Source organism: Fringilla coelebs (genome assembly GCF_963513975.1).
Source record: "Fringilla coelebs genome assembly, chromosome: 6".
NCBI lineage: Eukaryota > Metazoa > Chordata > Aves > Passeriformes > Fringillidae > Fringilla > Fringilla coelebs.
In genome coordinates, this window is record NC_140034.1 from 35,578,275 (window position 1) to 35,793,823 (window position 215,549).

Here is a 215,549-nt window from a genome sequence, read left to right on the forward strand (position 1 = left end):
GTTTACACCAACACTTCTCTGTCTGCACGGCTCCTTAAGGACCCTGAGCTCTGTGCAGGTACTTGGTTTCCAACTGAGGTTTGGAGAACACTTCATCACACACAAGAGGTCAACAAGGCAAGGGCTTGCTGTCTCATTATTTAAGGAAACAGACCCAACCACAGCTTGGAGAAAGAAGAGCTGAGAGAGATCAGTGCTTTTCCACATCTCTTTTCTCCCTGGCACAAACGTGACTGTAATAAGATGGCGCCAAAATCTCACTTACTCCCTTTCATGTGGCCGTCTGGATCCAATAAAATATCTGGATATTTTAGCTGGAAGCTGCTTCTCCTTCTCACAAAATCCCAAATGCATTTCGCCTGCAGATTCACTGACTTTTTCACTTGGTTTTTCTTTCCTATGTTTCTCCTCCTTTAAAACACTGAGAAAAAAAAAAAAGGCACCATTTTAAGTTCGTCACTCTTTGTCCTTCCAATAGCATGTAGCATGTCCAGAGATGATGCCAGATCCTCACCTGAAGTCAGGAAAGCAGGAGTGGTTTTCATCACCTGAGGATCTTCCCCCTTGAGTCAGACTGATCCTGGTGCAAATTCTCTGACGTCGGCGGAATCGTTTTGCATGTGCGTGTAGTGCAAATGTGATCAGACTCTGCCTGATGCTCAAAAAGTCATGTTTGAGATGTGCAATGCACACACAAGCACACACACACACATACATACACTTACACACACAGTGTTTAAAGTGAGTTGGTTTATATTTTATTTAATTTTCTATTTATTTAAGATTTTGCATACCTCATCAATGATGGATGTTCAAACTTTTCTCTGAGCAAACCAAACAGGACTCCAGCTCTCCAATTGGAGAGGGCCAAAATCCATTCACTTGTGTCCAAGGAAAGGCAACTTTGATATGGGCAGGTGTCAAAATTCAGCCTACAGTGAGGAGAGAATTGGTGGCGTGAATGGGCAGGGCACTGGGTGCCAAGTGACACTCCCTAAACAGCAGCATACCCAGCTGTAATATCATGCTCATATAACTGACCCTGCTGAGAAGCATCATTCTGAGAGTGAAATTGTACCATTGGAGGAAATGAGCTTCCACTAAAACTCATCTGACCTGCAGCTCATGAATGCAACAGCAAAAGATGGCCCAGTAGCTTGTTTCAAGCTGTTGGAGTATGGCAGTTAGGATCAGGACAGGACTGAAGTGACTTTATTATGAAATCCACTTATACTAGATGCAGATAGGAAAATGGCCTGCATTCACATACAGTATACTATCTATATATAAAAAGAATTTCAAGAGTCAGCTGACTCACAAAATCTCCTATATTTTGTAAGCAGTCAGATCTGAAGCATACATGAAACTAGACATTTCTTGGTCTTCTTCACTCATGCCAAGGCAAACTGGCTTTTTGTACAGGTGGTAGAAACTGCTATATGGCTAGAAGTCAGCGTTCCTACCTAGGCAAAACCATCTAGCTAAGTAGGCAGCTGGCTATCGACAACATTCACTTCTGAGGCACATATTATTCTAATATCTAAGGCTAATGTATGCACAAAAATATGCCAGCATAGTTTCTGTCAGAAAAAGAACCCTCCTCCTTGCCCATGACAGTTCTCATTCTGATATCTTTTCCTTCCTAATACCAGTTATACCTAAGGTCCATTCACCTGCATGAATGTACAGTAGACTACTGAGTATGATCTTTGTTCTTTACACATGCCTATACCCTAAACAGCTTGCTGTCTGAAACCTTCAGACCAAACATATACATATACCTTCATCCTACATATACGTGACCCACAAGCAAGTTCCAGGACTGCAGAACCATGAATGTCCCCTGACATTCTTGCGGTCCCCTGCCTCCAAAGAGGACATTTGTCACCCTCCAAATTGTCACTTAGCTGTTCTTGCAGGACCCATTTGTTCTCTATTGCCCACCCAGCCAAAGGGTCCCCCTGGGAAATAGCAGGTCTCTGTGTAACAGGTTCACATGTCCAATCATACATATGCATATGAGCCCCCTTGGTCATCCCTAGGAAAATGCAGACGTCATCTCTTCTCAGAGCCTTGTAGATGGTGTTTCTATCTCTGTCAAACCCTCCGGTGCCATGCATCACTGGAGCTCTGTAAACCAACAGCTGCTCTCACTCCAAGCTACTCTGCTGCCAGTACTGTCCAGCCACAAGGCATTTCCCATGGGAGGTCTGTCTTGTGAACCCTCCAACTGGTCTGCAGAGCATTCTTGAGCAAGATGTACATATAAAATGTGAAAGTGGTGTGTAGCAAGGAGCAGGGATAGTAACCTGCAGCATGGGGACACGTGTGGGCAGAACTGGAGAGTGCTGGTGGGTGATGGGACAGGTGGAATTTGGGTTATGGTCTGGGAAGGCAGCAGAAATGCCAGACTTTAACCTGGGGATGTGCTGCTGCCCTGTGAGCAACACACTCTGCTTTGTCTTTCAGCTTTAGTCCTGCAGGATGGTCATGTTGGCTGCCACAGCATTTTGCCTGTGGGGAATATTCCGTGTTTGAACAGTTGAGCGCGTGGAGGGAATTCTTACAGACATGGAGAGTATGCATATGGGCGTGCATCAGGGGGCCTGGATGCTGAACAGCTTGCCATTTAAGTGCACACTGGAGCAAACTGATCTGCTCAGCAATGGCTAGCTGAGCGGACAGAGCTGCATATCCTCTGGAGGGAAGAAAGCTCTGCTCCTTGTTTCCTGGCTAAATTTCTCCAAAACAAACATGAGAGTAGACAAGGCCTCCTCCTGGGAATACATATTAACCGTTCTTCATATGTCTTTTACTTCACATATGGTGATACTAACATGTAACTACTTCCACATGAACCACATCCTTGAATTATTGCTTTTTAATGACCTTGCTTATTCCAAGTGATGCTACTTTTGTACACCCAATGGTATCCCATTGAGCATTGCAAGCAGTAATCTGCTGCTTTCTAAATGTGCAGTGTCTTCCAACTACCTCATCATGCTGAAGATGAGTTAGGAAATCAGCTTTCCACCTCTGTTTATGTTCTAAATGGCATCAATTCAAGGAAAGACAGTCTGGAAAGCTTCTACAATGTCCAAGCTGTGCAAGCTAGCTACAGAACTACCCATACTTACAGGGCTATGGCTGTGAAATATGGCTGTGCACTGTTATTTGGATAATAGAGTATCCAGAGCACGCATGGTTATTGTGGCAAACCAGCAGCTGGACAAGCACTAGGAAAGGTTCGACAAGCCAGTGCAGAGAGCGTTAGGCTGAAGTAAATGGATTAATGTACTCTCAGTATAACTCAGCACTAAGATCCCATAGAGTACTGTAATAAAATGGTAGCAGGGCAGCCATAAAAAGTGGCAGTAAGCTGACATAATAATACCAGAATAAATGTAGCAATAAGGTAACACAGGCCACTGCAGTAAAGTAGCATTTTGATAATGCAGCAATAAGACACAACAGGATGCAGCAGTAAATTAGTTTGTGGAATAAGGTAGTAATAACAGTGTGTGTGGACAAACAGTGGTACATTTGTACCAGGTACTGCAGCAATAAAGATAACACAAGATGTCCTAGTAATAAGTTACTACAGTAACAACAACATGATGCACTGTAAAGTTATATCAGGATGCTTCCATGCTGCAGTCAAATCCTACAAGAAATGGTAGTGAGACAATGATGACAAAATATACCCTATTTCCGAATACAGAATGTGAATCAGTTTTCTGCACCGTAACCCAAATTCTGGAATGATCTCAGCAATACCAACCCTCTCATTCCTGCTTTCAAGGAAGCTGAGGCAAGAGTGTTCCCCCACCCAGACAATTATTTTGGTCTGAAAATACAAAATTGACTCATTGTCTCTTCAGCCAAATTGTCACAGATTGTGGCAAAGTTCTTTGTTTAGTTCTACTCAGGTGAAACCCTGGTGGTTTTGGTAAGTCCTTTGCCTTCGAAAGGATTTGGCTCTCTCATCTTCTGGCATGGGTGATGCTTTTAGCCTAAAATTATTTCTGGTTTGGGTGGGAGAAGGGGAACCCAGGTACAGAACATCTGACTGTACCAGTCTGTTTCCTAAAATGCACAAATAAATGGAGCATCCTGGAAAAGTCAAAGCAACAAGGACCAAATCTGTTCTGTCTATCAAGCACTCATGCACACAAAAATAATCCTCATGGAACCAGTGCAAGCCCTGCGTGCATCCATGGGCAGGACTTGGCCTAACCCTGTTGTAGTGTCCACAGCAGTGACGGAAGCAGTGTCTCTGTCTCCTTTCCTGTTTTTCCATATTTTTTTTCTAAATCTCACCTCACCCTCTGTATGAAAGGGTCTTGGAAAAGAATTCATTTGCCATAGCACGATATGCAGTATTGTGGGCAAGGAATAGGTCTGTCCAAGGAATTTGCTGTCTTTGTACTCTTCAGTAGAGGGGTAAAGCATTCTGAAAAATAACCTGAAACCACTGTTATACTCAATAATCACCAGGAATAAGGGTTTAGTCAGAGCATCTACGTCAACAAGAAGACTTGAGTAGAGTGTGTGTGCCAGATAACAAGATGGTCTCCTGGGAAAAGGATGTAAATAGGGCACGACTGCAGAGTCTTAACTAGCAAGAGCTCAAGGCTTCACAAGTCTCAAGGCTTCACAAGTCTCAACGGATACAAATTTTCTGACCCTTTGCGCAACAGCTTTGCTATCCCTTTGTGTGGCTTCTTCTGTCTCTAGGTGACTACTCAGGTCAAGTTTGGAGTGGTGCTCTCATACACCTTTGCTTGGCTCTTGCCTTAAACTCCTTGGCTTGCTTTTATTGTGGTTTAATGATTAAGCAGGATTATTAAAGTAGAGCTCACAGTAGGGTAAGATAGGCTAGGTTATCATGATTACGTTGTTTAAGCTGTGAGCAATTTTGAGCTTCTCAGCACTGTTTATAACCTGAGATGGGGAACAAGCGATGTGGCTGCTCAGCAGAACAGCGAGCTAGTGAACAATACACTATCTTCATGCCCACACGTACTTTGAACTTACTGCTGAGGAGAAATGCTTTGTAGTGAGAAAAGTAATCTCACGGCGGGGGAGAGTCAGACCTGATCAACTTTTTCATGTGATACAGATTTTGCTTTGCCAGCCCCTAGCATCTGCAAAGCTTGAAGCTAAGAGCCAGCATCCTCCTAATCCTGCTGCTAAGCTTTGGAAACAAGCTTTTCAAAGGCTGTCTTTACACAGCAACGCTATTACTTGAAGGGTTTTAATGTGAATTTATGGCTATTGCCACAAGTCAGTGTAGTTGCCCTCTGTATTTGCAATAGGAAATTGTGGATTCACCCCACACAGAGGGTGGATGTTAGGGGGCAGAATTTAGGGATGCACCAGTGCCTTCCTGTCCGGGGACCCAGAAGATATGCTGAAGCATCTCATCTGGCAGAGGACAGCTCTCTTGTGGGCAATGGATATTGCTATCTGTCAGCAGAGATACTAAATGGAGCTCCTCTCTCTCTCATCTTTGGGGACTTGAACCATGCCATCCTTACATAAATAGCAGATGACAGCTAGCCCTGAGCAGCACCTTCTATAGGTGGACTAGGAAGTGGAGTAGGGTGGACTGGGATTTCTAGAGTAGTTGTCTCCTTTTGGATCCTCAATACTATTTCTCGTGTCCATCCATGTGCAGGTTATTCCGCATGCTGCACAGCTTCACAGTCCAGAACTGTGGACGTCTGGTTCTTACCATGGTTCTACATGAGGCTCATGCCATGTGGATTAAGGCACACCAGATTTTAAAAAAATCAAATTATGCTTTATACAACACATCACTTCTCCTAAGAGCTCTGGGATTCTGGAATTTGCTCTTCGGGGATCATTTGGGGCCAAAGCAGACACTGTGGGATTTTCCTCTACAAGGGAAAAATTCTGAAGGGTCTCCTGCCCCTATGGTGTGATGGAGTCAGCCAGAGCTGCGTCTCCGCAAGGCCACGTCCCGTTGCCAGCAGAGGGCAAGACCCGGGGAGGGCGGAGGGGGCCGGGAGCAGTGGCGGCGGGTGGAGGGCGCTCGGGAGGGCCGGTGGGCTCTGTGGCTCCGTGCTGCAGGGGGGGACACGGGCACCGTCCCGCAGGGCGGCCCCCGGACTGGGGGGGCAGCGGGCCCGGGGCTGGACGGCGCTGCCGCCGAGTGTTTCTGACCTCGCACAGGCACGGAGCCGCTCGGGATTCGGGCCGCGGCCGCCCCCGGGCAGGGCCCTCAGCCAGCTGGCAGGGCCGGGCCGGGCCGCAGCTGCTCCCGCCGCGGGCAGGGACCGCGCCGGGCCCGGCTGCTCCGCCCGCGGGCCCTCACCCTACTCGAGGGAGCTCATCGTACCCAGCCGCAGCTAACAGCGCGAACAAAGGCTGCGCGCCGAGCTTGGGAGCTCGGTCCCATGCCAGGGTTTGCAAAAGGGACCTGGTTTGCTGCAGCGGGTGTCCGTGCTGCTCCGTGACCGCATCCCACACCCTCTGGCAACCAGCACCCGAGGCACGGCTCTGCTCCTCCCAAATAGGCCGGAAAGCCGCCCATCAGCAACCTCCGTGTGTTGCTTCAGAGGAGAACAAGACCTGTGGCTCTCAGGTTTTGAAGGTCCCAGAGACCAGCAGTGTTAGCAGCCCAAGCCCTCCTCACCAGCGAGGTCACCTGCAGAGCCAGGAGGTGTGACTGCCTGCGACCCTGTTCGAGGGTTGTGCTGCTTCCCAGACCTGCCTGTGACTCCCCCATGGTGGAGCTCAGAACTGCTAGGCTTACATCCTTCAGAGCATCTCTGTTTTCTGTGTGCCATTTGTCTCTGCAGGGTGTGTAACATTTGCTGGTTTTGCAGGAAGGGACCAGTACAGGCCAGGAAAATCATTACCTCCCTCAACTAGGCCCCGTGCTTAGTGCACACAGAGTCCATTGTTAATATCTTGGGAGTCAGAGATTTGCAATGTGCAGTCCCTTGTCTTGCTTGACAGGCTTATTTGCTTTGTGCGTTTGCCTTCAAGCCATCCTGCAGCTCTGCTCATCAGAGCATCCGTGCTCCTCCACCCATCATGCTGCCAGCACACCACATCGCCATTGCCCTGGATCTTCCCCCACATCCCCTGGCTTCAGCATCTGCGCTTCTCATCTGCCTTTCCTTAACTCTTGCTTTCCCTGACCTCCTCTTAGAGAGGTTGGTCTGTACAGCTCATGAAGGGATTGGAAAACTAATATTTTCTTACAAAAGCTGGCTGAAGAATCAGTCTATTCACTAAAAGAAACACTCCTCAAGGGCCGCCATGTGCAAGGCCACTGAGCTCTGAAATTGCTAAAGTGGGGTGAGGGGGATGCATATGTGGTTTGGATTCACCCCTCTTTGAATCTCAACCGCACACTGCAAGTGGGGCTGTGAGCTGAAGTGGCACATCCTGAGCTCAGGCAGTGACAGCACCTTGGCAAAAGCAAGTTTGTAGCATTTGCCTGTATACTGTGTTCAAGGCTGCCTGGCTGTGCTGTCACCTCTGGGACATTTTCTTTATGTTTATCTGTCAGTGCAGCTGCATATTTGTTTATACAGACTGTAGCAGGGAAGGCCTCAAATCCTTCCCTCAGCTGATAGAAGTCTGATACCATGTTAGATCCTCCATGCTGGGGCACAGACAGATTTGGGGCATAGTCTGGACAAATCAAGCTAACTAGAGCTTTCCACAATCTGAAGGAAGTTTGTCTTGCCAGTTTCTTCAGCCAGCCCTGTACATATACTCCCACATCTAACACATGGAAAAATAAAATCTTTCAGTGCTTAGTGTGATATCATCCACTGTGGGCCACGTAAAAGCCCTATCTTGTAATTAAACTTCTGAGCTTCTACATGTCATGCATTTTGGATAGGTAATATCCTACCCAAAAATGCCTGTCCTCCTGTGATGACCTGCCTCTGGATACAGAGATACTCTGCCATGATGCTGAACTCCTTTCACAGACCCTGCCTTCCCCTCTGCAAAACTGCTCTCACAGCCAGAGCTGGGCAGAGCTTAGCTGCCTTCTGCCCTCCTTTAATTAGACACTTGTCAGAGCTTTATGAAAAGCAGCACAGCAAACCACAGACTTCTAAAATGTGGAAGTAGTGTTGATAGCAGCGCTAGGAAAATAGGAAATTAAATTGATAGTGTGGGTTTTCTCTTTCCCACCTGGGGTGTTATTGACCTGATGAATATGGCGGCAATTCTGCAGCACTTTAACAGTGGTTTGGGGGTGACCTGTCTTCTCATCTGCCAGGGCTTTGAGCACTCTAATGGGTCACAGGAAAGATGTGCCTGGCTGCAGGTGGAGTGACCGGGATCAGCACCCTTTCCTTGGCTCCCACCCTGTCAGGGCATCACTGGAGCCCACTCTCTCATGGGACTTGGCCTTCCCCCCCTGACGTTCTCTTCTGATGCAGCAAGCAGTTCTCAGGAACAGTCAAGTCACTGTGGTAAGGATATCCCACCCTCACTGTCTTTTTGTTTCTGGGGAGTCTTAAGCAAATCAGGTTGCAGAGTATACACAGAACACCATAGTCTCTATGTCAAATGAAAGGACAGTCCGAATGGAGAGAGAGGGCAAGAGAGAAAGCTCTGTGTTTGCATTCATCTCTGACATGATGGATTCCCCCTTCCTGGAAGCAGCCTTGGCATAAATAAAGCCAGTAAAGGCTTTTATGCAAGAACTCACTTCACTACCAATAGTCCCGGAGTCATAGATAATAAAAGACCTGGCAGCTCATCTTGCACTGCTCCCTTTAATCAGCAGGATTTTCCCTACTGAATATTCACTGAGGTTGCTTTATCTAGCACACCTCTGAAACCTCCATGGAGGGGACCTTAGCAGATGCCCTCAGGAGCACATTTTTCCATACTTGAAACATTTACTGCAAGGAAAAAAAGAAGTCTGATATACAACATAAAATGTCATCTCTTGAGTAAGAGGGAGAGCCCTCTGTAGGCCAAAAATAGCAAAGGTGTTTAGCACGATAGATTTTTTTTTTCCTTCAGTATTCCCCTTAATGTATTTTTTGCACAGTCTTGAGTTTATTGCACTTTTTATCAACATCCATTCCTCATCATGAAAAGTGTAGATATTTGTGGATTATCATGTCTCATTTCAGCCTTTTCCCCACCTCAGACTGTCATGACTGAGGCTTTTCTCATATGCCAGTTTCTCAAAGACTGCTATCGATTTTCCTGCCTTTGTCTTTCTTTAAAAGATCACTCAGGAAAAACACAGTAATGTGAAGACAGAAGGGCTGTGTTTGTCCATACAGCACAATTACCCAGTGGTTTGTGTAAGTGGGGTATCACACTGGCATTGTGCTCTTCATGGAAAACTGCATGTATGTGTCACACATGTTGTGGTGCAACATATTTGTTAAATCTATTTATTGCACATCTTTGCCCACTTTACCTACCTTCATCCCACATTGCCATCTGTTCTGTGGCTACCACCCCCCATCTACTCTCCTGAGTACCTGTGGAGGGCTGCCAGGAAAATGGTTCCTCCTTTTCTTGCCAAATTTGGAATTTCAGTTGCAAATTTACCCTAGCAAGAGTGCCAAGGGAAGACAGAGTCAATGCCAAACCCACCCTAGCTATCCTGTTGGGCACATTTTCAATTCTGTCACAGTAGCTGAAATGGGGAGCTGACTCCTATCAGAAAGGGGTCATGCCCAACACTGCAAGTGGGGTCAGCAGTTGTGCCCAGTCCCAGATGGGCATAGCATCAAAAGCTTTAAAAATGTAAAATCTGAGTATCTGAAAAGAATTCTATTATCAACATACATGTCATTCTCAAAACCCTGCACATTTGTCTTCACAGCAACTAGTGCACCTGGCTGCAGAGTGAAGGTCTTTTTGAAAACAGTTCCAATAACACATGTTAAAGCCATCTACATCGCTCCTGGAATCATTTTCCACAGAAAGCTCTTGTGCAGTATGCACAGGGATTTTTTTGTTTGCATGTAATACAACCATCCTGCAGTCATGTTAAGAGAAAGCTTTATATAACACTGCTGTGTGAAGTACTGACCATCATATTTAGTCAATATATTTACATGCACACAAGCAGATATTCCCAAAATCAGTGGAAATATCTGCATGGACTTCCCATGCACGAGTTCCCCATAAAATAAGACAAATGTGGTTTTTTCCCGCAGTGTGCCCTGCAGGAGCTCTGGCACAGAGATACCTGTGATCCCCTTGGTGCTGCACAAGCACTGCAGCCAGGCAGACACTGCTGAGATTCCCAGCCTGCTCCTGGTGACTCATCCCAGCGGAGCAGTTGTGTGGGGGTGCACTTGAAATTATCCTATTTACTCATTCTCCTGGAAGACCACAGGAGCTCCCACTGCACTCTGCTGGCAATAGATACAGCAAAGGGAGCAGAATTTGACTTGGTAGCAGACTTCACCTCAGCAGGGCAGAAATAGGAGGTGCACTTTGGCTGATGGAAGATCCCCATGGGAGAGGAGGTTGAGAAAGAGGTCCCAGTGAGTCAGTCCCCTTCCCACTTTGTCCTCATCCTAGGAATAAGGACACAGCTGATGAGCTGGTGGCTCAGAAAGCCCTTTGATCTTCCTGGCCTGCTGCCTTCTCACCATTTCAGCTCCCTTGAGGCTGCTGAGCTCCTTCTTGTGTAAATCTTGGCCATCACCTCCTGTCTCTCCAGCGTGCTTGGATAACAAGATGGAATACAGGACCATTTCCTTAAGATATGCTTCCATCAGGGATGCAATTCATGATTGTCACAGAGGGGGGATACCATCATCCATAGTGGGCTCATTACTGCTAACAGCGATGATGGGAGACTTGAAATTGCAGTCAGAGGACAAGAGTACAAAGTGTTAACCTGAAACATGCTGGAGGCAACCTGTCCCTGCCTCAGTCACATCCTGAGAGTTCACATACCAGATGACTTCCCCCTAGTCAGGTGGGGACCGTGCACCAATTCCACAATTTTACCGGGAACTTCAAAGCATGGTGCAGAGTCTGTGTGGGCCCAGTGAAGGTGTGAATTTGCTTCCAACAGGAAGCATTCTTCTATCCCCTTGGCTATACTGTAAATTTAAAAGCCAACACAAATTGCAACTGGCTGTTTTCAACATCACATGCCAAAGAACTGTCAGGGTCTGTGATACCACACAGAAGTAGTGCCCAATATTAGAGATGGAAAATTAATTTCTATTAGCCTATGAGCCTGTCATTCCTGGGCAAAGATGTTTTTGACAAACTCTCTTTCTTCTGGTGTTAACAAATTACCCACAAGTAGATTGCAGTATCTCCAAGCTTCATTCACTGTTTGAATATAATTGCCAAATATTTACTTGCCAGAGAGTTATTCCTAGGGAAATTGTTAATCTGCATCTTATTCACAGAGTTTGCTACTGACATTGGATAGTTGAAGTGCAGGGAAATGTGGTTAGTTTTTCTTGGACGTTCAGGTCACCTGGTACTGTCTCTGCCACTTAAGAATATGGATACAACTGTTACGGTGGAGTTTGCTCAGTCTTTCTCTGATATTTGTTTTAATTCTATGTTCCAAAAACATTCTTCTATGCTAAGCTCTAATTCAAAATATTTCTGGAAAGAAAATGGGTGAGAACACAGTCCAACCTAAATAATTGTTTATGCATTTGCTGAAAAACTATAGTCAGTGTCAGTCTCTGTGCTCCAGATGTAGGTGATATATGGGCCTATATCCAGCTGCAGGGTAGGTGCCTGCAGTGTTCATGCAAAATAAAAATCAGCAAGGCCTGTATTTCAGCCTTGCCACCCAGCTGTTTTTTCATTTGGACAGATGATTGTATCTTAAGGCTACTAGAAATAGCCAATCCATAATTAAAAGGCTGCTGGGTTTAATGTGCAGGCCTACCAGTCACTTTAAAGGTCTAGAATAAATCAAACTGCATTTTCTTGCCACTGGCTAGCACTTTATTTCTTTGAGAGTTGGCACCATTCCAACACTCAATTTTTAGGTGGAAAAGAACAATTGCTGGCCCCCTGGACTTCATGGAAGAGGTGGTAAAAAAAAAAAAACAAACCAACAAAACCCCAACAAAACAGAAAAAAAATCCCATTCAGTCTGTTAAAAATGAGTAAAATATCAGGGATTTCAATAATTTGTTTTGTCTTATTTCAGCCATCCTTCACTCAAACTTAGGATAGTCACTTAAGGAAAAGGACCTCTTCTCTCAGTATCTTGAGCAAAAGCATGTTTTCCTTAAAGTTTCTTTGGAGTTAGTTCCACATGTGTGCTAATCTGTTTGTGTGCCTAAGAGCTATTTCATAGTAATGTGCACGTACTACTCCTGTTTTACTGGAACAGCCAAAACTAATGGACTTTGGGTATCTGATCAATTCCTACTCCCATTTGTTAGAGCAGTCATTAAAGGGATGCAAGATACAGTTTTAATTAGCCTTGTGCTTGACATTGTGGTCAAGTTAAGTTTCAAATAAAAGGCTGAGACCCATGAGCTTCTCTGGCAGAGCTTCTTCTGGCTGACCTAGACCTGCTTGGTTCCCAAAAGGACATGGTTGGTTCCTTTTGTTAGTACAGTCCTGCAGCCCTACCCTACTTACCTGTGGTGTAGCTGTGAAGCTAAGCTCCTCTGCAGAAGAGCATATGCCATTCTCCTCCCTGTAGTTAGGAATAGACATGTTTTTGTCTCAATCTCTAAAATATATATGCTTGCTGTAAATTAGGAGAGCTTTTAACAGAGACTCCACCACAAGGCCACCAGAAAGACTACTTGGCTGTTGGATAGTGGAGTTAACTTGTAAATGTGGAGGATGTAAACAATATAGCTGATGGCACAGCCTCACTGACCGGAAAAATGAGGGCAGCACTATGCCCAGAGTGATCAGTTACCCAAAACTGAAAGTATATAAGCAGATTGCTGCGAGTTAATGGTAAACAAAGAATGGTATAGAATTTCCTTAGCACTGGAGGCAACATTTCTTCTGGAAGTTTCCCTTACCCTGGACATATTGAAGGACTTCCTGCAATTGCCTGTTGCAGTGAAAATATGAATGGAAGTGTTTCTGCAGAGTGCGCACATAGCCTCTATAGGCTCTTTCATGAGCCCTTCACAGCAAGGCATCTGCTTTCTTCTTCCTAGAAGGGGAGCCAACCCTGGCCTCTCCTGGTTTTTAATGTATTGATCATTAGGCTGAACTAAAATGGCAAATCCTCCTCTCCATACTAGTGAAGGTGTCAACTCGTTTTTGCATGACTAGTCCCCACCTGGAGGTAGTGCCACTCTCCCTGGCTCCTGGTTTTCCTTGAGCTTCATTGGTGAGGTGATATCTAACCCTCCTTGTCCTTGAGGATCAGCCCTCACAGACATCCAGAAAACACCTGTGCATTTGCAGGGCTTCCACAATGATGCCAGTCCTTGATGCCAGGAAGGCAGAGGGAGTGATTCTCGGGTTAGCTTGCTAGAGATGGCACATGTAGTGACAAGGACTGTGCATCTGCACATGCTAAAACACTGAAACCCCTTATTTGGGCTTTCAACCTGTATTACATTGTCAGGCAACACGATTTCAAATAGATTTTAACTAGAAGTTTGTGATTCATTGGTTGCAATGCAACCAGCTCATTTCCTCATGGCCTCCATGAAGGCAGCAGGCACTGAACTCTCTAAGTTTTCCTATAAGAAGTAATATTTAATATTAAAACATCCATATTTTTAAAATTTCATTATTAAATGTTTTTTTTACTGGTGTATGCAAATAATTTCACACACATGAACCAACGTACTTATTATTCACCCCAGAAAGAGGCCATGATTGAATGCTGTACAGCTGGACAGTGTGTTTAGGTACCACCTGAGTACAGCCTCTATGAACAGTGGCCTTCTTCCTGTGCTTACAGCAACTGGCTAGTGGCAGAGGTAATATTGGTACAGGAATGTACTCTGCAGCAACCAGCCAACAGGATTAGTGTGATTTATGAAATCATTACTTGATTTAGGAGTCTGTGTCTCGGAATATAGCAAACATCTAAAATGAAGACTGTGATTGTGGACACTTTTGTATAATCAGAGTTTCAACTGTGCTGTAGGTGATGAAGAAATACTTGTTTCACCTGAGCATCGTGGAGGAGGTTGTGAGAGCTGATCTGTACATGCTGTTTGGGTGCCTATGCTACCTGAACCACCCAACAGAGACTGACCTCTCCCAGTCCTGTCCTGGTACACTCTCTCTTCCCTGTGGAAGCATTTCAAACAAGAAGCTGCTTATTATTTCTGAGGTTATCCCTTACAGTAATTAATGTGTTTATCCTTTTAGAGGAATAAACTTAGCCCTGTTGGAGGTTGACACAGATTTAGGGAGTTCCTCTGAATAAGTGGCACAGGTTTCCAAGGAGGTGCAGCCATCAATTAAATCCTAAATAAAAGTTCTGTCAGTGGCACTGCTTATGCAAAAAACCTGTGCCAGATTTCACACACATCACCCCCTTTCAAATCACAAACACAAGCTGGCAAACAATGTGAGAAGCTGTAGAGGAAAAAAAATGACATTCAGGTGGTGGTCCAGATGGTCCAATTTTGAGGAAGACATGTAAGTGCATAACTGAGCCCTGCATGCTCTGAGGCATGAAGGGCAGTCCACTGCTGCCAGCACAGGGGACCAGCAGAGCAGCAGCCACGCATGAGGCATCGGGGAAGGCATAGACAAGAGGTTCAGCAGGAAACTTCACTGCAAAAACATCTGATTTATATTTCCTTATCCCTCTAGTTTTCCTCTGGCTTTCTCTTGCCTGAGGAGGCACTTTAACTTGTTCACATCTTTCTCCAGCTTTAGCTGTAAGACAGCCCATAGATGGGGGTCAGCATTAATGTTCCTGCAGCCTCACAGCAGCCAGGCAAGGTTATCAGTTTGAAATCTGCATGTGCCCCAAATGCTTTATCCTTTCTTTCCCTCCTCTCCCTCAATCATACTGCATCCACATTCCTACCCAAAATGGAGCATGGGACTTCTGAGTGGGTCACTGAGAAGCAAAACACATCTTCGGAGTTTCACATCCAAGCAGAAAGCCAGCTAAATGAGGAGCTGACATAGTATCAAACCAGAAGCCACAATTTCTGCAAAAGCCTTGTACATTACATAGGGAGAAAGTTCCAGGAAGAAATTCAAAAAGCAACCAGGGAGACCAGAAGACTCTTGAGTGTCAGTGCGCACTTCACTGGGCCTTTTCCCATCCAGCTGCTCTTGCAAATAGACAAAACATGAGTGAGAAAATAACAATGCTTACACTTTTGTAAGAGAAGAGGTGGGAATTTGCTTATTGATATTTTCTTCTAGATTTATGCATGTATCTGTCTTGCTCCATTATGAATAGTTTTTTGAGTAAAATTACAGCAAAAATAGGAAAATCTCAGCAAAGGCAGTGGCAGAAGCCAGTGCTCAAGGACTCAGCCTCCTGCAGCTCTGATCATAACCCAATAACTTTTCTCCACAGACAGAAGTTCATTTTTGGTCTGAAGCTTTGTTGTGCCTCCTTACATGTCCTGTCATGTCTGAGTGGCTAACAGCATGGTCTAAGAGTAAAAGGCATTCAAGAACAACTTTGCTTTTTTAAGTGCTGCCACTCTTTCACCCATCTGCCTCTGTTGGAACAAGAGACAACATCCAGTAGTATAGACAAAGCACTTCCCTCCTAAGTAGGAAAGGGAAGTTCAGTCAAGGTAGAAATGGTTCATCATCACTAAGAAATAGCAAAATCTTGAAATTTCTCTTCTTAGACTACTTAAAAAAAAAAAAAAGAAAAAAAAAGATTATCACTTAACTAAGGTGTTGATTATTGTCAGCAAGTTCCTGACAAGAAAAATCAGTTGCTCCTCTTCTGGTTGCCACCCTGGCTCACTCAATCCATGATCCTTGCTGAGTTTGGTTAACTCGTTTCATAGTCACTCAGGAATGAGCAGGGATATGGAAAAATGCAGCATGTAATGGAAACTGTGACCTGTCACCTCATATGGGCTGGTGCCAAGGAGGCTGCTAATTATAGCCTGACATGTAAATACTCCTGGAAGATGATTGTACTTATTTGGACTAGTGCAATATTAATTAAATACTTTGATTATTTCTGAGATAGACTTCGGGAAGGAGGGGGAGGTGTTGTCAAGGGAATTAACCTTTTAATTGCTGGGAACTAAGTTGTCTTCCTCAGAAACTGCAGCAGAAGACTGTCTGAATTTTCCTCCCTCTTTCCTCTGTCCTCCTATCTTTGACCTACTCTTTTGAGAGATCCCATCATTTTTCTGCTTGCTTTTGGTCTCCTCTGGCTCTGTGCCCATGCCAATTCCTCAGGATCATAACTCACTTGCCTCCTCAAGCAGGGAGAAACCTAAATGGCAGGGATAATGAAGAACTTCTGGCAGGGAACCAGGGTGGCTCTTGTCTGAGCCAGAGCCCTGGCTTTCTAGCCTTCTACACTCACAAAATTTCCCACCCAGAAATGGCCAGCTTCCAGCTCCTACATGGGCTCCCTATGCAAGAACCAACACAAAATCAAGCTGCCTCAAAATGGGAGAGGGAAGCTGATACAACACAGAGGGGTCAGAACCACCTCAGCAAAAAACCACTGAAAACTTTGGTGGGTCCAGGAACATCAGGACAAGATGCCAATGCCTGTCTGACTCATCCCTAGGAGCAAACAAACAGCAGTGGCAGAGCACGGCAGGGGCAATGACAAGACCAGGAGATGAGGTGAGGGCCAAGGAAAATACTCCTGGTGTTTTACTTTGTGCAAGACACAAAAGTAAGCGCAGGCTCAGCTTCAGGCTGTCCAGGACTGATGAACATTCACAGGGGGCCTGGGTTTGCAGGGAGCCCAGGGCTGCCTTGCAAGCAAGTCTGCTCAGGTGGAGGCAGGCTGCAGTCAGCACTGCTCCAGGGTGCTGGGCAGAGCAGACGGCTCAGCCCGGAGCTTAGCTTCCTGGCAAGCCTTGGGCCACATTTCAAATGAGCTTCTTGTTACCTTCTGAACAGCTCAACAGGAGGTGTTGAGCTGTTGAGTCCAGCAATATCTTCCAATGACCTTGGGGACAGTGTTTTCCAGCAAGTCCTGCATTTCAAATGAGCCAAAGCTTTGTGTTGAATGACTCCTCTGTTAGGCCTTGGGACAGTCACATGTTTGTGCATTCACCACAAACTGAACCTGCTATTCCTGTGCCACTCTTGAGACACCACAGTATCCCTCAGCCTCTTTCTCTGCTGAGTGCCTGGGCAGTGCCCCCTGCTTTGCACATGCCCAGCACCAGAAAAGCCAGCAGCATAGAGGAGCCAAAATCTTGCACTTCCCAGGGATTTTGTGCCTGGAGGAGGTCCTGCTTGTTTACACATGGCTGAACAGGCAACTGGGACTGTTCTGACATTACTAAAACCAACTCTTCTGGTTGTCATCATCATACTTGAGTGGGAGTACTGAGCAGAACGTGAACCCGTGCCTCTGCTGAGAGCATCACAGCTCTGCTATACCCAGGAAATAATCCTGCTCTCCTGTTCATCTTTTCATTACAGTTTGTAGGATTGGAGAATTCAGTCCCTTGTCTGGAGCAGACAAGTAAGAGACAGTTGTGGGTCAGAGCTGCCAGTAATGCCACTAATGCACTCTCAAGGACTCTCCACAGCTGCACAGCATCATCTTCAAGATGAGGGGAAAGGACAAGTGTTATTTCTGCCCCAGGAAGGCAGAAGACATTAAATCAACATACTGAGAGCTGATGAGAAACAATAGAGGCAGGACAGCACAAAGAAAGGGAGAGTTATGAGACCTGAATGCTGTGGGCCCGAGAGGCACAGGGACGGGCATGTTGATTTCTCCTTTGTCCTTCAGTCCTAAGGCTCACCATGTGCTACTGGGCCATTGACTGTGTAAAAGCAGTGCTGCTGGGACAGGATGATGCTGTGCCACTGCCAGCCATACCCCTGCAAGAGGTGGGGTGCCAAGTTCCCCTGGCTGAGGGATGGCTGCAGACATCTCTCCCCTCACCCCCACAGGAAGCACAAGCCCTGGAGACTGTTGCTGAGGAGGGGGACACATATCCATGGAGGCAGCAGAAGCTGTCTCTCTGGATTGCAGCTTTGCCAGTACCCAAGGCAGAGGGCATAGAACTGCTCCCTCTCATTGTGTTGAGGAGCTCAGATCTTGCTCCAGACAATTTCCTTGGGGCATATTCCCTGGACAGCAGTGCCTCCATCAACACCCCCTGGTAAACACTGAAGATGTGCAGGTTCTTCATGGTCTGTATGTGAGTGAGAGCAAGACAAAGCACAGTTACAGGCCAAAGACAAAAGCCCAGACTCAGAAGGAGGTGAAGAAACACCAGGCAGAAGCTTGGAGATGCCATGCTAATCCTAAATGCCTCAAATGGGGAGGTGGAGGGGAAGAAGGACTATGTGGGGAAAAAAAAAAAAAAACATTTTCAGGGAAGAGCAGACTGAGTTTGATGGCTGGACTTGAAGTTAAAAGTTTACAGCCTGCCACGGAGGCAAATGAAAACACAAATTGATCAAAGCTGCCATTTTTTACCAACAACTTCTTTGTTCAGGGGCACTAGCCACTTCATGCTGGTTGTCTCACCACATAATCACCATTGGCAGCTTCTCTTGCTCTCTCCTAAAGATCGTCTGCATGGATTTCTTTCTTTGCAAATGCATTTCCGGGGACAATAAGAAAGCTGTAGCATAAATTAAACAAGATGCCTGGAGACTCTGAATAAAAAACAATGTAGAGGAATCTCTGGGTGAGAGGGGAAGAAAGAGGGAAGCTAAATGCAGTGTCTGCCTGCTAGCTTCTCCCTGGCCACGCTCACACCAATTAAGCGTAGCAGCACAGACAGGGTGGCCAGGGGAGCACCTTTGTGCACAGATGCTAATTTGTTCACAGGCTTCAGCACTCAAGGACAATGTTGTTTCACACATTCCCAAACCCAAAGAAGGAATATTTGGGGGCACAGAGAGTGGAAAGCATCCACACATGTCTGGATCAGTGGCAAGCTGGATTTAGGGAAGATTTGCACCATTCACCTGGCACTTACCATCAGGATCACCAGTCACTATAAACTTAAGTGCTCTTTTATCATTCATACCTTTATACTGCCATTACAAAATAAGCAGCAGGGGGAAAAGAAACATCACAGCATGTGTTACAGTTGAGATAGCCATGATACACAGAGTATTGCAATACAACTTCAGAAGGCTTTAAGCATTTGCCCAAACTGAGTAACACCCACCTCATCAGAAGTCATCTGCCCAGACAGAATAACATCATATCACTTCAGAAAGCTTCAAGCAGCTGCCCTTCTTGTTCTTTAGCCCAACCTTTTATACTCCTCATGGTTCATGCATTGCACCTGTGTGCCTTCTGTTCCCTTTCCTGATTGGTCAGTGCACCTGGGCACTCCATGGCCCATTACCTTCAGTGCTGCTCACCTGTTTCTCACAGCTGTAGCCCATGCGGGATGAGGCCTGGCAGCAGCGCCACTCCCAGTCACCACAAACTGTGTGCCTACAAAGAAACTTTTATAGGCAGGTGAAAGAAGTGCAAGGGCATTGAACTTAAGTCCAGGAGAAATAGACCTCTTGAGTCTTACACAGAATCCTAATAGCAATATGGTAGAGAGAGGACAAGGAGATACCTGTTTTCATAGTAAAATACTCAGTTTAGCTGTGACGGACGGATGGATGGAGAGTCAGATTGCTGTTTCTCTACTCCCCCCCTGCTCTTCCCCTTTATTAGCTTAACTGTTGGGTTTTTTTAAAGGATAGGAGAATGCAGAAATTAAATGCTCACTCTCAAAATGAACCTGACATGAGCCTCTGGCTTTGAGGATGGATTAGTTTTGAAGGCATAGTAGGCACAAAATGAGGCCGGTGAGGGCTGGCAGTGGAATTCCCAGTAGGGACAGGTTCCTTTAAAACACAGATTAAACAGGGAGGAAATGCACAGCGTATGAATATGAATTGATGCTGGGTCTTGCCTGGTCTCACTTCATTTGATAAAGCGCATTTCCTTATTGCATGTCAATTATTTACATTATTTAAATATCAGATGAACATGCCAGCCCTGAAACAGATACACACAGAAACACACATGTGCAGCAGGGCGGGAGGAAAGGAGTCACACACCAGTCTGTTGGGCAGATAAAGAGCGGGCACTCCTGTGCTCAGTGAGTTGTGAGGCACAGGCACCCCTTGACCCAGTCCCTGATGCATTTTGTGTGCTGCCCCTGCAGAAGAGTCGGCTCTCCTCAGAATAATTTGAATGCAGGCTCTGCTCAGCGCCGCAGGAATGTCAGCACCCGGCAGGAGCCCCGCTCCTCACCGGTGCCTCTGCTAATCTCCGGTACGTGGAACTGCTTGTCTGTGAGATAGTTATTCCTCTTTCATCTGCACAAGTTCGCAGCAAAGGAAGCACAGGAGAGCTACATTTAAATTAGATAAAATCCCTGTGCCCAGCGATTCTCCAAAGTTAGTGTTATTAGTAAAGATGTTAGTAGTCGATATCACACTGTTCTGGCCTCTACCAATGTATAGAATCCTGCTCTGAATTCTCCTGAGACAAAATTGCTTTTCTTACGTGATTCCCATTCTTACAAGGAATTTCTGTCCATGCCTTCTGCTCCAGGTATATGAAGGTATGGCACAGGCTTTGCAGCAAGCACTGCCTCAGTTCTGCTATTTGCCTCTAACTCATTAAGCAAAGTTAAGCTCTACTCTGAATACCCTGATGAGGCATCAAACAAAATGTGGACCCAAATTTTGCAGTTTGACTTGGCTGCATGGCCTGGCTACAGAAGGAGTCATATTTTTCCAAGAGCCATTTGTGCTCTCTGCACAAAGGCAGAGAGTGCTGTGCACAGCTCTTGCACACTGCGGGTTAGGACAAGGCTGGACTATGCATATATGGACAGGCCCAAGGCAAAAAGTGGATCCTCCTGAGCTTTACACTGTGTGATTCCTTTGCCCCAGGCTCCTCCCAGCCATGAGAAAGTTCAGACCAACAAGGATGTTGACTGGATTTAGTTAGTTCTGGTGAAATGCTCCTAAAAGAGCAAGTATATGGTATAACAGGTAATTTTGCTGATAATTTTACTAGGGAAAGAAGAACTAAACACTTCCCTCAGCACAAAATTTGATGGGTCAGATTTTTGGCAGATGTGAAGAAGCATAGTAGACTCAGTGGAAGTACTCCAGTATGAACAAGCTGAGGTGTTTCCCAGAAGAGCTGACCAAGGCAATTCCATTTACCCTCCTGGGCTCTTGGCCTGGTGCTGCCCACTGTGACAGGGGCTGCAGCAGCAGCCTGGGGAACAGCCAGCCATCCTCTACCAAAACAGCAAAGCCAAGGAAGCACTGCACAGCACGCACAGGTGATTTGCATAATCAACACAAAGCAGCATCCTGCTGTACAAATCCTCTCCCTGCGGTCAGGTAATCTTCCATTCCCATCTTCATCCTACAGTCTCTTTGCTCCTACTTTCCATCCTGTGAGGCTTCCTCCTACTCACCCATTGCCATCATTCATTTCCACCCAGGCCCTCAGCTTCTCTTCACACCAGGAACCCGATACCTCAATTGCATCTCTCCACCTCTCTGCTCTTCCAGCCACCTACCTACCACTCCCACAGGCGGAAAGATCCATGAGAAATGAGGACATATCAGTACCTGAAATGGAAAGGAAGGAGGAGACTTTCAAACGGCCATTATCCATCTGAGTAGCCTGCCAAACCCCCCAAGGGAAATCACAACAAAATCTGTTCCTGGAGAAATATACCTAAAGGCTGCAGCCATTGTTTTCAGATGGCAGCCAGGTGACAGTCATGTGTGGCATTCAAAACACAAGGCTTTGCCTGGGACTGACCACTCAGCCTAGCCACAGTGTGGCTGTTCTCCCCAGGCACAAGAAAAACTCTCTGTGCTCCCCAGGTCAACCCAAAAAGTGATACTAGATGCACATTGGGTGAAACATTAAAAAAACAAAACAAAACAAACAAACAAAAAAAAAAAAACAACAACAAAACCCAAACAAACAAACCCACCACCCTTTATGCTTTACATTCTGTGCAGCTACAGCAGGCCAGGTCTAGAGCCAGCATGCATCTCTCTACATCCCTCTGTCAGTGGGCATCTCTGCCTGCCGCTTCTCAGCACCCGCAAACAGCTGGTATGTGCTCATTTGTTGCACGGACATCTGTCCACAGCCACCTCCTTCAGCTGGAGAAACTCAACTCCTGTTCATAAATAATTGCCCAAGCAGCTGCTGGCAAGCCTGGGGAAAAGGACTCAGGAAGGTCACAGAGCAAATGCAGAGCCTTCTGCAGAGCACAGATGTGTCGTGCCCCATGTCTGAGCTGTATGGACTCCTCCAGGCCCTAACTGGGGCATAGCTCCCTCACTGCCAGGGGTGGCAACATGCTCAAGTTTCTCACTCGTACACTCATGCAGAGATAGGATGGGATGGCCACCACTGTGCCTGGTAGTGCCATGGGAAATGGCCCTGGGCCATGTCATCCCCTGGCTGAGAAGCAGAGGCTATTTCTTTGTTTCCCTTCTCATCACCTGAACTGCCATTGGTTCAGATCAGTGTGAGCTCTTCTGTGGCCTTTTGTCACTGTCCTTTCCTTTAAAAGCGCTCCTCAGGCCCCTGCTGCTCAGGGAAGCTGCTGGGGCTGGGGCTGGCCAGGCAGCAGGCAGGATCTGACAGGGCCTTATGGTGGAGGGGGGGGGCAGTAGGCACTGGGGAGACCAACCTGCAGACTCCTGCCTGCTGCAGGTTGGCTCCCTGTGTCCTGGGCAGGAGCCCACAAGCCCAAGCCTTTCTTAGGCAGAAAGAAATGGAGATTCTTGCTGCTAGGTTCCAAGCCAGCGCTGCTCGGCAGCTCAGCCCAGCTTTCTGGCTGTCAGAAGCACAGGGGATTAAATACACCATCATGTGTAAATCCAGTGTTTAAACAAATAATTCTCTCAGAATAACAGGCAGGCTTTTCCACATGAAGCAAAGCTGACACCTGACTCTTCACCTGACTTCTCCCAGGAGAATATTTTAATGAGGCCCACAGCTGTAATATCACACAGAGAACATTAACAATGCTAATTACCTAAAGTTTAGCCCATGAATACTCAAACAACCATACCTTGGAGACGAATTGTTGTTTTGGCCCAAACGATGCAGCAATGGCTTAGCACCGATGGCTTGCAAAGTGAATCAAGGCTTGTGAGAGCAGCAGAGACAGCATTAGGCACAGAGACCTGGCAAGGCAGCCTCCACAGCAGGGCTGGTAAATGAAACAGGTGCCTGGACAGAAGGCAATCTGAGACTGCAGAGAGAAATTGCCTTCAGGTGGCCAAATCCCTCCTGAGAAAGCACAAAAGGTGTTGATAGGTCTCTCAGCATCATCCCATAAAGGATCTGTGCAGAGAAAAGGGGGAGAATGTCGAAGGAATTCTTTGCCAGGCAGCTGTGGCTGGCACCAACTGAGCCTTGCACCGTGTTAGGAGAAGCCAGAAATCTACACAGATATGCAATGTGTGAGCGAGGCCTTGCCTGGAGGAGATCCAGGGCCTTTGCTTTGTGCCGTATGCGCAGTCATCCCGCAGCTCCGGGTCACCGCGGAGGTGCCGGCTGTGCGAGGATGGGGGCTCCGAACCGAGCAGCGCTGTGTGCCCTGCCCGGTGCCACTGCCCCGTCCGCGGCACGGCGAGCCCAGCGCTGTGTGCCCTGCCCGGTGCCACTGCCCCGTCCGCGGCACGGCGAGCCCAGCGCTGTGTGCCCTGCCCGGTGCCCCGGCTCCGGCCGCGGCACGGCGAGCCCAGCGCTGTGTGCCCTGCCCGGTGCCCCGGCTCTATCCGCGGCACGGCGAGCCCAGCGCTGTGTGCCCTGCCCGGTGTCCCGGCTCTATCCCCGGCACGGCGAACCCAGCGCTGTGTGCCCTGCCCGGTGCCCCGGCTCCGGCCGCGGCACGGCGAGCCCAGCGCTGTGCGCTCTGCGGCACGGAGCTCCCGCCGCCCCGGCCTTCCGCTCCTCGGCACTAATGCTGCAGGGCAGTGCACAACAAGGGCCATCGTGCAGCAGAAAAGGAAGCTTGGTCCACCCAGGTGTCTCTTAGAGGGAGATGGGAATTTTGAGCAGTCTGTGTGGCTCAGCTCTAATTGAGCACAAAAACATCCCATGGCAGGCAATTGCCCATTAGCAACACTGCATGCTGAGGGGCCTTTTAATTATTTTTGTGTTCCCAGAGGACTACAGAATGCTCTTCGTAAGCATGGTGTGGGAATGCCAATTAGGTGGCCTCCAGCCCTGCTAGACAAGGTCTGGTCACATCACCTTGCGTCACAGGCTGAACCCTGCCCTCCATTTTCTCCCCAAGTCTGCCGTTCTCTGCCATGAAATATTTATTAAAGGGAACTGCTGCCTGGTGCAAATGGTGAGTCTCCTGTCTCCTTGCCAAGGTCAGGCTGCTAGGGAGGTACCTTTGCTCTCCATAACATCTCTTTGAGACTGATGGGTCTTTCTTCTGTTCAGCACAGCCAGCCAGCCTTGGGAAGGATGCTCTTTCAGTTCCTATGGATTCATATTTCCCAAGAATAAGATGGGCATGTAAACAAATCACTAAAGCAGAGGCTGCACAACAGTGAGCTATTGTGGTATCAGAATAGATAGACGCACTAGGGCATTGCAGGAGCACGTAGTAAAAAGGCACTAGATTGATTTCTGCTGTGATGAAGAGCCACCTTTAGTCTTTGCAATCATTGTTGTATCTTCTTAGGAAGCTTCTACACTTAGAGATGAAATCCTGGTCCCACAGAAGTGGATGGGAGGTTCACCCTCTTCTGGTGTGCTGCTAGGTTTGCACCCACCTGGAGTATAGGTGTGGTTTGCTGAATTTTGCTTTATTTTGCTGAAGGGCTTTTGTACCAGAAAAATGGCAAAGGCTTCAACCACAAGCTATTTGATTATCTTTGTCAACTGTAGTGAATGAAATAAGCAGGCACAGCTTAACTTCCTCAAGGAACTGCGGTTGAAGTGTCAAATAGATTTTCTACCCATAGGTACAGATACTAAAGGGGTAGGAAAATAAATCTGAGATGAAGGATAATCTCAATTAAAATAAGATGTGAAAATCAAAGTATGGGATTAGATGTGGAGATACCCTTCCCTAATAATGACCTCTAGGAAGTTTGGGGGCCACAAATACGAGGGCCAAGGTGCATATAGAGCATGTACCCCACAGCTGGGCTCTGCCTACTCAGCTGCAGGGAGCCAGATGCTCCAGTATAGCTGGGGCTGGAAGTGCAGCTTGTTCTCTGCGGCGGCTGGTTCCTGGCAAACCTGCAAACCTGTCTCTCCTTTGCTGTCACTCTTGACAGCCAGCGGTCCCAGCACACTGGTTCTCTCCTTGCATAGCGCCCCTGCTTTCTGGCTGTGCCTCTTCTGCCTTTTTGGATGCGTTCTGGGCTGTGGGGATGGGAGGGTCAGTGCCTGGAGAAGCTGCAAGCACTACCTAGCACAGGACCACACCACAGATTTATGCAGAGACTTAATGATGTTTTCTGTTTTGCCTTTTTTTTTTTTCCTCTCTTCCTAGTTATTCCCAACATTGTACTTGCTTTTTTGACACCTGCTCAGCCTTGACCTGTCATTTTCTCAAAATTAGCGACAATGCTGAGATCATTTTCCCGTGCAGTGATGGGTGATTTAGAGCCCCTCATTATGCATGTATAATTAGGGTGGTTTTTTTCCCCCCAGAAGCATTACTGTGCATTTATCGACAGTAAATTTCATGTCATTTTACAACCCAGTTCCTCATTATCATGAAAAACTTCTGCAGCTCTTCACAGTCAACTCTTGTTTTGACTGCCCAGAACAGTTTTTCATTCTCAGTAAACTTCTCACCTCACTTTTCTTCTTCTTTTCCAAATCACTTTTAAAAAGATTTAAAAATATATGTCCATCTTGGATCTTTGAATAATTTTCCTCCTCTGTGAAAACATATTGTTTATTTACATCTTTTGCTCTACTACAACAAATACATTGTGTCTTTTATGGCAATCACATTGTTATTCAATAGCACTGCATTGGAAAAAGTGGGGACAGACATTATAGAAATAAAACAAGCACCAGTCCTATTTTTAGAACTTAGCAGACTAGGTATATTTGTTTTGTTCTGTTATTTTAATTATCTTGTAAATTCCCATCAGCAATAAATTTAATCTCTCAGTGTATGCTGTGTAATATAGCATCTTTTTTTTTTTTCTTTAATGTATCCATTTCAAAGTTCATTATGCCATTCCAGAGACTAGTGCTGATAAAATCCTCATCTGGATTCAAGATATTGGCAGAAAGACTAACTTCTTAAGTCTCTGGCACCAAGGTAACATCTTGTCATCAATCCTTAGGAAACCAGATTTCATTAGTTCCCTTGGTAATGGAATTAATTGTTTGCTCTGGCGTTGAGCACCTGAACGCGGCTTTGGGCAGCAGGAAAACCAGAGGCATTTTAGTGCTGTTCCTCTGCTGTGTTTCACTTGATTTTTGTCTCAGGATTATGAGATGCCAGGGATGTAAAACAGCTACCAGGAAGACAACAGCTGCCAGAAACAGAGCCTTCTGGTTTGTACTTTGAGCTGTGCATACTGTGTAGAGTTAAAAAAAAAATAGTGCTTAGAATAATTTAAAGCAGAAATCTGTTACGTTCCTTCAAAATTACCCGTGCTTGGTTTAATAGATGCTGGATTAATTGCGTGCTGTCTGAGAGCTTTTGTTCCCCTCCAGAGTGGCTGTGGTCTGTGCCACAGAGGTGAATGCTACTCTACTGTATGGCAAATTTGACATTGAAGGGCTCTTTGTAGAAATAAGACTGCCATTCTCTCCCATTGTCCCTTTGATTAAACAGTGCCAGCAAAAGAGACAGTTTTGATGGTTGTTTTCATATTATGGGCATCTGGCTACTAAGAGCTGGGCTGAGATCACCAAATCACAAGCTGCTTTAGAGATGTCTGTTTATGCACGCCGATCCCACAGTGATGTGATCCAGGAAAGTATTTGGATATGCACACTGAGAGGGGCCAGGGGGCAGGGAGGAGAGAGAAACAGTTTCTGGGGTGTGTGGTGAGGACCATTTCTTGCCTGTGTGTGCTGCTGTTTTCCAGCACATCTCCTCTGCTACTCAAACCCACCCCTTTCCAGTACCCCTGAAATAACCCTGGACTGAGAATGCTTTTTCTTCACTTTCACATGAACTTGTGAAAGGCGTCCAAGTGATCTCTGAGGGACTTTGTGATAAAAGTAAAGGAAATCTAACGTACTACATGTGGACCCATTCATGAACTGCTCCCCATTTCAAACCTCCTTTGCAGATACTCACTGTGTGAATCAGCACTTGGTGATGGCTCGGCCATCCCTCAGACGCTTCAGCCTTGGTCGTAGGGACTCCCTAGGATTATAATGTCTTTTGGATTAGGTTGCTGGCACCTTCTGTTTGCTGAATAAACTTTAAACACAAAGTTCTTCCCAAAAATTTAACCAACCCCTTTGGCTAATACCAAAGCAAACAGGGAAGATCTTGGGAAGAGGGCACTCCCATCTCTTTCTACTCACCTGTTATCCAAACAGATACAAAGGCTACAGAAGCATTTTTCCTTGAACTTTTAATTGAAGTGCTTTAATATAAAAAAAACAGTACATACAAGTTCTAAATTCCTGTTTTCTGCAGTTGTTTACACGTTTTCTAAGTTGCAACAGAATATTAGCTATGTAGGAATTCAACACTGCTAACAAACTACAGTACAAGTTACTAATAACAGTACAAGATGCTTGGAATACATTCTTGCAAATGTGTATGAATACCAAAGAAATCCTGTGAAGTTGAGAGGCTTCCAACACCCATTTTCCTCTCCTCTCAAACCTCAGTAGGATTTCGCTCACAGGTTTCCTAACCACCAAAACACAGAAGGGCTGATCCTTGGCTGGTGCAAGCTGTGGTGGCTCCATTGGCATCCGCAGAGCAGTGTGAGTTGCCATGATTCACTCTGTGCTCAACAGACACCTTCTGGTGGGGTGAAACACCATGCAGGTTTCCATGCATGACAAACTGATGGGCCTTCTTGGTCAGTGCTGGCTTAGCACATTAAACAATCCGGTTTTTTCAGAGGGTTTCAAGGCTGATCTCTTTCTCCAAGAAGCAATCAGATCAGGATGACTGCAGAACAGTCAGGAGCACCCCAGATTCTCATACTGCTCTAGGTAAAGCTGGGCAAAAGCCCAAAAGCCAAAATTTGAAGCCACCCCATCACCTCTCCTTCCCCACAGAAGGCTGGCAAAGCTATCAAGCACTTAATAAAACTGAATGTGAGATAAGAAGAGCAAAGATCCTCCACACAAGCCATGTTAAAACAAATCTCTACATACAAACATTGTAACAATACAGTCACTTCAGAGTTCCAAAGAAAGGTTCACACTTTACAAAAGAGGAAGAGGGGGGGGAAAGTAACACAGGAAGCTGTCCTTACAATTATGTACTGGTTCCCAAACCTGTGACCTTAGTCTGTGGCCGACAAAAGTAAACAAATACCAAGCAAGACAGTGTACACTCCAAAGAGGCCTCACGGCGTGTAGCAACAGGCAACCTGGAGGCAGCGTACAAAGCTGAAAAGGAATTTGAAAGAAAGGCAGGCATTTTCTCCTATTCTGGTACATGTACATAACTGAAGACACAGTGACAAACACACTACAGAAATGGGTCTTTCCAGCCTTTGAGCCCACCTGCTTGTCACCCAGGATTGGTCACAGAAGGGTTTTTCCTCTGAAATGAGAGTGGTATGTAGGGTTTTCTTCAGGCAGGAGCCCTTATTTTTTCCCCCCCACTCAGTTATTTTGACTTGTCTCTGCCTGCCATGGGACATTTGGGTTCATCTGAGACTGCTGAGTTTTTTCTTACAGGCATCAATACAAAACCTTGTGGCCCTGAAGACCAGCATTTCAATGGCACACTTCAGTCAGCGCCCAAAACTCCTCCAGGCTATTCACCAACTGGCATTGCATTTTTTTTTTGGTGGGAAGCTATGGAAGCTGGCAAACCCATGACAAGGTTAGCATTTCAATTCATCAGCACATTATGGAAAGACTGAGTACCAATGTCTCCAGGTCAGAGTACAGACACAAAATTAAACTTCACATCTGCTGCAAAGAGGATAAAAGGCTATTTAGAGGATACAGAAGTTGGCATATTGTGGAAAACATGGTGGTGGCTCACAGTAAGAATTCTTCAGCTGTATTGCCTTTTCAGTGACTTTTAATTTTCTATTCATGTTAATTTGTAAGTATAGTTTTCTCCAACCATATTTTCTTGACATCACAGTTATTGCATTACAAAAGCCACTACAATGCAATCACTCAACATATACATACATGTTGTATAGATAGGGGTATGTACAGCCAGGAAGTGGGGCAGCTTCCAGCCCACAGTCTGTTGTTTCCACAAGGGCAGGCAGATCCCAGTTAGGTGAGACAGAAGTAATCTAGAGCATCCTCAAATGTTGAAAAGAAGGCTGTGAGTATACGAGCAGATAGAAACCCCAAAACCTAAACAAGAAGAATTAATGCTAGGGGAAGGAACACCTCCTGCTTTGTAGCCAACTCAGTTGCTCTAAAATGGTTCTCACTTCAAATAATTCTAAGATGCAGAATGTGCAGTAAGTGGAAAGAAAGAGGTCTCCTCCCCTGTGAATGCAGGGAGTGGATGTGCTTTCTCAGTATTGCCTAGAGGTTACCCAGCACACCTGCTCTTCCTTAGCCCGCTGTCTTTATAACAAGAAGTCTCTTGCTTCAATGCCTAACTGGTAAGGCTAGACTATTTAATTACAAACAAACTTCAAGGTTAATGTATTAGAAGACTGGAAACAGATACCCTAATTCTTTTAAAATGATAACGCATTGTACACTTAGTGCTTCTCTGAATCCTTTTTCCACAGAGCAAAGCATCACAATGGCAAGCTTTCCATCAATTCTGAGCTGGCACAGCCAGTTCTAAGAGTTAAAATCTTCAGTCTTTGCTTTCCTACCAAGAATGCTCCCTGCCCCCTGGAGAAAACAGTTCATTCTGAATATCTCTGTGATGTAGACACTTCTGCTCTGGGATCCACAGCAGATCATCAAATGCTCTTATGCTGGCCAGTCATCAGGAGCATTTTTTGACCCCTTTCTGTACTTCTTAAACTATGTGCAAAAAAAATACAACTACATACAATGAATTTGAAGGACTCCTTATCCCATAGCCAAATTTATTTATTAGACTGGGAAAGAGCACAGGAAGGTACTCAGCTCCTCAAAAAGTTCTCAGAAATTAGGTCAGGAGCTTCCAAAACTGTGGGATGTTTTTTCATCTTTATGCTGAGCCAAGCTTTGGCACACAACTATTGTGCATGTCACTGGCCTTGCGCTGACAAGACCTTACACAAAAAAAAAAGTGTTGAAACTTGCTGATTTCATCACTGCAACACTGAGCATCATCCCAGGTAAATAACACTCCAAAGACCAAAAAAGCCCTTGGGTCCATTTGTCTAACAACCTTGTCTTCAGATCACCCTGGGCCTTCAACAACCCATATAAAAGCCCTTCAATTTTTTGCAGAGGGCTTCCAGGATACAATCTGTCAACAGGAGGGAAGCCACAGAAATGGGTGATGCCATGGCTGGACACACTCTATGGTTTTATTGTCTTTGACAACAAGAAGTAGGATGGGAAGAGCTGGTCCCCAGAGCTAAAAGCTAGACATTGTTTAAAATACCTTTTCATTTCCAAAATGAGGAGATGCAATAGCAAATTCAATAAGGTACCTCAAATAAAAGCCCTCAAGTTACTTTTTGAAGCCATTTTAAATGATAAACCAGTGTTAGATAAAGGAGCAAAACCCTCAAGTCAGAACCCAGTTCTTGGATGTTTTGCTCTCAGACTGAATTATTCTTAAAAGGGGGAGTGACCTAAGAGCCTTTACGGTCTATTTTTAAATGAGAGGATATTTTTCATTTAAGTGTCTGTAACAGAATAATTTGAAAATAACTGAGAAAACCATGCAATCACAGATGATCTGTGTTCAGTGTGCTCTGCTGAAGCTGCTGTGTCTCCGCTGCATTAAGAAAAGACATACATTATTCTGTAGCAATTGTCCATGACACTGAGGCTTACAGCATAAATATTGCAATACCTCATCCAGTTTCTGTATGACACACCAAGTTTTATTGCAGTAATGTCTCATAATAGATGAAGGTGCTGCAGGGTCCTGTTTGGCCAATTGCTATAGGACCCTGGAGTGCATTTCATAAGCAGACTATATCTCCCATGGGAAGGGAGTTAAGATGAGGACTAGATGCCAGGAGAACCAGCTAAAAGCTTCATGTTCCTAGGAAAATATTTTCTGTTCCTCACACCCCCACCTTCTCCCAGCCCCTCCATTAAATGGGAGGTTCATTTCCTTGCTTGCAGATAGTGCTGGATGCAAGATAATGGAGCATGGCCCTGCCACGCACAGCAGAATGCCTCTAAATCAAGAAGCCAGTGTTCTTTGCCAATGTGACAGATTGAAAAATGCTTCTGGTACTTCCATGAGTGGGTTACTAAGCAACACTTTGGCTTCCAGGGAGTAGCCCTGCTGGATGTGATCTCATGCACCGGCAGCCTGACCACATCCCCAGCTGGAGCACTGGGGAAGGAGGGTGTGTGTGCCAGCAGCAAGGCTGCACGGCTTTGCTTGGCTGTAACACAGGTTCCTTTTGGGATGAGCTGTAATCACAAAGGAAAAATATCCCAGAGATGACCATGGGCCTACTCATGGGATGGCTAAAGGGCAAAGACATACTGTCAGGACATACTGTTGGGAGACAAGTAAAGCTTGGAAGTAAAGCTTTAAATACCTGTGCCGTATCCTGGGTGGCTGTCTCAGAGCAAATGATGCCGAAGAGAACTGACTCCAGGGAGAGATGCTAAAAATGAGAGGGGCTGGAAAAGATTTCCATGTGAAGAGACAGAGAGATCAAAAATACTAGAACAGATTTAGAAATGGGTAAGAGAGGGGAGGATGGAGCTGACTGAAGTGAGGTCTCACACAGGTGAGGAAGACAATGTCCTGCTGTCCACTGTTTCCTGATATAGCAGTGAGGAGTTGTTCACAGAAAATCAGAAGGCAGTATACTGAAAACTGATGAAACAAGCTCAAACTCCATGAAGTCAGAGAGACATTTGCCCTGGTTGCTGACTGTTCCATCATTATCTTTTGCTGAGATTTCTCACTTTCCTTTGGAGCTTGTGACATGGCATCACTGGAGCTAGGCTGAGCCAGAACAGGGCATAAACAGAGCAGACTTATAGACAGAGAGAGAAATAACTGTTTTCTAGCATGTGTTGAGTGTGCTCAACTATTAAGCAGCCACACACCTTTTCATAAAAACTAAAGTCCAAGACTTAGACTTGGCATCTTTAAGGATACCAGGCCAACCACAAAGTCAGTGGATGAATGTTGACTAAGAGCAGCTCAGAATCAGTCCCACTTTTTAGAGCATTGGCTCTCTTTCATGTGTGGATAAGTCATGCTCCAAATACAATTCAGATTAAGTTGTAAGGGATAATGTTTTGCCCTATATTTTTAGAATTCTGACACACCTTTCCAAAACAAGTAGGATTTTCTCTTTCCTTCTTCTTCAGTAATACTTATATAGGACTCTAGATCTATTCCTAATCAGTGAGCAATGTTTACAATCAATAACATTAGGATGATACACAAATATATATGTATATATATATTTGTATATATAACTTAAAGTCTCCTAATTAAAGATTAATACCATAGCATCACACAGCAAGGCTGTGCCAGTGTCACTATTCAGAGATCATTACTTCAGCATTTTAAAAGTGAACTTATGATGAGTAAACAGCTTTTATCTGGGAGAAGTGCTATGTCACTGATTTATTCTCCTTCTATTTTCCTTTAGAATAATGGGGACAATGTTGTCCCAAATCAAATAAAGGGTCAACAGCAAAGACTGTAACTCAGTCGTCCTCACCCCCAATTTTAATTGTTGTGTTTTTCTTTTCAACCACTTCTATTGGGGAAAAAAAAAAGCATATACCAATGGCACATTCAACCTGAAATGGCAGATGAAGGTGATCTAATAAATTAGTATGTACACAAGCTTCTGGTTCTTAGAAGATCTGACTGAGTCACACAGATGACAATTTACTTAAATACTCTTGAGCTTCTCTTTATGTCTGCAGTTCAATGAAATACATTATTTCCAGGCCTATGCCCATCACTTCTGACCCAGGCTGCAGCGCTGGAAGGAAGTCCAAGTAAACAGGAAGACTGTTGATCTCTGCTGCAGCAGAAAAATGGAAAGCCATCAAGGTAAAGAGTAAGTATCTCTCACTTTTTTTTAAAGAACATTTTATGACTGAAAAGTCTTTATGAACTATTGTATGGCCTTAATGCTGAGCTGAGAGTAAATAAGCTTGATTCTCTGCAATGATCAAAGGTTTGTTGAACACTTCTAAGGGAGAGATAAAAGCTGATGATTTGATTTGGACCTGTCTATTTCTGAATTGTTCTAAACCTTTCAAATCAGTTTTACTATACACTGTCTCTGAAATACTGTAAGAAAATGAGAACGAACAAGGAAAGATATTCTGTAATGAAGCTCAAAGGAGATGACACTTGGAAATTCCTCAAGCACAGCCTTCCCAAAAGTATGTAGGGGCACATCTCTAGTGTTGCACTCCAAGAAAGCTATAAAGGAAGAGTAGGTCAGGTATAACATTCATGTCTTGTCCTTTGTTTTTCAGCAGATACTTCTTTTTCTCACTGCTGCTCACAAATTCTGCAATGGGAGTACGTTGTGAGCATCCAAATGTGGTCCTGTGTCCAGCAGAAGCACATGTTGGGGCTAGGAACAGATCTGTGCTCCATCAGAGTTCATGGGCAGCAGGGGGTTTTTCCTTCCAGGCAGAAGATCTTGAGAAATAGAAGGGAAGACCTTATCTTGTAGGCACAAGGGTCCCTGATGAGAATTAGCAGTTCCAAAGTCTTATATAGCAATAACAGGAGGAGTCCTGTCCAAGTGAACAAAGTGCTGGACTGTGCCTTCTCATAGAGAGGTGAGCCATGGCAGCACTTCAGACCACTACAGAAAGGAATGCTCTCTCAGCCAGCCAATTCAATCATTCAAGACATGGAAAGGAGATGAACATGAAATGAATGTGTCATCCTTTATCAGTCTTTCCAAATACAAAGAATAAAACCTGCCCTTCTCTCTCCCTAGCTTCTGAAAGTGGGAAGAGATGAAATATTTCCTGAGTCACCACGGAGGTGAAACCTATAGTTTGTTACAATGAACTGAATCAGATGGATAACTAGACTGACAGGAGTCTGAAAGAAAATATCAATACCTGAAAAATCAGCAGTTTTCTGGTATGAAGTGTTTTATTTTTAACTTCATGCACAGAAAGAGCAGTAAGCTGATCTGAAAATAGTCATTTTCTCATTTCAAAGCGTCAGTAACAACATATATTCTAAATGCACTAATGTAATAACACTTTACATTTTCACCCAACATGGCAGAAATACACAACAAATATTAATAAACTGTTGGCTTGATTCCCCAGCTGCTAAATGCCTGGCATTCTCACTGGCATACAATAAAAGGATAAAGGCTAAAACCTCCTTCTGTCCCCTGGAGGCACTTGCTGTTCTTTACCTTCCCCTTTGCCCTCAGTTAAGTGCCTCAATGCACAGTGGTGGAGGGATGTCCAAACACCCCAGCGGTGCAGCTGGAGAGACGGGAGAGTGATGCACCTCTTCTCTACCCTGTGCTAAGCCTTGGCCATCAGGACAGCAAAACTGTGCTTGAACAACCTGCAGCCTTGCCTCCTTCAGACAGCCACTGACCCAGGGGCCCGGGACACTGCCTGGGAGCGTCACTCACTCTCACCTTGTCTGCAGTGCAGTGAGACCTTGTGCCCCCGGCAGCACTGCCAGGACAGAGCTGGGACAGTGCCAGCCTCTGCAAAACTGCTCCCAGGAGCGGGGACATGATGCTTTGGCCCTGGACGATGGCACAGGCACTGGTAGCACAGGGACATTGCCTGAGCCTGCAGAGCCAGGGGAACACGATGGGGAGTGGGCTGGCAGCTGCACTTGTGAATCCCTTTGAAACCACAGACACCCCCTCCTCTCCCTGCCCCTCCGGCAAACCTGAGTTTATCTTACGTAAACCAGACCAGGTTTGGTGCCTGCCCTGAAAAGCCATTTAACTACTGCTGTGGCTGGAGGTCATTGCTAGTAATTGTATCACCACCAAAGATAGATTTGGCTGCCTGCCAGTCACAATTCCTGCCCTCTTTTACCAGAGAGGCACAGCCGCAGCAACTAAACTTTTTTGTTCCTTCTGCAGGGTCTTGGATCTTTTGCATCTGACTCCTGCCTTGCCACCTGTTCCTCTCTCCCAGGCACTGTCAAGGGCCCACGGCTGGCAGAAATAAATGGTGTAAGGAGCAGCCCAGAAGAGCTGGCTCCTCTTGCTCTGCCACAGCCTGGGTGTGCAGCACTGTGGTAAATAGCAGCACTTAGGGCTTGCACAGTTTGTAGGCTCCAAATGCTTTGCAGGAGCAGATAGGAATTGCCATCCTGCCTTTTCTCCAGAAGTGAGGCACAGATTTGAGCACCTGCCCACAAGCAATGCCACAATCCTTGTTGCCAGTGGAAATAAGCCCCATGCTTTATAACTCCCCATGGGTGGGGTGTGGGGAATGTCCCACTCCCGGACTGGCTCGGAGCAGCTCTGAGTGCCCCTGTGATGGCAGCCAGGCACAGCCCCCAGCACTGCAGGACAGGCTGTCCCCATCCCGTCAGCAGCTGGGAACTGAGCTCCAGGTTTGGCCCTCAGTCCGTGAGCATCCCTGCCAGTTTGGCTGGGGGCTCCTTCTGCAGACACCCCTCATCTGGGGGGCTGGGGCAGCACGCCCCTGCTCCTGCCCAGCAGCTGCGGTCACCCTGCTCAGCTGCACACTCCCCTCCTCCTGTCATGCAAAAGTAGGAGATGGTAAGAACATAATGAACACAGAACTGGTAAGAGAAGGGCTTTCCTGACCTGTCTGCCTGCTCCTCTCCACAGAACTTATTTTCCAAAAATTATAGAACTTGTCAACTGCTAAAATGTCAGGTGACCTCCTCATGATCATCCCACAGCCTCCCATAACAACATTGAAAAATCTATCTTTTACTCATGTCCTCCATAAGATCTACACTTTCTTCCCTCACAGACTGGCACCAGATTTTTCCCAATATAAATTATATTAACTTTAAAATTCAAATATCGAAGTGATTTTTTTCTGAAAAGATTGAAACAATAATTTTCAGCTCTTTTGATTGCTCCCCCTTAGTTTTTGTATGAAATAATTTGCCAGATTGGACTTCAATATATGAATAATTATGGTTCTCTCAAAACCACATTTTTTAAAAATAAATTGATTCCACACAGAAAAATCATGCCCAGCTCTACCTGGAATTTTCTTGCCCATAATGCACACTATCCCTCTAGCAGTGATAAGCTTAATTAATATTCCTTTCTACCCCCATCCACTCCTCACCTCCCAAATGACCCCTGTCAAAACACATGCTGTAGGTGTAAAGAACATGCTACAGCCCCGTACCACGGCATGGTGCAGGAGAATCTTCCTTTGGGGCAGAATTGACTAAGCTCCTTCTGAAGAGAGATGAAAAATCATTATTTCAAAGTTATTTAGAGTAAAATTTGCTTCAGAAAACCACACTCAATGGTGGTTTTCTTAGCTCAAGAGCTGGTCTGAGGTACAGTTGCAGAATGTAAACCCTGTGCTCTGTAAACTTGCTGCAACAACACAGCTATGGAAGCACAGTTTGGGGTAGATTAGGACCCATCCCGTGTATCTCAAAGGTGTCACCTTTTCCAAGCCATGGAGGAGGCGCTGTGCTGGCAACACGAGTTCACTTCCTCAGTGGTACCACTTGCCTGCCCCCATTCAGTGGTCATTTCTCCACCCCTCTGGTTCCTGAGTCTGCCCTCCCCAGCCAGTCTTCCCACCATGGACAGAAAACTGGGACATGGACAGAGCAGCACACAAATGTGATGGAGGGAGAGCCAGAGGCAAGCCATGGTTTCACACAATACAGTCTGAATTGTTCGGTCTCTGGAACAGCCCCAGGTAGCCAATACCAAAGTAGATACCATTGTGGGCATGAAGGAGGTAATGTACAATTTACTGCATCAGTAAAGATAATTTTCTCTAACTGACCTTTTTTAGGTTATCCAAAAGGAGTCAAAAGTAGAAGGATCACGTGCATATGTTTAAGTAACATACTTTAAGGCCATTATGCAGACATGCTTGTATTTAAATACATCCTCTCCCACAGTAAACATCTGTTTTTATAGTAAGGCCAGGAGGAACAATTGCATCATCCAGCCTGACTTCCTTTATAACACAAACCTTTTTCAGTCAGACATTCCTGTGATTAAATAAGATTGTGTTTAATTAAAATACATCTAGGAATCTGTCCGTTCTTAAAGTCTTCAAGGCATGCAGGATCTACCATCTCCTGGTAGTTTGCCCTGATTTGTGCTATAATATTAATTGCCTTGCCTACACAGAAGAGTTTTGAAAAATACTAGAGTTTGCACCTCAGGGACTGCCAATAAACTTGCATGTCCTGCCATAGCAAGAGAGAGAGCAGCACACTGAGCCAGAGCCCTCCCACTGTTTAGTGGCCAGACCAGAGGCAAGATCTGCCTGACAGCAGATGGTGTTGCCCAAGTCACACATCCCAGCAGTCATGCAGGAAGACTATCCCCAGTGGGGCAGCAGGTGACAGGGAATCAGTTATCAGAGTTTCTAAACTCTTCCTCACCCCCATGGGAGTGCCACAACCTCCCCACATCTCAGCAAAGCTGGTGCATTTTTCACCTGGGAGGTCAGCTGGTATTTCTAAAGTGCACCAACACACATGGCTCCAAATGCATGCTAAAAATGTCACTGAGAGGTCCATCCCAGCCCCTTATCTTGGACTCAGCTAGTGGAGAAGGGAGGCTGTAGCTGGAGGAAGATCTTTGCATGGGAGAGATTGTATCTAATCTGCTGCCAAAGTTACCTGGAGCTGCCTGGCTACGCAGCACACAGCATAAAGCTGGAGAGAGGAAACACAGCTGGTCCACTGTGGGCAAACACCCTGTCACACTGATCTCAGATGGCAAACAAGGCTTTGGCATTGAAGATCTAGCAATCTGTCCTTCTGTCATACCTCATTACTGATGAAACCTCAGCAAGGCCACGGAGGAGTATTTCTGAACATGAAAGATGTTGCTGGCTGCAGAATGGTTGTGGGAGGAAAAAACAGCTCTGGATCAAAACCATGAAACAGGAAAGCAGGTGTGGACAGAGAACACAGCTCCTTTAGCAATGTCTCTGTCACAGGGATGGAGACCACTGAAATTCTGCACCAACTGGTTCCACCAACCAGGCTACCTGAGACTTACATGATGAGCCACAAGTGTCTGCTTAACACACAGGCCAAAACAACATGCATGTCCTCTCTATTTAAGAATGCAGACATTGTCCTACTCCTCTAAGGTCAGTGTAAACACCAGGACACTGGAAGGCAATGGTGATTTTTATGATGGAAGTCTCTAGGTCCTGGTAGCTGAGGACCAGCCCAAACACTAACCCACATCTGCTGATCCCACCAGCAGCACCACCACAGAAGTTTCCTACAGCACACACACTTCTCATTTCAAGTAACTCTTCCCAAAACACCCATTTTCTGTAACAGAGCCCAGCGGTGTCTCTGGTGAATACACACTTGCAGTCCTGGCCACAACAGCAACAGGATTTTGTATCAGACTGAACCATGGTCCCAAAATGCCAGATCAGCAGGGTTCAACCTCACCAACAGATGGGTGTAAATGCTCATGCAGATCAGCTGTGTCCTCCAAGTGCTCCCCAGGGCCAGGACAGTTCCAGACTTGGAAGAAGATGCTTTATTTTATATTTGCTCAAGGGTCTTGTCCCAACAGGTATCAGACACTTGATGCAAGTGCACAAGCTTCCACTTTGCTCTCTCCAGACTTGATGCTCAAATTTCTTTGTGTTCTCAGCTCATGGAAAGCACTAGATATTGAATTAATTTTACAGGCAGCCAGTGCAGCTGCTGCAGGAGAGATTTGGTCCAATACAATTAGGATAAATACTTTCTACATTTTTTTTTTCTAACAGGTTAAAATAGTCCTGCTGCAGCAGCCTGACAAGAGGCTGCAACAGTAGGTGGGAGAATCCAGTAGCTGACACAGCTACTTTTGCTGTGTAAACTGAACAAAAGGGGAAGAAACTATCTAAATAATGAGAAAAAGTGCACTAGGTCAGTACAGCTCATCCTAACTAAGTGTAATTAGCAGAAGGAAGAAAAAATAGCTCACCAATATTGTTTCACAGTGTATTTCAAGTGTTTGGGGACATTTCATTTTGCAGGAGAGTTTCAACCAATATTAACATGCCAAATATAATCTTCAGTATCCTTACCTACTTGTACCAGCAACATGAGTCACATGCTGCTCTGATAAATTTATATTATAAACCCACTTAAATCTATGCATAGAAAGTGATATACATCATACCCAAAAAAATGGTTATTCTGGGCTACTTGGCAGTTCAGGGAGTGGTAGGTTTTTAACCTTAAAGATGTGTTTTGTAGAAAATATTTGATGTACTTATTCTCCTAGTAATATCTTAAGTTATTAAAAGAGATTCAACTGCAATAAATTTTTTTTCAATGGATGGTCTCACTTAAAATTTCTTCATTTCACATGTAAAGCTTTGTTTAAGTAAAGTAGAACTACTCCTACTTACATTTTTTAATCATTATAAAAATTCTTCTTTTCATGTTAGGTTCAGCAAATGATTCTTTTCTTTAGAGCTAGGGAAGGTTTTTAGACAAATTATGTCATTGGCCAAAGATGTGTTTGTAGAAAATTTGGGGGAAAATTATTGGGAAATTTAGTTAGATCTTGATAATTACTTTGACAAAAAACAGTAACACTTTGGAAATGCTGAAAGCCCGGATTAGGCAATGCCCAAAAAATGCAGCTTTCAGTTGCAGAACATTTTAGTTTAGAAATTTCAAAATATTAATCAAAGTGCTTAATTTGACCTTAAGCCAAAATTGTTCCTTTTTGCAGCTTACGTTAGATTGCTCGGAAAGCTGACAATTTTTACTTTCTATGATCAACTTAAGATGGCAGGTTTTCTTTTGTCCAATCTTCTGAGCTAAACAGAAAGTCAGTTGCTTACACATAAGATTTTTCACTCAGAATTTTTTGAACAAAAAGAAATTATGTGTCTGGCAGGTATTGCAGGCATTGCAGTGGGACAGCATGCCTGAATACACTGAATACCAAAGGCATTTCTAAGCATCTGAGTGTGTACATACAAGAACTGCTCTTCCTTACACTTAAAACAGATTCCAAATGATCTGCCAAATCAGGGCATTTGATTCAATGGAAGAAGTGTCACCCCAAAAAGTTTTGATCAGTGCTTCTCTTAGTGACAATGTGCTGTTCATGAACTGGGAAGTATTGAATTAAACACAACTCTCAGAGCACCTCTCTTAAGCACCCATGCATCTACAGAGTGGCTGCAGTAAAGAGATTTCCAGTCAAGCCTTTGAAGAGAAACACCTGGTGCTGCTCCCAGCTGAAGTACTCACCAATAATTCCTTGGGAAATATCTTACTACTTTTTCATTAAAAAAAAAAAAGACTAAATGGAAAGCACAAGGCCACACAAAATTGACTTCTCCATGTTGGTATAACAACCCTCCCCCTTCCATAATGCACGTGAGCCTGTTAATGGCAAGCAGCAGCCATGCATAGCAGTGAAGAGATTTCATCCGGATCATTGGGAAAGTACACAGTCCTAGCAGAGCCCAGGAGGTCTGGCTTAGTGACAGTGAATACCACAGATACCTCTTCCTGTATTTGAGTGTCCATTCGTTTGGATGTGGGTCGTGTCTTTGTGTTCTGGGTGGGAATTGTGTGCTGGTATGGCAACACCAGGAGCAAGGTGTTTCTTGACTGCTGGAGCTCCTCAGGCCTGGTAGCCAAAAGCTGATGCTCTCTCTCTGAGCAGCTCCTGGCACAAATGACAACTCCAGCTCCCTGCAAATGAAGAAATCCTTCTTATAGGAATGACATGAAATCCAGGCACTCAGAGTTTATGTCAAGATTGGCTTGAATAGTATATGAGATATTCCTAGTATTGCAATTGCATGTACTTTTGTGAAGCAGACTCTGCTGCCCTTGCTTTTGTGTCCATAGGCTTTCCACATGAGCTGCAATGCTGCTGGGCTGTGCACTGCAATGAGGTGTTTTATATTTTCACACTTCCAATAAACCACTTCCCAGTGGAGGAGAAACCTTTAGATAATTATTAGCTGCATTTCAAGATTTTCCCCTCCTGATTTAGCTTCCTTTTTACCAAAGTTACAAACATTAGCTCCTGAATGCACGATTAATTTGTAATTATTCTTGTCCTTCCCCTCATGTAAACCGCAGTCACTTGCACTCACAAGCCTCCAGTTCTACTGCTCCCTGAGGATTTTAGGCAGAGAACCTCTAGTGGTAAGAGACTGGTTCCTCTGCTCCACAGCCAAGTGACAATCTCCAACCAGGCATAGTATAGATTGAACCCCCTGCAGTGGTTCATAACTACATACCAAATGTAGCACAGACCACAAAACCCTCACCCTGCCTAAACAGGAACATACCATAGAGCAAGGAAGGTAATTCCTTCAATCCAGTCTCCTGCCAACAGGCTCTCAGATGTTCCAGAGAGGACCTCCCTGTCTGAGGCTTTCTCTCCAGGACTTTGACTTCTGAAGTCCAAAGTCACATTTCACAGGCACTCAATTTAGCTGACTAAATTGAGGTGACAAGTGACATGTGGGACATCCAAAGGTATCCATGACCCACAGAAGAGCCATGTTCTGGAAGAGGAGGAGACCAGGCAAGATTGAATAGGATACCACAGATCACACTAGCATTTCACATCTATTAATTTTGTTTCTTTCCAGCGCTACCTTCCCTTGCTTCACTAATGTTTCCTTAACCCTGCATGGTTCAAAACACCTTTCTGAAATTTATCCCTTCTCCACAAAGACTTTATTTCAAAGCAGACTTCAGTCATATGTTACCTTCTGGGGGCTCAAAGACTGGTGGATTCAAGCAATACATGTGATAGCCACGGTCACAGTCATCACAGAAGAGCAGCTGGTCCTGAGGCAGGTTTGTTGGAGAGACAGTAGGGAAACAGGGAGAGGAGAGGAGAAGAGAGAAAATTATGTAAATTAGTCTCTTGCCAAGATGAAAACTTAAGTAGGGTAACCAGCAATGTTCAGCTGGGAAAGCAGAGCTACAACAACAGAGACTATAAGAGACTGCTGGGAATGTAAAGGCTACAAGCATCACACTTGTTCATCCATGATTAGCCACCATATTCCTGAGAGGCTGCAGAAAGCCTCTCTCAGCACAAGACAGCTCAGTTTCTAAGCAGAAAATCACTATGAGAAGTGGAGGAGTTCCAGTCCTAGATGGCCTCATAATGCAGGAGTAAAAGCTGTTATGCTGGGGATATGCTGTTCTGAGAAGAGGACAGGCTTTGCTGGGCTCGGGTGTCACCATGTGCTGATCTCACTCCTTCAGAGGAAACCTTTGACTTAGACAGTTTTCCAAAACTCAGCTGAATAATTTTTTTTTTTTGAAAACAGATGGAAATTACATGACCCCCACCATGTGGTCTGCAGCTCTTTCATATACTTGGGGTGAAAAAAGCTGCTCTGAAGTATCCTGTGATTCCTAAGCTCCCCGGGTTCAGATTTTTTTATGCTAAAGCAAAACCAAAACCTCAGGCTTCAAATTTATTCTGCTGTAGGGAATATGGTGTTAGCTAATCACCTCCAAAGTTCTCCAGCCACTGTCAATTTTCCAAGGTTCTCACAGGCCGCCAAGGACCCTTAGCATCAGATTTTAACTGCAAACCCCACAGGGATGACATTGCTCAGCTGCAGGCTCTGGAAATCACTGGAGTTGGTGATTAGGCGAGGCTTAGCCATCCCACTTCAAATGGTTTCACGTTTCCCAAGTCTTGTAATTAAGTTTAAAAAAATCATACCAAGAAAGTAAAGAAAATCAGGGACAGAAGGAGCACACTTGCCTCTCTTGGGTTATCATGTATTCACATCTGCTTCTGACTATCATGCTGAAAGCTCCCTGCAACAGGAATTCATGGCCCCCAGCTAATTTCTATTGAATAAGTACACAAACCACAAGTATCAGCATCTTAAGTGGCCCTCTATAATACCCGTGCTAATTTCAGCAGAGACCAGTGGCTGAATGGGGACACTGGGGAGAATCTCTGCGCTCAGGGGTGGCTCTTCCTTGGAGATGCATGGAAGCAGCAGTGAAACAATGACCCACACCGGTGCCACATGCTTCTCAAGGGTGGGCACGGCAGCAGCTTGCAGTGATGCTTATTTGCATGAAAAGGTAAATGGAACTCACGTCGTTCTCTGAGGTCCCACAAAGGCTGCAGGATTTGCACTCAATGCATTGCCACTGATAGGTTTTTACAGCCTCAGTCATGTTTGTGGTGAACTGCAGGCAGGTCGGGTGTCCTGAGGAAGATCGGAAACAACGGTCATTGTTAAGGCTCACTTATTGCTTGTTAATTAACCAGTATTAAATTTGGGAACAAAACACACATGGACATAGACTGATCACAACATGGGCTGCAACTAACAGATACCAAAGAGGAAAGCAGGCATTAACCCTTTCGCTGCCGGGCACAAGAGAAAATCAGAGTCATTTCCACCCCATTGGCAAAGCAGTTTTATTCAGAGCTCTTAAAAATGGTTTGGCTTTGAGTTGGTTTTTGTGGGGATTTTTTTTTTTTTAAAGGAAACAAGAAAAAGCATGAAATCAGAAACAAACCCAATTTCAGAGAGAGACCATCCGTCTTAATAGAAATTGGACTACAGTTTCAATTAGCGTTGTTTCGACCGGAACGAAGGACCTGGTGGAAATGAGGTTATTCTCCATTTCACAGCTTCCTTTCCTGGCGTCCAAATGGGTGGAGCAATTCTGTAAACTTTGCTTAAATGGAAGCAGTAGCGTACAGAGAAGACGCAAGACGGGATGGAAGGATATAGCTTTTAATTTTTTTTTAAGAGCTCTGCCGCTAAAGTTGGTTGGCACAGAAGAAACCAAATTGCACAGCTAACCTTCCAGGATCAAAACAGGAAACCGAAAGGAAAAAAAATCCCAAGCCAATTCCCACAATGAACTAAATGAAAGGAATAAAGAAGGGAAAGCTAGCAGAACAGTCACATCTAATTGGGAAGGACAAATTGCCAGAGTTACAACCCCCGCCCCTACATGCGTGTCGACTTCAGCTTTGCAAAACAGCGGTATCACAGTAGCAGGGTCAGCAATGGGCTTTCTGGAGGGGAAAATACAAACAAACAAACAAACCAAAGGTAGGATCAGTGTTCCTTCTGCAAAACAAAACAAGACAAATACACCGCTGAAATAAAGTACTGTACTCCCAAACCACCCTTACCTGGCTGAGACATTGTCTAAGTCTCCTGCAATAAGCTCCTGCCTGCCTTCTTGGAAAGCCCCATATTTAGAGAATCCTTCTCTGACACACTTAGACATTAACACTGTGCATAGTCAGGGCAGGGAGAGTCAATTGCTCATCTGTAATAAGACCAGGAACACAGGTATGCACATCTAGCACTGCTGCCTGCTTCTTCTATAAACTGGCACCATACGGTGCGTGGGGGTTTTCACCTCTACACAATCTGCTGTTCTTAGGCTACAACCAATGGATTGGAAAAAATCTCCTTCACTTCCACCAGCCTAAGTGCCTTTTTAAGAGTGGAGAAAGAATGGCTGTTTCTCCAATAAGAAAATAAAGGCATGTCTATGGAAGATGTGGGCACAGATGTGTCATCTTCATTACCAGACCTATCAGTAATATGTTGCTGCATCGTCACAGTGCCCATCACCACCCTACAAAAACTTCCTGTATTTTCTAGCTAGTGAAGCAAACAGTTGCTGAGAATTGCTGGATAAGGAAGTAATGCTGTAGGGGATATATTTTTTTTATGTGTCCATGATACCACCAAATGCTGTAAGAAGAATTTTTGTTCTCCAGTTATATTTGCATGGTGGTGATACAACAACTAAACCTGTCCAGCAAAGAAATGTATATGCATAATTATTAAAGAAATTGAATAGATAATAAAGGAGATATTTAGAGAAGGAGGGATCAATGAAATTGCTCATATCACTCTTAAACCTTTGAATAAAGAAACATCTTGACAATACTGATGAGCTCAGATGGGCTAAGAAGATCACAGGGATTTGGAGCCCTTGAAATGTCAGCACAAAACAAGTGACAGTTTTTACTGACATTTACAGTGGACCAACTATAGTTCTGGGGGCCTTGAGACTGCAACTAAGCAAAAGGAGATGAGACAAGATACCTTTCCTTGCTGAGAGGACCACATATGCTTTCTGATACTACCAAACTAGCAGAACCTGACATGACATTGAAATGTTTCTCCAGGTCTGATTTACGTTGAATGCAAACCTTATTCCAACGCCAGTAAATAGAACAAATGTGCCATGCTACACATCAGGGAGGAATTCATCCCAACAGCAGAGAGTTGCTTCCAGAAATGTTGTACAGTGCTGGAATATATATCACAGAAAACAACTCATATAGGGAGGTGAGTTAATCAGAGACTTAAATAGCTTCAGTCATATTGAAAAGAAACAGAAAGAATGGAATCAAACTTACAGGAATAAATCCCAGCTAAATGCATGCACATCTTCACATTGCTCATTGCAGAGAGTGCAGCTGAGGACCCTCCCTTTCTAACACAACATAAGGGTCAGGTCCTGTTCACTTCTTTATCTTTGTCCCTTTATAGCCATTCCTGCTCTCTTCCAGTTATCAGTCTTGCCTTTTTTGTTCCTCATTTGCCTCAAAAACACCTCTGCAGGTCTTCTGTGTGGCATTTCACATCAGTGGTGCTTCATCCTTGAAGTGATACATCCTACCTATATTGCAGAGCACTTCTTAAGAACCACACCTACCACAAGCCCACTCTTGTGGGCTGAGTATTCCTTAGAAAAATTAGGAGTAGAGCGAGGGCCACAGTGGTTTTTTTTTTTCAGTAGCAAAGCAGAAGTATTTTGCAAGAACATCCCAATTCATTCACTCGATTAGGCTCTCTCTCCAAGTACTGTGGCTACAAGAGTGGAGTCTGCATAGCTGCAGATGGCTCTCTGCTAGCCCAGGGCTTATATCATGTGTAAGACAAAAAGAATGTCTTTCTTCAGCCTCTAAGTCAGATGCTCTTTCACATTAAGCAACATTCCTTGTGGTACCATGACCCCAACTTAATGTCATTGGAAAGACTGTTTTTACTTATGCTATCAGCATGGCACTGTAGTGCCATGAGGACCTGTAGTATATGGCAAACAGGCCACTAGGTACTCAAAAGAGAAAAATTCTTTTTCCTTTCCTCCCTGGTTTCTCCTTCACGATCTCTTTCTCTTTCTTTTCCTGCTACTTTTGTTCAAAACCTAGCATTTTACATGCTATGAGAAAATTCACACATCCAAGACTTCCTGAGGCAGTGTTAGTGAACACCATCCCTGCTCCATATCACAGAACGTCTTAGCATTCCTTCTGTGTCAGAATACCTGAACACAAAGTACTGTAGCTGCATGTGCAAGCTACCCTAGGTAGATTCAAATTCCCTTTCTTTTTTCCTTAAAAATAAAAAAGGCTAGTTCAGGCCACCATTTTCCTTTACACACAAGGCAGTCCAAAATGCGATTCAAGTTACAGACACTGCAGTAGCACACAAGCCAGAGAGCTGAAAGTCTTCTTGCTGTGTGTTTAAGATGGAGGAGCAGTCTTATTTCACCTAATTGTGTGATGAACAGTGTTTGCTGTGGCTAAGGTGTGCAGCAGAGTCTGCAGCTGAAGCCCAGTTAATAATTCAGGTGGTGGCTCCACCCTGGCAAACCTGGATCACTCTCACAAGTCTGTATCAGCTCTGCAGATCTAATAGGGAGAGGAAGTAACACATATTTATGGTGTCACTGAAGTCAATAGACAGACCTCTAAAATACACCCTGGGAGCAGTTCTGTTGAAGGAGAAGGCAATATGTTAACATTGACAGTTTCTAATCTACCATAACTATTGTCTACCTAAACTTTTGCTATGCTGCAATAGCTATAAACAACAGACAGAGACAATAAAACTTGCAGTGAGGTTTTCAACAGCTCATCCCTTTGTCTTAAAACAATATTTTAAAGTGTAGATCAGGTTTGAAAGCTCCCTCATCTTTGTCAAAACTCTCCTCTGGATCTGAACTTTGAGACTGAGACCATATTTTATAGTGACATCAGTGTTTCACATGCCACTGGCTTTAATTGTACATTATGTCCACCAGACATCTGGTCAGAAGAGCGGGGAGGTGAGCACATTCAGAGACCATTTCTTGTATCCTGCACCTGCTACAATTGCAGGCTGATGGGAAGGATAATTTTAACATAAATACCCAAAAAATATCCAAAAATCTCTTCTGCTTACACTGGCTGTATAACACTAAAGACCAAAACTGACATTAAAGGGCAGGAGCAATCTGCTGCTTCCAGTCGCTCTGTGACCAGTGAAGGCCTTAGAATGGCTCATTAGTGCTTTTTCAATAATGGATTCTGCATTGCAAGATTAATTGCAGCCATGTGCTCTGTCACACCCGCCACAGACTATTTAAGTTAACAATCCAATCAATAACCTTTTTCAAACAAAGGCAGAGATTATCTTGAGGGGAAAAAATAAGTAAATTCTCTTTTTTAAAAACAAATGTGAAATTATTTATACAGAATAAAAGGAATTTTTACCCAGTTTCCAATTCTTTCCATTATCTTTACAGTGTAGTGGTGGGGTTTTTAATCAATAGCGGGATGAAAACTCACAGGCCTCCTGGCTATGTTGTATCAGATTTATTCCATAAACTTTCAGGTCTTTAAACAACTATAAATACATATTACAGATATAATGGCCTATGTCACAGGAGCCCCATCCAAATAATGGAAGTTTACATGCAAAAAAAATGCATAATTTCCTCCTGCTAAGATTGAATAAGGTTTCTTGTGGCCACTGCCGTCATTAGACAGAATTATTACCATTACCTATACAAAAGAAGGGAAAGTTGTAATTGTAATAAGTGATATAATTTTATGGTTGTGATTTTAAAAGGTACCCTTCATTTGTCTGTCTAAGAATGCTTGCTTACAGACATACAGTGTCATCAACATTCGGATTAGAAAAGGCCCTTAAAAGCTCAGACTATCCAAGCACACTGAAGAACTTGGCTCTGCCAGAATCCCAGGGCTCAAGAAGCTGCAACTCTCAGAAAAAGACCAAACATTCCTGAGGGATGAGGTTGGGGAGCTCTTTCCTGGCCCTTCCCATCTTGTACTGTGAAGGTGTTACAGTGTAGAGACATATGCCTGCGGCTCAAATGGAGGTACTGATGAACAGAAGCCTTCAAAAGTGTTCATGGGGTGAGGATCCAAGGCACCACCTGCCACACTGTCTCTGTGATATGGAGAAGCAGGAGCATTTCATTATAGAAAAATAAAACAGCTTTCCTGGCAGCCAGGACAGGGGTAGATGGAGGCTGGAGATGAAGAGCTCTTATCTCACCCCCTTCAGTACAGGGCCCTACTGAATCCAGCTTCTTAAGAAAAACATACCAACAAACAAAAGAAAGTCTCATAGGCACCACATTGGGGTTTATTATTATCAGACAGGACAGGAAATATCACCACTGTGAATTTCTGTGGCTGGCTGAAGTGAGAAAACCTAGCTGTTTCTCCCAGTGTGCTCCAGCACTGCCAACTCTGCTGAAGAAGTGAGTCCAAAAGGACTCAGTGGTTTCACTGAATAGTCTGGTCGGTCTGATTTGGTCAGAGACCAACTCTCCTCTATTCTAATATGTCACAACGTGCCAGTAATTGTGGAAGAATTAATGCCTTTAATAATTGATGGATCTCTGAAACCACTCAGCTGTAGAAGAGCTTATAGTTCCTATTATTTCATTTTCTGGCCCTACAGTTGTTCTGGCCAGCATGGACAGAGCTAAAACTGAGTCCACAAAAAGAGAAGGGGCACTCTGCTGCATTACACCAGGACTGGTGGCAGCTGCACTCCGGGGGTGGTGGTTTGCTTCTCAGTACTGCCAGTTCCAGTGGCAGAACTTATATAAATTACAAGCAATTGCTCAAATATTTGGCACTGATACAAGAGAGCCCACTTTAATTGTTTGCCCAAGGGATAAATAAAACCCCTGTGCAAATGATAGTGGTTCAGCCCCAGTTGCAGTTTGGAAGGTGTAATTGGAGAAAGCAGGACAGACCTGTGTTTGAAAGCAAGGCCAAGGATCTTAGGGAAGTTATAAAATGATGGACTGAGGCAGGTAGTACTTGCAGCTCACTCTCCTGCACGGCCCTGCTGGTTTCTTCAGCCAGGAAAACACCAAAGGGCATGGGGAGCAAAGGAGTAAGTTCCTGCCAAAAGACCCCTCATCTCCAGGCACTCTGCAGAAAATTTCATTGCCTGAGGAAAGTCCACTTACCAGCTCTACTCATGCATAGCTGTGACTCTACAATGCTGCATAATTTCCTCTGAAATCGTTTTAAGTATCGAGAGCATCGGCTGTGATAAGGAGCCTGGGTTACAGAGGGTACAGAAGAGCAAAGCTTGACTGAGGCCACTCATGTGCATAAACAAAATGAAGTATGCACAAATGTGTATGCACAGACCCACATGCACCCAAGGAGATGGGCTGTGGACAAGGCAGTGTAACTCTGTCTGGCACAGGGAGGCAGGAAGAGCTGGGTGGGATTCAAGGGTGACCTCTGGAGCATGCAAAGGGACAAGCCAGGAGTGAGTTATTCCTAATGGTTTGTCATTCAAATCACTTCCACACACCATTCCCGTGGTAGCAGATGCCCCATATCTTACAGGAAAACTCCTTGAGAAATGTTTTAAAACAGTTTTACTGCAATAGGTCGGTGTGTGCCTCTCCCTGAGTATGCCACTTCCTCAGCATGCACAGTCCAGCCATACATATGTTAGCAGGGAGAAATGAAAATAAATTAAAGTCTCTAAAAGTCTCTAAAAACTGCCAACAATTACTTAGGTACGCACAAATCATTGCCCCGGGAGAGCACCCTGGTGATGCTGCAGCCAGGCCCTCCGCCCTGCGCTCAGGTTTGCCAGAGGGAGGATGAGCCCTGCCAGGGTTTCTGCTGCTGTGTGGGTGTCCTCCTCCAGCCAAGCACACCTGCCCTTCCAAAACCGCCTGGGACAGGCTGAAATCCGCACCTCCATTTCATATCTCCCAGAGGTTTGGACTGGGGCAGGTGTGGGGCACAGGCCCTCCCTCTGTCGTCCCCTCTGAGCCGAGCCATGGGCACTCAGGCACACCGGGCACTGGCACTCTTCTCATTGCCAACACGCCGTGGGAGCGCAGCACCGAGGGGCCAAACTGAGCCCCGCGCCTTTGCCACCTGGGGTACCAGAAACAGCGCCCAGCTTTAAAGCCAAAGAGATGCCACATGCCCCGATGGCTCATCTCAAAACCAGACAGCCCTCGGCCCCCTCTTCCTCCAGACTAGCCCCTATTAACCACTGTTGGCCGCTAGACAAAATGGCTAGCTCTTGCCGAAGAAAATAATGCGGGAGCACTCAAATAACCTTGTACTGAAGCATCAGCTTGTTAATGCGCTGGTAAGTCATGCCAGCGCTGTACAATTCCTGGGGGTGAATTAGGTCAGAGTGACCTCCAGAAAACCACCAGGCTGCATCGCTGCCCGCTGCATTATGGGTAACGATCTGCTAATTGCCAGGAGGCGCTTGGGCTGCTTACCAACACCAACAGGAAGGAAACCTGCCTGCAGGCACCGCACGGACTCCATATGCCGGGGACATCGCTCCTAATAACGAGGATAAACCCATTTATAGAACGTGAACTGGGCAGGAGGACAGGCACTGAATGCTAATGCTGCCCAGGCGGTGCGGCTCACCGCGGCTGCTGCCGGAGACCCCCAGCGAAACCCCTGCGTGGAGAGGGGCTGCCTTTGCATTTGGCCGCACAGCGAAGTGGGGGTGAGGTAGATGGAGATGAAAATGCAGGAATGGGAGAAAGACTGCTTATCCAGGCAAGATGAATCACCACAACCTGGAAAGCCAACATCCCCTTTGCCCCGGGGACATTTTCGTTACCCTTCAACAAACTGCAGTGGAAAAAAACCTCCGGCACAGCTCCGACCTCGTCGCTATGCACTGCAGGCTCCCCAGCCAGGCCAGCTCACACACCACAGAGCTTTCAATCAACTGGCAGGCTCACTAAACCTTTTCAAATTGAGCAACCAAGCAAAAATACTTGGTCATAAACACTAAAAATAGGAATGGAGGATTGGGTTTTGTTTTGCTTTTTAACTTGGTGAAGCCAGCTCTTCCTAGTGCATTAAATCCACCTCCCTGGCAGCCCATTTAGAACATCTCCTCCCCCCTGGGAGAGCCAAAATCCCCAGCTGTAATGAGAGGAGTGGGGTGGTATTTAAAATGCTAGGGAAATGGCAGCCTGAATAGCCTTCTGCAAGCACAGTGCCTTTGTTAAATCCCCCATAAAATAAGATATCAGCGCTGCCCCTCCTCCCCTCTCTTTAACATGAACAAGGACTCTGCTACCTGCTTGAACCCACATTTGCTGTCCAAATACCTGGTCCCTCCCCAGTAGCTCTCGTGTTAAACTGCCCTGCTAACACAGCCACAGATGGCAGCATGCCTGCAGGGCTGCCCCGCACTGCCCAGAGCTGCTCATGGTATCAAGGCAGCTTTTGAAAAGATTCCAGAGTTTCCACACTGACCCAGCGAAGGAGGTCTAACCTGAGCCAGTGGCAGCAGTGGATGGGACATGTAATTTCCCCAGAGCACTCCAACAGGGGCTTCTCTGCTGGGATTAAGCAGGAGAGAGTGACAAAGGTGATGTGTCATGACATGGACACTTCTTCACTAAAAAGAGCCCATGCTCAGCAGTCAGTTCAGAGAGCACCAAGACAACCCCACTGCACCACTGTGGTCCTCCTCAAGCACCAAGAACTGTGGGGAAAACTTCAGCAGTGATTTCACCCATGAGTCATGGAACAGACATCTCATAAACACAACTGTCACTTGGAAACAGGGTAAGCTGATTAATTTGGGGAAAGAAAAGGGGGAAAGGAGAGAGTATTACTAATCTCTGGACCACTTTCTAGAAAGATTAAGGAATGACTCTAGAGTAATTCCCTGCCAGCACATTTACAGAAATTTCAAATCAAATGGCAAACTCCAGAGAAATTATTTAAATGTCATCATTTCAATATTAAAGAAACTTAACTATGCAGAAAACACCATGCCATTGCATAGACAGCGACCTCATTGATCTTACATGAGGTAACCACGTACCATCTAGGTAAAGATATTCAGCACATGATGGGTAAATGACTGATAATTGATGTGGACATACTGAAAATGCAAGAGGTCTGTCTTTCTCACAGAAGCATAATTTACACTGTTGTTAATGGGACTGTATATTCGGACATAAGTAGAACTGCTTCACTCAACACAAACAAGACCAATTTGGAGCAAGGTACTTCAGTCTCTTGTGGAGTTAAGGAATCCCTTTCAGCTGCTAAACAGGCAGTGATCCCCATGCACACTCTCCATTGTTTGTAATGCAGTGCCAGAAGCTGGAAAACACTGATTTTTGTTTTCCCTTCTCTGTCAGTGAAAGCCCCTGTTTGGTTGGGAATTTTAAAGTGTCAATAGAGATTTCATCAACAAGACAGTCAGTTTTTGCTTCCCCACCAAACTCATAGCAACATCAATATCTAGAGGGAAGTAAGTGCTATAACCACATGCTGAAGAGCATCAGTATGAGCATGGTAGGAGGGAGTGAAATGTCTTTGTTTACTCTCTAAAAAATGCAGTTTCAAGGTGATCTAAACATCTGAGTGAAGGAGTGAATTTGAACAAAGTAGTTTCAGTCAAAAGTAAGTGGGAGGGAAGAAAGGATTAAGAGGTGGCAGGGCGAAAAACTGATTTTCGTAAAGGTTGAGACATTTTGTACCAGTGTCTCACAAATAAGAAGCTGGACTTTCATTTTGGAGCAGTACCTTGTTTCAAAAGTCAACTCAAGGGAATTGTTTTTAAGAAAGAGAAAAAATAGTAGCAAATGAAATGTTTCATTCAGGCCTGTGCACAGTTGGCAATGGGAAAGGGTCATTTCATGGAGGAGAGATTGTGTTTCATTTCAAATCAAACCAAAATCTTTTATCCTCACCATGGTATTTTTAGTTCAGTTGTTTCAATGGCTTTTTTGAGTAAATGCCCGACAAAATGCTGACAGAGATTTAAAAAGTAGGAATTTTTTTTTTCATTGGAAGACCACCTGATTAAAATCCATGATCTCTTTTCTTAAGAACTCACCAGACCTTCCACCCCAGATTAGTCAAGTCAAAGTCTTAGCCATTCCTTAATCTGTAACAAGTGAGTATTGCTGCTTTAACCTACACAATCAATAACTAATAGCAGCTAAATACTTTGTCAGACCAAACAAGAAATCAGGTAGTTCCATGGCAGGGGACACTAATGTCCCTCATTAAACAGTTCACTAGTCTTGCTATTTTTCAACACCAAAGGAATAATTTAACAAAGACTATGCAAAAGTAGAATATTATTGTACTTAATTAAAGAAAATTATCTTCTACAGTGCTACAACAATCTCTGACTCTTCTGACCCTGCTTTTAACTGGCTGCTCCATTGGCCAGCACGACTGTTGCTCAGTGCTCTGTTAATGGCCAGGAAGTTGGGAAATCCTCTCATATAGGTTGGTCTGACCAAGCTCTGGGTACCCCAAATCCTTTCACTTTAAGCAGTTGTTGAGGGTGTTCATCAGCTGCAATGTTCACTTGTTAGGTGGGATCCCACCAACCACAAGATGTCTGGCAATTCTCAGTGACAGCTGCACTGAGCCTAATGGGAACTAATTCTTCTTCACATATTGCCAGACCTGTAAATATGTAAACAGTCACAGAGGAATATAATGGCTGTGGATGTCTTAGGAAATTTATCTCTGTTCTTTCAGCTCACAAAGTACTTGTAAAATCTCACCCTTAATGGAAGTCAGGAAAGGGTGTTGGAAAGGAAGTTAATGAGGAGGCTGCAAGGGAAATGAAGTCCCCTAACCCAGGGAAGGTCCTTTTCTGCAGATGAAGGAATACACAGTTCTGGACCATCTGCATGCTTGAACAGCACAACAGCAGATTCAACCTAGAGAGAGTCAGTGGACAGTTAAAAATTATCCTGAGCCCCTAGGCTGATGGATCCATCCAGAGACACAGTCAATATAGAAAGATCTGAGAAGTCCTGAAGCCTTGTCTTTAAGAATCCAAACTCCAGATATTCCAGCAATGGATGGGACTTCTGACCCAGAATTCACTGTACAGTTAAAAAAGTTGTTGAGCCCAGGGAAAGGGCTGAAAGACTTTAGTGTTGTTTAACATATTTAAACCACTCCCAGCAGAGCACAGATGTGAAGCAGTGATGGTTTGTACCAACAGGGGAAAATTAATTTTTCCAACATAGACTTAAAACCATTCCTTGCAAACTCTGCTGCACAAAGTGCTACATGAATTTAAAAGCTGTGTCACACTGGTTAACACTAAAATAAAAATACCCCTTTAGTAGTGACAGGATAGCTTTCCACTATTTCCCATACAATGACTTCCTCTCACCTTGAGAAGCTTGTCTCAATACTGATTCCTGAAATCATCATATTAAGAATTTAATGGCTGTTGGCTATGGAAAGAAATACAAAATAGCAAGCTAAGTCTGCAGCAATGTTTGACAAAACTATCTCCAGTATTACTTAAAATCTCTATTCTGTTTCAAAAAAGGAGGCTGTATTGAAAAATTTGGTCATCCTCATTCACTTCCCGCAGTCCACAATGAAGTTACTGGCATAAGGACACTTAACAGCAAAGACTGAAGAAATGTAATGGGAAGAGGCTTCTGTGCAAATAAATAATTACTCTTAACACCTTTGCAAACCTAGATATAAACTAGATATTACTGAGAATGGGTTGTGGAAGATGAGCAACACAGAGAAATTAAACCTCACTCCAAAAAATCCCAAACCACTCAGTTTTAAGACATTGAAGGGAGGCTGTGTCAGTTCCTATTCAAGAGGTACCATCCATCAGCTGAGTTGCCAAAAAAATAAGTACCTTCTGCAAGCTTTCTCAGGCAGGCAGGAGAAGTTCCAAAAGCTTCAGCCCACTGCCCAGCTTCAGTGTTTAAATCATCTTGCCTTTTCCTTAGCAGTCCCATGGTTGGTTTGTAGATCATTTAAAGTTACCACAGCTGCCTCAGGCAACATTGGGCAAACCTGTTTCTAATTATGGATGGCAATATTAGCCACAACACTGTGCTCCAGAAATCTGTGCTTTCATGAAGGTAAATGCCATCCTTCTCCCATCATGGTTCACCCCCCATGGAATCATGAAGAGTTACAGGCTGCAAAGACAAAACATCTTGAAATGACAGATGTGATAGTAGAAGTTTCTAACACACACTGCAAGAGCATTTGTTGAAACAGCAGATAATGTAGTTAGGTGTTCAAAATATTCTGGTGAGGTGCCACAGATGGATGGCTCTCCTATTATGTCATTAAAATCAAAGTTAGGGCTTAACTGTGGCAAATGTCCAGCTTTAGTGCAGCAAACAATACGAACTTTATACAACAATTTCCAAGGGATAATGGAGGTCTTAAAAACATCAAGCCACAAATTGCACACACCCATCCCAATAGTCATTGCTTATGTGTTTTGCTATGCATGCCTTATGTAGCTGAGGTCTTACTAATCCATCTTCAACACCAGGGATGGGGTACAGAGAAGTCTATGCCATTGCTAATGAGAATTAAAAGCTTGGGTTTAGAGAGAAAGTGTTATGAGTTTTCTTTATCATCTATAGGCTGAGGGATGTAAATACAAGTAGGGCTCACACATCCAAGATGCAAATTTAATCAGATTCTTTTTCTGATTGCAGGCAAAAATTTGGAATAAATCTTAAACCAGTGCAATATTCTAGTTCAGGCCAAAGCAAATTAGCTGATGCCGTTTTCACTCCACCCAGAGAAAACAGGATTCCAGCCTTCAGACTTGCTGGCCTTCAGCTCAGTCTCAGTCCTGGGAAAAACAGCTTTGGGGGCACCCATGAACTGCTGCAGTGCTGAAAGACAATTTTAGTCCTTCCTGCTGCCATCCCTCACTCTCACTGGCATGAGCCATTCTCCAAACAGGAAAATAAGATCTATTTATGTCAGCATAAATCTGTCCAGGGGCTTATCTGTTCAGATAATTTCTGCAAAACTAATTTTTTTCTTTAACATTTCTAATTCTAGGCCTGTGGCTTTAAAAAAAATAGAAAGAAAAAAAGAAAAGAAAAAGGCACAAAAATATTCAAAGTAATAAGACTTATTTAGAGACATTCCTTGGAATCTGACAGCATATAACAACAGCTCTGCTGTGGTGGGAAGGATCCTATTCATCTCAACCAGGTGTTGACAGACATCCATAAAGGCCAATTTTAACATGCATGTTCATTCCTGGCTACCTTAGCAAAAATGTCTGGCTCTACACTGTACATCATCACACTGAGGACGATGAAAATGGCAATGGATGTTAGAATGGGAGATAACCTCGTGCACTGATGCCACAAGCACCTTCCTTCCTTCCTTCCTTCCTTCCTTCCTTCCTTCCTTCCTTCCTTCCTTCCTTCCTTCCTTCCTTCCTTCCTTCCTTCCTTTCCTTCCTTTCCTTCCTTTCCTTCCTTTCCTTCCTTTCCTTCCTTTCCTTCCTTTCCTTCCTTTCCTTCCTTTCCTTCCTTTCCTTCCTTTCCTTCCTTTCCTTCACAAAGACACGCAGTCTGTCACACACATGTTAAGAATCTGGCAGGTAGGAGCCCATCTGTATAACATAGCTTTATAAAAAATAACGGGTCACACGCAGAGTTTCCTAAAAAGAGAGTATCTAATCTAAAACAGTATTTCCTCTTTCTCTTTTCATTCTAGACAGCCATATCATTCATCTAATACATGTAAGGGGAAAGGGAAGGTTCATGCCAGCACTGTGAAATGCAAAGGGAACCACAGCTTCCAGTCACTCCAGTGGCTGAACTGGAAACTGCAGAGTTAGGGGCAGGACTCCTGAAGACAATGTCACTAAAATCTATGCAAACAGCTATTATATAGCTTAGACTCCACCTTTGACTCCAAACTACCTTAATGCAACTCTACTAATCTCATGAAGAAAGGTATTCAAATACAAACACATTTAGGAAGATACTCTATTATCACCAAATGATTGAAAACACTCTTATAATGAGTCCTATACAGAAACACTTTTTTATTTCCTTCCTACCTTCACTATAGCAAGCAACAGGACCAGTTTCTACAGTCAAATGAATGGAGAAGAGAAAGTAAGAGAAAAATTAAGATAATTCTTGGTTAATGTCATGGTTCATTAGGAAATACAAAACAAAATCCAGGGACAAATGTCATAATTTACAAAATGGAAAAGGGAAACAAAATCAATAGAGGAGGAAGTTTTATTTTGGCTTCAAAGAGAGTATTATAAACAATGGAGAGCTTAGAAAAGTAAATGTACATATATGTTACTCAACAATGTCTTTTTAAAAGAAGATTATTTGCACTAAAAAAGGCGTTGTGGAATTTCTTTGGGAAAGTAATGTTTACAGAGGAATATACAGTAGGGATGCTAGAAGCAGAACTTTTATTTGGAAGGAATATTACACAAACTGAACACAGACCCTACAGTTTTCAAATCTTCACTACAGTTGTGCGTCGTGTATTTTGATTAAATGAATTTTTTTTTTTCTCTAGAGGCAGTTCCCCACTGCATGTTTGGAAATCAACAACATGAGCAAAGCAAACCCATCCTGCTAAAGAGCCCAATTAGGACACAAACTGTCATTTAATTCAGTTTGAGCAGTCAAAAATAACCTTACATGGTTATTTTTGACTTTATGTTTTAATCTGGGAAGAAGGGGGTGAAGTGAAAGGGAGAAGAGTAAAAAATCTGCTGCTACTGACACATGGAAACCTCTCAATGAGGTGAAGTTTGTGTTCTAGATGTGCAGGAACCACAAGACAGTATCAGGTTTTCTGTCAGCTTCCCCTAGTCAGCATGCATTTTTGTAGATAGAGTTTTTTCATTCTGAAAGACAACGTAAGCCATATTAACAAAATTACTGTTTTTCTGCTTAAACCCTGAGGGCCAATCCCAATAATTGTTGGTGTGCTTTGCCCTCAGTTTGTTTGTCCTCTGTAACAGGAGTGCCAAACAGAGCCAAGTCTTCTAGGACACACAGCTATCCTGCATCCCTCCTACACCTCATCACACAAGACACTGAGCAGACCGGTGCTATCCACTGCGACCAGATCTGGCAGCCAACAAAACCCTCCTTTTTTCACTGGGACAATGCCTAACAATTCAGAATTTGGGATGTGACCATCCCTCCCTGCTGCCTCACAGGACAACTTAGGATTGCAACTGTGGGAACTGGTATTTTTCTCCTGCATAGTAACCCCTGTTGCTTATTGCAGAGGTGTGGTTGCACCTGTATGCTTTTCAAAGTCCACTACCACTTCAGAAAGGGCTGAAATACACAAGTTTTCTACACATGACATCATCCTTGACAGCGAGATCCATGCCATGAGCACCTAACATTTAGATATTTCTCTTACAACCAACTCACAATGAGCTGTGGAATTACCAAAGCAAAAAATAATACAAAAATGATCAGAGTTGTTTTCAATTCTTAAAGCCCTCTTTCAGCAGAAGTATTTCAGAGAGTTGGTCAAGAGCAAACTTCTTTTGCCATGCAGAAGAGACACATCAATCCTACTGGGAGAAGACAGTCCTTTGAAATGGACACAAAATCTAGTAACAAAAAAATTCAACCACTGAGCCTGGTCTTCGCTACTCCAACAGTTTTTGTGCCTAACACAGTACAGCAAAGTAGGTTTTAAGCATCTAACAGGATAATATTATTAAAGAGAAAATAAACCAGAACAATCTTCACTTACCACATCCAATTTTCAAAAAACAAAGATACCCAGCACATGTATGAATGGCTTCTTTAAAGTAAGAGAGAGAGCAGAGTTGACCTTTATTTTCATTATTTTAAAAAAAGTTTTTTCCTTAAAGTAAATATTCAGTCTTTATTTTACAGTAAGTGCTTTTTAAAATTTCATGTCTTCACAAAATTGCATTTAAAATTTGAAGTAAAATGTATTTCAAACAAAAATACTGTGCAACTTCAGCACTTCTTTCTTAAATATCGAAATAAATAAAATAGTTTTCTTTTTCAGTTTGTTTGTTTTTCAGTCAGTTCTACTGTAGATCAATTCCAGTCTGACCTGGGTTTATACACACACTTAAAAGAAAGTGAAATCAAGACTTCAAAAAACTTCTTGTATTGCACCAGCTTAGGGCATCCCCAGAACTTCTCTCAACAGTTGGCAGCCAACTTCCCACAGTCCAGACTCCTGTGCCAGATGAAACTCAGGTACAGAAGACTCAGGGCAAGGAAAGAAGTATCAAAGCATCTCGGCTTCTCTCGGTCTTCTTCTGAAATGTTTTGCTTGAAGGCTGCTGGAATCCATGAGGGCAGGGCTGACTGCAGAGGGAAAGGCAATAGAAAGTAAAACTAAACAAACTCAAGCAGACAAAAAAAGCACGTGTTCAGAAAAAAAAAAAAAAAAAAAAAAAACAGAAACAGCACAAACCAAACTTCCAACATTGCTTGCATTCTAGTTCCTTGAAAATATAGTTCAACAGACTCAGTTTCAACTGACTGTGGAAGCCATAAATGAACACAAAGCAAACAAATAGACTAATAAAAAGCATATCAAAAAGAAAGGCACTGCACACTGTCAGTCTTTCTTCTTGGGAACATTATTAAATAACCGTCATCATTCAGCTTAGATAGCTGTCTCTTCAGTAGAGGTTAAGACCTTTGCTTATGAAATCCTGCTCTAATTACCTTCCTCTATTACTAATTATTTGTAGGGAGCCACAAGCATATACAGCATGGCACAAAAGCTGTTTTTGGAAGTCTAAACGATGCACATGGGGTGGCAGTAATGCAATAACTTAGGGAAAGAATGAAAGATTGCATTTTTAATTGCATTTATTCCATGAATCAACTAAGTTACATACTGCTAAGATCCTGAGCAGGATTAGATAGCAAATAAAATGATCTCTTTATTTTCACAAAATGCAAGTGCCTCTTCCCATATCTTCCCACATCTCTCATATCAGTTCTAGAGTAAATGAAGATCCAAAATCTTAGGAACTGCCAGACACCAAAAGAATAAGTCAAAGATATGAACTGGCAGCATACTCTTAACAGAGCTATCAGGACTGGAAATCCCAAGAGCTGGGTTTTGTCCTAAATGTTACTGCCATTTGTCTTCTCTGAAATTGGCAACTTAGCATTCATGGAAATACAGACAGGGACATCAAAATAGTTCTGACTCAATTTCATTATTGTATGGTATTTATACAGGTTGGGGTTTTTTCAACATTGGTAGATATCTGGCAAAGAGAACAAAGATTGGTAGGGTTTATTGTAATAGCTTAGTCAGCAAAAACTCATCCCTGCACTGAGAGGTTTATCAAAATAACCCTATGTGAGCATGAACTCATGCATGTGCCTCATAGTTTACTTATAGCTACAAATTTAATATAAATAAGAAAAAAAAAGAGACTATGAAATGAGTGTTTATTGGAAACATCTACATATGTAGCAGCACAAAACACAGTGGGCATATCTTGCAGATTTTATAATGACTCCCAGTGGGGTCAATACAATGTTTGCTTGAGGATTTGATTCCGTAGAACTGCTTGCCATGGGGAAGAGGCAAATTGCACAAAGAGCCAGGCTTTGAAAACTCCACAGTTTTATGGTATTTGAGCTATTATTTTAGGGCCCATCTCAAAATATCATTGCAAGAATTAACCAAAGAAAGGCAAAGTGGGCATGAGAGAACACAGTGGTGCCCCAGAACTGTCTGGACTCTGACTCTCTGGGTGCAGTTCTTGTTTGCTCCATGCATCAGCAGGCAGCAAACTGAGTCTCTGTCTTCAATCAACAGCCTAAGCTGAGGTCTGTAACAAGGCAAAATGAAACTCAAAATGAATAACTAATGTAAAAGCTCAAAGGCAAAACAATGAGGGGAGGGGACTCTAAAAACACATTCTGCTGAAACAAATGACCATCTCAGAGCTCCTCCACACCATACCAGCAAGCGTATTAACAGAGAGGTTTCATTCAATAAAAGCAATAGCTAAGAAAGCCCAGTGGTAATCCTTCTGAAGTCAGTGGTAAAGTTCTCTCTGGCCCTTGTTTCAGCATTCATCATTTATGACCCTACCACATACATATGATGTTATTCCAAGCACCATTACATATTCAAGAAATGAATATACAGCCCACAAAACTGGGGGGTGTCTGGGTGAAAGGAAGAGATGCAAAGTGAAGCAAGTCAAAATTCAATTCCATTCCTCTTCTACCTGTTTCTCCTTTTACTTTTTAACTTCTATGCCAGAATCCTGTATTTGCTTTAAATTTTCTCAATGTATAATATCATGCTTGAACTTTTATACATTTTTCATGGAAGAGCTGAGGTCTGTCCCTGCTAAAATTTTAACTAATTAAATGCCTCAAAAGGGAATAGGCTAAGGATCAGTAGCCACTCCATGTAGCCTTTCTTCTCCCTTATAAGCTGCTTGAGCAGCATGCCACTTCCTTTATTCTCCTGCTCCCATCTGTGAATCAGAGTTAGCAGAGGAGAACTCCAGAAACTATGTGTGTTTACTAAGATTCTTTAGTATGGAGCAGTGGAAAGGTGCCTGAGGAGACAGCTTATATGATTTAACAGAAAAGTCTGCATTAAGGGCCTGAAAGGAAACACTCCTTTGTTCACGTTTCCCATTGGGGTTGTCTTATTTTGGTATGTGGTTTGTTGGGAACACGTGTTTCAGGAGACTCTTTGGAAAGTCTTGTGCCAACCTTCCTGTAATAAGAAGGACATCTCTGGAGGAGAACTGGAATAGCCAGGGTTGTGATTAGTTGAAGGGCTACACCTTTGAAGTATTTATGAAGAACAGAAAGTTTCATTGAACTGATGAAATCACTGGTAAATAAAGAGCATCACAATTCATTCTGATTTCAAAGATAAATGTTTAGTTACAAAAGAGAATTCACATTGCAAACTTTTTTTATGCCTCCCTAGTTTGGTTTGGGACCTACATGCTCTTTTAAGATACAATTGATACTGTGCAGTTCTCTCATTTCTGAGTTGATTATGCTGGTGTCAGAGTCCTTTTTTTTTGGTTTTTTTTTTTAATTGCACTTATGAAATATTCTCCTATATATTTTCTGCCTCATTAACATTGTCATCTTCCCCTCATGAGAGGGTCTTGTGTAGCAGTCCCTTTGCTTTGCTTTCATCTTCCTTTGACTCAGAAACTACCAACCTTCTTTCCCTGTTCCCAGCCTTCACTCCAGCACTACATATCCTGAGAATATTTTATTTCCATATTATCACTCCCTGCCAAATTCACCATTAACTCTACTTTACAACATAGCTTAAACAAGTATTCTTTTAGCTTCCAACTCTACATCCTAATTTCCTCACTATGATCAATGCCTTCCTATGGTCAGCACCACACTGCTCATCCTGCTGGACTAAACTCATGTTGATTGTCTAATTCTCATAAGGCATCTTGAGGAATCCAAGAACTACCCTCACTACATAAAAGTGATTTAATTTTATCTTACTTGGTCTTTTAGGACCATATTGAATGAGTGAGCATCCATATACATATTAATGATATAAATAGCTGTGAGGATATTTTCTATGCTATCTGTAATAAATGTCAGCTGGCAATTTTTATGCACTTCATGGGCTGTTGTGGCTTCTTTCTGAGGGTACTGTGCTACCCTCAGAAAGGGGTAGTTAGTCACTTAGTTGTCACAAAGATGGGTGGTTTGGTTGCAAAAGGATTAAGACTGTAGCATTGTTATAGTAACTGCATTTGTGAAACTAATTCAAGACTTAATGAATTATGGACATCTGATTATTGTTTGTATTCCAAAAGAGCCCACAATGCGTTAGGCATGGCTCACAAAAGACAATGTTAAGGACTCCACTTGGAAAAACTCCATTTAGAGTATGCCTGTTCTGTAGTTTATACAGTGATGGGAGTTCTTCAGAAATATGTACTTGGGTAGGTTTCAGCAACCTAATTCAGGTGCTGCAAGGACTGAGTTTTAGTAAATACAGAGGAGTAGCAAAACATTATCTATTTATCTTGCACTGTTTCAGAGGAAAAAAAGGACTGGTTGTGGAAGAAATTAATGTTCTTATCAGTTAAAGTACACTTCTCATTGACAGCATTATGTCAAAATATAATTGATTTGACATTTGATTGGTTATAATAAATCAGGAGTAACACAATAGCAACAGAAAAGAATTATCAAAATGGGGAAAGCTTAAACAAGGCTCTCTCCTGGCAAGTGTGCATGGCTCTGGCATGCACTGTCCTTTGATGTACACATACAGAGGTACTTGTAATGTTTTCTAACAGCATCCTGAAGGCAGATTATTAATGTAATCTAGACATCAGTTAGCTTACATTCTGGATTTATGCCTGCATACCTAAAAGGAGAATTTAGCCATTGCTCATTCCATGTCTAAAGAGAATAAAAAAGTCAAGAGACTGAATTGTTTCTCTTTTTTCTACAAGGTTGGAAGGTGGGGGAGGGAGTTGAAATTGCTCTCACAGATAGACTACCCTAGCAAAGAAGCAGGAAAAATGGAGTCCATTTGGTCTGGCTTGTTTCATTGTACATATCCAAATTCCTTATTGCAAGGCTAAGACTTTTACTCTGGTATCAATAACACACACCTACAGTTTAAGGATTAGGCACTGTCCAGAGAAATGTCTCTTTTGCCTTTGCTCTTAATCAGGTCATGATTTCACCTTCTTTGCATTATCTACATCAGTAAAAAATAGATCTTTAGAACTTAACCTTGCCCCTGCTCCAGGGAGATTTTGGCCTGCACTAGGACAACAAAACATAACTACACACTGACTCCTTTTGCATCACCTCCGACTGTACGCAAGTGTGGATCCTGCTCTCACAAAACTTCCATTAATTTCACAAGGGGCATGAATGTGGCACATACGTGTAATACAATTTAATCCATGGGACTTGCTGCTACAACAAAGCTCAGTCAGGGGTCTGCTGAAAAGCCAGGGCAAGAAATTTCACAATTAAGTGAAAGATATTTCAGCTCAGACATACCTTTCAAATACTGCTGCATGTTTCCTCCTCTCTGGGAAAGTCGCTGGGAAGGGAGTCACTCTCTTCTCCATTGCCCTTGGAACTTTAATTAGTATTGCTTTGGTTTATTTCAAAAGAAGCCATGAAAAAGCAATAAAGTGTCTTGTGAGACACTACGGAGAGAAAAAAACAGGGCAACACAGGAAAAAATGCTGTGAATTGAAATTTAAAAATGGAAAGAAAAGTATAGGTGAGGTATTTTTCCATGTCATTTCTTCCAGGATTCTGCTCCTCCTTTTGTTTTTTCTGTGATGTCTATGACTTGCCATTCATATTCCATCCCTATGCTTGGAAATTGCTGTCCATCAAGTGAAAGGTGAAGGAAAAGAAAAAAAAAAGTGGAACGGTGTGTGGAAGACATGAAGGGATGCAGAGAGGAGATTTATTGAGTGTAAAGGTGTCCAAAGGAGATGGAAACGTGTTCCCCAAGGCCATGGTCTTCGATGGTGCTGCTTGCATTTTTGGGCTGTAGCGTAGCAGATGTATGAGAAGAGCCAGGCTTCACATGCTACAGTAAGTGCAAAATCTCGAGACGCAGATGCCATCACATCAAGGGTTTCCTTGTCCCTTGATAGAGTCCGCCCACAGTGGTTCTCTAGAAACAGTTCTATTATCAAGTAGACATCCATTGCTTTTTTGTTGGTTTTTTTTCTTTTTTTTTATTTAAAAAGTAGTTTTTCTAATAATACATAGAATATATAAATAATAATAATAATTAAAAAAAACTATTTGGGTTTACTTTCTGTTCTCCAACCCATCTGTATTTTTTGTGGTTTGCTGATATATATATATTAAAAGACAAGAAAATCAACTCTGCTCACTATTAAAAAAAATATTAAATCCACTTTTTATGTTTCCAAAGAGAAAGATAAGGAGGGAAGGTGTGACAAAACAAAATAAAAATGAAAAAAAAAAAAAAAGAAAGAAAGAAAAAATAAAACAGGAAAATCAAAAACCTTCTGTCTCTTCAAAGTAGTTGTCAAGAGCTTTAAATGCTTGTGCTTTCAGTGTACACCCCACAGGGAAAACATAACAAAAATTACAAAAATTAAAATTTAAAAAAAAAAAGAAAGGGGGGGAGGAGGAAAAAAAACAACCAACCAAAAACCCAAGAGGACCTAAAATTAAAAAAACGAAAAATGTAATAATAATCTTAGTAGTGAAAAGGACAGCTCAGAGTTTCTGTGTCTTTTTAGTTATCTTAGCAGCCGCCCTTTTTGTCTGCAGAGGGAGACCTGCCACCACAGCCACCTCCTCGGCTCAAGAGAGGCTCTTCTGCATCGTCCTCGTCAAAGCCATGAAAGGTCGAGGTGTCGCTTTCTGACGTGGAACCGAACAAGTCCTCCGTAGTGCGTGCTGGCGCTGCTTCGTCCCTCCTGCCTTCTCTTCCCAAATGAGCTGACATGTATGATGAATATATCAGCACATGGGTTAAGCAACAGGCATCATCATCATCATTTTTTTCATCATTTTCATTATCATTAAGCAAGTCAGACTATCACGCTCATAGGTGTGCGCGTGTATGTGCCCACGCACCCCAACAACATAGAATAGGTAGAACTGCAGTAAGAAAAGTAACAAAGGATCAGTTTCTCTTTCCAAGAAAAAATCTACAAACACCACAGGTGCCCATAGCTACAGCAGCGAAAGGGTTAATCACGTTTTCCTCTCTTCAAAAGACAGTAAAATATCTCCTCATGATTACTTAGCTCAATTTTAAAATATTTTTAGACCATGTAAGTAATGAGACACTGTTAGCTCTAAGCACAACGGCATCAACAGTCACAAATTTTCTGCTATAGAAATGTAAGCCACTAGATACCTCATCAACCTCAAGACTACTTTTTATCAAGTTCTTCACTTGATCCTAAAGAACCTCCTCTTTAGACAAAATTAAATACATTTAGAAGACTATGTGAAAGTATCCTAAACCAATACTTTAATACAAATTTCATGGCATGCCCTTCAAAAATAAAAAAAACCAAAACTAATATATACAGTCCAACAACTAAAACAACTGAGAAGTAACCCATCTTGGGAAACACTGGAAAGCTCAAATTTGTGTGAGGCAATCCAACTTTCAAGATGGAACACGAAATTCTCCACACAATACCAATAACGGCAACAACAATCATAAGAAGACTCCTAAAAAGAGAAGTCAAATGCTGAAATCTGTGAAATTGAGGTTTGTTTTCTCTCTCAGACAAACTTTTTGTGTGATTAATAGTATGACCTCCAAATTCCCTCTTTAGGGATGGTAAAGAAAAAGATACCTCTTGTGCCGCAGCAAAATTGAAATATGAGATTTTAGGAAACAGCTATTTTGTTATTCACAAACAGTAGCATGTAATTAAGCAACCAACTGTTGGGTCCCTGCTCCAGCTACAGGAATCAGCCATATAACAATATACTGCATAGCTTGAGACAGAAAGAAGGAAATCCTGTTCACAAAAAAAAAAATGATATAACAAAATAAATGGTAGATAAACCATATTGTAGAAATGTAATTTTACTGACTTTGTGAACAGAAGAAGCAATATAATTTCCATGATCTCTCTTTCAGTGTAATGAAAATATTCTCCATTATCTTAAAAGAGAAAGATGGCAGATACCGAAGAGGTTTCATTGTTTTAGTTTAGAGATTAGTGTGTGGTTATACCTTAATCACTTTCATCACGCATCAGTCACAGCATTGCAGACCCTATGAATGACCCAAGTGGGTCAGAATTTGTACAAGGATAGCATTTAATGGAACTGATTTGGCACAGTTTAGGCTACAGGCTGATCTACTTGTTCTATCACACTAAGGAATCAAGAGAATTAAAGTATTTGTGTTGCAATCTGATATAACCACCATAGCAATGTTTAAGTAGCAATAAAATATGGCTCCATCTCACTGTGCCATATCAGGACAATGCTGAAATTAGTTATGTTGAAATATAACAATCAAGGCAAAGGGCAATAATCTTCCAAGATGGCACCACAGACCCCATGGACTTTCCCCTTCAGTTAGTAGAAGCAATCACGTGTACACTAAAAGGTCCATGTCTCTGATTGCACAGAATTCATAAGGATGCCCCTGGAGAAAACCAAAGGAGTTGCCATTGATCCTCTGGTGACCAGTATCATTTCAGAATGTCTTCAGAGGTCACAACAACTGCAGAAGGTGATTTCAGAGAGAGGCTAATCGTTCTCCCATTGAATGTGGTAATAGGCTTACTATGAATTTCAGCAGGAGCATAAAAGGCCATTTCCTTGGCATGAGAACATTCCACATTACATTTCAGCCATAAAGCAACAGACATCTTTCAGTAACTACAGTATAGAAGGAGCAGCATTCATACTGAATTTCAAGGCCTCCTTGGTTTTCAGATTTCTATATCACCATTTTATTACCACTAGTATCACCACAAAACAAAGATATCACAAGTGGAAATTTGGACCAGTTCTGGAATATGCAGTTGTTAAAGGTCTCCCAATTCCCTCTACCACCACCGCTAGGTCCTATATGAGCTATAAATAACTGTTCAGCTGGAATCAAATTTTCCAAAAAAAAGAGAAAGAAAAGAAAGGAAAAAAAAAAAAGTAAGAAAGAAAGGAAGAAAACAACAGCCCAGAAATAAAGACAACTCAAAATGGGAATGGGAAAGACACAATTGCCTACATTTAAAAAGAGAGAAGAGAAGGGAAGGGAGAAATAAAAACCTCTTTAAACAAAACTAATGATAGTCGTCTTGTAAGAGGATAATTCTTGACAGCTAGCCCCATACCTACCCTGTAATTTTCTCCCTCTTTCTTTTTTGGATGAAGAAATGCATGAAATGTGTAATCAATGGGAATGCTTGTCATGCAACTTTCATAAATCTTGTAAGTAATTTATAGTTGTAATTACAGCATTTAAAGACAAGAGACCATTCCGTAATATTGTCATTGGATTTTCTCCTTCCATGTGAAGAACAGCTAGTACACGAACCAGTGTTCCCAAAAGCCAATAAATAAACTAAAATTTCATTATTTCATAAGACCCCATTTGCTTAAATATGTGAATCCAACAATGGGGACTATAATATAAAATTTTTTTAGTCATCCTTTCCCACAAGCACAGAGAAGAGGTAAGATTCCATCTTCTATCCCTTCCCAAATATGCTGCCTTTCTTCAAAACCCTCAGAAGGTGCAAAAACCAAATCACACAAATGCCTTTGTACAATAAAGATACAAGAAGGAGTCACCTACCAGAGCGCCCACAGTCTGAGCACGATACAAGTTCCTCAGGCCGGCCACTTTTTTTGTTCATATTGGAGCCTCCGAGGCAGAAGTCACAGTAGTTATTGGGAATGATGACCCCGTCTGGTCCTTTCTGGGCTGTAGTTGGGTTAGAAATCAGATTTACTACAAGAGCATTCACTTGGACATTTGCCCCTTATCCTTGATATGGTGTTAGCTCGGTGAGTTTACAGGCCACAGTCTTCCCAAAACATTGTCAATCAGAACAAAAAGTGAACTGCATAAACCACCTCCATTTTAAGTACACCCTGGGTTGTACCTATTTTGCCTGAAATGCCCTTTACTATTTCCTTTATAATCCCAGCCAGGCTGCTCCTTCTCAAGGACATGCCTCCAGATATGCCTTTACAGTTCAGGGACTTGTAACATACAGGTATAGAGGCAATCCCTAAGGCAGGATAAGACCTATCTTGTCAGTAAGCCAAATCTGGTTTTTCAGGCAACAGTCATCATAATAATCCCACAAAATACAAATTCATAAAGGAAAAATACAGTCTCCAAAACTCAAAAATCAACAGTGAGAAGATGGGATAGGTACCCTTACTGGTTTTATTTCAAGTAGCTTCTTAGGGATCTACATCTCTAAGTAGCAGGATGTCTTTAGCCAGAAGGTTGTTTCAAAAGCTCCTGAATATTCACAGAGAAAGCCATCTGGGGATTTTTCACCCAAGTTTTAAGGCCCCTACAGCAGTCATGTTCCCTTGGATAAGCCAGAAGGGTCCAACACTACCCCAGCAGAGTGAGCCCGGGGCAGACACAACCAGCAGAGTTAAAAACTTTTTCAGCCAAGTAAACGGGAGCAAGATTATATTATTATTTTCCAGCTAAGAATACTTGGAAAGGAGCAGACACACACTGATCTTAAGTAAAGGAGGATGCAGATCCCTTTGGAAGAAGAGAAGGGCAGAGGTCTTCTGCATTCCTCTTAGTTGAGCAGAACAGCAATGTCCTTTTTTTCTCGCTCACAACTGCCACTTCCCTCCTCTGCTCTCCAGAGAAGGAAAACATCTTCCTGTACACTCTAACTATTTACTGAGGAAGAGAGTGGAGGTAATGGTTGGTCTTTGTTTCTTCTCTTCACACATAAAAAATCCAGCTATATGCCAGTAGGTATACCTGGCCTAAGCCTACTGCATGAACTTTACAAATGAGAAAATGAAGAACTAGAAACTGTACCATCTTTATTTAATTATCTTTTTAATGCATATTTTGTAACTTGCAGATTTTTAACAGATGTTTTGACAGCCTTTATTAATGGTCTTTTTGTCCACATTCAAATTTCCCCCAAAGAACAATGACATTCTAAAGGGCTTCTGGTAGCAGTCCAAGACATACACTTAAAATTAAAATTTCCTCCAAGTTCAATCTGCTTTTCTGGTTTGAGTGCATCTAATTATTAATTTATTTCCAGATGTTGATCAGCTGAACTTTTGGAGATTGGTAACTAAAAGATCCCAAGTAAAGTGAAATTACGAAGAAAATTAAAACCTATAAGGCTGCAAATACATCACAATCTTTCTCTGTGGTCATGGAGATCCTGACAGTGTTTACTAAACAATAGACTTTGCTCTGACATGATCCTGGTTGACAGATTCCCAACTCTCTCAAAAAAAGAGAGAAGATTCCGGTGTTAGATTAGCATTTTGTCTGTTCTAGGAAGGCATTTAATATATGCATACAAAATAAGCAAAAAAAGAACAGGAACCAGGTGGAAGTCTAGCACACCGGTTCATTTTAAGAGCTGTAACAAAATGATCATAAAGTAGTTGCTGGTACGTATTTTGTGTATAAAAAACAGACCTTCCTAGCATTTATATTTCCCACTGCAGTCACATTTTGAAAAAGTTAAGTAATTACCTCTTTATATTATTCTGCATCTACACACAGGCCATGTGCAATGCCAACTCAGCAACCTCAGAGTTCAGTGACTTTTTTTGTTGTTGTCCCTTATTAAATTATTTCACCTTTCATCCAAGTTTCCTAAAGTGCCTTACAGATATGAAGATTCAATTATTAACCTCAGTCAGACTGGAAATGGGACAGGGGGACTCAAAAATACATACACTGCTCAATTCATCTGCAGTGTGGGAGAGAGGTGGAGGGTATTTGCTGAGTATGATAAAGCTGAAGGGATTCTCCCAGACTACTGAAAAGGGAATAAACATCTGGTTTGATTGCTTTTCTCTTATTCTTTCTTCTCCTTCCTTTCTTTTCCTTGTTTCCCCCTTTCTTTTCTTTCTTTTTTTCTTTCAATTTATTTAATCTTTGATCTGAGTGTCTGTGTGCTTCCTTATTTAGCTGGGTCAGTAGAGTGTGATAGTAAAAAGTCATACACAGATGAGAAGTTCCCAAAGTTACATTAATGATGTCTTAAATGATGTATCTCAAAAGCCAAACAAACCAGGCAATGTTATTCTCATCAATGTTTTGGTTTTTTTTTTTTTTTTGTTCTAACGTGCAAAAACTAGAACCAAACCTGACTTAGCTTATTTTCTTGATCAGTACCATACAGTGAAATAAGTCATAGGCTAAATCACACAAGGTTTGAGAATAAAGAGATTTTCAGATGGCAGAATTCTTACTTTCAAAGGATCTTTTTTTGCATATATCCTCAGAGTTTCTAGTTCTAATTTACTGTCATTAACAAATGATGAACAAATTAGGAAACAAAGGAAAAATGGCACGATTTGACGTGTAATCTTCATGAATAGGGTATCGTGAAGGAAAAGCCCTAATCTCACCCCTAAATCAATAAAACTATGGATTCACAAGAAAAAACAATTAATTTCCTCTGGAGTAATGCTGCTTTTCATCTGAGACGTAGTAATTAACTAGGTATTCACTTTTTGCACAAGGCGATCAACAAATAGAAGGTGCAAGTTTAAGCAAAAGAGCTCAACTAGCAAGAAATAACTCCCTAGCAGAGAGTTGACTCATTTTGATCAGGTGATTGCCTCCAAGGATTTGGTTAAAAAAAAACTTCACCCATAATTAGAAACTATTTTAAAGCAATGGCTTGAAAACCAGCCATGGCCTTGTCCTATCTTACTCAAATCTCCTCTGATTTTCTTTTCACATTGCAAACTGCAAAAACAGATCAAAAGCTCTGAGAAGCTTTGAGTATTGCTTGAGCTAAGGTTTGCTTATAGGAGGTGTACTTAAATCAGTGCCTCCTGCCATTTCAACTTAGGGTTGTTTTCAGGTTTCATCAAAAGCCCTGTCTTCATCTACATCTCCCCTAAAATTGAGTATACAATTTTTAAAAAATACTTTAAAACTTAAAAAATGGATTAAGGAGAGACATGGAAAGATCTGTACAGTTCAAATAATAGCTTCCCTGAACCTGAAAGGTGGTTCACATGAAGACAGGATGCAGAGTGAAAATAAAGTCAGTATTTCCAAATAAACTTGGTATGCACGTATTCTGAAACTTTTTTTTTTCTTCTCAGCCTAGTCAAGTTAATTTCAAGCTATTACAAGCTGAGCAGAATAAAGAACTACTTAAAATATGGTATCATCATTCACAGTAGTCTTCTAGCAAAGTAAGTTTGTTAAATTACGTAAATTATGTAGTATATCACACAGTAACTTTGCTCTGTAGACAAAACCTGAAAACTAAACAAGTTGACTGAGTTTAAATATATAAAATACCGTATGTGCATTCTTGATTTTGAAGGCAGAGGCTCTAAACAGAATTCTAACTTTCCTTCGCCTCTCCCAAGAAACCAAAAAAACCCAGTAAATTATCTTCCACATAGTTTCAGTTTAATAATAAAAGCAAGCTGCTTATAATGAAATAACATCAAGAAATAAGGAATTTTCTTTTCTACATCATCTCCTGGAGCCACATGACTCAATAAAAATCTCTTTTTAGAGATTAGAAGTAGAAATTTTCTACTTAGGGCTGCAGAAAATATCTTGGATGGAAGGCAAGCTCAGAAGAAGGAATTCTTGTCTCTGTTTATTAAACAGAAAACTCAGAGTAGAGATATTTTAAATAGTTTTTCTTCAAAATGTGACCCTTAAATATATACAGACAAACCCCCAGATAAATAGAACCTTAATTCTATCCATTTTTCTGATTTCTACGCAAAATTATTTTGATGATTTGGATGACAATCTTCAAAACCTTGTGAGGTGGAACCAGTGCTTAAAAGAAATACTGGTTTTCTGCTCCTGGGTAAAAAATCACTGTCACGTATATTTCTTCAGCGTGTAGGTAACACAGCACAATACTGAAGATATGCATAACTTAAGATATGCATCTAGGTTTGGCAGCATTTTACCCCTGTTTTTTGGCATATCCACATTGCTGGGAAGGCGATGGAGAATGCAAGGAGTGCATGCCTTGCTGCTGGGGTGTGGAGCTGTGCATCATTTATTTCAATGATTACAGTGAATTGGCTACAGTCAGAGATCCATGCATTCACAAAGGGATTTTCCTAGCACATTTTGTCCAGCTCTTACCTGTTTCTTCCGGGTTTGATCCAAAACCAATAAAGCACGCTGGAGGTTTTCAATTCAATTTAAAGGGCTTTGAATTGGGCCATTTACTCTGTTTGCAAAAAGAATCTTTAGAACACAATAGAGACAGCAGGACCCTGCCTGTAGGCCTGAGTCAAACCAGTGCACTTCACGATGGAGGAAAGGGGTGGGCTTGCTTTTTTTGTTGGTGTTTTGTTTGTTGGGTTTTTTTGTTTAATTTACAAGACTCTTTGTCTGAGATGGGGCTAGCTTTCCTTTCCAGCTCCTCCCTTTTTCTCCCTGGCAAAGGGCAAATCCACTATCTGTCTGCCTGAGCAGAACGCCAGCCAAGAGCCTGCACTTGCAGTCGTCAGGCCCCTTGGAGGCCTCGGTGACAGATAACCCCAAACCATGTGACAGATAACCCCAAACCATGTCTCCATGTGCCCGTCCTCGCCCCCCCGGCTGCCGCCGCTGCTCCCTGGCAGGCCTGGCCCGTCTCCATGGTGACCGCGGCCCGGCTGGCTGCGCCGGCCTTGCCACCTGCCTGCCTCGGCTCTCCAGCGTCAGGAATCGCAGCGCGGCCCCTCAGAACGGCTTGCCGCTCAGAACGGCTCGGTGCAGGCCAGGCGGGCTCACCAGAGAAATTACACTGGGATGATTAAATGAAAACATGGCTTTTATGGGAAGGCAAAAGAAAAGCAGTGCCTGGACTGTGGCTTTCTTTGATGGAAGAAGAGGGAGATGGCTGGCTGGGCATGCAGCCCCTTCTGTCCCTGTTATTGCTGGGTACAGCGAGCAAGGGTGGGCAGAGAGGCAGACCGGGGAGCTGCTTCTGCGCTCAAGGCTAGACCCTGCGCTGGGGAGGAACAATGAAAGAACACAACTGCCGGTGTGGTGAGGAGCAGGCCACGCACAGCTCAAGGGCACTCAAGGCTCTTGCTCTGTCACACGTACGCAGCCGGGCAGGGATGTGCACAGCCATTTCTGCGGACTCCTCACCGTGAATTAAGTGCATGGGTTTTTCATTGCCGTTTTTCAGGAAGAAGTGTAAATCAAACTGAATGAGAGGAAATTGCCCGTCGCTTACTCTGTTGTTAGCACCAGAGATAAGCGTGTTGGCTGGCCCGAAACTGGGAAGTGTTGGGGCACTTGATACAGGGCCCTGCAGCAGGCTGGAGGCGGCACATCCGTGTCCATGTGGTGCTGTTTTTCTACCAAACCCACTTGGACCTTGGGTGTAACGCTGGGAAATGGCTGGTGTTCTGTTCCCAGAGTTGTGCTAATCAGCTTGCACAGCCCATGGCCTCCACTAGCTCTGGCTCCCCACGCTGCACTCCCCCGCATGGGATGGGCATGCCCTTTGCTGGCAGCCAGAGAAGCAGGATATGCTACTGAGAGGTGGTGTGAACCACCCACCCAAAATATTGCCAGGTCTCTCTAGTAATTGGATTTTATCTCCTTTTTTGAGTTACCTGGTAGTGTAGGGATAGAAGAAGCTGTTGCTTTTGCACAACTTTTAGCAACTCTGGAAGGTTTGCCTTTCCTAAAGCCCCTGCTCACAGAGAAGCGCAGCCAAGGAGCACTACAAGTGCTAGGAGAAGGAGGTATATCTGTAAAAGTCAGAGGAAGCCTCTAAGTGTGGGGAAAGGAAGATCATTTGATCATCTCTTTTACAGGAATCAGTGTGGCCGTCAAGTTGAACGGCTAATGAAAAAGGTGGAAGGTGAGCTAGGTAGCTGGAAGGTACAGCTAGGAAAACACAGCATCAACTGATTGGATTCAGTAGATTTAGGGAATCAGTGTTCCTCCACCTTAAGGCAGCATTTAATAGAATTTCTGTGCACTGACCTTATAGAGTCTTCTGCAGGAACTCCTAAAGCATCAGCCAAAAGCCTGCTGCTAGGAGTAAAACATTGTGACTGTCTAGTGCCTCATGAGCACTAGAGCAGGAGATACAGAGTAGGCAGACAAAAGAGTCTGACATCTTAACATACAGATTTCCTGATTTTAGGGGTACCTCTGTAGAGACTTGGTGCCTGGCCACTGAAGCACATCATTCCCATCAGCTAAGGGAATATATCCCACCTCAAGAAGGTATTGTAATGCCCAATATACAGCCCCATCTCGCAGCATCCCTCAATATTCAGGTGAGAATGGCCAGTGCCATTAATTAGGTCCCTGCAACATCTCGTAGCTTTTATCTGGAAATTACTCACTGGAGGAGTAGGAGAAGTCAGAGAGCACCTATTCAGTTCAAATTCAGTCAAAGCATTTGGATTTTACTTGGTTCAAATTCTACATGGAAAAGGAAAAAAAAAAAACAGAAAAAGCAGGGAGATAGCAGAAAAAGAAAAAAACCCCCATCAATACATTAATGATACCATCCTAAATCAAAAGCTGATGTGCTGTTGAAGCAACACATGTGTTTCAAAAACCAATTTGTCAGATTGGAAATATTTTCCCATAAACTGCTGAGAAGCACTCGGTGCTTCTCTTCAATGACAGCTGCACATCAACAGCAACATTTTCGTCCCTGTCCAGGCAGTATAGAAAAGGAACACCAAACTAACAAAACAACCACCCCATGACTCCAATCCAAACAAACAAAAAAGTGGGTTGCAGATTAGCTCGATTTTGGGATTTTTCACTATGCCATAACTCCAAACAACTGATGTATTTTTTAACTCAGCATTGCAAAATACCCCCACAACCGTCTCAGTAATTTACAGCTGCAAAAAGGATTTAAGGGAAATCTTTACACAGTTCAAACTCTCCAATCATTACTGCTTCTTTTAGCATTTTGACTGTTTTTTCTTATGAAAACAAACTCTGAAAAGAGAAAAAATCCAAATAGATTAAATGACTAAGAAGTCAACTCAAGGTAATGTACATATTTTCACTGAAAAGCACCTGCTGCAGGGTATCTTGTTGCAAGGTGGGCATTGATGCATCCTTGCATTCAGAAGTAGCTCCCACCATGGCCCCAGCAAGGATCAGCACTGAGGCAGGGAAAAAGTAGGCCTGATGTAGCTTTTCAAATTGATGCTGCTTGTGGAGAGGAACAAACAGCTCGTCTCCAACTGAGGGGCTGACTCTCCTCATTTATTCATGGCCAGCCCCCTGCCTGGATGGAAATAAAAATGTTTCAAAGATGACTGTGTGGGGGAGCTGGAGGACAGCTTGGAGGCACACTGAGGTTAGCACATTAATTTTTTATCTCTGGAGACTGGGTATCCAATTATGCTTAGAGTACACAAACAACTTTGGCTGGTCTCTCCAGTAGAGATTTATCCACATAATAAAATCTGTGATGGAACTGGGCACAACAGGCTGATGCCATGAAATAATGTACACAGGTGGTTTTGCAGGGCAGATGCTTTAGCTAGCAGAGGGGCAGGAGGGCACAGGAATGCATTCTCTTTAACTACATGTATTGCACAATGGATCAACCTGCACTCAGCAAAATGTACTTCATTTAGGGTTGCCATTGGCCAAAGTGCTTGTGGGCATAAGATCCTGTTCAGTTGCTGCTTCTGCACAGCCGCCTGCAATCAACATTTCACACAGCAAAATGCCACTGAGAACTCTTCTCCTTTAAAGGAGAGGAAGTTTTTCTCCATGTAGACACACTATCCTATTCTCCCAGCAATTAAGAAAGAGCATTTATACTAGTACACTCATTCACAGAGACATTTCAATAGATAGAAGTCTAATGTAATTCCTATATCAGAAGTGCCTCAAAATTTGTGAGCACCAGCTGCCCCCAGAGCTGGCCTGTACCCATGGAGAGAGATGGAATAAAACAGCAGGTGTTTTGTGGCAGGCTTGGATGCACCCTGGGCTCACAAATCTCACGGTCTCGGTGCCAACATGTAGAGGAAAAGCCAGCAGAGGAAAAGTCTGAAAATGGTGCAGGATCATTTGTTTTTTTCAGTGGAGTTGAGAAAATGGGAAGTTGACTTTTTAAAGGGTTTTCTATAATTTCCTTTTCACAGCTCAATACTCAGGTAACAAAATCAGAGAGTAAGTCAGAAATAAATGTTTGTATAGGCAGAGGCAAGACTAGACACTGAGGAAGGGCTATTTATTTGTGTCAAAGGGCTAGATAAAGCATAAAAAGCAAGCCACTAAAGCTCAAACAAAACACAGGCTAGGGTGTTGACTGTTGAACTATCTTTCATGTTGCAACAGGTAATCTATATGTGAGAAAGAACAGAAGGAGAGAGAGATGTAAAGAGATGTAAACAGACAAACCTACACAATCAAGGACAGTGCGATATGCCAAGGAGGTGAGACGTGGGACTTGGGCCAGTCCCAGTTCTTTGATGCACACCTATTAAATGGGTCTCAGTTTTAGGTAGGTTCCTCCTATCCACATCTCTTTTCCAATCTCTGGATAATTTTCTGACCTATTCAAATTGGTCTGTGCATGAAATAGAGGGGACTGAATATGCAAAAGACAAGAGGCTCTCAGGTCTCAATCTGGCAGCAGTTAGGGCATCAATAGTTGAATCCTGCAGAAGCCCTGCTCCCTCCTGCATCACCAGGACTGCTGTTACTGCAGGTTCTGCAAGGAGTGGAAGCTGTAGAGGAGACATGGGTACAGAGGAAGGAAGTTCATGCTGCAGCCGCCCGCCTGAACTTTACTGACCTAGTGCTCACCTCGCACGGCACAACAAATTCCAAATGCTGGTTTGATTTGCCTTGCCTTTTCGAAATCATGCTGCTCATATCTCTGACACACTGCTCAGCAAATAACCAGATCCTGCTCTACACCATATCTCTGGTCCTCCTGCTCAGTGGGTTGCGGATTAGCTGTTTGGATTAACATCCCCCTGCCCTCCCTCCCTCCCACCTACCCCACCCCCAAGCCCATGCAGAGAGGACTCTTGAAGCTCGAGACCTACGATGCCACAGACCTGTCAAATCTAATTCATAACACATGCCTAGCAGTTCTTAGGGGAGAGGAAGGATCTGATGCTCTGGCTTCCCACCATCCCCCTGTACAAAGGGACCATTTAATGACTGCACATTAGCAATGTGGACAATTAGCATTCACATGGAAGATAAATGGCAGCATAAATTAAATATTGCCAAGTGGAAGAGCAAAGATGCAAGATCTGAGCTCAAGGCTCTAAACAAACAAATAGGCAAAAAAGGAACAAACAGCCACTGTGACAGCTCAGCCATTTGGGACAGTTACCTTCCAGTATCTGGGACTTTCCCCAAGGCTGATCTGCGCATTTTCACGGCTGTTGCCCATAGCTCACTGGCTCCTGGCTGGTTATTCTTTCCACTCAGGAATCTGGGCATCAGAGAGGTTTATCCCAATGGTTCTAAATTTCTGCCTGCTTGTGGATCTGTGCATCAGCAGCTTCCCTTTGCCACATGCTCTGGGGGAACACAAGCCCAAGCAGCTCTCATGCTACTCTTTCCCACATGTAGAATGCACCTTTTATATCATGGGCCAAAGTCAGCTGCTCCTAATCTTACCATAGCTCTCCTAGCTCTTCTTGTTAACTTCTATAATTTCCTAAGCACCAGACACAAGGACTGAAACCCCTTGGCACCTATGTCAAGCTGAATTCAGGGTATGGGACACTACCTTTCTTTTTTTGGGCATCCATTGCAAGACCATTTTCAATATTAATTCAATACAGATTTGCGATATTCCTCTCAGGTATGTAACTATTACTGACTATTGCAGGCACAGGAAAAAAACAACCAACCAACCGGAAAAACCCCAAAATGGATGTAAATGCTAAGTAAACAAAGCTACTGGGTGAACACTGACATTCCCCTGCCTGCCCAAGCAGTCACTCTTAGTGCATTGACAGCTCAAGTTTATCAACAGCTGGAGGAGTCAAAATCACTTTTACTGCAAATCTACCAAACATGTGAATAACTAAAAGGTAGAGCATAAAAGTGACAGAAACATAGAGCTTGCCAAATGGGATCACACTAAACAGTCCTTCAAGCTCAGACAGTGGCTAGTAGCAGATGCTTTGGAGGAAGGAAACCCCCTCCCACACTTCCCTGGGGACAATTATCAATTATACTGCTTAGAAAGAAAATGTTTTCCTACTTCCATATTTCTTGCAGTTCTTAAGGTATTAGAAAGTGTTTTCCTGCATATTTTTCCCTATAAGCATTTTATTGCTTTATTACTTTGAACTAAAATAACACGGATCATATGCTGATCCAAAAGAACTTTTTGAAAGTGAACAAAGCTATCTACACAAATCCCAAGGTCACAGCAAACATCAAATAGTATGTAAAACTGAGAAACAGGGGATTAGAGACTTGCAAAAATCAGTAATAGAACACAGTATCCTTGACTTCCTGTTCTGTTCCTAAGGAGCACAGAAGGGACAGTCAAACAGAGTGATGGACCTTATGCTCACACTGAGCATATATGATTCATCACAGAAAAATTCGGACCACTTAGATCTCTTTCAGCGCTGTACCAGTGTGGGAAATTGAGGCACATTCTCCTTTCACGTTCCTGCTCTCCTCCTTGCAGATCAGTACTGATGTGTTTTCATAGCTTTTGTCAAACTATAACTAAGGAACAGCTTTTGGCAAAGTTGAGGGTAAGCTGTTTATGCAGCAGATGAAGGTAAAAGGGAGAAAGATGGTTATTTTCATACTGAAAAACTGAGACATTGACAAATACCTCTTCTTTAAAGGCAAAACAAAGGCAGCCCCCTGAAACGACTGGATGTGTATTTCTTTGGCATCCTTACTAAGCCACTGGGAGGCTGCTTGATGATGGGCAGGTTGGGCATCTTTTCTTTTCCCCCCTCTCCTTGCCACCTCCTCCCCACAGGAGCAGTAATGGAAAAGTGACTTGCTGCAGAGATAATGCTGGGTTTGAAATGAATTCCTGACTAGCTGAGCCAGCACCCGTGTGAGCTGTGGCTGATTAGCTCCAAGCATCCATGTCCCAATCACTCACAACTGAGCTAGGCAATAACATCAGCCTCCCCAAGGCAAAGACAGGATGGAGGTAACACCCCTGAAAAGGATCTCAAAGGCAAAGGGAAGATCCTACTCACGTTTGTGGTTTTCATTTCGGTGCACAGGGGAAGAGCGGGTCTCCTGTTCACGGGCTTCATCACCCTCTTCACTGGCGAGGTGGGTGTGAGCATAGTGGTAGCTCAGCCCAGGCCTGTTCTTGTAACGCTTGCCACAGACTGGATGGAAAGGAGATATGGAGGGAGGGGAAGAAAGAATGGCAACATCAGTGTGATCTACAACCACAGCAGCATCCTCTTGAATAATGCTCCCTTTCCCCTGAGAACAGCACCATGCACTCCATGCACCTGCCCAAAACCCTTCCAGCCAGCACTGGTGAAAGGTGACAGAGGCAGCCCTGCAGCTGCAGGTCTCCAAACAAGCTTTCTTCCCACCATGCTGCCAGCACTCCTTCTCACAGGCCTAGGCAAATACATTCAGTCCCTGCAGATCACAGAGCCCTAATCCTCTCTGCTAAGATTACTAACAAGACTGCACATAAAATTAAATGAAACGCCAGTTCCAGTGGTGGTGCTACACAATGCACAGCAATGGGAACAAGACTTGAGAAGAAACAACATTATTTTCTTCATTACGGATCTATGAAAAAAGGAAACAGCTGAGATTTTTTTAAAAGGCTTTCCCTAAAAGGTTAATAAATAGCTTTATTCACAAATTCTCAGTTAAGACAAGGAGATGGAAATCATCCACAGTTTCTTGCTAAAAAAACATGTGGTAGTGATACTTATTTGCCCAGGTAAACTCCATATTCAGCATCCCAATGAACAATGCAATACGTGACAGAGAATCCTGCTCCTGAACTTTCATTTATTTTAGGATTAAGTCAACAGATATTAAGGACAGAATCAAACAGCTTGGGGTGATGAAAGGTCTACACTTTCACAGGGAGCTTAGCAAGGACAGGCAACATCATAAATTTCATTACATATGAACTGATTTTCTATAAATTTTTTAATTCATGTTATCATCTCAAAAATTTATCACTTTTCATCTTCAGAGCATTCTCCGAATATTCATTTTCTTTTATACAGCTATTTCATCTACCAAACACAAATACTGCCATTTTAAAAGACTAGAAAACAAAGACAAAAAGTTTAGTGCCCTTCTTGCAAGTTTTTCCTCACAGAGACATTTTCAGTCACCTTAATTAACCTCAAGGATTTCAAACAGGAATAGATGTCATGTCCAGCAGCCTGCAGCCTGTCCTGCATAGTGACCATCCACTCCTAAAAACTTAAGTTGGCCCCAATATGTATCCTGCAACATATATAGATACTTACTTCCCATTCTCCAAACACCTGAGTCTGGGAATGTCAAAGACTCCACAAATAAATTTTTAAAAAATTAAAAAAAAAAAAAAACCAAAACCAAACAACAACCACCCTCATCCCATTTATTCATTTACATATAAATAAAACATAAAATTTTATTCCTTTCTGCTACTACTCAGAAAACACCAACGGATGTTACGCCTTTTGGAACAGATTATAAAAAATTGTAAATAAAAGCTTATTACGATAATATATTTCATTCTTAATCTCTTCTAACTGATTTACAAGCTCCCTCAAGGAAAATGCTTTTCTTTATTAGAAATATGTAAAACAAGCTCATGATACATATGAGTGATCTGGAATATATGATACTTTTTCCCAGTTTTCCTCATTGTGCAAGGAGATGATCACAGAATCATCATAACAAGACAGAAGTTTCTTTGAAGCGCAATATGTCCTGTCCTCAGTCACAGATTTTTTAAGTCTCTGAATGGCCTTGATTTAGAAACGAGACCTCCTGCAGGAGGGAAGAGGGAATATTGAGAGGAATAAGATACTCATATAGATATGCACATCCATTCTTTGAAGCATCTGCCTTCATTTTTCATATGTAAACCTAACACAATTGCCACACATTTTGAAGAACTAGACTGTTGTTAGATGTATGCTCTCCACAAAACATCAGTTCAGACTCCCTCTTCTAGTACCATCCTTGTTTTCTTCCAGTGCATTCTGGAGAGGGAAACTACTTCTCCTTCTCTGTGATCCTGCAGGGCAAAGGACAAGCAGTGGAACAGATGCTGAACAAGAGTGAAAACAACAAGATATCAGCAGTTCTGTATCATTTTCCCCATATTTTGAACAGTGGAAAAGCATAACACTTAAGTAATCATCAACCCAGAAAGAGCTCACTGCTTAAATTCTTTTAGAATGGTAACCTTCTCTAATTACACAAATGTTGCAGCTTTACTTAGAATGGAGAAAGAGATTTACATTTCTAGCAGATTGACCATCTGCTAGATGAGCTTGATCGGCTCATCAAGTATCCTACTCTATCCCACTTACTTTTATGTGTTTGAAGAAGAATGTAAAAAAAAAAAAAATCATATTGCTATGAATTACCAATACTGCTCAAAGACTTCTGTCATATTATTTCCAGGACACTATCAGGTGATCAATGCACAAAAGAAGACTTGCATTCCCTGCAGCAAGTCCCAAAATGGTGGTGTTTACTCCATTCCTTACAGGATCCTGCAGGGATTTTAGCTATGGTGTTAAGGATGACATAGGAAATCAGACGGGTCTGTAGACTCATCCTTCTTCAGCAAAAAAGTATCAGCTCACCAGGAAAAAGCAAGTATCAATATAAGCTGAGTCAGTAGTAATTCTGTAGCTGAGTCCTTTCCATTGTGAGGACTTAGAGGTGGCCTTCAAGGGTGACAGCAGTCTCAGACATGCCTTGTGAGAAATTGATTTGGAGGACTTCATAACCAGAACTGAGGCAAATAAGTTTGGTTTACATTATCCCAGCAGATCCTTTGTAGGACCAAAAATTTGCAGTTCCAGCAGCCTTTGTTCTTGGTGTCTAGATTTTTCCATTTTTCAAATTCACTTTGTGTCATAAAAGAGTCCGAAGCAATGCCTTGAATTGAAACTGCAGAGATTTCATGTTCCTCAAACAAATCAGACTTTTGCAGGGGGAAAAGGGTCATGATATTAGTCAGGCAAAAGAACCATTGGCTTCAGTGAGACTTTGCTAGAATGGAAGCTAAATCAAAACTTCATGGATTCTCCAACAGATTGAATCTTCTTGAATTCACCCAAATCTCTTATTTTACAGGTAAGAGCACATTTTATTAATCTACTGTATCACTATGCTAAGAAGTAGTTTCTATAAAGGGTGATCATTAATAAACACTTAGCTCTTATATAACTCTTCCCACTGCAGACTGGCTTTTCAAACATTAATTAATCTTCCTCCACATTCCTGAGTGGGAAATACTATTCTCATTTCAGTTCTTAAAAAAGAGAACCGCAGAGGGGCTGAGTTGCCCACACAGTGATCTTTTTTCATTACCAGGACTGGAATCCATGCATTCCAGCATCCACACCAGTGCTTACACCACATCTTTCTCATTCTTAGAGCTGACAAAAGCATAATGAGGACTGGTTCTCCCAGTCTGAGATGCATGCTGTTGATTAGTTGTTAACACTATGCAGCTCACACATAGCAAGTGAGTGTGCCTTTCATAAACTTTGTCCAGTGGCCTTCCTTTCAGCAGCTTTGACTTTTTTATCTTCAATTTCCCTTGCTAGATAGGCTCATGATCCTTGCATGTGGTAGATTTCATCCTGAATCTCAACACTGGGAAGTTGACTTGATCTTTAATTAGGTGGCCAAGCTCAAGAAAAACAGCGTGAGTTTGTGTGTGTAACCCACTCCAATTCCTCCTGCATTCAAAGGATATATTTTTGCTATGAGCTGATGTGAATGCTGCCTTAGGAACAAGCTGGGTAAGTAAGCAGTAATTCAGCAGTGCAGACCAAATGTCACAAATGGGGAAGAGGGTGAGATTTTTTTTTATGAGGCCACCAAACATTCTCCTATGATAAACTTTACTTTCCTTCAAATTTGAAGACTGATACTAAGATGTTACACAACTACATTATGGGGGGGAAAACAGTATAATTGCAAGCATTGAGTGTTTCACAAAAGAGAGCTCTCTTCTATGTTCTGGACTGTAGCACCCTGCAATTCTTTGGATAAGCAAATTCTCACTCTGTTTATATTTCTCAATGATTAAAATCAATATAAAATACTTTCCCTGTTAAAAAGTGGATTTGAAACTTATGACTTAAAAGATTTCCTCATCAAATATCTAATGGCTGTGTTGCTGTCATTTTGAAATAGTTACACATTTGGTCCTTGGCAGCCTGTGAGCTGTGTTCCAGCCAGCTCTCCACATACATTTTGCACAATCTGTCACCAGTATGAGACAGAAGGAAACAATCCATGTTTTCAGTGGAAACAGGAAACTGGAGGAGTACATGCTGGGGTTTTCTGGTTGTTTTTTTTTTTTGGTCACTGAATTTTGTCCCCTCATTGTCCTTCTTTGCTTTTCTCTGTTGCCTCCTGTTCCTTGTTCTCAGCTGTGCTATGTCAAATACTAAATATTGAGTTAACTTCTGGCAGGCAGTCATTCCTCAAAGTTATCTTCCTGTCCTACCATTCACTCCACTCAAAAAAAAAAAAAAAAAAAAAAAGGCAAAAAACCCCTGTGTCCTTGTTTTGCACTGGTTTAGTAATATATTCTCTCCTGTTACATTTGTGTACAAACTCTTGCACGTCTAGAGATCTCAAACATTAACAATGCATTTTGACCTCCATTGACAGAGAGACTTCACATTAGTCCCTCTTTGATCAGTACTATACACACTATAGTGTAGTCACATGATACACCTGTAGTATGAGAGCAGCTATTTAGTAACCCATTCCACAGGGAATTTTCTGCAGGTAGAATAGGGAGGTAAATAGTCCTTGTTTCAGTGCCCCCAGAGGACAAGTCCCAGAATCTACCTGCTGTATTAAGATCACAGTAACTCTGAACCCCAGTTCAAACCCCAAAACATGTGCAGCTCAACAATACAGCCGTGCACATTTCAATAAATGGGTTGCTAGCCAGAGCAAAGGAGAAAACTAATATTCTACATGAGCAGAAAATGTTCAACTGCCAGGGTCAATTCTGTTCCCCTTTTACCATGTGCTCTATTCAACATCTATGTTATTCAGTATTTAAATTTTTAATGTCCTTACCTATCTAATCTTGTCTTTTCTACCAATAATGTATTCAATGGATGCCAAGCATAGCAGGTATGGTGGGAGAGTTGTTTGTTGAGTTCATCTGAACAAGCATCTTATTCTAGATCTTACTGCTTATCTATTTAGGGATTCACCAGAAAGGATAATGCCAGAAGATGATTACTGAATAACCTGTTAGGTGAGCCATCTCTGTGCCTCTCATGGATACATAACAGAGCAAGTTGCTTAAATGCAGTTTCTAAAAGTAATTGTAAGTACAAGTAAATCTATCAACCACTCATCTTCAGAAATGCTTCTATCCTCAGAACAGCATGTTTAACTTTGTTCTGGCCACTACTACTTCAAAAAGGCCCTTTGGAGTTTTTCCACATGAAAAACAAGCTTAGTGGAAGAGCTGAAGAAAACACAGCTGAAAGAAGTCCCAGTAACTGTTTTCAGACATAGAAGATGTTGTTATTATCCCTTGAGAATAGTACAAGAACTGCTAGCCTTGGACTTCAGCAGAGAGAATGTAGGTAAATAACTAGAGAAACCTTAAAATTAAGTTCTTGAGGAAAGAATCAGCTTCTACAAAATACTACAAGATCAGTGTCTCAGGGTACATACAATGTAGTGTTAGTCACTGATCCATCAGAAATTTTAGGAAGGTTTCAGTCAATACTTATTTTGCACAAGGAATGGATCTGAATGTACAGTTCAGTCTCAGAAGAACTACAAAAAAAAGGATATTATATAAATATAAGTTGCAATGCTAAAATAGGAGTTTATATGGGAATAAAACTAAAAGGAGACGAGGACTTATTGGTAAAAGGAAAAGAAAGAAATAATTTCTTTTAGACACGGGCAAAGGAAATCTTCCATAGACAGAGGAACAGAAAACAAAGGTGGAAGTATGTACGTAGTCCCATGTCTCCATGGGAACTTGAGAAGAATGAAAGCATAAAAGTGAGGAAGGGCAGCAGGAAAGTTAATTACTTGAAGAGATTCAGGACAGACAAACTTCTCTGGCTAAAGGAAGTAGATGTTGGGAATCATGGAATTCAAGTGCTACAACCGATTGCAACTTTTAAACCAGAACACAAACTTCTATATACAAATTCAGAGACGGTTTTTCTTTTGAAAAAGTAGTAAGTAATATATAATAAACACTAATAAAATCGTAGAAGGGTTTTTAAGAAGACTGCTCAGTAGGAATAATGATTACCCAGCTGAATATTTGACAGTGAAATAACATCAATTCTTATTAAACATGTAGGTATTCATTCATTCATTCATTCATTCATTCATTCATTCATTCATTCATTCTGTCCCTCGTTTAAAAATAACATGCCCCGTTCATCAGGAACAGTGGTGGTGGTTTACCTTCCACTTGCTTGACATCAGAGGCTTTGCTTTGTTTTTCAAGCTCTACTTTCCACTCTTCTTTGAGGCACCTGCTGCCTCTCCTAGCCCAGTGCTCAAGCTACTTTTGGGACTGCTCTCATACAGCTGCTAAGCCATTTGGCTGTGTTACCATTTGCAGTTTATACCAATCTCCCACCACACTTGCCTGCCACTGTTGTTATTGAAGCTATCCCAAGGGAACTCAAGGCACAGCACTATCCAATGCAACTGGCTGAAAATCTGACCACCAAGTTTTCTACTTGGTGATGTGATGAAACAATGCATTTCATGATTATCCTAGCAATTTTATTGATGCTTTGATCAAATATTTTATTCTGAACTTCTACTACAGTATATGCTCCATAAAACCAGCTGAAGTATTTCAGAATGTTTCATTCCCCAAAACAGGCATCCAACCACGTCTTCTTAAAAATACAGGAGGACAAAATATTCTGAGCTTTGAAAACTTTTATCACATAGAAATTGCCTGTTTCCAGTCAGCTTTAATACTGGGACCAAGTTTAATACTGATGTAGGTCTGAATGCCTCTTACAGAAGAAAGCAGGTCTTTTCAGAGATAACATTGCTATTTTCTAGCACAAGGAGCAGTGACACTGGGCATCACTCTTGCATCAACTTACGGACACACAGCCTAGTTGTTTTCTAAAACCCTTTTATAACTGATGAGATCTGTTGATATATTCTTGTTTACCATAAATATGAATGTGTAAATATGATAAAAGGACAAAGTAGTTTTTGACCACAAATCATTTTTTATGCCTATGCAGTTTATAAGAAAATTAATTTGGTTTAGCTGTGTTTATGCTTTCTTCTCTCTGGTCATTTTCAAAACTCGAATATCAGAATACGTGCAGAAAAAGCAACCTGGAGGCAAATTAAATAAACTACAGAAAAAGCAAACTGTTGGTCCATTAAGGTAATTATTTATACCAATAATGCAATTGAGGGAATAATGCTTTCCCAAACAGGAAATAAATACACTGTTTCACCTGCATGTTTCCATGTAAAACAAACTTATCTGCCCACAGCATCTGCACAAGGAGTACTGCAAACCAATTCCTAACCTACCACAATTATTTTGAGATTTATCTATAAATATATTCATCAAATAATTTCAAAGAAAAAATAATCCAAGAAATCCACCCAAGCAGGATAATAGGCCAATTACTCATAATTAATGGTATGTCATGTTTGTATAGAAATTTAACAAGGGCAGGATATTCTTCAGGATGATGACATTACAACTGGGACAGTTCTTCCCTTCTGCTCTAAACTCAGATAAAGAGTTCTGCTGTCATATAACACTTTTATCAGCTATCTGCAATGGAAAAGGAGAAGTCACTGTGCAAAGTCTGGAGTCCAAAATTCCTTATGACTCACCTGTAACTGTAAGTTTCGTAGAAGGGAAAGGCTTCAGCCAAATGAAATAGGAAAGTTTACATTTCCAACACTAAAGATGAAATTTATGCTCCAAAATGTAAGCCAAGGCAAATTCTGTCAATACAACAATGCATGAGAGTCTTGACTTCAGTCCAGATTTCTGCTGCCTGCTTTGATATCTTCAGTGTTTAATTTGTGCAGTGTTTACTCTGTGCAAATCACTACTATGCATGTTGGGAGTTCTCGGTAAAATCCAAAAGCAGTGCAAGATCAGACAATATAGAGTCATCATGGCCAAAATTACTGCCACTAACAAGTGTTCTTGGATTTAGAAGGATGTTCCAGAAAAGAGATAAAGAAAGATATGCATACACCACCAGCGAAGGAAACCTGTGGATTTCAGCAAGATACATCTTGGGCTCTCAGAGAAGTTTTAGAAGACACATTTTAGTTCTTCCAGTGCACTAGGACTGCTATTTAATCACAGCATAGGTCTTCTGACTCTTCATAACTTTAAGGGCTCTTCCTCCTTGACCATGTTTTTATCATCTGTCATGTCCCCCTCATATGCAAGTCTTTTGGTTTCTGGGCACATACAGTCACCTGGTCTCACCATACAAGAATATGATTTCATCACATGGAATATAGTTCTTATTCACCATGCAAACTCCTTATTTCCTCATATTTTTAAAAATCAGCAGAAAATGCCTCCAAAGATTGACAGAGCAAGAGTTATTATTTTAAGGTCGGTAAGCTAGGCAAAAAGGGGGTTCTAGTTGTCCTCAAAACCAGCTGGTTTGGATCACAGAAGTGAAGATCTGCTATTCTCCTAATTCTATTAACTTTTTTTAGGTTATTTTCTTACAGGCTAGAAGGCACCTGGTAGCACAAGTTACAATTGGATGTGCATTCTAGAATAAGCCTTAAGATGGGATATCTCAAAAATATGTGGGTAAGATAAGTGCCCTTCACAGAAATGAAGCAAAAAAGAATATGAAAAGAAGAAGGAAGGCATCAAGGACTAGACTGTAAAAAAAAAACCCCAAACCATTGTGTAACAAATATTAGACTCCTCACTCATACTGGGATTCTGGTACCCTCCTTCACTGTTGATGCTGGGCTCTAGTACAATTTTTCCATTCAAACAATGCCTTGCTTCACCTGCAGTCCAACTGCAAGATGCCAAACAGCAGGACTGTATTCAAAGGGAATAAGTATCAAAACAAAGCATTCGAGATGGTATTTGTTTCTTAGAAGGGCTCAGCTTTTGATGCTGCCACAAGACATCTGGTGAGGAATAAGACCTTCAGAATTTAGCCCAGTGAGATTTTAAAAGGACTGAAGGGAAGAGAATCACCAAATATATCAAGAGACACAACAAGGGTGAAGTACCTTTGTCGGAGATTTTTGAGTTATGCTTTTGTTTGTAACTATCTGAAACAGAGAAAGAAATAGAGGGTGAAACTTACATGGGGGAAAAGAAGACAAAAGGCAGAGAAGCCAGAAAAAGAGAAAGAAAAGATAAGAGATGATTTATTAAAGGGCAAAGGAAAGTGGAGTCTTGCCGAGAACTTAATTTTTATTTCCTTCATGCAAAAACACCAAGAGCATCAGCAGCAGGTGGCAAACATGCAAGTCAGAGAGCAGCAGAATATTTTGCTGTAATATATGAAGCCCTGAGTGCACTGAGCTGGTAGGACCAGGCTGGAAGCAAAATAAGCTGTCTGGTTGCTACTTACTGTCACAAACATAGGGTTTGTCATGATCATCCTGGGAGGCAGCATCATTCCGTCTCCTGCCACCTCCAGATCCCCGAGCCTGCAAGGACAAGAGGAATGTTAGCATTATTCCATCACTCCCCAGGTCTCCTTGCACCCCACACCCTCTTATGAAAGATGTGCAGTATAAACTAAACAAATCCTCAGCTTCCATACAGGTTTCTCAAAGTGGTCTTGACCCTCCATCTCCTAAGATGTGCTCTATGGTAAGGGACCTTGTAAAGCAATGGAGATCCTCTCCACAGATGCCTCAAACTGTTCATCCATAGCAGTAGGTCACTGCCAGCACATATTCAGTCGAGTATCATCACACATTCATTTCTGAAGGTGTTCAAATACCTTGCTGAACTGAATATGAACGAATGAATAGATGAACAGGTGTTGAAGAATATATACAAACATTAAATCAGCCAGAAAACAGGCCCCAAATAAAAGAGAGGTCAAATTATTTCCTCCAGTATTTTCAAAGGGGCATTGTTTATGTTGCTATGTTTTGTTTTCTAGCTGAAAAGCAGTGTTTTGAAATGGCCTTCTGGGACAAAGATACCGTGGCTAATTATAAAATGGAGCTTTGGTCAGTTAGTGGAAAAGATTAGATAATGTGGCTACCTGCAATAACAGAAATTACCCAGAAATGTCTCTCTGCAGTTCTGTGTTCCTAAAATGGACCGAACTGGCAGCTATAGAAACTGAAAAACTTTGTTTCTCCACAGCACAGACTGTTCTGTCTTGAGCTCCAGGGTTGAGAGTGGAATTCAGCATCAAAACTACTCAATCCTGACCCTTCTCAGCTGAGATGCCAACAAGGAAACAGCTCATATCTGTCCAATGCTGGAGTTGGGATGGGAAATTGGGAACTGAGCCAAGGCCTTCAATTCTTTCATGTTCACTAATGTACAGTCTGTAATTGACAATAACTTTAGACTTGATCTTTGTTTGAAGAAGTGATCACAGGTGGATGGCTAAATAATTCCTTATTAATTCTCCTAACTACTCTATTCCTGGAAAAAAAAACGACAGAATTGCTTCTGCTGCTCCTCTTATTAAGTTGTTCATATTTCTCACTCTAGACAAGGCCACCTGACTCAAATCCTGCAAGCCTTTTCATGTGAAAATGAGAAAAGGACAGAGCTTTGTTAGGTAAAGCTGAAGAAGGTGTAGAAATCCTGAGAAAATTCGCACCCAGCCATAAAGGGGCCATGAAAACTTCTTCCCTCTTCTATGAGCTTGGAACAGAACTAGCACTATTAGAATTGTGTTCCACTGGATATCTAAAAAGAAGTAATAAGGAACAATTTTACACTGGCCTGACCAAGTCTGTTAAAACAGGGATTTATAAAAACTTCACATGTTATTTCCCTGGGATTGCTCAGGTCTAACTCTTAACACAGTCCCAAAGGAAAGACATGGATTTGCAGCTATCTGGATGGGGTAAATACTATTATGTATGACAAGGATAACTCTGCCTTCTGCAAAGACCTCTGTGCAGTCCAGCACACATGTGCAGAGCAAGATTTGTAAGGGTGAACTGAAAAGCAGTTTCACCCTAGAAATGGCCTCAGCAACAATTGTTGGTGGAAGCTTCTTTACTGACCGTATCATATAAAATCATCTTACTAGTCTGCACTATTTTCTCTGACTGCCAGCTCTTTAAACCCCCTCTGGGCAATGAAATCAATCCCAGGCTAGTTCTTTTCTTCTCTTACTATTGCTAAATGTGCTGCAAGCTGAATTTCAGTCCATGGCAGCTCCTCCACAACCCTCAACTCATCAGGGAGTCTTCACATAGACAAGTGATTGGCCCTTATAAATATTTCTGCTGGTACCCGCATTAGGATCCAATTTCCCCATTTTACCAGCTGCATTGACTTTTCAGGGCTATGAAAAAGATGTAATGTCTTATATTTGTCACTAGTCAGTAGCTCTGACTCTATTCACACTCTGAGAACGTACCTGTTGAGTAAGAAGGTACTATTTTACATAGGTACATTTTAGAATATGATAGTAATTTAAGGTTTGTTGCTCAGAATTTTGCTCGTCTTACAATCAGCTGCTCCCTTTCAAACTGTTCTCTACGGAAATGCAGGGGCACAGCGTTCATGGCATGACCATGTGTCAGATACACTTTTTCATGCAATGAACACAGAGGGGGAGATTTTTCAAGTCAATGACTTTCAATGGGACTTGGGTTCCCAAATGTGCTTGATGCCTTTGAAATTGTCCCACGGGATATCCAGCCGATGAGCAGACAATCTGTGCAGGTGCATCTGCATACATCTCCTATCTCCTGGACCCTGCCAGCTCCTACCACATTGCCCCTGTCCAGCAAAAACCCTAAAAATCTCTTTCTGTAGATATACCTCTTCAGCCTGCAGTGTCCTTCCTATGCCCCCATGATTTCATGGGCTAGCCTAGGAGGGGACAGGAAACCAAGCAGCGGCCCCAGAGGCACTAAACTGAATGCCCCACGCTTGCTGTCTGTGCTCCAGGCTGTTGAATTCAGTCATCCACAGCTGCCTTTATTCTCCTGACAGGATGCAGCAAAGACTATAAGAATTGACGTGTGAGCCCGGGACCCATGGCCCAGCAGCCTTGAAGCAGCGAGAGAGAGTAGCCAAAAAGACAGATGGAGAGTCCAGGATTAAAACTAAAATCGTGCTATAGGGAAAGAAAGGGGCATGTGCAATTTGGAAAGTCCAGAGCAGTAATTCCATTGCATTAATCCTGCATTTATGCTGTTAGTCCTTCTCACTCCTCTGAATCCCCAAAGGTCACACTCCACAGGATCTTGTTTCCAAAGCATGTCCTTCCCCTCTTCTGCCCTCTAAAAATACCCTAACCAAGTCCTTCCCAGAAACAAAGAGCAACCCAGGTTTCATGTCACCTAATTTTAAATCCTTAGTCTCAATTCCCTTTACTGAGTCAGGCGAGAAAAGGTCTGCCTTTAGGAAACTGGCGAAGCTCTTGTGACCAGATGCAATTCTGGCTTATCAGTTTTCAACAGCTAGATAACCTGGCCCCAGTTTTGAAATCCTAATTTCTACTATATTTTGCTTTGGTTGCTGATGCCATAAAATAAAACTAAAAATTGCTTGAAGTATGTGGCATTATTCAGACTTCTCTTTTTTGCATTGAAAGAAGCCAGGGCACTAGCAGAGCAGGAGTTAGTTGCAAGAAAAAAGCAAGCAATCCTGCTGCTCCTGTACTTAATAGGGGGCAAGTTCTAGGGCAGAAAATAAAACAAAAATGCATGCTTCAAAATGAATAGGACTTCTAGTACCCTCCAACTCCTTTCCTTACAGTAACAGAGAAAAAATTCTGTAACATTTTCCTGAACAGGGAAGCAAAATCTTGCACATAACACTAACTTCAGGACTTTGTACTTGTCTGGGACATAAGGATTCACCAAATCCCAGTGTATCTCTTCTAGCTCTTCGCTCCCTTTCACTCACCCTATCCAGCATGCGCAATTTATGTGAGAGCAACTTATTAGAAAAGAGTTGTTAGCCTGGAATATTAGTTGATTGCTACAGTCAAGCTTATGTGCATGTATTGATTCTATCTCCTGGTTTTGGTTACTGGTTCATACAAATTTTCTGAAACTTACATTTTTCTGGAAAATTTTTTTCCAGGTGGGGGTCTTTGGCTAAGAAAGAAAGAAAGAAAGAAACTGGTTCAGGTGATTTTGAGAATAAGGAAGATGAAATATATACTTATCCAATTATTAAAGTGCTTTGATCTTATATTAAAGGACTTAGGCTCCAAAATAAAGAGGAGCAGAAAACTGAAACAACACAACAACCAAAGAGGAAACCAAAAGAGAGGGTCTGATGCATAAGTACATTGCAAGTATTCAATGTGGTTTCATGTCTCTTATTCAAAAACTATTATATTCTGCTCATTTGGCCTAAAATGTGGCCCTTCTTGCTTGACTTCTATAAACACATCAAAAGGTACATCTAGAGCTCCTGTGCCCCTGCAGCATCCACTGGAGCCAAAGAGAGATGAAAATGCTCAAAACTTCTGAGACTTGTGTTCACATTCATTTAGATGCCTAGCTTATGGGCCCACAATTGAAAATGTTGATTCCAAGTTTAAAATGTTGGCCTCATTACTTAACTGGTACCCTGATGAAGACATCTTAGGTAAGAGAAGGGACACAGAGTTCCCTAAGGATAAAATATTGCCCTTTTCAAGCAAATGGAAGATTTGCCATGGGCTCTAGAGAGCCAGTGTCAGCCACAAAATGCTACCCTGGAGAAAGTTACAAAACTTATTAACACAGTTCAAGTTACTTTTATTAATACATTTTTGGCTGTCGTGACTGAATTTGCTGCTTTTCTGTAATTAATAAAGGTTTTTTTAAGGAGCATTGTAATAGCAGGATGTCATAATAGTTATTACAGTTTACAGTTTACATTACAGTTGTAAATACAACACTAAAATAAATTTCCCCCAAATTTTTACTCTCAAAATAGTCCTTTTCTTTCACAGCAATTCACAAAAGTAAACTGAAAAAAAATGTAAAAATATATTACATATGACTGAAAATTACCTATAGTGTTATCACTATCAGATATTCATGGATACTTTGCATACATAATGCACATAAGAAATATACACTAGAAAGCAGAGGTTTGCTTCCTTCCTTTCCATTCCAACAAACTCTCCACTTACCCGTCCTCTAGGCCTGTTCTTTCGTTTTGGAATATCTTCTTCCAAGTCTTCTTCCTCATTCACTTCATCTGCATTTTCATCATTTTCTAAAACTCTCTGTGGTTGAACAACAAACAGGAATGGTTAGAAGAGAAACAGGAGGACACATACAACCAACTACTGCTCTTTACCACAGTGACTGTTGGTTTTTGCAGTTGATATAAAGCCAAATCAGATCCCAGTACCCCTGCTTCTCTCTACCAAAGCAAAATTTGCTCTCTTTTCCACCCTAAGATCTCCAAGGAATTCCTACTAAAAAAGTACTACTCATATCAGTCAACTATGATGAAAAGGTTCCTAAGAACAAATACTGGCAGCACTGAGCACCAATATTCCAAGACAACATAAATATTAGTATGCATAACTGCAGGCCTGTCTGGGAATTTGTTTGCCTGGGTTTTTTATTTTCATTTGTCGCAATTTAAATTATTTTGTTTTCTTCTAATGTTGAAAGCGCACTTCAGGAATACAAAACCAGTGGTTTTCTCCTTGGTAGCTCACAATCTTTTCTCTTTAGCAAAAATAGAGAAAATTCCTCCATATATTCCAGAATGAAACTAGAAAGCCATGTTTTTTAGGGCTTGCACCGCAGGTACAGCTCTAATCTGGAAGCAGGAAGTTTGTTGCATGAGAATGCTGAGGAATTACAGGTTTTATTGAGGTTAACAGCACCAACAGCAGTAATTTGTTCAACTAATAATTTATTAGGAACAATACTTCATCAGCTCACATAACTGTGAAATGCCTGAGCCAGATAATTTCAATCTTTTAACTTGATTTTTTTGAAATGTAACTTCTACAGAACCAAACACAGGCTGGCTGTCCTGCGTGAAAACATGCACAAGTCATATGTCACATGGCAAAAGGTCAGACAAATCACCACAACACTAATGTGGGGAGAAGCCCCACAGAAATTCCCTCAACCCTTGGCATGTCTGCTAGAAATACAGAAATTGGCCCCAGCCACTCCTGCCATTTATGCTGCTGTGCCATTTTGCAAGGGACTAATCTGGAATCACTAATTTACCTTCGCCATGCCAACTTTCATTTAAATGACAGCCATGATGCAGATTCAAATAGTGACATCAAACTGATAGGAATGTTCTTCAGTCTTAGTGTTTCTGTCCCTTCCCTCTAATTTCTATTTAAAAACTCTTTGAGAGCCAGCAGAGGGGGAACAGGAGCAAAATCTGTTTCTTTCTCTCCTTTCCACATACCTCAAGCACCAAATTCTGAATTTGTGGGAAAGAATACAGCAGAAATTTCAAATTTCAAAAAGTCTGTATTTAAAAGACCAGTTACAAAAGTTTTTTCTTTCTTTATCAACTAAATTTCTAATACTAATACCAGTCAGTGCATTTCAAACAAGTTGTAGCACATGGCAAAGATCAAGTGTTCCTCTAATTTTTGCTTCTTCCATTTTTGAATATCAGGAGGTTATTCATGAGCTCTGACCATCATGAAATACAATTTCACATAATAGTGGAGGTAGTAAATACTAGAGGGTGTAAAAGTTAAACAGGTTCCAGTTCTGCATACATTAACTGAATTCATCTTAGGACTGAAGTGCTTGAAAAATGTTGTACATGAGGAGACTGTAAGAATGCAGGTAAGAAAATAAGCAAACTTACTGATATGAGTTTGTATTTTTCCATTTCTTCATATCTTAAATTATCTCAAAAAATCCCCAACAAAACAGGGGCAACCACATTGTATGTGGGAGGGAAAGAAGCTAATTTACAACAATTATACTACACAACAGTTAAGAGAAATATTACAAACCATTTTCTTCCTTTAAAATTGAAGCGTCAATTTAGGAAAGAGATAATATGTAACCAAGTGTGAATGTGGTGACAATGCCAGAGTAATTACTTTAATCCCTGATAGAAGGGGCATAACCTTTCTGCTGCATGGTCAGAAGGCTACTCTAACTCTTAAACTCTGACTCTTCTCCATCTGCCAATGGAGATACACATTCAACACCAATTTACTCTAGGGCAAAATTGTCAATCGTGTTACATACCAACTGTACAGCAGGTCCCAATGCCTACATCTATTTAGCAGGGGGAACCCTTACATGTTTTAGCAGAGTAACTTTTCTTTTCCTATTATGTCTTTCTAAAAGTTTCCCAGCCCTAGGAACTTTGGTGCAGCCAAGCACCAAGTTGTCTTCTCCTGACAGATACTGTGAATTTGGGAGGGTGGCAAGTGGCTGTGTCTGAGGTGGGAATTATAATGATGTCTACTCCACCTGCTCACTCTCACCACCTTTGAGGCTGGGCCCTTTAGAGTTACAGCACAGACAAGCATGCAAAGGAACAAAGGAGAGATTTGCATTCTCTTATTTGTCATACCGATAAAGGCGCTGATTGTGATTTTCATCTGGTACAGTCTAGCTGCCAGGTGCCAAAGTACACACTGAAAGCTGCCTACTAGTGAAGGCTTTGGCAATCATTGTTCTACAGACTGAATCCAGATAAGCTATGCTTGCATAAAATAAAGCAGCAAGACATGTCTTTTGCATCTGTTCTGATGAAACTAGCATCCAGTTGACAGGACACAGCTACAGCAGTTTAGCTGAAAATCTGGTTTTTTGCACCCCCTCCCTGCTCTGCAATGCCTGGATTTATGTCACTTCCACCATCTCTGAGGTCTCTTTCCTCAGACTGCTGCTGGGGATAATTTGGGAGCTCAGATCACACAGCAACATACAAAGGCACTCGTCAGTTTCATGAGGATGCTGCACCATGACTTCTTGTGACCTTGAAAGCAGGTAAAAACAGGCCTTCGGTAAGAGCTCTCAGCTTAATAGATCCAGATATACTACTGAAGAAGAAAACACAGAGCAGGGCTCAGGCCAAGCTTTTCCCCAGTCCATGAGCATGGCATGCTTCCTCTTTGATGGTGCTCTTTTACCTGTGCAACTGGGAATGGGAGACCCAATTGTGCTGCCCTTACCTGTGTAAAATTTCTAACAAACAGAGCAGTAGGACTGAACTCCAGGTGATACAGATTTGATGTTTATGTTTTTCTGTTTCATTGCACATGGGACTGACCCCTCAAATTTTTACTACTTTTAGGTATAGATGCAACATTTTGTATCTCACCCAAAATTACCAAATTTGACACATTGCTAATAATTCTTACTAAAAATCCCTAAAAAGACTCACGGCACTATGGTGTTTTAGCATCAGCAAAGATGTGCTGCTGTTGGACAGGCCCAGTTTCCTAGTGATTTAAGATGTTTTAAAAATGACATGGACTTATACAAGAACCCTTTATATTAGCTGAATTCCATCTATAACAAACCTACAATTGTGTTTCAGCTTTTAATTGTTGAAGGATGAAATGAAATCTTGACAATTTTTATAACCATAATGCATGTGAAGAAGCAATATTTCTCATACTGCATAACTAATAATAATTGGAATATTTAGGATCACATTTTTTTAAGATATTTGTTTTTCATGAATACCTCCAGAAGGCCATGTACTATTAAAAAAAACCAACAGGCACAGCAATGACATGTTTTAATCTACAGCAGCTGTGAATCCAAATTGAAATCCATGAAATTCACTTTAAATGTGAACCATTAAAATTCAGTTTATAGTTGGAATCCACCTCAGCTTCTCAGGTTTTTTATGTAATTATCTCATAGTGCTGCAAAATAAATTCCAACACAGGACCTGTGCAGAACAGTCAAACAACGAAGATTCTTGACAAGGGAGGCATGTGAGATACTGATATCATTTTGAGCATCACAATGTAGCACAAAGGTTTGATAACATTTTGGCAGTAGAATGACACAACTATCAACAGATACGCTGTTTTGCCACAGGACATAGGACTCTTAGAGACAAATTGTAAAATCCAGCCCTGATGTCAGGGCATGGGGCTCTCCCTTACCTGGATTTCTTGTATAGTGTCTTCCTCTTTAGTGTCTGTTTTTTTCTCTATTGCCTCTCCTCGCAGCAAGGCTTCCAGAGTTGTACTTTCTGAGGTGAACCCATCTTTTTTCAGAGGCAGATCAACTTCTGAAAAACAAAACACACTCACTGTGTGAGTGAGTTAGCCCAAAGGGCTAACAAGAAGTAGGACAAAGATGTCTAGCAGATGATGAACAGACTTTCAGACTTGTTTCTATCTGGAAGGGGAGCTGTTCAAGTTCATTTAACCACTAAGAAACTCCATTGATGATTAATTTCTATCCTACTGAAAACCTGGTATCTTTTCATTTGCTGTGCTTGTTTACAGGAAAAAAAAGGCTGGATATATTTTATCAGGAGGAAATAAATGGGGGGGAAATCCTTCTTCTTTGTGTAAACTCCATATGCTTTAAATAAAGAACAAAACTATGACTTTTTAAGATACTGAAATAACAAATATGAAGAATCTGATCTCCTGAAGAAGAAAAGTAGTTTAAAGCAATTTAGCATCTGGCACAGTTCATATAGCACAGCTTCAATGCTCATTCTCCTACACCAGGGCATGTTCCACATGTGGGAAAACAGAAAGCTTGTGTGGGGATGCAGTGCTGAGACCTTACATTGAAAAACAAAGAGACGTGTCTTGAATCTCCCTGTAATACTGACTAGATAAAATCTCTGGTTGGCTCTAGCTGGCAGTACCAGCAAAGAAACCCAGTTAGGAGTGCAGAATCTTGCTCATAAAATGGGACAACACACAGTCACTGCATGAAGAGCCATGGGCTGGCTCGGAAACAGGCTGGGGACAGAGCTCCAAAGACACTGGATTTATGAGGAAGTTTGATGCAACTTGCTGGAGAAGTGAAGGAACAAATGCTGCCACTAAATTATGAGGCAATGCAACAGACAGGCAAATACAGCATGTTAACTTTAGCAAGATGTTAAAATATACCTGGGAAATAATCCAGTTTTCCTTGTAGACCCTAGCCTCTACCCTGCTCATACAGGGGCTCATTTAGAGCAATCCCCTGGCAGGGAAACATCCTGCATATGCCTTTACCTGACACTGCCAGGCACTCCCTCCCTTCTAAAATCAATTCCTTTCTCTAGACTGGTATATTTACAAGTAATAATGTACAAGAATGATGCTTACAAATCAGCATCTGGTGTCCTTAATTCACAGTTCTGTCTGCTTATGCTTTAAGAACTGTGTTTTGTTCCCCAGTCTGCCTGAAACTCCCTGCCTTTCTATCACAATGAGCTGTAAATTCTGCAGGGCAGAAATTCATGTGTTTTTAAAGTCCCAAATCAATCCTGCAAACCAAATAATGAATGAGCACTTCCACCTGGGACAGTAACGTATAATCTGTTTCTTGGGGGCAGTTGCATCCCAGGAATATGTTTGTTTATATATAAAAAACTTTCAGTTATCAAATGATTCAGTGTCCCTGATCTGTACGTCCACAATATACTTGCTCCAGTCTTCTGAAGTGAGAGAGCATTGCTCAGCCAATAACCACAGAAAATCCAGCAGAAATTCCAGAAAAAGCTATTCTATTCATGGAGGGAAAGGCTGGGTACAAACCATGCAGAAAAACCAAACCACAGGGATTTTAAAGGAAACTCCCAGGACAACCCACACAATGGGATGGGGTCAACTGTGAATTGATCCCCCTTCTCATCACAAGGAGCTCTATTCAATCAGACCTCTGTTTTCAGCATTAAGCTCTGCATACGTATCCCATTATGGCCCCTTCCCCAACTTCTCCCTTGCTTGAGCAATAAAAAAGACAGAAAAGTCAAAAGAGAATCATACAGATTGAATTTCCCTGTATGAAGGCCTAGTACCTCCCTCTGGACCCAGCCATTTCAATAGAAAGAAGAGATTTTTGATGTGATTTATGTGCAAATCCCAATGCTTGAATCTGTAGTCACTGAGGAACCTCCATAATCATCTCGGGATGTGGGCTTGGCTTGGGTTCAAAGTCCTGTGCTTGGGTGCAAAAGGGCATTTGCTCTGTATTTAGAACCTTGAGGGACTGCAAACCCCAAGGGGTCATCATACATTCAGCAAGCAAAGAAGCTTCAAGCAAGCTCAAGGGCATTGGAAACAAACATGTCCTCACTGTGACAAGCTACGCCTGTCTCTGGATACCAATACATCCAGCAAATGAATGTATTAGAAAAGGAAATGAGCAAGGAAAGGCTGAGGGATAAGTAGAACATATATGAAAGGTGGAACTACTCTCCATTTGTTCCAGAGATATCAAAACCTAAGTTTGAAAAGAGGGAAAGGTAGGTTTTAAGGTCAAAACAGGCAGCTGTCTCTAATAGGCATGGTTGTTCTGTGTGGCACTGCTACTTCCCAACAACAACACTCCAGCAGGACTTTTCACCCAAAATTCTCAGAGCATTTTCTAATTACTAAATTTAACATCCCACTGACAAGGCGTTGTAAGGTAATATTTTTATTCACAGTTTATGGGGAGACTGAATCACCTAGAAGTTAAGTTAGTGAGCTGGGCATCCAGGGAAAATAATCTCAGTGTCTGTCTCCCATTTTCCCACTAAGCTGACTGCCATTCAACTCCTTCATTTTCTTCTCCACTGGTAGCTTCTATGAACGCACTTTAATTCCTAAATAGCTCTAGAAAGTGGGAAAAAGCAGACACTATCTTATCTGGAATGCAAAGTCTACAGCATAAAAACCTTCAGAGGCCCAAAGACAACCCCTCGTAATAAATTCAGTCTCTGTAATAAATCCAATCCTTCCTGAAGATGGTTAGTCTGTAAAGGGTACAGTAATGAAGACAGGAAATCATGTTTCCAAATCTGTTTTTGAATCGCCACAGATGAAAGTCTTCTAAAATCAAAAAGATAGTTCAGTTAACCTACAGAAATAGTTAAACACTACCAGGGATCATTAAATTAATTTCACTAAATCCCTTATTTTTCTCTTTGCTATTTAACAATCCATGATTTTCCCACAAAAGCAAGAGAGGTATCTTTTATGCCAGTACCCTAAAGAAAACTGAGGAATCAACTCAAAACCTGAAATTTAGTTTTCAAGTGAAAGATCAAGGCCTTCCTCATACTACAGGAGCCGCTATTTGGAACTAAGGTGGGGTCTGTTCCACTCACTCTCCTGTTTATGAAGGTACCAGCCAGTGTCTGAAGCTTCAAACAAGGCCAGAGGGAGACTCTTCTGGGCTTAGGAAATTAAACTGTGACCTTGTGCTTTCCTCTACTTTGATATTGCTCGTGCCACCCTATGCAGTCAGCTCACAAGTTACTGTAGAAGCTCTGAACATCTGCCACGAGAGAAATGCAAAAGAACTTACCTTCCCTAATACTGTGTTTTATCCTGAGAGATAGGTGCAGTATCCCTTCCAGTTATCCTAAATCTGGCTCTTCTGAGAATACACAGAATAGCCCAGCCCCTTCTGAATTTTGATACACTTTTACCTCGATGTTTTCCCACCTGTTAGAGTTCAACAGTTTAACTATGGTTTGAAAGGAGTGCTTCACTTTATCTATTGCCTGCCCCCTTGCTCTAACTGGGGAAAATAGAAGTTCTTGACCAAATTTTTTGTCATTTCTTTTAATTCCTCTCCTTCCAAGGATAAACAGTCACAATCTTTTCTATTACTCTGCTATGGGAAGTTTTCCATATGGTTCTGACAAACCTCTCTTAACTTTCTCTCATTATACACCAGTCTTCCCAAGATACTGCATCTGGCATTTTCAGATGAAACCACATCCCCCATTTAAACAAATGAATTATGATATTCTTTAGATTACTCCTCAGGCTGTGTCTTTCAATGGCCAAGTTATTTATTAAGCAGAAGAATTAGGAATCTTGTAATGGGGACAAGAACTTCCCATAAGGAATACATTCAAACACTTAGGTACATTATAATGCCCGTCCCTCTGCTCACTCCCCAGGCAAATTCACATCTCCCCAGAGTGCTCTCCACAGACCTTCCTGGCCATGATTGCTCCCAATAATTTCATAGTATGTGCAAATCTTTGTAGTTGACAAGGTATTCCCACTCTTGTTCATTACTGTATTACACAACACAGGACCAAGCACTAAACCTTGATGCACCAGCTGTAAGCCCTTATCTACAATGAAAGTTCTTTCTTCCATTATCTTTTATTTCAAAAGTTTTGATCCAAGACAATTCTCAATTTCTCTTTGGACACATACCAAAGGTCTTCAGAATGCTTAATTGAATTGACAACCCCCCAGCCTATTAGTTTTTTACTAATCATGTAAAGAATTTTGAGAAAGTACTGAGGCATGCTTTTCTTTGGTAGGAAAAATGTAGTTGGTTAGAACCTCCTATATCATCATTTCCCAGGTGCTTTACTGCTTATATGTAATTACTGTTTCAATCAATTTCTCAGATGTTCATGTAGAATTTATGTGTCTTTATGTGCCTTTGTATCACATCCAAATCCTTTTTAAATAAAGGTAGTAGCATTTGCTACCCACTAATTGTCCTACATTTATTGTAACTTCTGGTTTGTATCAAAAGCTCTTCTTCAAACATTACAATTTCAGAGAACATAATCTTTATTACAAGTAATAACTACCAGTAAAGTCACTATAATTAAAAGCTTACTCTTTAAAATTTTAAGAAGGTTTGTGGATAAATTTCCTTCTGATTAGTACCGCAAATACAATAGCTCATGGTTAATATAGCAGAAACAAGAAGTAGCAAGAACTATACAAAATGGAAATGTCAAATCAACAAAAATCATCAATGAAAAATAAAATGTTATTTAAGAATTCTTCCTGGTTTAGTAAGCCATCGTATTCTTGGTGTCACAGCTAAATATTGTGCATATATTACAATTCAAATGTGTGTGTGTGTGCATATAATTATAATTTATGTTTCCTAACTTGGCTGAGTCCCTTTCATAGTGATTAAATTAACATGGTTATTTCTGCTTACCAGCTCAGTGCAGGAACCTCTCTATTTATTAAGGTCCTGAGACTGCAGTGGTAGAATCTGAACAAGCACCCAATGCCAGTATCATTCCTGTATCTGTTTTCTATTGAACTGCTGCATCCAAAAGAAGCCCATTTTCACAAATCCCACAAAATGGTGGGATTTTTCAAGTTTCAATTTGCCAAAATAGCAAAATAGCTGCAAATTCCTGTCCTTAAATAAGCTACATTTGGTTTACAACACATTGAAAGCTAAGCAACTTTTCAGTGTCTCTTTGAAACATAAATTAAAAACAATCATCCCTTTTTCTATACAGTGCAATGTATTTGTTTTACAATGGATCATTTCCATCTCCACAGTAGCAGCTGCCACCCAAACCATCATCTCTGTGCACTCGTAAGCAGCTCCATTTCCAGTTCTAATTGGGAACAGAGATACTTATTGGGTGAGTTCCAGCATGATCTATCACGCCAGAGACAGCTACTATGCAAACCAAAGCAATCCGCCTTCCAAAAACCCTCTTACACAAACACTGACTTTGCACATAGATTCTTGCGTTTTTGTTTCTTGGTGCCATTCTTTTGGAACATAAAAAGTGGCAGAGGAAACTATATGTTACGAGTCCATGAAGTGTTGTTTAGGATGGATAAATCTGAGGATATTACCTTAATAACCACTACCTCTTTAAAAACGTATAGGTGGTCTAAAAAAGCCACCTAATTCACAGTAAACAGAACTACTGCTGAGTGAATGCAGCCACTAAGCTCATTAAGAGGATGTGGCAGGATGTGTCTGAAAGTGCAGTGCAGTGGCTCAGCAAGCAATTAAATCCCATGACAGTTTAAAATGAGAATCCATCAGTGTCACAAGAGTGTGAAGCCTCAGCATCTCTGCTGTTCCCACCCCCAGCGTTTTATTTATTATGGCGTATTGGGAACATGGGAAGTCAAAAAGATTATAATGAAATATGCCATATAAAAACCAGATTAAGCCTGCTCTTCTTTGGGGAAATATGCAGAGAGAGAAGCTGTCTGTTAGCTGTCGAGTTTGCAAAAGATACCATCTTTTGGGATGGTGCTCTCTGCCAGCAGACAGAGTGCCCCAGGGGAAATGGTGGTGAAAAACCCAGACAAGCAGCATCCATCCATCCATCATACGCTCATCTCCACATCTCCAAGGCACAAATATAGCGTTAGAGTGCAAAGGGTGGGGGCAGGGGGATGGAATCCCTCAAGAAAGAATGGGGAGACAATGCCTTATGTGAATAGCTGCATTCTGTAGCTTTTCTGTGCAGGCACGGCCAGACTCTCCTTAGCTTGTTTGCTTGCTTGCTTGTTGTGTTCATGGCCAGTACAGAGACTTGTTAGCATCCTTGGAACTGATATATTCACAGCAGTGACCAGAACCAGGCATTCCAAAGGCAGGGCTCTGCCCCTGCCAGCACAGCGCAGCACAGACCTTCACTCCTTCTGCAGATCCAGATCACCAAAATCCTTCTTTCACTACATCACATCCTGCTATCCCAGGGGCAGATGCTCATGTTATTGCTACTATTATTTAATGCTGATCTTCCCTGGCCCCTGATATCTCACCCTTTTCTCTCAACACTCCTGCAATTCAGCACCCATCTGCAGCAAACTTGTCACTGCCAGTTCTACACATACATGGTCCACAGAACCTCCTGTCAGCCCAGCCCTGGGCCTCCCCTGGGACAGATCACTGATAACACAGACTCTCACAATGAGTCCATAAAGCCAAACAAATGTCCCTAGAGAGGACTAAACATCAAATTCACTTTATTTTAAATCCAAGCTGCAAAACAGCCATGCTGTACTAGAGATTGTAAGGCTACTCCAGTAATTATTTGTCTCTCCCACCAATCCCACTCGAAACCTCATGTATATTATTGCACTCTCAAGGTAAACTGGGCAGTGATGAGAACAAGAATCCAACCACTGACAATGATAAACCACTTCTAGAAGACCACTTGAAAATATTAGAGTATTTATTTCCACAGAAACAAACCATTTTGAATGGAAAAAACAGTTTAGAGAACTCTCTATCCTGTAAACCTCTGGCATTAATCTTAGAAAATGTTTGAAATTTTAAGCACTACTGAGGTTTGCTCTAGGGAGCACAGGAGGACTGGAAAATCCCAATGTCTCCCTAGCACCTCCTCATGGAAAGCTGCTAGTGTTATGATGAGGCTGGGGGAAGGCAGAGAAGGGGGAGAAAGGGAAGACAGAGGAAGATCTTACATGGGTGCGACTGTACAATTTCAGTCTTTAGCCTGAGCATAACTGCAGAAATATCAGAGGACAACTTTGAGTTTTAAGACTGGGATTCAATGGAAATCTTCTATCAGACCCTAGTTAAAATATGTCCCAGGAAGCTACAAGACAACAGGAGGGAGAAATAGGGCTGCAGAAAACTGCGGAGGCCCTTAAACATAAGGTTAAGCATTGTTTAGTTTAACCCACTATCAAAATGGGGTCTTTACAAGCAGCCGTTTTTCTCTGGCAGACTAGAATGCCTCTATAAAATCTCTCTCTCAAAAAAAGAAAAACAAAAACCCAAACCAAACCAGCCCTCTTGTCAGTTGTCTCTTGCAAGTTTTCTACAGATTTATTTCTCAGCACAGATATAAATCATTGTCACATATAATAAGCTGTACCTGCTTCTCAAAGACTGCCAAATTACAGTATTAGACTAAATGCTGGATCAAGTAACTACCCTCAGGGCTGACATCATCTCCATTCAGAAATATCTCCATTCAATAGCATTTTTCTAGCACTCATCTTTTTTCTCGTAACTCTTGCATTTGTGTTCTAGATGGGCTTGTGTTCTAGTTGTGGGCTGCACCACAACTTCTGCAGCAACACTATCAAGGGACAGAGGCAAGATAACTCCTACAATTTAGAGAAAAATATTAAGTAAAAAAACCTGTTCCTTTGGGCTTTGTGCCACCCTAACAGAGCTTCTGGTCTCTTGGGAGTAAAATAATAACTAGGGCTATCTACCTGTAAATGGATAGAATCACTCACACAGATAGATGATGGGCATTTTGACCCCTCCAAAGCACTAGAATTAAATAATTAACCAGACAGTTATCACCAAACACCAGTCCCCCCCTCCCCACGGGCGGGATAGTAATGCCCACGTTGCACACTCTGCAAAGGGTAACAGGGAGTGGACCTCCACCTCCAGCAACTGCACTGGATGTGACAGAACTGAATAAAAACACTTGTACTGCACACAAACTCATACATAAACCATGTGTAGAGCCAGCCATGCCAACCTTCCTGCAAATTCTGTGAGATTCTGCATAGCTTCTCGTCCTTATCGAGGACAGTGGAGGGGATACCTTTAGTAACAGATAAATCTCTGTAATGCAGTTATCTCTCAGCTGCAGTGCACAAGCATCCCAATTAATTCAGTCCAGGCCTAGCAGAGCCGGCACTAAGCCAGAGCTGATAAACCTGCCAGAGCCAATCTGAGTCCGGCAGGGATCCCTGGGAGCTGCTCCGCGCGTTCTGGCGCTCCGTGCCGAGGGCTTTGTGCTCAGCTCCGCCTGGCTCCGCACGGAGGGGCAGCTCCGCTAGCCAGGCCTTTCTAAAGCCCAGACTTCTGGGGAGCTGGCAGAGACCCTGCTCACCCCGAGGCATCAGCAGGGCTGTGGCAGGGCTTATGAGAGCGCTCAGCCTGACGCCAGCTGTGCCAGCCGTGTCCTGCGTGGCCCCTGCGGAGCTGCCAGGTGCGGGAGGGCAGCGCTCCCCACGCCGGGAGCAGCGCAGCCCTGCCCGGGGCTCGGCCGCACCTGGGGCACCTCCCCTGCCTCACTGACTGCTGAACTGCACACACCGATGGAGAACAGCAAGGACACGGCAACGTGGCAGCGATTTTAGGATGGGATAGGGAGCAACCACCCCAGATGCTGCCTTTGGCATCTCTGCTGTCCCACCAAGTGATTCTGAGCCAAATTCTAACAGAGGCACTCTCTGCTTTTCCATCATCTGTCAAATGGAGATAGTCTTCACCTATCCTCTGGGGTTTGGTAAGGCTTGTTTAATATTCATAGGCATTCAGGCGTTCAAATAAAATGCACCAAAAATGCGAGGTGGTCTTACAGGCTCTCACAAAGACAGATTTGAACACATTTTCTTTCCAGCCAAGAAAAACACTCAAAAAGTAGGACTATTTCCACAGATACCAGATTTCAGTGGCCAATTCACAAATTCCAAAGGACAAAGATAATATTTACTCCTATGTTAAGATACATCTGACAGATGAAGCTATATAAGTGAAAAATGCTATTATAAGAAGGAAGGCTTGTAATAGAAAAATGGCATGAAATGCTAGTAGGTAGCCTTGCAAAAATGGGAAAGAACAAAGCAAATTATCTCCGAGATGCTCAGATCTCTTGCCACAAAAAGGCAAGCAATTTCAAGAGGCCTATAAAGGGTTTAGACAAAAAGGTGAACTCTAGAATTAATAACAGAATGGTAAACAGGAAGATTAATGGCACCAGAGAAAATGCAGATGGTGAAGCCCAGCCTGCAGGCTCAGCAAGCCTCTGAATAGGGAGGGGGAAAAAGGCAAGGTGTAAACAAGGTGACCTTCAAAGGCAGGGAATGCCTGCCAACAGGCCAGCCAGAGGGCATCCCGAGACACAGATGTGCCATCTGGGGGAGGCTGTCTCATGACAACGGGAACAAGATTTGTCTTTTTCAGAATTTGCAGGGAGGCAAAACGGGTAGTGGCAGAAAATATGACCATTCATTCGGAAGTGGCACAATTAAATGCACAGGTAGGAAAAGGACGCCTTCCATTTTGTAAAGAAAATACAAAAGAATTCCCTGAATATCCCCACTCAGAGAGGTCTTGTGCCCACTTGTAAAGCCTGCTCATGCAAGGCATGGGAGAGGAGAAACTGGTTTTCACCAAACAAATGTTTTCCTTGAGGGTTTATGCTTTAAGTTTATGGCAAAAAAAAAAAAAAAACCCAAACAAAAAACCACCAAAAAAACTCAGCACATACTGCAAAGCAGCTCTTTAAGCCCATGATGGTATAAATTTTCCCCATCTTGGCATAAGTCTGTTCACTCCAGATGGCACATTTGGGTTGAAAGCAGGTAAAGATTTCTCAGAGATCTCTATGTCCAGTATTTACAGAGCTCCCTTGCTCTGTCTCAGTGCTTAGTTGGTCCTTCTGTATGCCTGATAGATCTCAATTCTTTGCCTACACTAAAAACTGGGAGAGAGAAATCTCCTACCGCAGTTCTGCAGGGAAGCCCGGCTCTGTCAGGCCTGATGCTTAGATCATTGTGATCAACCAGGAAAATTAAAAGGTAAATGCAATCACACATTTTTTTTAAATGCATCAATCAAACACCACAGTGGGGCAGTGCTAAGGGGAACAATGCTATCTCTACATAAACCTTCTACAGAATAAGCCAAACATGAACTGTAATGATATCCAGAGGCAAGAATATTAAGGGAAAACAGAATAAGAAACAACATTACAGTTCACTGTGGGAAAAAGCAGACTCTTGCTATGGGAGACCAGCAGATAGTGTATTCACACACCTTTTTTTCCTTTCAGCCTGGCTCCAAGTACATCAAATCTGCGCATTTCAGGCAAAAAGTGGCCCATCTGAGTTGAGTGCTGAAACCAGCTAATTCAGTGCTAGATGTGCAAACAGATATGTCTGAATGTGTTTTCTTCTGATGAGCTGCATACCAATGAAGATATTGCCATGACCTCTGGTTTCACAGTAGGAACCACAGGTGCTGGATGAGGTCAGGCAGCTCATACAAAGCCTGCACAGCCCCGTGCTGTTACATCAAGAAGGCTTGACTCAAACGAGCTTGACTGGCAGCAGGAGCTGCCATCGTGGCTCTGGGCATCAGTACACACCTGTATCCAGAAAGTCTCGTCATGTGGCTCTGTTGATTGCTTTGTGAATAGAACAGGAATGGAGAGATGAAGTACACGCCTGAAAACACTAATGTGGCAGTGAGGAAGGAATCAGGGAAAAAAGAAAGAAAACCAGTAAGATGGAGGAAAGGTACTATATTCCTTCTCCCTGTCTGCTGCAGCTAACTAGGGCGTGCTTGTTCTGAAAACCGCTACAGAAAAGTATGAAAAATGGAATCCCTGGTTCTTGAATTATGCCTTTCCAATATCCTTCTCCTTTCTCCTCTCTGCTAACAGAGAAACACTGTAAACTCCCAGACCCTTTCCACACCTTACAAAATACAATGAAAATAGATGATAATGGGGAAGAGAGAGAGAGAGAGCCATGCAAGGGGAAAACAAAGTGAAATAGAGAATAACTGCTCTTCTCTCCTTTCCTTCTGCTCAGCTTTCATTTCCCTTTGTTCATCTAACACTGATCCAAACTAAGCCAAAAGGAGCTGCCATGCTGGGCTTCAAGATTGATGGCTGCAGGCAGACTCCACAGTGAAGAGACGGATGACTGGTCATTTCCCGCGATGCACTGAAAAACATCCATCCTTGCAGCCATGCTGAGGCCATTTATGCTCCTTTTGAAATGAGAGATAAACACAGGCAGCCAGGGGCACCTGACTGTCCTTCTCCCTCAGAAGGACACAGCTGGAGTCCTCTGGGTTCCTTGAGAAGGTCGCTCTGTCCATCCCTGAACATCTGGCTGTGGGATTTGCTAAGTCTCTCTCTCCCCCAGCAATCATCCATCTATTAGAGCACAGTGCAGGTTGGAAGAAAACGGTGAAGAGAATGGTGTGACAACCTCATCAATCTACAGCTACACGCTTGGCTATTTAGTTTTCTTTACACTATTCCTAAATACCGGGGGGGGGGGGGGGGGGGGGGGGGACAGGATTGCACTGGTATGAAGGAGGGAATTGTGGAAATGGCAGTGTGGATTGGAGTAAGTCCTTATGACTATTAAAATGTTGTGCATGTACTAAAGCAGTAGGGAACTAATTAAGATTCAGGATTGAAAGGCAAAACAAAAAAGTTGGATGTACTCTTGTTCCATCTGTAGCACTTGCTGAGAGTTCAGAGGTACTTGGGGCATCATCTTTAGCAGAAAGAGGTTAATTTTTTATTTTGCCCACTCAGACATTAACAGAAAGCTCCCTGGAAGAATATACTGTAGGTATATTTATAGTGCCAGCCCTGGTATAGCAGCTTCAGAGGCACAAAGCACTTAATCCTGAGTCCTTTCTATTTAGTTAATAGTGTCTTTGTTGCTGATGCTGTCCTGGTCTATAGCACTGCTCACAGATACAGCCTCTGTGTTTCCAGTTCTCCTGCCACGCTGCTACCTCACTTAGGCAATGAGCATTACATGGCAGATGTAGCCACAGCATCACTTACAAATTAGCAGCACTGCAGAAATTCCTGTAACCACGAACCTCACTTTGTCAGAGTAGCACATATCTGTAACTGTGTCATTTACAGACATTGCACCAAGGAAATCATGAGAAGATAAAAGCATCCACCATCCCTCAAAAACACAAAGAAATGAGTTACTTGCTTCAAGTGTTTGTATGTAGTTTTAGCACTCTATCTGAGCCCGCTTTGAAAATTTGTCTTTTGTTCCCATCATGCTATGCTGTTTATTTTAGGCCAGCAACAAAAGGATTTTCACTACAGCTCTTTAGGACATGCATAGGATATTAATCATGACCATATGTTTTCCTAAGACATAAACCCCATACTTGCCAAGGGCAATCACGTGCATTCAGAAGGACATAATTTCCATCAAGAGGGGTAAAGTTTTCATCCTTTCTCCTACATCAAAAATCATAGCTTTAGCTGATGGAATTCACTGCTTACTGTTGTCTTTATCAGAACTACCTGCCTACAACAGCTAAGGTCCCAGGCCTAAATTACCTGGTTTGTTTAAGGGGAACCATGCTCCAAGTGCATCCTAAATGAAATCTCTTGTCTAGAAGACACTGGACATAAAAGCCATATCTACCTATTCCAGTGTATTGCATCAAGCATCCTTCCCCACTGGAGTTCATTACTGAGAAGGGATGCCATGGCCAACACCAATGGTGTCAGGATCCTGAAGAATAAAACACCTGTAATAAACTATTAGTCAATCAAATGCAAAATGCAGGGAATATTGAAATTAATCATAATCTAGTAAAAACATACTTAATATCTCTTGGGGATGAGATGATTATGAGGCTGTAAAATGTTTACTACATAGAATGGGAATGCAGAATGGAAATTTCTGCCAGGGAAGGTTGGTAGGAGGTACAGGGATGTGGGAGGGGAAGTCATCATACTCTCTCCATTCTACTCTCAGCAATTCCATAAAGCTTGGTTTGTAAGGGTTGAAACTGAACGTTATATTAACATTTATTGCTCATTCTGTTATATTATGCACAAGGAAAATAACATCTACTATAAATATTAGAATATTTCATGCTACAAATCAATTTAATTTGCTGTGTGTCAGAAGAACAATAACATTTAACAAACAGGGTTTTTTTAACCATTTTTTATGCAATTATATTCCATAATATCTTTGCTGGGTTTTGCTAACATTTCCTTCTATAAAGCAGCACATGGGTTCTACCATACTGTTGACCTAGTAGGCCAGTGACTTCACTGGGCTCTGTGCAGGATGCTGAGTCCCAAACCTGCAAGTCTAGTCCAACCCAGTACTTTATATGTAGATTTAACTTTAAGCATGTGACAAGTCCCATTAATTACTAAAAGATCACTCATGTTCTTAAAGCCCAAGCTCAGGTGCTTTCCTTTGCTGGGGTTAGACAGCTTGGCATCTTATGAGACTAAGCTCTGGGGACTTGATCCTATAAACCCTTTTTCATGTGATTACCAGAGAATTCCCAGAATTACTCATATGAACACACAAAATAGATGCAATGAATTAGATTAAAAATACCCATTTCCTAGGATCTTGTGTCCAGTACTTGAATGTGTACAGTACCTGTGCACTGCAAAAACCCTTTTGACAATGTAGCTTATCCTTTCTTAGCCATTTTTACTGGCTATACTTAGAAAAGGGGCAGTAGGTTTGCCAGGAAAGCTGTTCAGGTTCAGTTCTAGCTCTAAGACTCCTACAGGGCACACAGCTTCCTGTCTGCCCCTCCCCATGCTGGAGAGCTGGTGATTTGTGCCTTGAGGGAAATGGATCTGACAGGTTCCAGCATTTCCCCAGGCACTGTCCCCTGGTGCTTCCCCAGTGGTTCCCATAGCCCTTTTTTCTAGTAAGCTTTGAGCTTACCTTCACCCCCCTTCATTTTAAGGTTAAAACTGTTTATTTCATAAATAAATAATCCTGATGGCTACTTACACACAACTATGCTGACTTCATAGCAGGGGGATAAATCCACAGTGTTCTATCTCTCCAGGAGGAATAATGTGTCTCCTGGAGACACAGCATTCTCTGTCAGGCCTTGGCAGCTTGAGAGGCACATGCTGAATAACCTTTTCCCAAAGACACGTCCTAGCAGCCACATGTAGGTCAAACACAGTAGCCAAGAAAAGAGAACAAGCAAAACAATGGGCTGGATAGCTCGGAGAGGGTGGTGGCATCACAAGGAAGCTCTCTCTCAAGCAGCCCAGGTATTTCAAGCCCTCCCCATCACGTCTTGCAGATCAAACCTTGAGACATGACCTGCAGTCACAGTGTAGAGGCTCCAAGGACATCAACAGCACAATTCATTCCTTCCATTTAATGGCCCACTGTAATGACCAGGACAATTTTTCAGCCTGCCTGCAAAGTCACCATAACTCTATTTTCACAAATATACTAAATACAGCTAAGATGATACAGCAGTGGGAAAAAATACCTGTAAGTGGCTGCACTGCTTCTGAAATTATAACAGCCTTGTGTCTGTGGGACACTACACATGCAGCCTATGTTCCATTCCCAGTGATAAAGTCTGGACAACTCAGAAAACTAGATTTAATAGCTTCCAAAATTGCCTTATTTTGTTCAGCTGCTGCCTTAGCCTGATGACTAGAGCCAAAGGGTTTGGCTTCAGTGGGCTTTTGATCAAAACCCAGAGGGGTTCCAAAGCCCAGTAGCTTTTTCATGCATCTCTCTCCTAATTATGCAAACTGGCTCAGCCACACAAGAACCAGGAGTAATCCTGGGTGATTCATACAAGCCATCTCAGCTAAACAACAGAGCTCTCCTGGTAAAACTTTGAATATAAAATACATGTAGTGACCTGTTCCAGATCTTACAAATGAAAGAGAAACTATTTACACAAAGTTAATCCTTTAAATTCTACCAGCATGACTGTGGAGTTAAACAGCAGAAACAACGTTTTTGTTTTCTTGACTGGACTATTTATAGAATATTATCTGCTTTTCTAGAAATGAGTGTTTTACTTCCATAACTGCAAAATCATGAAATTCCATTGGGGGAAAATACACATTTACTAACAGCCACTGAGCTGAATTAGTCTAAGAATTTGCAGCTTATCACACGTAAGAACACCAAGAAAGAGTAGTGCTTTATTTGAAGGAAAGGTTACCACAGCCCTGGCAGCCATGACAGAAGGCTGGCTCCCCAGTGGCCAGAAAAACAAAACAAGAAGAATTACACTGTGCAAAACTCGAGATACCTTTCCAGCAATTATACTGCACAGCCAGCCTTGCAAAAACTGGCTCAACAATTCACCTTTGGTGAGTCTCTTTATTTGTATATATGGGTGTGTAACAAATTCCTTATTTTTTCATCATCATCCTGGTACATATAAGCCCAGGCTGAGCACCAGAGCTGGTACACTTTCATACCAGTTTTGCAAGGATTTCTGCTGATGGCCAAAACATTTAACACTGGCACTCTGAGGGCTTGGCAAATGGCACGATTTATTAATTCATTTATTTTTATTTAGAGGCTTCCCATACCCCTTCCAATCTCTCTAAAAGTATTTATTAGATATCTGCTAGGTACTCCTCTGAGTTAAAGAAGACTGATGTTTTAGTAATTCCATTTCACACAGTGAGAAGCTGAGAGAAAAAGACATATTCCATGGGCCCTGGTCCTGTGTGGGGTACAGGAGATGCAAGGATGTGATGGTGTGGTATGACTCGAAGTGCAGAGATGGGCACCTCAGCTGCAGGCTGGCAGTGGGACAAATGCATATTTTACTGCAGGACTTCTATATCATGATTCTGTGTCCATGAATACATGAAAAAACAGACAGGGTCTCTGTTATTCTCAGTGCCATGTAAGAAAAGAAAAGCAAACTTTATCTGGCCAGAGATCTGGACCAGAAAAGGTCCCTGTTCTAGGTAGAATTGAAAGGCGGTGGATGAGATGGAATAAACTGCTTAAATGTGTGTATAATAGAAAGAAGTTGATTCACAAGGAGGTCCCACACTGATGAGTTTTCTCTTGGTGACAGAAAGTCACTTTTTCTGTCACACAAGTCATAGCTGGAAGTGTAAGTGCCTTAAAGCAGCAGCTCTTGCCTGTGGTGCCATGTCCTGCTGTGAACACAAGATTAGTGGAGAATTGGAGCCTACTGTTTTGATTCAGGAGCATTGATGGACCCATCTGTAAGCTGCAGGCTTAGCTGATGAATAAACACATACTAAAATTTAGGCCAGAAACCCAAAAGAAAAGGCCCAGCAGAATTCAATATTTATACTTGTACAAAAAACCCAGCAAAGACAAAACCCGAGCACCTCTGGCATTCCCACTCACAGATCTGGGTTCACAATGTGAAGCTTCATTTTGTTCCAAAGTGCTTCGCAGGACATACATAGGTATGTCACACAGAGACACATGACCAAGACACAGAAGTATGTCACACAGAGATAGATGACAGACCAAGACACAGAAGTATGACACACAGAGATACATGACAGACCAAGCTCAGGACTCAGCATAGTCAGGGTGCAGATGTGCTTTCTAACAAATCGAATGGCAACTAAAAATCATCCACCCTCCCGGTCCCAAAAAGTTAAGGTGTTTTTTGTTTTTCTCTACTTGAGGTGACAAAAATGAGGACGGGTGAGTATGGGTGGCAATGAGATGTACTCCAGCCAACGCGGCCCGGGCGCTGTTCCCGGCACACGCTGCCGTGAGCGCGGGCCGCTCCTGCCGCGGGGAATTCCCGCTGGGAGCGGCCCCGGCGCGGAGCCGCCGCTGCCCGCCGCGCCCTCTGCCGGCCCCGCCGCGCCACTGCAGCCGCTCCCGGCCCCGCCGCACCGGCACCGGCACCGGCGGGCGCGGGGAGCCAACCTCCGCAAATCAGGGACGCTTCAAAGAACGTAGCGCAAGAGACGGGGAGAGTTGGGAGTTCTGTTTGCTTTCCAACACAAAGTACTTCGGAGTGCAGAAGGACTTGAATCAAAAGCAGACTTTAAATGACATTTTAATTTCAGAATTTTGGAGAGCCAGGAGCAAAACTCACAGAAGTTTGCTGACAGGCTATTAAAATCCATCTTACATGAGAAATCCAGACCAAATCATCAGAGAAACAAACCTGCTCCTGTCAAGTCAGCTCCACCCTAAATGCAGGGCTCATGATGGCAAATGTTCATAAAAGCCATGAACAATTAAAAAAACCTAAAGCACTACAAAGAAAGTGTCTTTGATAAACTCACATCTACAGAAATCTGTCAGAAGTCTGAACAGCTGATAGGTTTATATTATAGCCTCCTTCAGGAACACTGTATCCAATTCATCTGCATGTTACAGACGTACTCTTATTTGGCACCAGAATTATTCTTCCAGTTATGATCCTAAGATGGTCTTAATGTACCTTAAAAAGGAGCCATGGCAGGTTTTATAACCTAATATGACCTTTAATTACAGAGATAATAGTAGGAAAACTGTCAAATAGTAGAAAAAGTTTTTCTTAAGAAGAGATGTGCCTCTCTTTGCAGTGTTCATAGCAAAACAACACTGCTGTCTTGTAGTACAGAACAGGAACCAATGTGTCATTGTGTAGAAATTGCTGAAATCAAAAGTGAAACTACTCACTATTAATTGGCCTATGGGAGAAAAAATGTAAAAGGAAATTCTCATGAAATTAAGTGTTTTGAATTACTTTTTAGGCTCTAATATTTTTGAGTGAAACTGGGCATAACAACCAGAAGCAGAAAAAATAATATGGAACTCAGCAGCCCTGTGTTCTTTCTGTGTTCTTGGGTTTGATTTCCAGCTGTACCACAAATCTCTGGTTAAAATGTCACAGAAGTCGTTTATTCCCTTTGTTGCTCATTTCTCCATTTTGGAATCAAAGTACTTCACTATATTTTGTGTATCTGGACTGTAAGTATATGGCTAAGAGGACTTCACAACAACCCCTGTGATGATGATCTAACATGCTGCTTGAGTCTCTAGATGCTCTCGTACAAGTGATACTACTGCAAACTCTGTTCTTTGCTTCTTAATGTCATCTTAACTTTATCTCGCTGAAGTGCCCCATCTTAAAGACCACAGACCTCCACAGACACACTGAGCATCTTCCCCAAGAGATGGGAGCACTCCTCACTTCCCAGGAAACACACTGTACCTTGTACAATCAGTCACAGTCTCCACAAGGTAAATAGAGATGCTTTAAAGAGATAATAGCTTATCTGTAAGCATTTAGTTCATTCATCCACAAGCACACTCACCTAGGTATAGCCCATATGTCAGACTAAAAACAGATCAGGCATTGTTCAACTGGAACTAAAAATCTGGTTTCAGTACTTACTTCAGACAACTACCGTGGTCATAATAGCAAAGAAAAATACTTGTTTGCTTTTACTATCCAACAATGGGTTAAAAACCCCATTTCTGTAGCTCAGCTGAACACCAGACTGCCCAGATATAAGTGAGAGGACAGACACTAGCACAGGACCTCAGCTCATTCTCAGCACCGTGGTAGCATAAACAAACTCTACTTCACACCCTCTGAGTGGGTGGGAAGGCTGCCCACTCTGAAACCTCACTGTGGGCTTTCAGTCCAAAACCAAAGGACACCAGTAAATTGACACAAAAGCTTTACAGTCATATTCTTTAGACTTACACACCATGTGAAATAAAAGCTCTGCAGGTATGTATGTGTGCACCTGTATTTAGCCACCTTGTAAGACTGAAGTAGGGCACTACCAATTTAAACTCCACTAGAGTTTTTGGCCACACTCACTGTATCTGTTCTCATCTGCATAGGTGCAAAGCTTAGGTAATACCTGCCTGTCAGCAGGGTTTACTGTGGGCAATAGCACTACCACAAATTTGATAGCTGATCCAATACAGAATCATGATACTGCCCAGTACCATGAAACCACTAAGTATATAGGACAAGGATCAATTATGATTTCAGGGGGCCTTGGGTCTAATCCAGGATCTCCCTCTCATTTCTACCCCTTCTCTTTCCAACTGCCCTGATTTTGCCGAGGTCAGAACCATACTGCTCACATTCATAGCACCTACAGTTCACAGTGGTGGTAGAGCTAAAAATTCTCCTTTTTCTCCCACTTCATTGGAAGTCAGGCTACCTAGCTCAACCCTCTCCCTCACCCATTCCCAGACTTGTCAAGCACAGGAGCTCAGCTCTGTTCTTCCTCTTTACTGGGCAGAACAGGCAGCTGAGTGAATGTGGAAGCATGAGCTGCTTACAGCCCTCCCACTGCTCTGTGCTGAAGTGCAATGCAAACACCACAGCTCGATTCTGCAGAGAACCAGGTTTCCCATACTTGGTTGAACAGAAGTCTGGTTTCACAAATATTATATGAGTATCAACACCTAGTAAGCTTAAAACTCTGCAGTTAGGAAATGCATCTGGGAAAACATAATCCAGGAGTGCAGGACAGGCTGTGATCTGCCTAGCTGGGGAGCAGCTCAGACCCTCAGTGTCGTGGTGGACCAAGAGCTCAATGTGAATGAACAGCGTGCTGCTGTGGCAATAAAAAAAAAAAAAAGCCAACAGGATGCTGGGTTGCATCAGCAAGGACATCCCCAGCAGAGATAAGTAATTATCATGTTCAGTGCTTGTTGGGCTACACCTGGAATACTGGGCTCAGTTTTGGTCCCTGCTATACAAAAGAGATGTGGACAGTCTGGAGGGGGTGAAGGGAAGGGCTGCAAAGATGATCCAAGCTTGGGAAGTCTGCCATATGGCTGTCTGAGAGAAGTGGGTTTGTTCAGGCTTGAGAAGAGAAGGCTTAGGGGAGACTTTATCACTGTGTTCCTGTGTTTAAAGAGAGGCTACAAAGATGGAGACACCCTTTTTACAGAATCACATGAATAATATGAGGGCTAGTGGGTACAGGCTACTCTTGGAGAAATTCCAGTTGGACACAAGAGGAAAATTTTTTCACATTAAGAACAATCAGCCATTGGAATAATCTGCCCAGGGCAGTGGTAGATTCCCCAACACTGGACAGTTTTAGGATTTGGCTGGACAGAGTGCTGAGACATCTTGTCTAGACCGTGCTCTTGCCAAGAAAGGTTGGACCAGATGACCCTTGAGGTACCTTTCAATCTGCTATTTTATGAACCTATGAAATCACAATATTGGTAACATGACAATATACTACCCATGACCCAGGATTTGTTTCAAATCTCTACCAGTTTTCATAGGAGTCTTGACTGCTACACTATATGATTCAAGTAACAGCTCATTCCCATGACAACAATGAACTCTAGGCTACACTTGAGTCATAATGCTTGCTTTTGATGATAAGAATATGAATTACAGATGAAAGATGAAGACCAGGCCATATGAAAGTAGATGTCAGGAATACTTAGTAAAAATCTTGAAGATCTGGTTGTAATATTGAGTGTATTGTCAGTAAAGGCAATATCATAAGTAAGTGTTGGCAATAATTTATTTCTCCTGAATATCTACTGGATAGGCTACTGGATGGGAGGGAGGACACATAGAAATAGCACAAACATGAACATTTCTAGGCCCTTGAACAAACCACTTTAGTGAGGCAATGCATCCGTGTAACTCTGAATACATGGCAGAGGAAAATAGACATCTAAAGGCTCCATCAGCAATTCCTATTCCAGGGTTCACACCTGCACAACTTTGGCTGTAACTATTCTTAAAACCAAACACCTTTATTTTAAACCAAATAAAACCAACATATCAGGACAACAAAACTACCATCTTCTATTAAGAAGCTGGCATCAACTCACCCCAGGAAAAATATTACAGTACACCTTCCATTTTACAAAAAAACAGCAGACTGTTGGAGCATGATTATTTTCTTCATTAGATTTTGGTATTACAAAATGTGAAACTCTCACTCACTGAGTTGTGTCATGCACTACAAAAACTGCAAAAACAGGTTATAACTATAAACCTGAAACTATAAAACTATTTCAGTTTTATAAACTAAAATAGTATACTATACTGTTACTAAATGATCTATTGTACCCTCGAACTGCTGGCAAGACAATGGTTTGATTCTACTTACTGACCAGCCAATGACTAGCTATGACTTACCAAAACAAAAATCCTAGGTCTGTGTAGCTCCTGAGTTATGTAGGCGTCTTCTGAATACAGGAACTTCTGAATACAACTTTTTCCTATAATAAGCCACTCTAAAAGCCCAGGTGCAGTCCAAGCAAGTATTCACACCCCTGGTGCCAATCCCATTGACTGCTGGAATTGCAACTTTTGGATAAAAGATCCTCTTCTGTGTTTGTTACAGTGGTTGACTTACAAGAAGTACTTCTACGCAGTAAACATAATACAGCTAAGGAACTAAGGTTTAGCCCTAATTTGATGTTGTAGAAGTGCATTGCTTGCACATGCCATATAACAATTATAAAAATCTATCAAAATATATTAACAATTTCACAGTCTCCTCTATAAAAATCAACTATTTGCATATTAACCAAGCATAAGCACTCTCTAACTGCTGAGAACAGCTCTAAGGAATGAACAGAACGCCCAAGCCCTAGATGGAGTGAAACAATGGGACATATAGATTAGATTTCTTTCAAATTTATTTTATATGTCCTACAGCTGTCATCTCTGTGGTATTTAATAGATCTTAAATTTCCACATCTTTTCCCCACACAACTATCTCATGTTTAAGTGAGGACAAAGAAGTCAGCATTAGGTAGCTTCCTAGGTTCAGCGCTAGGTTTTACAACAGTATTCCCCTCCAAAACCTACAGTATTTCTGCTGTCCATGTTGCAAATAAGTTACACTCTCTTTCTCCCAAATTCTCAAAAGCTACCTTTAAATGGAGGTCCAAGGTGTTCCATAGGTTTTCCAGTTTCAGATCAGAGAAGGGGAAAATCCCACTTTTGGCTAGTGAGTCTATTCTGGATATGCACAGATGGAGTGAAACTGTTTTGTGGTATAACTGATAAGAAAAGTTAATCACTAGATAGAAATTGGTTGGAAAATAGATTTAAATGGCAGAGCAATATAACTCGCCTTATTTGGTTGCCACCGGCAATGCAACAAAAGTAGCACTCCTGAGATGCAGAGGAGATGTTTATAGCAGGGAAAACAACACAGAGACAGACATGCTGAGGTCTCTTTATCTGATAACTTTGTGGTAATTGCCTTTCATGCCCTGTGGCATGTGGGATGCACTAATTTGGCATTCAGTGAGTACAGCAAAGAAGAGTAATGCAAACAAAAAAGAGTCAAACTCTACCCTACTGCTTTCCCTTACAAAATTACCGAGGCACAGCAGTACTGGCATCATCACAAAGTCTAAGGTAGGCACTTTTATGAGCCAACATCATCCTCTTCGTAGAGTCCAGTCTCATTTTCATCAATGTACGTGACTGATTTCATCAGCTCTTTCTAAGCAGCTCTGCTGTGAGGTCTAGTTCTATTTTCTGGCTGGGATTTTGCCCTTGGTTTGAACCCCAGCTGAGTGGTTATAGGAATGTCTTCCTCAACTGTCCCTTGACGTCTCCTATACTGAAGGTAGGGAGTTTTGGAAAACTGTTTCTACCAGAATCAACAGGAATTTTGCCTCTGATTTTAATGGGTTTTGAACTTGTCTCTGTTGCCCTTTCCTCTCTCTCCACCAACTACTGCATAGAAGCAAAATCGTCAGTATTGCTGAGCATAGCTTAGTTCCCAGGCACCTTCTTCTGTCAAACAGGTTTTTTTAATATTCTAATTTACATTTGGGGGTTTTCTCCTGTACTTTTTAAACTGACAGTGTCTCACCTCTTAAAAACCACATACAGCTGTGAGTATATGTGTTCCCTCTTTCTCATAATAGCTGACCCCAGAGACAGCAAGGCTTTATTATGAACTGCAAGGAAGAATGCACAACACTACACTCTACCTGACACAGCTGCAGCTCCTCCACATCTGCTTTACAGTCACTCATTCAGCATCCAGACTCATCACTTCACATAGTTTAATTGTGGAAGAGTAGCAAGGACAAGAAGAATGAAAGAATAATAGACAAAGGTACACATACAGTCAGACAGAAATACACAAATGTGGCATATGCTCCCTATTTTTTATTATTTGTTGTTCATAATCTGGTCATAGCCCTCGCCAACAGCCCACCAAGAAAAATCTTATCTTATACTTACTGTTTCACACACACAGTGGTCTCTTTCACAAAGATTAGGCAGCAGATACCAGTGAGATTTTGTATTAGTAATTCACTGAAGAAAAGTTAGTAATACATTGATTCTTTAAATCCTTGTTGCTTTTCTAATAGAAGCCAGGATTCAACCCTACAGAAGGTAAATTCAGCTTCCCTTGCATTCAATATAAGTTGTTCACATTTTTGTAAGGGATGAGTTCTATGCAGAGGGTTTGGTGGTTATGGTTACAACAAATCAAGTAAGATGCAACAGATGCAATGAGAAATGGTTGGAAAGCAGCAAAGATAAAGTCCAAGGTCTAAATGCCAGGTTTGCATGTATGCCAGCTGCTCTGCAGCTTGGGAGAGGCAGGCAAACAAATACTTACCAGGTTTAATTTCCAGCAGCTTCAGCCTGGAATCCTCAGGGGGATGCAAACGCCTCTTTTTGCGCCAGCAACGTGCTGGGTATGTGTACAGCTGACCTGGGGCCAGGCCTGAAGATTAAAGGCAAAAAATTAATCACATTTCAGTTTGTAAACCACAAGCACCGTCTCTAGCATCTTTGTTCTTGCCCTTCCAGCATCTCCTTGCTGGAGCGTTCAATCCTGCAAATCGTGAGGCAGAGCTGCACACTCAAGGCATCCAGTGCTCCTGAGGCTCTTCAGCACCTCTTGGGATCAGGCCTACAGAGAATCTAGGTCTCACTTAGACACTTCACTCAGCTCACTGAAACCAGAGCTGCACATAAATAATTTGTGATTTCTTCAGGGTAAATAGAATTTCAGACTCTCCTGGGTCACAAGGGCGATGCCTCCTCCACAGGCAGAGAAAGCCCCTTGAGAGAGAAGAGATGAAGTTCTGACATGCAAATCTTGAGGCCCTGATGCACAGAGCAGGTCAGGAAATTTGTGTCTTCCAAACGGGAGCAAACCAAGACCCAAGAGGTCTGACTCTGTATTTTTGTTTACATTCTGGGCTTTTGCTTGAATACAAATTCTGACTCTCACTTCCTCATGCCAATATTCTGAATGAGGGAGGAGATACACCAGTAATGTTTGTATCACTGCATGTTCCCTTAAATCACATTTGGCATCACTGGGTTTTGAGCTGCCCTGGCTCTCCTGACAGACACCCTTCAGCCAATGTTTGAGCTGTACTTTTCTCTCTTGCATTCAGGACACAGCAGGCCTTTGTGAACGCATCACTACTAGGGGCACAGAAGCACACTGACAAGTGCTTCAAAGTATCCTCAACTGCCCCAGATAGTCATGACACACAGAAATACCCAGCAAGAAAAGTTGGAGGAATTTAATTCTCTCCTCTGCTTTTCCTGCCCTCTCTGTCCACCAGTTCTGGTTTGGCTCCTCTGCCCTTCTGCTGTTCCTCTAGTCCTGAAGGGGCTACAAAGCATGACTTCAATTCCAGACTCATTGTCCTCAAAAACTAGGTAAGACCACATAAGAGAGAGAACAGGAGTGGTGTTGCTATATCTGAAACTGAACTGACAGTGAACAGCTGGACAGCATCAAGGGGGTGCCAGTAAAGCAGAACACCTCAAGGACAGGAGGATGGTCCAAGAGTTGTCTCCTCTCTTCTGAAGCAGCCAGAGAGAATGTCAGCTTGGGAACAAAAGCAACTCACCAGATCAAATGAGGATAATAATAAAAAAAAAATATCCTCTTAGTTGGGGGTTGGGAGGGAGACACAATAACATAATTCACCTTGAAGGAATTCACTCATCAAATTCTGCAGGTGAGACCTAATTTCCTGGTTTTAAATATTTCGACTTTTGGGAATGTCAGTTTAGACCCCAGCACCTTCCACCGACTTCCAAAGCCTTGGAGCACCTATGGCATACTACCTGAGTATGGCCAAGTGATGAGCATCTGCAGAGATTCTGGCTGTTTCAGGGCACAGAATGCTGTTTGACTTGGACTTTTCATGCCCTTCTCTCACTGATGCCCAGAAAGCTGGGCATTGTGCACATCCCAAGAAGGACACATTTCAGAACAGGTTGCCTAAAACTGGTTTGGAAATAAAAATGTGAATAACTAGCACTTATCCAGTGTTTGGACACCTTCTTCATGCCGCTTTGCAAACATTAACCACTGCAAACAATTGCTATAATGACGAGGTGGATTGTGCCTGGCTCTGATGTGAGTAATTAAAGAGGTGGAGGCAAGAAGCCCCACCCTTTCTCAGCAGGTTCTGTGCAAGGACTTGAAGACAACACTGAAATGGCAATTGCCAGATCAAAGCAATAAGACAGAGAATTAGCCCTCCCTTGCACAGGCCTCCACAGAGGAGCTATTTGAAGGACTAAATACCACAGCTTTTGTCCCAGACAGAGAGGAACAAAGATCTACTAGTCTGGGGGGAATATTTGTTAATATGAGCACTCCTATATAAAAGAGCAGTTCTGGATTCAGCCAGAAGTCAAATACACATGCTGAAAGCCCAACTAGAAACTTGAAAGGAGAACTGGGAGAGCCTCTTCCTTAGAGAGGAGCAGGTAGATCAACTAGAAACAGATGATCCAACATCCACTTCTGCAAACCTTCAGGTAAGCTCTCTGTTGCCACTTGTAGTACACCTGTTCATTAATATACCGCCATCCACTGAACTTAAAACACATACCAGATTTTCACTTCATTCAACCCACCAATGCTACCTTCATTTCCCTACCCTGTTCCTCATCTGTCTCTGTGCTGGCTCACATGAAGTGTAGATGGTACACAAAGGAGAGGCAACAAGGAAAGGGTCAGTTGTGAATGCTCTGAATGCAGCTCCTTCACAGGCAGTCCTGGAGTGAATATGGAAATAATGCATATCACCATCTTCAGCCCTCTGTGGGTTGTCTCTCTCTCTGGGACCTTATAGGGCAACCAGAGAAGGTTCCAACCATTTGCTTACAGAGGAAATAGCAGAACCTGCAGTGAGTTATGTTGTTTATCTCATTAGTGTAGGAGAGTCATAACTCAAAGCTCGCGTGAAAGGCCAGGGGAGGAGGGGTAAAGGAGGGAGTTATGTGCAGTATTGTGTGAAATTAACCCTGAACTGTTTATCATGAGATGCAGATTACTGACTCCTTTAACAAAGAGAACAGCAAGAACTCAGGTTAATATGCTGAGCTCCTGGCTCTTCTCTGTTTTTCAAGTCTGTGTAAGTGAAAAGAGGTCCTGGAGCTTTGCTATTTGTCTTTATCTAGTTTTTCAGGTTAGGGATAGTAAATGGTAGTGAGCACGGCACACAAGACAGATACTGGGAGAGTTGGCAGAGAATTTTCAGAGCCCTTTAGTATGGGCATGAGCACATTGTGTACAGACCAAAACCAGGCATGCTAGAACTGTAGAGGGATGCCTTGACTCACAATAATACTACAAGAAATAGATTACAAAAAGACACTCAGGGGAGCACTAAATGGGCTAATAAAAATCAAGAAAGAGAAAAGCAAACATGGGGGAGGAGGGCTGGTTCATTTCACACTGATTATTCTAATTCAAAACAACAAAGTCATCAGATTTGGTGGCCAATGCAGATGCAGGAGGCTTCTTTCACTTGATACTCTTTGTGAAGAATGTTCCACCATTAGTCTCCAGTGCAGACCTGCAGGAGAAATATCACCTATACCCTTCTGCAGGGCCAGCTGCCAAACAGTTCACTAGCAGAAGTGAGGAAGGGAAGATTTGCAGAATGAATTTGCTCAAAGTAATCCACAAAGCTTGTGGCTGAGAAAGGCAAAGAATTAAGACATCTTGGTTCCTGGTGTGATGCTGTAACACAGTCATGATGATTCCTTCTGCACGTGCACAGATGCCAATGAGACCCACACAAGACTATCTGTGTCTGTCTTTGTGGAAGATGCTCTTGACAAAACTTTACTGATGAACACAGTGGATGTATACCTGTGTGTGTGTGTATACATAAATCTATCTTCTGACTGTGTTCAGAAGGATAAAAATAGCAGCACCTTACTTGGGAAGGGAAGGGAAGAGAAAAATTTATGCCCAGCATAATCACTTAGGATTAGAGAATTCTCAGCTGAAACAAAAAACATGATTGTGGTCAAGAAGCAACCCTACCAAAGAAGGGTTAGTCCAGAAGTTTAGAAAACTCCCATCTTGTGAAGCATGTTCAGAAGTCCTGAATTACCCCAGCAGTTTTTGTAGCTGAAGTATTCCTCGGATATTTTTAACACTGTAAAAAGACCTGTTGTCTCCTGCACCGGAAGTGGCTGCATTTTATTATATAAACAGCTTTCTTGTAGTACTGCAACACAACACTAAATCTACTTTTGATATTTTAGTAATAGGAAGAGCACAAGGATCCTTCCTTTAGTATATCCTAGAAAGAGGAGAAGGAAAGTTTCAGCTAAGACTCAGCTAGGCACTTTTCAGAAGCAGCAATTGTTTTCTTAGCCCCAGGAGCATAAAGGAATATCCTATGTGCTCCTCCCACTTCATCTCCTGTAAACCAGACAGTGGAGGAGATTAGAGCAGGCTTCACCTTCCCATAATTTCAGATCTAGAATTTGAGAGGGTGGAGGGTGAAGGTGGGAGGGTGTAAATATTGTTTAGAGAACTGGCACATATTTATGCACGTGTGCATGTCATACTTCCAGTGCCCATGTATCCCAGGTCCCTTCCTGCCTGGATTCTCTGGGCTGCACTAAAGGAGGGGGAAAAAAAAAGTTAGAAATACATTTTGGCGCTGTTAAAAATCCATTCCCTGAGCTAATTACTGGTCAGATACTGAGCTACAACATAGCCAAATTCCCCTTGGGGTTCAGAAGGACTTCTGTGTGAGCAACATCTCCAGTCTTTAGTGACTGGTGATTGTCCTTTGCCTTTCAAAAACGGATTTCAGATGGATTTAGTCTAACAAAGGAACAACTGACCAAAGTCTACAAAAATAACAGTGCTCTTTTCCCTTGAGCTTCCCTGAGCTGTGGAACAGGCATTAGCCAAAGCTCCTTAAGGAAATGCACCAACTTCTTTCTGTACCCAAGGGAACACAGCTCCAGAACTGATATCCAAGTTAACCTAGCCAAAGCAGAATCAGGATTTATAGGCACATTTCTAACCATTAGAACAACATTCATTCAATTAATGGACTCTCCTATATTTTACTTCACTTTTATATCCTTCCTAATATAGTTCCTTATTTTCAGCATTCATCTGAGAAACTCCCACCTCCATCTTGGAGGTAATTCCAGTCTCGCTTAGAGCAGAGCATTGAGTCTTCTGCTACAGACTGGGATTGATAGCATGAAAAGAGCTACAATGATGCAGCCTTAGAAACTACCATGCCAGGCATCTCTTTGCATAGAGAGAGAGTAATTAGCATGAGCTCTCTGCAGTTACCAAAGGAAATCCCCTGCAGGCACAGAGGTTTAGGCAGTTTCTCCTCTGTGTGGCCTGTAGCAGGTCTGAGCTCCTATTAATTAAACCCCACGAGGGCTCAGTGGCCAGCCCTCCGTGCACGCACAGACACAGCGCTACCAACCTGGTCCCCTGTGCCTCTTCTCCATCCAGATGTAGCAGTTGTTCTGAGCCACCCCGGTCTGCGAGTCCAGGAAGGGGAGGCGGACGCTGCGCTCGGCACAGAGCCGAGAGTTGTAGCTGCGACAGTGCTCAATTGCTTCTTTGTAGAACTGGTCCCCGAGGCTGCCAAGAGAGACAGGGCACAGTGAGAACGGTTGCGCTGCCCCCTCCAACAAGAGGAGGAAAAGGGAACGTGAGGTTGGTTTGAAAATGGATAAACAGAAAAACTTTGCCCGGACAGATGTAAATGTTGGTGACAGGAGACACTGATGAAGCAGATCATGCAGAAAGTGATGTCAAATTCATCAAAAGATCAAGCTGTCAGGAACCAGACACAGATCTTTTCAGTAGCAGCGTGGCTACTGAATGAGCAAATGATGCAATCACACTGCCCCATGACCCTGGGTCAGGCCCATGTACACCACAGTGAACTCATTTGATTGTTTCCCTTCCCCTGTAGTTTGTCCAGCCAATTCAGCAAACCAGTCATTTCAATCCCATGTTACAGCAACTGCTGCAGTATGTTTTAAGCAACCAGAAAGCCAGCCAAGTTTAGAAGAACTTCGCTCCAGCATTTCTGGTGCCAAAGAGCCCATAAGAGCAAAGACCATAGTTCTCTTATTGTGTGCTTCTGAGGCATGAAAACACACCCCTTAATAACTAGAGCCATATCTGCAATGGTCAGACTAGATGTTTTGTCATAAGCCTTCCAGAGTTTTCCACAGTGAAGCCTGAGGTGCCAGGAGCAGCAGGCTACAGCAGCGACCAGTCAGATCCAGCATGGCAAATGCTGCTTTTCTCTGGAGCCCAGTGGGAATAACAGTTCTAAAGACAATGTCACTTGCTTCATAAATAACTGTTTGTTCAAAAATTCTGTAGAATCTTCATCTTCCCTTGAGATAGGTTTAAAAACTCTGCCTGCTGGAGATTACCAAAATCCTCCCTCCAAATTTTTCTAAACAGGGAAAAGCATCAAAGTAAAGCTACCCTGAGGACACAAAGCAGCTGTCATGCTGGAGCATTGCAAAGTAGGTGGGCCACACTGCTGAACCTCATTCTTGATCTATTGTCAAGGTGAAATTCACTCGTGACACGAATAGCTAGGAAAGCTACCTGTTAAGGGTAAGTTCATTAGAAAACAGGAGCAGAGTGATAGATGGCATAACTTGCTCTGACTCTGATATTCATTAGTGTGCAAAAAGAGTATAGCACATACAGCAAGCGAGCCAAAGGGATGCATGCACAGAGATAAAAGGAGCTCCCTTTGCTGTTCTATTAGTTGTTTTCCCCACTATCCTCTTCCGTAGGCACAACTGGCATTTTAAAATTTTGCGCACCTCTGAATGTCAAATCAGTGCAAATTGCTCTGTTTTGCCATCTGTATCTTTTTTGTGACTCGCACCTTTTAAGCGACTCCTCAGTTGTACCTTATGATTTCCATGGAAGTCAAACTCTTCTCATCTTGGCTATACTGGACCAATATCCTACCACTGACAGGGGCCATAAGCAGAGGCTTAGGGAAGCAAATACCAAGGGAGGCACTTTAAGTTCCCCCTTCTCAATTCTGATGATCAGAACTCAATTTACCCAAGTCTCAGGTTAGCCAATGACGGGGAGGTCAGATCATCCTTTGGCAACAGAGACTTCCTAAGGGTTTTTCAGAGGTTTTGTGCAGCAGTGAATGTCTTTTTGAAGATTGTGCCTCTCAGACCTGTCCTCCCCTGCTGACCACCAGCTCCTGGGCAGCTGCCAGCGCAGGGATATGTGGAGGGCAGCTGAAGGAAAGAGCTCTCTGGGCTGTGCAAGCGAGTGGAGGGTGCAGCACGGGCAGAGCCTGTACAGCAGGATCCCTCCGGACACTGAATCCCCTGCAATGACCTCAAACGCCCTTTTCCATAAAAAGGCAGGGGGGGAAGGGAAGGGGAGCAGGGGAGAAAGAAAAGATAAGCTGCTCTACTATACAAAGAATGTGACTAGGAAGAAATGAAATCTTATTAAAAGCTGTAATTAAAGTTGTACACTTGTGTAATCAAAGTCAGTAACAAGGAGACCCCAGTTGATCAAAGATTAACAGCTCTTTCCACAAACACTTGAGCTTCCTCAGAGCTATGTCAGATTCCTTCTATATTAAACCAGGGATGCTCTCTAACTCTAAGGAGTTTACTGGAAAGAAAAGCATAGCTGTGTGACAAAAAACTGCCAGCACTGCATAAGTCTTCTTTATGCCAAAAATCACTTCAGTCATTAGAATATGCACACCACAAAGTATCCATATTAACAAAAACAACACATCTCAGCAACACAGATATAGGATCTGACTTGAGATTGCTTCAGTTCCCACCTTGCTCTAAGACTGAAAATAACTATAAGTCTTCAAATGTAAAGTATTTGGCTTTAAATCACACTAACAAGTAGAATAAATTTCAGATTTTTCTAAGAGGGAGAAAAGGGAATTTGAGAGCCTAATGGCAGAGAAGCAACCAAGCTAATGGGTCAAATTCACTCTTGACAAAATCTTGCACTCTAGCTGTTTCGCTACATTTATTTTAAAGATTTTTAAATATGCTTTTTCTTTGCCTTAAAGAAAAATAACAATTTAGAAGTATTCAGTCATCTCCATATTTTAAAAATGCTTGCCTTGGCTCCACTACACAAGCTTGATCAAAAAATGCAGTTCTCTACGTATTCACTGGAAAGATATTCAGATACTGAGACCTTGAGGAATTACCCTGGCCCTAATTATAACTGGAATTTTTTTTTTTAAGTGACAAATAATCAAATATAGGAAAGTAAAGAAATGGTATTTCCTTATGACATATGTCGGGGTAAATAGCTCCCGTGAAATTACTTTTGGGTGCCTCATTGTTTTGTTTTACCATTAGTCTTTATTGGAGGTACTCTGACTCATTCCAAACTATGGTTAGCTTTTTTTTAAAGAACTTCAAACTTAGAGATATTTTCTCTTCTTTATTGTGCTACATATCTAAACACAACATGTTTTATCTTATGCAGGAAAAACCAGAAAGTGTACTAAAATCAGAGCAAAAAAGGGGAAGGTTCCATTGTGTTCCTCATTGCAGAGTCAGGGAGGTGGGACAAATCCCAGCCACCTCCCTGGAGGTTTACAATGGAGCTGGAGAACAGACAAGGGCGGGAATAAGACTGGAAAGCACATGAGCTCCAATGAATCTCAAACAGATCCACTGAGTTTGAGCAAGTGAGATACAAGATGAGGAAAAAAATTAATATTATAAAGTGTATCATATGTCAGAAAAAAAGATTAATTATCTGTTATATGCTTCATAGTTTTCCCAAACTGTGTTGCTATGGAAGACTTCCACTTCAACTCCTGAAAAAGTATCTGTAAAAACTATGGGGAATTTCCTCATTATTTTTATGAAAAGTATGTATGAGTCAGTGCTGTGCTGTGACTGACTGCAAGGGTCAATTCTTCCCTTTGGACAGGGGAGTTAAAGGTCACACAGACTTGTCTAGATTGATATTAATGACACAAAATCATCAGCATATGTGCAGATTTTAAAGATGCTGGGAAAAAGCAAGGAGCAGATATGAACAACTGCTGGACAAGGAAGGCAAATCATAGTGAAGGCAACACAACTGGAAATACAGAATACAGTTGTCAGCACACCGTGAAAAACACACAGCCCTTCAGTACAGAGCCCCAGGTGAAAGCCCAGATGTTTGGGACAGGCGTGCCAGTGACACTGCTGGCATACACACAGGCTTTGCACTTACATACCATGAACACTAAAATAACCCAGTTCTGCCTGACTGATAAAAGCTCCTGCACTTGGAAAAGAACAACCTATACTATTGCAGACTCCTGCAAAGCTGCATAAGAGGAGTAAATGTTTAGTGAGTTTGGGGGCTCTTTATTGGTGAAAAAAAGTGGGGCAGAAACTAAACAGCAGGCTGGGAGCAGTGGAAGCTCGGTGTGAACAGGGAGGTGAGCACTCTGAAAGCACCAGCAGCCCTGCAGGTGCTGGGACTGCCATGAGAGCCTGGTGCAATTCTGTGCAGCCTTGCAGGTAGTCACTGCCATGACAGCAAGCACCTGCACAGAGGCTCAGACTCTGTGACTTCCTTGAGGTCACTTTTCTTTTAAGTGTTAAGAAACTAAGGTTTTCTATCATGGAATCAGGTCAGCTAATAACAAAGCCATGGAAGAACAATCCTTCCCTTCCCTCATTCTTTGCCTGCTAGCTCTAACTAGACCATGAGGTTTCTGAGCAGACTCCAACTTACACTCCTCTGTATAGCACCTAGTGCCATGACTCTGCTGTCCAGGCATGCCTTCAATAAGGGGGAAAAAAAAGAAACCCAAGAACTTGCCTGTCTTATAAGCCCATAAATTTGCAACAAGGACCAGGAGCCTGACTTCACTCCAGATGTTCAAGATGTTTCTGTGCTGACAAGGGATCCTGATGGGCCCTGAAAGCAGCAGAGCAGCTCTCCACCACTACTTCGCAGACCATTCTGCAAAGTCACATATTTTTGAGTGCACTTACACCTTTTAAAACAGCTTCAAAATAGGCAGAATCCAGCGTGCCCCTCCTGCAGTGCCTAACACAATTCAGGTTAGTGCCCAGAGAAGGCAAGCACTCTCTGAACACCTGTAACCAGCCATGCTCAACAACGATTACAGGTCCACATCACCCTGGGAAAACTTGTATAACAAAGAACCAGTCCTCCCCAAGGGCAGTTCTTAAATTTCCACCATACACCTCTGAGTATGAATCCAGATTGTCTCCAGTTCTTCAGGCCAGGCCTCATTCTAGTCATTTCCCTCTAAAGCCATGCTCACTACCTGACTAGGCAAGTAAAAACCTGATGGCACAGGAAGAAATGACTAGTCATGTAACAGAAAGCAACAGTCTTTCTCTTCTACAGTTTGCAGTGGTCCTCAGCCACAATCAAAAATGTGGGCCTTGCTTTCCTTAAGACCATGTTTACTATACATTTAGTCTCTATTCTTACATTTTAGATCATTTGACACTGTGAGGAACAGCAAGGACAACCAAAAAGACCTTTTAAATCAGAACTTGTTTTTCAGCAGCACAGCCATCCAGTTTCAAACTGGGTGAGATCTGAGAAGTGGTATGAGAGAAGTGGTGCAATGCGGCTTCAGAAGATACTTTTTACTCTCCTTTTGGAGACACTCATGAATGAGTCTGGAAATAAAGCACCAGTGAGGTCTTAGGCCTTCTCACAAAGTTGAACAGAGACTAAGAAATCATGCAGGCACCACCTGAGTTATCAGTTGCCTGCAACACCAGACACCATCTTGGACAACTACGTGTCTTGGCAAGTGTTGAGAGAGCTGCACTGAGCTGGCCATACTATTCCTTTCCAGCAGGTCCCACGAGGCCCCTGACAGGCAGCTGCTCCTTCTCTCTATGACCTGTGACACGAAGAATGCCACAGGGCTCAATTCTTCAGCCACTTCTGTTTAATATCTGTGCAAAACCTTCAGGGAATATGATGAAGTATCCAGGCAGCAATGCCAGCCATGACATTGATGACATGCAGTTTATGTATCTTTTTTTTCCCTCATGCCGACAGCACTCTCCCAAACCTCCCAGTGTTGAAAGCAAGGGCAGCATAGCTGGCAGAGGCTGAAGTCAGAGGAGATCAGAATGAGGCTGATTGGAAGTGGGAAGCATTACAAACTATGCACTAACATCGTTAATGTGGACAATCTTACAGACACAATCACCAAAAGGGCCTTCCTCTCCAGTCAGCATAATTCTCTTCTCAAGCTGAAGCCTGGCCACGCTCATGTGTGTTTTTCCCATCTGGACTGCCCTACTCTGACTCTCTACCTCAGGCTAGATAAGCAATAAAGACAGAGCTAGTTGCAAAACTGTGGTACCTCCCCTGTCACAAAGCAAGCCAAAGAAGACCACAATCCCCTGCCTGTCCTCGTGTCTTTTCCTCACAGACTCTGAAACACCACTGATTTTCATGAAGAGCACAGTGGACTAAGTTCACGCTGCTTGAACGTCTGCTTCTCCTTTCTATACCCAGATGCAGCTGGAAACCTGTGCTTAGCAGAGTCCAGCATCACCAGGTTCCTGTAGCATCTTCAGACAGCAGACCTTCAGCTCCAGAGCATCTTCCCAGAAGAGATAAAGCATTCTGCTTTGCTCATCCTCACGTTACGTTGCAAGACGGTAACATAACATTCATCAAAAGATCCAAGCAAAAGAAAATATGACATATTCAAGAGTGTCAGACAACTATTGAACGTTAAAAAACAAAGGGCTGGCTAGGCCCCTCCTTTGGCTGCACTCTCTGGAATTTCTAGTTTATAGGCAGTGCTTAATTGCTACAAGCATGCACCCTTTGCAACTGCATCAAGGTAGGACGTGGAGATTCAAGAGGAATAGAGAATGGCTTTCCTGGTGTTAGGTGAAGCATAACAGACTGCTCAAAATCCTACCATAAAATCTGATGGCAAGCCAGAAAGTGCAGGAATGTGCAGATTCAGTTTTCTCATAGTGGTCCATTGCATCTGTCCCTGCACAACATTTTCTAATGATGTAAGGGGTGTGAACGTGAGCAAAGGCAAAACGGGATTTCCAGATGTGCTACAGAATGACTCAAACTTTCTGGGCTCTCGGTTTTTTACATAAACTTGGCAGCTTTCGAAACACATATCTACAGTCTCCAAGAGCCAGAGCCATTGAGACAGCTATTTCATTTCTATACATAATTTCACCTGATGGACAACAGGAAGACTGTATAACATTCCCCAGCCTGGGAAGCAATGTCAGAGAAACAATGGCTAGCAAGACTCTTTTGGTAGTAGGCAGACTACACAAATCAGACCACTAAACAGTATACAAAGCAGAAAGTGTTGCTGGAGCAGCAATGATCCAAGGGTAAACAAAAGACTTTCCAGGAGAGTTAACGCCTTTCATTGGAAGAACTCATGCAGACAGGTCAAAATAGACAAGCTTCTAGCACTTGTTCACTGCTCTGTGGCAGGTGCAGAGACTGTATGTAGTTCGAGGGATTAGGAGCCATCAGAGAGCTGATGACAAGCTCCTGAGTCAGCACTGGCACAGACCAGACATTACAGCAATCAAGAAGATGCCCTGAGCTACAAGTCTAGGTTGAATCCCAAATCAGTGTAGAAGCAACGTGAGGTTTTTTAGCATCCTCCTCCAAGCATTCAGCATTAGCATTCTATGTAGAAGAGCAAAGAAATCCCCTTTTGCAGGTATTTACTAGAAGACTTCCCCTGATGGGTTGGAAATCCCTGCTGGCTACTTGTGGCCAGAATCGACAGGGTGCTCACTGCTCGAATCACAGTGTGATGCTGATTGGTAACAGAGAGCACAGCCTCGTAGAGTGAGCTACATTCACTGCTCTGGAAACAGGCTTAGGCTGTAATTTAATCCACTGTGAAACTACAGGTATCATCTCATGCAAAAAGTCTGTCTTTGAAGAAAAATGACAAAAGGTAGGCTTAACTTACAATTTGAGGAAAATTGATCTGATTAGCCCCATCCTCGCATGTATTGTAGAAGTATGAGAGCTCTGCTGGCATTTCCATTTAAAGAAAAGAAACAGCAGCACAAGTTAATACTGCCAAGAAGAGTGTGGTACATGATGGTATCTTGCTGACAAAAATCTGGCTTTCAGGGTAAAGAGCTGCAGCCCTCTTTGTGCAGGAATAAGGATTAGAACAAGAGGTGCTCCTTTTCCTGCAGCTGTGCATGGCCCTGTTCAGGGCCTGCAGCCACATTCCTAGTTCTCAAAGCCAGAAAAATGGGATCATTCTGCCCATCTCACTCACCTGTTAACATGCAGAGTTGTTGGTTGGATACAAGAGGTATCTGTGTATGGTACAAGCTGATGTGTACTTATGAAATTAGGTATTTCAGAAGATTAAGTTACCAGCCCCATTCAAATACACTGGACTGTGAACAATTATACTACATTGCATGTGGTAATTTGTCCACATCTTCTCTTACTTTACTTTCATTTCCATGAAGAGGCATCAGCAGCAATTTCCATGTCATACATCAGGCTACCTAAGTTGTTTCCGGAGACAGTCATTGCATACAATCTCTATTAGACTCAGCACAGTGACCAATTAGGTTAATCTCAGAGGCAGACTCCTTGGGGATATCTCAGAGCATCTATTCTTTCTCAGGCCAGAGTTTCTGTTTTAAAGAGATGCAGCATCATCCAATTAAATGAACAACAGGTGTGAAAGGTAATAACCTAGACCTCTTTTGTGTCTGAAGACAGCACTCAGAATTCAGCTTGGTCTTAACCTCCCCTAAAAGGTCAAAAATTCTCTCCAATTACTAAAGGAATGAACTAACGAAAACTTCAGCAACAGTATTACATTGGACATGACAATATCTAAGAGATTTCTTTATACATATTTTTAGAAAAGCAACTCAAGCTTCTGGGGCCTGGGATCACCAGAATTCTGTTTGGCTTAGTGTAACAATAGTCTTACAGGCCAGATGTAGTCAAAGACAAAGTCTATCCACTCAGCTCCCATGGTTCTGATTTCCCACAGTGATCCTACCTTTTGCATTCCTGGTTAAAACCATAATCTATCACCCAAGCTGGCACCAGGAAGACAGCAAACCAGACTTCTACAAATTACTCTGCCGTGACTTCCTTTGTAGCTTTAATAGTTCCCCTGCAGAACACCGGTAACACCCTACACTTACCTCAATAATAAATCGTGTGCATTACTTCAGGCACTGTCTGTACTAAAAAGATGCTCAGATCATGAACAGAAATCCTCTCCTAGCTCTAGCTGTGCCAGCTAAAAATATCACCCATTCCCTCCTACCCTGCTGCTTTTCACTGCTTGTCTCCTAGAGCTTACTGCTCCCACACCTCCTGCCAGTGGCAATGTTTGTGTGAGCGCTCCCTGACTCAGTTCAAGCAAGGCCATTCGATCTGTTCAAGCAAACCCAGCTGACATTGCCTGGAAGAGCTGAGGGCAAGCTCACAAAACCCCTTCTGCCTCCAAAGATATCTCCAGCAGTACAACCAGCTTGGGTCAGTCTTCAAGTGGCACACCTGTTTGCCTGCAACGGGAAAAAGCCTGTCCGCACCATCAGTGGTGACAGCTAGGTCACTCAGCCAGCACAGCCCTTTTGGGAGACACAGCAAATGCAAATGGAAGTTACATCATTGGCCCAAATGACATCAACTAAGTGACAAGAGCATTCTTTTTCATGTGTCTCTAAGTATCTAATCTCTCATGAAGCTACATATCTCCACCAGAGCTCAACAGGCAGTGAGATGCCAGGAAAGACCAGGGGGGTTTTGCCCCATGCTTTAAGCCATGTCAGAGTCCCAAATGTCCGAGCTCTACAGCATGGTCCTGGTCTGATTGACCACTGTTAGCCCTCTTGGAAGTTCTCAGGCTTCTCAGGCTGGGATTTTCCCTGCACCTTGTGCAGTTATTTAGCAGACAAATATACAGTGCCATTCAACCCAGGTGGCGGAATTTAAAAGAGATTAAAATAAACATGCAAGTAGAAGAGTACTACAAATGTTCCTAAATGGCATGCAAGCTTCCCCACTACACTGAACAGTTACTACATTAATATTTTAGGTACTTTCTGTCCTTTGACTAGAAAGAGTTAGTAAGCTCACATTTTTCTGCTGGCTTGTCTCTTTTGTAGGAACCTTGTATCTCCTGCTGTAAAGGAAATGCCGCTCCAGGAAACAATCCTTTTTGCACAGGTGAAAATGATCACACAAGTAGCAAAGCAGAGATTTATATAGATCTAACATGAAACCACAAAATTATTAGAGCTTTCTTCGCCTCTGAGGTCAGCCTTGGGGAAAAAATCAGCTAGACCCAATACTTTGAAGTTACTAATCTTGAATGGGTAGCACTTTCAGGTCCTTGGTCATGATCTATGTGTGACAAACTGAATACACATGTAAGAAAACACTAAAATCTACTGTACCTAATCAATAATTATCAAAAGAGGAAATTATATTTTCTGTTTTCTATAAAGTCATCTCATGCCTAGGCAACTAAAGTTGTGTTTCTTGGAGTTATTATTTCTCTTAAATACACAGGAACAATCATTCTGGTACTTGTATAAATCTGCTGGCCTTGGCAGACATACAGCAGGGATATACTTGACTCATGCTCCATAGGGGAATTCCCAAGATAACTGTGAATTAGGTTTCCTTTTCTCACCTCCTTCCCCCAGCTCTACCCACAAATGGAAGTAGGGCAGATTACGGTCATTCCTCTGCTAAAGTTTCATTATTAGTCCTCAAAAAAGCAACAATAAAAATTGTAAGAGGTGAAACAGATGCATCCAACACATCATCTCACGGCTCCCCTAGCATGAAGAATGCCCTGTATTGAGAGCACACTGGAACTAACTCAAAGGTCTAGGCACAGGATCTTCTGCACCTGGAGCACATCCCATGGGAGCAGAGCAAACCATCATTGTAAATACTAATATATAATTCTGAGGAGTGATGTTTCAAACACCTGTGCCCTGGTTTCTGCAGATATTTACGCAGCACCCAAGAGGAACTCTCTAATAAAGTAAAGAAAAAGCACTTGCCACAACCAGCTTTCAGAAACTCAAATATCTGATGGTCGTTCCCATACAAATGGACTTTCCTTGCACCTCTTTTTCTTTCACCTCACTTCCTGTTCTCAACACCACCTTAATTCAAGTATCAGATTGAGGTGGTTATTACTGTAGAACAGTTAAATTCAATAGAAAAGCCCTGTAATTCACTTAACAACTAGCGATGCCTGCAATACTGTTTTGCTGCAACTATCACTGCAAAATAACAAACCTTTCTTCTGCCCAAATAACTTACTCTTTTGGCAAGTCTGAAAGACTCCAGTTGTTTAATGCATATCCCCATTATGCTAGGGCAGACCTCAGATTCACTTTTGGCCCTGTGTGTTGGCTGAGGTCTTCAAACACTTGTGATGAAATCCTGCCTGTGACCAAGCATCAGGTCCCAGTTCAGCCCAGCACATTATTCAGAGTGCAAGTCCCCTTCAACTCAAAGTTAGGCAGATACTTGAATGTCTTGCTGAACAGAGATGGCAGCTGAACAGAGAGCACATGCTTCAGTGCACTTTTAGAATGAGGTCTTAGAAGCAGATACACGTGGCCAAGGCTGTTCAGGTCAGTTTATCATGTTTTCCCAGCTGGAACTAGCCAGAGCTAACACATTGGTTCCATTTTCTTTCTGTACGTAATACACTGCAGTCGTTCAAGCTGCAGGTTGCAAAAGTGTAATCCAGGGATCACGAGACAGTCATTAATCAATCAACCAGTGGAAATAGGAGCTGGGTAGATATCATTATCTCTACATTACAGATGAGACACAGAGAGTTTGCATAACAAAGCCATAGAGAAAGAGAAGTCACTTTTCTTATTTCCCAGTTTTGCTCCATCTTTTCCTCTGAAATTTGTTTTCTCACTCTGCAAGACTTCCTTCCCCAACTGCCATCCAGTAATTTCCTTGTTTCAGAGACAAAGCTGACACCAGATCATGCTGAAAGCTATTTGAAGCTCTTCTATACAAAAATCTGTTAAAGAAATAAAAAAGTAACCTTTTTTTTTTTCAGATCTCCTGCAAAAGCTACCTGAACACTGCAGTGACAATAACAATGGCAAGCAAAGACAATGACTAAACAAGAGTTTGGACATGGAACTAAACTGCATACAGTCTCCACTTGTCTGCACCCCAATTAGCACAGAATGGAGACAAGCATCACAGTGGTCTATAAACAGGACAAGAGAAAGATTGACAAGTAACTGAAGGAAAAGAACTGCAGGAGTCAACTGTCAGAGCAAAGAGAGGTTACAGAAAAAGAGAGAGAGAGAGGTTTGCCCATTGCCCTGGAGTAATGGCTAGCCTTTAACACATGGCCTCTGCTCCTGTCAGTATTTCTTCTTGGACAGGTTATCTCAGGAATTTATGCTTTCCAGTAATTACCTTTCAGAGGGCTCTCACTTATCTTGCAAGAGGAATCCAACAGTAACCTGACCTGCATTGCTCATGCAATCACCATCCACCCCCTCTAACCTTATATCCCATCTCTCAAAGCAAAAGCAAGCAGCCCTTCCCAGACTTCCAGTGCTGCATCAGCAGCAGTTGATAAAATTGCTTGGCAAAGTTGATGAAAATAAGAGTTTCAATGCTTAATGTTACATAAACACAGATGAGCTAGTAGGCAAAAGCAGTAAAATATTACCAGCAGGTTAAAATACCTTGTGTGGTAACATTATATTATCCAGAACTCAAGATGAACAGTTGTCTTGCACCACCATAAGAAGCAATTTTACCTGAGGGTAAGTTTTCTTTTTTTACTGCAGGAGATCTCAGCATTGGCTTTAATAAATTTTGGGACTCTCAGGACCCTCTAATTAAGCTCTCTTCCTGTTACCCTTCCAAGCTACCTTTCTGCCACAATGTGAATTGCTTTACTTCTTGAAACATCAGTGCCAAAGGGAAGCTTTTGCTTTTGGCATTCACTCCAGAGTTCACTCAGATGAACTTGTCTATCTTTGCTAAAGTATATGTTATTGCACTCAGTTTAATTATACTCCCATTCATGCTCTGATCAAGGCCCTCTCAGGTTGGCTTTTTGTGTAAGGGACTCCATTGCATCCAGTACAAGCTGATGGGAACCAATTTATTCTCATTAACACAGCTAGAACAAGGAGAAGGATTCTTATTTTGTATTTTGGATTTAATGAGATATCTCTTAAGCCAGTGATAAGGAAAGTCAGCAGTGATAAGGAAATACTTCATTATCAAGTTCAGAGAAAATATCAGGCCTGATACAAGATGTAAAAAGTTGTGTAACATTCATCATGGAACCCTGTCATCAGTCCAAAACATATGGTCAGGGCACATAAACCATTAAATCTCTGTTGCAGAGTGGATTTCCCTCAATGGGCTTGCAGCCACTTAGGGCAGGAACTCAGAGGAATCTTTCTTTCTTTTTCCTACACTGGCTACCCAATTAACTTCAGCCTGGAATAATGTCCATGCCTCACTCTGGCTGCATTATTTTAAAGGAGTCACATATTGCATTCAGACCCATGAGAACTCTGGACAAATGCACACATACTCCCATAGGAACAGGATGGCACCACAAGAAAGAGTTTGATGTAGGGAGAGCATAAGAGGGGAGGGCAAGAGAAAGCTGCTGCTCCCTCATTAAACTTCAATAGGTGCCTAGGCCCAGCAATGCTACACTACAGTTTAGATTTATGTTTCCCAATTAACAGAATTCACAGCATAAAGTTTTCTCTTTTTGTTTTGAAGGGAGAGGAAGAGGAGAAAAAACACATTCCAACCATTTGGCACAGCAAACTTCCCCAGCTATCCTCTGGGAACAAAAAGGGAGGGGAAAAAAAAGGCTTGTCACCACACAATTTAAAATAACCCATCTTTGCTGGCTCCACTGTGTCTCAGGGGTAGATCCAAGTCTTAGCCCCCACCCATTAGGGCTGCAGGCCCAAAACACTTGACATTCATCAGGAGAAGCAAAACAGCTCCAAGGCAGTGGAAGGGGGAAGGGAAGAGTGTCTCCATGGGCAGGAGTTGAGAAGGGAATTAAAATAAAGGATCTGCAAAAAGGTCACATGTAAGGAGGGCATGGAAGTCTTCTTCCAAGGACTATCACACATAGATGAATCCTCTTGTAGCTGCTCCTGAGTAAAAAGAGGCAAGTAAATGCCCTCTGCCCTCTGTGGGGTGCTCTCCTTTGTGGTTAGCTTATTATTTGATAGCAGCACTGTTGGCTGTATCACTTGAACAACAGAATGGTGATGTCCTTTCTCTCCAAAGTGTCCCCTTTTCTCCCCAAAGAGAGCCACAAGCCACATGCATGGAATGCTAAAAAATCTAATCACCTTTAGTGAGGGTTATGAAAGAAAAGCCCTTGAGATCCTCTTTGGAGATTTTGTGTAACATACACTCATCCATTACACACTAAATTTTTCTCAGCATAAAAACTAGGAGACAGCACCACGTGACTCAATGAAACACAGGACACTTTTTGCAGAAAAGGGAAAACAATTGAATGTATTACATAGCTCAGCTTGAGTTCCTTAAACATCACATCTGAGCTCTGAAGGAATCAGTAGCTTAATCAGATCCTCTCTGCTCAACAAACAAGCAGGCTTAGCCAATATTTCAAAGAACTAGTGATTGTTCTTTACTGTGCTGTAGTCAAAGAGAGAGGGACAAAGATGGAGAAATGGAAAGCAAGTCTTCTCTGCAGCAGTCAGGAAGAAAGCACAATTGCAGAGCTGTACAAGCCAGTCCCGGTGTGCTGACCTGGCAATGCACTAAAGCATCTGCTCACAGCTTACACCAGCACACAACAATGATGGCAAAGCATCAACCACAGCACAGCAGCAGGTACCACACCCTACTGATCATGCTGCTTCCTCTCAGCCCATTCAAGAAGCAAACTTTTCAGGTTTGACTATCAGTCATCTACAGCATTGCCTATTTGCCTATACACAGATTGCATATACTTATAAAATAATCACTGCCACATGGATTCTTGGGTATAAGGCTGCCATGAATGACTTTGAGTATTTTACTTGAGAGGAGCTATAGGAACACACATATGGGTTTTGAATACAATGAATGCCTGGTGTTCATTTGACATTTTATGTGTTGAGATAACAAATTTTCCAGGTCATTCTTGTTGTGGGGGTAATGCAGAGCTGGGGGAATCTCATAACTTGATTTTCATGTGACTTCTTGCCAGAGAGAAGTTCAATTATAAGAAAATGATACGCTTATATGAATGATAAGTTCATGGCTCTCATTTTTCTCTCCTCCTTTTGGTCTAGCAAGCCAGAAGACTGAAGGAAATAGGGCAAGTCCGAGTGCAGAGCACACTAAACTAAAGCAAACCTTCAGAATGAAGCCAGCTGATAAATGGTTGGCATCTGTGTCTTCAGCCAGTGGCACCTTAGATGAGATTCTGTCTGCTCCTACTAAGTACCTCCTACTCCATTTTACCCTTCATAAATTTGCCCATCAGCTGATGAGGTTCCTCAGTTTTTTCTGGTGCATGCAAAAGTGCAGAAACAGCTGGAAACTGCTGCAGCATCTGGAAAGCATCTGTGGCAAAAATTCCTAGAGGATTTTGAGGTGATAACTGTTATGGCTATAATTTACTAGAGGATGACATGGTTTTGAGATTGTTTTTGATATCCCAAATCTGACACTTAACAGAATCTTTATGCTGCATGCTTGTGCTTAGGTTTCTTTGATGTCTGTTTTCTGTTAATTCTGCATACTTAAAGGAGATAATCTTGATAAAATATTGAAGAAGAATCCCAGAACACCTGGTTCTACAGAAAGAAGAGGACTAAGTTCTAGCAATGTCTACTTTTTAGAGAGTTGTTAGTGCTCCAAAAATGGCAGTAAATATATAGCTTGTCTCTACAGTTATCTGCTTCCTTCAGAATTGCATGTTCTATAGTCACTTGAAGAACATGTTTATATAATGTCCTGAAGGACCAAATGGCTACTGCGGTAATACTGTTCCATGTGATTGCAACTGTCAGTACATTTGAACAGAGGAACACTACAGAAAAATTTTAAAGGGTAGAAGCAGAAAAAAAATGCAACTTGCTTTTGTAAAGCATTTAATATTGTAACAACAGGTAAATTATGATAAATTACGGTTCACCTTCAGTCTTGGTTTAAGGCCTGAACTTCAGAAACATAATTTCCCCATGCCTTGTACATTTGGTTGACATTAAAGTTTGCATGGACTGAGAAGTCCATTTCCATTTCTCCTAGATTTACACTCATTTTACTAAGGTAAAAAGCTGCACAAGATGGAAGAAGAATGAGGCCACAGCATTGGTGTTGGTATTTGCCTATTTACTGGGGGATTTGTTCAAAGACTGTGAGGTTGAAAAGACAGGTATCAAATCAAATCAGTCCAGTGGGGAAACTTTTAATCATGGCTCCCACTGAACAAAACAGCAATACCATTGGGAATGACACATTTGAATAAGTAAGGAAAGATGGCAAGAAAAGACTGAAAAGGGAGCAGTAAATGGAACAGCACACAGCAGGGACTGTGTGTCTTTGAACAACAAAGGACTGGAAATTACAAACTGAAAAGTGGAGCCCCGTCTCTGCCAACCCTACAAAATAATGTACAAGGCATTTACCACACAAAGGTCCACAAAAACAAGGTACAAATTCCCAGTATTCTAAAAATATTTAAGATCTATAGTAAAAAAAAAAAAAAAAAAAAATTACCAGGTTCCTCAAGTCCTATAAGCTGCACAAGAAAAACAAAACTGGCATCACCAGTGCTCTAGGGCATTAAAAATTTCAAGGGATTTGGGAGGCAAATGTGCTTAGATCATGTCAGGAGGTGATCCACATCCCATGCTACAGAGAAAAGCAAAGAAGAAGACAAAGAAGTCAGTAGATGACAAAGTATCTCTGGGACTGTGGACTCCTCCTATGCATCCTTCTTTTCATATCACAATGCATACAAGGGATGACCAGACTTCAAAAATTTATATAAAGGCCCATTCCAAATGATAAACCTGAATCATCATGGTAGGGGAAAAGTCAGGTCAGATACTGCTCCAAATCTGGCCAGATTTGGAAGCTTTACAATGTAGTATTCGATTGGCTCTTTACCAGTAAGTTCCATGTTTAACTTGAGATTCAGGTAGATCTGGTCAAACTGCAAAAGTAGGCAGGAAAGGGGCTAAGTCCAAGTTCAAGAAGCTTAGCCCCTGACTTATGGGGAAAAAGCCTTTTTTATCCTGATATTCCCAACTTTCTTCCTGTATTCCAGCTGCAACCCACACCTGGCATTTAACAGAATCACAAAATGATTTCTGTTGGAAGGGACCTTAAAGATAATCTAGTTCCAATGCCCCGCCATGGGCAGGGACACCTTCCACTAAACCAGGTTATTTTCGTATTTTCATCTTTCAAGGCAGTGAAGTATTTACAAAATTTCCAAATCAAACCACTCAGAAAGTCATGAGTTGGATCCTGTTTCTGAACTAGTAGATTATTTTCATTGTAAATATTTCTACAGTCGGCAGAGACAGAAATTTCAGCAATAAAACTGGAAATTTCATGTAGTCCCCAGCTTCTAGGAGCTGGAGTTGCTAAGAAAGCAACATATTTTTAAAGCATTAACAAAATCACTGTCAAATGCCTAGAAAATAAACCCAGAATAATACTAGTTTGTTAGAAACTAGAACACATCTTAGCCAAAACTGGCAATTTGAGTTGAGGGAAACTTCTTTCTCCACCAGGAAGATCTCCCTCACATAAACCAACTCCAACTACAGTCTGTTTTTCTCTTATGAAGAAAATGCTCTTCTAGAAGAGGACTGAACCACTTTCTGTGAACTTCAGAGTACTCTTGACTTACATCGGTGCAAAAGGAGAATCAGGACACTTTGTACTATTCTTCCTATAGCTCTGTAACAACAGAGGACATTTTAGAGGGACTGACAAGGGTATACTGAAGGAGACAGTTTAGGCTACTAAAATTAAAGTAATTAATCAATCCAAAGGTAATTCTCATTGTGTAACTTATGCCTTCACAGACTGTGAAACTTAAAAGTTTGCAGTCTGTTGCAGTTCCCTGGAGCTTGATTCTGTGTTGAACAAACAGAAAAATCAACATGGGCAGAGCTTGAAGCAGCATCAGGAACCATTCTTATATTTTATTCACCCCACTTTTATTCAGGCATCATGCTCCAAAACTTGCTGACAAAGTTGAAGTGTCAGGACACAGCAAACATCCCATCCCACAACACCCTCCAATGACTTCTCCACAGCTACAGAGTCAAGACTGGATATAAAAATGGCTGCTCTTTTCTGAACAAAAATGGCCTCTAAATTTAGACCACAAACATACCTTAGATTTCCCTTCTCCCTTTCTTGAAATCTCCCAGGTAGAGGGCTCTGAAAACATGAGTCACTCCAAATAATAAATCTAATTGCTCCCAATTCTGCCCCACAGAAAATCCATTGAATACCACAGGGCTAAACAACGGTGGACTTTGTCCTACCTTTCTGCTATAGATAGCATTTTACTGTCACTGAGGGAATAAAATAATCATAAGAGCATAATGATAGCATGTGTTGTGCTAGCTGCTTGCTGTTCTTCACGTGGGGCAATCATTGGCAATTCTCAGATTTAATCTCTCCCCTTCCCCAGCCATGCAGTTGATTACCGCTCTCATTCCCAGTTAAAAATCCTTGATCAGCGTAATGCACATAAAGGAGTCTCTGACCCCAGCTAAGGGAACCACAAGAGATGACATTTGGTTCTTTGAGAGAGGAATAGATAAAAAGGAAAAATGACAGCTGGAGTCAGGAGGAGCTAGTTAGTGGATTGCAGGCCCAGGAGGGTGCAGGGTGGGGGCCCACGAAAGAGAAACAATAAGAGACTGCAGCCAGACTGTTTCCTCTCCTTCCCTAAATCTCCTTTGAGTCTGTAAGAATGACTGCAGCAGATGTCAGGACCCATGGGGATCACTCCTTTCGCTTTCTTATCTCTTAAAAAAAAGTAACCTAGGAAATAGAAGAAATATTGGAGAAAAAAGAAAAATGAACTAATATCTCTGCTTTGACGTGTGGGAATGAATACAAAGGTGAGCACCACCTTGTAATGATCTGTGGTATGTAAATACACTGAAGCCAGCAGGAGGAATTTTTCTGGGTCTGGTCCAACGGGGGCAAACATTTACAGGATGTGACTGGGATTAACCTGTGGTTTCCACTTCAGGATACAAAGGGGAAATACAATAAACAAGCACAAGGCAAGCAGCAGTTGTGAGGAACATCCCTGCGCTCCTCCAACACACACAACACAGCCAGAGCTGGCTTGCAATCACACCTGGCAAGCGCCCTGGTTCTGGGAACATCCCCAGAAAGCACTCCATATGTGTGTGTGGATGCGTGTGTGCTCCTACCAGGGGGTGTTTCTCACCATGCACCACTGAACACACAAGAGTTCATCCATTTCTAAAACATCATATCTGATTTGGCATTACTCAGGACACCAGAGAGAAACCAACAAATATTAGCCAAAGGCATTTTAGGCCAGATTCACTGCCACTGGTGTAATTCCCTTGAAGCCCGTGGAATTACACCAGAGAGAAAGAGGCTGGCTGCTTAACATTTCTGGCTTGCCAAATTGTACATCTGTGTTGGTTCTTTTGTTTTGGAGACAAAATTCTACATATTATCGTTATGAAAGAGGTTAATTTTTCTCATAGAAAGATATTCTCAAGAAGTCCACTTCCATCCAGTAAGTCTGTTTTACTCCATTCCACACACTCACAGAGGGACACCATGCTTTTTCAGACTTGCAAATATGTGAAGGTGTACAGACACTGATGATTTTAAACACTTCACAGCAGAAGTCACTCCCTGTCACAGAAGAACTTAGCAATGGCAAAGCTGGATGAGCCTTCAGATCTTTCCAAGATTCGCATAAGGCATTTTAAAAGAAACATTCAAGTTGAAACCAAGTGTTTTGGCTTTGTGCATCAGAAGCAAGAGGAAGCCCAGGAACTGCAGAAGAGGAGACCAAGTTCTGACCACAGAAGACACTTGTATCCATTCACAAAACAGAAGCTGCATGTACTCAAGGCACACTCATTGTCAGCAGAGAGGTTTTAATCCAGATTTTTCCAAAATCTATAATCCCCCTCCTTTATAACAATAGGTTTCAAAAACACAATAATTTGTAGGTTTCCCATTTCATCATTCTGGTAAACCTACTCAAAGAGAAGGAAGTTGTGTGAAGTCCTGAAAAATAAAAAAACCAGCCCACTACTGTTTTACTTTGATGGGCTAGTTAGGAACCATCCATCCCGACCATTTAGTTGACTCAAAAGTAAAAAGTAGTTTACAGCAAAATACTCAACATCTAATCTAGATGGACCTATGGGTTAAAATACATCACCAGCTCTGAATATTATCTTGGAGGTGGCAACAATAGAAAGCAAGCAATTGATGACACAGCTTCTCCACCAATTAGGAGCCAACGTTCCTCTCCTGGGTACAACAGTTGAGATTAACTGGGCCCTTCAGCCTCTCCTTAATATTTCTCAAGCACCCAATACTATCCTTAGCATCTTGCCTAGCAAACACAATGGAAGACCCAGCACCAAAACCACTGTTCAACACTCAACAGCAGGCTCCCACACCTGCACCTGGAGGGCAAAGACAAATCCTGTTACAGAAAAACATGTGAGCACTCCAGTCAGGGACCATGTTAGTACATGTTTATGCAATGGCTTGTGCAGCAGGGCCCAAATGCAGAGTGGAGCCCTTGGGCACAGGGCAGATTTCTTCTTCTCTCTGAATTTAGGAAAAATCATACAAGATAACAAAAGACCCAACAAATATGGTTTAGGAAAGAATAATTTATCTGCTTTCTCTGTAAACACCAGTAACTCATTGCTTGCTTTTCATGTTATTTTCATCTGAAAGGCAAACCTGCCATGATAGTAATGAACTCAGCCAAAACTAAAAAAACACGGCACCAGTGTAACTGGAAAAAGAGACCAACAGTCTGAGAAGGGGAAGTACTTAGTATGTACCATGGGAAGGAAAAAAATTAAAATAAAAAAGACAAGGAAGAACACTAATTAAAGACACAATGTGGATGCAGGAGAACACACAAAGATCCCCCCACCTCACCCCTGCCATCCATATGACAGTGCTGCTTTGTGGAACAGAACAATAGGTACATTATACTAACCTATAATTATCCCAAGAAGAATGATAGCAAAGTCAAGGCATTACATGAACATTGGAATATTGGATACAATCCCATAAGAAGCAAGAGGGTGGAGGAGGAGCTTTAAAAAGAGATTGAAACCTTCCCAGCACAGAACATCAAAGACAAAATTTCATGTTCTCTTCACATTTATTTGGGTTTTTCTTTTATTTGATGTGATGATTTAAACACAGTTCCCTTTTTCATGTAGTTCTTGGCGTCTTTATGCTGCAATTGGTTCCAGCACTGTAACATCCTCCTTCAAGAGCAGGGTGGATCTGGCATGAGCAGGAGCTCAGCTCGGTGCATGAGTGCACCATGTGCATGAGCAGCAGGAGGCAAGAGCGGTGGATGGAGATGAGCGCCAGCTCCGGACACAGCAAAGCAAAGGGGCTGGCCATGCAGTGAATGCATGATCCAGGGTTACCAAGGCACAGGCATGCAATACCTGTGCTCCCATTCCAATCAGATAGCAGGGTTTGAAATACAGGAAGCAGTGAGGCACAACTCTACACCTGTTTAAAACATGCCACTTGCATTCATAAAGCAATGCTGTATCGGGGAAGTACTGAAATCAAGACTTGGAGTTATGCGGGTTTTTTGCTTCTTCTGTCTGTTTGCTTTTAAGAGATAGTATGCTGCATTAGACACATCCTTGACCCAAAAAGAGTGGAGTAACCTCTCAATTCTGCAAAATCTGAATGTTCCTTCTTGATTTTTCTTTTAATACAATAGTAACTATGACCACCTGGTATAAATAATTATCACTTGGTCCATGGACGATGAAGAGGTATGCAGAAAAAGCAGCAAACATAAGCACTTTTCCCTTTAGTCCTTCTAAGAGAGCCCTGCTCCTCCCTGTAGATACTACTGATTGAACCCTTGCTTCCTCCAGAGAGATTATCCAATCACTCCAGCACACCACGTCTCCAAATAATGAGCAAAGATTTTTTTTTAAATCCTGAAAACACTGAAGATCAGCCCTTGTAGGATGTTGCCACATGACTTGTACTCTGCTGTACACAAGCCCGTGTGTTCCTGGTGAAGGCCACCTGACCACACTTCCAATGAGCTACAGGGTGGTTCTGCACTGCAGCAAGGAAATCCCAATACAAACAGTTATTAAAGGTATTTACAGCCCTGTAGTGACCGCCTACGTTGCAGGGCAGCACTCAAGCTCTGGCCCCTAATGGATTCAGACCTCATTATTGTGCAGTGTTGGAAAGGGAATACAGTAGCACCTATTTGACACAAAGCAGGACACCTTTGACCAGCCTCTGATAGTGTTTAACCTCTGTGGGAAGAGCTTGGAGCCGCTGCTGAGTCCACCAATGCCCAGAATGGGGCAAAGACCAAATTTAGCAGAACCTGTGTGGCCCTGCAGCAGTGCAGGAGACAATCAGCAGTATCTCACCTTCGTGAGGAAAGCTCCTGTGGAGCTAAAAAGGAAAAGGGAACAGGAAGGGACTGTTTTGCATGGAGGTAAAAATTAAATTTTCTCTGCTCAAGGGAGGAGCTCCCAGGCTGGAAGAAACTTGGGACTAGGTTACTGACCCTTAAGAAGTGAGGTCCTTCAGCTGTGTGACCATCTGTCTTTGGGTGTCAGCTCCATTGAGCCAGCCTACTGCAAGGGGATGTGAGAGTGGGGCTGAGCCTGAACTTGGCAGGCAGTCAGAGAACCTGAAAGCGGCTTTTGCACACCAAAGGCCTCAAGTATTGTAATTTTGGGAAAACAAAGTAGGTGTATGCATTCTCTCTGCATATATGCTACTCGAAGCCCTGCCTGAAGCCACCACCTAAAAGTCAGATCCCATGCTCTAGAAAATGGGATTTTATTAAGCATTCTCCCATTCACTTTGCTAATGGGTGCCTAATCCCCTCTCATTTTTTGTTGCCCCAAACCAGCAGGGAGAGGAATAGAAAAGATACGTTACATTCCTGTGCTCCATCATGCTCCCTCACACCAAAAAGACTAACATCTGCAAGAAAGATAAGCCACTCTCTGTCTCCATTCAGCAGAGTGGGGGCCTCTGTTCTTGATAACAGGTGTTAATACAGAAGGGACCAAGAAGTGCTCTCAGTTGCACCCCATTAAGAAGAAAAAAATTAGCATCACTCCATTAACATGGGAAGAAAAGTTCCTGATGTCATGCTCCTAAGGCTGTGAGCAGAATCTGGCATACAAGCAATTACAAAAGTAATTTAGAGAATTACAGGAATCATCTAAGACAGCCAAAACAACAGGGCAAAAATACAACTTATTTAAAGAGAATGCTGGATAGGGCAGTGCTGACCCTTTTTCTTTTCCACTCTAGAACAGATAACCTCAATAATTACAACCATTTTTATTTGGACACCATGTAATGGAAAACTTACTCTTGCCATTCACACTTCTCTCACTACAGACACCCAGCTGACCTCATAGCCCTCCTCCCTCTGCCACATCCACAACTTGCTTCTCTGGGCTGAGCGGCAACTCATATTTCATCTGTACCACGGGCTTCATTTGTAACTCTGCCCACCAAGTGTTGTCAAAAGGCTGGAAAGGACACTGGAATGAAATCTATGCAGCTCTTTGGCCTTCTGAATGATTACAACCATGAAAGTTAAACCCGCTAATGTGCTAAGCATTTTCTGGCAAAGCTGGTGGGTTACTACGGTATTTTGGGAGGGGGCAGGAGCTTGGAAAGATGTCTTCCCTGGGGAGGAGAAGAAGGAAGGAGACAAAATGTAGCAAAGTGAATTGCTCAGCAGTCTGATACTCAGCAAACTCCTCAAACTTGCAGTACCAAGGATTACATTTCAAAGATTCAGAAACAGCTTCCCAGGACAAAAATAAACTTGTGTGTTCCTGCCAGGTGGGTACACAGCACTGCCTTTTGATGAATGTCTCTTGATTTTCTAGAAGTAGTAATTCCCTTCCTCTTGCCCTGTTCTGACTTCAGTCAAAGTGATGTCTTGCAGGTTTATTCTCATGCTTTCCCTTTTTTTCCAGTGGAAATCACTCTATCTTTACATCCTTTTTTGACTTAAATCTGATGAGAGCCCGAGAGAAAGCCAGCCCAGAAGCACCACAGGCGTTGTTATGTGAAAAACCTCCTGGTCTGGAAGTGCTGACCATGAGCAGCTGCTTGCCATTCCTATAAAGCAGGGAGCTGGGCAGGTGCTGCTGAGGAGCCTGGCAAGGCATGGGGAGCCTGTCAGAGCCCCAGGCAGGCACCTCAGGCAGCATGCCCCCACAACTCAGCACATCTCCTCTTGCAAGAACTTTTGTATGTTTCCTTCTTGCCCACTGTTCCCATATGTTTTATAAGAACCAGAATATTAAAGAAAAAGTGCTAAACTGTAGCGATAAGGAACAGCAAGAAACAAAAGTACACTAAATACGGTATTTGACATCCACTCCACTCACACATGTGTAATGCTGGAAAAAGGGAACATCTCTGGAACAAAAGAGGTGCAGCCAGAAAGCCAGGGCTCACTCAAATTACACTACTGAGCAGAGCAGTTTCGCAAAGTAACAAAATTTCATGCTTAAAATTTTGTTATGGCCAGTCTATTTGACCAAGGGAAAAGGTAAAAGTGCATTTGTTATATGTCTGGTAGATAAAAAGATACAAAATGTGTCTTCCTTGAGGAAATTAGTTTATGGGGTGGGTTGCTTTATGCAATTAACAAGGGGCAAGAAGAGAGGAAATGGCTTCAAGTTGGACCGGGACAGGTCTAGATTGGATATTTGGAAAAAAGTTTTTCACCAAAAGGGTTATCAAGCACTGGAACAGACTGCCCAGAAAAGTGGTTGTGTCACCATCCTTGGAGGTATTTAAAAGACATTTAGATGTGGAACTGGTGCTGGATTAATAGTTGGACTCAATGACCTCAATGGCTTTTTCCAATCTATATGATTCTATGACAGTCAACATTACATGCAAAGTAGTTTTTGACCTGAAAATATGTTAAAATAGTAAAACAGCACATAACTGATTAGTAGAACTGGAAATATACAGAAACAAGCTGAAGAGTCAGTCCTATTGTAAAACCAAGACCTCAGCTTTTTCTTTAAACCTAGCACATTCTGGAGGACTCATAATGGTCTCTCTTTGCCCTCTTTAACAGAAACAGATCTAAACAAAATCATTGCACATGGGAACATTTAGTGGGGAAAACTAGGAGAAAGCAGAAATGTCTGCTTAGCAGAGCTACAAGGAAGCAAGAGAGAAGCAAGTAGGCCCCTTCTCTAGACCTCTGTATACTTTCACAACAGTCCATATTTGAAATAAAATTAAACACCACCCCTTCATGCCCCTCAATATCATCAATAATTTTTTCCTGCTGCCACTGTTCTTCCCCTTCTGGAGGGTCTGGAGACTACACAGGGCCTAGGGATATATAAGAAAAAGAAGCAAACAGTAGTCAGTTTCACCACTGAGACATTTCAGACAACATCCTGCCCTTGCTCTCCCAGCTGTAGGCTGCTAGATCAATTGCTCTGTGTCATCTCCCTGTCCTGCAGGTGTTACCTGATATAACCTACTTAAGGGTAGAGTCTCAGTGAAAGTCAACACTCTGCCACACACATGAGGACAAATAAGCAACACTGAAGGCTGCTGAGCTCTATTTTTCATCACTGAAGGCTGCAGACCAAAATGTGCGGCACAAACTCAGCGTTACAAAGTGGCAGTCCCAATTCCTGAAGAAAGGGCTGCACCAGGCCAGAGAAACTTGCTCACTTCCAGCCAAGCGTAAATGCTGCAAACTTTCTTGGTCAACACAGGCACCTGGTTTCAATCTACAAACACTGCCTATCTCTACAAACCTCTCCTCCTGAGGGCTTTACTGAATTATACCCCACAGGAGCCCCTTGAGGGATTTATCTGCTCTTCTGCTGATAAAGAAGCTACAGGCATGGGGACATGAACCATGTCCTAGCACAGGACCTGTACATTACCTTCAACACCTGCACTATTTTCATCAACCAGACATGCTTTATCTGCTTCCTTGCCTACTACAGGGCCATTCTGTGCCTTCTGTGCAGCAGTCCCACAATCAGTTAAAGACAGCTGTAGCTTGCCCTGACCTTGGAATAAACGCCCCCTTCCCCTCTCCTCCCACTGTTCCCATCACGTATGTCTTCTCCCCTATGCCACACAAGCTCTCGTACAATCTGTAAATGTAAAAGAATGATGTAAAAACAAAGCAAAATGTTTTAAGTGTAATGGGTTCTCTTGCCTTAACCATTTCACATCTGGTACAAGGAAAGGCAGTGTCAGGTTGGGACACATGGTCAGGAACTGCTGGCAGACAAGACTGCAGCACTGGCTAAAACCAGTTACAGACCTACACCACCAGTCAGCAAGTCCTACACATCCTGCACTGATCCAGTGCTTTTTTTTCATATTTTGAAAGAGATGGAAGCAAGGAGGTTTTAGGAGTTGTCTCTGTTGTTTCAACATATCCCAGGGCTCTTCACCCTCACTCTCAGAAGTCATTACCTTGTTAACTCAGCCTCATTTTGCTCCGTTAGCCCCTTCACAGTTTCTGCCATCCATGCTGCAAAACAAGTGTGATCATACAGACACTCTGAAGAGGACAAGACACTTTTCCCAGGAACATTAGTCAATGTTACCGCGCCCACTACCTTGGGTCTTCCATGAGGCTGCAAAGTTCAACTTTTCTGCTATTTTTTCTTGCAGCACTGTTCTTCTATCCCCTTTTCTCTCATCCTGCACTACCAACCATACATTCTTCTATCTATCCACTCTGTCCAGTAATCTCTGCATGCAAGTAAGGCATTAACATATTTCCAAGAACAAATTTAACAAAAAACACAGCTGGATCTCTCATTAAGAGACTACCCTTGACAGAAGCCCAGATGTGGTTCCCTATTCACCTAGATGATATTGTGAAGGTGCACCAATAGAGACTCCAAAGAAGAAAGAGGCAGTGTTTAGTGGGAGCTTCACCTGAGAGACAGAAGGAAAATCCCTTCAAAACAGATAATCTGCAGAACCCTGTCAACAGGAAGAACAATTACTCCTGTGTATTTGTCAACATATCATCAAAAAAGTATCTCTCTTTCAAAAAGAGCCATTCATAAGAAACAGGCACAACCCTTATGATATTGCTCACACTGGATGCACCATAGCAGAATATGGAGTTCAACTCTGCATGTGCTGTGACTTTTTACCCCCTATTTCCACCTTTGCACACTACAGAATCGCCTTATACTAAATCCCAGTGGTGATTCAGAAAGGAACATTTATGAACATTGTATTCCATTTAAATTAATGTTTCTGCCAGTAGAAGCTACATAGGCAAAACAAGGCTTATATAAAACCTATGAAAGGAAATGAGTTTGTCACATGTTCCCTAAGTGCCATCAGGTTACATGGAGAGTCTGCCACTTCCCACTTCATTCCCAAGGCCTTTGCCAGAAGTTACCACCTTTGCCACTAGCCAAGGGGCTTGTGCAAGCATTCTCTATCAGTTGAGATAAACTCAAGCAAAGAAACCTGCTGCTTAAATTATTTGTTTATGCTAATCTGAATTACCTTTAAAAGAGATAGCTAAAAGGAGCTTAGGTGGCACACCAAGGGGATATTAACTTTCAGCAGAGAAGCAAAGGCAAGCTAAAGGAACAACTGCCTCAGCTGCACAACTGCAGCTCAGAATACATACATATATTGCCTTGGCCTACAGCCATGCAGCGTGATGCAGATAACTACAGTCACATGTTTGGTTCAAGTGTAATGACTCCAGCTTTTCATCAAGCTATGATATGTAAACAGTGTGTCTATAAATAAATAAATATGCCTCTCCAATGCTCTCGGTAGCCTCAACAATCTTCTGTTATGTGTTAAAACAAACAAACAGACAGAAACTTTGCTGCTTCTGGATCAGCTCACACTGCATCCAGTACAACCACCAAGTATTTGTACATCAAGTACTTGGTGATGTCTCAAGTACATCACCAGCAGAAGGATTTCAGTACAGCCCCTAACTACCAAAGCCCCGTTGACTCAAGAAATAAATCAGAATCTCTTGGGATGCTCTGCAATTTATAAAAAATCCCAGGCAGTACAGAGTGCATAGCTGGTATTTCATGAAGCAACATTCTGCCCTCAGTTCTGAGTCACTGTTGAATCAAAGCCCACACTTGATGTTAATGGAACACTGTGCAGATGCCCAAATTGCCCCTGAGGTGGAGGTCCTTACAGACCACGATTGCTTGAGATTCTGTAGAAATTATCATATGAGTAAAATGGACACCAGGGGCAGACCACACTCCACTAAAACTCATCAGTGAATTGGACCTCATGAAAACAAAAGAAAAACTTATTCCTACAGGAAGAAGAAAGAGGAGCTGGGTGGTGATTTTGTAATACTCATGCTAGGCTGTGAGCTCTCCTGGGAAAAGCATCGCCTTCTGTTCCATCCACAAGAAAAACCTCCCTACAGTGGGGTGGGAAAGGTGGAAATCTCTTGTAACAAAGCTTCCAGTAATAGGAATACAACCAACTTCAAAGTTCATGTTCCTATCAAAAGCTTTTTAACCTCCTGTTAACAGAAGTCATACTGAAGGTCACTGTACAGAAGACACTAGGAAAAGAAAAGCTAATGCACCTCTGTTTGCTTACACTGCAGTTTTGACAATTCTTTGCTTTAATCTGGATATTGCCATTTTTCACAACTTTCATACAGAGATGAAGAAAAAAATAGTTTAAAACAAATAGAAGGCAAATCTAATGCCTGAGTCTTCTGACACTGAATTTCTCGCTAGCAGTCCCTTTTAATGCCTCCAGTTCAGAGTATTTTTCCATTTTCTTCCTCCAAAATTTGTACAGCCAGAAACAGACACCATATTTCCATGTTGTAACTACCCTTATAAATATTTTATAATGTACATATACTTGTACTTGAAAAAAACCCTATATAGGAAATTAATAACTAAAATTTTAGGCTATAGATAACTCTGGGAACTAAAATAAACTGCCTTCTCTCACACACCAGCAATTTGGGGCAGGCACACAAAGCTGGCTAATTGTTTCAGGTCTTACTTACTGCTTTGGGAGGTTTTATTGCAGCTCTCTAGCCAGCCACCTTGGAATCTCACTAGCAAATCATTTCAGTTGTGATTTGGACACAAACTGCTTGGTCTGGCACTGCCTAGTTTCAGCTAAGATTCCACTTGAGCACAGCCCTGCTCTGGGAGAGCAGAAACATCTGCCTTTCCTGCTGGCTCACTATCCCACAAGAGCACTTTCACACTGTTTTGGCTATTCTTTGGCTACTCCTTTTTGCAAGCAGGAATGTCAAAGCGATAGAAGAAATAGATTTTACTTTTCAGAAATTTGTCATCCAAGATGCTTCAGTTCTAGTAAAGACTCCATTTTCTTCTTATTAAATCTGAACTTATTTTGCTATTCCTACTTCAGGCTCCCTGATGTACAGTACAAAAATGAGAATTTGCACAACTGCTTCTGCATAGTGTACCTAACTTCTGCCCTTTATACTGATGGGACAAGTGAGAAGTGAACCCAGAGCTGTACTTTATCTGTTAGATGCCAAAGTACCATCAACTGGTGCAGGTCAACAGACACCTTGACCACCATATTTTTCTCTATGTGGTTCATAGTTAACTAGGAAGATGCATTAACAAAAATGTTACTGGCAAGTAATAGCATCCTTGTGAAGCATGAAAAGCCCCAGTTGTGAGCCATTTAAATCTGCAGTGAAGACTAAAAAAAACTTAAGTTTTTCAGCCACATTTTTAAATAAAGAGTAGGAGGGAAAACCACAAAGAAATACATTGTGAGAATTTAAGGAAACTTGCATCCTCAACAGTGTCTTGGGAATCAAAACCCCATCAAGAGCAGTCAGATTACAGTACCATCAGCACCTGTACTACAGTGAGCCTATTTCTTCAGGACCCCATGTGCCAAAGAGCAAGTTACCTAAAGAGATTGTACCAATTTCTGCTGGGCATAAAAGTCCTCATCTAGCATCAGCTGCAATGGTGATGGTACCACTATACCAGAGGTTACTGACCCAGTTTTGTTGAAGAAGATTTCCAATTTTCATCGAGCAAAAGAAACTGGGTTAGGTTGAATGGTTTAAAGTGGTGGCCAGAACTAAACTGACTGATGTCACCTGAAATGAAAGTACACAAACTGCTCTGCTAGGAGGTTGTGGCAGCAGTAATTTCTGGAAGCAAGGGAGTCACAAGTCGCTTATAATTGCAACATCACTCATCAAAAGGTGTCTATTTCTGGACTACCTGCATTGGTTAAGACATGTACGTGTTTAACTCAGTGCCTTTCTATATGACTTTATTTTGCTTTAGATAAGTAACACATTGATTTACCTTAAATCAGCTGCTTAGCAATTTACTTTCTATCTGAAATAATAAGAAGAATCCACTTATCTCACATATTCAAGGCCTAATAATGGTCCAGATTAGCAGGGTAGCCTGTGGGAAAGCTTCCATTCCTGATGACAATATTAGACAAGCTCATAATGAAGAAGATTTAACCCAACAGATCTGTAAATCCAGCAACAAGAACTAACTTCAGTCAAATCTATTTAAATGTGAAAAGAAACAAGCCTACAACAAACTGTAGTAAAGTGTGTTATCTCATTTTTCCTGAAGAAGGCCTTGCCTCTGATGTGGAAAGCATTTACAGGGTCACAGAGTACAAGATATTCTAATGATAAATCTTTGATCCATTACTTGGTTTTTAGAGACAAAATTTGTTTCTGATGTAGTTCCACTGAAGTAAGAGTTATGCCAAAGATGAACTCCCTGGTTAAATATTGTTTGGAGAAAATACCACGTTACAGGAACAAAGCAAAAGGAGATTTCACACCGTGTAACTGTTAAGTATATTTTCTAGCAGGAAAAACAGGGTTGTGGAGAAATTAAAGTGGCAGCTGACCTTAGGAAGAAAATCAAGGTACATATTAAGACTTCAGCACTTGCTTTGCAGAATATCAGAGTTACACTTGTTGAATTAGCTAAAAATACTATGTGAGAGCACTCTAATTGAGCTATATACTTGAGAACTTGAACTTTTGCCTCTTGCAAAAAAAGCAACACCTGTTCATGAGAATTAAATGGATGGACCACTCAGTGTTCAGAAGTGACTGAAACAATAACCAAGCCTGTGTTCTGCATTTGCTTTAAATCCCTCAATGGCCATTCTTATCCTTGGCTCAAACATGCTCTGGAGCTTGTGACTGGCTCTCACTAAATTCTGGTCTCTCACACAGCAGGAATTCCAGCAGGAAAGCCCAGTTGCAAATTTTTACATACTCCTGGGATACATTTTGCTCCAGTGCAAATCCTAGGGACAGTGAATGAAGCTGTTTCTCAGGTGAACATGACCCCATCACATGGAGACAGAAATTCCCAACCTGTCATCCAGTCCTTTCACCAGCGTCCTTCAGGACAGCCTGTGGCACAGAATCTTCCAGCTGCAGATCCCTGATTTCCCTTCCCCACTATTCTCATGAGTACCTTTGTGCTTACAAGAGATGTACTGAGACTCCTGCTGGAAACTGCTTCCCAACATTCCATCTTAGATTACGCAAGACGCTCACTCAAGAGCTGATGTGTAAATGTGAAGTAATTTGTTTAAATACTTATTTCTTTGGCCAGCCTTGTGCTGTGCCCTGTCATTCAGTAAAGCCACATTAGATTCCTGTCTCAGGCTTTTTTGTTCAGTTTTTTCTTTCCTCCCTGGAGTGACAGGCTAATTAAGGAGTGACAGAGACTGGCTCAGAAGAGTCCTGTTCAAATATCAAAGCAACAGATGCAGCAAGACAGACAGACCTTCACTGCTAGCTGAAGCAGCTCTATCCCAGTGCACCATGCCACCACTGGCTTGTCACATAACATGAAAGAGACTCTGGTTTTCTTTTATCACCTCTCTAAACCAAGAGAACTGTGCAAGTTGTAGGAATTAAACCAGTGAAATCCAGGAACAACAGGAGAATCAGGTCTTTGGTGTTTTAAAATGAACCTTAAGCAGACAAAGAAAAAGGGGGGGGGGGGGGAAGTAATCTCACATGTGTCAGAGAGGAATGTTGGCTTTGTTTAGCCAGTGACTTCAGCAAGAATGAAATTAGCTTGTGATAGCTGCAAAATAAAGTTGAATCCATTGTGCCCTTGCTATCAGGCAGTATCAGAGTTTGATGTAACTGGAATACATTGCTCTGTAACCCACAAAGGGCATAGGCCACTTACTAATGAACAAGGGGGTGAACAGCAGAGTCATGCAGCTCCCCAGAAACATCCTGCTCTGCTCCCCCACCTCCACTCTGAGCTCTGGCTGTACAGAGCAATTCTTGCCTCTTTCATTTCGGCCATAACCACCACTCAGTACATCATTAGGACTGCCTGAGCCAAACCCACTGCTCTCCACAAAACCACAGCTACTCTAAAGCATTATGTCACTGGGATGGCTCAGGCCTTTCAGGTTTCACCTGAGACAGGATATAGGAAACTTGCAGAGTACTGTAAGAAAAAGCACAGGATCGCTGTTTGTCCTCTCAAATAACAGAGAACCACAGAGAACACTTGCTGGAGGCCATACTGAGGTTAGTTCTGTGTGCATATTTTCAAAGGAAAACTATATCTACCCATACAAAGTATTTTAAGGATTTTTATCCCTCAGCCTGGCACAGATACAAAGGTGATGAACAAAATGTTCCTTCACAGACTTCTGTTCTGTACCTTACTGTGGTCATTACACCGTCACACAGTGAAGCTAGACTTTCCACTGAGCTCCTGACCACTGCCCAGAGATTTCCTGTTTGGTACTATGAAAAGGTGATTTATTTATGATTATTTTTTGAAAATTGCTTAAACTGGGTAAAATTTTCAGAAGACTACATCTTCTCCTTGAGTTACTACATTTGCACAATTCCATCCGTGGGCATGCCGCATTAAGGACAAATGAAACAGAAAGAGTCTGATGTGAGGAATTTACAATCTAAATTAAGCATAGCACAGCAAAGGTGACAAAAACCAGCAGCACGGGAGGACACATGCCTCAACAGCAAGAGCTTACAGGATCTGTTCAGCAAGCGTAATGAACTTAATGATTCTTTTTCTCCTGTCATTTCACTCCCCACTTCCCCCCATTCATAATATTTAAATCTGCAGACAGTGAACTCAGTCTTCGTCTCAGTGAAGCAAATGGCAACATTTCAAATCAGTAGCATCAGAATTTGGCTTCATATGTGGCATAAAAGCCTGGGGTGCAGAGCAGCAAAGGCAGGCTAGCCTAAAAGGAGTGGATTTTATGAATGGTTTGGAGGAAAGTTGAGCAGCACAATGCACAGGGTCGAAGAGGCATCGTTATATGATACATGAAAATGCATTGAGACATTTATGGCAGGAGAATGCTGGAGCAACTCAGCAAGCTGAATTAGAAGAAAAAGCTGGCACAATAAATAAAGCATTCAGATACAAGAGGTGAAATTCTATTCCTGATTTCACCTATATAAAGCCACTGACTTAACTGCAAAAAGAAAAATATATAGTTGAAAAGAATCAGAAAGGTCAGGAGAGAGCAATGAAGTGTATTGAAGACAGGGATGTGGTGCTAGAGTTGGAGGAGTCCAAAACACATCACAGGGGGTCTGCCAGGTGTGGGCAGGAGACACTGGCAGCCCAGGGGAGAGGAAGATGTGTTTTAACAATCATCCTGTTGTTCTTGTATAATACAAGAGAGGGGGAGGCCCAAAGGATGAAAAAAGGGGCACTAAAGAATGGGCTAATTAAAAACGGCAATTAGTGGCGCTTCAGCCTCTTAATTGAAACAGAAAGCAACAGAATGACCTTTGTTACATGAAAGAGAGTCAGCATTTCTGCTTGAAAAAAATGTAAGTACAATCAACATGAGAGTATGTTTACAAAGGTAAACATGAAGTGGGTGGGTAGATGTCTGTAGGAATGCAAAAGAATGTAACTTACAACAGTATTGAAAAGCAATATTCCCCAGGTTGCAGAGAATTTCAGACCACAGATCTTTGGGACAGGTTGGAAGGGGAAGCGAAAGAGCATAGCAAAAAGAAATATAATCCTAATAGGATCTTAAAAATCATAAACAAAAAATAATAATCAACTCTGTGTTCTCTTCTCCAAGAATACCACAGGGAGTTTCCCTGGTATAGTAGAGGCATCAGGGAAGAGTCTTCAGCTGTATGAAGCGCCACCATGGGAATTAACACCATCTGCTCCACAAAGCAGAGAAGGAGGAGAAAGGGAAAGGGATGGGCAACACAAGCTGAATCTTGGTAACAAACCACATCTCTACCCTGCAGAACTGCTCAAGGAATGTCAGCAGCAGCACTGAGGAAAAAATAGGCAAGCAAATATTTTTTAGGAATCGCAGAATGGTTTGGGTTGGAAGGCACCTTAAGGATCACTTAGTTCCAACTTCCCTGCCATGGACAGGAAGCATCAGCCACATATAAATACTAAAAGAAAAATAAAATATACATGGTGGTGGTCCTGATAGGGAATAAAGAAGGAGAATGATCCCATTCATTTCCTTGTGTACTCTGGAACTCTTCCAGCAAAGTCCATAAGGTGATCAAGATTTACAACAGTTGTAAGGATTTGGTCCAATGAGTTCATTTTCTTGCACTACTGCCTTATGAATTTAACAGAGTAAGTTCCAGGGAAGGGTCCTGTCACTCTTACTTTATTTGGAATCAGCAGCACTAGTACAGAGGTTCCTCAGTTGGTGTAGACATCATGTTTACACCAGAAAAGGAGAACCTGTAGAGGTCACGTTTTGTTTAATGGAAAGAACACAACTCTCCACACACACAGCCAAATGTTATTAGTCTCATCTAGCTGAGTAGTTCCAGGATTGCTGATGAGAGCAAACCACCCCAAAACACAGGACTTGCTTACCTGAACAGTCTCACTGACTTCACCCTCACTCCAAATCACCCACAGATAGCAAATGACTGGTGGTAATGGCAAATGTGCCCAGTGCTAGGCTCCCAGCTGCCGCGTGGGAGCTGCAGCATTCTGCGCTATCAGCGCTGCACTGCCAAGGATTTTGTGTGCTATTTAAATGGCTACAGTGCATTAGGATGGCTAGCATCTCCTGATACACCAAGGAAAAGAAGCATGAAGAAGCCTGTAGTAGGAGCTCCTTATCACTTTTATCCTATGAAAATCTTCTGTAAGTACTGGTTAAAATATACATCTCCGTTTCTCTCAGGAAGAACAAAAGCATGCATAGACCAAAGTCTGAGTCATCTTAACATAGATTATGTGAAAGGCCTAGAAAGCATCAAATGTCAGAAAAGAACTTTGTTTTCAAAATGTGTGACAGACCTCCATAAAACCCCAGCCTAGTCATTCTTCAAACTTGAGAGTAACAAAATATTAATTGTAACTAGATCTCAGCTTCAAGAGGAGGCCTGTACTCACTAGGGCTGAATGCAACAGCACAAGTAAGCATCTGAGTGTGCACACAAACTGCTCTGGAGCCCACACTGGGATTTTCCAGCAGTGGAGCACTATTAAGCCAATTTTCCACTTTAATCCCTGACAGTTATTCAACTGGATTTGTGGTCTTCCTCCTCGTTTCCTAGAATCATCGAAGGGCTTGGATGGAAGGATCATCTCATTCCAACCCCCTGCAAGGGCAGAGACACCTTCCACTAGACTAAGTTGCTCAGGGCTCCATCCAGCTTGGCCTCGTACACTTCCAGGAATGGGGCATCCACAATCCTCTGGGTAACCTGTTCCAGTGCCTCACCACGCACACAGTAAAGATTATTTTCCCAATTTATCCAATCTAATTCTACTTTCTTTCAGTTTGTAGTCATTGCCCCTTATCCTATCACTACATGCCCTCGTAAAAAGCCTCTCTCCAGCCTTCTTGTAAGTCCTCCTTAGGCACTGGAAGTGCTGTAGGGTCTCCTTGGAGCCTTCTCTTCTCAACAGTGAACAAGTCCTACTCTCTTAGTCTGCCTTCACAGGAGCGATGCCATGTTTTCTTCCTTAGGAAAACACCAGTCCAAGTCAAAGCTCTATGCAAAGCATTTACACTATTAACACTTGTTATCAGATCAAGGTAAACTCTAAGTTTCAGCCAAGGGATCTAGATAATGGTTCACATACCAAAAAAGCCCTAATCCTAGAAACAGAGTTAACACGGGAAGGCCCCCAGGCAGAGTCAGGAAATTGAAGCATACCAACTGCTTTTCTTCATCTACTTCATATCTCACACAAAACAAAGGATCACAAGAAACAAAGACAGAGATGACACTGGTCATTGAGTAACCAGAAATTGAAACTCTGCAGGTCCTCCTGTTTGGGTTACTCTGAAACACTTCAAAAGCAGTTATGAAATCATGCTAAACCGAAAGAAATGGCAGAAAGGAAACTTAGTCTCACCCCAGTTTTTGAGGCTGGCCCCAAGGGGAGAGAGCCTGAGCACTTCTAAAGGAGCAGGGTACTAGTGCTACAATTCAAGGCTATCTTTAGCTCCAGCAAACTGAGAAGTATTTGCTGGTTATCAAAATAGTGCATGCATAAGTGAGAGAAACAGGATGTGGCAAAACGACCAGAATCATTTAAATTTTATTCCGAATCAAGTCTCTGCCAGCCTCGATGCCATATATGGAACATTTCCCCTGCAGGTGCAAGAGGTTTCTGTAGGATTTGCTCTTGCATGTAGTATCCCACAGACTAATATTTTAATAGATACAACCGTTGATTAGTTGAATACTTTTTCCGGTGTGGGGGGTGAGGAGGAGAGAAGGAAGAGGAGGTGGAGAAAGAAGTATGTAAGCTGCAGGTTTGGGAGGGTTCTTTCCCTTTCAGAGGCCCAGCTGTATAAACCACATGTAGCAATATAACAAACTACCTGGTCAAACCATAAACAAGTTAAAATAAGAGTTGGAGGGAGGAAGACATGAGGCATTTGAAGAGGGAATAGTCTATCTCACATGGGGATGGGAGAATTGATTTTCATGACAGGAGATAAAGCACAGCAGATAAAACTGGATACTGTTTGATCTGCCCAACAGAAAAACAGTAGCTGAAATGGTGACCTACCTGAAGGAGCAGGGATCAACTTGGGAGAGCAGCAGCCAGGCAAGTGCCATGCCAATAGCATGCTACAAAAGCACCAAGGGAGGAATCCAGATTGCCCCTCCAAGAGGCACAGGAGTACTATTCACTCTACATCAACAGCAGTTCCCCATCCCAGCCTCCACAATGAACCTAATCTTCAACACTCCAAAAACTAAGTTGCACACAATGAAATATATGTTTTTAAGAGAACCTTGTCAGCAGGAATAGTACATTAAGCATTTGTCTTTAGATTCAACTGTAAGAGAGGGAAAAGGCTGTCTTCAGCGTGTCCCCAGGGCCCCCCTCTGTCCTGCCAAGCATATCTAAAGGCTTTACTTCCCTGACTGAGAAGCTTTAGTGAGCCCAGACCCTGTGATAGAGATGTAGCATTATTTGTTGATTCATGAAAGATTTAGCAGAAGACAGTTGCCCCCTGCCCAGCTGTGATCTCCCTATGAGCAGCTCTCAATCCCTCAGATAGTCTCCAATCCAGTTCTACCTCATTCATTCACTTGGGTTTGGAAGTCAGCCCAGCACAATGCCAGGAGACACCCCGTGAATTGATGTGTCCATTCTGGTGCCTTTGGTACAAAACACTGAATCTAAGCAAGAAATCCCTGACTGTGAAGGGGACTGATTTGCATGTGAGGAATGAGGAAAGAGAGGAAAAGGAAGATAAGTACTGCTGGTACTCATTTGCCTGACCATAAGTCAGACTGGTCTACAGTGCAAAAGGCAGGTAGTTCAGTGTGTGACCTTGTATCAGCTACTCATCTTCCTTGCATTTTTGTTTATTGATCATGAAGTGGGACAAAAACAGGCACCTTTCTTGAAAAAAAACAATCAAGCTAGCTTCCAAACCAGGTGAATAAGTTATGGAAAGCTAAATATATTCTGGCAAGCATGAAAGAGCCTCACTTTGTTTCAGTTTGAGATAGGTTGTCATCATATACAAAAAAGGGCCAGCCAATAAAATCTGCATGAATCATGTTCTCTTTGCAACTCCAGGCAACTTTATTAAGAAGAATATTATTCATTTTCACATGCATTCTGTGTAGTCAGACAGTAAATAAACAGGAATGGTCAAGTGCCTACCCTACCTTGATTCTCAGAAGCTATCAACAGTTCTCAACTCACTTTCAGTATCAAAAAAGCATAAAGCAGGTCTTACCAGTTCCCATGGCCTGATTTCATGTTTTGCACAACGCAGTGTTCTTCCTCAAATTCTGCTCCAGAGTTAACACAGCTGTAGCTTTCATAGATATAAAAGTATTTCTAACTCGGGTTTGCAGGGAATACCTTTGACTTGTAACCTAAAGGCTCAAAATCCAATAAGTAAAGACAAGCATTCAAAAAGGCACCATTAAAAAAATGGTTTTTAATCTTCCTGAAGAGAAGGATCGGCCTGTGTCACAGTTTTCAGATGACCAATACTGCAACCCTACACAATGGATCTGACCATGACCCAGCAGTGTGCCCAGGTGGCCATGAAGGCCAGTGGCATTCTGGCTTGGATCAGCAATAGTGTGGCCAGCAGGAGCAGGACAGTGATCATCCCCCTGTACTCAGCACGCTGAGGCCGCACCTTGAGTCCTGCGTTCAGTTTTGAGCCCCTGACTGCAAGAAAGGCATCGAGGTGCTGGAGCATGTCCAATGGAGCTGGCCAAGGGTCAAGAACATAAGAGCTATGAGGAGCAGCTGAGGCAGCTGGGGTTGTTCAGCCTGGAGAAAAGGAGTCCCAGGTGTAGCCTTGTCAGTCTCTACAACTCCCTGAAAGAAGATTGTAGCCAGGTGGGGATCGGCCTCTTCTCCCAACCAGTGACAGGAGGAGAGGAAATGGCCTCAAGCTGCACCACAGGAGAGTCAGGTTGGACATCAGGAAGAACTTCTTCATAGAAGGGGTTGTTAAGTATTGGAACAGACTTACCAGGGTGGTAGTGGAGTCACCCTCCCTCGAGGTGAGCAAGACATTAGTGGATATGGCCCTTAGTGGATATGGTCTAGTTAGACAATACGGTGATTGGTGTGACTGGTCAAAGGCTGAACTTGAGGATCTCAGAGGTTTTTTCAATCTAAGTGATTCTGTGAGCAGCAGTAGTCCTGGTGATAATACAAGCTTCTGCTTTGTTCAACATGGCACGGACAGTCAGAGAACTGTGATTAGAATTTCTTGGTTTAACATCTCTCATTTTCTAAATCTGTTTGTAAAATTATTTTCTCACCTCTGGAGATTTGTTGCCCTCTCCCACAACACTACAAGAATCTAAAAGTCTTAGAAAAGGGCATAAACTGACAATACATTAAAAAGAATGTTTTTAAGTCAATTACAGTTCTTTGCTTTGATTTTAACCTCTGGCGCCTTGCGAATTATTAAATAATTTCCACTTAAAAAGAAATAAATCAGAAAATATCAAAATGGAATGTTCCTACGTGTTCTAAAACTTTTCCAAAAAACAACTTCAACCATTTGAATTACAAAATTAATTCAAAAATCAGCTGTGTTCTGCAGACTGGATTGGTTTTGATGAATTGGCATACTCCACTCCAAAACACTCAGTGAAAACAGCCCCCAATCTTCTCTAGTTTTCAAATAACTACCCCAGAAACTCCCTGCTGCCTCTATCTACCTCACAAGTTGAATACACAGCATTCTGTTCTTGGTCAATCCTAAAGAAGGTTCTCTTCAATAAGAAGGTCCATTCCTGCATTTATATGTGTCTAAGACATTCTCTGATTATAGACATGTGAACATTAAAATTTTCAGTTAAACGATAAATCAGTGTTTCTTTGAGGTCTTCCATTTCTTTTCTAGGTATTAGAAGCGAGAAAGTTAAAAATACATATGAAATCCAGAGAGGGGGGAAGCTGCTCTACTAAAAGACTCCACCTTCAACCACACCTTTCATTTCTTTGTACTTCTCCAAGATCAGTAATATCACTGAACTGAAACAAAGTCCACACCTTTCTATTAAACATCTGTTGTAGAACTTGAGTTACCAAAATTCATCTTTGCCTTTTCCACACAGCTCCTCATGACAGTGACCTACCCTTGCATGTGTGGTATGCATAGCACAGAGTTTACAAACTGGAGGGGTGAGGTGCTTCAATTTAGTTTCCTGTGGACAAGTAGACACATCACTAGAAACACCATTAGAGCTACCTCCCTTGGAGAGGAGCCATAGGCTTAAAAGGGTTGTGAAGCATAAAATATCTTCTCATTCCTTTGAATGAAGGAGCCTTTGATCTTTTAAGGCTAGGTGAGGGTGTCTAGTAAGATCTTGCCTGTAAGCATGCTGCAGATAAAGGAAAGAACCTGCAACCACCAAAATACAAGGAGGAGTACTTCTTTTCCTCCTTCATCATCCCCTCCTTTTCCTAAAGGTAATACCTCAGTAAATGTCAACTCCCACTGAAGCAAGTACTTTAACATTAGCAGAAGTCTTCACCTCCAAATCTCAGAATTCCTTTTTGAATCTGCAGCTGGGCAGGTGCCCTCAGCAGACTGTGCATCCAAACCAGCTGGGTGCATACATGTACACATACACATGTAGAAGCAATCTCGGATCATCATGAGGAGCAATCTCAGCTAATCATGATGCACATGATAATTACAGGTTGTCTTTCAATAGGCCCTTTTAAGGCTTTTTACAAGTATGCATCAACTAACCCTTAAACACTCCTTTAGTGCATATGAGGTTTATTGTTTTCCTTATATAGGAAACAAAACTGAATCCCTGAGCACTTAAATAACCTGTCCAAGGACACTAAGGATGCAAGAAAAACAAGTTGGTTGTTCTGACTCATGATGCCTGAAGTCCAACTGCTAGGCAAGCTTCTCATTCTAGTTTCTCCAGGCATCTTGTAGAGTTCATTAACATTTTCAGGAAACACAGAATCTGAATTGTCCAACTTGACTAGACAGAGAAGAGGAAGGTGGCTCATCTTTTATGTACTTACATCTCAACCTCAATATTTCTGTCCAAATAGTAGTCTCTGGGCCCGAGGGAAAAGAAAGACAGTTTTCTAAGCTTTTTGGAACCTCAACCTAGAAAAGAAGATGTGTCCTCTTACAGCTTCAGGTGTTCAGAGGTAAGTGGAGAGTCTCATGCTATATAACTTTAGCAGGTGTCAAGTGAGAGGGTCAGAGGTTCTGTTTCTGTTTAAAAGCCTTGCTTTCACAGAAAAATGGGAACAGCTAAGCAACACGTTCAAAGAGTAACACCAAATGGGGCAGAGCAGGGTAAAGGGAAGCATGGTAAGGATTTCATAAAGTTCTTTTCAAGTTAGGAGCTGCAGGCAGAAACCATTATCATTGCATTGCTACCTCCAGTGTATCCAACTCAACTGTTGTTACTCTGTACCTGTACTCTTTATTTCTGGCATTATGTTTTTCTTAGACTATTACTTTTTCTCTGTACAGTGCAGTTTTTCCAAGAATAACTGTTTCAAATTCATCTTGCCACTTCAGAATACATGATCAAAAATGACAAATACAACATCCTGTCCCACGCAAAACCTACTGCCGCCAGCGCTCACTTAAAGTATCTCTATTGACACCGGTGCAAGGGTTTCAGAGAGGGGCTGATGAAATGATGCAGTCAGGTGAACCTCTATGGGGAACACCTCAACAAGCTGTCTCCAAGATGACTGGCAGTCATAAGGAATTGTAATATACCATATGCATATAAGATTACATTAAAAATATCCAGAGAGAGGCATGTTTCATCATGCTTAACACAAGTATAGGGACCAGCAACTCCTAAATGCTATGTAAATCTTTCTCAAGTCCCAGGCCTCTGAATTCAGTTCACCCTTCCTTCTCTCTCTCTTTCAATTCCCCAGTTTTAAAAATGGGAATATCATTACATGGCTCCGTCACAATAATTTTCATATTATAACTGGTGGTGTGCTTTGAAGATGCGAACTGCTACTCTGAGCACTTTAATTCAAGGCATGAAGGGTGGACAATGAGAGGCATCATAATAACACACTTTTCTGACTATTTCTGCACCACACACAGAGTCACACAGCAGTGATTAAACATGCAAAACCCTGTACAGCATGGACTAGATTCAGCATAAAGCCTGGTAAGTCTGTTCACTGGCTGCATAGGTCTTGAAAATAGAGTTGCTTTCTTGAAGCTACTCTCCCACCCATAGTCCCAGTGGATGTAGTGAAAGGCATGGTAGTATTTAAGCAGCGACTGTAAGAAGGTGTGGTTCCTTACCACCAAGGCTGTAATGAAGAGAAGCAAATATAGGGTAGATTGTGGCTCTTTTCTTAAGGAGGTGTGTTAGTATAGTGGCAGCAGAGGAAGGAGTCTCTGAGGCACATTGCACAGGATACAGAGGTTTCCTGCTCAGAGCTGTCCTGGTCACCAGCACAATATCCACTGCCAGTTTTGAAGCCCTATCTTAGACAGGGGACAGAACTTACCAGGGCAGTAAAGTTATCCACCAAATTTCTACAAGAAATCTGTATGGCAAACTTGAATATTGTGTAGAACTTGATTTTTTTTTTTTTTTAATAATAGATGAGCATCACTCCAAATCATATCTGGAAGATCATGTCCTTGGGACCACTGCAAATACCAACCTCCTGGAAAACCTTTCCTGGCACAAAACAGCTTTATTCCTCCCCCTTAAAAATGAACAGCACAATGCCTACATTCCACTTTTATGCACCTGTAACTCATGGACTGGGCTTCTCTATTCCTCTGTCTTACATGTATGATGTAAAAGACAAGAATATGTTTTCCTTGTCTGTGCTAATCATTCCTGCAAAATTAAGAGTGCAAGGGTGAAACAGTCATTTAGGGCAACATGAAAGTTCATTCTAATGCCAATATTTTATATGCCAACAGAGCCTGAGTCCCATCTAAGTCCCCTTCGCACACCTTGTGCTGTTGCTAACACCTGGTCAGAATATGACAGGTTTCAAAATGAAGTATTTTACATTCTCTGCTGTGAACAAACCACCATGTCAGTAAAGTGAATGAACCACCATATCAGGAAAACGATACAGACTGAAGCTCACTTACCAGATTCTAATTTGTACTGAGCAGTTTGGAATACAAAAAAGCACAAAATAGGGAACAGCTCAAATTACTCTAGCAGAAGTAGATGGGTGGTAAAGGTGAGAGGTTGCCTTTGTTGTTTGATGATGAAGTATGTTGAGAGCTGTTGTTGGGCATTTAGGACTAAATGCATCCAGGTGACACAAAGCCTGCAGGATCTTTTTGAGAAAGTCTGTCTGAGAGAAGTGGGGAGGGAGAAGAGCTGGTCAGGTCAGTTTAGCTGCTCACAGGGAGGCAGACCCCAAAGGATTTACTCTCACACTTCTCCTTGAGATCTCCGTGCCAAACTCAGTGGGCACAGAACCTGTGAACCAATGAGCAAAATAAATGGGATTACATTTCTAAGTCCTTACCAGCTCCTGAGAGAAGGAAGTGGGAATGGGAAAGGCACCTGAGAGGGAATCTGTTGGAGCAAACAGCACCTCTGAAGAAGCATTCTCTGTCTGTTTAGCCAAAATAACTGGGCTCTCATGATAAAGCTTTCACTTAAGACCCCTAGTAGACATTTAAAATCCAGCTTCAAAAAATGTTGCCAGAATAAGACTCTGGATGAAGCAGACAACAGGTCTGACTTGGCATGACAAAATCCTGCTTAGCAGCCCAAGGGTTAAGTCTATGAGCCAGAGCAGCAGGCTTTTTGCTTCTGCTTCCTCTCACAGCAGTAACCCACAAAACTTCAATGGGACAGTTGTACAGTCTGTGTCCACACTGCAATATCCTGGGGCAGAGGTATCCCTAGTACTCTTTTGCTCTTTCCTGCCCCCAAGTCTTCATTGGAAGGAGTAGGAGGAAGAGGGATTTCTTTCCATTACCAGTGGGCAGAAAAGCAATCAAATGCCCTGAGCCATGCTATGGCCCCAAGCCATTGAGTCAATAAAACCCTGAGTGCAGAGAAGAGCTTCTGCCTCACACCTCCCCTCAGGAACAAGAATACAATTATCACCAGCTTTGGCACCTGCTGCTGAAGATGTGTTTTACTCTCTTTTGCCATGAGAGTCCTCCCACTGCACCTTCCCAAACTCTGTTTTTCCACTTTTTCACGTTGGGTTTGGAAAAGAAGTCTTGTTGTTTTTCCAGACATGAGTCTTCTCATCCAAAATCCCAGCCTTATGCCCAAGGACATCACACCAGGCCCCACAAGCTATCCTCTCCAGGAACACTGTGGATGGCTAATTGCTCTCGTGTTCTTCATTTGCTAAGGTATGCCCACCCCAGCAGTTCTCAGGGACCAGGACCAGTGGTAGCTGCCAGCTGGAAGTTCTTTGGGTCAGAAACTGCTCAATTAGTACAAGAAAATCACAGCCTAGTGGGAGCTACTTACAATACTCATTTCTAGTTAATAGTAATTTTTAAAGGAATTAATTAAAGGAAATGTCTTTAATTTGTATTACAATCTGTCTTTCTGTGTCCTCATTTCCCTTCTGGCCTACAAAACATCTTTTCATACCTTACCATGTCTCTACCATGCTTTCTATTCATTCCTCAATGTCCTTTTGCCAGTCACTTCCCCAAACAGGGCCTTCCCTAATCAGCCCTTCTTCAATAAAGCACTTCTGCCTTAGAATCCAGGCAATCATCTTATGCAAGTTTTTTTGCATCACCATTCCTTGTAACCAGCCCTTAGATTTGTTTCCACACCTTCCAAAGGACATAACAGTTTGTCCCACTATCTTATTCTTCATTAGCATACAAGGAGAGCACTGCCACATCAACTTACATTTTGGAAGAGTCCCTATTGCAATTACAGGGAAACCAAGAGATTAGTGAGGAAAAGAACCTGCAAATGTGCCCCTAACCCATGAGAATACCAGTTTCTTCAAATAAAAAAGCTGCAAACCCTTTAAAGGGTTGGATGCCTTCTTATCTGCAGTCCTTTTCTTTGACTTATTCTCAAAGCAAAGCAGCACACACATGTATGCACACACATTTTCTTTTCAATCCTTCCCTCAGTCCTGACCTCTTGTCCTGCTTCAACAGTGATAACCCACCACTTCATTTTGTCACGGGTTTGCCTACCTTTCCCCATCTCATTTTGGCATTTCCAGGGATTAAAGAAATACAATATCCTAATACCTAGAAATATTTCTATTTTCTTCCACTAAAAATTACGTCAGGTGAGGAAAAACTGGGATTGAGCTTGGAAGACTGGCAAGGACTCAAAATTAACCCTTTCACAGTGCTATCAACTGCCTTAAAACTTCTAGATTATGGTTTTTCAGAGACCCAAAAGATAGAGAAAATCTTTAACTAGAACTGGGATTGCACATGGATAAAGGAAAGTGAAACTAAGGCACAATACTCACATAAACTGAAATATTAACACTTAAATTAGTGTTTGTGTTTGTATTTTAGCTTAACATATTTTGCTTCATTTTCATGGGCACTTCAGGTGCCCATGTACACCCTTCAGTACTTCACTCAAGAAGTGGCATATCTTCAACTAGAATATTTGTTTTCTTGGGGGGCTGGGTGTGGTGTGTGCTGGGTTTTGGTTGTGGTTGTTTTGGGTTTTTTTAATCTGTGATTTTGCTTCATAACTGGATGCCTTTGGTCACTGGGCAGAGAGTGAAGCAGTACAACATACACAGACAATCAGGAGTCACATTAACAAGGGAAGCCTGAGATGAGACCACCCTCTGAGCACACTCCCTGGCAGCATAGGCGGCGTGGATGCCCTTTGCACGGAGCTACTGTTTGCATAGCATAGAATATCTGTTTGCTAGGCCATGTTTAGGTGCCTCTCTACACTTATGCGAAGAGCAAGAGGGCCTGGTGGCCTTCATACAGAATTTACATGTGGGCAAGAGGAAACTACCTAAATTGAGAGTAAGACGTAATTCAAATAACTATTTTTTTCCAAGTCAAAAAGTAGCTGTAACTGGCACACAAGCAGCTTAAAGTGTAAGTGGAAACAAATTCCAGGGTGTCATGGTTGAATCCCAGCTGGCAACTAAGTACCACACAGGCACTCACTCACTCTACACACAGCCTGCAGGGATTAGAATCAGGTTAAAAAAAAAAAAAACAACAAACTCACGGGTTCAGATAAGAACAGTTAAATAATTGGCACAAAATGAAATATATTAATACCAATACTAATTATTTTACTGCCAGCCTCTCCTCACAATCCACACATCTTCCTAGCAGACAGCTGCAGTGGCCCTGTGAACCCATCAGCAAGCACTGGAAACATGCAATAATATCGAGAAGCAATTGCACATCTTTTGCCTTACACTTGCAATGTAGACTTGCATTCACATTGTTACTGCCCCCATATCCAGTAGGAGTATTGCACGTGGAAGCACGAAGCAGATACATTAATAGGACCTGCTGATTTCCTCTGCTGTGGTAAGGTTCTCCAAGGAACCTCACAGTCCCAGCTATTTCATTTGAAAAGTGTTTAGAAGTTTATTAGTCAGACTTAGAAGAGCTTTGCACAAGCAGCTGGGTCCTCTGCCCCACTTCCTGACCTGCAGCAGCTTTGAGGCAGAGCCCTGATGCGATCCCAGCACTTGAATCCTGGTAGTGAAGGTGACCAAGTAGGTCCTCTTGGTCGTGCTGCCAAAGTTTGTGTTTCATCTCTAAAGATTTCTCAAAAATGTGATATCTGAGAGCTCAAATGCTGATACATAAAAGGAGCACATCAGAGCTTCCTCACAACTGTAGAAAGCTGTGTGAACACCTAGCTAGCACACTGAGAAAGATGGATTTTGTTATGTCTTTTAACCAATGTGTACACTGTGCTGGAACCATCTACAGATATCTGATAAAGAGCCTAATATGCAATTATTAATCAATCCACTGAATGCCTTTAATTTTGAACAAGAGAATCTCTGTCTTCTCATCAGAATTCAGGCATGCTACTGCACAGCATGAAGAGAGGACAACCACCTTATATGCAAGTGCCATCAGTTGCCTTTCATTATAAATATTAACTTATAAGACATGTCTGCAAATCGCCACAGGAGCAGAAAGAGAGCCACCTTTCGTCACCTATGATTGTGAACCTGAGACATGACTAGAAAATTCATTCCACAAACAGTGATCTAGTGAGAGAAAAATAAAAGCAAAGTGGAACTGCAACAAAACACAAAAGACAATAAAAATAATGCTTCCTCTAGTCAGAGCAGATCACTGCAGATTTCCCAGGGGTTCACCCTGACAGCTTCGTCACACACACCCCAAACAAATGAGTGACTACCAAGTATAGGAACAACTAATTAAGATTTTTTTCCTCTAGAATGAATCTGAATATAGGTTTTACTTCATACTCAGTCTGAATGAGAGGCCTATGAACAGACATTAGAGACAGTAAATTTCTTAAATGTAATGCCCATTAAAAAATCAGGATCAAACACTTTGCATTCACTCTCAAGTTTCAGCACTTATTTGGCAATTTATAACCATGTATCTCAAACTTCTCTTTAGGAAGAGACATAAAGGATTTTATGTATGTTTTTCCATAGGGAAACACTACAGGACTTGTCTGAAAATATACAGAAAGTCAGTGGTGTAGGCAGAAACTAAATGCAAGTCTCTGCATTACCAGTCTGGATCATGCCATTTCCTCTGTACAGAAGCCAAAGTGTATGTTTAATAAACAGGTTGTCTCAGGTTGTTGCAAGACCTGGGTGAACTGGCACACCGACTTCCCCCTAGGGTTGACATGCAGGAGCAAACATTGCAAAGAACAAAATAAAGCTCTGCTTATTCAGCCAGTAATCATAATTCCATCTTGCATTTCTGGGTCTCATATTTTGAAACTTCTCAAGGCCTTTCTTGCAACACTGCTAAGTACTATGTGACTGCCAGAGACCTTGAAACAAAAATGGCCATATCAGGTCGGACCAAAGGTCCATCTAACATGGTCTTAAACTTAGGCCAGTATGGAATCCCTAAGGAGGCATAGAAAATATGGATATAGTGATATTCTACAGGAAATGCACTTGTATCTCAACTCAGCCTCTATCAAACTGTGATTCAGATATCAAGGAATTCAATGGCCATTGAAGGATCTACCTTCTGTGATGCTGATGTTTTTTGAACGCAGGTAAACTTCAATATCCCATACATCCCATTGTAAAGAGTTTCACAGGTTTATTTAACATTTAGCAAAAATGCATCTCCTTTTGTTTCTTTTGAAGCAGCCTCTTGATAATCTTGTTTGATGTCCTAACTTTTGACTTCAAGAGGGAGAATGAACAGAAATCCATCCCCTATTTGCCCCTTCCACGATGCTCCTGATCTCAGGAACCTCTGAGAGAGACTCTGAAATATTTTTACAGACCGGAAAACCCAAACCAATTCAGTAATTCTTCATAAAGAAGTCATTCCTTTTGATCCTCCTTGTTTCTTTCTCAGTATATCTTTCAGCTTACTGTGTCCTTTTTAACACAGGGAGACCAAACTGATCACAGTATTCCAGCATTCTTCAAACCTTGGACTTATACAGAATTACAGAAACATAGAATCATTTAGGTTGGAAAAGATCAGTAATGTGTCAAATATATTCTCATAGTAATGATGTTTGTTTTGTTTCCTTTAACTCCTAACATTCAGTCTGCATCTCTTCCTTCCTCTCTCCCTTTCTTTTAATCATTACCTTATTATTATCTTTACCTATTACTGAGCACAAATATCATATTTTGGTAGATCTATTATAACTCCAAAAGTTTTCTCTTCAGTGTCAGTAACTAATTCTGTCCCCATTCCTGTATATATTAATTTGGGATATTTTTCCCTATGTGTCTTAATTTGCATTTATCTAAACTGAATACAACCAGTCATTTTAATGACACAAATAATTCCGTTTCATGGGGTTCTTCTTCAACACTTTGCAGCAACCTTGTGTTCTTTCCATATGGAGCATCCTTAGTATTATCAGCTTAGTTTGCCACCTCCTCTTCACATTCTTTCCCAGATCATTTGCATTTATCAGGCAGCACAGGCCCAGTTACTGATCCCACAGAGGATCCATGGGTGATCTGACCAGTTGCTCCTAGCCCATGTTTTGAAGCTTTTAACCAAGTATGCCTCGGGAGGACTTCTTAAGGCAGCTTAGGTTCTTTAAAAGCTCCAAGAGAAGAACATTATCAAAGCCATTTGCAAACCAGGCTGAGCATGCTGGTGGCTGCCAAGTGGGAGTGGCTGCCACTGGAGGAAAGCTCCCAGCTGCATGTGCCATTCCCATCTTCCCTACTCTCCTGGCTGGAAAAAGAGAAGCAGAAGTCATCCTCCCCTTGTTCTCCATTCCTGCTCTTTCTACTTCTTTCTTCCCCATTACTGGACTAGCACAGGCCTTGACCCCTTATCCTTGGAGAGACAAAATGGAGCTTTGCCTGCATTGCCAGGAAGCCCCAGGCTCCCTTTGAGCACGGGCAGTCCCAGGGAGCACCGGTGCCACTGGAGTAGGTGATACCCTACGTGAGCATGCTGATGAGGGATTTTGTAAGGGTTATTGCTGTAGAGGTGTGTGACCAACTTACAGCAGAAAAAAATGCTTCACACAAGCACTGTCCCCTACTGTGTAGCCACAGTTTTATTATAATGTAACTTTCATCACCATTCAAACAATTTCCAACTAAGCGAAGGTCTACCAGTCCCAGGACACCTTAGTGATCTCCTGGAACAAATAAGGATTGGGTCCAATATCAGTCAGTACACTTAATTTCACCATCACATTTCATGTTCATACATATGTAAAAGGAAACATTGAGTGAAACTCTGAGCAGGCCTGTCAGGAAACAAAACCTCTCCATTAAACCCTTAAGTAAGAGACATTTCTTAGGGACCAACAGCACTTTTAGCTCCTCTCTGCTCTCTCTAAGTGTATCTCCCTCTGATGCCCTTCCTGGTGTGAAACCCCATTGATTCCCCTCTCTGGGATTAGGTTCTACTCTGCACACAAACTGTTGCATAATGATTATTTCCCATTTTAAGTTTCACCTATGAGAAACTGTTAAGAAATAAACAAAGGGGAAAAAATTTCCCAAATAAAGTGCTGTTTAAATGTAACAGTAGGAACAAGGAAGAATTCAAAAGATTTTAAATCAAAATTTATTTGTGCCATCTCGGTCTGAATTCTAACCTCCCATGAAGATGCAGTAGCAGGTCTAGCTGCATGTCAGCCTGTTCCCAGCTAGAAACTACCCAAAGAACCACCATGTCACCTGGGGAGGGTTCTTCCCCCTCCCTATTGACTGGGTTGATTTTTTCCCTCCCTTATTCTAAAACTAGTTTAAGTGTGATCCAGTGGAGACTTCCAGTGCCAGCTGTCCCTTGGTACTAGGTACCATTACTTGTAGTGTTCATTTATGAATGCTCTCGGTCTTGTTTTTGTCCTCTTGATTTTATTTTTTTTTTAATCCTTCACAGATAGAAAATAATCTGAGGATATATGGCATCCAAAGCATCACAGAGTAGCTCCAAATCTCACACTAGAAAGATGAAAACTTCTGAACAGTCCCATCCTGAAATGGCTAAGTGAAGCAAAGTGCCTGCAACAACTTCTGCGCAGGAATGTACTGGGGAATTTAAAGGCAGTGGCTGCTCTTTATCATCTCAGCATAGGGAACTATTCAGGATGAGCACAGCTCATCTGACAGAAGCGGTTTTGCAGGTAGCTCAAACTGGAAAATAACCACTAAGGCACAACAGAATCATTTGAAAGCAGAGAGAATTAATTGTACAGTTGGTATTAACATATGGAGGAAACATTGCTTTAAAAGTTCAAACAGCAACTGTCAGCTGAACAAAGTTGGCAGAAGAGTAACAAATGAGTTTTGCAATTGTGCTATTTTTACTATGCAATACCAATACTGTATAAAAGAACAAATGTTGTGTATAAGTTCAATGCCAAACCTAAACCATTACTAACAGTGTTGTTATGATGCAATTAAAATGTCACCATCATTATTTGCTGAAAAGGATTTTATCCCCCTCCCCAAGCAAGTGTTTTCATTACTGGAGTTTTACTAGGCATGTTTGTGAGAAAGAAAGGTGAAGGAATAACCCAACTCAAATATTTAAAAACATTTAACCGTTCTGGCTCATTGACAACTGTATGCTCTCCCTGTGATTTTTTAAGAGCTGCTGACGCCTCATGGAAAAAACTTTGAAAAACATATTATTGAAAAACAATTTTGCCAATGTGTCATATTTTCTGTCTTATCCCTTCTCTTGCTTTTCACTGGTAGAAGAATCCACATGAAAACAGAACCTTGATTCTTTAGGTAGACAGAATTTGGATCTGAGCTCTGCCAAAGCATGTGGGTGTTTGGATCCTGTCCATTAAAGACATTTAACTTCAGATCCAGGTTCAATCTTCAAAGCTCACAAGAAGTGCTGAGATCCAGGATTTTGTTCTGACCCAGCCCTGTTACTAAGCTATCTGCTATCTGTCCTGTCTGTTAAGCTATAGACTTCTGCTAAGGATCTCATAGGTGGCTACTGCTGTCAACATCTGCTGCCAAATTATAAGCATCAGGCACTACTGAATATCTGAGAAGCTCAGAGAGTCTGAAAAATTAAGGGGGGGGAGGAGGGCGGGTGGAATAAAAGGAATTTTCTCTGGTGGTACTGTTGTCTTGAAATAACATAGACTTGGTTTGTGTCTCACACTGGCATAACTTTTGGACTTCAGTGAAATCACACTGACTGAGTACAAACAAAAACCACAGTCTGTATGAAGCTGAAGGGGTTTTTTTCACATTCAGTGTGTTGAAACAACACATTCCAGTCCAGACACAGAAGCTCCTGCTGCCTTGTAAGCACAGAAAAAAGAGATTCACCCCAAATCTCCCACTCTGCAAATTACTGTGAGTGGAAAAGAAGAGCAAGCCAAACTTTCTCAGCTCAAAAAGATGCCAAACTGGACATAATTTCAAAATAGAATCAAATTTCAGTACGGCCTTGGCTCTTTTCCTGATTTAGCTATGCAGGGCAGAACAATGGAAATGCTCGGTAGATACCTTCCTTGGGAATATGAAAGAGGGCATACTTTTCATGTGACCTCGCCCCCCTTTTTATCAAAACACTTCTTACTTTCACTGACATTTTCCCCAAGGACACTGAAGCAAAGTAAGAGAGGAAAACTAGCATGCACACCACCGGCCTGCTCCAAGAAAACCTTTTCATCGGTGAATCTCCTAACTGGGATATCTGAGGATGACTGACAGAACTGCAAGTGCCCAGGGTTTCTGCTTTATTGTTGCCCACAAACCGAGGAGAGGACTGCAAAACTAGAATTTTGTGAGGGGCAAGCTGACACCTACCATAGGCATTGGGAGAAAGAAGAAAACAGCAATGGTACCTAAAGCATCCTCCAGATTCCTGTAGTGCCATCCATCTGCCATCCTCTTTCATTATGTAGTATGACAGTATTAGACAACTTGTCACACAGGCTTTAAAGGGCTACTTAATTTAACTAGAGAGAGATGAATTTGTTCACAGAACTCCACTCTGAAGAACCAGTGACTAGCAGCAAATTGATAGATGAAATAGAAAAAAATTACCAACTCTGTTTCAAGTTCTCCACTGTCTTGCACTTCATGTGGTCATTTACATCTGGGCAAAGTGAATGTGCAACACTTCCAGACCAGAGAAGCAGTAATTTAAAGTCACTTTCACTGCATTAGGCAGTGAAGAATCAGGTCCCCTCTTACAAGCAAAATGTCCCTGACAATGAATGATGAGTAAAACACAGGCTGTGTAATTCCACTTGTTTTGGAAAGCAGTCAATTTAGAAAGGTTACCATAAGACAGCAGCAAAAATCTGCCCCTGAACTCCCAACATCTCAAGCCATAGCCTTGTCAATAGTACACAGGGTGCAAAAGATTATGGCCAGCTCAGGCCATTAGTTTCCTTTCTGGGCAGGAATCCCAGCATAACAGATACTTATGCATATTCTGTCCTCATTTTATCTAATTACAAATATCTCTCTAGGGATGGGGAGGGGAGAAGAGGTTTGATCACACGATTTTAGGTCACTTATGCAAGGTCTTGCTGGGATATGCATTGATCCAAAGACTGCTATATTTTAAAAGTTCCCAGAGTTCTATAGTAAGAAAAAAAAAAGATACATGTATCATTTTTTCCTATTTCTATGAGTTTGTGAAACTGACCAGTAGAAAAGGCTTGAATCATGTACTGCTATAAATCAGTAAGGGGCATATGGAAATGTTTAAAATGCAAGGACGTTGATTAATGAACAATACCATGTTTTCCTAAACACCATGTGTAAATACATTCTTTCTTTCCTATATTATACCTAATATATGTATATTTATGTGTTTACTACACATAGTTTTCTCTGAATAAGACCAATAATGCTGGAGAAAAATGGAATAAGGTGATGTAAAAAAATCAACTTTATGTCGCTCTTTTCAATTTCTACTTAATGGTTGCAACTCTGGTGAAAGATGCAACATTGTTTCACACTGATGAAATCTTTAAAGTCACATTTAGTCATCATCAAATTAAGTAAAACAACTTAGTATTAAACAGAACCACCCCTGCTTTCCCTATATCCACACAGCCTAAGTCTTCTGCAGTCTAAGAATAGGTACAAAATTGAAGAGTACTCATCACCATCACAAAGTACCTCAAACCTGTTCCTGAAACATGGGAGCAGCAGAACATCGGGAATTTCTTTTAGAGAAAAATGCAAGAATTGTTTGAAACGCATATGGAAAGGCTGGAGAAGTTATTGGCTGAATAATGGCCTTGGAAAAGGACATCAGAATTAAACAGACACCTTTCAGAAGCAGAAAACAGTAGTAACAGAATTTTTAAAATGGATCTTAAAGGTCAGGAAGTATAAGGAGAATTGCCAAAGTCAAGAGTTATGACTTGAAAAAGCTTCTAAAAAACAGCAATATTCTTCAGGCATCAAAATAAAACAATCAAAGAAAGTTCAGCTGGTTTGCAGTTAGAATGGCACATAGATTAAATACAATATAGGTACAAGCATAGAACTAAGAAATGCTGTGCTTCATTGGAATGACTGCAGTGGAAGCCACAATGACATTTGTGCAGTCATGGCATAAATCCTGAATCATCTCTGCCCAAGAACTGAGACATGAAACCATACATCTACTAGCAAGTTCTTTAAACAGATACTGCAAATCATGGTTGCTACTACATTACCAGAGTATAACAAACAAAATAAGATACTCATTGTTAACTGTTATAGAACACAAGCCTTAGGAATTATTTCAGTAAGGCTAAGTGAGCTAGAGTTTACTAACACACAGTTTTTTAAATGCAAAACAATCAAGAACAGTCTTGAATAGGGAAAGGACAAAGATGCAAAATTGATACCTTGTGACAGAGTAACTTGACATCTTGCTTCCATAAGATACTTCTTAGCTATTTGGACTTCTAGAGAATGTTTCATACAGCAGTATATGAGAAATTACTGAAAATGGAGAAGATCAGAATTATTAAAAGAATGGTGAGAAGACTGAAGAACTACTGAAACAGGGTTGAACACAGAGACAGTGCTGATGAGAAGTTACTTCTGGAGTTCTGGGAGCTGAAATCAGTATTTCCATTAATGGCCTTGGCACAAAAAGTGTGTGTGTTGAGAAAAGCTAGCCACTTACATAAGCTGAAGGGACACCAAGGAAATTAAAAGCATCAGACAAGAAGAATTGGATGGAGTGAATTCAGTATAAATTTCACTTAATAACTTGCAGATCATCACCTCAACGACAGCTGAAAGGACAGAAGAAGAAACATAACAGTATTAGTCTACCACAAGTTATGAACCAGCAGCACAACCACAAACAAATGCAAAAGAAAGGTTTTCCCAGAAGAGGTAAAAAAGAAAGTTATTGTAGAGGGCAAAACCACGTGGAACAAAGTGCAACTCTGTCTACTCACACTCAAGAAAGCTGAATGCGAGTAATCCAAGCTGGAGTAGAGACAACAAAGACAATACATACTTCAGTGACCAAAGGAAAGGAAAAGATAGCACAGACAGTCTAGTATATCAAAACAAAGACTGACAGGGCTTATAATAGTGTTGCACAAATGTACAAGTCATAGTGGAGAGGAAGACATGGAGGGAGCAATAGTATTTAAACTAACAACTCCATGCTGGCACCAGAACAAATGGGAATAAACTGGTCACAAGTAGGGCTAGGCTAGGGATTAAAATGCTATTTCCAGCCACCGGAGCAGTGGGTTCTGGAACCCTCCCAAGAGGAGTAATGGGAACAAACAGTCCAAGTGGGGATTTAAGACAAGGACTTTTCAGTTTATGAAAGAGATTATCTGACATGGTACCAGAGAACTGAACATAAGGCCCAGGAACCCTTCTTTAAACCTGCATTTCCATTAACTGAGCCACTGTGGCCAATTTGGTCTTTGTCTTCTTGTCTGAAAATGCCCACACAGGGCCCAATTAGTGGCAACTAGGATGGCAGCCTTTATGATATAGGTACCTATGGAAACAGAACCAGGCTCACCCATATGCTCAAGAGAAAAAGCAGACTCTTGCTTTAATAGGCACTCTAGCCCAACCTGACCTTTGATCATAGCACAACATGCAAGGAAATCATGCTCAAGGCACTCATGGCCCCTTAGGTGCTTCACCAAGGGACCACTAGTGCCAGCATCCAAACTGTTCTTCCAGAGCTGGCTGCAGAACTCCCTTCAAAGGTAGCCTACATCAAACCCCAGGGCTGAGCATCTCCCAGACACTCCAGGCTCTGAGAACTCACTGCTCTTTCATGAAATCCTGTTCGCCAAGTACTCAGAGGAGAACTCTGCACTGCAGGTGCTGCCTGGAACAACCACACAAGAGCTACTGGCCAGCTTAACGAGGCCTTTTGGACAAGAAAAATTAAAACCCAAGGGAGGCAAAATGACAGAAGGCAAAAGAAATATCCAGGCTTAGCAGAATCTCCTCACACTAAGACTGAAATTTTCATGCAGCTTTGGGCCCTGTTGTAAAAAGCAGTACTTATAAAGACAAAAGCAATAGGTCAAACTCCTACAGCTCTGAAAATAGATGCATTGGAGGGAAAAAACCTGACAGGTCCTGATTGATAATCATGCTTGAGGGAAGATGCTTGAAGAAAACTGCTGCAGCAAAGGCTGCAGGGAGTTACTTCTTCAAAACCCTGCTGCAGCAGAAAAGGCACATGTGGCTGCTAGAGCAGGAGATGGACATGGTTAATTGACTGGGAAAGTTTAGCAGAGATGAAATTAATGCAAAGATCTCAGAGCCCAGGCGTGCAATTCTGTTACCAAGGGAAGGAATTCGGCTGGAATTGCAATCCATTTTCAGGTCAGAGCCTTTCCCAAAGGCAGAACGCTCACCCCTCATCCGTTCCTCTTCTTCTGTTCTGAGGGGTGCATGGGGGAGAAGGTAGCTGAAAACAGCTGCCTGGGAAATACATTGTCCTTTGAGGGCCAGCCAGGTTTCAATTTTGCATGGTGAGTGTGTTTTGCAGTGCGGAATTCAGAAGACATGTCCGGAGACAGCCTCTTCTAACCTTAGAACTTTGTGGATAAGTTAGTTGTGGAAACAAAACAAGAAAGTTAATAATAGGGGAGAAGGGAATTTACTTTCAGATCTCAGCAGAATGAGTACCTGAACCAGATATGTTTGCAATCTGGTCAGATGAGAACGCCAGGAGTTAGTTACTGTGGAATCGCAGCAACAACACATAAAAATATAAATTCAAGCAACTATTTTTTTCAAGTAAAGTTGACTGCAGCAGAAGATAGGAAAGATAGAAACACAAACCACAGACCAGATGACACAGATGATCTTACACAGTGATGCGCTGCCAACATTTGGATAATCAGCACCCACCACTGTATTCCTTTCTGCTGGAGTCGCTTTTTCTTCTGTAAGGGAGGACTAGATCTGGGAACTTCTTAATTTCCTCTGCCATTTTAATAAAGGGTCTTTAAATACACTTTAAATACACATATTTACAAGCAGCAATGTAAAACTGTTCTCACACCAATGACTTTGAAATCATACCGAACAGACTGGTGCACAGCATTTATGTTTTCAAATGCAAAAGTAGTTGCCGCTTGGTTCATTTCCATGGTAAAGTCTTTGCATCCTAGAAATGCCTTTACCAGCTCCGATCATAAATCACTGCCATTAAGGATGGTATAACTATAATTTTTGGTGAACTTCTTCCACCAGAACCAGGCAGGCAGTCTTAACTCGCTTTTCCACTCCTCGGTTTGGTCATGAAAGCGCTAACAAGGAAGGATTCCCACTCACCTTCAAAACATCACTCACCCATGCTCAACAGCAAAAGCAAAGCAACATTGAGTCAATGGCTGATGGTGTGACTAGTGTGACCATCACCAAGTCAGACAATGCATGCCATTCTTCCCACAGAATAATGGAGGAAATTACACCACAAAAGGGATTATGATGCTTAATTAAAGCATGATTATAAAGCATTTTTCTGGCACAAAAGTGACACATACTTTACATTGCAAATAACATACTTTTTCTAATTATTTCATGCTGGAATCTCCTGAAATCCTCATTGTAGGATATTCCAGGTGGGAGAAACTTTATATTGCTGCTTTCTGGTCAGTTTGAAGAAATTTCACTTGGTAAAGCTACTCACAGAAGGCCAAGCTAGACTTTTGCCAGTAAAGAGAGACCCTCCTTTAGACCTGTGTTTATACATAAGAAGTTAACTACACCTTAGCAACATTCCAGCTAGTCAGGCTGAGAAGAGAAGTCACTAGAGTTAAACCTAACTGTGACAATGAGTTCATGACTTACCTGTGTCATAAAACAAGTCAGGGGGCAGATTCAATCTAGTAGGCACTCATCTGCCATGCTGCAACCACAAAACAAAGCTGCCTCTCCCTGTGCATAGAGGCAAGTCACTGAAATGAGTCTTGCTCCAAGACAGCCCCAAAATGCATCATCTCATAATCCCCATCCACCTCCAAAACACTCAGGTAGATCACAGAGAGTCCATCCTTCCAGTCCAGAAGCCATTACAGCCTCTCTTCCTCATCCTGCATGAGGGACCTGAAACAAACCTTTCATTTTGGGAAATGACTCAGGAAGAGCATGTGAGGAAGCAGAGCAACAAACAACACATAAGGCGGATATAAATCCAGATAAAGTATTATAATCATTAAAGGGTTGCTGCTCCCTGAAGGTTGGCAAAACGAAGAGAGTTAATTAAAAGCAATCTCCACACAGTGCTGAGCCAGCCTGCCCTGATAAATCAGCAGCCAGGACTGCACTCATAGAGGTCAAGGGGGGAAAGAGGTTGGGAGGCAGGGGAAAGCAAGGAGAAGATAAAACATTTAGCTGAGACTACTGACAAAAACAAATCAGATCTGGTGACAGAAAATGGAGAAGAGTTTTCAACGTATTTCCCCCACCAACACTATTTTGTTATTTTTCAACCTCAGAAATGCCTGTTTGCCTCCAACATAACACTAGTAACCTGACTGAGTTCCCATTCATTGGCATCAGCACAGGAGGAGAGAGAAGAAAGAAGCTTTTGGGGCCCCATCCTGCCTGTGGAGGTATTAACACCACTTTCATCCACATGCCATTAGATCACTGAAGGGTAACATCACCAGCATTAACAGAAACATCATTTTTGGAGAAGCAGATCCTAAAACTTAAAGGATCAGTCAGATATGATGACTCAGTAGAAGTTCCCATCACCAACCCTCAACCATCACATATCACATGCCTCTGAATTTGTAATACCCCAGCTGTAAAAGGTACTAATCTCTGAATTAAAATTGTGATCATGATTTAATCCACATTTCACGTCAATAGGTATATGTTAATAAACCAAAAACTTTGAGGATAAACAATCCCTAGAAAACAAAAAAACCTACAGTCTAAAGCAGCTTTTAGTAGTTCAGGAAAAAAAGGCAAAACAATCAGGGTAAGCTTGTAGATACAAGTGGGTTCATGATATGACTTCTGATACTGGACACTGGGTAGTGATTTTTCTGAACACTCAGGAGAGCAGCCTCACACACAATGCTCACCAAAGGAGTTTAGCAGTAAAATAACTTTATGAGCCACCGTTTCCATTATTCGTTATTCAAACTGCACAGGTTCTAAAGTAATCATAAAAATAAAATGTATTTGTTACCATCATTGACTAAACACAGTCTTTGAGGAAACAATATTGAGACCAAAATACTTGAGCAGTCACAAACCCATGGATTACTTTCTTCAAAACTGTTCTTGAAATGGAAGCGGAATGAAAATACAGACATGACTTTTCCCTTGAAGAAATAATACTAACTCTGTGTCTCCACAATAAGTTTCTTTTCACAATGTTCACTGGATAGTGAACTATCTGGGCTATAAAAGTCCAACCATTATGATTTTTCGCCCAACTCTTTGAGTTGTCACATTAGCTTGTAGATCCACAGGAATACTAGAAACTCCAAAGTTCCTAGAAGCAGACCAAAAACTTCACAAGCCTATGACACAAAGCGCTGAACTGGTGTTCACTTACTCTTCCAAAACATGAAAAGCACCCAAAACATTTTCAAGAGGGAATTTTGTTCCAACAGCCATAATCTATCTTCCTGTGGCTCTCATGAAGCCAACTCAAAGCATAAAAGCAGCATAAGCACTGTACTTTGCATTTTGGCAGAAGTAGCATGCCCGCATCTGATCAGATCAAATCAGCCCTGCCAGATGATGCGGTAGGGCAGGCTGAAATTAACCAACTCAGGGCATGGCCTTATTTCACTGCTCTGCACCTGATTTTCTTTGCACTGTCCAACCTATCTAGATTTTTGAGAACTAAAAGGCAGGAAGCATTAAACCATGTGTTGGTAGAAAAGTTAGCACAATGTCTTAACAAAATCTTTGTATATTGTACCACAAGCAGGAATCTGAGCAAAAACAAGGCAGAGAAATGATAAGTTACATAGAGTTCCTTTCTTTTGCATACTAAAATTTCATATATGTTACTGTTGGAATTTTACATTCATTCATGAAAATTATCAGAAAGCAAGTAGAAAGTTATCAGACTAATAGAACTCATGGTTTTGTATGAATGGAGAGATGATCCTCAGGTTGGATCAGTTTTGCTACAACAGACTGTGACACTGAATATCATTTCCAGCCTTTCTCACCAGAAGAACACTGATGTAGGCAGTGTCTCCATCAACACCTGAGCAGGAGACTCTCTCCCAGCTACAGCTCAGCAGGACATGAAATTAATGCATCAGGATTTGGCAAGCACACACTGCTGATCACAGCCACCCAGTGCACACTCATCAGTACCTGTCCCTCCCCTGCTCTTGCTGCTCCGCTGGTTCCCTGTGCAGCCTCCCCTCAGTCAAGGCTGGAGAGCCAGGAAAACCTTCCATGCAGCTGGAATCATAACTCTGACCACACCCGGCTCAGGCAGCTAACCTGGAAACTGAGACACATGCTGCCATACTCCTGCTATTCCCACCCTGGAGAGGATGCTGCTGTGAGAGGGGGATCTGCCAGCAGCCATTGGGACGCTGCATTATTCTTTTCTGAGACATCTGCTGGGAATCTGTGGTTAAAATATGCTCTGCTGGGAAATAAATCATATATAACATTTTTTTAAAGTATCATGTTTGAATAATTTAGGCTATTAAAGATAAATAAGGATTTTAAATTTTTGGTATTCAAGCATTCACTTACAATGTTTGTGTTACATGTCACTCAGTTTGGACAGCAAAAACATACTGTGCAGTTCTCTTCTTCCTTTTGAAATAAGAAAGAAGAAAACCACTGCTTCTCATGCACTCATCCAGCATATATAGGTTTGTTCCACAAACTGTAGAGAAATTTTTTAAAAAAGCAGCACTTCCATCTGAAAATTTTTGGTTTTGAAAAAGAAAAATATTCCTAAGTTATGATTCCTTTTAGATTGTGTTGATGAGATAACTTTCCCTTTAAGAAGCAAATCAGTGCAAAAACTGAGACCTGCACTAAGGAAGTGATTAACACTCCTCAGTCTCTGCATCCTGGGCAAAATTGCCAGGCAAAGCCAGAAGAGCAGCACAGTCCTAATGAAGCCCTCAGAACAGGCCTCAAGCAACTCTGCCTTGGTGCTGCCTGTCTGCACATGGGAATATGTCACCCCAGACAGGGAAACCTCAGATCAGAGGTTGGTCTCTCCAAGGGAAAAAACCATCAACTCCCGGAACAGATTCATTCCACTCCTACAAGTCCTCAGGGATAAACAATACAGGAATGGTTCTTGCTCAAGGCAACATCACATACAGACAACACAGTGATGAGCCCAGAATAAATACCAAGATTGTAAAATTGATCTACTGAGCAAAGAAATTCAGCTCTGACATGAAAGACAAACCAGAGTGAGAAAATTCCAGATTCGGCAAATTACAATGCTAAAAGAAGGTTTATTCACAGCCACTGGGGGCTTTGGAATGCCTCATTTCAGGACAGAAGAGGTACAGCCAACTGTCATAAGCTGTAGAAGACAGACATACAAGATGGACAAAGTCTGCTCTTGAGAGCAACCTTCAAATACCATGCTTCCAGTTTTAGGAAAGCAGAGGAGGAAATCAATTTTCATTAGGCTCCACAAAGGATGAGCCACACGACCTTCCCCGTGACTCAGACTGACACAGATGCCCACTTTGTTCTGCGTACCTGACCTCTGCGTCAAGTATTCCCACTCAAACACTGTGAATCCCATCTAATGGCTATCATGCATCCAGCCCACTGGACAAGTGCTTACCTTGAAATTATAACACCCTCCAAAAAATCATACCTTTAGGCCTCTGTAGCACAACCCAGATAGTTCAATATTGCTTTCACACACCAGAAATAATATGTTTAAAAAACTTTTTCTTCAGTGGCAATTTTGAGATACAACCTCCATCCATCCACGCATCTAGACAGACTGTGAAAGACCGAAAGACCAACAAAAGAAAATTACAAAAGCACTGCAACAACTAATCATGCATAAGTGACTGGTGAAATCAGACATAACACTGTAACAAGCAACATGCCATCTATCAGAGCCTCTCATTTTTAAAACCAGCGTATCCTCAGGTCTTCTTAACTTTCCTTTTCTGCCTTTCAATGACTTTGGTTTTACGCTTATATTTCCACGTGTAAACACAGTAACATTCATCCCATTTTCTCTGAAAGCTACTGCTGAGATATTAGAAAATACAGTTTTCATGTGGGACAAGAGTCTTGATTTGAAGTGTGTCACATTAGGGCTCATTTATGTTTTAAGTAACATCAGAGCCACACTGGAATTGCTGTACAGATTTTGGTACATGGTTTAATGTGCCCAACAAACCCTGTTCTGTCAAGCAGAAGAAAATTCCCTTTTGCAAGGCCACATTAAAATCACCTCCACATCACTTGTAAACACTGAACTGGCAACCTAACTGTCTGTCTATTTTATTGCTTCCACCTGCTGAAAGCAGCACTGCACATTACACTTTCACTTTAATATTAAAAACCAGTAACCAGATGCTTATGCAACAATGTCCACAAAAAAAAAAAAAAATCAGTCTTCATCAGCACTTAATCAGGACATAGGGCTGTTTCAGGGATGTGTAATGGGATACAGGACCTTCCAGTTAACAGTCCCCAGCCTGAATTCAAGCCAGAGTAATCACTAATGAAATACTCTTGCCATACAAGACCCCCAAGACCCACACTGGTCTCTTGCCAATGTGAAACAGGGATGCAAACACAGACCACTTCTTCACAGGTGTCTCATGACACGAATTCATCATCACAAGGAAGGTCATTTGGCAGCCCAAAGGTCAGAGTTGGCTGTCAAGGCAATTTTATCTGAGAAGGTACAGCAATTGAAAACCCAACTGCGCCTGTGTGTTTGCAGTGGGAATGCAGAGACAGGTCTGGTAGATCAGCTCTATGCTGTAGATCTAGCACTATGCACACAAATCTGTGATGACCTGCTCCCCAAACACCTGGCAGAGAATAAGTGATCCCAAGTCCATCAAAGTTATCCAGCAATGCAGTCAGCATGGAAGTGAGCTAGCCTAGCAGCTGAGCCTGAGTTAGCTTCTTTTGTCCCAGAGGCTGCCCTGAGCAAAAGGGAGAGCACTAGCACTAAACTCCCAGGAGGCAGCAGCTCTCTTGTGAGTGCCCAGGCAGAGCGCTATACAGCACAGGGGATCTCACACGCTGAAATGGCAACAACCTAACCTATGTTCCACTCAGTGTGTTTAATTGACAACCTGAAATAAAAGTCATTTGTGGGAGTAAAGACAGAGAAGGGGTGGGAGGAAACCAGCTCTGCTTCTAGACAAGACGGTGTAAATTACAAGGTCTTAATTACATTAAGTGCATTATGGTACCATATGCACATCACTAATAAGGCAGAGATGGAGGAAATGGGACTAAATGCTAAAACTGGAAGTGGAATGCCTGCATTCTAGACTTCATCTTTTAGAGAGATTCTGAACCACTTTGTCCTAGTTTAGCCATCCATAAAACAAAGGCAATAATCCTTTCTTCACAGGGGCGTTGAGAGGTTTAATTAATTAATGTTTACAAAGTCCACTGAGATTTCTGACTGACATTTGAAGTAATTCAGAAGACTTTCTAAATGCATTTGTTTCTTCTATTGCACCATTCAAATGTCTTCATATTAAAATATCCAAAGGAGAAGAAAATGCAAACAAAAAATATGGAGAGACACACACAAACTAGTAGGGAAAAAAAACATCAACAGCAACTTCAGCACTTCGAATCCACTTCTGTCCCATCAAAGCTGTCAGAATACTGCCACTTCTACAGATGAAGAAGCATGTGCTTGTCCAAACACCTGCTACCTTTACCTTGCAGATCTGTTAAACTTAGATCTCAGATATTTTTGTCTGTAGCACTGTGTTGGTAAACAACAAGCTAATAAATGGCAGAAATAACAGACAGTCATGTCAGGTTGACTAGTTCAGCAGACGAAGTGAAGGAGAGGAGAGCAAAGGGAAGAAAGCACCAAAAGAGAACCAGAAAGTGACAAAGAGGCAAGTTGGGTAGGGAGAAACCAATCATTAATAAGGGACTCCACGCACTGAGCTGTTCCATGAAATGCATTCCCACAGATGCTCAGGTACTGGAATACATTATTCAGAGAGACTAGTCTAACATGAACAAGGCCACATGTGTGTCCAAGTGCCAGAGACAAACTGAGTATTGGACACTCTTAAATGCACAAGCACACACAAGGAGCTGCTTGATACCTGAGCCCGGATTTCTCAGTCCCTACATTGTCCCCCATTTCGGAGCAAAACCTTTGTGTGGCCGGTTTCTGTAGGGGGCGTTTGTGGGTTCTGAGATACAATCAAAACGCAGACAGAGGAAATGCAAATGTCATTCAGCTCCCGTTCATTGTCAGGAAGGACACATGAGGATAAAACACTGTGCACTGCATCCCTCCCCTATTATGTGTCCTGCTGCTTTTGTCCTAATTTATCCCATGCATAATTTATTTACATGTGTATTGTTTCCCGATCAGCAACTTTAAAGAATAAGTGAAAATTATAAAATGTTTTATTAAACAAGTTGTCAACAAAATTACAGATGGTGTCAGACAGACAGTACCAATTCTGCTTCCTCCACATAGCCTTAGTACTTTAAAAGGCACACAGAGAAAAGCGAAACCAGGACTTGATGTCTATTGTTTCCTCCTCTCACAACCCCCAGGGGCGAGGGGAGGAGAAGGGAGCTAATTATAAATGGCCTCATCCTGTCCTCCCCGACTTTAGCAGCAGCGGGATCGGGCCCCGATTCATTTCGGCACAAGCAGCCCTTCGGCAGGATCCGCCGCGGCTGCCGGGAGCCTCACGGTGCCACGAAGTGCGAGGCGAGGCGGCAAGGTCCCGTCCGCCGGCGGGGCGGGGGCCGTGGCCGCTCCTGGGAGCTCCCCGCCTCCCCCCCGCCGTCCCCAGAGGCCACCGAGCCCGGGCTTCCCCGCTGCCGGCAGTAGCCGCGAACGGCGCACACATCCGCGGCGCTCCGTGCCCAGGTGCAAAGCCGGGAGGGGCGGCCCCGGGGTGCGCTGCCGGCGCCCGGGCAGCGCCCGGCGGCCGGGAGGGACATGGGGAGAAATCGCTGTCGCCTGCACAAGCGTCAAACCTGCCGTCGAACGAGGGGGGGGACGCTGCCCGTGCCGCGCGGTTTTCAGGGCGCGTTCAGTCCCTCGGCACCCACCCATGAGGACACTCGGACTGCTTTGATTAACGCCCTACAACTGCGCTCCCCCCTCCCCGCGGATTTTTATATCCGAGAGGGCGAGTAAATGAAAGCAAAGGTTTTTCTGCCAGGACGGAGCAGGAGAGCTGATAAACATGTCAGCACCCCTTCCCAGCTCGAGGCTTTCCTTTCACTCCGGATCGCAGAGAGAGACAGAGGCAGAAATCCCTGGAAAAACCTTCAAGTGTTTTTCCAACTCCAGCCGGAGAAACTCCAGTCGGGAAAAAAAAAAAAAAAAAAAGGAAAAAGAAAAAAAAAAAGAAAAAACCTCGCAGCCCTAATTTCATCTCACAAAACTCAAAGGTATAAAAACACCCACTCAGCGCAGCCAGAAAGTGCAAGCGAAGCGTCACCGCCAGGTACTCTGCTTCCCTGCTTTACTAGCAAGAGCGCTGCCCCCGTTAGCAGGGAAGTCGTTTGAAAAAGGTTAAGATAGCTCCGCTCCCCACGTACGGTGCCAAATCCCACTCTCCCTAATGCCTTCGGGGATTAGCGGCGTGCGCTGCAGACCACAAGGAAAATAAAGGACGCGATCCAGAAGACTACAACCGGCTCTTGCGGTGCCCCTCAGAAATCAGCCTTGTTTTCAGATCGGGAACCCCGGAATACCTCCGCAGCAGAAGTACCTGCCCCCTCCCTCTCTCAGGCTGGGGTCAGACCCCGTCCGCACAGCCCTCGGCGGCTTGTGCCCGCTCTCAAGATGGAAACACAATCAACTCTCTTTGCCACTTTGAAAAGCGAAAGCCTGTCATATGCAAAACAGATCTCCGGACTTCCTGCCCAAAATCAGCGACCGGCAGTCCCGAGTCATTCATTTCACCCAAGTCTGCTTCCCTGCCTCGCCTCTTCGCTCCCTCTCCTGTACGAGCGCCGAGGCGCACCGGCAGAGCCCCCGCCGCCCCGCTTTCCGACCGCCCGGCCGACAAGCGAGGGGGGGTTGCTTCGGCAAGACATCCCAACTCCCCAAAGATTTCCGGAGGCAACTCCGAGCCGCGGTGTGAGCGCGGAGGCACCGCGCACCGAGCGCCCCCGCGGGCCGGTCCGTGCCCCGCCGAGCGCGGTGGCGGGGCCAGCCCGCCGGGGCAGCGGGGGCAGGACGCTGTCAAGTGCGCGCACCCCCGCGGGACGCGGCCGCCGCCGACCCCGCGCTGAGCCCCGGGAGCGCCGGGCGGGCTCCCCGCCGCCGCCCCCCGGCCCGCCGCCCCCCGCCCCGCGCCCGGGCGCCAATTAACCCAACAATTTTTTCCTCGTTAATTTCGGCGCGAGCCGCGGGGATGTGTTGCACAAAAAACGAGCGAGTCGCTGGGGCAGAAAGGAGGGCGGGAGGAGGGACCCGCCGAGAGGCTGCCGGCACCCGGCTCCGGCTGGCAGCCGGCGCCGGAAAGGCGCCTTTTTTCATATTTAAACCACGCGGAATATGTACATTTTTGATTCCTACTTACGCTTTCAGGGGGTTGTGAATGACAGTCGCCATTTTGCTACAATGTAACAGAATATTGTGTCTCGGAGTTCTAAAGGTTCGCTCAGGGGAAGCGGCCAGCCAATGGCAGCGCGGCATACCGGCCCGCCGGCCAATGGCGCGGCGGGGGCGGGGCCGGGGCGCTGCTAGTTATTAGGGGAGCTGTCAAAGCCCAGAGGTCACTCCCTCTCCCTGGAACTGGCGGCGAGCAGGTCTTAAAGGGGCAGCGCCGCCGCCGGGGCCGCCGCCGCTCCGGGGGGCACCCCGGGCTCCAGCGCTGCACTTCCCCGCCGCGCTCCGGCCCCAGCTCGAACGCGCCGGGAGGAGGGAAGCCGGGCTCGCTCCTCGTCCCTTCGCACCGCCGCCGCTGCCCCCCTGTTTCCCAGGCGGCTTGCCCCGCCGGGGGAACGAGCCCGCGCCGCGCGCTCGCTCCGCACGCTGCCCGGCAGCGTCCCTCCCGCGCCGCTTCCCTTCCTGCACAGCCGCGCTCCCCGCCAGGTCTCCGTGAGCCGCCGGTTCTGGCAGTGGCTTCAGGGCAGCGCCGCTCCCGCTCCCCCTCCCCCAGGAATTTCCCTCTCCCTGTCAGTCATCCCGGCCCGCAGCCCCTGCGCCCTTACATAACGCGCGGCGGCCGGACCGCCCGCCCGGCCCTGAACAGCCCCGCTCCTCTCTCCCACAGAGCAACTTCTGGCGCGCCGGGAGCCGGGCCCCCGTCTCCGTCCGGCACAGGGAGCCGCGGGGGGAAGAGCCCTGACCCGCGTTTCACCGGACAGGCAGCCCGGCGATGAGACAGAAGGCGGAGGCTGGACCCGGGAGCGCGAGGGAACAGCAGGCAGAGCCCATTCCTGGGGAGGCAGAGAACTCCAGGAAGCCTGGGTTTACCTGCAACTAATTAAAGGAACTTGCGAATGAATTATGGAGCATGACCCAAGTGATTTAAGAGGCGTCAATCCTGATCTTACTCTCAGAAGTAAACTCAGTGAAGTTCACGAAATTGCTCCAGAAATTAGATGCCAAAAAGAGCAGAATCAAACAAAGAAGTTTTTTACTTGTCTAATAGTAATGTCAGCTTCGTCATCTCGTACTTTTCTCTCACTCTCAAAGGTCTCGTCTCTCTTCAGGCATCCTCTATCCTTCTAAAAAACACAAACAAGCACTACCAAAACCAAGCCTGCATCCCCATTCTTTGCATCTATACATCCAGAAGAATCTCAACTAAAGACAATTAAAACACACTACTGTCAAAGCAGTGAGGAAACTAGAAAAACATTTTCATTCACAACTTACTGAATAACAGAATGGAAGTAGTGATGTTTGTGAGATGTTACCAGAAGCAGAAATAGCAGTCTTCCTGGGCTGAACTTGAAAAAGCAAAGACAACCAAAATCTCACTTGCTCCTCAACTACTTTACAAAATAAAACTTTCTAATACTGGGGCAAAAGAGAAAAGACAGCAGAACAGAGAAGAGAAAGAGTATAATTGTTACTCACAGTGAGGACAGGTGCACAAGTGTAATGCAGCAGTTTTCCATTCATTAAGGATTCATCAGAAGTTTGCTAAAAGTTAAAATTTAGGATCTGTCTAGGGTCCCTCTTTCCGAAACTTTGCCTCTTCCAGCTACTACGTCAACTCCAGCTACTAGGTACTGTGCCAGGCATATACCCCTGGAGGGAAGCATCTCTTCCATCAAAGCAATCTAAGCCATTTGGTTACAGGCACTGCTTAGGAGAAATAAGCTTTCTGTTAGCTGGAGAGTTGCCAAGATGCTGAGATCTATCCCCAAACAGTTCTGGGAAGTAATCTTTAAGAACGTTTCCATTATCATATTACATTATATTATTTAATATCGTAGTGGTCCAGGTGACATTGAATGCGACTTCAGACCCTCCCTGCTCAGTACCCTCACTGCTCACAGGACACAGGAAAAGCTAACCACAAACTGCCGACTTGTCACAAGCACATGGTTGATGTGTGTGCTGCAAAGAAACAAACGGCATAGCATGCACCTGAACTGGCGACCACGGACTAGCAACCTACATCTCACTACTATGAGGATTTCTGGTTTGACTTTTCTTGTTGCTGTGATATTCGCTTAATGGCAAATACTCGAGTACTTACTGTAGGATGGGCAATATCCGCTTGTGGGATAATGATTTTGCTTCACACATAAGAAAAAAATAGCCTAGGACTGTATAACACTGCAGAACAGGAGATAGATTTGTGTTACTGAACGAAGGCACCAAAATCTGGCCAAGCTCTAGAAAGCCCTGAGATTTTATAATGCAAACTGGTGACATTTTCGGATAATTAAGAAACCCTGTTTGAGGTCATGTTTAGAAGTTTAATGAGTCCCTCTGGTCCTGTTTTGTTGGATATATAGGCCCATTCCTGCTCTGCAGGCAAAGAGCTCTTGGTGCAGCTTGGCAGGGAGTGTATTGCAAAAACGGGATGAAGCCACACATGCTTCCCTGGCTGCTCCTGTTACTCAGACGTTGGGCCTTTATCAGCTACCAGCAAAAGCAACAAACAGTGAGAACAGGCACAGATGACCTTGCATTGTTGTTAGCCCTTTTCCCAGGCAGACCCCACGTTCCTCCTAGGAGAACCAGTCAACAACACTGCCTTGCTCAAAGGAATCTCCAGGACACCCAAGGACAGAGCTGCCATATCAGAGCAGTGGGAAGTCTCACCCACGGTAACAAAGACATCAGGCTTTGCTCACATGTCCATATAATTTGCCCACAGTGTTTTTCATGTAGAATCCCACAGCAGTTAGATTACCATTTTAGCTGAAAGAAAAGGCACAGAGCGCTGACTGCCATTTTGCTTGTAATGAATTAGAGAACTCGTTTACATGTTCACTATTTGCAAACAGGGGGAACATCACAAACCTGTATTAATAAAAATTTCACACCACACCATAGTAACCTCCATTTTCACATATATACCAGTCCATTGTTGGTAGATCATTTATGACTTAAATTTTGGATTTATTTTTCTTCTGATTTTAGTGTACTGTAAGTCACTAATCAGTAATGTTACTGTTGTTTTACATCCTGAAGGATCAAAAAAGCTGAAACTCACTCAGTGACACATACTCTAAATTACAACTTCAGGATTTTTACATTTGTACTTAGTTACAGTTAGTTTTATTCACTCTCACCTGAAACATAGCAAGGAGGCTGCAAGAAAGCATAAATAATTTAAAAGTATATGGCATAAAAGCCCTAGGTGGGCATATTCTTAACAAGAGCTTGCCAAATGTTTGGACAGCCAGCACATAAATTTTGAAAACAGAAAGTAAGTTTTGACACAAATCTATTGGGGTAACATCACTAGCGTTAACACAAGGCCTAAGCATGCCGCATCTATAGGGTTGGAGTGAGCAGGGCTTTAGAACAGAGTCTACCTCACCTGCAGTCCCTCATACAGAACTGCAGCTTGTCTCTACTCAAGAAGAAGAAACACAGTGTCATATCTTCTCAGTGTATTGGGAAGTGTCATGTCTCATGGATCATAATGCTGCTCTTCTGATCCACCTCTGTTTCAAACATTTTTACTATTTACGTAACACAAGCACATTGATACTTTTTGTGAGGTCTCATTAATATTCCTATGAAAAGCCCTGAAAAGCCTTATTTTAGCTGACAATATTTCAAACGGTGGAAGAATTTTTACCTTGTATTTATTATCTTCTTTTTTCCTTTTTATCTTGTTAAGTTTCAATGTAGAGTTGCTACTTTTTGGAGGGAAGGAAAGTTAGGCTCTTATCATACATTCCTCAACTCTTGTGAATTGGAAAGTGAAACTAACTAGACACCTACATTAAAAGCCACAAATCTAATTTTGCTGTGGAGGGAAACAAAAAACAGAGCTGAAAAAAGTAGTTTCTGGTAGATTAGCAATTGTTAAATATTCTCAAGTATTTCTAATGATTTATAATTTTCTTAATATAAATTAATATTCAAAGTATCAGATTCATGTAGGTCTAAATAAGACAGTGTGCTGTAACATAGCTTGTTACAGCAAAACAGGGCCCCACATGCACAGATATCCTGCAAGAGATTTGAAGCCTTAACCCCTTTTTATTTATTAAAGCTGTGCAGGCATCTCTCATACACTGTTTCTTGTCAGCCCTCCTCCTCCCTTTCTTTGATCTTCACCAATAGTTGCTTAGCTGAAAGAGGAGGAAAAGACATCAGAGTGTCAGTGTTACAGACTCAACACCAGCCTTCTACAGACACATCCCAAAAAAAATTTACGTAGTCAGCATAACAAAGATAACTTGGAGCTACGCAGTGTAAAAATTGGCACCAACAATTCATTCTTCACAACTTTGGGAATTGTATCAATAAAAGGGACCTCAAATTTTTAGCTTTTATTTTAAGCAAAATTTCCCCTCTAAAATTATAGCAACAATTCTTGGATGTCTTTAGCGTATCTTGATTTCAGGCCTGATTCTGTTACCCAGTTCTCTTTATTGTATGCACTATTCAGTTTTTTATCAAGTACACCTGAATTACCTGTACGCTGATGTCTGGACTCAAGCCCTTTATTTTTTAATGGGATGTTCCAATAAAATATGTTTTAACACTAAAGAGGAGTCTCTACTAGTAATACATATATGGACGCCTCAATCTGAAGCTTTCAAAACTTTGGGGAGAAAAGTTTTTCAAGTTTGCAGAGCCTGGCTCAAGTCTGTCCCCAGTTTAATAAACTGCTGAAAATCTATGTAGTGTGGCTGCCAGAAGATTCTTTGTTGTGCATTGTTTTTAAATTTCCCCAACAATAGAAAATAATGTTATGGACAAGCTGCTTCAAAAGGAAAGTACAAGTCTTTCTGGTAGCCACTGCAAACCCACAGTAATAGAAAAGGAACCTAATAAAACTGACCCATCATTTGAAGAACACATATTGAGCAACTGTGGTTGCCCTCTCCTTGAGGGGAGTCATTGGTAAAATTTAGATGGGACAAAGCTGAATTCCCATCAAAAAGTACATGATAGAAAGCATCTAAGAACAACTTGCCAAAGTTTATTATGAAATTTCAACAGAGACACAGTTCTGTCTGCCTTATATCTTGAGAAACTAGTTGGGGAAAAAAGAAAAAATAAAAGGAAAAAATAATAAAGGAAAATAAAAGAATAAAGAAAAAATAAATTAAAAATTAAAGAATAAAGAAAAGGTGAACACTTTGTGAGTCCTTTTCACTCTTTTCTTCATTGAAGGTAGGAAAAAATGTTTTTACATTACATCCATCAATGGGATATAGAGGTGGTACCTTGATGCATCTGAAATAATACTGTCTCCATCCTCTTATTCCCAGAGCAAAGATGAAAGTGAGTTTTGAAAGTGACTTAAACCTTGGAGGGAGCAGGTGGTATAGATTAGGGAACAATCAATAGATGATCTGACCCTCCCTAGAAAAATTCCTCATTGCTACTCTGAATGGAGTTCAGGGATACTGTCTACCTATGGTTTTAACCACCTTTAAACAAAAACTTTGAATGTGGTCCCAGAGGTGGTACAACATGACTTCCTCTTGCCCATGACGAGAAAATGGAATGTAATACCTTGCTAATCAATCTTATCTCTTTTAAGCCCAGTGCACACAACATAATTACGATTCTAAGACAGGTTTAACATTTGGATTAAGAATAATGAATAGCACCCTACCTGAGAAAACTAACAGCTGAGAAAAACAAACTGCCACACTCATCCAAAGAAAGTGCTAACTTTGAATTGGCTGCCAATTTGAACTGCTTCACCTGTCCTTCCTTACTGATGACATCACCTCAAAGAAAGGAATGAGTATTTTGCTGTGACTATGTGTTTACTCCACTATGATGATTTTTTTTAATAGAGTAGGCAGAAGTGAGCTGTCCAGACACAGCTTACATGTAATGACTGCAATTGTTTTCTTTCAGTATTCAAGCTTTCTTGTTTACCAGAAATTTGGTCTTTGGAACAAACACTATGATAAGTGGGCTGCTTTGTAGCACGTGCAGGAGTTATACAGCTAACAATAAAACCAGTCGTTTTAACTACACAGAAAATTAGATTCAGCATGAAAATATCTCACCTGCTAATTTTTTTTTTTTTTAGTTCAGTATTATTTGTGAAAAGCTTTTAATTTCAAGGGGTTTTTAAAATACCTTCAATGGTTTCACCCCCTCCTCGGTATAAATACAAAAGAATTATAGTATTGCAGTCTTTTTTTTTTTTTTTCTTTTTCTTTCCTTGTATGTTGTTCCCTTATTTCCAAAACTATCTATAACTTAAAATATTTTTCACTTTGTAAACATTTAGAGTCAGAAAAATAAAATCTGATGTTTTAAAATAAGAAAAATAAAATCTGATGGGTGGTTGCACTGGAAAGAAAAACATCCACATATACAGCAGTTTAGAATTAGTGAGGGTTAAGAAGTCACCTGCTCATTTCACTGCATTGATTGGCCAAAAACCAGAGGAAAATGGTAGGAAGGGGGAAATAAGATTATTTTAGCTATGTCTTAAATCCTGCTAAACAGAAACAGCTTCAAAAGTGTCACAAAACTGTTCTTCCATTTCCCATCCAACTTTAACTTGGTAGAGGAGAGAAACAGCAGAAAGTTGTGGACTGACCTGGCTAAAATACCAGTTTAGGTCAACTTTAAAAGTTGATGACTGCAAATTTCAGTGAACAAATGCAGTCCTGGTATAACATAAAATGATTCTGGGAACCCATCAGTCAATAATTGCAGTCAATGTCACAATGAAGCCAGCCCTGATTTACTTGCTTCCAAGCCTCCCCAGCTGGAGCCTGTGGAAATAATCTGATATAAACTTCCCCAAGCCAAACGGGATCTCAGGTCAGAATTCAGAATAATTTTGCTGATACTTTTTAACCAAGATAACCACATTGGAAACATCCTTTACATAATACCAGCCCTCCCACAGGCAATGTGTTATTTGTTGGGCTTTTTTGTTTGCTCTTGTTTTTTAAGCAAAAGTAGATCAGCTTTGCTGTCAGGACACCTCCTTCAAATGCAATAGCCACGTCTGCAACAGGAAGCTCTGCTACACAAGTCTTGCTCCAGCCACACTCCTCATACATCTAAGCCCTTGTGTCAAGTCTTCTACTTGTTCAGGCTTTTGCTAGAGTTGACAGGCCTTTGCTGACACTGGGACTCTGTGCTGCCTCAGCAGAAAGCACCTAAGAAGAACTTGTCAAAGTTTATTATGAAATCCCAAAGTGACATAAAAGGCTGATGGGATACTGCTTGATGCAAGGCCCAGACTTTTGCTCCCACTGATGATGCTTATTAGGCTATTTCTAAGGCTATCCTGTGGAATCCTTGTGCCATTCCAAGAAAGATTCCTAGTGCAGGATTTACCAGGCATCTATACAGACATAGGGACAGATTCTCATCTTTCATGTGTATTACTCATATGGGCCAGATTTCCAGTGTGCCCAGATAGGCTTTAGAGGCTCCAACTTCCTACCCAGCATACCCACGAACCATGCACTCTTTCCCTCACAGTGCTACAAGCAGCACTCACAGATACATATTTAACCCATCTTCAGATCCCAGGCTGACAGGACAGGAAGGATTCCTACCCAAGAGCTGAGTGTGGAATACAAGTCTGAACACAACATCATCACATAAAACTCCATCAGGCCAAGTGTGCCACACGCAGAAAATTCAAGTTCCCTGCTTTGCTATTCCTTCCAGTACCTGCTTGTGATGGGGCTTTTCTTGTTGGTTTTAAAGGTCAACAGCCAGCTAGGAGCATGCCAGCCTCTATATTTGAGAAAAGAAGGCACAAGCATCTTCAGCATCAGAAAAAAACCAAAGAAACCTGTGAAAGGAAACCTTACAGCACCTTGAATATTTTCACACCTGACATGCCCAGGAATGATCAAGCACTACAGCTTTTACACTGGGCAAAACTTTGTAAAGCTGCATGTAAAATCAGTCACCTACTAAGAACAGCATCTTATATATGTTGAATTCTGCACTCCCTTGCAAAACCCAAAGGGTTTGCTGATCTCACACATAGCAGAATGTTTCCTTCCTCTCATCTGGTATCTATGGCTTAAGTCCTTATGCAATATTATTTAAAAGCACTAGAACAAGTCTGATAGACTAAAAGCATCTACAAAGAATACTGCAGTTGCTGTTGCAATGGTCCAACTTGCAGAAAGTAGAACAGCTTACCAAATTATTATCTTAGGGATGATTCTCCCTGCTTGGCTCCTGCAAGCATCAGCATCTCACTATAAAATGCAAGCAGTGGAAATTCAGCCTTCAGGAGCCCTGTGCAACCAACAGCCACAAAGTAAAGCCTTATGATTGATTACCCAGGTTATGACACTTCAGAAACGCTATAGCAAGCATAACTGACCTGCAATCTTTTGCACTCCCCTTTGACGCTGCAACAGCTTCTTATTCTTTCCAAGCCATTGGCTAGTTCTTCTCCAAGTTCTTTTTATTAAAACCTTTTATCTCCCCACACAGTAACAACTTCTCCTAGTAATCAGGACCATCCACTCTCATCACTCTTCTAGACAGAGGCATTGGCCAAATCCACTTTGGGAGAAGGGGAAAGATACCATAAGCAGTCTGAGTTGTTCTTGCATTTGTTATGGTAGAGGTGCTTATTGCTTAAGATCACTCTCATAATCAGGCAAGCAACAGTTTCTCTTACTCTATTTATATAATTGGAATAACTCACTAGCCAACACTTTTCCCAGCTAAATGCATGCCAGCCTCCTGAAATGAATTCAAACTTCTGGAGCATGGAGGTTACACAACAAGGGTCAGTATGCAAAGCCTAGTGCCAGAGATAGGCAGCTGTTTCCCTCACTCACACTCCCTCCTTCTGATTATTGAACATGAGAATCCCAGTTGTATTCTAGATACAAATGCAAGCATGTTATATTCCAAAGCTGGGAACTATTCCAAACTGGAGTGCTGGGGACATCCAAGTTTAGCCTACTTGTTAGCATAGCACCTAGCATGCTGCAACCATAGGCATTCATTTCAAAGTTGCTGTATATTTAATTTTCTCTCCTCCATCCCAAGACATACTCCAACCCACCAGCAAAGCTCTGTTTCCCATTGAATTCTTACAAAAATATCCTAAAACATCTGCTTAAAGGCTTGCGGAAGCTCTATACCATTTTCAAAAATCATATCAAGAAAAGTAGACTCTGCTTCAGCAAAACACCAACACATTTCTGTACACATAATCATTGATACTATTCATTTGCTAGAGGTAAGCAATACTACTAAACATCTTGTGGAAATTAGCCTGGGAAGAGAAGTCACACAGGTATCAGACAGGACTGGAAAATAATTAGGAAGCAATGGCTGTTGAGATTCGGATATTACAAATAAATGATCCAGATTAGAGGATTGCATGACTAATGCCAAGTCACTAAGTCCAAGAGCCCATAACAATAGGACACATTGGAAAAGCAGAATGGAGTATTTTAGAGTGCTGCAATATAGCTGTGTAAGCCTCAACTCACATAGCCTAAATTCCATATATGGGTCCCTGTGTCTAGTGTTTCCTATTAGGTAACTCTGGGAGTTATTGGATTCAGGGGCCTAGGCTTAGTCTCCTTAAGGCTGAACTTTTGGGCTACAGATGTTAAAAACAAACAGAAAAATCCCTGCCAGGCAGGTTCTGTTCCCATTTTTAATATGCAATTCTAACCTAAAGGCTTGGTTCTGCCAAAGTCATCTTCAACAGGAGGAAGGGTTGTCCAACATTGTCACGATCAAATCCAGTTTATTCTGCCAGTAAGATTTATTCTGCATTTTTAGTGGTGCAAACTAAAGCAGAACATCATCTATGCCTATACAGAGCATTTAGAACATGTATGTTTCTATTCACATCTTCTGTGCAAATTTTCATATACTGTTCTCAGTCAGCCCAGAGGAGAAAGGGGTACTATCTAAAATCAGTGTTAAGAGTCATGACCTGAAAAGAATCAGCGTTTCTTTAAACCTGTAAGTGCAGGATTGGACCTAGATAGAGTATTTTGTTATGAAAGAATGGTCGTAATCAAAACAAAAAGATAGTTTAAAGGAAACCTGCTAAGAGCAATGTGCACACAACTCTGTCCTGCTACGCAGCCATTGCTTAATTTATCTGTTAACTCCCCAAACACCCATTACGATACTGCGGGTGTGTCCGAATTAAGGCTCGATGTGTATTACGTGCGGTGAGTACCTCTGGGCGTGAGGCGTTTGAGGTCACGGAAAACCCTGCACGGCATATTCCTGCCTCTTTGCCCTTCTCCTGCTCGTCCTGCTCCGCCCGCGCAGCGCTCCCCGCCCCGCGCACCTGGGCCCGTCGGGCCGGCCCCGCGGCGCCCCCGCGTGGCACTGCCGGGGGCGCCCTCAGAGAAGTTCCAGCATTCCAACAATTTCAGCGTTCCCAGCAAGGGGAGAGAGGGAAGTGCCTTAAATTTAGCAGCCATAAGGTCCAGTGACTCTATGGCTCCACGGTCTCGAAGTTCTGACGACTCGATGAATTTGGTGCGAAGTATTTGGCTTTACAAATTTTCTGTAGAAAACACCCACAAACTGCCTGAGTCGTGAAAACCTAGAATCAGAAAGCTGCTGGGATGCAGCAACCAAACGCTCCCACGGATTGCACCTGTATTTCTGCAGTATTTGTTCCTCATCCGGAAGTCACTTGCAGCAGGTAGCAGAGGGGAAGACCAGCACACTTCTGCTCTGTGCATTCTCTCTGCTAAAGTACAAGGGCAGCAGGGCAGTGGGAGAAAGGATTCAGTTTCCAGTTGCGGGGATGAATTATAATGTAATTCAGACAAAGGAGCGGAATTAAGGCTGCTAAGAAAACCTTTGTTCTGACACCTAATTTTTTTTTTTTTTTTGGGGGGGGGTGGTGGTAAGGAGGCCTAGACTTTGACATCATAATACTATTTATATTTTCTAATATGTTGTGTATATAGTATCACATCTTTATATAGCTGTGACGGAGTATTGTCTACCATTCTGCTTTTCCGCAGAACCCTAAATACATGTCCTAGCACTAGGACAAAGAGCTTACACCTCAAGACTTATATTTGGACCAGTCTTTTTACATACACTTACACAAACAAAATCCCTCTCCAGCATCTGGGCATGCACATACAAACACAGACTATCAATTAACCTTTGAAATCATGCTGGAAGCCTTGGGACAATCTCAAAACTACATCTGAGAACCACTTTAAAAAATCACTGCTATATACACAGCATTATTAGTTACTTTCACTTTGCTTTCCTGGTACAGAGATGCTCCTTGAAAGCCATTTTTTAGAGTGTTTTATCTGCTTTCTTCTGTTCACTTGAAATCATAGCTCTGTTCGTAACACTTATATTATTCATACAGCAGCAAGTTTGATTTTACAGGGATGATGATGATGCTTCAGGTGAAAAACAAAACAAAAAGATCAGAGGAACACCTACACATAAGATAGTGTTCTCATGCCAAAATTTTTAGTCAGGAATAATCAGATAAGAGAAGGATGAAAAACATACAAGACATAAATAAAGTTTAGTATTTTTTCACCATACGATGATCTTTATTTAAAGACTAACAACCTGTATTTGGGGTCTCCCAGAGTTAATAGCACATGTCCCAAATAACGTGGCACTTTATTTAGACCCTGTAGAGCCAAAGAAGCCTACAAGACATGTATTTAAGTCTTAAATCATAAGGAAGCCAGTTACAGTATTTAAACAGACTTTTCACAAATACAAGTGTGTCATTCAGTTTCTAATAGTCTAAAAAAGCCAAAACCAGTAATATCATCCAGTGAAAACCCTTTACAAAACCAAACCTTTGATTTCAAGATCAGATATTTCTTATTTTAAGAAATTTTAAGTTCATATATTATAGCACTGTTTTCAATCATCAAAGTAGTTTCAAGCTTATTATGGAAAGCTTGATTATTTCCTTAAACCAGAAAAAATACCACATCAACACTTAATGCTTTTTTTTTCTTTTTTCCTCCAGACTACAAAAAACCCACCCAAACTTTCTCCAAGAATAAAGATAAACAAAACATTTACCCCAACCAATTGTCTGCAGGGGAAAAAACTTTAGCTGCCTGTCTCAAGCTCTCCCACTTAGCCCAACTTCAGCTGAAGTGGACACAGCTTGAAGGAAAGCCCTATAGAAGGGATACTGTGGTGAAACAATTTGTCACTGGCCTTGGCATTATGTCACCTGGTACTACTCTCTAGCATTTTGGAAGCTGGTCAGGATACTTCTGCTGTCACACTAATACAGAACAAATCCTTTCTTTCCACTCAACCCTCCCAAGCCTTCCTACCTCAGCCAGCCAGTGGCTGGTGACAGGTGACATCTACCTGCCATCCAGGCTGACAAGAACCCACTGACAGTAACCAACCCAGACCACTATCCCTGTGTCCAGGAAAAGGGATGTGCATGCAAAAAGTCTCCTACAGGAAAGCAGGTGGTATAACAGGTTGAAACAAAATGCAGGGATAAAGTCAAACAAATGAAGACTTGTCATTTGTCCATTAACATCAGGAGTATTAAAGGATGTTGTCAAGTTACTACACCCCAAAATAAGACAGTGCCTGATTCACCCCTAAGATTAGTTTAGGTAGTCACATCACAAGTCTGACCCAGAATACTTATAAATTACCAAAAATCGTAACATGCATATTATTTTGATACTTTAAGCCAGCAGTTCGCTTTGGCTCAGCAAAATGAACTGCAGTGGTGTGTTTTGTGCCTCTCAGGAGATTTGGTGTTCTTAGATAAGAAACCTCTAAATGCTACTCCAGGATTTAGCACCTAATCCACATTTCATAAAAATAATTCTAAAGAATGAAATAGGCTTTGCATCAGATCTGTCAGGGTGTGTCTTCCTCTTCCATGGCCAGTCTTGCCTACTTGCTACCTACACCGTGACACACAGCAAAACTGGGGCCGTCTGCAGCTTGTTTGGCTGGCCAGAGGAGCGAGCTGGGCCAAGTTACCCCAACAAACTCCACAAGCCAAGTGTCCCATTTCCTGTAACCTTCAGAGATGCAAAGCTGCACAAAACTGGGCACATGAGAAGCACGGCTGGGCCATCCAACAGGATTTACTGTCTCAGACACTGTTCTGTGCAGGTGTAGAAGTGCCACCTATGCAGCCAGAGGTTTACTCTGACCTACCCTTCCACTGGTGCTGTCATCCTGAAGGTGTCACACAAACACAACATAAATACCAGGCATTTCTCTGAATTCAGAAAACAGAAGCAAAACCAGCTGGTTTCAAAAAGCCAGCACAGCTTGTTAGTAATGTTTTAAGAAATACTACAGAGTGACTTTAAACTGGAACTTTTATGAGTTCATTCTTCCTCAAGGGTAGGATGAATTTAAGACATTAAGACTAGCACAGCTTAGATAAAAGAGTTTCTGTATTCCAATCGCTTATATCCTTAGGTTGTATCTACCGTAGCACCACTAATAGAATGCATTCATGGCACACATTCAGGGAGCAATCAGAAAACTGTGCATTTCTTCTATGCCACACCTTGCATACTGCAGCTTACTACAGGCCAGCAGCACAAGAGACCATGAGATTCTGCAGCATTAGCTAAGCCTGAATAAATTATTTTTAACTGCAACTACCAAGCTCTTATCCTCTTTAGGGACAACCACATTCTTTGTGTATGTGCTGCCAACAAAAATTTTAATAACATCTTTTCCAGTCCCTGCAGCACTGCTTGCCACTACCAGCAACAGGCAGAAAGAAATCAGGGCCACTTAGTAACCCCTTTCCAGTGAGATTTTTCTTTTCATCAAACTATTTTGCAATAATTCAGAAAGCCTGTGACCATTTCCTTTCAGTCACATTACATTTCTAGTGTATTCCAAGTTATTTTATCCACACTAGAATTGGGAACCTTGGAGTAATGGATTTTTCTCTAAGTTCCCCCAATAAAGCAAGCTCCCCTCAGTCCTGCTACTGAAAGGGCATTGTAAGGTGGCAGAGGGTTTCAGTGACTATTTTCAATTAACCTGCAGAGAAGCTTTGGAACTGAACTTTATTCTTCCCACATAACTGAACTTAGAAGGAGTCATCTTTCCCTTTTTTTTTTTTTGTTTTGGAGATTTGCAGAAGATGAAGGGAAGAGGCAGAGGGAAATGAAAAACTAACTCATAAGACATTAAATAGCAGATAAAATGGTGACAAATTGACATACTTTAAAAAGTCCTAAAACTGCATGTACACCTTCAGCCTCTGAATTACTTATTGCCAGTCAAGAACAAGATCTTGGGATATAACCAGGAATTATTTGAGAGCAGCTCACTACTGAACCACAAGTCAAAGATGACACACTCTGGGCATCGTGCCACAACACAGGAATCTATGCTGTGCTTAATTTCTCAATACTTTGTACAGTTTATTAGAGATAGAAAGGACACAAAGAAGGATAACCAGAATGTTCAAAAGACATAGAATAATTTCTGCACCACCAGTTTGTACAACCAAAAGTAAGAACAACTGTCCAGCTATTTCCCAATATAAGCTTTTTTATTCATCTGTAATGGTCTATTCCCATTTCAAGTATATCCAACCATTACAACAAGAATCATTGCTTTAGTGATTGAATAGAATTCAATCCAACAAAATTATGATATGTAGGTCAAAAAGAATTCCAAAACAAAATACAGGTGACCATCCAACTATTTTCACTTATTTCTTTAATATCCTTTCTTTTTTTTGTTTGTTTGAGAGGGAGACAAACATGTCAAAATAGTCTTCAAAATTTCTTCTGAAATGATCCTCCCTCATTTCACAGGGCTGGTGACTGTATGCAACTGTCTATCAGAAAAGTTACTAAATACCTGCATTCCTCCAAAAGAAATTTTTAGTGGATACTCTCCTCAAGTTAGAAGTACTGCTCTACTGGATACAGTATACATGCAGAACTAGCAACACTGTACAAAGGCATTAATCCACTCTTCTAATTTTATCCAGAACACATGGGAGTAATTTTATTTCACTAATTTATCAATGTACAAGGTTCACCCTTTATGTTACTTCTTAAAAGTTCCCCTAGACTTTGAATTTACACACAACTCAGTGATAGTCTGTATTTACCTTTTCTTCCACACTTCTGAAACAATTTGTTTCAGAAGGGCTGTTTTCAGCCAACAATGAAAGAGTGGAAGGCAATGTCACCATCCATCATAAATATCAGGGTACACATGCAATTAGAATGACCAAAGGCACAGCAGTTTACAAATAAAATTTAAGACGGAGCCACAACGATACATCTGGAAGCATCCAGAACATATAAATAGCAATATAAATTACTGTAATGTATTACATTATATATTACCATATAATGTATATTACTGTATGCTATTATAGTGATATAGCCATATAAATAGTAACCAAGACAATATACATTATCATTATGAGACCAGGTGTCTGCAGATTGTCTTCAACTTTCCTTCAAGCCATTCCCCAGTCACCAAAGAACCCACACATACCCTCTACAGAAGACAGATACACTGAAACTGCTTTCCCATGGTAACCTTCCCTCCTCCCACCCTTATTCCTTCAGGATATGCTCCTGAAAGCCCTCAAAAGAAACTTGCTCACCCCACTTTACACATCAGTAACAGGAAGCCTCCCACATCAGTCTGCATCCACTGAGCTGAGCTTCTTCCTCTTCCCTCCATGTTCTCCCTGAGAGAGGATTCAGAAGAGAATGAGAGACAAATTCTTACCTCAAACTTTAATTCCCTTTCGTTAAAAAAAAAAAAAAAAAAACAACAAAAAAACAACAAAAAACCCAACCCCAAAAATAAACCCACCCCAAAAAACACTTGGAACAAGAAATTCAGCACACATTTTCAAAGATGAGGTGTGGTGGGAGGGAGACTAAGGAAGTCACTCCTGCATCATTCAAACAGTACTTTCACAAAGGGAATAACCACAGCACAATACATACAAGACAGCTCAGGAAGCCCATGCTCCAAAACGGAGTTCATTACTGTCCATTTCTGAGAACCACCTCATATGATTATAATGTCTCCTTGCACACAAGTCTCTCCAATTACTTGCTTTCCTCTGTACATGAGCAGAACAAAGACTTTGAGAAATGAGGTGTTAGTAGCCCTGTAACACTGTGTCTTTAGTTAGTAGGAACTTCAATGTTTCTGAAAGAAAAACACTGACTTCCAGGTTGAAGTTTCTGGAGAAGGGTTATTTCCTGCAATATCATCAGTCTGTACATTTGTTCAAAGCCTCATGTATTTAATAGAGAAGTCTGCTAAGAAAGATGATTCCTATGGTCTGTGTCACAAATTTTTCTTCCAGTGGGAAATCAGCCGTCAGAGCCCTGACATCTGCTATTGATGTGTAAAAGAAAAACAGTTCACCTCTCTCTGTATAAAAGTACAACCTTAATAGCCAAAGCAGGCAAGGGAGACTACAAAGCAGCACACAAGATTTTGACCCCAAAAGAGCATACTTCCTTGGGGATGCTGACTAGTTCTTTTCCTGGCAAGTTTTAAAAACAAGACTAGAAATCAATCTCCTAACTGCAAGCACTTCGTGCATTAGAGGCCCATAAGCTGAACAAATGAGTTTGGAGGAAAAATGAAAAAGCTGCCACTACTCTAAAGACAGCGTGATTTACACCAGGAACTTCACCTTCCAGTGGAGATCTCGAGTTTTCCCCCTAAAAAGGGGCAAGACATCATTACTCAACACAGGTTTCCTCACCATTGGGCTATTCTACTCTACAATGGCTCTGCAAGGAATATTAGTTCCAATTCAGCATTCTGGCAGTGTAAGCCTTGTTAGCATTCCTACTTGACAGATCACTTTATCATCCTCAGTCATGATTAAAAAAAAAAAAATAACAAAGGAGCCAGTTTTTGTTTTGAACTGTCATGTCAGACCTATAGCATCATAGGAAACATAGCAGAGCAAAGACATCTCTGTGGTCAACATCACTTCCAAATCTCATGCCTTCAAATAAGAATTCTCCCCTCCCATACACTGAAATATGTGGTAATGAAGTTCTAGTTTTGTAGACAGAGCTATGTTGATCTAGGTGTATACACACACAACTTTCATAAGCCTACACCACCACCAGGACAGGAGAATATCGTTACACATTTAATAGTCCTTTAGACTGGGCCCACAAGTAATAATGACAGAAGTAAAAAAAACCCCAAAAGACATCTCAGAGTGTTAAGAAATGGCTCCTGCTGCACATAAAATAATTAAGATATTTAGCTAAAACATCAAAAATGTTCAAAAGGATTACCCACGTATCCAGCACTGCCATTCAAAAGACAACATGCTATTGTGAAAGAAAAGAGGGCAGACCTTGGCAAACAGGAGGTGTCAGAGGGGTTTCACTAGAGACCATCTCTTGGAATGTGCCAGGCCATCTGAAGAGTCCTGTAACACCACAGCTCCATTTCTACCAATACACAGAACCATGTACATTGTTGGCACCCACTCATGCCAGCATGTTCTGCAGTCCATCTTCTCATTATAATCAGAAGTCATAAAGTTCCTTCCCCAGTGGCATAAATAATTTTTAAATGCAACTTACTTCTGATAAGTTCTACATACAAATTATTATTTTGGATCCACAGGAAAAAGATTAACTCATTACTCATCAGACTATCCAGTAAATTATGTCTATTAAGAAAAGCATTTAAAAGAAGGCAAGGTCTGACCAGCATATGTCTTACTCCCAAAGATACTTGACTGGAAGAGACTTCAGATATAGTGTCAGAACAAAATTTGAATGTGTATCGCTTATATATTTTATATATTATAAAAATTACATATATTTTATAACTAAAAGACATACATATACATATAAATACTAAGAGCTGATACATATCTCATGGGTATGTTTTATGACCTCTCACCTGCAGGGTAGACAAAGGTGATACCAGGAAAAAGAAGCTTCACCTTCTTACGTGGAGGGAAAGTCGGGCTAAAATATGCAACACCAGTGTCCCTAGACTTTAGGGCTATAAATACAAATAAATATACTTTTATAAAGGTATTCATTAGTGCATTTCTGCTTCTAAAATCGATTTTTATAGGGATTCAATACTTGGTACAGAAGAACCTACAGAGCCAAGACACAGAGGTTTTGTGCAAGTGCACTGCTGCCCTCTTCTGGCTCAGCTCCGATTCGCTCCAGTCCTCAAAACACCCAGCAGACCTCAAGGGGAGCCGCACCTCCAGGACCATCAGGACCGCCTTGGGAGCTCGAGATTTAAACTAGACGGAGTAAAAAAGTGAAACACAAACACATACAGAATAAACGCAGGAAGTTACTGATCTTTATACAAACCAAATTGCAATAATTCATCACCTTAATTCCTTAAATTATACAGCAGTTTTTTCCTTTGTTTACATGGAAGAAATTTTTTCTAATATCCACCAAAAAGGTTGTCAAGCATTAGGACAAGCTGCAAAAGCAGTGGAGTCATCATTCCTGAAGATATTTAAAATCCGTGGCACTTGGGGATGTGGTGTAGTGGCAGACTTGGCAGTGTTTGGTTAGTGGTTGGACCATCGTAAGGTCTTTTCCAACCTAACTGATTTTATCACCTAATGCCAGAGAATCCAAAAGGTATTTACTGCATTAACAGCAAAGCCTGTGGGACAACAGGGCATTCTGAAAACTAAGATCAAACAGCAAACAGCAACTTTCACAGAAGCTTTGACACTATTATTGCAGAACTGCTGCAGCTCATAATGTAGAGTGGGCAGAAAGTTTCACAGACTCTTAAATTGCTTTGATTTCAGCAGTATTAGGACAAACACAAATTTTACTATTAGACAAAATCCTATTTTAGATTACCCTGCATAAACCCCGGGTAATTAATGGGCCCAGGTACCCTTCCCACTTACCAAAGCTTAATGAGCTGTCTTATGTAAGCTGAGCTTTAACAGGCAGAACACAGGTTTAGCCCTCAGAAAGCATGCGACAAAATGCATGCACAGCTTAAGTCTCAGCAAAAGAAGAGCATAGACAAACTAATTTTAATTTTGAGATGCAACTGCTAAGAATGAACACAGGCTCAGACCCTGCAGTTCATCTGAAAGGCAGCTCATCAAACTGTAGTAATCCTAAACCTACATTCAAACCTTAAAGTCTAATGTTATTGATAAAATTTGGTCTTTACCGAATGTTTGAACGTAATTTACAAATACATTTCAATCAACTCAATAAGCATCATCTGAACATATGTATTTAATCAACTAGGGGTATAAACCCAGTCCCTCAGACCAAGGAAGTAGAAAATCAGCCAAGGTGGATACAGTAGAGGTAGAGGGCATTCCTCAGGGCAGGATGGCCTGGACCAGTTCATGAACCAGTCTGAGATGAGCAGCATTAAACTGTTACCAGCTCGAGCACAGCCAATCCCACAAACCCAGAGGGGAAACAACTGCTCACAAAGCAGATCTCAAACCGCTCACACTTCTGGCCACAAGCTTCATTGAAGTTGGCACTGCTGCACAGCTGTGGGACATCCTACAACTCCAACCTGAGTATAGCCTGCAAAACAGACTCTGCACTAGGTAGGCCTCAGCTGAGTAGTAATACATCCAGCTTTTAGGAACACACTTCAAGGAAAGATCTGCTCTCCATGAAAGGGGTCCAAAAAAGGAAGCAAGAATCATCAAAGCTAAAGGTTGCCATCTATCATATCCTAGTGGAATGGTAATCCTGAGGCAGTCTTCAATCTACAGAAAATTTTCAAAAGGGACTTATTTTTCACATTTCAAATATGGAATATGGCCGCAGAGAGCAAGGTAACAAACTGTTTTCTAACCTACAGAAGGAAGAAGGAATAGCAGTAATGTTTTTAATCATCAGGAAACTTTTCAGTGAGATATACTAATAAATACTAAAATAAAATAATCAGAATAAACCAAACTAAAAGGCTTTAGGAAGAGGTTAGACAAACTATGGCTAAGGAACAATGTGCGGGTAAATGTGTGCATTTTACTTGTATATTTTATTTCAAGGCATACAAGGAAAACCAGTGATCTCTGAAATATCTTCCAGTCTATTAACTTTCATAGTAAGTACCTGCAACACAAATGAGAAAACAAATAATTTAATGTACTTCTTCCTCAATAGTAACTATTTCAGTCACAGGAAACCCTCAACTTATAAGCAGCATATCTTGGTCACAGAACCTTGAATATTGCTCACTGGGTACCAGAAATTAAACAGATGAAACAAAGCTAATGAACAAAGGAGAGTATAACAGTGCTTGCAAAACATTAGACATTCTAGACTATTACTCACAAGCCAGAAAATACCATGAAAAAATCACTCCCTAGAACCCTAGGGAGTGCATAGGTGTACCAGCATCAAATTTACATATAGATCAAGTACCAACATCATATAAACCATCACTTTGTATCCAGTCAACAGCAGTGACCGTTTTAGCAACAGCTCACGTTTTGTACACACTCTTTTCCTGTTACTCTATTAAAATTCAAATATAACTTGTGAAAGCAAAAGACCACTATCATGAAACCATTTTGAGAAACAGACCTAACATGCCTTAGAATTAGACCATACTGGTGCTCTGACTTAAAGAAATAAAGTTCACAAACTGTATGTGCGAGCCACAGGTTATTTCTTCACCTGTTTGTATACTTAAGTGAATACTTTCCAAGACGATCTATGCATTTTGAACTTAAAACACAGATTATGTGAGTGAGAAACAAAAAATACTATCTCCCAAAAATTACTCTCCTGCCAAGTAAGACAGCAAACTTGCGCAAAATCTAAACATCAAAAATAGCAAAACCCCATTGCCTATTTTCCCAGTACTAGCATTTTTTTTAAGTTATTAAAGCAATCAAAAAACCCGCTCATCTTTCTGGAAGCAAAAAGTCTAAACCATTATTTTTCCACGATTATTTTAAGCATAGCTTTTGCTTGTTTTAACCTTAATCATTCATTAA

General features: G+C 42.3%; 2 protein-coding genes across 2 annotated transcripts in view; one reads left to right on the forward strand and one right to left on the reverse strand.

Annotated features, from left to right (window-relative positions):
- Positions 1-4,089, forward strand: part of RGS6 (regulator of G protein signaling 6) — a 251,730-nt gene extending 247,641 nt beyond the window's left edge. Inside the window, exon 16 of the mRNA XM_084208445.1 lies at positions 1-4,089. This exon is cut by the window's left edge and continues 197 nt beyond it. The gene's annotated coding sequence lies outside the window, so the exon portion shown is untranslated.
- Positions 4,090-41,057: 36,968 nt separating this feature from the next.
- Positions 41,058-194,554, reverse strand: DPF3 (double PHD fingers 3; the record flags this gene model as incomplete). The annotated part of the gene is made up of 11 exons (XM_084208038.1): positions 41,058-41,261; positions 42,296-42,377; positions 43,662-43,774; positions 68,974-69,102; positions 80,550-80,687; positions 90,144-90,222; positions 94,860-94,955; positions 98,805-98,932; positions 122,681-122,788; positions 127,800-127,960; positions 194,523-194,554. The coding sequence occupies 11 exons, from the start codon at positions 194,552-194,554 to the stop codon at positions 41,191-41,193; spliced, it is 1,137 nt and encodes a 378-aa protein (XP_084064164.1). The 3' UTR covers positions 41,058-41,190.
- Positions 194,555-215,549: the final 20,995 nt, after the last annotated feature.